The sequence below is a fragment of the Urocampus carinirostris genome, chromosome 2 (assembly GCF_059441175.1).
Source record: "Urocampus carinirostris isolate Australia breed hairy pipefish chromosome 2, RoL_Ucar_1.0, whole genome shotgun sequence".
Lineage (NCBI taxonomy): Eukaryota > Metazoa > Chordata > Actinopteri > Syngnathiformes > Syngnathidae > Urocampus > Urocampus carinirostris.
In genome coordinates, this window is record NC_142350.1 from 49,450,671 (window position 1) to 49,702,562 (window position 251,892).

Sequence of the window (251,892 nt, forward strand, 5' to 3'; positions counted from 1 at the left end):
TTGCTTTGACTTTAAGTGCTGATCCAGGATGGTAACGTTGGGCCTTCTCAGTTTGTCTATCGAGGCTTTACAGCAGTAGCCAGCAACCACTACTGAGCCATTAGTCATTTGGTACTGGGCCACAAAGAAAAAAGAAAAGTGACCATAATTTTTGCTTATACTGCATTTATCATTGTGTAGCCTCATTTTTTTGAAAGTAATTACTAATGCGTTGGTAATAAAATATCATTGTAACTTCATGGTGTGTTACAGTCTACTTCATTTGTGCAGGTTGTGCTTTACAATGTCCTATCAATTCTGCACGATTCACATTGTCACATCCATTCACAAACTAGAATCCCTGCAAGATGGCCGTGTTTATGTTTACCAACAAAGTACTAGTAAATACAGCTATGGCGGTGCTGTCTCAAGCACAAAGTATGAGCACGCTGAGTTTCTCCATATGGAGATATTCTCCCTACCGTATATAATTCACATCTAAAATATTTTTGGGAAATTTCGTCAATGTTACGATCACATACTGTAAGTTATCACCCAATTTATATATCTTCTGCCCACACTTTCTTGTGTAAATATTGTGTAAATTATATTTTTATATCCTTTAAATTGTTTTTTATCCTCACAGTAAAATATGAACTTGAGTACCACGTCCAATTTCGTTGTCACAATATGTTCAACCCATTTTGTAACAATGATAATATAGGCATATTCTATTCTATTCTATTCTATTCTATTCTATTCTATTCTATTCTATTTGAATGTCTGTACTTTGCATGATTCTCTGTGCTATTTAGGACGCTATTCGGTTTTACTACACTATACAGTGATATCTAGTAGTCAAATAATACACAAAAACCATACAAGCGTAATTGCATTCGGTAACTACCGTACTTTCTGCACTACAAGGCACACCGATTCATGAGACGCACCTCCAGTATTTTGTGATGTATTTTTTCATATATGAGGCTCACTGGACTATAAGGCACATGGAACTAAAAACTACATTAAGTACTATGGTTGCATTCAAATATGAACATTTAAATTAAAATCATTCATTTAATACAACATAAATTTGTGTTATCACATCTGGTTTAACCACTCAAAGTGTAAACAAAAGTAGGTAATTTTGTACAAAATATTACAAAAAAAAACCTCATTCAAGCAATCACAATACATTTTATACCTACAGAAAGTTGCCGTCTGAGCTTCCGTCCAAGTTCTGCGCTTCTCTTTTGTTTCACATTAGCAATAAACAATTAACATGTTAACCACAAGAGGGCACTGAAAGATGTTTCTCAAGGGCAGAAAAGTTACCACATGTGGTATCATTTAATTATAACTATGCATTTATTTTCAGATGGCGAACCATATTATGGGGCGCATTTTCAAATTTCTGGCCAATTTGGGGTTCTTAGGTGCGTCTTATAGTCCAAAAAATACATTATATCCGTCCATTACTTCCTCTTAGAAATGTGAATGGAACAACATCCGCTAGTATACAAAAACTAGTGCTGTTGAAAGCTATTTAAGACATTTAATCCTATGCACGTATATTACATACACGTAGTATTTATTTACTGTTTTATTATTAGAAGGTTAATATCTGCGTTACGGGGGGTTTGGAAGACATCGCAAGTCAACTATACGTTTCTATCCTTTGCCATATGTCCATTTCGCCCTGAGACATCCATTTCAGAGCAGATTAATGTTTTATCCCAGGCGCCTACTGTACTATGTATGCATGTATATAAAGGAGAGAAATGAAGAGATTAAAGAAACAAACAAAACACCTTTTGATAGGTTGATCAAAAGAACAAAAAGCAGTCGGTAATGAGACAGGAAGGACGATAAAGGGATGAAGGACACATACAGGACAGGACGGGACAAGAGTTGGGCAAAGCAGACAAAGGGGAGAACTTGATGAGATTTTAACGTGAAGGTCAACTTGTTAGTATCTCTAAGGGGGTATTAGTCTCATGAGTGGTGCTGAAAAAGGGGAGAGGGGGAGACACGAGATACTCGAGAGAGGCTTTTGCTGCTTTGGCAAGTACAGTAGAACAGTAAAAGGAGAGGTCAGCATCTCGTGTCTGGACGTGCTTGAGTTTGCACTTTAGCGCATATGTGTGAAAGTAGGAGGTGGCTTCTTTCGAGAGGGGTGGGGGGCTGTTGTGAAAGAGAGGCGATAAGGCGGCAAGCTGTTTTGTTTTGCCGCAGTTTTGCAGCTGCTCTTTACTCTTCTTCACGTTTCCTGTCACAATTGATACATGCACGAAAGGAAGATAGGTGGATAGTGTCAGATGCGCGTGACAATTTCTGCATGGGAAACTGTTTGATGATATCTTGTACCGCTATCAATTTCACTAAAGCAGGATTCTAAAACTCGCTGATGATAGTTTGTGGCCCCGCTGTAATACGAAACCTAAATGTAAGTCCAACCTATGTTAACTAATTGGGCAGGGCACAAAATTGGGGACAAATTCACATGCTAATGATTAGCTAGCTACTAGCTGTGGTTGATGGGATGATTGTAAATGCATTTATTATTCATATACTACAATATTAGAATGGGGAATAGAATTGTCTTCATTATACAAAGTTCCAACAGTTGAGTGAAATGTTGTCCTTGCTTCAAAGAGTTATCACCTTGTGAACCACTCAACCATTTGCCTCAGAAGGGAAGCTGCTGCATTGTCATTTTTACTTTTCTCTGTTCTGTTTGATGTTTCTTGTTTTACAATGGTCTGTTTGATGATTTATGGTGTCCTCTGGCCATGATAAACTCTCCCTGTGCATCGAATCTGTGACCCAACTGTTCACAATAAAATAGGGGAGCTGTTGCAGTTCTAGTCAGATGTGAATCAGGCTTTGACTTTGAAGCATCTACTCATGAGAAATGTTGGTCGTTTTGTCTATATTATTTTGTGTTTGAATACGAAATGTAAGGTAATAGACCTAACAGAAGTGCATACACGTCAAATACTTTAAATGAGCTTTTTATCATATTAGCAATGTAATGCCAAAATATTTTATTTAAATTGATTCATTTTAACACTCAAAGGACAATTGATGCACTTTGCATATAACTTGGTGAGTTTTTCTTTCGAGCCAAGTTTGTTATAAATATTTTATTATATATTATGTACCGATTGGTTGATTTATTTCTTATGAATTATTAATATTGGGGTTTCTTTTGCAGAAAAAAAGATATTTTGGCGATAGCAGAATGCTTTTATCAGAAGGTTTCTTTTCAAGAACCTGGGATCAGGGGGTAATACTTTTGCAAGGCCTCCTGATAAAAACTTGTACACCACAGATGTCAAACTCACGACCCATGATTCAAATGTAGCCCACCTAATCTGTGGGTGCAAGAGCTTAAAATGTCTGAGCGTCTAAAAGTAAACGGATCAAAAGAGTTCTTGGACCAAAAACTTCATTTCCCATATATAAATATAGTGCCCGTTTCCTCCCACATTCCAAAGACATGCATTTCAGGTGGATTGGCCGGTCCAAATTGTCCCTAGGTGTGAATGAGCGAGCAAGTTGTCTGTCCCTGTGTGCCCTGCTGGCAACCCAGTCAGGGTGACCCCTGACCACTGCCCAGTGATTGCTGGGATGGGCTCCAGCACCCCCGCAACCCTACTGAGGATAAGCGGTGCAGCTAATGAGATGAGATGATATGATATATATTTAGTTTATAACGTTATATATTCAACGATAATGTTTGTGACTTGAATTAATTTAGAGTTACTTTACATGAAGGACATTTATTTCACACACCAATTGCATTTAGTTACATTTTTAAGATATGAATATATATGTATCTAAGTGAGAATATGTATATAGGTTTGTATGAGTGTAAATGCATGTATGTAGCCTTTGTGTATGTATGTATGTCAGTGTATATATATGCACGTGTGTATGTGTATCTACGTATGTATGTGTATATACATATATATTTGTTTTTGTTTTGTAAAGGAGTGAGAGCTTATAAGCTTCGCTTCTGCTCACTTGTTTTTGAATATCTATTTGGTTTTCTCTTCCTTTGTTTTCTGGTTGATGTCGCTTCCTCATTTCTTTTCTATTTTACATGTTTTTGTTTTGAGAAATTGTTTGACAATAATCAGGGAGCCTTCCAGTACTTGTAATGGGTATTCAGAATATATGACAACAACAACAACAAAGTTACATCAGGCCCTTTCAAGACAGCCATTACGCTGATGTGGCCACCAGTAAAAATTAGTTCGAAACCCCTGTCAAAGAGAACTTTATGAAGGATATAGACTAAACGTCCAGAGAAATTTCCACCCTGCCACCTGCAGGCTCTCTGATAGCGACCATGACAGTTGATGCAATTATTTGCTGGCTGTATTGAACCGCTTCCTTTTTTTAATTACAGCGCATCGATGAGATGCAGGGACGTCATCGTGGCAGAACAAACTCAGCTAGCTTGCTGATGCCAGTGTTGGGCGCATTACAAAAAAAAAAATGGCATTTAGTTACAGTTACTCTATTAAAAAGTAACTTAGTGACACCCCCCCCAGGTTGCTGAAAAAGTAGGACGTGACCCTAAAAGTAACTCTCAAGTTAAAACTTAGTACAGAGGCTGCCTTACTTACAAACGAGAAGTTGAATTTGTTCGTAAGTTGCTTCATTGCTATATTTTGTATTTTTAAGGTTTATACAAGTATGTTTAAGGCTTGTATAAGTAACCTTGATTGTTTTGTAGTGAGAAATAAACATCTAATAAAATAATATACTCTATAAAGAAAAAAAAGCTAAATTTAACTTACTTTTGGAAGATGCGCTTCAAGAAGTCCTCCTCCGTGGTAAAACGTGGCCGAAAAAAAGCGTTCCGACCATTTTCTCAACCGCATCAAGTTTTCTTATTCCACTTGCATTTCAAGGAAGCGGATTTTTTCTGGATGCGGTAGTGGTGATGAGTATGCCTTTATCATAAATTCTGTGCTCACATTCGTCCCATTGATGTCCAGTTGGTTTGTTGTTCCTGTATAAGCCTCAACCCCCTCCCCACACGTTGCTTATCATACACTACTGGTGACAAACAACCAACTATGCTCATACAAGTGTTTAATTTTATAGTTGTAAAATTGGCTTAGATGCAAGAATGTAGCGTAAGGAGAATATCTACATGAGGAGGAATTCAGGTATCTCGTACTCTGTGCCCTTCAGATATTTCCACCCATTAATCAAGGGGTGTGTGTCACAGGATGTCGGACAGACCCAATTCCGGGACACAATGAGACGTAAAACGGATGTGATCAAACCCCAATAGGGAGCATTTATTCACTAGACAAAAAAGGAATTCGCTATAGATCAGGGAGAGAGGAACTGGGACTGCTGAGGAGAGGAAACTTGAGATAATCTTGGTGTGGCAAAATCTTTAAAAAAATGAGTTGGGAGTACCTTTAAGATGGATGGTGAGTATGGTTTTGGGACGGGACTGCCGAGAAGGAGACTGCCAAGGAAGGGAAACTTGGTAAGATGGTCTTGGGGAGGTGAAGGTCTGGAAAAGAAGATTTGGGAGTACCTTTTAGAAGATAGCCGGTGAGGAAGATCTTTGGACAAGGAGGGGACTGCTGAGGAGGGGAGACTTGGAATAGAACCCTGGGAGGGTAACCTGAGAGGGAAACTTGAGAGGGAAAACTTGAGAGGGAAAACTTGAGAGGGCTCTTAGGGTTGCCATCATCTTGAAAGGGAAATTTGGGGGTACCTTTAAAAAGATAGCTGGAGTGGTAGATCTTGGAGTGAATGAACTTTAAAAAAGGAGGGAACTGAAGAAGAAAGTCATGGGAGAAGAAGCTTGTTGTCCTGACCAGTGAACGACTTCAGAAATCAAACCGCTTCAGCAGTGTGAGGTGGGAGCCCAGAGTATTTACGATAGAGGTTGCTAATTGTCTGATTGGTAGCAGGAGACTGGAAAATAGGGCAATGTTGCCATCTGTTGGAGAAAGAGAGGGACTGCAGGCACAAAACCATGACAGTGGAACGACATAAGCGAAACAAGAGTCGTCCAAAGTCAGCGGACACAATGATTAATGATCTGTATTTATAAAGTAGTGGAGCAACGTTGTAATGCACGAAATAGTAGTGACAATAGAATTACAAAATTTCATTAGTAACGCTTTGCAGTACAGTATTCCTTGTTTTTTCGCTGGGGCTTGTGTTCCCAAAAGATACCGCGATAGTCAAAGCCTGCAAAGTAGAAACCTTTATTTATTTATTTATTAAATACTCAATTATACATAAAATTTTATACATAAAAAACAAAAGAACAAACTCCATTTACTGACTCAAGCATTTGCTTAATAAATTAAAGTGTTTTATTTTATAAACGTTTTTCTTTTTAAAACAAGTATTTTCTGTACAGTCAATTTATAAATTTAAAAATAATGTGGCAATACACTATTCGGGACACGATCCACTTCACTTCAGACGAGAATTGTGGCCATGGATGACTAAAATGTGGGGGTGAAAAGAAAGCAAAAGTACCGTACTTTATAAACATATTTTTTTACAAAGTACGGTACGAACAGTAAATACAGTATTTGTTGCAGATACAAAAAATTGTGTTTTAGGAATGCGTGCTTCTGTAACGCTGGCCGACGCCAACCTCAATCCTTTCACCGAAGAAATGGTGCCTTCTACGTGATAAAAATAATCGGATCTGAAAATTGGATGCCGGATTGAGGTGGGGAAGGGTGAAGCTGGCGGAAAAAACGGGGCAGAGCTTGAGGGAGGTGTGAGGTCACCTCACAAGCGCCTGTGTTTTTGTGTGTTCATGTGCAAAGATTGTGAATGTGTGAGATTTGGATTTTACAGGGCGAGTGAGCGCTCAGGACCACAAATCAGTTTGCGTGCATTCGGAAATAAGAAAGTAAAACAAAATTAATAAAGTGTACATTGGGAGGAAATGTAAAACTACATTCAAATAAAGAAATATGCAGTTTAATTTTAATTTTTCTCATTTTCAAAAATGGAAAATAATATTAAAACACATGTGTACGATTGAGATTTTTTTAAAAGACAGAAGGAACCAAACACATATAAGGTAAAATAAGAATGAAAATTAAATACAAATTAATTAAGAAAAAAATGGCTTTTTTTAATTATTTAGCAAAAACAATAATCATAGTAAAATAAAAATAAAATTATGAATGACATTGTGAAATAAACAAAAGAAACAAAACTAATGTGTTACATGTTAGACTAAAAATATGAAGATTAAAATAGAAAATAAAATAAAAATTACTATGAACAATATTTTATTTTTAAGGGAACTAAACTAATATACAACAGAAAATATAAACGAACTTTGGATTAAAATAATTTGAAATAAAATGATTAAAATAATATATATTTTTTGAGTTTGCTAAAAATTTAAACTAAAACAAAAAATACTCTGAATTACATTTTAACATATTAAAAGAACAAATAATGATAAAAATGAAATAAATGGAGAAAAACTGCGTCGCATTCAATTTTTTTTGTTTTGCAAAGAAACAAACAAACAAAAAAAGAAAATTTAATTTAAATACATTGAGAAAAAAAGCCATCCAGGTATAATGCTTTTCAGATTTCAAAAATGAAAAATTAAATGAGAAAAAAATATTAAGAATGAATAATTAACAAATAACAACAACACTAGAGAATGCTCGGGCCATTCTGCTTGTATCATCCAAAACAGAACATAAAATAAAATCTCTTGTGAATTACTTTTTTTAATAAATTAAGATAAACGCATTCAATAATATTTTTGACAAATACCAAAGAAATCCATAAACATCTGATTTTGTGTAAAAGTGGCTCGAGAGCTGCATACGGCTCTTTGGCACAACCTAGTGGCTCCCTAATGCTTTTTCAGGAAACCACGGTCCCGACAACCTTAGCCAAGCAGAATGCCCGGCAAAGCCAAGCACAGCAACAACGTTGTGCTCATATCAAATAAACCAGGAAATTAAACCAACACAAAAAAAAATTATATATCCGTAAAATTAAATGCATTGATGACAGTCAATGCGTAAATAATTAAACACAACATGAAAATAAGTACAGTGGAACCTCGGTTTTCGAACGCCTCTCAGTTCGAACAAATCGTAGTCTGACCAAAAACTTCGAGAAATTCTTGCTTCGCTGTTCGGTCAAAAAATCGGAGTTCGAAGGCCGGTAATGCGTGAGTGCGTACGCTAGGGTGCGATGCTGAGCGGCGTACGGGTGCAGATTGCTCTTTTCGTGACCAACTGTTATCGCGTGCGGACGTGCTTCGTTTTGCTTTCGCTTTTAATATAGGTGTACAAAGTGTTTTAGCCCCTAATTATGCCTGTCATGAGTCACTTTAGAAAAGTGCTAAAAAGAATGCAGAAGCAAGTGTCATTAGATCGGTATTTTAAGAGAAAAGAACATCCTTCCAAACAATAATTTTCCTCCCCACCGTTCACCTGCGCCTTCTGCTGACCACCACAAAGGTAAGAAATCCTATTCATAATTCTTTTCTTTAGCCTTTATTTTTTATTTTTACACGTTCATGTTAGCGTAATCTTTCGTACGGAAGATTATTATAACGTGAACGTACGATTAGCCTGGGTTAGCTTTAAGTTTACGTTAAACATTCAAGCTAAACGTTCAGGGTGTTGGAACGTAGCCCAACATTGAGGGTGTTGGAACGGAGCCCCCTTTACAATGAACCGCTCACCACTTGTTGTGGAGACCCGGGTGCTGAATGACTTGTAAACGACCTGATGTTTTTATTTTTACGCGTACGAAAGATTACGATAACGCGAACGTACGATTAGCCTGGGTTAGCGTTTAGTTTACCTTAAACATTCATGGTAAACATTCAGGGTGTTGGAACGGACTAAAACGATTTACATTATTTTTAATGGGAAAAATTATTTCGGTGATCGAACAAATCGGTTTTCGAACAGGGTTCTGGAACGGATTATGCTCGAGTACCGAGGTTCCACTGTAAATAAAAAAAAGTGAATACAGTGGAACCTCGGTTCTCGACCATAATCCGTTCTAGAACCCTGTTCGAGAACCGATTTGTTCAATCACCGAAATCGATTTTCCCATTAAAAATAATGTAAATCGTTTTAATCCGTTCCAACACCCTGAATGTTTACCATGAATGTTTAACGTAAACAAGAAGCTAACCCAGGCTAATCGTACGTTCCAGCAGCGTAATCTTCCGTACGAAAGATTACGCTAACATGAACGTGTAAAAATAAAAAAATCTGGTTGTTTACAAGTCATTTAGCACCACAAGTGGCTAGTGCTTCATTGGAAAGGGGGTTCCGTTCCAACACCCTGAATTTTGGGCTCAGTTCCAACACCCTGAATGTTTACTTCGAATCATAAAGCTAACCCAGGCTAATTGTACGTTCGCGTTATCGTAATCTTCGGTACAAAAGATTACGCTAAGAATTATGAATGTTTTGGTCGAACACCGATTTGTTCGAACTAAGGCGTTCAAAAAGTAGATTAAAATTAAACAAGGAATATATATTTTAAAGACAAATCCAACAAATTAACATAAAAAGAAAAAGGAATCAAACTTTCTTAGAAAAACAAAGAAAAATAATATGTGTATTCAAGTTAGGGTTAATAAAATGAGATGTAAAAAATCAAGTAAACAAAAAAATCTCAAATATTAAAAAAAATATTTTGTAATGTTAGAATTATCTAAATTAAATACAAAATGAATTGGACTATTTGTGATTAAATTATTAACAATAACAATGACTTAACAAAAAAACAATAATAAATAAAAACAACCACATTGCATTGGCATGATAAACATAATTTTCTGTTAGACAAAAAGTAAACTTCTTGCATCCCTCACAGTATGTGCAAAAGACCATCATTATATCATGTTCTACACTGTTTCTCTTCTAAATACTTTTATAAAATACAAAAACAAACTCTTTAGTCAGGAACCTTTCAGTGCATCAACATTTATGATATATTCTAATGCTATAAAACTTTTTTTTTACAACTGCTTTCTAGATTTCTGTAAACATCTACTAAATCTTGTCAATTCATATTAATAAATAAATTCTACGCGATTTCCCCAACAACTCTCACACGATTCTTTCAGCAATGGCTAGAGAAGTGACAATATATAAGTAGACTACTGGTTTTTCCTTCTTAGACTGATGTAAGGGGCGAGGGTGCAAATTCCGGGTTGACAAAGGAGAATCCCAGGAAGTCCTCTTGATTGACGGCCGCCAGAATGTCCGGATCGGAGGGGGTGAGGACAGAAGGGGCCGCCGTGAAGAATTTGTCGAAGTTTTCCCCTTTGCGGCCACCCTGTTGAAAGCCACGAGAGGATGACTTTTATCTCTTGTTTATTTAAGTCCATAACGCCACAGACGATATAAAAATGTACTAACAAGGTTTTTAGATGAAAACTGCAGTTAATATTGTGAAAAATTCTTTGGATTTTTCAATCTGATGTGCAAAGAGGTTTTGGTTTTGCCCTAAAAGATTGGATGCCTGACATAGGTGCTAAGGACGGATAATGAAAGTTAAGTTACTTTAGGGGCCGGTCACACAGCCGTTTGTGGCTGAATCACGGCTAAAATTTTGCGGGTTTTTTTTGCCCGTGGTTGCCCGGGATGGAAAACGCGCAAAACTGGCCAACCCGCTGTTCATCGGTGGTATGCCCGCAAAACAGACGCCGGCGACTGTTCCGCTTCCTCGTCGTGTCATTTCTGCATCATTTTCTCGTGTGGACCACGGGTATAAAAGCTCCCGAGCCGGTGTTGTGCCCAAATCCGACTCCTACGCAACACCAACACTGCCCCACCCCCTCGCGTGACTTTTTCATCCACGTTAACAAACGCATTTTGTAGAATACGATCGCACTTTATTGTTTAAATAAACGCGTTATATAGACTAGGATCTCCCAATTGTTATAATTTGCTAGCTTTATAGTTTTAATAAGCGTTTTATATAGGATACGATCGCTTTAGTTGGAAGCGCAGCAGAATGCGTGTTCACGCGAGGGGGGGAGGATTTACGTTCACAACAAAAACAAAGACAGAATGGTTTAAGTTGTATTACATTTCCAACAAATGCAAGACGAAGTGGTTTTGGTTATATGTTCGCCATTACATTCCCTAAAAGTGAGATAAAACGAGGTAAACGTGGTTGTAGTAGCGAGGGGATGCAAATCTCGGCACCGTGCTGTAGAAATCATAACCGCACAAGACACAGTCCGGTGAAGATCAAGATTTCAAACTATGGCATCATTTTTATTTTATTATCTTGAAAAGAAATGTCAGGAAATAAAAATGGATTAAGAGGAGGTCACTACGTTGACGGGGGGTTAAGGGTTATTGGTCTATCTTCTTTATTCATTATCCATTATCGATCAGTTCATAATACGCTGCAAAGCTTAGGAGCCGGGACTCTTACTCTCAGCCAAAAGGCCAAGCTAAGGTCCTAGCATTAAAGCCTTGCTGCGACCATTGCGAATGCACCGAAAGATTTATTCGAAATGAAGAGAAACTACGCTGACGGGGATCCATGTTCACCCCCTTGACGTCACGAGCACAACTGACGTGTGCTTGGCATTCGCGCTGTTTATACGTGGAGAAAGGCGTTTGACTGTCACACGCGTAACACGCTAATTTCACGTAATAACACCGTGATACAGGCGCAGAACTATCTATTACCATGCTCCACCCACGATTATCCGCTGAAATTTCCCGTCCTACCCATGTGTAAGCAAGCCCTGGCCGCGGCCAGAGCACGTCGTTCCGCGTCATTTCCGCGTCATTTCCTCGTGTTGACCACGTGTGCGGCACGCTGTTTAACACGTGCTCAAACTTTTGAGCAGCTCAAAAGTTTTGAGCGCGGCCAACCACGTGAAAATTTCCGACCGCGAGTAAAGCACTGCTCTATCTCGTCTATATGGCGGTCTCTTAACGTCCAACAGCGCCCAACAGCATCTTCTTCACGGCCAGAAATTTCTGGCCGTGATTCAGCCTCAATACGCTCGTGAAAGGCTGTGTACCCGCGCTCTGAGGAATTGAGCAGCGCCAAACAGTTTCGCGCTGCCACCCGCGCGCGAATTTCCGACCTCGTGTTAAGCACCGCTGTATCTCGTCTGAATGGCGATCTCAATACGTCCAATAGCGTCCGCCTCAAAGGCAGAAATTTCTGGCCGTGATTCAGCCGCTAATGTCTGTGTGACCGGCCCCTTACCAAGCAGAATAAAGGCGCCATTTTTGAAAGGGAAAAAAATGCATCGTTTGGCCAGCCTACGCCCTCTTGAGGAGTCGCGGGAAACCACGGGATTTCCAGCTGAAAGGTGCAATTTGCTGACTAGCAGATTTGTCTGCACCTATCAATAAAAGTGGCGAGCTGTTGAAACGAGAGCGACTATCAGGAAACCTGATTTCTGCTTTACTTTTCCACAGTGATCCCAAGGGTCAAGAGGAAATCCACAGGTTTAAAAGCGCTTTTTTGTTTGGGCCCCGGTGCTATGGAATGCTCTGCCCTCTGAGGTCCAATCTGCAACCTCAGTGGAAGAGTTTAAGTCTAAACTTAAAACACACTTCTATTTAATAGCTTATGAATGATGTTGACATCAGGAAGCTAGCAACCAGACATTCTGTTCTCTTTTATTAAATGTTGATGATGTCTTTGTATTGTCTATTAATGAAATTGCAGCATCTATTGTAGCCTGGTCATCCTGGGGGGATTACCTCATTTGCAGCCCCTTCTCGAGGTTTCTTCATTTCCTCATGCATAGGTTTTGAGTTTTTCTCTGCCCTGATGTGAGTTTCGGATCAGAGGCTCGTGTAATGGTAGTATGGAGTCTGTACAGCCCTTTAAGACTTCTTATAAATAAGGACTATGCAAATGAACATGACTTGACTTGACTATCTCGGTTAATGGGAACCAAAACGTAACCTTAAGCAGCCTGAACCGAAAAAATGCGCCCTGCCGACCCGTGTTCTCAGTGAGTTCGGCCGGGTAGTGAATTGCTGCTGCAAGGGAGCTGGTTGTTTGAGGCAAAAGGATCAATGCCACCACGCATGACACAGATTTGCTCTCCCCGCCCCAGGTCCCAACAATAGTCAACTGGGGATAATGGACCTCTGCCAAAATAAAGCAGTTCATTTAAGGCGGGCCACAACGGCACACTTCATTAGCCTGAACCCCCAAAAAAAACAAATCACTATGCCGGCCTCTGCTCTCAGTAATAGTCGACTGGAGACAATGGACCTCTGCCAAAGTAGTGAAGTTCATTTTAGGCGGGCCACAATGGGACGCATCAGTATCCTGAACCGAAAGAACAAAGGGCTATAATGGCCCCTGCTCTCAGTTAAAAAAAAGGAATAGTTGAGCAGGGATAATGGACCGGTCACTGCTCGCTGAAATATGGGATTGGGGATGAGAGATCATAGCCACACAAGTGCAATTCATTCCATGCGGAAATGACGGCAAAAAAGAGCCATAAAGCATAACAAAAGTGTGCACTGCTAGTCCATATGCGAGCAGGGATAATGGATTGTGGAGGCACGAGTGCAGCTGACTTTTCAAGCAGAAGAAGATTGACATGGTAACACAAAAACAGACGTCTGATTGGCCTAAAAGGGAAGGTAACATCTACATGTATTGTAATAATTGCAACAAAAATACTTGAACAACTGAATTTGAATAGATGAATTTGATATAAAGGGAGCAGGACTGACTGTTCTGGGGATGAAGGGTGGCGGGATTTCCAGTCTCTCCAAACGGTCCCAATCCATCCAGCGAAAGAAAGGATGCTCCCTTATCTCCCGTTCCGCATCCTCCCCGCCGCCCAGACGCTTGGCGGGATGCTTGGTGAGTAACTTAAAAACACAAAAAAATAATGTCACATTTAAGGATGCTCACTTTTTTTATGATAGATATTGCAGAAAGTGCATCTGATTATAATTGTGTCCATTATATCAAAATAAATCACTTTATGTGCCGGATTTTCCAGACTGTAAAGCACAAAAACTAAAAAAGTGTCGTATTTGCGTATTGATTGATCAGTCAGAATATATACCTGATCACGATTGCATACTACTGCATAGCTTTGAATGTAACAGGAATCAAACCCATATCACAACTTTGAGTGCATCAGATCCATCTACTGGAACCCAAGGGATGCAGATGACTCATGAAAAGGCATTTGGTCTTATCTCGTCATCACAGTATTTTTAGTTAGTTTAGTTGATGTTGTTATTAAGAGGGGCCTCGAGAATTACTTCAGACATTAAAGTGGTCCTTGAAAGGGCACAAGTTTTGAACTGAATGACAATATAGGCATAGTGGGGAGTATTTCAGTCATTCTGATTGAAGGGAACAGCATTTTGGTGGTCCTGAAATTTTTAAATACATGCATGGCTTCACGTAGATGTTTGTCACTTACAATGCTTAGTTTGAGCTAAGAAAAAGTAAAACAACATCCTCTCTACTATAACATATCTGGTACCATGACTAAAAATAGTGTGATAATGAGATAAGACCTAATGCCTTTTTATGTGTCGTCGGTATGTATAAGGTCTAGTTAGAAGATGGGAACCGGCGCACTCCACCCCGCTATCCAAGTTTGATTCAAGTTGAATTCAAAGTTATACAATTGTGAACAACCATCCATGCCCCTAGTGGCTTGGTTGTTAGAAATCTGTGCACTTACCATTGCTATCTGGTTCGATTCCCATTGCCAACATTGCTATGCAAATGTCAGCGATAAAAAGTATCGACTGATCAATAATTGCAAAAACTTGGTAACGCATTTCCGATTTTATCTGCATATAATATGCACCAGTTTATAAGTCACACGTTCAAATTTTTGGCCAATTTGGAGTTTTTAGGTTATTATGCTTTTGAACATAGGGCAGCACGGTGAAAGAGTGGTTCGTGCGCAGCCCCAGGGTGCAGAGGTTCAGGGTTCAAGTCCAGCTACTGTGGCCTCCCCGTGTGAAGTTTGCATGTTCTCCCTGTGCCTGCGTTTTCCTCCCAAAAACATGCATGTCATGTTAATTGGCTGGTCCAAATCGTTCCTAGATGTGAATGAGTGAGTTATATGTCAGTTCAGGGTGTCCCCTGACCACTGACCAAAAACAGCTGGGATGGGCTCCAGCACCCCCGAAACCCTGAAGAGGACAAGCGGTCCAGAGAATAGATGGATGGATGTTTGTAAACGTTGTGACGTATCCAGTGGGCGGGGTTTAGCGGAGGCAAAAAGCCAGAGCGAAACAATACTACAGCAAACGTACCCTTAAAATATGGTTTTGTATCACCAAAATGACGTTAGCCTGTTATCCTATATCACTCGAAGTTTAGAAAATTCCAAGATAATATAATAAGTAAAATAGACTCGATAGCAACAATCATAAGCATTTAATTTCACTGAGCTGACAGGAAGAGTGCACTTCAAACCTGAGCATTTTTAATGAGTGCCTCTGTCCAATCTTTTCGCCTTAATGCATTTAACCAGAACTCTCTTATTTTTTCTTTGATGAAGAGTGTCCGCTGGGATTCTGTAAAAACTTCAATTTGCGATCGCTAACGTTTTTTTGCTCAGATTCTGGCGCCCAAACCCACAACATGACACAATTTTAACACAGAACAAGCAGAAACGAAGGCTTGGTGTCTTCAGTGTTTTGACTAGCGCTGAATATTGTTATGCCTCTAGCTTCGACTGTGACGTCACTAGCAAGCTGTGAAAAGGTCTATAGTCCCCCCCAAAAATACGGTACATAGGTATCATGAAAATGAGTTGGTATGCACGTTTATTGACGATGTATTTATTGCATGTGCACGCACCCCCTTGCAGATGGCCACCGCTTCACGAGAAAGACTCTTGGGGTAGGAAACGCTCTGTTCCATGATGGACTGGAAAAGCTCCTCCTCGTCGATGCCATCGAAAGGCGGCTAAGAAAAAGAAAATGAATAAAAAGAATTGAGAGGAAAATAATAATAAAAATAAACAGTTGGCTGCAGAAAAAAAACCACTTCATTTTAAAGATTTGTATTCATCATTTAAATATAGTTTTGATGATGTTGAAAGATTGCTAGGGGGAAAAATTGAAGTAAATTCATTGACAAAACAACGCAGGATTATTTCTATTCATTTTTAAGACACTTGCCTGTTGTTGCTACCGAAGTACCATTGGGATGAAGAAAAAAACATATTTTCATGACTACTTTTTAAACATCAGACGCTGGCCGACTTACGAAGGATATCCGGACGATCGTTTGTAAGTTGAATTTGTTCGTAAGTTGCTTCAGTGCTATTTTGGTTAAGGTTTATATAAGTGTGTTTAAGGCTTGTATGAGTAACCTGTATTGTTCTGTACTAAAAAAATAATAAACATTTCATAAAATAATATGCTCTATAAAGATAAAAAAAAGTTAAGTGTAATTTACTTTTGGAAGATGCGCTTCAAGAGGTTCTCCTCCACGATAAAAAGTGGCCGAAAAAAAAGCATTCCGACCGTTTTCTCAACCACATCAAGCTTCTTTATTCCACTTTGATTTCAAATGAAATGGCTAGCCTCTTCTTTACACTTAACACCAAGCATATTGAATGGATGCATGAGATATTAAACAGTTAAAACATCAAAGTTCTTAGTGCGCCAGAGATACAGTACAGAATGTAGTGGCGGAAAGAAGCAATACAGTAATGTCCTGTACTCGGGAAACGGTGCATGTCCAGATATGTTTCGAAATGTTCTCATCTAACATTTTGCATTAGTCTAATGGTCGTAAGTAGGGGAGCGTCTTTATCATATTCATGTGAATTTAAAAAAAAAACTATTTATCCTAATTATATTTAACAAAAAAAATATTATATATATTATAAAATCAACTAGAATATTTAAAGGGACAGTGTGTAATATTTAGTACCTTCTAGTGGTACCAAAAATGTATTCAGCAAAAAAAAAAAAAAGCCAAAAATTCATGCATAATCATACCAATGTTATTTTTCCTAATTTTTTTCCCTAAAATTTCGTTTACTCAGTGGAATCCCTACCTAGAAGTAGTCACCATGTTTGCATTTTGCCGCTACGCTGTGCTCTCGGTACTGGATTTCCTTCGCATTAGACAATACAGTGCCATCTATTGCTCAAATTATAAAAAAATCGGGCTTTAAAACGAGCAAATTGATCTGTACCTCACTCGTCTAACTTATTTATTTCTAGCATACTATGAAAATAAGTTTAAAATAAATTAGAAATAAGAATTCAATTCCTTAAACGAGCAAAACATTCATACTTTTTCACAATGGAATTAATCAACTTAATTAAAAACAAAACAAATCATGGGAACCTGTCGTGGGTTCAACTCCAGCTCCAGACTTTCTGTGCGGGGTTTGTATGTTCTCCCCGTGCTTGCGTGGGTTTCCTCCGGGCACTCCGGTTTCCTCCCACATTCCAAAGACATGCATTTCAGGTGAATTGGCCGGTCCAAATTGTCCCTAGGTGTGAATGAGCGAATGAGTTGTCTGTCCCTGTGTGCCCTGCGATTGGCTGGCAACCAGTTCAGGGTGTCCCCTGCCCACTGCCTGAAGATGACTGGGATGGGCTCCAGCCCCCCCCGCAACCCTAATGAGGATAAGCGGTACGGCTAATGAGATGAGATGAGACAAAATATGTTATGTCTTCACTCAGAAATAACTTATAAATGTACTATTTTTGACTTTACCTGTCCTGCCAGCATTTCGTAGAGCAAGACGCCATAAGACCACCAGTCAACTGCTTTGTCGTAGGGCTGATATGCCACGATCTGAAAACGAGGATCAAAAAGGTACACACTTAAAGTCAAATCACCTTCTTTTGTCAAAAATTGTGGAAAAATGAAAAAGTCAAAGAGCAGGATAACAATGAGTGTCAGATATTGTCAATCTAATAAAATATATGATTTAAACTATCCATTTTTCATGGTAACTGTATCAGTACCTGGTATAGATATCAATGATACAAGATTATTGTATCGGTACCAGTCTTAAAATGTGGTATCGAAAATGATAACAATCCATGTTGTCGTTATTTTTCTTATTATTGTTTTTATTTGTTGTATTGTAATGACTAAATTTATTGATGCTCATTTTTCCAGACTGATATTGATACAGTACTTAAATGGGCAGTGAGCAATATCTAGTGCCAGTGGTATAAAAAAACTTTCATTCAGTAAAGAAACAAAACATTGATTTGATCACAAGGCACGAATACATGAACTATCACACCAAACATGAAATATATAAAAAGTAATCATAAGTCAAGAATTTTGGATTACTTTTATGTAGTGGGACCTAGAAGTTGCCGCCATGTTCGTCTAGCATCTTGCTGCTACTCTGCGCTGGGTGGCACTGGTTTTTGTTCACATTAGACGCAACAGATATTACCCACTGGGGCACGAAGTAGTCCTTGATACATAGAGTACTCATACCACTAGTATGAAAATGTATTTTCCCTGTGTGTGTATCACAAGGGAACAAGCGCACAGCCCCCTGGGGGGTATTTATTGTATCGCAACTCAAATGTCAAACGCAGCGGGATCAATGAGTGTTTACATAAGAGCGTCGATACTCGGGAGGCTGGCGTGTTTATCAAAGACACGTACCACGAGTCATGTTCTCCCTTTTGATTTATTTCTTTGTTTTTTTGAATGCGGGCCAGATTCTATTTGCGCTTGAGATCCGTTTACGATACTATGAGCGCTGTTCTCACACTTTATCTGTCACGAGCGTGGTGCGCAAACGACGAGACAAGGACGGCTCCCTTTTTTCCCAAGCGCTGCTAATTGAATCAGCTTAATGGCTGAGAAAACGCTGACAAGGTCACAGGGGAGCCACAAGGGGGACTGCAGCAAAAGGTTTGCAGGTGAAAGGAGGAGACCGGGAGGAAAAATAAGCAAAATCATCACTATAATCGGGAAAAATAAAGCTCAACTACTTTTTTTTCCAAGTAAAAACAAAATCCTCTTTAACTCACTTCAACAACATTCCCTGGTAAGGATGTCACTAGATACCTGCACAAAATTTGAAAGAATAAATAGGAATAAAAATAATGAAATAATAAAAAAATAATTTTTAAATATCTATGCGAAAAATGCCAAATCACCATAATCATAAGAAATAAAGCTCAACAACCCAAAACAAAATACCCCCCCCAAAAAAAATCCACTTTAACAAATTTCCGTGGTCAGAATGTAACAAGATGATGGGAAAGCACTTATTTTGTCTAAAAGGGGACCTTGACTCTCTTTTTAAATGATTAAAGAATTAAATTAAAATAATAAATACACTAAAATACACATTTACACAATGTATATAGATTAGTACACATATAACATAATAATAGTACAAAGCATCACTTTTTAAATATTTATTGTTCAAATATTAAACAATTAAATAGGAATTCTACATTATAATACATATTGATACAGTATAAAATATTACAAATACAATATTGTTATAATAATTGTTATTAATAATAATAAAATAAAAATAAAAACAATAATGATAATAATAAATACAATAAATATTTCAATACAGCAAGAGGCACCACTTTAGTCTAAATGTTTAAATCCTTAACCCACTTGGTCCCTTTTTTAAAACTATTTTTTTGTATAATGGGGTTCTTAACTCACATGCTTAAAAAAAAATAAAAGAATTAAACAAGCATAATGGCCCATTGCAGGGCTTGGTGTAGCATTCTACTTGACAGAGGTTGTTGGGGCCATGGTTTGTTGAAAAAGCGCCAGGGAGCCACTAAGGAGTGCCAAAAAGCTGCATGTTGATCGATTTTGCTCGCACTATTGGGGGTGTCTTGACACGAAATCTAACTAAAAACACTCCCAGAATCCTTAAGTAAAACTCCATTACAGTTGTATAATTTCTCAAAATTTTCTATTGTTTTTATTTTAATTTTACCATCTTTCTACCCCCCAATTTTTCCAACGAGACATTTTGAAGTCTGTAGCATTTCTGAAAATGTTACCAGATTCTTTTCACAGTTCTTGAGACCAGAAATGTTCCTTTTGTTGGAGTTTCAAAGATCTAAGTCAGGGGTGGGCCTACCTCAGGGGCAATGTAGTCCGGGGTGCCGCAGAAGGTATTCGTGGTGTCCCCCTCAAACATCCCCTCCCTACACATGCCGAAGTCGGCAATTTTAATATGGCCTTGGCTGTCCAGCAACACGTTGTCTAGCTTCAGATCTCTGCAGAAAATAAGAAAATGAATTGTTTTGAGTGATGCCACAGAGCAGCTTGAAAATGACAGCGTGTGAGACTCACATACAGAAGCCCGAAAGATATCACTTGGCAAAATTAACAAGCCAACTTCCATATTTTCCCGCAAGCAAGGATGAAATTAAGCCAGCGGCGGGACATGAAAGCTAAAGTTAATCCCCTGACAGAAAATGCGAAATACCTAGCGAGCTGGATCCACAAGAAGCGTCTGGAAAGAGCAAATGGCTGAAGTTGGCCAGAGTTGGTGTAAGTAACTAACTTTAGCAACAAAAAAAGGCCACTAAAAGATTGGGAGACCAAAAATCTCGGATTCCTGCGACGTTCCCTTGCATGAGTAGATGTAGAAGGCGGGTGACACTAAAGAACAAATCAGACTTTTATCTCCAGTAAGAATAGCAACTAAGTGTTGATCCAAAGCCTGCAGCAAAGTGGCTGACACGAGTCGCTGGGAAAGAAGACATTGGGAAGGAATGTTGGACATGACAAGTACCAGGTGCCTGAATCACTGCACTCTGCAACCTGCTAAGGATAGCAAGTCAACAAAATGACAAAACAGAAGCAGCTAACAACAAGAACAGCAGCTAGCAGTGAGCTGTAGCCTGCAGCGAAGCACACCTGTTAAGTCTCCCGATTTGGTCGGGAGACTACCGCTTTGGCTACGATCCTCCTGCCTACCGATCTGAGAGCAACATCTACCGATTTCTAAAAAAGTTTTTTTTTTCTTTTTAAATTTGGTCGCCAAAATTTTTATGTGAACGAAGTTTTGCCGATTAAAATGTAGCCGAATTATCCATAGTCTTTATCATCGTCTTTTTTGCCGTTCTGCACCGGAAAAAACTTTGATCGAGACTCGGCAATCACAATCTCGAACCCCACATGATCTCATTCTCTCGAAAGCAGCAGACGAATAAGAGGGCTACATATGACTATGTTAAAGAACACCAGAAAATTTTGAAAAATTAAACATTGTAATAATCACATGTAAACATAAAATAACAATAAAGTAGATAGAAAAACGAATTTTATTGTTGTCTTTTCAAATAATAATAATAATAATAATAATAATAATAATAATAATAATAATAATAATAATAATAATCTCGTCGATTTCCCATTTTTGAAACTTAACATATATGGCAAAGTGATTGGCTAGAAAAGAAAACAGCTGAAAAAATTTAAGATGCTTAAATCAGTGGACTCGGGGACGATCGTTTGCATGGTCAGCTGATGAAGGGGAGTGACTCAGAGAAGGATGCAGCAGGAGCAGTTAACAACAGAAATAGCAGCTATCAGCAAGCCACAGACTACAGACAAGCGACTCACATGAGTGGCTAGAGAAGAAAACAGTAGAAACAAGTGAAAGATGCCTGGAACACAGGACTCAGTGACATCTGGATGATGACCAGCTCTGGAAAGCAAATGACACTGAAGGACTAAGAAGCAGCAGCTTCTGCATGACATGCTGTGGAAGGTCGAGTGACACTAAAGGACAAAGCAGGAGCAGCTAAAAACAATAATAGTGGCTAGTAGTGAGCCATAACCTGCAACCTGGTGTCTAACATGAGCGGCTAAAGATAGGAACAGTTTAAAAAGTGGAAGATGCTTGATTGACAGGAGTCGACGACTATCTCATGCAAGCTAGCTTGGCAAAATGGTCGATCGGGCCACCATAGTATTAAGATGGCGGCCAAACATGTTAGCTTCTTTAAGTTATGTAGTATAGTACATGTTTCTAAAGAGTCATGATTATGAGTACACGTGATTTGATCATTATATGGAATCAATAATGCTTTATTTAAATGAATCAAGTATTTTTAGACCAAGGGTCTCCGACCTTTTTCAAGCCGAGAGCTACTTTTTGTTACTAATTAGTGCAAGGGGCACTCAGTTGGATATGAATTTCTGAAATTTCAACTTAGCTAGATGCTTGCTAAATAGCTAAAAAGACAGTTTGATACTTATCTAGAAAGGTACACAGGTAAAAAACTAAAGAAGCTATATAGCTTGCTAGCTAAAAACATAATAAGCCAACTAAATAGCTAAATGGATCGCTAAATAAAGCTAGCTCGAAAAGGAGGCCGACATTTACCTTGATAACTAGCAAAAAATGTTATCTAGATAGCATGCAAGAAATGTAAAAAGTTAGCTATATTCTAGCTACAAAGCTGAAAATGAAGCCATGTAACTAATAAAAAGATTACATTGTTTGTTCATCTGCTCAATAAAACCCATTCGTTGCAATTTCGTTTTTGGTTTTTCATGTAAAATGAATCCATAGAATTATGAATGAATACATCTGTTAAATACATGAATAAATTCTTGTTCTACTCTCTTAACCAATTCCTTGAAATCATTATCAATACTTTAATAACATTGTTTGATCCATGAAGCCAATGAACTGTAATTTATCTATTACAAATGCTAATATAACAACTTAGTATGTTATTACTATGTTATTACCAGGTTAAATAGCCCCAGCCAACCACTAAATAAATCCTTTCAATAGAAAATCACAATGACCTAGCAATGGAGAACTATTCTCAGAAAAGGACCACGGGCAACTCAACTGTCCCAAGGGGGCACGACGTTGGAGACCTCTGTTCTAGACTATTAGGGGTCGTTTTAAGATATAGACAAGGGGTTTAAAAGAGGGTTTTGCGCCATAAAACAAAAGCAATACGGCTTCAGTCTCTGCACTGCAGAGAAACGACCCCACCTCCCTGCCCCAGAACGTGACATCAATCATCTTTTACCTGTAGATGATCCCTTTGCTGTGCAGGAAGAAGAGGCCCACTGCAATCTCAGCAGCGTAAAACCTGCAACGAGAGAGAGAGTGTGAACGAGACAGAGAGATAGCTAAAAAGTAAATCAAAAGAAAAGAGCTGGCGGGATGATGAAAGGCAAATGAAAATGGAGGAACAGGCCATGAATTACTTCCGACGATCGATTAAAGATTATAAGACGACGCGGATGGGAAAGACAGATTAGTGAGAGGCGCGAGACCCTCCTCCGGCCCGTTACATTTGAAAAATTTGCCCGGAAAAATAACGGAACGTACGCGGCGTGAGGCTCTTTGAACTTGCCCACGATTTGGATGTGGAACATCAGGTCGCCGCCGTTGACGTACTCCATCACGTAGTAAAGGCGGTCCTGCAAAAGAAAAAAAACAAAGCAAACACTAAGAATTGAAATGTTCCAATGCCAGAACAATTGAACAGTAGGTCTATTCAGACGTCAATAACTGTCAAGGGCAAGTAATCGTGTTCGTTGTATTAAATGGTAATAAGAGTAAATGTGAATTACAAATGAATAATACACCATTCAGGGCTAAATTTACCTTGCACAGGACAGAAACAAAATACCTTCATTTAAAAAAAAAAGCGAGCGAGCCAGCAAGAGAGAGAAAGAGAGAGTGAGGGAGAGAGAGAGGGAGAGAGAGATAGAGAGAGAGAGAGAGAGCAAAAGCGAGAGAGAGAGAGAGATGGAAAAAAAAGCGGTGGAGTGAGAGAGAGAGAGAGAGAGAGAGAGAGAGAGAGACAGAGAGAGACAGAGAGAGAGAGAGAAAGATACGAAGATAGAAAGAGAGAGAAAGAGATAGAGAGGGAGGTAGAGAGACAGGTAGAGAGGGTAGAAATAGAGATGTAAAGAGAAATAGAGAGAGGGATAAAGAGTTAAAGAGAGTGAGTGAGTGAGTGAGTGAGTGAGTGAGTGAGTGAGTGAGTGAGTGAGTGAGTGAGTGAGTGAGTGAGTGAGTGAGTGAGTGAGTGAGTGAGTGAGTGAGCGAGAGAGAGAGACAGAGAGAGAGGTTGAGAGAGAGAGATGGACCAAAAGAGAGGTAGAGTGAGAGAGAGAGAGAGAGAGAGAGAGAGAGAGAGAGAGAGAGACAGAGAGAGACAGAGAGAGACAGAGAGAGAGACAGAAAGATACAAAGATACAGGAAGATAGAGAGAGAGAGAAAGAAATAGAGAGGGAGGTAGAGAGACACGTAGAGTAGGGTAGAAAATAGACACGTAAAGAGAAATAGACAGAAACTATATTTTATATCTTTATACATTTGTATTTACTCAATAGTTTTGCAGTTGCGTTTTCGAGTTGTTTCCTGGAGCGAGCGCCTCCAAGGACAACAGCATGGACTTCCCAAGCCCGGGGAACTTTGTCTCTACTATTTGGAGGCAACTGGTGGACTTCCCGTCTGTTATCAAACAGGTGCACAGAACTCTTTTCGGCTAACCCAAACAATCCAAGGACAGGAGCAGGAGCTTCCCAAGCCAAATGTCTCTACAACTCGGAGACCACTGGTAATTTTCCTAAGACTCTTATCTATGTGCAAACAATAAAGTCCTGTGATGTATCATATATTATACTCTCACGCCATCTAGTGACCAACATCATACAGTGCATTTAAATATTTGATTCCTGCCTAAACCAATCAGAATGCACTTACGTGCACGTGTTTTATTCTATCCTGCAATCAGAAATCGATGAAACAGTATAAGAAAAAGGCTCACGCTTCAGTCTGTGGGATTATTTCATTGCAATCTAAGAACGCAATTTTCCCTTTTTTCAATGCGCTTGCTTTTCTTTAATAAATGAGTTTGAATGTAACTCAAAAGTCTCTTATTACATCCGGGCATCGTTCTGACAGTTACACTCTTAGCTGATATGAAGCTGAGCATTTTTGATGAGAGCCCCGGTCCAAGCTTTTGGCTTTATTGCAATTAAGCACAGGAGTGAGATCCTGTAAAATTTACAATCACTGGCGTTTTTAGTTATGATTCTGGCACACGAAGATACGAAATGACGACAACAAGCAGCAACGAAAGCTTTCTTTTCATGACCTTCGAAATTTTCGACTGTGTTATAAAAGCTCTATGGAATTTTGATCGACAAACAAGCCAATGGCAGAGGCCCCACCTCAGTCTGGAAAGCGCAGTAGAGGGACGTGAGAAAATGTGGTCGCATTTGTAGGGCGAGGACCCTCCTCTCCACCAGGGCGCTCTCCGTGTCCTCATCCTGGAAGAGGACGTCCTTCTTCAGGACCTTCACCGCAACGAGACGATCGCTCCCTCGCTCCTCCGCCAGAAGCACCTGAAAGAAACCATATCACCTTTTCTCTCAAAGTCTTTTTTTCGTTTGATTTTGTTTTTGTTTTGGAGTTCAGTGTATCGGATCTAAGACCATTCAACATTGTATCCATAGCATCCTTTTTTCACCTTTTTAAAATTATTACAATTTATTATATTTTCACCCTTAATAATAATAATAAAACATTGTATTTCGAAGCGCCTTTCAGGACACCCAAAGTCGCTGTTCATACAGTGGGACACAACAATAAAGCAAGAGTAAAACAAGCAAGTAATAAATAGCAAGCAGAACACATTAGAGCACAGGTGTCAAACACTCAGAGAAGCGCAAGAGAAAAACAAGCTTCAGGTTGAAATATGTCAACTTGATGTTGCCAAAGAAAGGTGCCTCAAACAAAGACACTGTACTTATATTTCTTTCTCTCTCTCTCTCTTTCTCTCTCTCTCTCTCTCTCTCTCTCTCGCTCTCTCTCTCTCTCCCTCTTTTCCACCCCTTTTCTCCCACTCTCTGTCTCTGTCGCTTTCACTCTCTGTCTCTCTTTATCTCTTCCTTTGTTGCTCTTTGTCTCTTTCTCTGTGTCTTTTTAACTTCTTTAGTCTAACTTCCTTTTCTCTCTTTTGTCTTTCTCTCCTCCTACCCTTCGCGCTTCCTTTTCTCTTTTCTCTCTCCTTTTGTCTTTCTATTTCTCTTTGGATTTTTTTCTTTCGCTCCCTTTCTTTCCTCCTCTCTCACGACTTCTCTTTTTATCTCTTTTGTTTCTCACGCTCTCTCCCTCTCTCAATTTGTCCTGCCCTCTCTCCTTTTCCCTCCTTCTTTCTTTTGTTTTTTTCTCTCTTTTTCTTTCTCTTCAATCTACTAGTCCGGCCCCCGACAGAATGTTTGTTCTATCGGGTGGCCCCCGAGTTAAAATGAGATTGACACCCCTGCATTAGAGTAAAAGTGGGCGGTATGTGAGGCAGAAGGTCAAGAAAAAGCAAGTCTGAAGAGGTGAGTTTTGTGTCCGGATTTGAAGGTGGACAGGGTCGCAGAATTTCGGAGGTCAGGCGGCAATGAGTTCCCAGAGCTTGGGGGCAGAGAGACTGAAAGCTCTGCTTCCCGTGGAGCTGAGACGGGCAAGGGGTATAGTGAGATGGAGGGAGGAAGACGAGCCGAGGGTGCGGGATGGCGTGGCAGTGTGAAGGAGGTAGGGCAGGTAGGGGCAAGTTTATGAATGACCATGTAGGTGTAGAGCAGGATTTTGTAATTGATCTATGGTAGTTTGGGAGCCAGTGGAGTTCCTGAAGGACAGGGCGATGTGATGGCGAGAGCTTGTTTTGGTGATGATGCGTGCAGCAGAGTTATGGACCAGCTGAAGTTTATGGAGGGACTTTTGAGATAAACCGTAGAGGAGGGAATTGCCGTAATCCTTGTTTCAGAAAATCGAAAAAAAAACTTTTGCTGAAAAATATTAAGTTAAGTCAAGTCATTTTTATTTGTATAGCCCTTAATCACAAAGAGTCTCAAAGGGCGTCACAGGTTATTACACAGACTATTTTTTCAGACTATTATGACACCATCCCCTGATCTGGAACCAACATGAGGGCAAGGAAAAACTCAAAAACCTCAACATGAGGAAAATGAAGAAACGTGGCATCCCCCTTTCAGGATTACTAGACAGCAAAGGATGTTGCAATCACAAATAATACAGAGATATTGTCCAAGAAAAGTATAGGTTATTATAGAATTAAAAAACACATATTTCTTTTCCGGAATTTTGTTATTATTAATTATTTGCCTCGTCTCACTTATTTCACAATAAAACCTTGTTTTGGGGTTCATTCTTATTCTAAAAAATATTAGGCGTACTTTTGGCAGTGTGGGGCATGGATAGTAAATACATGACCTAATTACTAGATTAATACATTTTTAATCTATTATTTAATACTTAAATTTAATTAATGTATTTATGTTAATTTTAAATAAAATATAAAGCAGTTTAACAGAGGGAAACAAGTAAGGTTAATCAATTAATAATATGTATTAAAAATATATATTAAAAAAATTAATGTAGTAGTGAAATTATTTTTTTTAGTTCTAATTTTTAAATTTTTAAGCTTATTTCAAATAGTAATTTTGATATATTTTTCTTCTAATCTGACTAAAACATTTAATTATTTTATTGTATATTTATTTTTAATGGTTTAAAGTGGACTTTTTGAAACGTGGAGAAAGAAAAAAGTATGAATGAATTATAGTTTGATCATCATTGATTATCATTGATATTTTAAGTATATATTATATTTTTTATATTTTTCTAATTACAGTAAAATATTGAAACATGAATTATTTTTGAACGACTCAAATTCTGTATTCTCTAACATTCGTCTCTGGTACTGTAAATAAATAAAGTGTGATTTTATATATATATATATATATATATATATATATATATATATATATATATATATATATATATATATATACATATAAAGCAGAGGTATACTAAAATACTAGTCTAGGCAAGAATGTTTGTTTTTTGTTTTTAAATATTAAAAAGTGTTAGATTTGAAAAGAAAATTGTAGGCGTTTTTAAGAGGATAAAAGACCAAGACCAACACATAAAGTGGTATGTGTTGGTGAGTAAGAATATTACTGGCGTTCATTTGGGTAAGATTCAACGCTTTTACCGCCGCAACCCGGGTTCAATTACAGTTGCATCCAATGTTTTGGAATAGTGGTCAGCAATATTTTTCGACCGATCAATCATCGCACAAATACTATAAAACCACGTGTATACGGCGCACACAAATTGAGTTCTTGATTAGTAAAAAAAATGGGCGTTATGCATGGATTGGGTAAAAGTAAAAAGTTGAATCAGGGGAGCAGAAAAACAGAGGGAAAACTTTTGGCGAATATGGAAATGAGCAAATATGTATCGACATTCTTTCATTACATTTCATTTGAAGTTGAAGAGCTTGCTCAAATTAATCGATTGTGTAGCGTGTAATATTCACTGCTATACCAAGAGTCAATTGAAAAAAAATGTCCGATTCTCACCCAGTATATAATGGTATTTTCTCTTTTAATCAAATGAAATTGGTCACAGCATCGGAAGGTTTGAAAATCCCGCCCTTCTTCCCTTTGGTGCTTGTTATCCCATTTCCTTTTGGCCATGTTGACGCTTCCCGCGTCACAGTAATCCTCTTTACTGTCCGTGTGCAGGGGAGTGGGCTCCTACATCACCCCTCCCTAAAGGGACAGTGTGTATCATTAAGCGACTCCTGGAGTTAAAAAAATGTTTAAAAAAACACAAAAACAGTAGTGCATATACTTTTTTTCCCCTGTTATTTATATCAATATCATGTAATCGTGATATTTAAAATAGTAAGAGGTAGCATTTATTTGACATAAGATGATCTTCACCCAGAGGGAGCAGACAAGATTGGCCAACATCTTGCTGCCAAGGCTGCCATCAAAACCTTTTTTTAATTTTTTTTTTGCTTTGCGCATAATTTTATTCTTTTTTTCTAAAAATAAAATGTTCCACTGTAAAATAATTTGTGCTCATTTAAAGGATTATTTCTATTTTTACTTCTTTTTTACACTTACTTTTTTTCAAATGTATTTTTCCCTTCTGTTCCTTCTTTTTTTCTCTTCATTTTTTACATAGCTTTTTTTCTCTTTTCTTTTATTTCTTTTATTCTCTTGTTCTTTTTGCCTTTGTTTTTTCATGTTTTTCTCTCTTTCCCCCCCTTTTTTCCCTTTTCTTTTTTGTGAGAAGCTAAGTCAAGTCAAGTCCTGTTTATTTGTGACACCCTTAATCACAAGGAGTCTCAAAGGGCTGCACAGACCACAGACTATTACAAACTACAGACTATTATTACACTGTCCCCTGATCTAAAACCTGCATGAGGGCAAGGAAAAACTCAAAAACCTGAGCATAAGGAAATTGAAGAAACCTTGAAAAAAGGCCACACATGAGGTAATCCCCCTTTCCACGATGACCAGGCTGCAATGGATGTTGCATAATTAAAACAATTCTAGTATAATATAAAAAAATAAAATAAAAAGGATGACCAGGTGCAATGGATTTAGCATTAAAAACAGTACACAGATATCGTTAACATGAATAGATCATTCATAAGCTAAAGAATATAAGTGTGTTTTAAGCCTAGATTTCAACAGTTTCACAAAGGTTGCAGATCGAATCTCAGTGAGAACGCTCACGAATGTGCAGATCTCTTCCTTGCTCTTGGGATCACTCGTAGACCAGCATTTTCAGAGCAAAAAACCCACAGAAAAACTGTACACAGCCAGCAACGCCAGCCAAGCACATAGAGCAATCTGAAGCAAAAAAGTGAGGGGAAACAACTTTTTTTGAGTCTCTATAGTTTGTATACTTCTCTCTGCATTTAGATCTCGTTTTTGGTTGCACAACACCATACAGAGAAATCTAGTGGTCAAATATTACACACTGTACCTTCAAACAACCATCTTATGTAAGTTGAGCTCTATTTCTCTAGTCTCGTGTTATGACTCTCATCTGACAGTTATGAAACCGCACAAGGGAGCTGTAGGCCGGGCACCAGGACTCAAAACGCCACTCTCATCATCTTCAATGCAATAGGAGGGGTGAATGGAAGCAAAAAATGGAGAGTGCAGGCTCCCCTGGAAGGAGCCCCCCAAGGAAGAGAATTTGTTGTCCTGAGCTCATGGCTGCTGACAGCACAAAAGACGTACACTTGAATTAATAATTGGTGGTGGGGCGATGTAACGGCACTCCAGTAATCCCTCACTGTATCGCAGTTTACTTATCGCAGTTCTGAATTGAATTAAGTCCATCAAGAGTCTTCAGCTGGTATAAAATGCTGCAGCGAGGCTTTTAACTAGGACAAGAAAGTCCGATCACATTACGCCGATTTTAGCTAACCTACATTGTCTCCCTGTTAGCGTAAGATGTGATTTCAAGGTTCTCTTGGTATTATACAAAATCATACATGGACTTGCTCCCTCATATCTTTCAGATTGGATTTCCCCCTATATTCCGGTCCGAAGCCTTCGTTCTGAAAGCGCTGGTGTACTGGTGATCCCAAGAGCCAAGAAGTGTTCCGCAGGTTCGAGAGCTGTGGAATGCTCTTCCCCCTGAGATCCGATCTGCAACCTCAGTGGAAATGTTTAAATCTAAGCTTAAAACACACCTCTACTCTATAGCATATCAATGACCGCTATTTCCTGTTAATAATATTTTTGTATTATTTGTTATTGCAACATCCATTGCAGCCTGGTCTTCCTAGAAGAGGGATTACCTCATGTGCGGTCCCTTCTCAAGGTTTCTTCATTTGCCTCATCTTGAGGTTTTTGAGTTTTTCCTTGCCCTCATGTTGGTTTCAGATCAGGGGATGGTGTAATAATAGTCTGAAATAATAGTCTGTGAAATGACCTGTGCAGCCCTTTGAGACTCTTTGTGATTAAGGGCTATACAAATAAAAATGACTTGACTTGACTCAACTGTCTTAATTGTCATTGATATCGACGTATCGTGCATTGTGATATGCAGCGGACAGCACACAGGAAATGCTATCATGGGGTCAGGATATGTGTGTTTGTGTGTGTTGGGTGGTTGTTAGACCCCGTGTACGCACCTGTGATTGGCTGGTGTATGCTGACAGTCATGCTGGTGGGCGGGCGCAAAAATCAATCACCCAAAACAAACTGCGAAGTGTTGGCAACAGCTAGTATTTTAGCAGCCCATTACTTGAAAAGATTCATAGAATAAATCAGACTTAGTCAAAAAAGCACAAAGAAATGGTGATCACCAGCGGGTACGTCGTAGATTGTTATCAGGTCCGGGAAGGGGACTGAAGCGGTTTTGGGAGAAAAGGGGATAGCAGTGCAGCAGGTCTGGCCTAATGCTGTTTGGCTGTGTGAAGTGTTGTTACGTTCCCAATTTTAATTTTTATATCGAGAATAAAAGTTGTGTTTGCAAAAATTCTAAATTTCATTGTTGCTCGTTTTACTTGATTAGAAAGAAAATTATTTTGGCGCTGTCGGATAAGCCCAAGGTAGGACATCTCAAGATGGTAAGACATTGCGTTAGAACACCAGCTACCCACCAAGCCAGATCAGGTTTCTTTTGAGACGCTTTTTACCCTCTTGCGATTGGTCAATATGCATTTTTTTAACCCCTTGATTCTGTGTTGGTGACTTGAAATTTGTTCAAGGTAGTGTACGTAACTTCAAAATATTCAACTTGCTGGCGCTATCTTCTGGCTGAAATCATCACTGCAGCCTCTTTTAAGCCCCTTTTGATGCACATGTATTTAGATGCCTCTTTAAAAACTCTTCTTTTTTTTAAAAATCTTTTTGGGATTTGGGTTTGTATTTGGACTCAATTTGACACGGTCATTTCTTAATATCACCACTCTCATTTTTAAATACAAGAACTGCTTGACACGTTTGAAATCACTCCCCCTGTATTTTTACTTCTTTTTGTGTTTTTTTTCCTTTTTCTTCTTTTTGTGTTTTATTTTCCATTTTTTTTCTTCTTAATCGTTTTTCCAGGCTGTTTTCTTATATTTTTTCGTTTTTTTCTTTTTGGTAATTTTTTTTTTTTTAATTTCTAAGCTGTTTTCTTCTCTTCGTTTTTCTGTCTGCTCTTTCCCCTATATTTTTTCCTTTTTTTTCCTTGCTTCTTTCTTTTCTTATTTTTAAAGTTTAAAGTTTTTTTTTCTTTTGCTTCTCTTTGTTATTTTTTTCTTTATTTTTTCCCCTTTGTTTAAGTCATTTTGTGCATAATAATTGTTAATGGTATGGATTGAGGCAGCAAAAACGATCCGAAGAGCCGTTTGGAAGCCGAAAAAGTCAGCTCTTCCTAGTGAACCGAGCCCAAAGAGCCAGTCCTCTCAAAAGAGCCAGAATTTCCATCACTACCTTGTTTCAGGCAGAGGTAAGTGGGCCTAGGGTGGGGGGTAGGGGGTGATGCAACAGGAGACCACTGCACTACTTCTGGGGGGAAAAAACTCACCTTTCCGAAACTTCCCTTTCCAAGCACCATGAGGAAGTTGAAGTCATGGATGCCCACCCTGTCCTTGCCAGGCCAGTGGGGGTGGGATGGGAGACAGGGGGCTACAGGAGTCAAGGGTATGGGCAGGGGGTCGGGCAGGGCGGCAGGTCCGAGGAGGGGCGTCGGGGGCAATGGGCTGTCCGGCTGGGGCTCCTGGGGAGGGACATAGAACGGAATGGAGCTCAATTGCTGCTAATTGAAAGCAAGAAGAGCAATCCTGCATCCTGGTGGAGAGACAGTGTGGTGCAGCTGGAATTTCTATCTCATAGAGGGATTTATAAAACCAAATGATATTTATCAGGAATAATTCAACAAAAACACGTTTTTTGTCACTACATTGAGGCCATTGTTCTGCTCTTCCTGCCTAGGCCACACGTGGCACCATAAGTTTTTATTCTATTCTTTGCAGAGGATAAAGAATATATAACACATTCGTAGTATCGATATTTTTAAAGTAATTCAAACCGAAATTTAAAAAAGTTTTTATTTCCAGGAAAAAAAATGGTGGTATAATTACATGTTACAGTCTTGTTCCACAGACGGACTGAGGAGATCATTTCTTCCTCGTGCCATGAGGCTCTTTAACTCCACCCAGGGGAGTAAAAGCTCAAATTAAACCCCACCCCCACATTTGTTTATTAACCTATTTCTATTACAGTGTGTATTTTATGTAGCACTATTTGAATACTCTATATCAACACATTATATTGGGTATCTATGTATTCTATTTATTTTATTTTATTATCATTTTATTTTCAACACAAGGATACTGCTAGAAGTGTGAATTTCCCTACGGGGATTAATAAAGTATCTATCTATCTATCTATCTATCTATCTATCTATCTATCTATCTATCTATCTATCTATCTATCTATCTATCTATCTATCTATCTATCTATCTATCTATCTATCTATCTATCTATCTATCTATCTATCTATCTATCTATCTATCTATCTATCTATCTATCTATCTATCTATCTATCTATCTATCTATCCATCTATCCATCTATCTATCTATCTATCTATCTATCTATCTGGATGGATAAATTGTCCCTTTTATGTACTATTTTTAAAGCAACTAAAACTAATTTAAAGAAAAGCAACATTTTGTCAATTGAACAAACACATTCAGAAAATTGTTACATTTTTAATTTTCTTGACCAAAAAAAACCCATACTAGTTGGACAAGATTTTTTGAAAACAGGCTATTCCAATGCGAAACTTCTTTCCTTTTAAGACAAGTGAAAAGACAAAAAAGGCAACATCCGACAATATAATGGCACCATCTGCAGCTGAGACAGTTAGAGCAGAGTGGTAAATCGCTATGCCGGCTGTCGAAAATGTGTTACCAGGCTTCTACAGTTTTTCTCAGGCATCTGATGAATAAAATGAACATCTACTGGAAAAAAATGAAAACCTGCTGGAAAACCAATCGCATCACCTGAAAAAATAGAGGATCTGCTGCCAAAAAAAAAAGAGCATCTGATGGGTGTTATTGTAAGTACGAGTGGACGTAATTGGTAATTGGTTCTAAGTTCGATGTCACTCACAGAGGTGGGTAGATTAGCAAAAATGTTACTCAAGTAAGAGTACTGATACTTCAGAATAATAGTACTCATGTAGAAGTAAAAGTAGTCATTCAACTACTTAATTGAGTAAAAGTAAAAAAGTATTTGGTGAAAAAGATTACTCAAGTGAGCAGCACGGCGGCGCAGTGGTTAGCGCTTGTGCGGCACAGTTCATGTCATGGGAACCTGTCGTGGGTTCAAATCCAGCTCCAGACTTCCTGTGCGGAGTTTGTATGTTCTCCCCGTGCTTGCGTGGGTTTCCTCCGGGCACTCCGGTTTCCTCCCACGTTCCAAAAACATGCATTTCAGGTGAATTGGCCGGTCCAAATTGTCCCTAGGTGTGAATGAGCGAATGAGTTGTCTGTCCCTGTGTGCCCTGCGATTGGCTGGCAACCAGTTCAGGGTGTCCCCTGCCCACTGCCCGGAGATGGCTGGGATGGGCTCCAGCCCCCCCGCGACCCTAATGAGGATAAGCGGTACGGCTGATGAGATAATGAGATTACTCAAGTACTGAGTAACTGCAGCAACGTCGTATTTATTGTTTTTTTAAACAACCAATCAGATTATCAAATTAACAAAAATACATTTAATTTAATAGTAGATTAAAATAGTCAACGTAAATTCAAGTGCTTTAATAAACACTAAAATAAAAATAGTATAAATCAAATCAATAAATTAGGCACATGTAGCACCAAGAAGCACATTTAAAACCCCAAAACTTATCTTAGCAGGCTCAGCAAGCAAAACAACAAGCGAGCTCGCCCATGAACTCGAACAAAGGAGACATTGCACATTATGGCTGGTGTTTTGCCCCCTTTTTAAGGGGAACATGCTTTTGATATGAGGCCAAGGGTAGTCCTCCTCTTCTGTGATTTCAAAGTCGGTATTGCTAAGTGACATCTTCCATCTGTTTCTTCTGTAAACAAGATTTCCCACGCTGAAGTTGAATGTGGTCAGGTGACGCGGCTGCTACGTTTTGATTGGTTAAACCTGGTGGGTCTCCGTCATAATGAAGACAGACGCGTACGTACGGTATTTTCCGCACTATAAGGCGCACCTTTATTTTTTTCAAAAGCTGACCATGCGCCTTATAATACAGTGCGCCTTATTTATGGATCAATATAAAGTCGCAAAGTCTTAGCAACTAATCCAAGCAGCCGCCGACTCGATTTTCCCCCGAACGCGAGTAGTCTGCGGTGTATGCTGGGATTTATATACCGGCGTTTCATTGGCTAACCAATGTGTCAATAATCATTTGAATCGATCACTATTGGCTAAAGTTATTCGGAGGTAAAGGGGGCGGATCCTTTTTATCATTTACAGGCTTGTATAGGCTAAGGGGCAAAACAAAGCCTGCAATTGGCCGAAAAAGATGAATGTGAATAGCATGTTAGGTCGAACTACGGCATAAAGGAAACAGTATTTTACTATTCTGTACTGTATTTGTAAATATTTTACTCTCCTGGATTTACTACACTCACGGATATAAGAGGACCATGGTTGCACATTATTATTGAACACAACGACTTCGGTGAGCTACTCCGGCTATATATTTTCCCAGTATCTTGTTTCAGACTGAACTCGATGTTTCTGTGATAAGCGGTGCAGATAATGGATGGAATGGAGTGTCTATTTTTAAATTAAACTCAATTCCAAGTGTTTATTATCATATGCACAGTAAAGTTGCGAGCGAAAAAGAAAATAAAAACTAAGGAATGGTTGGCATTTCTTGAATCCCAAGACTTTAACCTTCCGAATGATATTCGGAACGATGCATTTGAGTGACATCGTACGGACACCGCATCCGCACGTGTCTACGACACGTATTTGCTTCTTTGCAAGCTTTTGGAATGTTAAGGGGGTAAAATAAGTTTGACTGAACTATCTGACTGTTTTGTCGACGTTCCCATTGTAGCGCCTTATAATCTGGTGCGCCTTATGTATGTCAAATATAGGACCAAAAACTATTTTTTCTGGGTGCGCCCTATAACCCGGTGCGCCTTATAGTGCGGAAAATACGGTACTTGGTGGGGATTTAAGTAACGAAGTAATGACTCCAATTTTGCCCAATGTAGCGGAGTAAAAGTACCGTTTTTTTCTTCACAGATTTATTTAAATAAAAATAAAATCGCGAGCGGGAGCCTTTACAGCAGCTCTGTGTTATTTCACACTTTTTGTTATTTATTGTTTTAAGTGTCTATTTTCTGTGTTTTTCGTCCCGTTTGACAACTACACTTTGGATTACTTTCTATCCTGTCGTTATGGGTTTTAACGCACAAAAATGTGTTTATTCGAGGAATCAACTGCTTGCCCTCAAGAATTATCGTGCCGGCGTAATGAGGGGGCCCTATCGTGGATACAGAGCCGGAGCTAGCTAAGCGGATAGCGGCGTTATAAGTCTTTGGTACCGTCCGTAATCATGGTAAATGTGAACTCTCTGCCAAATAAGACGGACGAACTAGCTGTGCTGGTTAAAAACATCAAAGCGCACAGGGAGTGCAGTTTGCTGTGTTTGATGATGACGTGATTCACGTCTAGCATCCCGGACGCTAACGTGGAGCTACACGGAGCTACCCAGAGCTATCCAGAGCTACCCGGCTTCAGCGCTGTTAGACAGAGACACAAAAGCCTGCGGGAAGCGGAGAGGAGGTGGACTCATTATCTACGTGAACACGAGGTGGTGTAACCCTGGGCACAAAGATTTCCATCGGCTGCAGGGACGGCGAACTTTTGGACTAGCGTGTGAAGTCCTGCACTCCGCTGTGGCTAAACTACAACAAAGCACCCCGAGGGCATCCTGTTAATCTGTTAATAAACAACAAAGGAGACTGCTAGAAGTGTGAATAAAGTATCTATCTAGCCATCAAAATTATGGGGATTTCTAACTACTCCTGGAAGTACAACATTTTCCGAAAATTACTCAAGTAAATGCAACGAAGTAAATCTACTGCGTTACTACCCATGCTACTATTTTGACAATGCTCTTAAATAAAATTGATCATAAGGCGTAATTATGATATATTCCATTACATGGTGCAGGCCTCCCAAAAGGCGACGGGCACTTCTGTTTTTATTTGCTAAAATAAAATGAAAGTTGCGGGACAAGATTCCGACAGTGTGAGTCATAGCAGCTTTGCTTTTATTGGACGTAAATATTTGTAATGAGAAAAGAAGAGGAGGCGCCTTCAAATGCTAAGTGGTGGTCGCAAATGCAAAATTGAGCTGTCGTTTTTTTTTACGATCAATGTCTGTTGTCAAGGATGCGGCCCAAGAGCTGGATCGGGCCCGCCAACAGATTAAATACGACAGGTGAGACGACACTGAGAATAAGTGTGAGAAATAGGAGCTGTAGTTTTAAATATGGCCATTGGATGTCGCCAAAGTAAGCTGTATTTCACGCTTGCTCATCTCTATCATCTCTCTCCCTCTCTCCCCCTCTCTCTCACTCTCTCACCCAACCTCTCTCTTTTGATCCATCTCTCTCTCTAGCTCCCTCCCTCTGTTCCTCTCTCCCTCTCTCTCTCTTTCTAACTCTCTCTCTCTCTCTCTCTCTCTCTCTCTCTCTCTCTCTCTCTCTCTACCTCTCTCTCTTTATCTGTCTCTCTATCCTCCTTTTAACTTTTTTTTCACTTTGTCTCTTTTCATGTTTCATTTTCTCATCTTTTTGTCCCTCTTCTCTCTATTCTCTATCTTTTTCTCTTTCTGTCACTCAGTCTCTAATCCACTTTCTCTTTTTGTCTCTTTTTCTTCTCTATTTCTTTTTCCCTCATTCTTTTTCCCTCTCAATCTTTTTTCTCTTTGTCTCTTTCTTTCTCTCTTTCTTTCTTTCTTTTTTGTCTTTCTGCCTTTCCTGCTTATTCTATCTAATGCTATATATATGTATATTGCTTTTCTCTATCTTTCCCTGTTACTTGCTCTCTTCCTTACTTTCTGTCTTTCTTTCTCTTTTCTCTCTCTTTCTCTCAGTATCATTTTCTCTCTTTACCCCCTTCTCTTGCAAGTTCTCTCTCATTCTTTCTCTTTCTCCTGTTCTTTTTCTATACCTTTCTTTATCGCACTTCTTCTCTTGCTCGTTCCCTCTCTCCCTTTCTCTTTCTCCCTCTCTTTCTTTTTTCTACTTTGGATCTGCTGGTACGGTCCCCGAGAGAATGTTTTTCAACCATGTGGTCCCAGAGGAACATTGAGTTTGACACCCCTGCTCAATGTGGTCGGTACCTGCAGGTCCGGGTCAGGCACGTGGATGTTGTAGTACTCGCCCTCGTCCTGGTCCAACAGCTTGAACCAGCCGCTAATAGGCCGGCGGAAGATTTCGCTGACCCCGAAGGAAAGCGCCCCCATGAAATCGTTGCGAGACGTTCGGTCCCAGTCCCAAACCTCCACCGAAAGACGCCTGTCCCACTGGTGGCCACGCACGGAACTGCAGGTTCATACAGAGAGTAATTAACACTACCCAAAAGATCATCTACTGCTTAGTCTAGAGGACATTGGCGGGTTGTTACTCCATGGGAGAACCAATACCATTATAAAAGACAATTCCCACCCCTGGCCACCACCTCTTTGACCTTTGCCCTCTGATAGGCGCTACTAATCCGTTAAAACAAGGACAAACAGGCTAAGAGACAGCTTCTTCGCAAGGGCCATCACCTTCCTAAACAGGCGCACAAAACTGAATATATATATCGTGAGACTTTTTCTGGGTTCTTTTTGTTGTTGTTGCTAAATAAAAGTAAAAATATATACTATTGCAATAAACTAGGAAAATATATACCTTGTGACTTGTTTGCAGTTCTTTGTTGCTGCTAATTGTGATTGCACTTCTTTTCATTGCACTATTGTCACGACGCACTATTTTCATTGCACCATTTTTACCAATTAGGCCATGCTCTAAGCACTATAAGGTCAATATTTTTTTCTGCCGTTTATCCTGAAAGTCTTTCTACGCTTTTATCTCTTTTAAATCTTTATCACATGTTTATCCTGGAGTGCCATGTCCAAACACATTGTATACACCATTGATATCAATGACAACAAAGACAATACAATTCAATTCAAGAGAAGATGTTTGCTCTATTAAAATGGTTTCTTATTTTAAAACTGGTTTTCAGGGAATATCAAAACAAATATTTAGTTAAAACGAATAAAATCGTCCGAAAATGCAGGTGAAAGATAATTATTTAGTATTTTTTTCTTAATTAATAAAATAATACTTAACAAAAGCAAACTTATCGTGCAATCCTCTATATAAAATAAATAGGCTCGTTTAAAAATGTAACTTTTTTGTAGGGCGGACACTTTTGCTCATTTTAGGTATTTTTTATTTCTAGTATTTTTATTTATAAACTAATATTTAATAAAAGGAGAATTAGTCTTCCATCCTCCATATCAGATAGCAGACCATTATAAGGATTAGGCTTGAAAATGAGCCGTTTTTTATTGCTATGTATTTTATCATTTGAAATGATGAAAACAATGACATATTTCATTGTGTTTTATTTCCATTTTATTTATTTATTGAAACATTCAAGATAACCATAGGAAAAAATGGAGCAAAACAATTACATTTTACGGAATAATAGTATTTAAATGTATAACAACAATCTTTAAAATTAGGTATGGCGTTAATAACAAATTACAATTATTCAAAATTGATTTTCAATTTTTCTGAAATAAGATTGGAGTACAGATTAAAACGAAAATGTTACTTATTAAAGAAAGATTTCTTCTCAAAATATAGTTTAACCCATTAGATAATGATAAAAACAAATATTAAAATACTTAAAATGCAATTTAATTTTTCCTATAAATCTAACTACATAAAAACATTAATATTGAATCCCAATCTTTTCTTGAAAATATATGTTTTAATAGAAATACATTTAAAAATAATTCATTTATTATAACATTTGTGTTAATGTATTGCTAATTACATAATTGTCCTACAATTACCTTCCCAAAATGTGAATGTACAGTATATTACAATGTATTTACAAGAGGCACTGCCCTGTTTTCTACTTAATTACAACGACAAAATACATTATAATGTAAAATACATACATACATATTTTTACTATCTTGAAAAATATTTCCTTAGTTTAATATAATTTTACAAAAACCACAAATCATAAAACTACAAATGTTGAACTAAAAAAAGCAAAAATAAGAAACAAAACTCTCAAAGTAAAACCTTCCTTCCATACTTGATTAAGAGTAGAGCAGATTTTCTCAATTTTCTGCTTGCTGTGAAAATATTTCATCTGTTTAATATAATCTTAGAAAAAAAAATCTTAAAACTACAAATTCTAAACTGGAAAAAACAAAATTTAGAAACAAAACTCACAAAGTAAAACTTTCATTCCAGACTGGATTAAGCGTAGAGCGGATTGTCTTTGTTTTCTGCTTGCTGTGACTCTTCGGGTCGGGAATCAATTTGAGTTTTACGTACGGGTCTGACAGCCCATTTGGATCCATGGGCATCAGGTTACGAGCCTCCCGCACTGCCAGGGAAAAAAAAGAAGAAAACACTGTCAGAGGAAATTTGCGTCGAGTCTCTCCTGGGGCGACCCGTCACCTGTGACAAAGACGTCTTCCTTCTCGCCTCGAACCGTCAGATGGATCCGGCCTCGCTTCTCGGTGTGGTCCTGTCCGCATAGACTCGGGACGCTGGTCTCACAGCGGCGGTGGACGTTCATGTCACAACCTGAAGATGTTGTCCAGGTTTGTTTTTTGTTACCGTGTTTTGACGACCATAAAAGGCTTGGATTTTCTTTAAATTGTGCGCCCTGGTGTGATGTAAAGCGGCGGACGTAGACCAGCTTGGTGACCTTACGGTTGAGCGCCAGCCCCAAGAATGGGTTAGAGCCTTGGTCGCGTCACAGACTTACAGCATTTTTGGGTGAAATCCAATGTTTTTGTAAGATCCTTCACTTTTTCAACTAAATGCGAGCTCCTGTGACTTTTATACATCTCACGTCTCCAGGTTTTGACATTACACCACACGCAATTTGCGGAGGTACTCATGGATGCTAATGCCATAGCGTAGATAGCAATTTGAATGGTATTATCGTCTTGGTGCTTTTCTTTCATAAAAGGGTGTCATTTTGTCACCTGGACCGGGACTATGGTGGCGCAGAAAGTTCCACCAGATTATTATGAAAAGAATGGATTGTTCGACACTTGGGCTAACGTGTCTGCCGCGACTTTTTGAGCTTTCGCAAAGGACGGCATCATTTCCGAGTAGGGCACGGAAAGCGACTATGAAAGTTACTGTGAAAGTGAGATTTAGCAAAGTTGTTCTGGTCAGAAACAGAAGACGTGGATTTTGACGGTTATGTCTGATATAGATTACCGGTAAAAAATGCGAGTGCCAAGCTCTTTTTTCACAATGTTTTTTTTTATCTGTGTGTTTTACTTTGTAAATACAGTAAGACCTCGGTTATCGCGGTTAATGGGGACCAAAACCACCCGCTATAAGTGAAAATCCTGAAGTAGCGGCGCCCCTTAAAAAAAAAAAATATTTTTTTATTTTATTTTTCATTTTTATTTAATTATTTTTTTTAGACACGGTTAATGGGGAGCAAAACCACCCGCTAAAAGTGAAAATCTGCGAGAAAAAAAAAAAATCTCATCTCATCTTATTATCTGCACCGCTTATCCTTATTAGGGTCGCGGGGGGGGGGGGGGGGGGGGGGGGGGGGGGGGCTGGAGCCCATCCCAGTCATCTCCGGGCAGTGGGCAGGGGACACCCTGAACTGGTTGCCAGCCAATCGCAGCTGCAAATCACATAAGTTCTCGCAGCTAGCTGCGTTCTTCATCAACGCACGAGCCGAGTGATCCACCGCTAAGAGTCGAACAGCTGAGCGATTATACGTCCGCCCGGGACGATCGGAGACAAATTCACGACAGGGTTTTTACCGCAGGTGCCGTTCGGGCGCTCCCGCGAGCGAGCCCCTAACCTGCAGCGCGGGTACTTTCGGGCGCGATATGCACGACACCAACACAGTTACGGGGGTCCCGCGCGCGTCCGCCGCCTTTCGCCCGCCGCACGCGGACGGCCGCCTGTCGTCGCGCCGCGCTACTGGGGTTGTCGAACGAGCGGGCTCCCCCCAGTTACGGGGGGTAGCCCGATCACGCCCGCCGCCTTTTCTAGCGTCGCGCCGTGTGACGCCGCGTCCGCCGAACTCACTCCATCGCGCGGCCCGGGAGTGACCCCTGCACCTTGGGCACCTTTTCTGTGCTGTAGTAACACGGCCACAGCAGAGGGCACGCGCGCCCTATTGTGCGGTGTGCCCCGTGTAGTGTTAAATACAGAAATAAAACTAGGTATGGACACTGCGCCTTTTAACACTGTGCACCCCATGGTCGTGAAAATAAGGTACACACTCTTGAGACTATACAGTGACTGAAAACAGATAAGATCTTGGAGGTCTAAATAATGGGACTGGCTATGGGATTTAGCCTTGGCAGATGGATTCTGTTTGTGCTCAATGTGGTCTCACAGTGTCGATGGACATTCATGTCCCCACTTAAAGATGTAGTCGGTTTTGCGTTACAGGCCCTATTGACACTTTGGCGACTGAAAATAAAATAGATCCAAGCAGGTGTAAGTTGTGGTGCAGGTGATGGGGTGGGATTTTGCCCACGCGTATAGATTCAGTTTGCGCTTGATATGATCATATATATGACAACGGTGTATTGATCCTGGTGGAAATGAATTCAGTAAATTGTTACCAGCATTAAATTGAACACATTAACACGGTGGTGTCAAAATTTCAATAGCTTTGAGAATTAGATTTTTTTCTTGATTTGGGATACGGTTTCCAATTAGTTTGCTCAAGTCAGACCAGTTGTGAGCCACTGGAGTAGAAGACTTGAACTGTTGCACTTTTGAAAACAATTATAAATTCTGTCATAGAGACATCACACAAAATTGGGTTCAAACAAAGAAAACTGAAAAAAAGTGTCCTTTTTCTGGCCTTGATCAATCCAGAACAACAGAGACAACAGGCTCAAACTTATGCATGCAGGAGAGGCGGTATCGCGCTCTCTCTAATTTGCTGTTTGTCCGGCTGTCACGGTTGCCCATTGCCCTCACTGAGGCCCGCCCGTTTGGCGCCAGCTGCGGCTTGTTGCCGGATTGGCTTCCCCCCTATCTAAACTCAATGCTCTCATTCACTCCTTGTCAGTCCGTCAACAAATCTTTGCACTTCCAAGACTTGTATTTTGACTCTGTCTGGTATCCTGTTCGTGTATCCAGTATCAGGTATCGATCCCGCCTGTCTCATCCTGACCGGTATCTTGCTCCAGTCTCCAGTATTTACCCTGTCTGTCTTATCCTGTCTGGTATCTTCCTCCATTCTCCAGTATCTGGTATCGGTCCTGTCCGGTATCTTGCTCTCTCCAGTATCCGGTATCGATCCAGTCTGTCCCGTCCTTTCCGGTATCTTGCTCGTGTATCCAGTATCCGCTATTGATTCGTCTGACTTGCCTTGTCCGGTATCGATCCTGTTTGTCCCGTCCTGTCAGGTATCTTGCTCGTGTATCGATTCCGTCTTTCCTGCCCTGCGCGGTATCTTGCTCCAGTACCCGGTATTGATCCCGTCTGTCGCATCCTGTCCGGAGTCTTGCTCGTGTATCCAGTCTCAGATATAGATGTCGTCTGTTCCATCCTGTACGGTATCTGCTCGTGTATCCTGTATCTGGTATCGATCCCGTCTGTCTGGTCTCAATCTCATTTGCCTCTGGCTTCCTGATTTCCCGCGCCTGACTTCTCTGTCTCACTTTTTCTACCCAGGGATCACCGAATCATTGGCGTTTGTGCTCACGCGCATGACTGCTCCATTCCCGTAAAATAAAGCTTGTGTGAGAACGTTTTGTGTCTGGGTTCTCCGTCTGTTCGGGTTCTGACACCGGCATTTTATTGGCAAACGTTTAAGCACTATATAAACTATTTAGCGAATTCCCAGTTTATTAATTACATTTGTATTGAATATAAAGATATTTTTTATTTTTTAAATCCCAAAGTCGTACCCACATGCACACTTCATGCCCTGATGTATGAGCCCATATAGGAGCGATCCGCAGTGGTCGCAGAAGGTGGGGCTGGCGTAGGTGTGAATCTTGAAGGCGTGGCGGCTCCTCAAATCCTAAAAGGTAAATAATAAAAAAAAGCAATGACGCAGCTTTACGTGCATTTGAATGTCGGATGCTCATGCATGAATGAGAAAGATGAGATAAGGGCGAGTGTGGAAATGAGATCCATGAGTGTGTGTGGGTTGAATAGAGGGATGATTCATTTTTATCTCTCATCATTTCTCTCACCTTCCTCCTCTCTAATGTATAGTTGAAAAGCCGCCATTTTGCTGCGTGTGCACTTTTGACTCGATTATCATTTCACACACACACACACACACACACACACACACACACACACACACACACACACACACACACACACACACACACACACACACACTAGAGGCTCCCCTTGACCCCATTCAAGATGCCCATGATTCGGTTGGCCCAAAAAAAAAAAAAAAAAAAAAGAAAGAAAAACAAAGCATGAAGATAAATTGTTCCCGAAAGCTTAAAGGAGGACAAAGGAATTTGCTACTTTGCCTTGAAAGTCATATTGGCTGCCCACTACTCCCAAAAAGAAATCTCTACAACAGTCAATGGCAACAAACAAGCTGACGTTTACAGCAGTCAATAGCAGCAAAAAAGTGAAAAGCGATTTGGATGTTTATACTGTTGATGGCAGTTAATAAGCTAAATATAACTTTGACGTCTTTAAGCCATTGACGTCAGCCAAAGACTTACATTTCAAGGACGTCTATGACAGTCAATGGCAACAAAAGAGTTTAATGTAACTTTGACGTCTTTAAGCGATTGACGTCTGCCCAAGACTTAAATTTCACTGACGTCTATAAAAGTCAATGGCAACAGAGGAGTTCAATGCAACTATGATGTCTTTTGCCATTGACGTCAGCCAAAGACTTTACTGACATCTATAACAGTCAACGGCAATGAAAGAGTTCAATGTAACTTTGAAGTCCTTAAGTCATTGACGACTGCCAAAGACTAAAATTTCACTGACGTCCATGACAGTCAATGGCAACAAAGGAGTTCAATGCAACTTTGACGTCTTTAGCCATTGACGTCAGCCGAAGACTTTACTGACGTCTATAACAGTCAAAGACAACAAAGGGGTTCAATGTAACTTTTACGTCTTTGATCAATTGATGCCTATAGCTGTCATTGTGAGTGAATGGATTAATTATAATTTTTACACAGTTTTTTTCTTTTACAACAAATTTGACTCTATAGCCGTTAATGGCAAGAAACAAGTTCGATGTAACTGACATATATTAGTAAAAGTAAATAGGTTCAATACAATTTTTCTCTATAACTAGTAATAGCAGTGAGTAAATGAAATAAAACTTCGATCTCTTTAGTAGTCAATGGTAGCCAAATTATTCAATTCCACTGACGTCTATAGCCGTTATTGAGAACAAATGACTTCAATGTAACTTTGACATTTATAGCCATCAATGACAGCGAACAAGTTCAATAAGATTTTTAGATCTCTAACTTTCAACGGCAGTGGATAGGTTAAAAATAACTTTGACGTCTTTAGCCGTCAACTGTGTCATAGGAGTTCAATTTCGCTGACGTCTATAGCTGTCAATGGCAGCAGAAAAGTTCAATTTTCCTGACGTCAATAGCTGTCAATGGCAATGAAGGAGTTTGATTTAACTGACGTTTATAGCCGCTAATACCAGAAAATATGTTAAATGCAATTTTGATGTCTATACTTTTCAACATCAGGGAATAAGTAAAATATGACTTGGATGTCTTTGACCGCAAAAAATTCAATTTTGATGACGTCTATAACAGTCATTGGCAACGAACAAGTTTAACGTAACTTTGACGTTTGTAACAGACAATGACAGAGAACAAGTTCAATGCAATTTTAGGTCTATAACTGTCAACGCCAGCGAATAAGTTGCAAAGAACTTTGAAGTCTATAGCCTTCAACTGTGTCATAGGAGTTCAATTTCGCTGACGTCTATAGCTGTCAATGGCAGCAGAAAAGTTCAATTTTCCTGACGTCAATAGCTGTCAATGGCAATGAAGGAGTTTGATTTAACTGACGTTTATAGCCGCTAATACCAGAAAACATGTTAAATGCAATTTTGATGTCTATACTTTTCAACATCAGGGAATAAGTAAAATATGACTTGGATGTCTTTGACCGCAAAAAATTCAATTTTGATGACGTCTATAACAGTCATTGGCAACAAACAAGTTTAACGTAACTTTGACGTTTGTAACAGACAATGACAGAGAACAAGTTCAATGCAATTTTAGGTCTATAACTGTCAACGCCAGCGAATAAGTTACAAAGAACTTTGAAGTCTATAGCCTTCAACTGTGTCATAGGAGTTCAATTTTACTGACGTCGAAAGCTGTCAATGGCAATGAAGGAGTTTGATTTAACTGGTGTTTATAGCTCTCAATACCAGGAAATATGTTAAATGCAATTTTGATGTCTATACTTTTCAATGGCAGGGAATAAGTAAAATATTACGTAGATGTGTTTGACCGCCTACAACAGCAAAAAAAATAAATTTTGATGACGTCTTTATCAGTTATTGGCAATGAACAAGTTTAATGTAACTTTGACGTTTGTAACAGTCAATGACAGAGAACAAGTTCAATGCAATTTTTAGGTCTAACTGTCAACGGCAGCGAATAAGTTTCAAAGAACTTTGAAGTCTATAGCCTTCAACTGTGTCATGGGAGTTCAATTTCACTGACATCAATAGCAGTCAACGACAACAATTAAGTTCAGGATAGCTATGACATTTAAAGTTGCCAATGACAGCGAATAAATTCAATGCATTTTCAATGACAACGAAATGGTCAAATATAAAGTTGATGTCTTTAGTGGCAGGGAAAAAGTTCAATTTCCCTGACGTCGAGAGCTGTCAATGGCGTTGAAGGAATTTGATGTAACTGCCGTCTATAGCCGTCAATACCAGGAAATGAGTTCAATGCAATTTTGACGTCTATAGTTTTCAATGGCAGGGAATGAGTTAAGTATGACTTTCATGACCGTCAACGGCAGCAAAAAAATTCGATTTTGCTGACGTCTATAACCGCCTTTGGCAAGGAACGCGTCCAAGCGTGCAAATACGAAACCGAGCCGTCTCACGTCAGGACGGGGGGCCGTCACCGAGCCGGGACAGGTGAAGGTCACAAATTCGTGACATCTTTTGTGCACCACAAAACTGCAAACTAGTGGAAAAAAAAGAGAGAAAGGAAAAAGGAGAGAAACTCTGAAGTCAGCAAGTCGTCCGAGGAGATGAAAAGACCAATATCGACGGGTGTCGTACTTTGACATTGGAAACCCTGTTTGCCGATTCCCCTGCAGGTGAAAGGAGACAATAAAAAATGAATTTTAATAAAGGAATGAGTGAGTTTCTGCGATGAACAAACAAAAAAAGCAAACCCGTCTTTTTTTCCTTTTCCCCAGTTTCTCCTCACTTGCTTTAATTGAATAATTAAAAGCATCGATTAAGCAAAGAGTCTACTCAGCAACCGTCTTGGAAGACAAATAAGACGTGCTTGGAGGGGGGAGGAACGAGTAAATGGAAAAAAAAGATGTTCGCACAATGAAGCACGTGAGGGACTTTCTACTTCTGACCGGCAGGGAGCACGAGAGAACCGGTTATGACGCGTTAATTAACTCTTATCCATCATAATATAATAAAAGTCTAAAAGTAATACTCTTAATAATAACAATAATAAATTATTTCAGTTTTGTGAAGTAAGAGTTAACTACTGTTATCACTACAATGAAAATGTATCATTAGTATCATGAGTTCCCCTCATCCGGGATATTTTAATGCCGGAAACCACTGTGGGACTTGTAGTATGTAAATCCCGGCTTACTTCCTAAACAGCCTCATGTGTATTGGTTGATTTCTCTGAACCATTTCCCTCCTATTTTCGGCCCCCCAAGCTTATAACGCAACAGTTGTATGCATCTATGTATAGTGTAAGTCTATACTTTTGGCTAGGCATGTAATAGCACATTTTGTAAACAGATGCAATAGTGGAGCTATGATTAATGTCAAAAGTCAAACGCAGAAGCAACTTCTATTTTACTAATTATGTCTAACACGGGGCAGCACGGCGGCACAGTGGTTAGCGCGTGTGCGGCACAGTTCTGAAGTCTTGGGAACCTCCTGTGTGGGTTCAAATCCAGCTACCAGCTACTGTGCGGAGTTTGTATGTTCTCCCCGTGCTTGCGTGGGTTTCCTCCCGGCACTCCGTTTTCCTCCCACACTCCAAAGATATGCATTTCAGGTGGTTTGGCCGGTCCAAATTGTCCCTAGGTGTGAATGAGCGAGCGAGTTGTCTGTCCCTGTGTGCCCTGCGATTGGCTGGCAACCAGTTCAGGGTGTCCCCTGCCCACTGCCCGATAATTGCTGGGATGGGCTCCAGCACCCCCGCGACCCTACTGAGGATAAGCGGTGCAGCTAATGAGATGAGATGAGTTGTCTCACATGCTTGCCGCAAGTGTATTCATCCATATATTGTATAGATACATCTATTGGATGTTACAGCTGTATCCATCAATATATATTGTTAGTACATGCTTTTGGGAAAACCCCTATGAGCTCATACTGTTAACACACTAGAAGACCCGGGCTTTAATAATGTCAAAATTCAAACGGGGAAACAACATCTATTTTCGTTATTATGTTGCTCATGCTTGCCACAGGTATATCCATCCATTTATTGTGGATGACACAATTGTATCCATTAATATATAGCGTATTTTTTGGGGGGAGGTCACATACAAGCAAATGTTAGTAACAAATGAGAAGCAGTGATAGAGCTATAGAGTTAAACCAAAGAGAATGTCTATTTTTGTAATGATGTTGCTTGTGCGTGTAAATCTATCCATAGATAATGGATGTCTCATTTATATCCTTCAGTGTATATTGTAAGTCTATGCTTTTGTGAACCTACCTATGTGCAAATCTTGTAAACACACAAGTAGAAGGATTGCGGTTAAACTATATTAATAAATAAACGCAGAAACCACACTTATTTTCATAATGATGACCCTCCCCATGCAGGCCACAGGTGTATCCATCTGTATATACAGTGGGATATGGGTGAGTAAAGTTGTACTCACCCATACATAGTGTAAGTCTGCTTTTGGCAGGCCACGTACAAAAACATATATGCGGGGATGTTTGTTTGTCTCTACGCATGTAAAAGCTTCATTCAGGCTGCTCCAGATATCCAATATTCCATTTTCAATTGGTCTAGTGCGGGGGTGTAGAACCGATCTTACCTCGGGGGCCATACGATAGAAAATACAATCTCTCGGGGGCCGGACTGGTAGATTACAGAGATAGAAAAAAAGAGAGAAAGATATAAGAGAAACATAGGTAGAGAAAATGAGAAAGTGTGGGACAAGGAAAGAGAGAAAGTGAGAAAGAGAGGAAGAGAGAAGAGAGAGCGAGAGAGATCATTTGAGAAACAAGATAAAAAGAGAAATAGTGAGAGATGGAGAAAGAAAGCGATAGAAAGAAAGAAATCCAAAAAGAAATAGAAAGAAAGAGAGGAGAGAAGAAAGGGAGAGAAAGAGAGAAGGGGAGAAAGAGAAGGGGGAAAGCAAGAGAGAGAGATAAAGAGAGAAAGGAGAGATAAAAGGAAAAAGGAAGAGAGAGCAAGAGAAGGTAAAAAGACACAGAGAGAGAAAGAGACAAAATGGAACAAAGAAAGAGAAAAAGAGAGACATAGTGAGTCAAAGAGAGAGATATATAGAGTGAGAGAAAGGGAGAGGAAGAGAGAGAGAGAGAGAGAGAGAGAGAGAGAGAGAGAGAGAGAGAGAGAGAGAGAGAAATACAAGTAGAGCATTTGTGAGAGGCACCTGGCTTTGGCAACATCAAGTGGTCATATTTCAACCTGCAGCTCGTTTTTCTCTTGCGCTTCCCTCAGCGTTGTCTCGCGGGCCAGATTCAATGTGTTTCTTTTTCAGAATCAAAATGTATTTGAAAGAGTTTTGTGTAGCCAAGATGGCGGCCAAGTGGTCGGAATATCTTGGAAACTACCCGGAGGCTGCCGGTTCATGCGCCAAGCGTCCTCCAATTTACAGCCTCGCCATATGTTGAGCTAAAATATTTTGCTTCACGGGCTCTTTTCAGCGTCTTGAAAAATCCATCTGCTCTCCCTCAAAATCCAATCTGTTGAGTTTTGGGTTACTTTAAACAGAGTCAACGAATTTCTATTATCTTATTTCATGTGAAAAACACGGGCATGACTTGTACCTCAAAGCACCACTGTTTCCATTTTTATTAATTTTAAAGCTGACAAACGATACACATAAATGCATATTCATATTGGAAAGTATCACGTCATAGTGTATCTTAGCATTTTGCCATCGTAGGTTTCCTACTGCTGGATTTCCTTTTTTTTTGTCTATAGTCGGTTTAGCTTGGTAACAGGACAAAAATATTTAGGAAGTGCTAGCATCAAACCCTCCTCCATATTTTTAAATGCTAACTACCCTTGTTTATTCCTAAAGCCCTGGTTTTAAGTATACATTTTTATTTTTATTTTCAAAAGAGACACAATGCTTATTCACTCATCTTTTTTTTAATTTCCTTAAAAAAAAGTTTTACAAGCTAGTTGTATTGTGCTAGCTAACATTCTGATGGTAGTGTAACTAAAAACATGACTTTCCATGTTTTCTGTGATTAATAGTTGATTGGTTTTGCTTGGTCACGTGCCTTGAATAACCAGGAAGTACTAGCAATAAAGTCTCCTCCATTTTTGAATGCTGACGGCTGTTTATTACTGTTTAAGTTCTGAAAACGTCTTTAGTTGTAAGCTTGCAGTGTTATTTGATGTTTAAAGACTTATACAATTGTTATTTGTTTATTTATTTATTACCTTTTGAATGAATTAGAATACTTAAAAATCGAACTTTTAAAAGCTAGCTGTTTACCGTTAGCTAACGTTCTGATGCTAATCTAGCCAAAAACTGACTTTATTTGCTCTATTTTTCAGCTCTATAAAGACTTCAATGATCCCAAATGTGTCTTGGCGACAAAAACAGGAAGAAATTTTCTTTACTTCAATGTTTAAAAGTTTGTTTTTTGAAAGTTAGCCTTTAAAATAATGTTGAGAGCTGGCCTTTCATATTTCTGTTTTCTATTGCTAATGGTTGATTGGTTTACGCATGGCATTTTTATTCAGGAAAATGAAGCAAGAAAGCCTCCTCAATATCTAAAGCTGACTTTTCTTTTGTTTTTAGTTGTTTGTTTTCAGTCTTTTTAAAAATTAACAGCGGTACAATGTTGATTTTCTCATCTCATCGATGAATTAATTTCCTCAAAAAAAATAGGTACTTGTGTTATGTTAGATAACGTTTTGATGCAAAAAACATGAATGTTTTTACGGTTCAAGCCTTAAAAACAATTCAATGATCGCAAATGAATATAGGAGACGTCATCATGTTTCTTTAAAGATAATTAGCGCTTGAAATAATATTTCTTAAAACGGACCTTCAATGTTTTCTGCTGCTAATAGTAGATGGTTTTACGTTGGTCACATTACATTTTTACGATATCAATGATTTTATTGTTCAAGCTCTGTAATTAGCTTTGGTTGTTTAAAGTTTACACTTTCATTTATTGTTTAAAAGCTGTACAATGCTGATTTGGTCATCAATTATTTTATTTCCTCAAAAAACAAACTTTTAAGAGCTACTTATATGGTGTGCAGAAACGCTTTGATACTAATGAAGCCCAAAACTGATTTTATTTCCTTTATTTTTCAGCTCTACAAAGACGTCAAAGATCGCAGACATGTCTGGGAGACAAAAACAGTATGAACTCTTCTTTACTTTATCTTCTAAAAGAGGTGTTTCCAACTCATTGTGTCCAATTATTCCGACAGGGGCCAGACTAGTAAATTAATGGCATAAAAAGTGGTCCTTTGCTGAAGCGCTGCAGGTATTTTGGAGGCTCACAATTAAAGTATAATTCAGGCATTCAAGATTTGATTAAAAAACGATTTATTTTCCTCTCAAAATTTGTTATCCTTCATCAAAGTTTCATCTCTTTCAATGTTTATCAACTGTGCATTTAAAAAACAAACAAACAAAACAACAATTGAATTCATTACCACCACTGTTCATTCAACCCAGGGAAACTCATACGGACTGAAAAGTGACAAAAATAAGATGCAAACACTAATTTAAATGATTAATTTAATGATTTAAAAGTCTCATCTTTTTTATTTGTTTTTTAATAAAAATGTTTACCTAAATATTGAAACGTCACCATTAGATTTCATATCTACAATAGATAGAACTTAAAGCTTCTTTAAACTTCTGCAAAGAAACTCAAGTGCTATTTATTTTAATATTGTATTCTTAGTGTCGCCTTAAACAGCTTGTCCGTGGCTATTATTTCAAGTAAAAAAAACAACAACAATGTTCTATGGTTGATTTATTGTAGGCAGCAAAGGAGTGGTGCTTTGCTTTGGCAACATTTAGTGGACGTATTTACAACTGCAAGTTTTTGTTTGAAGCTCATTTTCTTCTTAAGCTTCTCTCAGCATTGTCTCGCAGCCCACATACAATTATGTGGCGGGTCATATTTGGCCCATGGGCCATGAGTTTGATACATATGGTTGTTTCATCAGTGAAAGTTAGCTGTTGAAATCATGTGTGAACATGTACGGTTAGCTGGTTCTAATCAAGTGTCTCTTTGAACTGCTTTGAAATCAATTTGTTCTTTCGTGTGGGCTTCAGCTCGAGGAGAGCTTATTTGATCAGCGCACAGGCTTTTTGCAGAAAGCGAGAGAGAAAGAAAATATGTGGTAGTAGGTCGCCCGAGGAGGCGGATAGAAAATTCCGGGCCATTTTTTGACAGATAGGGGTGGCTGGATCAATCCAAATATCGATTTTATTGATACTAAACAAGAATCGTATTTTTTGGACTTTAAGTCATAGATCTTTTTCATTGTTTGGCCGGGGGCGCAACTTAAACTAAAGTGAGACTTATCTGTGAAACCATTGACACATTATTACTGGGTATATCATTTCACATGTTATTTTCACAATAAACCACAAGAAGGCGCTCTGGGCTTGTGTTGGTCATTTCTTACCGAGTTGTGCCGAATAATGCCCCTCCCAGCATATGTCACTAAAATGACTTTGTATCTATTTTTTTTCGGAAATGTTCAGCACAGATAATTTGCACTTTGTATAAAAATCAATTTCGAGCAAGATGAAAAAAACTGAACAAAAATGGCACCAAAAAGAAAATCATATTCTGCAGATAACAAGCTGCAAATAGGGAAATATGCAGCCGAAAAGTAAAAAGTGAAGGTGACGATGAGTCTGACGTAAGCGACCTAGAAGCGGAAGGTGGAAGCGGTCAGATTGTTTACCGTGATAGTGACAACAAGGATGAAAATTTCAAGTGAACAAAATAGTTTGGTAAGTATGTTATTTACGCTAGAATTATGTGTTCTTATGTTGTTACTGAGATTAACTGGCTTGACGATCATGTTACGTTCGTATACCGTACGCACTTATTCAGACTCTTTAATTTTAAATTGCCTTTAAGGTGACATGTATGTTTTTGGCATTGGGTTTTATCAAATAAATTTCCCCCCAAAAATGCGTATTATACTACAGAACGATGTATTTTCCTTCTTAGTTATGCATTTTTTGGCTGGTTCCACTTATACTCCGTAGCGACTTATAGACTAGAAAATATGGTAATAGCAACGGATCGATACCATTATCCTGGTATCGATACTTCCTTCTTCAATCAATTTCCTGTAAGAACCGCTTCTCTATGTATATAGCGCAGTCCTTTTCTCTCTTACTAAGCACCCTTGGCCCCTCTCTAAGTTTATGCCTCAATATGTGATTGAATGGCACACTTTAAGCACCCGTTACTATCTGACCTGCTGCTGCATCCTGCCTGCCAGGCAGAAGAGAGGGACCAATCTATGTGACCACCCCTCCCAGAAAGTAAAAACACGGGAAAAATTGTAAGCGCAGGAAACTGTGGAGGTTTTTTTTCAACGACAGAAAAGTACAATGCCAGGTGTGATTTGTGTGGTAAAGTGGCCTGCTATTGTGACACCAAGAATTTACATAAACACCTGTAAAAAGCAGACCCTGCAGAGAGCAACGAGCTGCAGCTAAAATGAACTACAAAATAAACATGTTACTGTTTCTGAACAAAAAACTGTAAACAGAGCCAGTAAGAGACACTTAATTCTTTATTTGCGTTGGACTCAAATAAACTCATCTTTTTGGGAGTTTCGGTTGGCTTTTGGACTGTATTTGAAACGGGCCTAGTCTTACTTTCACCATTTTCATGCCACACTAATGAAAAATGATGGGGAGAAGCATGAAATTAACACTTAACCCCCCTGTCCCCTGCTCTCTCCAATTCCTTCTTCCTAATGTGTTGTGAACAGTGTTACTAAATGTATGATAAAAGCAGATAGATACGGTGGAAGAAGAATTATAAAGGCTCTTTGCACTCAGTTATAATTATATATATATATATATATATATATATATATATATATATATATATATTCTGTATGTATACTATATATTTACGAAAATATTTTAAACAAAAGGTATCAATATTGTATCGGTATTGATCGACACTACCCTGTATTTACTTGTATTGGATCGCTACCAAAATTCCTGTATCGCCCACCCCTATTTACCAGATGAAGTCGGTGCAGTGGCTACAGAAGGTGGGCTGCTTGAAGAAGCGAGCCGTGAACTGGTGGTCCTTGACTTCCACGATCCTTTTGTGTTTTAGGGCCCCCTTCCTCTGGAAGACAGGCACCCGGGGTGGGGGCGACGTGGGCATAGGCAGCGGGGGGCCGGCCGACACCGGGGAGGTCAACGGCGATGGGGGCACGGGGGCTGACATGGGGCCTGCGAAGGGGAGGAGAGATGGATAGAGAGACCTTGAATGTGGGACGAGGTGAGAGTACAAGGAGGGCAAAGAAGACCGATCCGGCCATATGTAGAAATTAATGTATACCATATTTGTTTGTACATGGCGCATTTTTTTTACCTAGACAATAAGTTTGGGTTTGTGTTATACACAAAGTGTTATGGTGGTATATTACCATATTTGCACAATAATCAATCAGTCGAAAATTTCGCTGACCACAATCGCAAAACATCAGTGGCAGGCCATGCATTTTACACCTAAGCCTTCAGTAGTTCTACGTTTGAATTAATCCAACCCTCAATAACTTTTTTGTAGCTATCAAAATTTACTGCAGCAGCAGTTTTGATACATAAAAGAGCGTCAATAATCACCTCATGAAATTGCTATTTTATTTAGGCATATAGCCACATTTTAATCACCAAAAATGTTTTTTATTGGTGCACAAAATCCATCCTCCCTTCTTTCCTCAAGAAGATTACAATTACTCTGCGTACAGATTATCCGTGCATCTCAGTTACATCAAGAAGTTATTTTCTATCGCCATCAAAGCTAATGCTGAATATCCAGCTTATCATGCCGTATTTCTGGATGCGTTTTTTTTCTTTGAGGGAGAAAAGATGTCTGTTCGACAGAACAGTGGGCTCAGAGATTTTTTTCTTTGCATCATTGTGGTGATACTTCCATTACTGCCCCCTAGCCAACCATTGTTTGTGAAACTGGTGACGTTTCCCTAGGCTTCCTAGAGGGCCATGGCGTTGCCAACTTGTTGCCAAAAATATATGAATCAATTGCATTCATGTCATATAATTAGGTATCACGTGATCTGTCTATGTGTTCATTTATTTATATGGCATACGTTTCTAGGTATTTATTTATTTGTACATTTATTTCTACATTTGACAGGATTGATCCTCAAGAAGAGAGTCAAACACAAAGATGAAGGCGATGGAGATAAAACCAGATTATGGTGAGATCCAGCAAAAGATAATTATCAAGTTATAACCCTGACTTTGTGGTTTACACCACATTTGCGGCGGAAGCTATTAGAGGCAGAGCAGAAACCGCACGTCATCAAACCGTTTGTGAGATTTAGTAGAGGTGGAAGCGAGTACAGTATTGTTACCCGAGCGTGAAATCATTATTACATAAGTACTTTATTTCCGTTTTGACCTCACGCTGTCCTCCTCCGAGGCCTGAAAATATTTATTTGTCGAGGTGCGGCAAATTTATTCCCAGGAAAGAAACAAGGTCATATATATATATATATATATATATATATATATATATATATATATATATATATATATATATATATATATATATATATATATATAGATATATATATAGATATATATAGATACATATAGATATATAAAACAGATATTTATATTTGTGTGGCAAAAATGGTCTTTCCACTGTTGTTTCTTTTATAATGAGTGAATCAGCATAGACATATTACATTTTATGTTAGGTATAGTAATTGTGATTTGTTTGTCTTTATTATAATAATTACATTATGCCCTATTACTCTGTAAATAAGAGAATGTTTCACTGGCAAATAATTTCGCTCATCACTTCAAAATATTGTTGTTCTTGGTTTGAAGTAATTCAAAAAATATTTTGATAAAATAAATCAAATTTTTAACTCAAGTATTTACTCTCTCTCTCTCTCATCTCCAATGTTTGTGGATGTTAAATAACTTCTTTTTTTTACTATCGTACACTTTAAGCATTTTTGTAGCAATTAAAAATACTATTATTACCTGAAGAAAAATTAAAAATAAAATTCCTTAAAATGAATAGAACATGCTTTATTTTTTTTAAGAATTGGAAACACATCTAATCATTTTGAAGATTTTAAGTAGTTTTCCTTTCGTACTTTATTTTAAGCATTATTGTATTCATAAAAAGAATGAGGAAAAAATATTTAAAAAAGAATAAAAAAAAAGAATAACATTAAAATAAATAACATTAAAATCAAGTTTTTTTTTTTTTTACAAATCGGTGTAGCTAATGAGTTGAGATGAAAAACACATGAAATCATTTTACAAATTTTGAATAGCTTTTTCTTTCAACCGCATTTTAAAGTGACAGTGTGTAATATTTCTTTGAAAAATTTTAAATCGAGAATTTTGTATTTTTTTTTTGCATAGCGGAATCCCTATCTAGAAGTCGCCACCATGTTTGTCTGACATCTTGCTTCTACACTCTCTTGGAATGTTTTTTGTTTGCATAAGACAATACAGTGCCATCAAATATAAGCAACTGGGGCTTTAAGCATTATTTTTGCAGTAAAAATACCCCCCAAGAGTAAAGTAAAAACAAATAAATAAATACATAAATAATTCTTAAAAATGATCAAAACTGGTAGGACAGATTTTTTTCAGCTACCTAAACCTCCACTTTTGTGTACTACATAACATGCTACAGATACCTAATATAGTGGTAAGAAAAGTTGCACACCATAAATCATGACAACCAAATGTACAGACCAAGATTGTGTACTAAGTTGAGTCAATGCGTATGTATGAAATAAATAATTGCCTCAAAATATCATTTTCATAGATGGCCCGTTTACATTACGCATTTGAAAAGGGAAAACAGTATTTTGTGGGATGAGAGTCTTCTTAACACCATCACTGGCCAAGTAACACCTTTCGCAGTAGGCGGTGTAGTGTGTGGGTGAGCATCTGTATTCGTGGACTTTTAAGCATCACTGAATAACCAAACTGTCGGGGACTCCTCTCCCCAAAGTTGACAAAAAGCAGAACAGCCTTCTCAGAGGCTACCTTGATAACTTGGAAAGGAAACTAAAGAAATTGCCTGACCCAAATGCGGCAAACAGTTGGTCCTGGTTGTGACTAGTGTGTCTATAATTCACCTGCAAACTTGTTACTAGATTTTAACAAGTTTATAATGTAATGCTGAATATATCGATACCTTTTCTACACATTAAAACAACAGTACAACCCTGGAATATGACATGAATCTATTCTGGTGGGGATCATTAGGTAAAATTGTCATGTGGCGGGGGATAGAAGCTTATTGCAATTCCAAACCCCTGGTATCCCAGGCAAAAAGAAATACAAATCTTATATACGGTGGGTTAAAATTAAAACTAATTTTGAAGCCTACCCTTAGAATTTTGTTGTTTTAATTGCTTACTTATTCTTAATATTTTTCCTGATCATAAATTGGTTATGGCCATTTTACTTAGCATTGGTAACAAGGCTCGTGATTTCTTTGTATTTCTTGATAATCCTTTCCACAATCATAATGTTATTGCTTGTCTATTTAGCGTCACTCCAAGTCTTAGCATCAATACTGATACAAATTAAAGTTTGTTACACGAGATTCTGAATTTAACAAAGACAGAGAAAAGCGTTGAGGAGCAATTCTTCCAACAACATTTGAGCATCCTCGTTAATCCGTAACCCAAACCAATAGCATCTTGTAGCCATCGACCAATAGAAAACAGGCATTTTAGATGTAAGAGGCAATAGTTATATGGAGATACACAGCAAAGTTTGAATTTTGGACATTTTTGGGCATGGGTAAATAATTTTTTGTCGATGTGGTATAGTGGGGAAAAAGCAAAGTAGCAAAATAAGGTGATCGTTTGCCACCTTGTATTCTAAGTCATAACGTAAAAACATTGTAAGCTTGGTTCACTGTTTACTTCAGTTTTGGCACTTTTTGCAAATCCTATAAAATTAATCGGTAAAACAGACAAGGGTTTGAATTACGATTGTACCAATACAAAAGTTCCAATCGGTATTTCAAAATAAAATGTTTATAGGAGCCTTTCTTTAATTGCCACCAATGACAACCACAATGCACCACAGACCAGCTAAAAACTTTCTCAACAAACAATCTAGCTCCATTGATAGAACCTTTGAACAAGATATAAGCTAACATAAGTCAAATGTACAAAAATGCTTTTTTTCTCTCTCCAAATAGAGAGCCATTTAAAAAGAAGGAAAAGCAAACACTTTCCCTTGTATCTGCAACAGCAACATGACAGGTTTAGGGCGAGTGAGGACATAATGAAGGAGACACAAGTTAATTTTCGCACAGCGGCAAAGCGCTCTTAAGAGACCTAGAGTCGCGGAACAATTAACACAACTGTCCTACATAGCTCTCGTCCAGTCTGCCAAAAACTCTCTTGCTTTCTCGGCATCCCTCGCATCTCCCCGCCCCTCGCCCCGGTCGCCATGTCGACTGTATCCCCCCTGTTGCCATGTCGACAACACCCTCACCACCTGCTCCAATATTAGAGCCCGCTGTCCCTCATTTCATGACTTGCCCTTATTAAAAGTCACATTTAGAACAAGAAGTTTTCCAAAGGAACAGTCTGTTAGCTTAGCTTATAGCATTGGATGTGATGGAATGACGATGTTAAAAAATGGAAGCGCAAACTAGGACAGTGCTATTTATAAGAATCACAAAAACATATCAGGAACGTACCTTGAAACGTAAGATCAGGTAGAAATGGGGAGTGTCTTTTTTCTATTCTTCGGCCCTCACTTTGCACCTGTACTCCACACAGGTGATAAAAAAATGTAAGAAGGGACAGTAGAAAAAAAAAGTACAAAGGAAATGAGCCAGCGCAAATGAAAAGAAGAAGGAAGCTTTCTCGACCCAATGCGGCGAGAGATTTTTGATTCAAGCCTTCCTGGAACCAAAGATAGAAGTTGTAAATATCCGTTAACCCGCTGGCAGGGTAAGGAGGACAAGATGGTACTCGCTTTCCAAGATTGGTCCTGTTTTCACCAAGAAGACAGAAAGATAAGAGAGAGGAAGAAACGAGAGAGAGCAACAAGAGAGGGAGAGAGAGAGAGAGGGAGAGATTCATTTCAAAATCTGGGTTACTTCTCTCAAGAGGGGCTGAGAGAGGTGAAGAAAAGGGGGGGCGGGTAAGGCAAAGGCTGACATTTTTGCCACCATGCATGATCCGGTGTTGACCCGGTGCCAAATGCCTCTTGCTCTCTTCTTGGAGTGGCAGACGGAAGAAGGAAAAGAAAAGCTGAAAGTGGAGGGAAGGCAGATTGAGAGAAAAGAGCAGCGATATGGACGGCTGGAGACTGTCGGAAATAACTCGAGCGTGGCCACAAGGCGGCTGGTGGGTCAACAGGCCCGTGAAATAAGCAAAAGCTGTCAAAAATTTTCAGTTCATTAAAAAAAAAAAAAGAAACTCACTTGGTTGCGGTTTCTTCAGGGAGCATGTTTCTCGCTGATACTTATTGAGACAATACGTAAAGGTCAATCCCATTGGTTCCCCTTTCTCTACCCACTTTTTCTTGTGTATGTTTCTCTTCCCCTGTTCACTCTTAGGGTTAGGGCAAAGGTTATGATTCCTCTAGGAATTGCTAACATACTTCCTGCTTACCACATCATCAAATCGAGCCGTACAAGCGTAACACACTCGACAATTGTTACTCATTAATAAGGTGCCAACTGCTTCAGAAACTTCATTTAAAATAGATGCTCATTTAATAAGTTCTCATACAGCGAAAAGTTCAGAATGTTCGGGTTTTACAACGCCATGTTAACGTCAACAGAAATCCAAAATTGTTATGTGTGAACTGATAACCATCCTATTAAGAGGGTTGAATTACTCCTGACATAACTGGATTACTTATGTTCATTTGACTTTTATGATGTCTTTTATTTATTCAGTTTTTTTTTCTTTTTTGAACTTAGATCTAGCAGTCCATAAAATATCAGCACAGTATTCCCTCGATTTTTGCGGTCAATAACAACCCTTACGAAGTGAATATCTGCCAAGATGGAACAGAATATAAATTAGATCTATAGGTTAACACAAGGAATCTGTTAACTTTTGTGGACTTTTCCCTCATCTGTGATATTTATGCCACAAATCATTGTCGACTTCTATAAAGACAAAATATCTGGGATAACTCTGGTTTATTTGCTAAGAAAGCCCCATGTGTATCGGTTTATGGGACATTTTCGTTTTATTTTCAGCACTCACGGCAAAAATTGTCGCTGTCTGTTTAGATTCGATGCAACAGTTGTATCCATCCATAAGTAGTGTAAGCCCATGCTTCTGGCAAGCCACGTACAATCACACCTCTTAAACAGAAGCCATGCAGCCATGTTTATGGTTTTAAAACTAAAATGAACTAATTCTTTCATAAATGCTTACCATATGTTCAAGCATTTAGTTGTAATTATGCATTTACGATTTTACTTACCTATGAGGTGCTCTGGATTATAAACTGCATTTTCAAATTTCAGTCAAATTTGGGGTTTTTAGTTTTGCCTTACAGTCTGTAATATGCGGTAATTTGTATATCACTAGTCATGTAGACCTTTCATGGCTCCAATCAGTGCCCAGGAAACAGCAAACAGTAGTCTGATTGGTTTGAGTGTGCTGACGCTCTTAAAGTGATGTTGAAATTCCACGAGGTACGCAAAGATTTGCAGAACTTAAAAACAGAAAAAAAATACGGTATGTGTCAAAAGTCCAACCACATTTAAAACAGTGGCCAGGAACCACCCGACGCTAATTCCGGTAGTAGACAGTGGGTCGTTTGAACCGGGCTGCACAGAAAGAAAAATAAGTTCCCTTACTTCTTGCTCATAATGCTCGGTTTTTTACCCTCACAGTAACTTTTTGAGCAATAATTGATTAGCTGAAAAAGACCACTGACCACATTTGCACAAGATCAGATGCAGCGGAAAACCAAGCCGGAATGCAGCGGGGAGACTTCTGAATCCTAAACACTACAAATGGGAATGTACAGGAGTTGACATATGAAAATACCTTATATATTATCTTATCATTACACTATTTTTACTCCCAGTACAAATTTGTTTTTGGTACAGTGAGTAAAAATAGTGCGAGGATGAGATGTAATTGAATGCCTTTTCCCATATCATCTACCCTTCTAGTGGTCTATTGATTACACAGTGAAATTAGGCTTGTCGTTATTACTATAGGTAGAATTATTGTTATTGTTTTTATAACTTAAGTTATTATTGAGCCGGGCCGCGAGAATAATAATTGACATTAAACTGGTCTGAAGTACACAAAAGTATCGGGACCACGGATTTCGAACAATAGTTTTCTTGCTTTTTCATTTAACTCGTGGACTCCTGCAACAGCTTACCCATATGGTGTTGACTCACCCCATTTTGCTTTTAGGCGAAACGCTTGGTCACGATTATTTACATTTTGAATGTGACTATGTCTCAAGCCAACCAAAAGCAGAGAAGAGGGCTGGGCAGGGGGCAGGCGTGAAAAAGGGGGCCAGAGGTCCGGATTGGAGTGGGACCGCCAAAGCCAGCGAAGAGGCCAAAGGTCTAATTAATGGAAATGTAGGTTATTAGTCTCCTGATGAGGACGCGGGCAGAGAATTAATTAACAATTATAATTAGCAAGATTGTTAGAGAGCAAAACGGTGTCAGCAAGCCGGATAAAAAAGCACCAGCGCAAAGTCATCAGTATGCCGGTCGGCGATGTCTGCCAATGATTGATGTCATTTCAACGTTAATCATGCGGAACCGGCAGCTGATTGGACCTGATAGAAGCTTTGCGTTTGCAAAAAAACAGATATACTTTTGCACACTGACTTCATTTTGCAGCTGGCTAGGCTCAGATTTTTCATTTGTATTCTCTTGGCTGAATGCTCTCTGTCTGCCGTCACAAATAAGTGAGTAATGCGTCCTTGCATACTGGCGCAGTGAGGCTTGTGAGTCAAGAGGTGAACTGTGGACCAGTGGCTTTGTTCAAACGGTCTAGGAAGGAGAATTATTTTCTTTTTTTTTCAATTATTTTGAGCAACTTCAAAATTTGATGCAGTATCTAAAATACAGTAATCCCCTTACATATTGCTGTTTGGCTATTTTCGCTGATTTTCATTGTGCATTGTGTTCTGCATTCTGATCGGCCAAACAGTCTCCCCAATCCTTCTCTGCCCATCCGTCAATAATGTTGCCATACGTAAAACAGCTTTACGAACTTTTGCACAACTCATTTTCAATTTAAAGTTACTCTAAAAGCAATGATGTCAACAAAACTCTCCGCACCGACAAAATCATCAGTGACCAGCACCCAAAACACCAACAAAATTGGACTTCTCTATATGCTAAACTTGTTCTAGTGCTGCTTGAGGCTGTTTGGTGCTCCGTAGTTTAAAAATATCATTTTCGAAGACAGTCCTGTGCTTGAAAAAGCAGCAGACATGTTTTCTGTCTAAATTATTTTTTGATTCCTAGGTTAAATTTTCTTTCTTTTATTTTTCAGTAAAGTAATAAAACATATTTATGATTTCTTTCTAATGATTCGTTATAGATTTGTTTGTAGTAAAAAATGATATGTATAATTTTTATTTGATTTATGTTTTCCTCAAGATAATTGTTGAAAGTGCAGATTTTTGTAGTGCTAGAACATGTATTTAACACCATCTTGATTTTAATTTTTGTATCCATCTCTTTCAGATGACTAAACTCAGAACACAACTTAATGGAATGGAAAATGTGTCTGATGTATTCCTTTGATTTTTGCGGGCACTCCGGCAATTAGCCGCATCCATTATAACCTAACAAGCGCTCCTCTACCGTCCGGCCGCTACCTGGGTGTCGCCTTCGATGAAATTAAGCAAAATTGAGTTACCTCTCTGCGGAATGGAGGGCAAAGCGGCACTCCAGGTAATCATATCTTCCCGGAAAACATGTCGCCTCCAAGAAAGCTCTTTGCTTGTATGGTTTGCCCGTCGGGACGTGCCTGGATTGGCTTCCTCACAAACGAAGCCTCATCTGTTGCGCTTTCTGCCAGAAAAGAAAAAAGGAAAGACAACTTCCGTGACGGTCAGACGAGACATTTGGCAGGCGGCGCGGAAACTGTCAACACAAGCAACTAACTAAGTGTGAACAAACACAAGGCATTTAATCAGTTCGTTGTTGATCATGCAGTAACAAAAATCTTACAGGGACGAGGACATGATTACATAGGTAATTCCCGAAAGGGCAAAGGAGAATTATGTGCCATGAGAAATATTATTAATAGAATCTAAAATGAACGAAAACAGAACTACAATTGAAAGAGCATTTCTGTAAATTAAACACGATTAAATTGAGCATATTTTGTGTCCCAAACCCCTTCAATAGGGTCGCGGGGGTGCTGAAGCCCATCCCAGCTATCTTCGGGCAGGGGGCAGGGGACACCCTCAACTGGTTGCCAGCCAGTTGCAGGGTACATAGAGACCCACAACCTGCTCACTCACTCACACCTAGGGACAATTTGGACCAGCCATCAACCTACCATGCATGTTTTTGGAATGTGGGAGGAAACCGGAGTGCCCGGGGCAAACCAACGCATGCACGGGGAGAACATGCAAATTCCGCACAAGGAAGGTCGCGGTGGCTGGAATTGACCTCTGCACAATGGGGCGGCACGCTAACCATCCGGCCGCCATGCTGCCCAATATAAACATTAAAATTGTATATAAAAAAGTGACTATTTTGTGACAAAATAGTATATGGTACCTGTGAATACTACTTATATGTAATATACATATGATCAGAAAATCCTTTTTTTATCCGCATATTTGTTTTCATTCTCCCTGCTTACAATGAATGATCTGGTTTCATCTTTGAGTAATTAGTTATTTTGGCCATAATTGCACACATTATTAATAGCTTGCCGTTTTTAGTTATTAAACGCTTGCAATGAAGAATGCTGATTATTTTTTAAACACTTACAAAGAGGAATGCTTTTAGAACCAGGGTTGGTTTTTTTATTCTTTGATTCTTTAAAAGGGGAAATTATGAGCCATTCATTTAATCAATGTTTACTCAGATATTTGTTTCTATTCTGCTTGCATTCGGTGAAGTTTGATTCTAGTTGAGAACCTGCAAATAATTGCTTAAAATGGCAGACTTGCAGTTGTTTGTTGTTAAAAGTTGCCATGCTATTTACTAGTTATTAAAGGCTTGCAAATCTTTTTTTCGTTGTTAAACACTTGCAACGAAGAGTGCTTATTATTGCTTCCATTTTTAGTTACCAAACGCTTGATTTTTTAAAAAGGATTTTTGGTTATTTAAAGCTTACAATGAATAATACTTATAGTAACTGGGTTAATTTATTTCTTTGATTCTATCATTACAAACAGGGGTGCTGTTAAGAAAATCGTCTGATATTTATTTGAACATTTGTTCTTATTCTGCTTGTTTACAATGGAGAATGTGGTTCTATTTGAGTATTGAGCACCTGCAAATAAGATTGCTAAGGATGCCAGTTAGGGTTATTTTGACTACTATTACGCACTGTTGTTCAAGATTTTGACCATCATTGAAAGCTTGTGTACTTGTTGCATCATACATACATTATAAACACATACACATTTAAGGAAAAAACAAGTTTGATTTACCTTTGGTGCAACGTGACTTGAGCTGGTCGAGTGGGGTGGCAGGTGAATGCAGATGGGAGAGGTGCTGGTGGATTAAAATTAAAACTGATTTTAAAACGTCCACTTAGTAGGATTGTTCTGCCCTTGGAAAATGTTTAATCGCCTTCTTATTTTTAATAATAATCCCAATCATCGATTGGTCATGGTCTTGCAATTTACTAACAATAGCGATTCCCGTGCCTTCTTTGCATTTTTCGATTATTCAAATTTGTAGCACGATATTCTGAACTGAACGAAGAGCGAGAAAGGGAATATTGCAGTTCAGCCAATAGCATATCAGCATCTACATTAAATTGTGACCTATACGAATAGCAGAGCAGCCTCTTTTGTGACATCGACCAAGAGCAGACAGGCATCTTAATGACTCGTTTTTGGGAAAATACGGTAAAAGGGGTAGAAAAACATATTCCACATGGTAATGTGAAAACATCGTAAGGTAGGAACGCCGTCATCTGGTGTCTACTGTTTCTTGATTAATAATCCAAGCACAAGCACCCAGAAATATACACCCAAAGACAATTTACATAACAAACTTATACTTTACCATATTGAACTAGATGAACACTTGTTTTCGGTAGCATGTTTAATAAGATTTAGGTCACTTCCAAAAAAGCCTGATAAAAAAAACGCCCAATCTAAAAAGATTTTGGGTCTGCAATGCTAATAGCACGTTAAACCCTCAGATATGCATGACAGGCGGAGGATTTTGCGGACGAAATGCGCCCGAGGGAACGTGGGAAGGCCGGCAGGTTCGAGTTAAGACCGCCGATCGGCTAATGAGGCGACAGGAGAACAAGGCAAAGACGGGGGATATCTTCTTCTCGGTTCCTCTGTTCTCCGATCAAGTCCCTCCGGTGCAGGTGGCATTAAGCAGCCGCGCCATCGACTTGCTGTCAGCTCACAGCGCATTACATTGAATTTCATTAATTTCCCGGCAAGCAGCACTAACCAACTGCTAATTGTGAGCTTGGCGTTGACCTTAACCTTCAACGGAGTCCCTCGATCGGAAAGATTTTCTCCTACCGGGTTTTGTGCAGCTGCTCAGGGAGGATGGTGGGCCGTGGAAAGACATTTTGGATGGTAATTTAGATGACTCGGCATTGTTTTATGCACGTGAACGCAAGGAAACAAGCATGTCGCTTTGGATTGATTGACGCCTTTTTTTCTAAAAGATACTTCTTGGCTAGGCGTGCAGCCTGCTTCTCATTTTAGGAATAGAAAACGCACCTAGCGAAAACAGGCTGAAAAGACGTTGATAAGAGTTTGGAAATACATTGTTTAAAGAGCCCTTATGCATTTATTCCACTATGGTTATCTGCTTTTATCTAAATTTTAACTAAGGCGTTCGGTGCAGAACACATTAAGAAGCAGGCGTGGGGACATGAGGGGGTATTTTTTTTTGTGTGTGTGTGTGTGTGGGGGGTCTATTTTGCAAATAATTCATGTGAAAAATTGACCACACTAATTTAACCACCATAGATGTACCATTATGCCTGAATAATTTTAGGTATAAACATGTTAGCCACCTACAGCTAACTCGGCTAATTCGAGCAAAACATTTTCAATACAAACTTGATTCTCCCCCCCAAAAAAAAACAACCCAAAAAACATTTCGACATCTACTTTTAGGATTAATTCTCATTGAACCAGACCAAATATATCCCAAAATATGTTCGCTACTGTGCGGGAAATAGCATAATTTTTGTCTTTTAAACTAGTTACAGCTTACACAGCTAAGGGCCCGGTCACACAGCCGTTTGCAGCTGAATCACAGCCAGTAATTTCTGCCTGTGAGGCGGACGCTATTGGACGCTTTGAGCTCGCCATACAGACGAGATACAGCAGTGCTTAACTCGCGGTTGGAAATTCACGCGCGGGTGGCAGCGCGAAAAAGTTTTGCGCTGCTCAATACTTTAGAGCACGGGTACACAGCCTTTCACGGGCGTATCGAGGCTGAATCACGGCCGGAAATTTCTGACCGTGAAGCAGACACTGTTGGGCGCTGTTGGACGCTTTGAGACCGCCATATAGACGAGATACAGCAGTGCTTTACTCGCGGTCGGAAATTCACACACGGTTGGCCGCGCGAAAAAGTTTTGAGCTGCTCAAAACTTTGAGCACGTGTTAACCGCGGGCGGCACACGAGGTAAGGACGAGGTAATGACGCGGAACGACGTGCTCTGGCCGCAGCCAGGGCGTGGTTACACATGGGTAGGACGGGAAATTTCAGCGGGTAATCGTGGGTGGAGCATGGTAATAGCATGTTCTGCGCCTGTATCGCGGTGTTATTACGTGAAATTAGCGTGTTACGCGTGTGACGGTCAAACGCCTTTCTCCGCGTATATACAGCGCGATTTGCCGAGCACACATCAGTTGTGCTCGAGACTTCAAGGGGTGGACATGGATCCCCGTCACCGTAGTGACCTCGTCTTAATCCATTTTTATTTCTTGACATTTATTTTCATTTCATAACAAGATAATAAAATCAAAATGAAAAACTATTACAATAATAACATATTGGCTTCTTCGGTGCCATAGTTTGAAATCTTGATCTTCACGGGACTGTGTCTTGAGCGGTTATGATTTCTACAGCCCGGTGTTATGCCGAGAAATGCATCCCTGCCGAGATTTGCATCCCCTCGCTACTACAACCACTTTTATCTCGTTTTATCTCACTTTTATCTCATTTTTAGGGAATGTAATGGCGAACATATAACCAAAACCACTTCGTCTTGCATTTGTTGGGAATGTAATACAACTTAAACCATTCCGTTTTTGTTTTGAACGTAATCGAACGGTAATGCACACCGTATATAAAATCCCCCCCCTCGCGTGAACACGCATTCTGCTGCGCTTCCAACAAAAGCGATCGTATTCTATATAAAACGCTTATTAAAACAATAAAGCGAGCTAATTATAACAACTGGGAGATCCTAATCTATATAACGCGTTTATTTAAACAATAAACTGCGATCGTATTCTACAAAATGCGTTTGTTAACGTGGATGAAAAAGTCACCAACGTCAATGCACGCTTCCAACAAAAGCGATCGCAGCAGAATGCGCGTTCACGCGAGGGGGGTGGGGGGATTTTGCGTAGTAGTCGGATTTGGGCACAACACCGGCTCGGGAGCTTTTATACCCGTGGTCCACACGAGAAAATGACGCGGAAATGACGCGATGAGGAAGCGGAACAGTCGCCGGCGTCTGTTTTGCGGGCATCCCACCGATGAACAGCAGGTTGGCCAATTTTGCGCATTTTCCATCGCGGGCAACCACGGGCAAAAAAAAAACGCATAATTTTACCCGCGATACAGACGCAAACGGCTGTGTGACCGGGCCCTAATAGAACCTCAAGACAAAAACTTCTGTGTACACTGACTTCAATATAACCAGTAAGGCTCAAAGATAAAGTAATTCATTTAAAATGTTTTCTATATGTATCTTTATTACAATAAGTCTACTTTTTATTATGTACACATTTAGATAATTAGCATAGTTTAGGTATATATTTTATTCATATTGTTGGTATCTTAAAAAGCCCGAGAACATATTAAAGTAAATACCATGACCTCCAATGGGAAAAACTGTTTCAGTACTCAGACAATTTAGTGGTAGAAAACAATCCCAGAGTTTCCGCAGTGCATTGGTTAGCATATTCAATAAACACTTGAAAGGTGTCCAGTTCCGAACCCGGTGGAAACACATGTTGGCCTGGAGCAGGCAACCACCAAACTGTCCCTGTTACAACAAACTGAGGTATCACTGTGCGAGAGTTGTGAAGCAAATGTATTTACACGAATTTGTATTTTTTGCACATTCGTTACTATATACTAATAATTATGTGTGCGTGTATATATATGTATATATATATATATATATATATATATATATATATATATATATATATATATATATATATATATATATATATATATATACAGGACTGTCTCAGAAAATTAGAATATTGTGATAAAGTTCTTTATTTTCTGTAATGCAATTAAAAAAACAAAAATGTCATACATTCTGGATTCATTACACATCAACTGAACTATTTCAAGCCTTTTATTATTTGAATATTGCTGAATTTGGCTTACAGCTTAAGAAAACTCAAAAATCCTATCTCAAAATATTAGAATATCATGAAAAAGTATACAAGTAGGCTATTCAACTAATCACCTGAATCATCTAAATAACTCGAAACACCTTGCGAGGGTTTCCTGAGCCTTAAAAACACTCAGCTTGGCTCAGTAAACTAAATCACAAGTATGGGGAAGACTGCTGATCTGACTGCTGTCCAGAGGACCATCATTGATACCCTCCATCAGGAGGGTAAGACACAAAAATAAATTTCTCAAAGAGCAGGCTGTTCACAGAGTGCAGTTTCAAAGCATATCCACAAAAAGTCTGTTGGAAGGGAAACATGTGGCCGGAAACGCTGCACAACCAAGAGAGATGACCGCAGCCTTAACAAAATTGTGAAGAAGAGCCGCTTCCAGAATTTGGGGGAGCTTCAAAGACAGTGGGCTGAAGCTGGAGTCCAGGTATCAAAAGCCACAGTTCACAGACGTGTCCGGGAAATGGGCTACAATAGCCGTATTCCCATGGTCAAGCCACTTCTGAACTCAAGACAACGGAAGAAGCGTCTGACTTGGGCTATGGAGAAGAAGCACTGGACAGTTGCAGAGTGGTCCAAAGTCCTCTTTTCAGACGAAAGCAAGTTTTGCATTTCATTTGGAAGTCAAGGCGCCAGAGTCTGGAGAAAGGCTGGAGAGGAGGAAAATCCAAGTTGCTTGAAATCCAGTGTGAAGTTCCCACAGTCAGCAATGGTTTGGGGAGCCATGTCAGCTGCTGGTGTTGGTCCACTGTGTTTCATCAAGTCCAGAGTAAATGCAACTGTGTACCAAGAGATTTTAGAGCACTACATGCTTCCATCTGCTGAAAAGCTCTATGGAGATGAGGATTTCATTTTCCAGCATGATCTGGCACTTGCCCACAGTGCCAAAACCACCAGTAACTGGTGCACTGACCATTGCATCACTGTCCTTGATTGGCCTGCTAATTCCCCAGACCTGAACACCATCGAGAATTTGCGGGGTATAGTTAAGAAGAAGATGAAAGACACCAGACCTACAAATGCAAATGAGCTGAAGGCCGCTATCGAAGCATCCTGGGCATCAATAACACCTCAGCAATGCCACAGGCTGATTGCCTCCATGCCACGCCGGATTGATGCAGTAATCCGTGCAAAAGGATTCCCAACCAAGTACTGAGTGCATCAATGGACATTTTCAAATGTTTGATTTAGTTTTGCTGTTATAAAATTATTTTTTGTACTTGGTCTGAGGAAGTATTCTAATATTTTGAGATAGGATTTTTGAGTTTTTTTCAGCTGTAAGCCAAAATCAGCAATATTCAAATAGTAAAAGGCTTGAAATAGTTCAGTTGATGTGTAATGAATCCAGAATGTATGACATTTTTGTTTTTTTAATTGCATTACAGAAAATAAAGAACTTTATCACAATATTCTAATTTTCTGAGACAGTCCTGTATATATATATATATATATATATATATATATATATATATATATATATATATATATATATATATACGTATATACATAAAGATTTTTCATCCAACTTATCTTTAATTGCTATTTTCTACAACACAAACACGTACGCAAGCCATTTAGCTGATTGGCCCATGTTTGCGGCAGAAACGAAGGAAGCGAGAGATGGTCTACGCGAGGGGAGGTGGGCGAGGTATAAAAAAAAAAGTGGCGGATGAAAGGAAGCTGGCTCGGGTGTTGTGTTTGTTATTCCCCCTCCCGACCTCGGAGATCAAGACGATGAGTTGTAGAAGCCTGCGGCACGGCTTGATGAAAGCGACAACGGCCCGGCTCGCTTTCTAAGCCCCATCGAACGGGTGTGCATTAGCATATCGCTTACCTTGCGCGTTTACCCAATACCAACGGTTAAATACAGTATGAATTTATATAATGGCAAAGATATTTTGCTCATTTTTGGGATATTATTTTCTTGTCATAACACAATGGTGTCAAACATGCAGCCTGCAGGTCTTATCAGGCCCACCAAGGGTTTTGATACCGTCACGAGAAGCACACACACATTTTATCAGAGGTGTCTAGTAACGAGTACATTTACTCCATGACATTTACTTGAGTAAGTTTTGGGAAATTTTGTACTTCTAGGAGTATTTTAAAATCCCTATACTTTTACTTTTACTTGAGTATATCTGAAGAAAAACGGTACTTTTACATTAGGCAACATTAAAGTCATTACTTCTTTACCTCCATGTAAGTACGCGTCTGTGAGTCTCCGCTAAGGCGCATGTATCCGACAGGCTCAGTCATTGTTTTACCAATCAAACGTAGCAGCCTCGTCACGTGAACTTATTCAAAAACTGCGGGGAAATTTTGTTTACGGATAAAACACCTGGGAAACTTCGCTTAGCAATACCGACTATGAAAACACACCAAAGGGGGTGAAACACCAGCTACAATAGGCAATGTTTCTTTTGTTCGAGTTCATGGGATAGCTTGTTGGTCTGCTTGCAGAGCCTGTTAAGATAAGTATTGGGGCTTTAAATGTGCTACTTGGTGCTACATGTGCTTAATTTATTGATTTCATTTATACTATTTGTATTGTATTGTTTATTAAGGCACTTGAATTTATGTTGATTATTTCAATCTACTTTTAAATTAAATGTCGTTTTTTGCTGATTGGATGGACTTTGAAGATCTGATTGTTATAAAGAAATGAATAAATACGACTGCTAGAGTTACTCAGTACTTGAGTAATTTTTTTCACCAAGTACTTTTTTGAGTATTTGGATGACTACTTTTACTTCAACTTGAGTGATATTAATTTCCCTTCGGGGATGAACAAAGTATCTATCTATCTATCTATCTATCTATATTATTCTAAAGTAACGGTGCTTTTACTTGAGTAAATTTTTTGGCTACCCAGCCCACCTCTGCATCTTATATATATTTAATATATTGATATAAAAAACATTGGTCTTGCGTATAAAAGACTTATTTTAATTTATCATCTTTACTGCAATCATGTTTACAATTAAAAAACATGCAAAAAAAAGCTTAAACAATTGTATAAATCACATGAATTTATCAGATACATTTAAATACAATGATATCAATCAAGTAATAATAAAGTCATATAATTCGATTTAGCTGATTTCAAAAACTGATATTCTTATTTTACTTATAAAAGACAGGTTTTATTTTATATACACATAACTTTCACAACATCTCTCAAATACAAACATACAAATAGGCAGACAAAACTTCTCACTCGCGCCTTTTTGAAAATATATCCGTAGTTGCATGATTTCTTTACAGCGCATTGTTGTCAGTCATGAGTGTGTGCGCATATAGAAGGATAAAAGAGAAGTTTGTGTTTTTTTTTTCCTTTTTAGGAATGTACAAAGGGTTTTTTTCTTGAGTGGTGGCTTTTAGAGTGCCTTGTTACAGCCTGCCATTGATGTATTTGATATTTTATAGCATTCTGGGCTTTATTTTATCCATGCAGGTACAGTTGCGTGTAATCCTTGAAAATGGTTGAATTTCAATGTTGTGTTTTCAAGTATTGAAAAGTGCTTGACTTTTGGGGGAAGGTCTTGTAAATGCTTGAAATTGTTGCCATGGTTTTTATAACTTGAAAAATAGAGCGCTGCTCCCTGGTGGCTTGGCTTTGACAATTCCTTTTTTCCATGTGATTAACGGCAGCCGGCGTTAGTTTGTATGGCATTGTCCAATGAAGCCCATCCTACACGTAAATAAAGCACTATGAATTTTGTAATAGGTAAAGATTAAGTGGTAAATTGTTATGGGAATACCATCTTGCTACTGAAAATACAAGCTAGTACTGTCATTTTTACTCAACATCTCTTAGGGGAGAGATAGGTCCAAAACTATTTACTCAGGTATAGTTCAGATCCAAAAATAGATTGGTGATTTACTCATGATCTAAACATTTGAAATTAAAACATTAAAATGTGAAAAGATTACAAATTGCATATGTAAATAGCATATACTTGTGGCTCTGCAAAATACCTGATTCACACCAGATTTCTTCTTTTTATGGTCCTGGTGAAATTTGGTTTAACAGTCCTTATAAAGTGCCTGAATTTGTCCATTAAAAAGCCTATGAACCCTGTATATGAGACATATTAATTTATTAAAGTGTGGCGGGGACATGAAGTGTAAAAAAATAAAATAAAACATGTTTAAAATTTTAGCCTTGGGAGGAAAAAGGTAACGCTGACCTCACGCCGATGTTTGTCGACACGGCGATCTAAATGTCTGTTAGTGAATCTTATTAGAGCGTGAAGTCATTAGTGGGCGTACAGTGGCAGGCATCACAATGCAATTAGCCCATCACGGTGACAAAACACGTGTAATTAGCTGATCACAGAAGCGCAAGATTGGGGGCGGTGGGTTGCACAATAGCCCCGCAATTAAAAAGTCAAGAAAGGTGGGGGGGGGGGGGGGGTGGCTGGGCGTTTTGAGGCGCTTGTCTCCGCTTGAAAAAGAAATAGAGGAATTGCCATTTTTGGGTAGAGGTGGACAGCTATATGGATTGGCGGGCCAGATTGGGTTAAAAAATTTGGCCAAGGGGCCAAATCTAGAGACCTATACAATTTTTCCATTTATAAATTATTATACATGCAGACATCTACGTGTTATGTTTCTTTATGATTGTTTTAAAACAAATTAGTTTCATCAAAAAAGTAAAATAATATATTATCTTCCTATTTTAAGCACTTCCTTTGAGATTTAGTTTTTTATTTGTAGTATTACTGCAGTTGTGTTTTTACAAGGTTTCTACAGGCAAGTTATATTCATGACATTTAAAGACGTTTTAATGCCTTTTGAAATCAAATTTGAAACCAAGTCAACACAAAAAAATTCAGAATTTCTTGCACACATTACATTGTCCCTGGTACACATGACCTAGCACAGCTTTTAGCCATGGCGAAAAAGGTTCATCTGACCAAAATTGATATGTGTATTGTGGGTAGACCTGACACTGTCTAAAGTCCGGCCCCTGGGCCAGTTACGGCCCGTGCTAAAAAATTTACTGCCCTGCGGCCTCTGTCATAATATTAGTAATGTGTTGCCCACCAGTAATCTTGAAAGCAGTATAAAATAAATTTGTACCCCCATAAAAGTAAAAAAAAAAATCACCATTTCACCAGATGATGGCCACCTTGCCCTTGGCTTTCTGTGAGAATTTTAGCCCACGCTAATTTCGACATGGCAGCTGGAAAAAAAAAAACGAAAGCTGACTGCGAGAGCCGCTGTTTCCCGAACAAGTGGAAGTCAGGGGGTATTTTGTCACTGAAATACGAAACAACCGAGTCTGCCTAATATGCGAAGAGACTGTAGCTGTTTTCAAAGAATATTATATCAAGAGGGACTGTCGGTTGAAACATGCTGACTACAAAAACCTAACTGGAAACGAACGCTGTGAAGGGGAAAGCAACTGGAAGCTGTTTTAACGGCACAGAGGCGCATTTTCATGGGACCCTGAGAGTCAAATGAAAATGTTACAAAGGCAAGCTACAAGGTTTACAAGTATTTCCGCTACATTGTTGTCGTATTTCCATTGTAGATTTCTTGTAGTATATCTATAGAATTTTTATGTAGTATTACAGAAGTTGTATTTTTGTTGAATTTCTGTCATACTATTTCTGTAGTAGTATTTTCTATTATAGTATTACTTTAGTGGTGTTATCGTAGCATTTCTGAAGCAGTATTTTTGGAGTGGTCGTTTGGTTGGTTCGATTCCTTAACCACACTTATGGGGCATCATTTCCTTTGGTGTGTCTTGGGTAAATACAGCCTGGCGCCCATCCCTCTCCAGTCCAAAAACTTGAACCGTACTTTAGTAATATTGCTGAAGTTAATTTTTGGTAGTATTTCTGCAGTAGTTTTTCTGTGTTATAGTATATATTGTTTTCTGTTTTTTTTTTCAGAAAGAAACAAACATTTATCAGATTCCTGTTTTAACGTACTATTTTTGTAGTATTTCTGTAATAGTATTCATAGTAAACAGACAAAGGGACAATAGGGACACCTGAAAGAGCTGATTTATTGTTAGAAGTACTTTTTCTATTTCATACATTGTCATTATATTTTTACCGTTTTTGTTTGTTGGGCCAGATTAAAAAGCTTGCCTGGCTGCATGAGGCCCACGGGCCATAGTTTGTCGACTCCAGTTTTTTTGTTTTTGAGGGGAGCTGTGGTGGTCCAGGTTTACCAACTTTATTTTAAACAAGGGCTATCTTATTTTCAAGTATATAACACAGCAATTATTAATTTTTCTACCCCCAAAATTTTGGGTACGGTTATGCACGAGTTCTTACAGGGGTGTATTACTGTAATTGTGTATATAGCAACTCTGTCAAGCTCAAAGTTGCCGATCAGGCAGAAATTCAAGGAAATCGAGCACCTAGCCGAAAATTGATTGTGTCAGAGATCAATATTGCAAAATGGAAGAAACAAAAAGTTGTCCTGAAAGATACATTACACAAAACAAAAAAGCACGACGAGCGACGTCCTGAAAGATAAATGAAACCTTGTCTCCCAAATAAAGAAGAAAAATCAGCCATTAAATAAGCAGAATATTCATGGCAGATGGTTGCTCATTTTATGATGCTTTTCCCGATACTATGTACCAAGTATGTAAAAAGTATTTCTTAAAACGAGCAAAATCTTTTTTTGTAATTCTGAATATTTCGAACCCAGCTGCGACTAATTTAACTGCCTAGGCAAAAATGAATAGTGAGTGAAGGTTAAAACATATTGAAATCCAGTGCATTTATCTGGAGTCAAAATCTTTTTTCCTTGTTTCTACATATTTATTCAATCACATTTCAGTGGGATATCCTAATTTCAGTTGCGACTAATTTAACTGCATCAGTAAAAAAAAAACGTGTGTGCGAATATGAATAATATACAATGCCAGTGTGTTTATTTAGAGTCAAAATCTTTTTTTCTTTTTACATAATCATACAAAAGCATTTCAGGAGTCCAAATGCCTTCAACCAAGCTGCGACCAGTTTGACTGCATCCACAAAAACAAAATGGGGTTTTCGTGTGTAAATAATGTCCAGTGCCTGTGAGTCAAAACGTTTTCAGGGGGTTTCTTACATACTTCTTGAAATAATTATTGTAACTCAAAATGTTTTTAACAAAGGTGCGACCAATTGAATTGGACTGGCAAAAATATATAGAGTCTGCAGGCAAAAAAAAAACTATTGTGTTGGTTTGGAGCAGGGGTCGGGCACCTATGGCTCGTGAGCCATATATGGCTCTTTTCATGAGTACATCTGGGTTTAAGAAAAAATAGCACTTGCACAATTATATGCTGGATTGATACATACGAAGCCGACTAGCTCGTACTAGCGAAGCTGGTACAACACTGAATGTGCTCATGGTTCGGTCCAGTATATACAGAGCACAGTATCAACTACAGTTTACAGTCAAGGTGTCACACCAACAGACCCCGTTTTAGCTGTACATAGCTAAAGAAACATTTATATGGAAGCTCATTTAACAACCTATGTTCACTGTCGAATCACTTTATGATGAAAACCCACAGAAAATAATACTATAAACACCTGAAAAACTAAGCAATTTGCCTGGGTGAGCAGTACTAGGGGGGAGCTATACACTCTTTGCATAGCGCCATCTGCACTGAAGGTAAACTTGTTTGGTATTCTTATTTGCATTGTTCTGTGACATTTATAAGAAATAATTTTTCTCACACATTGAAAACAATTATTTAGGACAAAAATTATGGTCAAATGTGTCTCAATTCTCTTAATTAACCATGGTTGGGAGACACTGTTATAGTGATTACATTGATATGGGACACAGGCTCTGGCATTATTGATATTTCATAGATTTAATCGAATTGTCAAACATCACACAGTGAAATAAAATGTGCCGAAGAATTAGCTTTTCTCTTGAGAGTGGGTTTGGGTTTTGTTTACTTTTGTTGTGGCAAAAAAATTAAAGTATTTTGCATTTATGGCTCTTATGGTCAAAAAGGTTCCCGACCCATGGTTTAGAGTCAAATATTTTTTTTCTACATAATTATTCAGAAGAATTTCAGTGGGATATCCTAATTCCAATGTCTTTAACCAAACTGTGACAAATTGAACTGCATTCCTGAAAGTTTTCAGTGTGTGCCGGTAAAATTGTCAGCTTATTATGATCATAATGTTTCGTTTTTTTTTTATAAATGTTTTCCGACTACTATGGTCACGCTAGTTAGGGTGCGACTAAATCCATTGGCATGCGACCAAATGAAAAACGTCGCACTGGTGCTACCAAACCAAAACAAACAGCATTCATGCCCCCCAGACAGAAAGAAACACAGCACAACAGCAAAGAATGAAAGAGAATCATATTTTATGAATCAATTCTCAAGAAGTAAGTGCAGCACTGACCCTCCAGCCCCACCCCGGAAAGACAATGTCCAAGAAATAAAAACACGTTTAACCAGATCAGTCTAGGCTACGAGCAACATTATCGCTCGATTCCAAACCTGTCTTGGAAACCTGTGAGTAGACTTAGTGTTCCAGAGGTTTCTAAAACAAAATTTTGTACATTGCTGAAAAACACACCTACACTCGCTGGTTTCTGCAGGTACAGAGAAAAGAAGAAATGACCACAAGATGCGACACCCTAGATCTGTTAAACGCTTCTAGCGGCGCTCCTGTTAATTTCCTTGATATAATTCACGGCCGATTCCGGCCAATGAGGACCCTGTTTGAATTCCGGAGCACCGCTCGGATCGCTTTCCAGATTGCGGGGCGAAATAGCGCGGATGAGGTGTAGGATCGATACCAAAGTCGCGTTTTAAGCCGGACTGGACTGCGCCAACGACAGTTTATCACATTAATCTCGACGAATTACGACGACGGCTCGAATCAGAAGATGAGATACTCGATCAAGGGAGCCGAATCAAAACAGTACCTTGAAATGTGGTTTGGGTCTGACGCCGCTTTTATTGCCTCGTAAACAAGGTCGGTCGTTATGGAACACATGTAATGGCATTGTGTGATTAGGGTACAAAAAAATGTATAATATTCCGTTACAGTTATATAAAAAAAAATGTTATCAAATTACAGGTATATTTTGTTAAATTAGAGATGTAGATTACAATTTTATTTTAAAGTATATTTACATATACATAAAACGCCTATAGATGAATCGTGTCTATCATCATTTCTATCAATGACACAAGAGAGACAGAGAGAAATTGCACCCGTCCAGATTGTACAGATGGCCTCTTTATCCACCACTGCATGCTTTTGAGACTGTGCTGCAGATAAAAGCACTTTTCTTTTTGTCTGAATTTTATTTTTCCTTCAATAAAGCGCTAATTTTGTTGAATTGGCGCAAACCTGCAGCTTCGTGAGGCTGCTAAAGTGTCAATACGGGGCAGTAGGCAGCGCAGTTGTGAGCTACTGGTGCGTACAGGGACACTTAGTAAATTTGATCATCTTCTCTTTGTATTTTGCGGTTAATTGTTGTTCGAAATCCACTATTTGATCACAGTATTGATACATTGTAAGAACTTTTAGCTTTGCCTAGTATCGATTGTAAAGATGTTTGGCATCCCCACTTCAAACAAGTTAAACTTGAACTTGGACTCCAGATATCCCAGAGTTTGCCAGAAATGTAGAAGGGGAACGCTTGATGTGTTTAAAACAGTATTTGGTTTTTAATGCGCTCTTAATCTTAATTCAAAATGAGCATATCCTATCTGCCATGTGAAATAAAACGTTTTTTTTCTTAATAAACTATACTACTTGGTTAAAGTTTAAGCACTTATTTAGTATGATTACAATTAACTACCTGATCCTGGTTTTGACCAATTCTATTTCATGGTCATATTGTTTGTCTTAAATATCCATCCATTATCTGCATCGCTTATTCTCAGTAGGGTCGCGGAGGTGCTGGAGCCCATCCCAGCTATCTTCGGGCAGTGGGCAGGGGACACCCTGAACCGGTTGCTAGACAGTCGCAGGGCACAGAGACGGACAACTCACTCCCTCAATGACACCTAGGGACAATTTGAACCGGCCAATTAACCTGACATTAATGTTTTTCGAATGTGGAAGGAAACCGGGGTGCCTGGAGGAAACCCACACAAGCACAGGGAGAACATGCAAACTCCGCACAGGAAGAAGGATGGTAGCTGGATTCGATCCCATGACCTCAGAACTGTGCCCCAGACATGCTAACCACTCAGCCGCCGTGCTGCTTCGTCTTATATATTAGTTTTTATATTATGTTCATTCTGTCTTTTGTTAGCATATTTGGTATTGGAGTAATCGATAACAAATGGAAAGAAGATAAGTTACATTCGTAGAATATTATGGTATTTGGATTACTTTACTGGCATTTTGCGTTCTGAGCCGGACTGGACTGCGCCAACGACGCATCGATCTTGACAAAATAAGACGACGCTTCAAATCAGAAGAGGAGATACTCGATCAAGGGATCCGAATCGTGGCAAAAGAAGAATGTAAAAACGCGGTTCGGGTCTGATGCCGCTTTTATTGCCTCGTAAATTATGAAAGCCACGCGAGCGGCGTCTTCGGATCGCTCCAGGTCGGCGGTGAGGATCATTGGCTGAGCGCCGTCTGCATTGTGTGTTAAATATGCATGCTGGGAAGAAAGCGTTTGTGTGCCTTTCAGGCGGCGGCGAGGGAGGATAAAGAACGGGAGCGTTCTGCAGGGAGGTTATACCGAGAACGAAGGCGATTGAACTGAAACCTCTTGCAAGGAAATTGATTCTAAAAAATGAATCAGAAAAAGGAATGAATTACAACCTTCAATTGTAATTGATGAAATCTTTAGAAGGCTTTTAATAAAATATTGAATTTTATCTGCATTTGTAACAGATTATAGTATGGTTGCTGTACACTCAAGAGCACTACTGTTTATGCAGTAGACTACCGCTTTTTTCCCCTTAAGATTCCAATTGATTAAAAAACAAATAACATAAAATTCTTGACTCAAGACTAGTATTTTAGTATACGGCTGCTCAATCTTGAAGCGAGACTAAGTCTCGCTGCTACGATCAGATCTAATTTCAGTTTTGGTAAAAGTTTGCCACTCCCTGTTCTAAACAACTAAATGTTGTATGGTTGCTTTGGATATTTTGGAGACAGATTGTGTTACACTCGGAAATTTAGAGTGTGCAATAACATCTACTGATTTTTATTGTCAAAAGGTCGGCCAGTATGAGAGCAGAGTACTTTTATCTGATGTCAAATGAAGTACAGTTATACCTCAGTACTCGAACGACTCAATTGGAACAATTTGTATTTTATTTTAATTTGTATTTGTATTTATTTGTATTTTAATCAAAAAATTCGAGTGACTTTTGATTTGGTAATGGAACAAATAAATCTGAATATTTTTATTCTTTCGAGGGTAAAACAAATCCTAAAATGAGCACACTTATATCTTTAAGAACATTTATTAGTATAGAAATAATAATTACGCCAGTTGAGGTGGCTCAGGCATCTGATAAGGATGTCTCCTGGACACCTCCCTCGGGAGGTGTTCCGGGCATGTCCCACCGGCAGGAGGCCCCAGAGGCGACCCAGGACACGCTGGGGGATTGGGACGTCTGGGCTTCCCTTTTAAGGCTGCTGCCCCCGCGACCCGACCTCATATAAGCGGAAGATAATGGATGGATGGAAATAATAATATTTTGGTACTTTTTGGTAGTTTCCCTATTGCATTAGAGAAATAAATATACGTATGTACAGTGATACTTTAGTACTGGAACAATTTTATTCGAACAAAAACGTATGACTTCGTTTTGCTAAGGTATTCCAATAAATAGTCAAAACTCAAACAAACCTGAGCACACCTTAATGACTAGGTGAGAGAGATGAATGGCCATCTGTGCTACTCAGTTAGCATCATTTCGAGAAGGGATCGTCAGTCCCACAGCACGTGTTGAGAATTTATTGTGATTTTTATTGCCGATAATAATGGGTCTCAAGAAGGTTAGTGATAATCGCAAGGAAAAGAAGAATACGATGAGGACAACAATCGAGTTGAAGGAGAACATTTATGCAGAACATTAGGTGTATTCATTTCTGACATTGAACCACTGTTTAACATTACAGTAAATGGTTTGAAATCATTTTATATATATTTTTTTTATATTTATTTTTATCATCTACACATTTAAATCATTATTGTTGTCTAGGTATATGTTTTCTTTTCACATTTGGGGGATGTTAGAATGCATAGGAACGGATAAAAATAAATACCATTACTTGGTATGGAAAAAATAATTCTACGCAAACAATTCAGTGTTTGAACACCGATTAGTATTGAATTATGGTCGAATACTGCAGTATCACTGTACGTACAAATGGTTACGCAATAGATGTGTATTTTGGTAGCTAAAATCTACCATTTTTATTTTTGTTTGCTTTTAAAGTCAACTAAGTAGATAGTTTGAGCAGAAAATTGAACATTTTGTCTATATATACAAGTCCTGACCCTGGTAGATTCAAAATCCTAGCTTTTGGTATACAAAAGAAACGATATGAGAAAAAATAAGAAAAATGTTGGGGAAAAGAAACAGGAAACTTAATTTGGACTGCAGTGTTTAAGGGGAATCCAAAAACCGGGACAAGCTAAAATGCATATAAGCTCCAAGAAATTCTTGACCAGGGCATGTGCCTCACCAAATCACAATCCTCAACACAACTTAGCTTAGGTTTTGCAATGGATAAAAATTGAATATTAAATATAAATATTTTAGGGATCACAAACGGGGTAAACACCTTAGTAGCCCTCGGACAGTTTCCAAAAATGGCTCACCTGAGATGGTCAATGTGATTTGTAACTGCCATGAGAAATAATTGTCATGATCAGTGTCTTTAAATGACCGTTATACCTCAATGTTGTTTGTTATTATGACTATTATGCACTGTTTACACCGTTGTCACTCATCTCTCATCTCATCTCATTAGCTGTACCGCTTATCCTTATTAGGGTCGCGGGGGGGCTGGAGCCCATCCCAGCCATCTCCGGGCAGTGGGCAGGGGACACCCTGAACTGGTTGCCAGCCAATCGGTATTCATCTTTTCCCTCAAGAAATGAGCGTTTCTAAATCTTTTTTGATTACCACACCCTTTGGTGTGGATCGTTTTTTTCTGTCCTTGGAGATTTATTGGGCTCAGGGGAAGGCTTTTAGAACTTGTTGGAATTTCTTATCAGAGTGTAAGGTGCTCTCGTTGCAAGTTCAAAATCAACTGATGTCTTCTCTCCTCATTTTCAGTGTCTGCTAAACTATAAACCTTGGGGTCTCCAAGGTGGTGACCATAGGCAACAGGTAGCCCCCTAAGAGTCAAGTCACAATTATTTGTATAGCCCTTAATGACAAAATGCCTGAAAGGACTGCACGGGTTACCACCACCCCATCCACTGATCTTGAACAAACATGCGGATAGGAAACAACTAAAAAAACTCAGCATGAGTAAAATAAAAAAAAAAACATGTGAAGGGGCCTCACAAGTGGTAATCCCCCTTCCAGGATGACCAGGCTGCAATAGATTTAGCATTGGGTAAAAGTACACAGACCACCCATGTAGCCAGCAGACTTGTTCAGAAAAATATCATGGATAATTGTGATGTTCTAGGAAAATTGATTTCTAACCGGCATGTAGTTTGGTGGTCGACTGAGACTATTTCAACCTGTAATAAAAAAAAAACGGGTTATAACATAGTTGGAACATAGTAATAACATGTTATTCTAATAAATTCATATAAAACTGGTAATTTTGTGCTAATTAGTATAAAAAATCTCCTTGCTTCAAAAAGATTGGACATCTCTGCTATAAACCAATAATTTTATTCTTCGAGCCCAATCTTAACCTCTAGGTCACCATGATCAATTCTTATCCGACACTTCAATCCAAGTAAAATGGCTCTTCTACTGTATTTTTTGTTAAATGTTGTCATTGTCTTTATTGTTCACTAAATTGTCGGCTATTATTGTTTGAATTAATCCTGCAACTGACTGGCAACCAGTTCAGGGTGTCCCCTGCCCACTGCCCAAAGTTTTGCTGGAAAACCCTAGTGAGGAAAAGGCAGTGAAGATAATGAATGAATGAATATTCAAATTATTTTGACCCTAGTGTTTTTCTAATAATCTTACCACACATAAAACCTAGAACAAGTCCAGTAGCTTTTCATCCCCTCCCTAATACCATAGGTGCTACGATTCTTCTAATATGTATATATGAATCACTCGGTGCACTTATACAAGACAGATGTTTCAGTGTTTGACTTGAGTTTATTTTAACCCTACTTCTAATAATTACAACCTTGTAAATACATAATAATAACAAAGTTACAACATAGTAATAACATATGCTATTAGAAATGTATATAAAAACGGATAGCCCTGATATATGTATTAAAAGGTAAGATCTTAAACCTAAGCCAGAGTCCGAGACCAATCTGACTTAAATTTCAGGTTGGGTCTAAAACGTCAATCATTACGCTCGGGTCGTCTCTTTTGTTGACTTTAAAAAATATATATATATATATTCTTCCTTATTCTTTGTCTCTCTGCCACTCTCTTAAAGTGCCACACTAGATTCTTAATCATGTACTGCTGCTGTGGTTTAAGCCCCAATTTTCAAGCTTTTAAAATGATATGGTTAACATATTTTTGTCAAATCCACCAATGAAAAAAGACTCACAGTTAGTTTTGCTTCTGACACAAACATTTAAAAGATGTCAATGATTATACAGTCTTGTTTTTCTTCGATTTTGTTGCAAAACATCGGCTTTAATGTGTTATCATAAATAAACCTTTCCTCATCTTGAGTGCTCACAAATAAAAGATGACATTTCATGTTCGCTTTGGGCTCAGCCCTACAAATCAAGTTAATTGGTCGGGCTCGGGCTGGGTCTGGGTATTATAACTACAGGCACAGGTTGGATTCTTAATGCCTCATCTTACCTCTAATTAGCATTGAATTTTATTGACAAATTAAATATTAAAATATTTATCACGCCCACAGCCTATAAATGATACAAAATACGCTAAAGAAATAAGGATAACTAGATAAGAACGATAGCGAGTCTCTAACTTCGGCACCAGTCCAGTCCAGATCCGATCAGCTGCACACTGCGCGTTTCCTTTCCTATTTTTTACCCTCCCACTTCTTGTCCGAGCCTAAGCCAAGTTGAGTGCAGCGGATCTTTGATCAGCACTTTGGGGGGGATGTGGAGTAAAGGACTTTATGCTATATTACCCAGCAGGCACCAGGTGGTGGCGATGCGGAGGACACCATGGCAACGCCACAAAGACGCCATGGCAACGCCGTAGCAACAGCAGCCCAGACTTTTTTTTTTGCTACAGTGGCATGGTCGTCGGATAGTCACATCGTCAATAGCAACAAAGAGCAACAAATCCATCACCGTCAACAATCAGTCAAGCAAGAACACAGTATGTACTGGTCTCTGTTTTTGCAAGGTGAGTGGGCTGTTTGGTGGTGGTGGGGGGGCGTGTTTCGGAAATGCAGCTGAGGAACGTAAGCAAACAGCTCGCTTTCTGCCGAAGGAGTGGAAAATGTCCATGAGTTGCTAATAAAACTGGAGGCAGGATAGCAAAAGAGACCGTAGACATCAGGGGTGTTCCTTAGAGGGGCATCAAGTGTCATAAAGCAATCCTAGGTAGTACGAGAGGAGGGAGAGACCAATAGCTGCAGATGTATAGCGAGTTTGGACGTTTACTTTGTTTTTTTTGTCACAGGCACTAATGTCTTCACAGTCATAAAGGAGGAATCCAAACCCAAAAGTGGTTTCAGTTTGTCTAGTTTTGCTACAAAGCTATAACATTTAAAACTATTTCATCTAACACTTCCTCCAAATATACCAAACTTAACTAATATATATACCTGCGTTTGTGTGTGTGTGTATATATATATATATATATATATATATATATATATATATATATATATATATATATATATATATACACATTTATTTGTACATATATTTCTTGATAAATAATCCAAATAATCTGAATACAATAAAATATCTCAGTTAAATCACAGTATAGCATGGTACATTCTCAAAAACATAGTATATTGTCTTTTTTTCCCACTTCTCTTCTGCGTCAAAATAAAACCAAAACATATTAAAAGAGCCACTTCTGTTCATGCAGTCACAGACTTAATAATTAGCGCCTTGATTGACAAAATAAAGCAGAAATCGGGCTCTTTAGCACCTCGAAAAATGTTTCCAATCGGACGACGTAACTCTCTAATCTTTGAGGTTCGTTTTCAGTTCAGCATGCACCAATTCTAGAGGGGGCTGGGAGGGCTTTTCAATGGCCGGGAATGTTACAAATGATATATTCTTCCCCAACCGATAAAATTTACAAACAATACAAATCAATCAATGTGCAGATAAAAACATTGTTTCATCCCGAAGGATTTTAACTCATTCAATGCCAGACGTTTTTCTCAAATTGGTGCCAGCCAATTCTTGCCATTTTGCCTCATTTTCGAAGGCTTGCAGGAACTTCAGTTTTCTAGCTATTTAAGGAATAGGACATGTCAAATGTGTCTAGCCTTTACCATTGTTGAGTAAACAGTTGAACATTGCTAAGTTTATTTTTGTGAAAGGGTGCATTTTAAGCAGAACTATCTCGTGGGTGATATTTTATTTTTGCATTTGTGATATCTCCAATATCTAATCAATGCTTTCCATTAACACAGGGGCACTTTGCTTGCAAAATAACAATTTATCACAAGAACAATGAATTGATGCATGAAGTATGCATTAACTGTGGATGAACTTTTCAGCATCCAATGTTTCTGGTCAAGTAATAACATGATTTGGCCTCCCTCATGCAACCTTGTCACTGCGGACGTGCAATAGACGTCATTGCTCTTTGACCAGACGATGACGATGGGACTTCATCTTTTTTCAAAAGGAATAAGCTCTGTTAACTGCGCTTTACTACTTGTCGTTATCTCTCACCACACTGCTTGACTACACTAACTCATTCACCGGAAAAAAGAAGAAACTCTAGGAAGTTTAGGCTTCTTTGATGTGTGGACAAAAATCTGATCAAAGCCAATCCTGCCATCTAATGGTGATTTATCATACTTAAATCCTCCCCAAAGGCTTGATACTTACCAATGAGCCATGCCAAACCGTTTATAATAGTTTTTTTAAATTAAACAAGAAAAACGTTTTTACGTTTTGGTGCTGCTGAAAACGTATGTATACGTTATGGCATTGAACGAGCTAAGGGAGAATTGAGAAGTTCGACTAAGCCTTCTATCTGTGACAACATGCACAAATATAACGCACATTTCCTCATACGGCAAGTCAAAACCCTCCCTAAACATTATCCAAAAAGCTTTTTTTTTCTCCTTTTTTGCTACATCGCGATAAAGCTACATTCAACTACAACAGGAGAAGAGCTGGACTGTGGCTGGTCTCAGTGTGAGAGATGAAGAAAAAAAACCCTTAGCCTGACAAATATGAAGAAGAAAAAAAAATCAGCCCAGATCAAATTTGACTAGAGCTGAGGAAAAGTAAATCACAGATGCAGGGTGGCTGAGCCCAGATGATAAAAATATTTAATTTCAAACGTCTCAGGAGTATTGCTCGATTTGACAGTTTTACGTAACGCCATTTACAACTGTCAATGTCAGCTGCTGATGTGTACCTATAAATTACGACAATCCCTCAGTTTTCACGGGGGTTGCGTTACAAAAATAACCCGAGATACGTGAAACCCGAGAAGTAGGAGCCTTTATTTTTTTACAGTTCTTATACAATGAAATACTCCAGGATACATTGAAATTAAAGAATACAAAGTTTTTGCAGGCCCAAACATTCGTTTAACGGATAAAAGTACTGCATACTGTACCTGTAAACTTTTATTTATTTATCTATTCAATTTACAAATTTTTACGCTCTTGGAGACAGTTTATCCAATTACAATGCAGAACACAGTGTATGATGAAATTGAAATACTATGTGATACGTTGAAATCAAAGAACAAAACCTTTTTGCAGGCCTGAGCGTTTCACTGACAAAAGTATTGTGATACTGTACCTGCAAACCCTTTTTATGTATTTAATTTTTACTATTACTTACTCTCTTGGGGACTGCTTAGCCAATCAGGGTGCAGAACATGATGTACGATAAAAATCTGTAAAACGTGAACCGCGTTATAATGAGGTATTACTGTATTTACTCCAGTTTTATCCATTTAGAAAAGGAGTACATTGGCGCTTTTACACCACTGCGACCAGGGTCGCCGTGGCGCATTTTTACCACCTCTATGAAGGAGCGTTGTTATGTTATTGTCATTATTTTTTGCATATGTGTTTCCATTCTTTTTCAATAAAAACATTCAGGATAAAAACATGATTTTGTTGTAGTTATTATGAAAATTCCTAAAATTGTTTTTAATAGATTTAAAATTAGCCCAAAAATGGACCCAGAAAATACGGATAGAAGTAAAAATTTAAGAAAAAAGAAAAATAAGTCAATGTTAATTGTTACTCTTAAGATTATATTGTTTCAGGTCAAGAATCAGCAAAGATTTTACTGATAGTCGGATAAAAATATTGTTTGAGGTTTCTAAAAGTTGGATGAGAAGAAACGCTTCTGTTTATATGATCAATTTACATTTATACCTTGGTACTCGAACGACTATATCCGAACAAATTTGTTTGAACCCCAAAAAACTCCTGTAATTTTTGCTGCAATATTCGAAAGGAAAATCAGAACTCTTGACTCTCGGTCTGCTAGCCTCATTTTGAGAGAGATCGGCAATTCGACAACACGTGATGAAAATTGATTGTGATTTAGTTCGTTTTTTGTGCCTTTTTATGGATAATAATGGATCTTTAAAAAAGTTTATGAGAAAGGAAAAGATGAAAACAAACCAATCATTGAGTTGAAGAAGGGAATTACTCCAAATAATAATTAATACAGGAATGGTGCATGAGTGTCTGTTTGAGAGCCACAGTTGAAATGTAAAGTGATTTTTTTGAAATTGTTTTATATTTTAATTACGTTATCATCTACATCAGAGGTGCTCACACTTTTTCAGTGCGTGAGTTATTTACAATATGACCACGTAAAAATTATCTAACCACCACAAAAAATATGAAGATTCGAGAGCAATCTAGCATTCAAAAAAGCGTCCTAATCAGTTGAATTGAATGCTCAGAATATTTTTCAATGCACATCTAAATAAATAAAATACAGTTAATTGGAATAATAATATTAAGAACAATAGTGACTCAATTCCAGTCAGTCCGTTTTTTAATTACCAACGTTTTTGTCCGATGATGCTCTTGCAAGAATTAAGCATCACTGTACTGCTGTCGAGTAATTTAATGAATCGGAAAATATTAAATACCCTGTACTCAAACTCGGTAATTTTCATGACAATAAGACGCACCTAAAAGCCTTTATTTTGTTCAATAGCTGACCATTCGCCTTATAATACAGTGCGCCTTATATTTGGATCAATATTGAGTCGCAAGGTCTCGCAACTAAGGCAAGCGGCCGTCGACTCGATTTTCCCCCGCACGCGAAGTAGTCCGCGGTGTATGCTGGGATGTATATAACGGAGTTTCATTTCCTAACCAATGTGTCAATCATCATTTGAATCGGTCACTATTGGCTAAAATTATTCAGAGGTAAAGGAGGCGGGTCCTTTTTGAATTTAACAGGCTCGCATAGGCTAAAGCGGGGTAAAACAAAGCCTGCAATTGGCCGAAAAAGATGAATGTGAAACACAAGTTAGGTTGCTCTACGACATGGAGAAAACATGTTTTACTAGTCTGTATTTGTAAACAGGAATTATAAGGCTAAACAGAAAACTAGCAACAAGCAGCGTCTATCGATGCAGATGCTTCTCGGCAGATTTTTTTCTTTTATTTGTTGGCATTATTGCGTGTTTTGGAGTGTGTAAATATTTTACATGGTTGGATTTACTCAATCACGGAAGTAAGAGGACCATGGTTGCGCATTATTATTGAACGTGACGACTTTGGTGAGCTTTACTGTATATTTTCCCAGTATCTTATTTCAGACTGATCTTGATGTTTATGTGATGAGTCTATTTTAAAAGTCAATTCAAAGTGTTTATTGTCATACTCACAGTAAAGAACCACGTTTGCCTGCACAATGAAATCTTATTTTGCTGTCCAAATCCAAAGATTTTACCCTTCCTAATGATATGTGGACTGACACATTTGAGTAATTGGTGACATCGTACAGACACTGTGTCCGTACGTGTCTGAGACACTTACTTGCTTCTTTGCGAGTCGTCGAAATGTTAAGGGGTTAATAAGTTTGACTGAATTATCTGACTGTTTTGTTGATTTTCCCACTGTAGCGCAATATAGTCCGGTTGGCCTTATGTATGGAAAAAATAGGACGAAAGTGCTACTTCTTGCACTGCATACATGTAACAGTCTATAATTTTTAAAAACATTCCATTTGGCCTAGATTTAAGTCTGCATTGAATAATAATAATAATAATAATAATTTCCTTTGTATTGTCATTCTTTGTAACAATGTACACAGAACGAAATGTCGATACACCTGACCCGTTGTAGCGAGTCGATGCAGCCGCAGCCAGAGGGCGCCGCCATTATACCAATTAGGTATGTCTCGGTCGAGGCGCGAACCAGCGACCTCCCAGTCTCAAAGCGGGCTGTGGTTAAAAGTAATTTGCAAATATATCTTCAATATTTGTTTAGAGAACCCATTACCTTATTTACTTATTTAATGTTAAAACATACTTGTTTAGTATTCAAGAGGTTCACTGGGCTATATGCTTCCTTTAAACATTTTTCACAGAAAATTTGATAAGTCTGGCCGTCGGCTTGTAGCTACAAATTTTATCCGGCCCTCCGGTCATTTGACCATTAGACCCCTGATCTATAACTTGACAATAATTAATGTTGTGTAGGTACAATTTTTATAATATTTGGGTATTTTGGTATGCGCAGAACGTCTAAAAATAGAAAAAAATATTTAGAATGGAAATAAAAAGTTTGATGCCTGACGAAATCTGTAATCGAACACCAATCCCGAAGAGATTATAATTGAGTACCGAGGTATCACTGTACAGTTGTGTAAACTATAATGTTGAGCATCAGTATTATTCACATTATTGCTGGTTTTATGGGATTTTCTTGTGTTTGGTTTATTAGATCCCACCTCCCCCCAAAAATAATACTTTGTATATGTGCCGATGTACCTCAAGGGCTGGTATATTGATTGATTAAGTCTTTGACAATAAAATAGAATTTCCAATACATTTTCATTTCATATAGTACTAGAATCATTAGTCGTTAGTGGGTTCAGAATCAGATACTAAAGTGAAAAATAACAAAAAATGTACGTTATGTCGGAAGTGATAAATCGTACTTTCAAAGTGCCCGCAAAAAATGCAGTTATTGTTGTACCAAAGCCTGAAAAATAGTTGTGCTTGAATGTCAACCATCTCCAAAATATTGCTGGAAAACTGTTACTGTCAAATTTTGCATCCAAGAGAACCTTCCTCTATTTCTTTCCAATTGCAAACAGCCACCTTGGTAAAACCACTAAGCAATGCGTGCAGACCTTCAGCTGCCTATTATGCAAATCCAGATATTAAACTCCACAATTGTCTCCAAAGCTTATTCGGATATAATACAGCCATCTAGTGCCAATTACAAAATACTGCACCAATCATCCCTTTTATCCGATTACAGGACGGTGTGTTGTCGGGAGGAAAACAAAATAACCTAACAAATGGCCCGAGAACTAATCTCACTTAAAAGCTTTCGTGGGGGATATTCGGCACCACAATTGAATCATTCCCACTTCTAACACGAGCCACATCCAGCCTCCTCTTTCTCCAAATACTAACCGATTCAGATAAATATTCACAACTAAACAGAGTAAAGAAAATAATAAATAAAGAAGATGCTACATGTTCTTTCCCTTTTAAATATTTTTTTTTGTTCAATTACTTTCCAGTTCTGGTCAGACACGGAGGACTGGTTCCTGCAGAGTCCCGACTGGTTTCTAGCAAAAGGTGACATCACAGAGTGGGTGGTGGTGGGGTAGAGCTAGATGGGCCTGATGGTGTTGCCAGAAAGTACAAGTAGCGTCTTCTTCGCTGCTCAGTGCGCAAGAAAAAGGACAGAATTGCTTTTCATATCAACCAGATTTACGAAAGCAAAGACGAGGGGCGGGGCGATCGTTGTTCACCTTCGAAAAGCAGTCTGCTATTCGTGTTGAAAAAATGTGTTAAGGGATGTCCCTTTAAGCCCGCCGGATTGTCCTTGAAGCCAGAGGGAGGGAGACGTTTAGAGCGTGCGGCATGTTTTTTGGGGCGAGTAGTGTGCGCCTTCCCGCTCATGTTTACAAATATGACATCATTACTCACAAGTTGGAGACTTCTTGGACTCATCTGCAGCTGTGTCCCGGCGAGGGGAGCAGAACCGAGGACGACATCACAAAGCTCAACTCTGAGCGGAGTAGTAGCTCCGGAGTCGTCTGTGTTGTGGCCTCGATTGGGTGGGGACCATCCCAGGGGGTGTAGCTTAACCTGGTGTGGCGTTGTACAGTGGCCCTCACGAGAACATGAACAAGAGAGCGGGCGGCGGGAACACAGTCCGAGGTCGGTTCCACTGTCAACTGGTTACTGATGGTGACTAAGGCGGCCCTGTCCCCCGAACCATGGCGCTCTATATCAAAAGTGCCGGCTGCTATGTCTCCCTCTCTCCTCTCCCCCTGTCATACTTCACTCTCCAGACTGGAGAAGTGAGCTGACCCACGACGCGAGCAAAGGCTCTTGGCTTTAAGTGGCAGGTGAGGCGAGTAGAACCTTTGTGGCTGTGGCACAGAACGGAGTCTCTGATACTGTAATTTGGCACTGGCCGAAGATATCTGGCCTGGGCCGGCCATTCCCACCCCTCCCGAGGGCGAGACCGAGGATGAGGAGGGCGGAGGCGGGATAGGCATGGGGAGGGTAGTGGGAGACAGAGATGGCTGTTGGGGTGGTGAAGGTGGCGGTTGAGGCGTTAGCTCGGTGGGCTGTGTGCTGAGGTTGGACTGGCTGCCCGATTTGCCCTGGCCAAGATCACATTTGGCTGGGTTGGGTTTGGGCCGCGACCCCCCGCTGAAACTGTGGCAGTGGGGAAGAAGCTCTTCTTGGCTGTGGGAGAGCGAGGCGGCCTGCCTTTTGGAATGGGATGCGTATGAGCGGCTGTGTGGATGTGGGTAAGGATGGGGCTGCGGGTATAGGCTACAAGAACACATGGTGGCTCGTCGAGCTTCCTCCCCTCTCTCCCCTCTCTCCCTACTCTGCCTTTTACTTTTCTTACCTCCAGACTTTTTTTCCCCCTTGATTGGGATCTTATCCATAGACCAGTATCTCCTCGGTGGAGGAAACGCTGAAGGGGGTGGTGGCCATTCTGAACCTAGACCCCCGCTCCCTCCCCCTGATTCCCAACCCACAGCTGGCCCTGAACTCCAAAAATCAGTACCAATCCATCCCTCAGCCCTAGTTCCAAGTAACAAATCATCACGACTATTGATACTACCTCCTCTTTCTCTGGCTGGGTAGGTACCAAAGAACCACCCTCCACCGCCGATGCCCCCTATCCCAGAACTGCACCCCCCATCTCCCTCCCAGTACCTTTCAAAGCGTCCAAACTCCCCTGATGAGCCTTCATCTGAATAACTATCCTCCGGCCTTCTTTCTAATCTATCTCTCTCAGTCTCTGACACTGCTCCTCGGCCTGACCTCCTCCCCCTCTCGCCCGCCTGCTGCCTGACTCTTTCCCTGTCTTGCTCTTCCTCATCGTCGTTGTCATCAGAGTCCCACTCGTGCAAGGTAAGGCCCTCTCTGGTCTGTGCTTTCTCTTTTTCGTAAGGCATCAGCAAAGGACGCCTCTCTCCTCCCCTACCGCTATCCTCACGATCAGTTCCCCCGCTTCTTCGTCGCTTACCTGGTGGAATGAAGGGGTGTAGGGACGTGGGGGGAGTGTTTGCACCAGCCCCTCTCCCATTCACCCAAAACTTGACAGAGGCGGGAAGTTTGTTCAGGTTGGGGTAGCGCCTATTCGGGGTGCGGTGTCTGGAATGAGGACGTGTTGATTTGGAATGCCTTTCTCTGCTTCGCCCACTGTCCTCCGCTTCCCTGTCATTGCCCTCTCCCCCACCATCTCGCCCCCGTTCTACCTCCCAAGAATCCCGCCGCTTTTCTCCGAATGTGTTGCGGTATCGGGCCGAAAAGGACGAGTAGTCTTGAACTCCTGCTTCTCCTTCCCCCTCGCCCTCCCGGTCCGCCTCTATATCGCCGTCTTCTGGCTCTGATCTTTTCCCGTCGGTGGATTTCTTCCTTTTCTTTGTCTTTTTCTTCTTCTTTTTCACTTTCCGTCGCTTCCTTTCTCTTTCCCGCTCTCTTTCCCTCTCCTCCCTTTTCTTTTTCTTTTTGATCTTTTTCTTTTTCTTCTTTTCCTTCTCTTTTCTCCTTTTCTTCTCGCGTTTCAGCCTTTCTGCATCACCGCCGGCTCCGCTCTTTTCTCTCTCGCTCCAGCTAGCCCACCACTCCTGAAGTTGGGACAGTTGGCTGCCCCCCCTCTCTCGTTCACGTTGTCTGTCGCCCCAGGACGTTCGCGGTTTCCTTGGGGGAATTGGTGGAGGCAGGCGCCCGTGGCTCAAAGAACGAGGCCGAAAGGTCGAGCGTTCCCTCTCCCGCCCTCTTCCGAGGAGAAGGCTCGACTCTTCCGTCAGCTCATCATCGTCGTCATCATCTTCTTCATCAAGGGCCCTGTCCCGTGTGCTCCTGGAGGAGCTGTAGGAGTACGTGGGGGAGGTGGAGCGAGAAGAAGAGGCCGACGATGAGGTGGACGTTGAGGACGTGGTGGACGAAGATGATGAGGACGTATAGGGCAAGGATGCCGATGGTGAAGGAGGGGTGTAGGATGGGCTGAGGGGTACTGGCACTGGAAGTGAGAGTGGGGGAGAAAGGGGGCGTGCCCTTCTTCCTCCTCCCTCCCTCACTCCATCTCGTGCCTCTACCCTCCGCCCCAGGGGCAGAATGTTCTCGTACAGCGGCCCTCCAGGTTCTTTGGGCTTTTTGGGCCTTCGCCTTCTCCAAAAGGACGAGGGCAGAGGGGGAGAGGGGTGTGGCAGTGGGGGTGTAGGAGGCAAAGGGGCTTGACTCTTGGGAGGCAGTCTCGGAGTTCCAAGAGGTTTACCAGCCACTTTCCCCTGACCTCCGCTGCCACCACCCACCACCCTCTTCCCTACTCCATGGTCCATACCCTTTTCTGAGTAGAAGGCCACACTGGCTGGAGGGGGTTGGGGGTGGCCCCTTGGCATAGTCTTGGGGGTCTGGGACCCTGCTTGCTGCTCCATGCAGGGCCCCAGTCCCTCAGGGTCAATGGGACCGTAGTATCTCTTATACCCATCAAGTCCCCCACCTCCTCCAGCAGATGAAGCCCAGTTGGATGGGACTTTTGGAGCGAAAGGTCCCATGTCAGGAATACCCCCCCTTACAGCCCGAGGATTGGCGGCTGTTGCAGTTTTAGGCAGTCTCCAACGATCCACCACAGCGAGTCTGCGATCTGGTCGCGGCAGGAAGGTGGAGCAAGGGAGGGGTACGCCAGCAATGGGGGTGCTGGAAGGACCCACTGCTGTTCCTGAATGCACCACGGTGGGAGGGGAGCCAGGTAGAGGCGTCTTGTAAACCGACTGCTGTTGTTGCTGAGGCGCTTGCTGCTGCTGTGCTATAGCAATAACTGGGCTGGTCATTGACGTCGAGATGACGTGCGACTGAGATGGCACGGGAACCACCGCCGTGTGGTGATGAGAAGTCAATGATTTAGCACCCCCTGGTGCAGTTTCATCTTCAAAGCTACAGCAGCTATACATGCCCTGAGGAGAAGAGAAGAAAAATTCATGATATCGCAGTCCAATTTGTAGCAGGGAAAAACATTAGCACATGATAGCGGTAGACACTTAAGAAATTCTTTGAAGAAGATGAATCACAATTTGATAAGCAAACATTGCCACTTGTCTGCCTGATTAACATGCATGTAAATACATAAACATTAATAATTACAACTTGGAGAGAAAATCCTATCCTTAAGAATGTAATCACACCCCGTCAAGGTCACTGTCAAAGAAAGCGTGTATCCATGCTGTGTGCGGAATTGAATTTCAATTAATCTCTTCAATTGACTGAGTGCAATTGTATTGACCCCGGACCATGAACTTCTAAAGGCTCAGGCGCTGTAACAGATCCGGGCTGGAACAGACAGATGTGTTTGCACGGAATTATTCCAAAATATTTCGCTGTATATTTGGTGGCTTGACATTGACCCATAATTACGGGCAGACTAATTCGATGGTTTGACCCGAAGGCGTAACTCTCGCACAAGTAAATGAATGAGAATTGCTAGTGTGCAACAAAACACAGCATGCCATTAAATGACTCACCCTACTGATTGCCAGCAGGAAATCCAGTTTGCCTGAGCTAGTGGCCATGCAATGGCGCAACTTCCAGTAGACCAAGTGCTCCCAGGCAAAAACCAGTAGGCTGAGGCCCATTGCCACCAGAAGCATGTAGAACACCCCAGCCATGTTGTCAATATCTAGCTTACTGCTCATCACCTCAATTTTGTCATTATGGCAGATACCTGACAGCCAAAGGCGCTCCAGCATTTCTATTTCATCTGCAAAGGGGCATAAAAGAAAAACGTGGTTAAGAGAGGAAGAGAGAAAAAGACAGTAAACAGTAAACCTTCGGGATACGGCACCCTCGCTTTACGACATTTCCACCATGTAAATTCAGGGCTACAATCTGCTACATTTTTTTTTACAATTTCTTTTTACAATTTTTTTTTTACAATTATTTTTTTCTCATCTAGTAGTAGCAATACTTGGTCTCCTCTCACTTTGTCATGAGGAGCTGTTTGTGTCACATGGCTGTTTGTGATTGTACGGGCTTCTGAGTTTTAGTCAGTGCGTTGAGTTTTGTTTTGAGAATGTTTTCGTTGCACTCCTCTGTAAATGCAATGCCAATTTATTTAATATTGACTGCTGCGCTAGTTGATTAAGACTGATAGTTGCAGACAGTCCGCAAACCTCTTAATCGCGGCAGAATATGTTACCTTTCTGTTCTAGACATTTCCCCGTTTTTTTCTTCAAATGTAAGAAATGGACGTGAATGACTTCATTTTTTATGGCTGTAAAAGCCCGTGGCTTAATATCCCGTTCAGCTTGTACAAAAGCAAAGTGGAGTTAAATTTGCGCGTGCGGCTTTTAATCAGGTGTGACCTGTAGTCAGTAATTCACAGTACATTTTTCTGTTTTAATAAACGATACCTAATGTAAGATTAAATACAAAATTCCACCTAACTACCATCATACATGGAAAATATACTGTACCAAAACTAAGAAAAACGAACCTGAAAGACTAAGCACTAATACAGTATCGCTTCAATTTTTGTGTTTAATCTGTTCCGTAACCACCTGTATTAAGTGAATTTCAGCAAAGTAGGAGCCATATCTATATACACCCTAAAAACCCCAAATTTGGAACTTAAAATCCGGTGTGCCTTTTAGACCGGAAATACAATAAATACAATCTGAAATGCAGTATAAAAGTGAAATGCTTCGATATACGCTATGCATTTATGAATGAATTAAGTTAGTTTGGTTGTTGATAAAAGTATTACGTTTTTAATATTGGACACTTGAAAATTAGGAGGGGCCATTTGAACAGGTTGGAATTTCTTAATGGAGGTTAGAAGTCCCCTTTGCCCTTGAAAGTTGAATATATACTAAATAGAAAATACAACAGAAATTCCCGCTGACATTTTAAATAAAAAAAACCCAGATGTGGAAATAGTTTTGAAAAACCAAACTACACTACAATGAAAAACATTCATTCATTCATTATCTCCACCGCTTATCCTCAGTAGGCTCACAGGGGTGCTGGAGCCCATCTAAGCTGTCTTCGGGCAGGGACACAGAAACACAATTCGCTCGCTCATTCACACCTTGGGACAATTTGGACCGGCCAATTGACATGCATGTTTTGGAGTGTGGAAGGAAACCGGAGTTCCCGGAGGTAACCCACGCAAGCACGGGGAGAACATGCAAACTCCACACAGGAGGTTCGATCTCATGACCTCAGAACTGTGCCGCACACGCGCTAACCACTGCTCTGCCGTGCCGATCTTTACTTCATTTAGTCTAACAAAATAGATTACTTCAAGATTCTTGGTATGAATCAACAGAGTCCTTAGTAGCTTCTTGTAAAGATCTGCAGATTATTGGCACTAATATTTAGGAATATGATGGATATCTGCGCCACCGTGCTGCCCCAATGAAAAACATTCCAAACTATAATAATCCTGGTCAGGGGTAAAAAAAAAAAAAAAAACAACAAAATAAGTTCCTTCCAACAAAAGCAGAAGAAAAACAAAGGTCACTCGGCAAGACTCAGAAACAATGAGGTGGCTCAGGGAGTTAAATGACACCGACAACCTAATCTCGACCTAGTAAGCAAGCGTAAATGAAGAGAGGATGAGAAACGGAGATCGTGATGTTTGGATCGACAAAACAAGTGAGGAATAGGAGTCGAACCCTAACGAGAGAGTTCAAACCGATGTTTGCCTCCGCCGGCACGTCAGGAGAAATGAAACAAACAGACGCGGAGGCAAGAGGCCGCGACGGTGTCGTAATAACAAACACAAGGAACGCTCCACCAGCCTCAAGGCGACCAAAGCCAAAGGAGGAGAATAATCGCCCAGAAAGAAGAAACCAGCAAAAGGGGCAAGATCACAATCATTTCATTGTGGCGGAAGGACGGCCGGAATGGCCGCCGAGCCCCCGAGGAATCCCAGATATCCGTCAGTTAACCTGCCAGCGATCAAACACGGAATTTTCATTAATGAGCTCGCCGACCTGACATATCTTCACCGCCCCGCCGACCTATCGTTGGCCGGCGGCGTAACCATAGCGATGGCTCGCCAGAAAAAGCGGCGCGCTATTCGCCACCGAAACAAAAGGGAGTTATGACCGATGAACAGTAGCTAGTAATGAGAGCCTCTGTCACTTTGAACGTTTTCCCTAGGGCGCCGTTGTTATGTTTGCCGGACATCTAACCATCAGGGTTGGGAGGATTACTTTTTAAATGGAATCCGATACAGTTTGTGTAATCAGTGACGTAATTCGAATACTATAATACGAAAGCAAAGTAAGAATGCTCCCCTACTTACAACAATTCGACTTACGTAAAACATTTTTTTCAGGATGTCGAAAAATATCCGGAAATTCGTGTAAGTTCGATTTGGTATCGTTTCTGAATAGAGAACAGTACTGTCGTGCTTCTTTCCGCCGCGTGGCACTGTGAGGGGTCACCCAGGATCCACCCCGAAGAAAAAATCTGGCTTCCTCAGCTTCCTAGTTCGTGTGTATACTGTACACACTGCACTGTATCTCTAGCACGCTAAGAACTTTCACATTTTTATTGTTTAATATTTAGTGCATCCATTCGATATGGTTAGTTTTAAAGTGTAAAGAAGAGGTGAGCCGTTTTATTTGAAATAAAAGTGGAATAAGAAACTTTGATGCGGTTGAGAAAATGGTTGGATCGCTTTTTTTCGGCCACTTTTTACCAAGGAGGAGGAAGTAGCCTCTTGAACTCTTGAAGCTCATTTTCCAAAGTAAGTTAACATGCATTTCAGGTGAATTGGCCGGTCCAAATTGTCCCTAGGTGTGAATGAGCGAATGAGTTGTCTGTCCCTGTGTGCCCTGCGATTGGCTGGCAACCAGTTCAGGGTGTCCCCTGCCCACTGCCCGGAGATGGCTGGGATGGGCTCCAGCCTCCCCCGCGACCCTAATGAGGATAAGCGGTACGGCTGATGAGATGAGATGAAGTTAAGCTTAACTTTATTTCTCTTTATAGAGCAGATTATTTTATGAAATGTTTATTTTTTAGTACAAAACAATACAGGTTACTTACACAAGCCTTAAACGTACTTATATAAACCTTAAACATACAAAATATTGCACTAAGGCAACTTACAAACAAGCTTAACTCACGAACAATACTCCGGAACTCTCATTCGTAAGTAGGGCAGCGTCTATAACTGAAACACTTCTGATTACCTTCGAATTACTCCAACACCAAATAGGCTAATGAAAGACAAAGTAAAGCCACAAAAGTACTCACATTTTAACCATGTAGTATAGTGTAATGAGCAAAAATAAAAGATTATCTTTCACTTTGCAGACTAAATTGAAACAATATTACACTCCAGAATTATCAGTCGTCAATTAATTCCCTGAATTATTTAACAAAAAGTTCGAACGTCATCCGCAGTTTTACAAGCATTAGTTCAGATCCCTGATACATGATCAGCAAGTTTTCTATGATGCTGTGCAAGAATACTTCCCTCCTGCACCACAGGGTTTTCCGCAACAGGTTCTGCACCAGCTGTAAAAATATACGTACACCATTTTAAATGTGCAATTAATAATGCTGAATTTGTTATGAACATCCCTTTTGCGCCACATTTCATGTTGAGAATGTCTGTGTATTGTTTGTCAATACTACATTCATTGGAACCTGGTCAATATATCATACTTTATATTTTTATTTTTGATCCTTTTTATTTTTATTTTTTTTTGTTTGTTAATGCTTCATCCATTGCAGCCTGGTCATTCGGGAAGGTGGATTACTTTATAAGCGGTCCCTTCTCAAGGTTTCTTTGTTTTCCCCATGCTGAGGTTTTTGAGTTTTACCTTGCCCTCATGTAGGTTTTAGATCAGGGGATGGTGTTATAATGGACTGTGTGGTTTGCAATAATCTGTGGTCTGTGCAGCCCTTTGAGACTCTTTGTGATTAAGAACTATGCAGATAAACTTGACTTGACGTATACTTTGTTTTAGTTCAAATTAAGAGCAAGTCAAAAACCCAATATTGTTTTAAACGCACAATTTCCAGTTTCTAAATTTCCAACACACTCTAGGACTTCTTGACATCTCTGTCTCTGGTGTCAGTACTTGTGACAGACACAATTAGTATCATCTATTAGTGCATTACGTATGTGTAAGACACATGTGGATGAGTGCATGAAGTGAATGAATGGATACTTGGAAGGATGCTCCGGAAGAGGTGACATGGTCCCAGGCGTTAAATTGCATTCATCATTTCATGTCATCTCATTTGTCGATACTTGTTTGTCTATGTCTCATTACAGACGCTCCCCTACTTACGACTATTCAACTTACGTAAAACGGTTGATTCGAGCATTTTTCCGGGATGTCGAAAAATGTCCGGACATTGCTATTAATTAGATTTTGTATTGTGTGCACCATTCTCCTAGTAGAGGACATTACTGTTGTGCTTCATTTCCACTGAACCAACATGTGGTGGCGTTGTGAGAGGTCACCCAGCATCCACCCCGACCCCGACTAGTTGGTGTGCAAACATTCGGTACTGTATCTTCAGCGCCCTAAGAACTTTGACATTTTTATTGTTTAATATCTCGTGCATCCAGGGCAGCATGGCGGCGCAGTGGTTAGCGCGTGTGCGGCACAGTTCTGAGATCATGAGATCGAACCTCCTGTGTGGAGTTTGCATGTTCTTCCCGTGCTTGTGTGGGTTTCCTCCGGACACTCCGGTTTCCTCCCACATTCCAAAGACATGTATGTTAGGTTAATTGGCCGGTACAAATTGTCTCTAGGTGTGAATGAGTAAGTGAGTGGTCTCTGTGTGCCCTGTGACTGGCTGGCAACCAGTTCAGGGTGTCCCCTGCCCACTGGCCGAAGTTATCTGAGATTGGCTCTAGCACCCCCGCGACCCTACTGAGGATAAGCGGTGCAGATAATGAATGGAGGGATGGATCTCCTGCATCCATCAATATGGTTGTTGTAAAGTGTAAAGAAGAAGCGAGCACTTTCTTTGGAAACAAAAGTGGAATAAGAAAGCTTGATGCGGTTGAGAAAATGGTTGGAACCCTTTTTTTCTTCCACTTTTTACCATGGAGGAGGACCTCTTAAAGCGCATCTTCCAAAAGTAAGTTAAACTTAACTATATTTAGCTTTATAGAGCATAATGTTTTATTAAATGTGTATTTTTTAGTACAAAACAATACAGGTTATTTATACTAGTCTTAAACATACTTATATAAACCTTAAACATACAAAATATAGCACCGAAGCAACATACGAACAAATTCAACTTACAAACGATCTCGTTCCTAAGTAGGGCAGCATCTGTAGTTGCACTTTAAGTATATAGCACTTTCCTGTTAGTTTTCTGTCAGCATATCTTGAATCCCAAGAATTTTAGCTTTTCAATGCTATGTGGCATGTTTTATTTCAGTGACCGTTTTTTTTTTTAATTAAAAGTCTGACGGCCCTTAGCGGTTAACAAGATCATTATCTCCAAAAGATTCAAAATCGTCTTCTGTTCCGGCAGTCCCTGGCCTTGATTTAGTTAATATTTATTTTAACGCAAATGCTCACCACAGTAGCGAATAGCTATCTTTGATACAGCTTATTACACTTCTCTTGCAATAAAGTTGTTTGTTTTTGGGGTCTTTTTTATCGGACAAACATGTTCACCAAAAGCAGGAAGACAACAGAAGAGTTAGCGCTTGATGCCTGCTCGCTCAGTGATAAACGTGTTTGGTGGCGCTGTCCTTGTTCGCACCGATGTTCCCAAATCCATTTAGTTGTAACGCGCTAGCGCGTGTCGGCTAAAGCTAATTGTCATAAGTAAACAGCCTCCTGTTCCCCACAAAAGGACAAAAGGGTCAAAGTCTGCGGTCTGGATGAGAGGCTTCAAGTTAGGACAGAGGTGTCAAACTCGTTTTAGCTTGGGGCCACATGCTAGCAGAAAAAAATTCACGGAGGCCGGACTTGTAGGTTTAAGAGAAAGAGAAAGAAAGAGAGGTAGGAAAAGAGGGAAGGAAAGAGAGAAATACGAAGGAGACAGAGGAAGAGAGAGAGAAGATAAGAGAAAAAGGGTGAAAGAGTGAGAGGATTAGAGAGAGCAGAATAGAGATATGAATGGAGAAAAAAGGAAGGAGAAATAAGAGAAAACGGAAAGAAAGAGACCAATAGAGAAAAAAATCAAGAGAGAAAGAAAGTGAGAAAAAGAGAGCATGAGAAAGTGAAAAGTAAGAGAGTGAGACCGAGCGAGAGAGAGAGAAAGTGAGGTAAAAGGGAATGAAAAAGAGAAAGAAATAGACAAAAAGACAAAGACAGCTTGAGGAAGAGAGAGATAAAAAAGAAGAGAAAGCGAGGTTGAGAAAGAAAGAGAAAGATAGAAAGAAAGAGAGAGTAAGTAGGAGAGAGAGAAAAAGCCAAAATAGAAAAAACAAGAAAGAGCAAAAAAATAAAGAAAGAATGATAGAGATAGATAGATAAAAGAGAAAAAAAGAGCACAAAAGAGAGGGAGAGAGAGAGAGATAATACTACAGTATCTGGCTTAGTGACATCAAGTGGACATATTTACGACTGCACTCACTTTTCACTGTTTCACCGCAGGCCGGAATAAAAACCCTTTGCGCCTGATCTGGCCTGCGGGTCGCCTGTTTCACACCTGTGGGTTAGGATGTTTTAACCGCTCAATGTAAGACTAGTAGACCTCAGGTTACCTAAGCTTATGGCGTTTTCATGATATGATATTGAAAAAGAGGTTTTTTTGGCCCTTCATGGCTTCTTTACAACCTCAACCCAAAAAAAAAATTTACGTGCCAAAAAAGCGTACCAATTTGAAAACTCATAGAGTTAATGGGTATGACTTTTCGAGTTATTACTCTATAATGCCTGTCTGCCATACGTCACACAAGATGGCAGTCTGCTTTTGGTTTTCATCAGAGTATCATAAAGATGCCTATATTCTATTGGCCGAGCTCCACCCACAATCCCCTTTTCTATAAAGACAGAGCAAATTAGTGCGATGCAATACTGTATTTTTGATTGTATTAGTTATGGGTCTTAAGACTTACTGTGATGCTAAAGGGAGAAGCACAAATCTGAACCATGAAAACAAAGTTTGCGATATCAAGAAATACGAAGGAGGCAAGCGCATCGCCAAGAAATATAGCCCTAAGTAATTCCCAGTGGAAGTTTGAACATCCGTTTTAATTTCATTTCGCTCCCTACTCCCCTCTCTGCATCCACCCAGTAACTCCACCGTACCAGGTCAAGTCAGGTCACATCAAAGGTATATTAAATTTATTTTTCAAGAAAATCCTGTCTCGCAGGTCTACAGACAGTTCTTTTGACTTCATGCTTGGTGTTTTTGCTCTGACATGCACACTCAACTGTGGGACCTTATATAGACAGGTGTGTGCCTTTCCAAATCATGTCCAATCAACTGAATTTACTGCAGGTAGACTCTAATTAAGCTGTAGAAAGATCTCAAGGATGAGTGGAAAAAAGATGCACCTGAGCTCAATTTTGAGCTTCATGGCAAAGGCTGTGAATACTTATGTAAATGTGATTTCTTAGTTTTCTATTTTTAATAAATTCAAAAAAAGTAAAAAAAAACTTTTTCACATTGTCATAATGGGGTATTTTGTGTAGAATTTTGAGATAAGAGATTAGATTAATACAATTTGGAATGAGGCTGTATCATAACAAAATGTGGAAAAAGTGAAGCGCTGTGAATACTTTCCGGATGCACTGTATGTAGCCTCGATCCATTATTCCTGGTCAATATTATCCACAATAAATGTGGAATTATTATTTATATCCAATTCTAAACGTTTTACCGAGGTTCCCGGGGGATCGGAAGGAATGAGCTAATCACTACTGGTTTCTATCTACGGTCCTACCTCAATTTCACCTAGCGATCCCTACCTCCGAACAGATCGATGTAGTTTTCCGGGGCGTCTATCGCATTTTAGTTTTCCTTTTTATATAAGACCCCTAAGTTTTTCCGGGAGATGCGGGGAAATCAAGAGGGAGATGAAAAAGCGCTCGACAAAGCAAAGCTCCGCTCGACAAATGATACGGCGATGATGTAACCCGGTGACACGTTTTAGCCTAGGTGCGACACGAAAGAGTCGGGAGGCATCCGCCACTGAGGGTCCCTTTCTCTCCACTTCACAGTGCCATAATCCGTTCCCTGAGTAATCCACTCCAATAAAACCGCCGTCTAATTCCCAAGCGCTCCCGGGGTCGACGGCGCCGTTGCGATAAGCGCAGGTGCGGGATGAAAACGACTCGCCGCAAAGTTCACACTTGGGAAATATTTTTATATACAGGAGCGGAGAGTCCTTGATTTTGTCTTCTAATGTGTTTATTCTTAATTGCGCAAAGACCTTTTTCTATATTTATAAGGAGGAGGTACGGGATGTGCTGCACTAATAGATAAGAGAAAGAGGAGAGAGAAAGAAAGAAAAGGAGAGAGAGTTTGTGTGAGAGAGAGAGATAAATAGGTGAAAGGGAGAAATAAAGAGTGAGAGAGAACAAAGAAAGTGAGAAAAACAAAGAATGAAGGAAAAGAAAATGAGTGAAAGATAAAAAGAAATCAAGAGACACAAAGAGATGAAACACAGAAGGGAAGGAAAAGGAAGAAAAAAGGAGAAAAAATCAAGAAAGAAACAAAGAAAGTAAAAGGGGAAGAAAAAAAGAAAGAGTGAATGGAAGAGAAAGCAGTAGATACAAATAGAGCACGAGAAGGAAAAAGAGAGAGAAGAAAAGAGAGGGAAAGAGGAAAAAAGTAAAGAAAGAGAAACAAGAGCAAGAGAGAAAGAAAGAAAGAGGGGCACATACACAAAGAAAGAGATATAAAAAGAGAGGAAAACATAGAAAGAATGAGAGGAAGAGAAAGAAAGAGATAAATAAAAATATAAAGAAAGAGAGCGAAGAGAGAAATTGAGAGTGAGAAAAAGAGAGCATGAGAAAGAAAAACAAAGAAAGGGAAAAAGAGAGATGGGAGAAAGGAAAGGAATGAAATAAAAAGAGCAAGAAAGAAAAGGAACTACAGCGTCTTAGTAAGTGGCAATAATGCCCTGCTCCATCTTTTTATCTGGTCAGTCAATTGGCACCCGCTCAATTGTGTTTGAGAGGGACCACAACTCATTTTATTGTGATTTTATTTGTTTTATTTCCTTTTTCTGCCCATAATAATGGATCTCAACCCTCATGCTTCACAGTAGGGATGGTGTTCTTCAGATTGTTCTCTTCATTCTTCTTCCTCTAATCACGCTTAGTGGAATTATGAACAAAAAGTTCTATTTTGGTCTCATCCGACCACAAAACTATCTTCCGATGGAGGAATCTGCCACACTAAACTGTGGAAATTTGGAGGCCTGCCTCACTGAGATCAAAGAATGGATGTCACTTAACTTCTTGCACCTTAACTCTGAAAAGACCGAAATGTTAATTATTGGTCCATCTAAACGCCGTGACCTGTTCTCAAAAAAAGTTCTGAACATTGACATATGTAATATCACCCAGAGTGACTAAGTCAATAATTAAGGTGTCATATTTGACCCTGATCTGTCCTTTCGAACACACGTTGGGAATATTACTAGAACAGCTTTTTTTCCATCTTGGCAACATTGCTAAAATTCGCCCTATGCTGTCTCAGTCGGATGCGGGGATTAGAATTCACGCGTTTCTTACCTCCCGTCTTAATTACTGTAATGCGCTACTTTCTGGTCTCCCGAAGTCCAAAATCAAGAGCCTTCAGCTGGTACAAAAATGCTGCAGCGAGGCTTTAAACTAAGACAAGAAGGTTTGATCACGTTACCCCGATTTTCGCTAACCTGCATTGGCTCCATGTTAGCTTAAGATGTGATTTTAAGGTTCTGTTGGTACTATACAAAATCATGCATGGACTTGCTCCCTCATATCTTTCAGATTTAATTTCCGGTCCGGAGCCTTCGCTCTGAAAATGCTGGTCTACTAGTTATCCCAAGAGCCAAGAAGAAATCCGCAGGTTCGAGAGCATTCTCCATTCGGGCCCCGGTGCTGTGGAATGCTTTAACCTCAGTAGAAATGTTTAAATCCAGGCTTAAAACACACTTCTATTCTATAGCATATGAATAACTTATATTTTATGTTGACAATATCTGTGTATTATTTGTTATTGCAACATCCATTGCAGCCTGGTCATCCTGGAAGGGGGATGACCTCATGTGCGGTCCCTTCTCGAGGTTTCTTCGTTTTCCTCATGTTGAGGTTTTTGAGTTTTCCCTTGCCCTCATGTAGGTTTAAGATCAGGGGATGGTGTCATAACAGTCTGTGGTTTGCAATAATCTGTGGTCTTTGCAGCCCTAGGACATTTTTTATTTTCCATTTTTATTTTTCCATTTTAAATTTTGTGTTTTTAAGTTGGCCATTTTGAAGCTAGATAAGTTCAATTAGTTATAAATGTGTACGAGGACACGAAAAAGTAGAAAAAAAATAATTATCCATTCTTCTGAATCAAGACTGCCCCTATTGGTCATATCCGGGAACTGTACTTTTAAAAGGACACTCCAATCAATTCTACACAATCCAGACAATCAAGCGACTGAAAAGTCGATTATTATTCCTCCGATCTCCTTTTCATCTTTTTTTTCTTCTTTTGACTCCCCGTCGATGTCAGCTAATCTGTAACAAGTGTTAAATTACCTCTCAAATCATGATGATCCTTTTCGACACGGCCTCAATAGAAAAAATGTAAAATCGGTGTTACTCAAGCAATCGTTCAAAAGGACGATCATGTTCCTCTCAGTCTAAGGTGGGCAAGCTAAAGCCGGCGGGCCACATGCGCCACGGCAGCAATTTTACCCTGGCCCGCCGAATGAATGGTCGAAATACAATGAAAATATATGAAGTAAATAAAGTACTGCTCCTAAATATAAATACTTTTGGTGGGAGATTTGTTCCCTTTTTCCTTTGTGTGTCTGCTATAGAAGTACCACAATTATACTACACAAGTCAATATCTCATCTCATTAGCGGCACTGCTTATCCTCAGTAGGGTCGCGGGGCGCTGGAGCCCATCCCAGCAATCATCGGGCAGTGGGCAGGGGACACCCTGAACTGGTTGCCAGCCAATTGCAGGGCACACAAAGACAGACAACTCGCTCGCTCATTCATACCTAGGGACAATTTGGACCGACCAATCCACCTGAAATGCATGTCTTTGGAATGTGGGAGGAAACCGGAGTGCCCGGAGGAAACCCACGCAAGCACGGGGAGAACATACGAACTCCGCACAGGAAGTCTGGTAGCTGGATTTGAACCCACACAGGAGGTTCCCAAGACCTTAGAACTGTGCCGCACACGCGCTAACCACTGCGCCGCCGTACTGCCAAGTCAATATCAGTTTAGTTAAAAACAGGTACCAAATGTATTATTTTACTTTGATTACGAAAAGAAAATATGCAACAACAAAAATAGAACTACAGTAATTCTCCAGAAAACTACAATAATTATAAATAAATACCACATATATACTACTACAATAATTCTATAATACCGTACATATATACTACTACAGAAAAAAATTCTACAAAAATGTGATGACAGGAATGCTACAAAAATCCTACTACAGAAATACTACAAAATACTGCTAAGGTAATACTATATTACAGAAATACTGAAACAATATAACTACAGTAATTGTACAGAAACACTACAGAAATTCTACAAAAATACTACTAAAGTAATATTATATTACAGAAATACTAAAACAAATATAACTGCAATAATTGTACAGGAATACGACAAACATTCTACAGAAATACTACAAAAAATCTACGGATTTATTACCAGTTCTATGATACTACCAATCATACAATAATACAGAAATACTACAACAAATACACTACAAAAATACAAAAACAGTAGTTCCACCAAGAAATCTACAAAAGTTCTGAAATACAACGACAGAAATACTATATGACAGAAATACTAAAAAAATATAAATAAAGTAGTTGTAGAGGAATACTACTAAAATTCTACAGAAATACTATAAACAAAATCTACAGATATACTACCAATTCTATGGCACTACTAATTATACAATAATACAGAAATACTACAACAAATACAGTACAAAAATACAAAAACAGCAGTTCCACCAAAAAATCTATAAAAATTTTACAGAAATACAACAGAAATACTATATTACAGAAATACTAAAATGTATAACTAAAGTAATTGTACAGGAATACTACAAAAATTCTACAGACATACAACTAATTACATGATATTACTAATTATACTATAATACATAAATACTTCAACAGATAAACTAAAAAAATACAACTACAGTAGTTCCACCAAAAAGATCTACAAAAATTCTACAGAATTTCAACGACAGAAATACTATATTACTAAAACCATTTGCTAAAGTACTAATTGTACAGGAATACTACAAAAAATCCTACAGAAATACTACAAAAAAACTACAGATAAACAACTAATTACATGATATTACTAATCATACAATAATACAGAAATACTACCACGGATAAACTACAAAAATACAACTACAGTAGTTCTACCAAAAAATCTACAAAAAATCTACAGAAATACAACCCCAGAAAAACTACAAAAATCCATCTATAGAAATTCTACAAAAACACACCTTTGGTATACTATAACACTAAATACCAAATGAAATGCTTAAACCAAAACCTAATACAATTTAATTGTAAGCATTTCAAAACCAATTTAATGAAACTGATCTCCCGTATTTGAGAACAAATATAAAAAAAAAAGATAATATGTAGTTTTTTGCATGTATACCTTTTCTTAAATGAGAAAAAATGGACAGGTTTCCAAGACTGGACCCTTGCCCAGATGTTTTACCCGAATGTGGCCCGCAACTGAAAATATTTGCTCACTCCTGCTCTTGGTGCCCCCCCTCCTATTTTTTTTAAACAATTTTTAGTTCTCAGCAAAATAAAAGGACTTCCAGGCCGGCCAAAGCGCCATCGACCTCTCCCACACACCATTATTCCTCTTGTCGCGCTCAAAACAGCTCCCAAGCATCGTTTTCTCCATACATCCTCTCCATTATCGCCCTCCCTTCACCCCCTAGCGTCACAACGCTCTCGTTTTTGGGCTTTTATGATCTCACCATCTCCCACCAGTTGCAGCAAGGCCAGGTCAAGAGGACGTTTCCAGCGTGAGTTTTTGTGCAGGGCGATACCGTAGCCTGTGGTGGCAAAAACCTTCCCCGAGCCTATGGTCATCACCTTGAGAAATTAAAAAAAAAAAGATAAAAAAATATTAAAAAGACAGTGTGTAAAATTGTATGATAGTTCATTTGGCTCATCTTAAAGGGATTGCGTGTAAGAATTAACCATTAGAGGTCATGGTAGATTAGAGCTAAGGTGTGTGCATTAGAAGAAGACACTACAGAAGCCCGAAGGAGATACGGTGCCTTGAAAAAGGATTTGCCCCCTTCCTTTTTGCATATATATAACTCACAAAGGTTTCACACAACCACATGCAGGGCTCAGCTGTGGGAAGTCAGTTCCCACAAAGTCCTCAAAGCACCATCGGGACAAGCGAGTTTGGCAAAATCTTCATTCGGGCCAAACAGGTCAGCTTTTTCAGATAGTGTAATATAAGTAGGACACAAGAAAGGGGCCATGTCACTCTGGTCAGGGTGACACAACACACTCTTTTGTTCAACAGCAGGGCTCGACAGCTTTCACTGGTTTACCCCTGCTGCATCATAAAGGTGCCCTGCCCTTCTTGTGTCCCGTTTCATCTGGAGGGACGAAAGCATGACCATCTGCTGAGGTGCCTAACTTGTTTGGGTGTTGGGGCATTTGGGTTGGCCATGGTCCAAAAATGTTTGTGTGTGTTTTTGCCATTTTTCCCCCTTTTTTATTTTCTTTGTTATTGTATGTGTTTGTCTTGCTGTCGGTCACCTCTCTTGAGGGATATGACTAAGGTAGATAGATAGATAGATAGATAGATAGATAGATAGATAGATAGATAGATAGATAGATAGATAGATAGATAGATAGATAGATAGATAGATAGATAGATAGATAGATAGATAGATAGATAGATAGATAGATAGATAGATAGATAGATAGATAGATAGATAGATAGATAGATAGATAGATAGATAGATAGATAGATAGATAGATAGATAGATAGATAGAGAGAGAGAGAGAGAGAGAGATAGATAGATAGATAGATAGATAGATAGATAGATAGATAGATAGATAGATAGATAGATAGATAGATAGATAGATAGTAATCTAAGTGCAAATTACAAAACTGCGAGTCTTGTTTATGAGAGTAGTCCTGTGTTTGTCTTTTTATTTAAACCAATAATATTTTATTAATACAAGTGTAGTATATTTACAACTCAAGGGACACCATATAATACACACAAGGGGCTTTAAATAAAGCAAAGTGTATATGTCAAATTCCTGTGTAGGTTCTTACCTTACAACCTTCGTCCTTCCTGGCCATATAGTTCAATACTGCAGCATCGTAAATAAAAGCATCCAGTTTCCTGTAAAGGGATCAAAGAAGAAAAAAACATTCATCATTAAATGGGGGTGGGGGATTGGCTGAGTTTGCGTTAGAGTCGGGGGATGAAACGGGAAGGGAGCGTGATAAAATTCAGACTTATTTGATAGATCTTGGCAGCAAATTGCCACTAATTAACTTCATTGCTACCGGGAAGGGAGTTTCCAAGGGGACATATGATCAACTGTTTCTGAACCTTGTTTCTTTCATATACCTCCCATGTGATTTTCTGTATTATTTTTTGACAATATTTTTCATGATTCATTTGCTTATGCTGCTCATTGTATTATTATTATTATTATTGTTTATTTTAGGTATATTCTGAATTTGTCACATTTTAAACACATTTTTCCCCCATTAAGAAATATAATTTTGTTAGGATTATTTACATTTTTTGGTGAATTTTTTGGTATTGTAGTATATATTTGTTTTCTATACTTTAGAAATAATCTTCCCCATTAAACAAAAGGTAAGTCCGTTAGTATATTTATGACTTGTATTTATTCTTATCCTTTTTTTCTGGAGAAATATTGAAAGGACAGTGATATTGTGTTATTCTACCACAAAAAGTTGATGTATCGTGTAAAGCAGTTATGTCCAAAGTCAGGCCCCGGGGGCCAGTTGTGGCCTGTGATCAAATTTTCACTGGCCCGAGGCCTCTCTCATAAAATTGTTAATATGTGGCCTGCCATTACAGTTGACCGCAGTGTAAAATAAATTTGCACAGATGAAGGCAGTAGGCAGTAGTCCTTTGGCCACCTTGCCCTTGGCTTTCAGGGAGAATTTTAGACCACCCCCATTTCCGACATGGCGACTGTAAACTTAAAAAACGACGGTTGATTGTGAGGGCTGCCATTTCCAGGACATAGACATCGGAGTATTAGCACACCGAAATCTGAAAACAACTGTGTTTGTCTAAATTGTCAAGAGACTGTGGCTGTTTTTGAAGAATATAATATCAAATGGTGCTTCCAGACGAAATATGCTGACTACAAAAGGCTAACGCTGTGAAAAGGTGAAACAACTGGAAACTGTCTTACAGCACAGCAGTGCTTTTTTCACGAGACCCCCCAGGTCAAATGAAAATGCTACAAAGGTGAGGTACGAGGTTGCGACACTGATCGCCAAATCTGCAAACCTTTCACAGAGGGTGGGTTTATTAAAGACTGTTCAAAGAATGCCAGGCCCAATAATCGGCCCTTGCACGTTTTCAGTTTACCAAATCTGAAACGCTTTCTGAAAGAGCAATGTGTTTTATTTTTTCTACCACTAGGAGGCTTTTAATAATACACACTGTTCCTCTTTTTAGAATTATTGTTCTTATTCTTGTAGTATTTCAGTATATTCTTTAACTATTGTCTCAAATTATTTTCTCTTACAATAAAACACTTAATTTTTCTAAAGTAAATCCTAAATTTGCCCTAATTCGAATTATATTTGTCTAGACAAAGAAAACGTATTTTGAAGAATTATTGTCTGTTTTTTCTTTTCCTTTTTAGTTTTGATTTTTGTAGTATTTTAGCACTTTTTGACTATTATAATAATAACAATATGATAATAACAACAATATCAATAATAACAGTTATGATATAATAATAGTAACAATAACAACAAGGTTAACTAGAGTCCTAAGCGCAGTATTTCCAATCTCTAGTATCACTCATACCCGATTTTCTTCATCTCTGTATTCTGCCAGTAATGTTTTTTTGTATTTAAATTTGAACACATTAATAGTTGGCTATTGTTTGATCTCGTCTTGTTAATTGTTCGAAAGTTTGACTCCACACATAGACACACACATACTTTTCCTGGTGGTTCTCACCTTTGGGATTTTGAATTTACTACTTATACTTAAAGTGTGTATTGTTTGACCACAAGATGACACTGTATTGTCTAATGCGAATGAAAACCGGTGGCAAGGGAAAAGCAAGATGCCAGACAAACATGGAAGCAACTTTTAGGCAGGCATTCCACAATGTAAAACAAATACAAAATTCTCTACCCAATATTTTTTATTAAAATTACTATTGGTTTTGATAATTTTATTTAACTTGCTTATTATTCCAATCAATGTTTTTTTTGCTAAATGAACATATTTTGTCCCACTAGGAGGCACTAAATACTACATTGTCCATTTAAAATGAATCAAACGGAGGAAGAAAATTCTGTTCTTTAGTAATGATGCTTTTTGAAATCGATATTAAAATTGTACGTAAAATACTCTATGGAGTGTCCTGAGTACGATCTGTCGGATATATCCTTGTCCAACCGGCAATAAAAATCTCCATTCCGGGCCGTATGTGTTTTTTCGGTAATCCCGATTTATTTGATCCCGTCATCGTTCCCGGCGCTGGAAGCCGTGTCGCGGCGGATATAACTCAGCGTTTGTGGCGCTTTGAATAATTGAAACTATTTCTCGCTAGGATCGCACTGTTTTGTTTTGTCGCTTCCAGCGTTTCATTTTTTGTGTGTTTTCCTTCAACCTAATCTCACATTTTCCCGATCCTTCAACTCTATTTTGGTCGTTTCTTTCCCCCACCAAGTGTGTTTTCTTGCTCCGTATTTAAACTTGATAATCCCGGCCTATGTCTTTTTTTTCCCTCCCCGAAGTCTGTAAATCTTTTTCCTCGCTCTCTCCGTTCTCACCCCTTCTTGTCACAGCGCTCTCCAGGATGTATAAATCCCCCCCTCCATCCGTCCGTCCTCCGCTCTGCCTCCCACATGTACATTTTCCCTCATCTAGCCGTCATTTTCTTCTAGCTCGTTTCGGGTCCATTTTGTCAAAACGGCTTTGCTATTCCTCCCATTCTCCTTTTGCAATTTTTATGGGGCTGCTTTCTTTCTAAGGTAGTGGTCCTGAAAAGGGGGTGTGCGTACGCCCTGGCGTACTTCAAGGTCAAGTTTTAAGAAACATCTTAAAGTAGTCGTTAGAGTGCAAAAATCAAAGCACTTGAATCCCTTCTTTTTTTTTTTTAAATATGCCGTGTATTCTCTCTAATTTGCGCTTTGTACTTTTATGTTTCAGCACATTGCTAATTGAAAAAAAAAACCTCGGATCGCCATAAAGTTGTGTGTGTGTTGGGGGGGATTGTGTCATTGTTATGCCTATAATAACCTCCTTAGTATACACCACTCAAGCAAATGTCACTAAAATGGTATTTTATCTCATTTTTCGGTAAAGCACTGAGCATTTGCACCTTCCATCGAATTCACTTTGAGTGGATTGAAAATATTCACTCTGGCTAAATTACACCACCTTCTCGTACCAACTGATGGACACGTGAACGAATTTCGTTTATCTTGAATAACCACCGATTCGAAACAGTCATCTTCAGATCGCATGTATTGAAAACTGTATCAAAAAAGTGATTTTTTGGGGGGACCGCAAAGCATGTTTTTGTGGTCCGCCTTGGTACACTGCACTGTTTCAGTCACAATCCATTATCCCTAGTACGCTATTGCCGACAGTGGGCTCCCGGAAAGAACATTTCTGTCATATGTGGCAGCTCTTTTTTCCGTTTATTCCAAACAGTTCCTGTGTAGCCGGGATCCATTATCCCTAGTCGACTATTGCCATAACAATTAGCCATTAATCGTGACAAAGGAGTAATTAAAGTAATAGTATTTGTCTGTTTTCTTTTGATTCATTCAGTCAAGCATATGGGGACTTACAGATCTGCTAATTTGCTTCTCTTTATAAACGCTAACTTTCAAGTTAATTATCCACTTTGATTTGATTTCCGTTTAAATTTGTTTGTGTGTTTTTCTTTTCATTTGAGACATGGGCATCCCCATGGTGTCATTTCTCTGGGTTTTTGTTCTTTACTGGCCTGTGTACACTAAAACAAAACTGCTTACATAAATCTAACACAAATCAAAGAAGGTCGACTTGGCAGCAAATAATAACGCGATTCTGGCTTTATTACAATTGAACGGACTCAAGTGGAATAAAAATGCTTGTTTTGTATTCTTCAGTGGAGCATAAATCAGTTTGTGCAAAACAAACGCATTTTAGTCCATTATTCCACCATGTGGTGACCACGAACACCAAGTAATCCCTTGAGAATACCTGAGTAACCCGTGGACCGGTTCTAGAAATAGCGCATCGGTTTTGGCTCATTGTGATTTTCTTGGAAATTGGATTCCTCCCTGGGATTAGAAATCATTAAAATGATCAGTTTCTGAGCCTATTGTAACCTTACTTCTAAAAATGACAAACTGGTAATAACAGAGAAATAACATGCTAAATTCATCTAGAAATGCCTATCAAACTGGTAGCCCTTCCCTATTTCAGTAGCAAAAAACAGCTAGTTTCAAAATGGTGGGTGACCCTTGTTTTAGCCGCTGGTTGCCATGGAAATATATAATTAACTAGCTTAGTGTGGTCCCTCGAAGTCCGTTTTAATAACGACTAACGCTGACCACTAATGAGCGATGGTCTGCTTTATTTTCTAAGATGGCTGCAATTTGATTGGCGAGTGGAAGAAACGAATCTCTTTCAAGTTAATTGCCGCCAATTATTTCTATCCTGAGCAATCGGAGAAGGACGAGGGGGCGACGAAGGCAGGTAAGATGAAAAGAAACCGTCAGGGTTAGAAAAATGCCCTCTGATAGGTTGTACATTGTCCTTAAAGGGCACAGATCCTGTGATTTCTTTTCAAACTAAACCTTAGGGAATAATAAAATTACAAAACAGACGTTTGACTTTGAAGTGCTTCTCTGTATTTAGGCATTTCAAATAAGCTACAGTGTCTTGCAAAAGATCGGCTGCTGCGACATGGGTTCAAATCCTGTTACAGACAAAAACCCGAAGCCAGACTTTGCGTTCTTGTTCAAGTCAACAACAAAAAAATGCATATCAAAATGCTATCATGTATTGTTCAGGGGGCCGGACAAAATGAGGAGGCGGGCCGTGTTTGGCCAGTGGACTGTGGTTTGGGGACGTTAGATGGTGTTATAGGAGATCTATGGAGAGGAAAATTGAATGTTTGCAAGAAAAATCAATTTTTTGTGAAGTTTTAAAAGATCTATATTGTACTTAAGTATGGTAAATCCAGTCCAAGACAGGTTTTGCAGATTTTGGTTCAGGCTTCTATACAAATATCCCGTCCAGAATAATTGTGAGTGCGAGAAATATAATGACTATGTTAAGATGGAAGGTTCGCACACTTTTTTCCTGGCCAAATTCAAGCACTTTTTAAGGACTTTGAAAGCCAATTTCCAATTTCTCCGGCATCATTAAAAAGAGAAATCCGGTGTGAATTGTGTATTTTTCAAAGCCACAAATACAGTGGCTTGCAAAACTATTTGCCCCCCTTAAACTTTGTAACCTTTTGCCACATTCCAGACTTCAAACATAAAGATATAAAACTGTAATTTTTTGTGAAGCATCAACAATAAGTGGCAAACAATCATGAAGTAGAACACACTTTAGATTCAGATTCAGATTCAGATCTACTTTATTGTCATTCTAGTACACGTGTATACAGAACGAAATGTCGATGCATCTGACCCCCACAGTTTCCTTGAATGTACAGATATAAATAATGTTGTATTGTATTTTGGCTACGTATAGTATTTTACCATAGTGCCGATAGTGCAAGAAGAGTAGCTAACCAGATGTGCAAAATGGGCAGTCAGGTTAACAAGTCAGGTACACAGTAACATTAACACTGTAACAATAACGCTGTAATTACAATAGTGGAGAGAGCAATGTGCAAGGAGTGGCAAGCTATAAAAAAAAAAACTGCCAGTAGTGCAAAAAGTCAGATTAGCAGCCGTTTAGATTTAAGTTAACTATATGTTAGATTGACCATTTAACAGTCTAATGGCCAGGGGGACTAGACTATTGCGGAGCCTGGTGGTCCTGCACCGCACACTGCAGTACCTCTTCCCAGAGGCTAGCAGAGTGAACAGTCCATGATGGGGGTGAGAGGGGTCCCCGGTAATGTTTTTAGCATGGGATAGGCAGTGCTTCTGGCCAATGTCCTGAATGGAGGGAAGTGTAGTCCCGATTATTTTCTCTGCTGTCCTCGTTACCCTCCTCACACTACCCCAGTCGGTAGCGCTGTAGCCTCCACACCACACAGAGATACAGCTGGTCAGGATACTCTCTATGGTGCCCCTGTAGAATGTAATGAGGGAGGGTGGGGGCAGGTGGGCTCTCCTCATCCTCCGCAGGAAGTACAGGCGCTGCTGTGCCCTCTTAACCAGTGATGCAGTGTTCACGGACCAGGTGAGTTTGTTTGTAATGTGCACCCCTAGGAACTTGATACTGCTGACAACCTCCACAGCCTTGTTGTTGATGCAAAGTGGGGCATGGTTGGGCTGGTTTTTCCTAAAGTCGACAATGATCTCTTTAGTTTTGTCGACATTCAGGACCAGGCTGTTGTCCCTGCACCAGCCCACCAACTGCTCCACCTCCTCTCTGTAGGCCAGGTCGTTGTCATCCCTGATGAGGCCCACCACTGTTGTGTCGTCAGCATACTTCACGATGTGGTTTGTGGCGGACCTAGGGACGCAGTCGTGTGTCATCAAGGTGAACAGCAAGGGGCTTAGGACGCAGCCTTGGGGGGAGCCCGTGCTGAGGTAGATGACATCTGAACTGTTCTGACCTATCCGCACTGATTGGGGTCTGTCACAGAGGAAGTCCAGCAGCCAGTTCCGCAGGGGGGTGTTGAAACCCAGGAGTCTCATTTTGTCTACCAGATGTTGTGGGATGATGGTGTTGAATGCTGAACTGAAGTCCAGGAACAGCATCCGCACATGGGTGTTCTTCTCCTCTAGATGTGTCAGGCTCAGGTGAAGCGCAGAGGAGATGGCATCCCTGGTGGAGCGGTTTGTCCTGTAGGCAAACTGAAAGGGGTCGAATGAGGAGGGGAGACTGGAGGTGATGTGCTCTTTAACCAGTCTCTCAAAGCACTTCATTATGATAGGAGTCAGTGCAACGGGCCGGTAATCGTTGAGTGATAAGATCTGGGGTTTCTTTGGCACTGGGATGATGTTGGCAAATTTGAAGCATGATGGTACTTTGGCTTGGTCTAGCGAGGTGTTGAAAATGTCTGTTAGTACACAAGCCAGCTGATCGGCGCACTCCCTAAGTACCCGCCCCGGAATGTTGTCCGGGCCTGGAGCCTTCCTTGTGTTGACCCTTCTCAGGGTCTTCCTCACGTCAGATGAGTCCAGGTGGAGTGCTCTTTCGTCCTGATTTGGAACCGCTTTCGCTGCAGGGGTGCCGTTTTGTGCCTCGAACCTTCCAAAGAATTTGTTGAGGTCATTCAGAAAGTCCATGCTAGTGTTCTGCACTGGGGCGGTGGTTGGCTTGTAACTGGTGATGGCCTGAATGCCTTTCCACATATCCCTGGTGTTGGTTGTGCTGAGGAAACGTTCCTGGATTTTTTGACTGTGCGTTCGCTTTGCTAGTCTGATAGCCCGGTTCAGGTTAGCCCTCGCTGATAACAGCGCCTCCTTGTCACCAGATCTAAAGGCAAGGTTCCGTACTTTTAGTTGTTTTCGTATTTCAGCAGTCATCCAGGGCTTCTGATTGGCACGGGTGCATATAGTTTTGTTATTGCTGACGTCTTCTGCGCATTTACTGATGTAGGCTGACACAGAAATGGCGTACTCATCTATATTTATTTTGTTATTGTAAGTGGCAGACGATTTAAACATGTCCCAATCAGTGCAATCAAAGCTGTAGTGCCTCCATTGCCCCCTCAGACCACACCCTCACCTGCTTCACTGTAGGTTTTTCTCTGGTCAGCAGGGGCTTGTATGCTGGAATTAGCATAATAGAAAGGTGATCTGATGAGCCAAGATGGGGGCGGGGGGCTGCTTTATATGCACCTTTGATGTTTGTGTAGGCCAGGTCTAATGTGTTCCTACCTCTTGTAGCAAAGTTTACATGCTGATGGAAATGCGGGAGAACTGTTTTCATATTGGCCTGGTTAAAGTCCCCCGCCGCAATAAAAATGCACTCGGAGTAAGCATGCTGCAGTTCACTCACAGTTCGGTAGAGAACGTCCATTGCCTCCTTCGTATTAGCGCTGGGGGCACGTACACGGCAGTAATGTTGGTCGCGCTAAACTCCCTCGGTAGGTAGAAGGGTCTGCAGATCACCGTCAAAAGTTCAATGTCTCGTGAGCAGTGTTTCGAGATTATCTTCGCATTTTTACACCAGTTGTTGTTGGTATAAATGCATAGACCGCCCCCCTTGCTTTTGCCGGTGAGCTCGCCGCTTCTATCAGCGCGGAAAGCAGTTAGCCCCACAATGCTAACAGCGTCATTCGGGATAGATGAGTTTAGCCATGTCTCCGTCAGAATTAAAGCACAACAGTTCGTCAATTCGCGGTTCGATGTAAATTCCACTTGTAAATGGTCCAGTTTGTTGTCCAGGGAGCGGACGTTGGATAGGAAAATGGATGGTAGAGGCGTTTTGAAGGGTTTAGCCTTCATCCGAGCCGTTAGCCCGGCCCGACAACCTCGTTTCCTTCCCCGGTCACAGCGCTTCCGCTTGCCACTTTTACTCGCTGCTTTGTAGGCCGCTGCGTTCTGTTGACGTAGCACTCCGAGGCTAAGTAAACACTCCAGAGTGATCGTCGAAATTTGCGCTGGATTTCTGGATGTTCGCATATCCAGCAAAAAACTGCGATCGTATTTTAATCTACAGTTAGAGTTGTCTTTGTTCGCCCTCATAAACTGAGTCGAAGATTGGGGTTTTTGACTAGAATGTGAGAAACTGTCGGGAGCAGATCCAGCCGCCGCCATAGAGGGCGCCGCCATTTCTATTGGATATTTTAAACTTTTTTAACAAATATAAAACGAAAAAGCGGATATGCAAAATTTCTATTGAGTTAATACTTTGTAACGCCACCTTTTGCTGCGATTACAGCTGCGAGTCGCTCGGGGTATGTCTCTATCAGTTTTTTTTGCATTGAGAAACTGATATTTTTGCCCGTTCCTCCTTGCAAAACAGGTCGAGCTCAGTGAGGTTGGATGGAAAGCGTTTGTGAACAGAAGTTTTCAGTTCTTTCCACAGATTCTCAATTGGATGGAGGTCTGGACTTTGACTTGGCCATTCTAACACCTTGATATGTTTTTTTGGTGAACCATTCCATTGTAGATTTTGCTTTACGTTTTGGATCATTGTCTTGTTGGAAGACTAATCTCCGTCCCAGTCTCAGGTCTTTAACTGACTCGTATAGGTTTTCTGCCAGAATGGTCTTGTATTTTGCTCCATCTGTCTTCCCATCCATTTTAACCATCTTCCCTGTCCCTGCTGTGGAAAAGCAGGCCCAAACCATGATGGTGCCACCACCATGTTTGACTGTGGGGATGGTGTGTTGAGGGTGATGAGCTGTGCTGCTTTTACGCCAAACATCATGTCTGATACTCTTTCCATTTCAATATTATTGCTTGCACAGTGCTCCTTGGGATGTTTAAAGCTTGGGAAATCTTTTTTTGTATCCAAATCCAGCTTTAAACTTCTCCACAACCGTATCTCGGATCTACCTGGTTTGTTCCTTGGTCTTCATGATGCTCTGTGCGGTTCAAACAGACCTCTGAGACTATCACAGTGCAGGTGCATTTATACAGACACTTGATTACACACAGGTGGATTCCATTGATCATCGTTAGTCATTTAGATCAACATTGAATCATTCAGAGATCATCACTGAACTTCTGGACAGAGTTTACTGCACTGAAAGAAAAGGGGCTGAAGTGTTTTGCACACCCACTTTTTCGTTGTTTATTTGTTAAAAAAGTTTAGATTATCCAATAAAATGTGTTCCACTTCATGATTGTGTCCCACTTATTGTTGATTCTTCACAAGAAATTAGTTTTGTATCTTTATGTTTGAAGTATGAAATGTGGCAAAAGGTCACAAAGTTCAAGGGGGTCAAATAGTTTCGCAAGCCACTGTATATCTACGTTTTAGATATGCATTTTTCAATTTTGCCTGTGCATTAATCATTTTCAGGTCTTGAGTAAATCACAAACACATTTGTGGATTTAAACAATATGAGTGTAAATATTTTTTCTACAAATTTCTCCCCATATAGATGTTGGCTAAAAATGACAGTTGCAAGAAGTTCTTTTTTTTATAATTAACCACGGGGAAATGCCATCTCATTTTTGCATGGCCCATAATTGATATGTAATAGTAGCACTAATAACCATTTCATAGTGCCTTGTCTAGGGTGCAGCACGCAACTGCCCTCTTGGGTGCAACCTTATAGTGGACGATGTGTACAAACTAATACCAGCTGCTGTTAATCACAAGGGAAGAAGTGCAAAGACAAAGAGAAGCCACCAGAGTGCAGTGTCGTTGTCATTTTTGAAGCGGGCTTGTTAAGAAACACGGCAACAATTTCAAGCATTTACAAGCACTCCACCCAAAATGTAAGCACTTTTCAATCCTTGAAAACACTATATTAACATTCTCGCATATTCAAGGATTCCATCACTGATACAAAGCTACAATATGAAGACCGTCAACAAAAAAAAAACGTTTCTATCCTATTTTGCAAACAATGTTATTTAAGCATTCTGGGTCTTACAGGGTTAAACAAAGTTGACAAAGAAGATAATGGAGAATGACAGGAGGAAGGGTTAGGTACGAACCCAGTTTTGAGGTTGAGAATGGCGTCCTCCACTCCTCTCTGGTTGTATTTCCCCATGTACTGGTGCATGTCCGGGTAGTTGGAGCGGATGTTTTTTTCCGTGCTCCCGTTGGGCACGGTGCCAAATTTCAGCGGCGGGTATTGCTCCTCGGGATGCTGAAACTGAAGGTGACGAAAGGGGCATCAGACACCTCAGGCTGGGATACAATCTGCTTGACCTATTTTAAGTTTGCTTTTTATGAGAACACTTTCAGGAGGGTCGAATCTCGGAAGGAACAAGAAGCTTCGGACTACAGAAGACCCTCGGGATGCAGTGTCCACCATCTTATAGTGTTATGGTTGAAATCTTTATTGTAATTGATCAAAATGGAGTGTTTGCAACGAGATTAGACACGGCACTCCAGGGTAAACACAAAATAAAGAGCGAAATGATAAAAGGCTAAGGATAAATAGGCAAATATCTTTACAAGGAAGTGTTTGGAGACTGGCCTGGATTCTAATTATCCATCCATCATCCGCACCGTTTATCCTCAGCAGGGTCGCGGGGGTGCTGGAGCCCATCCCAGCTATCTTCAGGCAGTAGGCAGGGGATACCCTGAACTGGTTCCCAGCCAGTTGCAGGGCACACAGAGACGGAAAACCATTTCACAACTAGGAACATTTTGGACCGGCCAATTAACCTGACATTTATGTTTTTGGAATGTGGGAGGAAACCTGAGTGCCCGTAGGAAACCCACACAGGCACTGGGAGAACATGCAAACTCCACATGGGGAAGCTGAGGTAGCTGGACTTGAACCCTGAACCTCTGCACTGTGGGGCTGCGCGCTATGTCGGAACAAAATAGTTTTTCTCCCCAGTATCAGTATAATCACACACTGCTGCCCGTCAATGCTGATGTCCGACTGATCTCCGAAGCTCGGGATGACGCTTTACACAGAAAAACAACAGCGACCAGATGAGGAAAGTGCTGTATTTGAGTCAAATTTGAAGGCTTCTCTTGCTACTGGTAATCACGGAAACCAGTGCTATCTGTTTCATGTGGGGGACTAAAGCGCTACTCCCAAAAAACGGCTGAGAGAGTAATAGTCACCGCCAGGCTGTACTTGCCCAAGACACACCACAGGAAGATTTGCCTCCATGACCCTAGTGGTTAAGGTATCCGTGGCTGTGAACAAATCTTTCAATACAATTGACATGATATATAATTTTCACAGTTTTGCGCGCATTTTTAGGGTTAATGTGGAATATAACATTTGTATACCCCTCTTTATGGTGTTCCCCCCACCATACAACATCAACAACCACAATATTCCTGCATAGTAGGAGTTACATCTCTAAAAGGTCTGTCCCCTATTGGTCGACACCATATAAGGTGGAGGTCTGCTATTGGTTTGCGTAAAGGCGCTATTGGCAGAATTAAATGCCACAATCCGTTTCTCTTCATTCCGTTCAGAATCACAGATTTAAAGAGTTGGTGATATAATACTGTTTTTTGGTCCTGTATTTATTTGCTATTGGTCCAGAGTTTCCAGCAATGCTAAAGGGAGAAGCAAAAACAACATAACCATGTAAGGGAAACTCGCCATGATCAAAAATCACAAAGTTGTCACGCACAGGACTACCCTGACTAAGTTGCATGTACATGTACTGAATTTATTGGCAGCGATGGTAAAGTGAGAAGAAAAAAAGAAAGAAACAAACAAATGACAAAGAAAGAAGAAAGAAAGAGAGATAGAGATGAGAGAGAAAGTAAGAATAAAAAGAGACACAGGGAAAAAGAGCGAGAGTGTAAAACAAACAGAAAGACAGCAAAAGAGAAAGTGAGAGAGGGGAAGAAAGGGAAAGAAAGAAAGAGAATGAGAGAAAGAAATAAAAAGAGAGAAATAACAAGAGAAAAAAGAGGAATAAAAAGAGAAATAAAAAGAGAGAGAAAGAAAGAAAAAGAGAATACAAAGAGAAAGTCAGAAAGAGACGGAAAGAAAGAGAGAATAAAAGGAGAAAGTCAGAAAGAGAGTAAGAAAAAAAGACAGAGTAAAAGACAGACAGACAGAAAGAAAGAAAGAAAGAAAGAAAGAAAGAAAGAAAGAAAGAAAGAAAGAAAGAAAGAAGGAAAGAAAGAAAGAAAGAAAGCAAAACAGATATAAAGAAAAAAGGGAATGGAGATTTCATGGATATGGCAGGAATATGGCTGAAACCAACCGGCGATCAGGACACTTATTAAGGACGATTATCCATTATTTAAAACCTGCCTTAGTGCCTTTCTTTCTTCATTCCGTTCAGACTCAGCGAGTCAGTGATACTATAGTGTATTGTATGTATTGTACTTATTTGTGAGGCAAACGTTACTATCACCATATATTCACTGAGAAACTTTAAAACAGGATGCACAGATCGTTTGTTTTTAACTAGAAATACCATCTCCTTTCAATTGACTAGAGCTGAGTCAACAAAGCCTTCTTTCCTCTCCAGCCGGTGTGTTTGATATCCTTCTGGAGGGGTTAGGACTCTCTCTTTTACAATGCACATCAAAACCCTACACTCGCCATGGGACTTCAGGCTTGCAGTGAGGCAAAAGAGAGAAGATGATAACCATTGAAAGGAACCTTGCAATCATGAAGAAATACGAAGAAGGCACATGTATTATTACCATCGCTAAGAAATATGGCTGTAGGAAAAAGGGATATATGAGGGATAAGGAGGCTATCAAAGCAGTGAAGTATTCCAATGGCATTATGTGTTCCTTTAACACCGGTTATTTTAAGTGTACTCAGTAGTCGTAAAATTTTGGTGGACAATTAACATGAGGTATTTGGGGTTCTATTGTTTTTAGAACTTTAGAATCCTTTTTCTGGAACCTCTGCTCTGAATTCATGAGATTCAACTCCATCCCAACGTCATTTTTTCTTTCAGATCCCGAGCGCAGTTCATTAGCATTCGAGCAACAGCGTTACCTTCTTGTCCGAGAGGCCCGACACGGTGTCGATGTACTCCTCCTGGATCATGAAGGCCGCCAGGTTGGCCGTGTAGGAGGCCAAGAAAATGACGGCGAAGAAGGCCCAGATTAACACCATGATCTTGCTGGTGGTTCCTCTGGGGTTCTCCACCGGCACAGAGTTATTGAAGACGATGGCCCATAAAAGCCACACCGACTTGCCGATGGTAAAAGTAGAACCTCCGGTTTCTGTTCGGGAAGAAAGAAAGGAAATGTATGTGAATCTCTCTCTCCCTCTCCCTCTTTCTCTCTCTCTCTCTTTCTCTCTCTCTACAGTTCCCTCTACCTCTCTCTCTACCGCTCTCTCACTTCCTCCCTCTACCTCTCTCTCTCTCTTTCTTGCTTCCTCCCTCTTCCTCTCTCTTACTTCTTTCCTCTCCCTCTCTCTCACTTCCTCCTTCTCCCTCTCTCTCACTTTCTCCTTCTCCCTCTCTCCCTCTCTCTCACTTTCACTTCCTCCCTCTCCCTCTCTCTCTCTTGCTTTCTCCCTCTACCTCTCTCTCTCTCTCTTGCTTTCTCCCTCTACCTCTCTCTCTCTCCCCCCTCTATCTCGCTTCTCCCCTCTCCTTCTCTCTCCATACTTCTCCCTCTGTCTCCCTGGCTTCCTCCTAAGCCTCTCTCTGTTTCTCTCGCTTCCTCCCCCTGCCTATCTCTCTCTCTCCCTCCCTCTTGCTTCCTCCCTCTCCATCTCTCTGTCTGTCTCACTTCTTCCCTCTCTCTCTTTCTCTCTCTCTCTCTCCCTCCCCCACTCTCACTTCCTCCCCCTCCCTCTCTCTCTTTCTGTCTCGCTTCTTGCCTCTCTCTATCTCTCTTCCTCCCTCTCCCTCTTTTTCTCTTGCTTCCTCCCTGTCCCTCTCTCACCCTTGCTTCCTCCCTCTCCCTCTATCTCTATCTCTCTCACTTGCACCCTCTCTCCCTCTCAGAGTTTTGGGGGGTTCTCTCGCTCTCTTCCTCCCTCTCCCTCTCTCTTGCTTCCTCCCTCTCCCTCCTATCTCTATCCCTCTCACCTGCTCCCTCCATCAAGTAAATTATTAGCCTGGAGAAAAATGGCCCTCCAGGCGGTACTTGCCTAAGACACACCACAGGAAGTGGTGCGCAATAGGGATCTGTGAACCGTGAATAATCAGATCGTAAATGGAATATTGCTAGCATCTCAGTTCTGAAAAGCAATGTAAATGCGCAGAATATTCCGTTTAAAGTCAAGATCCGACTGCAAATTTTCTGATCGCACCTTTTCTCTCTCTTTCCCTCCCTTTTTGTTCCATTTCTCACACGCTGTCTCTCTCTTTTGCTCTTTATTTTTACTGTCTAACTCTCTCACGTTCACTCTTTTTTCTCTGTCTTTCTTTCTCACTTTATTTCCTCTATTTCCGGCTCTTTCTTTCTCTCTTTTCCCTTCCTGATCTTCTTTAATTTTTTCTCCCTTTCTCTTTGTTGTGCTCTCGCTATATCTCTCTGTCTTTTTCCCTTTTTTTCTCTCTTTTTCCTGCTCTTTCTCTTTTACTCTGTGTCCCGTTCTCTTTCATTGTTTACTCTCTTTCTCTTTATTCTACTTGGCTTACACCCGAGAGATTAGTTCTTCTAGCATATAGCTCCCGGTGAAATTGAGTTTGACACCCCATTTAAGTATGTGCAGTTTTTCTCATCCTGGATATTTTATATAGCAGAGCACTGTGGTACTTAAGTACAGAAACAAATAACATGCTCCTTGCTAACTCCGCTTGGGTGAGGTGGGGGTATGATCCCGTAACCACTCGGGTCGTGGGGGCGTGCCATTCTGGCCCCTCTAAAATTAAATGCACAGTTATGACCATGATCCATTATCCTCAATAGCATTTTGCTGCCAGCAGGGACCGGCAGACCACACCTCTGTCTTGCCGGGGGCTCTTTTCTGCCTTTATTGTATTTCTGCCTAAAATTAACTGAACTCATGCGGCCGCGATTTACCCCAACCCCGGCAGAAAGAACTTTCGGAGGTGGGCCATTCTGGCCTGCCTGAAATATAGTGCACAGTGGTGGCCGGGATCCGTTATCGCCGGTTAACTTTTGCTGAGAACGGGGACTGAGAGAACAAATCTGTGCTTTAGATAGCTGCTTAATTTTTCTGTTCTTTCCTCCTAAAATGAACAGCACCCTCACGGTGGTGATCCATTATACCTGATTGACTATTGTAGCTAGCAGGGGTTGAGAGAGCAACTTTGTGTCCCGCAAGATTACTCATTTTTTTCATTCTTCACGCCTAAAAATGACTCAGCACCTGTGCATCTGTAATCTATTATCCCTATTTCACTATTGCTGTTTGCGGGAACTGGTGAACACATGTTAAAAATGAGGGGGGTGGGTCGGGCTACATAGTGTATTTCCATGGTTATCATAGTTCGCTCCTACCTTTAGCATCACATGTTCTACCATTTTGTTTTTAGTGTTAATTGACAGCTCTAGGCCATAGTGGACTTTGTTTGTTCATGATCATGTACTTATTTTTCACCATATATTCCCCCCTCATTTTGTCTCTCCTGGTTGAATTATAGGCCTTGCATGATTGATGGTGGACATAATTTTGCATGAATAAAATCAACATTCAATCCGTTGTGAAGAAGTAGGTCAAGGATGACTCAGTGAAATCCCGGCAAAGCGAAGCAATCGCTGAGAACTGGCCGGCGCATCAGAGGCGTTAAATATCACAGGAGTACAAACTACGCCGCTGAATAATAGATAGCCCCTTCAGTGTTAGACATACTCCGATGCGGTTCAACAACTCCCCGCGATACTCAGAAGCCGGCGCTCCATTTTAACAATCGGTTGATTTATGTTCGGCACTCCCGCTCAACAGGGGGCAGCGTATTACGTTAGAGGCGGCCGGAGACGCGAGCGCTGCTCCGAAACGACACCCGTCATTTTTCAGGGATGACGACCACCCGTTGTGTGCTAGCGTCAAGGGAGCACGATACCGCGTCTTAACCGTAACTCTCGCCGACAGCTCGCCCAGAAAGTGAAGGGGGGTGATTGACAATAATAGCGCATGGACGCAATAGGGGGAATACATTTTTAAAGACCCAGAGGCTGTTTTTTTTTGTATCCGTTAAAAAGTTACCTTCTCTATACCTCAGATATCGTGACGAAAAACACAACAGTAGAGCAATTTAAAAATTAACACTCGAGTGATAATAAAATGAATACTGTGCTACTTCACATTTTAGATTTTTGAAATAGTAAATAAATAAAATTAGTGCGAAAATTTATACAATTAAAAAGACATGTCAGAGATTGTTTTAAATGGAAAAGGATTAACGAAAAAAAAAAATTGAAATCGTTAAAATAATGCTAAAATCAGCAAAACTATCATGGAAAAATGTATCAAAACAATGTGTTAAACCATAAAAATTATGCTAAATTAGCACAATCGTCCATCATATCGAATATTTTAAATATAAAAAATAGACAGAACATAAGTAAACTTATATATAAAAAAACAAAATAAAATGAGGAAAATTCGGTGCCAAGTAAAACAAGTTTTTATTAAATTTCTTTTAATTATTCTGAATTTTTTTCCCTACTTTGGCAGTGTGGAATATTATGAAAATAATAGTAATATGAAAAGTAATAATTCAAATTAAATGTGCTAAATTACTTGCCATTGGGACAAGAATTTCCATTTTATTTTCCTTTATATTCTCATATTTTTTTATGCTTTATTCTACTCTTTGTGATCAATGAAAAAAAAATAATCAGGTGTTCATTTTATTTTTTTAACCTTTTTTTTCCCGAGCATAAAGCAGTTTTAATTTGTGATTTTGTCAGCTTCCAATCTGATCCTTTTCCATTCCAATTTTTTAACACCTCAATGATAAAAACGGAGCACAGTTTGAAGCAAAGGCATATAAAACCCCAGAATAACACAAATTTATATCGGTATCATATTTGTCTTAATGATTGCTACAAATATTTTACGAAGCGTGTGTTTTCAGTGGGGATTTGACTCACCTTTCCTCCGACGACGTCATTTATTTTGTCTAGTTAGTTATTTAGTTCAGGAGTGCAATGGCGCTTCTCTACCACTAGGGTCACTGTGGAGCCTTTCTGCCATAAAGGACCACAGCAACGTTTTTGTGTGTTTTATCAATGTTTATCTTTTCCGGTTTCTTTGCCGATTACAATTGAAATAAACACACGAGGGTGTAGTCAATTTCCTCTATTTATTCAGCTTTGTTGATTTGTGCTTCGCTACCACTAGGGGCACTGTCACTCGTTTCTATCATAAAGGACGGGAGCCCAGCAACGTCATTTTCTAACATTTTTTCTTCCTTTTTCTTGCCCATAAAATTCAAGTAAACACATTGATGATGTTGTACTTCTCACTCACTAATCTATCAACTTGAGATGGCTACAAAGGTCAAAGATCTGGGATAACCCACCTTTGACATTTGTTTGTTTGTTTTAATGTTTTTTCTTTTAGTATAATTCCCCTCCCAGTTGCATACGAACTATTCGTCCGCCCAAAACACAGCTATGGATGTCAAAATCTATTCAAGCTAGGCTTCCATAGACAGAGACGATTTAGGTCTCGAGTTGTAATGCCTGCTACGTTAAAGACAACGAGTTGGATACTTGAAAATTCCTCTTTCAAAAAACACCATCGAAGATAGAATAGAGTACCTAAGTACACCCTGGATCAACGAGTCACAGATCTGAGAGAAAAACATCTGTTTTGAATTTAAAAACAAGTATTTTATTTTGCATACATGCATATAATGCATATATGAAACTGCTGGGGTTGATAGCTCCAACCGGGTTAAAAACCACTGATCTCAAACCCCTTCATCAGTCAAGATTTTGGGGCAGGAGCCATCACCTGACATTCTGTTATTGCCTATATTACATTGATGTTGACTGCATATTGTCTTTTGATGCCCTCACAGAATCCATTGCAGCCTGGTCATTCTGGAAGGGCGATTACCTCAAGGTGTCTTCAAATTTCCTTATGCTGAAGCTTTTGAGTTTTTCCTTACCCTCATGTAGGTTTCAGATCAGGGGATGTTGTAATTGTGGTCTGTGAAGCCCTTTGAAACGTTTTGTTTTAGTCATAAACGCCTGTTTTTGGACATCAAAGGTGTGTTTTAGCTGGCTGCCAAAGACGGATACAGGCGTCAAAGATCCTTCTTTAGCCCTCAACGCCCAATTTTGTTTGAATTTTTCTCCTTTTTTACTTTCCACGTCGCACGCTGACTATTTGACGGCGGAGGCGACAGTGACAGACGGCGTCGGCGCTCATCCGTCGAAAAACCGACGGAGTGGACTCATCACTCACTCTTGCCAGTTTGCAGACTGCGGTTGTAGCCCACAGGACTGAAGAACTCGAAGATGAAGACGGTCACAGCCACTACGGTCAGGCACATCACGAACATCATCACCCACACGGCCGGGCTGTACGGCTCTTTGGGGTGAGAAGAATATCGAATTGAATAGAATACAGTCGAAGGAATAGCATAAAATAACATAGAAAAGCATAGCAAATATTAAAATAGAAAAGCATAGAATAGAATAGCATATAATGGGATTGAATAGAGTAGAATAGCATAAAATATCATAACATAGAATAGATTAGAACAGAAAAGCATAACATAGAATAGAATAAGATAAACAGAATAGAATAACAAAATAGAACAGAATAGTATAGCATAGAATAGAATAGCATAACATAGAATAGTATATAATAGTATAACATAGCATAAAATGACATGTCAGAGAATAGAATAGCACAAAATAGGACTGCATAGAGTAGAATAGCATAAAATATCATAACATAGAATGGAATAGCATAGCATAGAATAGCATACCATTGAAAAGCATAACATAAAATAGAATAGAACAGCATAAAATGGCATAGCAGAGTCAAGTCATTTTTATTTGTATAGCCCTTAATCACAATTAGTCTCTAATAGAATAGAACAAAATTGGACTGAATAAAGTAAAATAGCACAAAATATATAACATAGAATAGCATAAAATAGAATAGCATAACATAGAATAGAATAGCATAACATAGAATAGCATAAAATAGGACCAAATAGAGTAAAGTAGCATCAAATAACATGACACATGCGAGAATAGCTTAACATAGAATAGAATAGCATAACGTAGAATAGTATAGAATAGCATAAAATGGTATAGCAGATAATAGAATAGCATAAAAAACACAAAATAGAAGAGAATACAATAATATAGAATGGCATTGAATAGCATAGAAGCACATTCTATAGAAAAGAAAAAGACAGAATGAAGTAGCATAACATAGAATCGCATGACATACTCTAGAATAGAATAGTATAGAATAGAAAAGTATAAAATAGCATAACATAGCATAAAATGACATAGCAGAGAATAGAATAGCACAAAATAGGACTGCATAGAGTAGAATAGCATAAAATATCATAACATAGAATGGAATAGCATAGCATAGAATAGCATACCATAGAAAAGCATAACATATAATAACATAAAATAGAATAGAACAGCATAAAACAGCATAAAATGGCATAGCAGAGAATAGAATAGCACAAAATAGGACTGAATAGAGTAAAATAGCATAAAATATAACATAGAATAGCATAGCATAGAATAGCATAACATAGAATAGAATAGCATGACATAGAATAGCATAAAATAGGACCAAATAGAGTAAAGTAGCATCAAATATCATGACACATGCGTGAATAGCTTAACATAGAATAGAATAGCATAACGTAGAATAGCATAGAATAGCATAAAATGGTATAGCAGAGAATAGAATAGCATAGAAAACCACAAAATAGAAAAGAATACAATAATATAGAATGGCATTGAATAGCATAGAAGCACATTATATAGAAAAGAAAAAGACAGAATGAAGTAGCAAAACAGCATTACATACTCTAGAATAGAATAGACTAGACATACATAAAAAAATTATTTAACGCCGGTGGAAATTTTTTGGCACAACACCGACAATGTAAGAATGATTAACACAGGCTTATAGTGCCCTCTTGCGGTTTGGTGTAAAAATAACATGTAAAATGATATAGCACCGCCTTAATCATATCACAGATAAGTCGCAGCAGAGTATAAGTCGCACCACTGGCAAAACTATGAAAAGAAAAGTGCGGCTTACAATCCCAAAAATACGGTACACTTTTAAACAGGTGACACGGACCAAATAGGACAAATCGGGTTCTTACCTAGGAACGCGGATGGCGATACGGTCCCGTTGCTACGGGAGACCATAACACTGATGCCCGTTTCCACAAAAGGGACTGAGAAATCCACAACTTCCGACCTCTCCTCGTTTATAGTCAGAGAACCGATAGCCATGTCCGCTCGCTTGTAAACCACCTAAAAGGGGAAAGGAAGTCAGAAAAACAGATTCATTATCCTAACTGCTCTAATTAGGAGTGTGCTAAATTTGCCCTGGAATACCATTTAACTCATAAGTGCCGCTAGTGTAGGGGTGTCACACTCAGTTGAGCTGAGGGCCCACATGGTACAAAGAAAACTCACAGGGGCCGGACTTGTAAATTAAAGATAGAAAGAGAAAAAGAGAATGGCTATGACAAACAGAGTGAGAGTGATACAGAAAGAAAGAGAATAAGAAAAAAGACAGAGAAAAAAAAGAGACAGAGACAGAAATAAAGAGAATAAATAGAGAGAGACGAAGAAAGAAGCAGAGACCAAAAGAAAGGAGCAGAAACAGAAAGCAATAGAGACAGAAAGAAACAGAAAGAAAGAGAGAGAGAGAGAGCGAAGGAGAAAAAAGAAAGAAAGAGAGAGAAAGAAAGAAAGAAAGAAGGAAAGAAAGAAATGGGAGAAAGGGAGAAAGAAAGAAGGAAAGAAAGAAAGAAAAAAAGGTGGAAAGAAAGAAAGAATTAGAGAAGGAAAGAAAGATAAACAGTGTGAGAGCGATACAGAAAGAAACAGAGTAAGAAAAAGAGACAGAGAGAAAAAAGACAGAGACAGAAATAAAGAGAAAAAATAGAGAGAGACAAAGGAGCAGAGACCAAAAGAAAGAAGCAGAGACAGAAAGCAATAGAGACAGAAAGAAAGAGAAATAAAGAGAGAGAAAGAGAAAAAAAAGAAAGAAAGAGAGAAAGAAAGAAAGGGAGAAAGAAGGAAAGGAAGAAAGAAGGAATGAAAGAAAAGAGTTGGAAAGAAAAAAAAAAGAAAGGTGGAAAGAAAGAATGAAAGAAGGAAAGTAAGATACAGAAAAAGAAAGTAGGAGAGAGAGAGAAACAGAGAGAGAGAGAATAAAGGAGAGAAAAAAATAATGATAGAGACACAAGGAGAATGGGAGAGCAAGAACAAGAGAAGGAAAGAGAGAAGAGAAAGAAAGAGAGGAAGAGATAGAGAGAGAGAGAATGAGAGAGGTATAGAGATATAGAGCGAGAGAGCGAAAAGATCCAGTTCACCCAACTTTGACGAAATCAAGTAGAAGTATTTGAAACTGCAGCTCGTTTTTCTCTTGCGCTTCTTCCAGGGTTTTCTTGCGGTTGAGATTCAATCCTTAGGCGGGCCGCATGTTTCAGACCGCTGCGCTAGTGTAACAAACATTTTGAACCCCTCAGTCCCTTTGATAGAGAACGTCATTTTCCTATTCCTTAAAAAAATAGGTCTGGGTTCTAATGGGTTAAAAAAACGGGAAAAAAACCCTGAGGTCATCAGTGGTACGAGAGAAATGTAAAACAATACTTGAGCAGCGCCCTCTGTCTCCACCCGACCCCAGCTTTGACTCTGCCAAGTCTGGATATCCTGATCAAAGAAAATCAAGCTTTGGAACTTCTCATCCAAAGAAAACCAAGACAACATTTGCTCGCCTTTTTTGCGTGCAAAAATAGATTTGATGGACAGCCGTGGCCAGAACCTACGAAAGCAGGGGTGGGCAGATTGCGGCCCACGGGCCACATGCGGCCCGCTGAACAAAAAATGGTCAAAATGTAATGACAATTGATATAATAGCTAAAGTACTCCAAACAAGCTTACTACTAAAGTTTTTTTGGGTGCCAGATTTGTCTCATTGTCCATAACCAAAATACTACAGAAACACTATAGAATGACTACAAAACGAAATATCAAATTTAGTGATTAAAACCAGGAACCAAATATAATAGTTTGCTTTCTTTCAAAAAGAAAAATAAATAATAATTTCCTTTGTATTGTCATTCTTTGTAACAATGTACACAGAACGAAATGTCGATACACCTGACCCGTTGTAGCGAGTCGGTGCAGCCGCAGCCAGAGGGCGCCGCCATTATACCAATTAGGTATGTGTCGGTCGAGGCGTGAACCAGCGACCTCCCAGTCTCAAAGCCGGCACACTACCATCTAGGCTACTGAGCTGGTAAATAAAAATACTACTACAGTAATACTAAAAAAAATACTATGGATTCACTACAAAACCTTTACTATGGAAATGCTACAAAAGTACTACAAAAATACTACTATAGAAATACCACCAAAATACTACTGCAGAAATACTACAAAAATCCAACTTCAGAAATACTACAAAAATACTACACATTTATGATTATAGATGTATTTAAAATACTTCGACAGAAATAATACAAAAATGTCACTACAGTAATACTAAAATACAAAAACACTACTACAGAAATATTTCGAAAGAAAAAAATGACAACCGCAGTAATACTACAAACTACTATAGCTATAGAACAAAGTATAACTACAGTAATACTACAAAAATACTACATATACTTCTAAAAGATTACCATGGATATACTACATTAATAAAGTGTAAAAGTGTAAAAATACATAAAAATGCTACTATAGAATTGCTACAAAAATATGACTGCAGATATACAAAAAAAATACTATCAAAACTATAGAAATATTACCAAAATCTGACGGCAGAAATACTGCAAGAATCAAAAAGTACAACTACAGAAATAACACTAACTTATCACTTATCATATTTAGAGCTTAAAACAGGGACCTAATGTTTGTGGACTAAAACCTCAGTGGGATGGTCAGGGGTAGGGAACTTATGGCTCGGGAGCCATATATGGCTCCTTTCATGAATACGTATGGCTCCGAAATAAAATGTGACTATTGCACATTTCTCTGTGGCATTCCAAAGTCAAGCGATTTCATCCCGATTTTGGTCCATATAAAGCCGAAACAACCTAATGCAGAAGTTCGATAAGAAACCATTTAAACTGATAAATAAAAATGCTGGCAAATGACTTTGTTTGGGATTAGTTGGGTGGGCGGATTCCTGCACACAGCGCAAGGCACTTTCTTCTCTCTCTCTCGCTCAGTGCATTCTACACCGAAAGTGAATATGACGATATGCTTATCGTTTGCAGTAATTTGCGACACTTTTACAAAAAAACTTTGCATGCACATTGTTTTGAAACCGTTATTAAGGACAAATTTCATTGAAAAAAATGGCCTCAACACTCTTAACTGAAGGTGGAAGACAAATTGTAAAAGTCATATTTACATTGATTTGGGACACAAGATTTGGCATTATTATCAATTCATACATTTGATTAAATAATTGGAAGGCAGTAGCTCAGGAGGTAGAGCGCTCGTCTTGGGATCAAGGGATCCCAGTTCGAATCCGGGCTAATGGGAAAATGTGGAGCACATTGTAAAGCGCTTTGGGAAGTCATTGACTTGAAAAGCGCTATAGAAATGCAGTTTCATTTCATCAAATGACACACAGGGAAATAAATTGTGCTGAAGAATTAGCTTTTGTCTAGAGAGCTTGTGTTTTTTTAATTTTGTCTGAAAATATATGATGTGGCTCTCTCAATTTCTTTTCAAAACATTTTTTGCTTTTATGGCTCTTTGGCTCAAAAAGGTTCCTGACCCCTGCTCTGTGATCCGTGAATGTTGAACATGAACCAACCACATGGTTATATATCTATGTGCTCACATTTGAATGTTTTTCACGGATTTCAGATTTAAAAACCCAAAAACGTTGTAATACATCATACAATTTCTATACGCGTACATTTCTCTTTTGAATCATATTTTACTAGAATATTTTCAAGGAACTTAAGATGATATAACTCGATTACTTTGTGATATCAAACAATAACACAATTTTATTTCTATGCGCACCCAATCCAGTACTAAATTGGAATATACTAGAATCTTTTTTATGGATTCGAGATTTATAACCCTGTGTTAAAGTATATGAAGCCATCCTACACTTATATTTCGTTAAGTTTGCACTAATTACTGCAGTTGCGATTGATTTCATTTTTAATGAACATAGAACATGCATGAAAATCAGGCAAACTTAATCAGCTTGTACTGCAAACAAAATAAAATATTAAAGGGCAAATGCAGCTAACCAGAAGGTCACCGGCAACGTCGTAGCTAGCTTCTGGTTAGATAAAGCACGCGTTTACCATCTCGCTCGGCGGTTTTAATTAGCGGAACCGTTTCCTTTTCCCCGAATCTCTCAGTATATTCTCCTATGTAATGGTCACCGGGGGGCGGCAGACGTCATTGACGGAAACAAGCCGACGGGCAAGAACGTGGGCGGAAGCACTCGCCTCTCCGATCATCCCGTTCCAAACGCCGTCGATTTTCTTGCCGTGCTTGCCGTTGGTCACCAGGTAAAGATCGTAGGTGAAGCCCACGATTTTGGCGAGTCGTTTGAGGATGTCGATGCAGAAGCCCTTGCAGCATTGCTTCATGGGAGCCACGCCTTCCTGGTTGGCGCTAGGAAATGACAGAGCGAAAGAGTCGCATTGAAGGCTTTTGATTGAGAGTTATTTGCAATTGCCGAAAACTTTCCGGAAGAGGGGGTTGGTATCGATTTAGGTTCTGACGCAAGGAGAGCGATTTGGGGTGGGGTTGGGGGGAATGATGAAGGACATCTTGATGCCCTGTTTTGTTCATAGCATGATGGATACTGGGGACCCCCACTGGCATACTGAGACGAGGCTGTTTGATGAACGATTTAGTAGAAATCTCAGAAATTTTGGGGCGGGGGGTTCTCTCTCTCTCTCTCTCTCTCTCTCTCTCTCTCTCTCTCTCTCTCTCTCTCTCTCTCTCTCTCACTACCTCACACTCTCTCTCTCACTACCTCACACTCTCTCACATACTCTCGCTCTATCACACACACACACACACACTCTCTGATCCTTCTTCATCCCTCCCTCTTCTCTCTCTCCCTTTCTTGCTTCCTCCCTGTCTCCCCCTCTCGCTTCTTCCCTCTCTCTCCCTCTGCCGCTTCCTCCTTCGCTTCCTCCCCCTCCCGCTATATTTATATATACCTAAAACACTACAACTCTTTTACTAACTCTCCCAATCTACCTCTATCTATCCACCCCTCTCTCCACTTTTCTCTTTCTACCATCTCTCCATCTTACCTGTATGTTTTTTTCTCTCTTTACATAGCCCCCTTTCTTTCTCCACCTTTCTCCATCTACCGTTATCTCTCTCTACCTTTCTCACCATCTTTAGCGCTACCTTTCTCTCTACCTCTGCCTCTGTTGATTTACTGCTCTGTTTCTCTACATTTTTACATCCACCCCTTGTCTTTCTCCATTTGCCCCTCTCTATTAATCTCTCCATCTTTACTTCTACCTCTATCTATCTACGCCTTTTGGTTTTTACTTCTCTATCTTTAACTCTACCGCTCTCTCTACCTGCATCTCCATGTTTATCTTTGCATCTACCTGTCCCTCCATCTACTCCTCTCTCTCTTTATACCTCTCTCTATGTTTGGTTTTCGTTATCTTTCCCTTTTACCTCACTTGTCTTCTTCTTTACTTCTACATGTCTACCTACCTAAATCACTTACTTTACCTCCCTCCATCTCTCATTTTATTTACCTCTAAACTATGCAACTCTACCCCCTGTTATTTCTACCTTAACACACTGTCCATCCATTTGTCTATCCCTCATTACCTTTACCTTCACCTATCCATCCATCCATTTATCCTATAGCTCTCAATGCCAGCCTAACTGAAATGAATCCTTAACGTCTTTGGCAGTAAATAGCACCAAATGAATTCAACAAAAAAAGTGACGGTCACATGCGTTAAAGGACTTTAGAGGATTGTAAAGACCTGGCATTGAGGGGCCGCCTGCAGGGCACGGAGTCTCGGATGCAAGTCCCAGAGGCGGGGTCCGCTAGCTCCACAATGACGAACGGACGTTCCTCCAACGTGACCACTCGCAAGTGCTGAGCGTCGTCTGGAGGTTTCAGGAAGGGTCCGTAACGCGACCAGGCGGGATAACGGAGCCTCAGGACGCCATTCTCCCACCAGCCTACCTGGGAAGACCGAGAAGCACAATGAAACAGAGGCGCCGTTTGCGACCGTTTGCATCATAGTGAGGAAAAAACCCGAAATCTCCAGACATAGGGCGTCTAGAAAGTGTTTGCATATTCTGTAAATACCGTATTTTATAGATTATAAATTGTTCCGGATTATAAATCGCACCATACCAAGAAATGTGTTAAGAGGGGAAAAACATATATAAACCACACTGGAGTATAAGTCGCATTTTTTGGGAAAATCTATCTGATAAAATCCAACCCCAAAAATATACATGTCACCTTGAAAAGCAATTTAAATTAAAATAGAGAACAACAGGCTGAATAAGTGTACGGTATACCAGTGTTACATAACAGATATGCTTGGTAATATACAGGGAGTGCAGAATTATTAGGCAAATGAGTATTTTGACCACATCATCCTCTTTATGCATGTTGTCTTACTCCAAGCTGTATAGGCTCGAAAGCCTACTACCAATTAAGCATATCAGGTGATGTGCATCTCTGTAATGAGAAGGGGTGTGGTCTAATGACATCAACACCCTATATCAGGTGTGCATAATTATTAGGCAACTTCCTTTCCTTTGGCAAAATGGGTCAGAAGAGGGACTTGACAGGCTCTGAAAAGTCAAAAATAGTGAGATATCTTGCAGAGGGATGCAGCACTCTTAAAATTGCCAAGCTTCTGAAGCGTGATCATCGAACAATCAAGCGTTACATTCAAAATAGTCAACAGGGTCGCAAGAAGCGTGTAGAAAAACCAAGGCGCAAAATAACTGCCCGTGAACTGAGAAAAGTCAAGCGTACAGCTGCCAAGATGCCACTTGCCACCAGTTTTGCCATATTTAAGAGCTGCAACATCACTGGAGTGCCCAAAAGCACAAGGTGTGCAATACTCAGAGACATGGCCAAGGTAAGAAAAGCTGAAAAACGACCACCACTGAACAAGACACACAAGCTGAAACGTCAAGACTGGGCCAAGAAAAATCTCAAGACGGATTTTTCTAAGGTTTTATGGACTGATGAAATGAGAGTGAGTCTTGATGGGCCAGATGGATGGGCCCGTGGCTGGATCGGTAAAGGGCAGAGAGCTCCAGTCCGCCTCAGACGCCAGCAAGGTGGAGGTGGGGTACTGGTATGGGCTGGTATCATCAAAGATGAGCTTGTGGGGCCTTTTCGGGTTGAGGATGGACTCAAGCTCAACTCCCAGTCCTACTGCCAGTTTCTGGAAGACACCTTCTTCAAGCAGTGGTACAGGAAGAAGTCCGCATCCTTCAAGAAAAACATGATTTTCATGCAGGACAACGCTCCATCACACGCATCCAAGTACTCCACAGCGTGGCTGGCAAGAAAGGGTCTAAAAGAAGAAAAACTAATGACATGGCCTCCTTGTTCACCTGATCTGAACCCCATAGAGAACCTGTGGTCCCTCATCAAATGTGAGATTTACAAGGAGGGAAAACAGTACACCTCTCTGAACAGTGTCTGGGAGGCTGTGGTTGCTGCTGCACGCAATGTTGATCGTGAACAGATCAAAGCACTGACAGAATCCATGGATGGCAGGCTTTTGTGTGTCCTTGCAAAGAAGGGTGGCTATATTGGTCACTGATTTGTTTTTGTTTTGTTTTTGAATGTCAGAAATGTATATTAGTGAATGTTGAGCTGTTATATTGGTTTCCCTGATGAAAATAAATAATTGAAATGGGTATACATTTGTTTTTTGTTAAGTTGCCTAATAATTATGCACAGTAATAGTCACCTGCACACACAGATATCCTCCTAAAATAGCTAAAACTAAAAAAGCCCCACTCCAACTTCCAAAATATTCAGCTTTGATATTAATGAGACTTTTGGGTTCATTAAGAACATGGTTGTTGTTCAATAATAAAATTAATCCTCAAAAATACAACTTGCCTAATAATTCTGCACTCCCTGTAAGTAATGACATAACATATCAAGAGTTAGACCTTTAGCATAAACTGCATGCTTACCAAACTATAAGTTTGACTCCAAATCACTAAATCCAATGAAATCTTTATCCTTTGAGTCACTTTTAAACCGCTCAAACTCCTCTTATCGCCAACTCCAAACCTTTTTTCTGCTGCTTGACTACCGTTTTCAGCTGCCTATTGCACCAATTTCAGCGTACAATCTTTAGAATATGATTTTCTTGTCCGTGCCATTTTTGTTCAGCCCTTCTCAGTTGTTTTTATAAAATACCGGGAATATTGAAATTATCAAGCGCTCCGTTGCGGTTTAATATGGAAATAAGATGTGAAATGATATAATGAAAAATTGAAACTCAGTGATATGATAATGAGTTAATAATTTCACACATAAGTCCCAACAGAACACAAGTCGCACCGCCAGGCCAAACTGTGAAAAACAACAAAAACCTGCAATTTATAATCCGAAGAATATGGAATTCAGGGCTTTTTGTTAACATTTCTATTTAATTAATTTTCCGCTCTAGATGTGAAGGATCTATTTGAGGTAGGTTGTCATTGACGTCGTACGCTTTCTAGTTTGGCTGCCATTGACTGCTAGACGTTCAAAATCCATTTTAGGTAAGCCGCTATGATGACTATAGACGTCAAAGATCCGTTTTAGAGAGGGTGGCAGTAAATAAGTTAAAGTGAATGCTGCTTCACCATGTTTTGCGAGTAAGCCTCCTAAAGATATGTATACAGTTCAGGGTGTCCCCTGCCCACTGCCCGGAGATGGCTGGGATGGGCTCCAGCCCCCCCGCGACCCTAATGAGGATAAGCGGTACGGCTAATGAGATGAGATGAGATAACTAAATAGTCAAGTCATGTTTATTTGTATAGCCCTTAATCACAAAGAGTCTCAAAGGGCTGCACAGATCAAAGACTATTGCAAACTATAGAAATAGAATAAATACGTCCAAAAATAAAATAAAGATGAATGAACAAAGCAAATAGAAACTGCTTAACAAAAAAAACAAAAAACAAACAAAACATAAAAAACAATAAAAAATAAAAATCAATAAAGTAAAATAAGCCTCTTAAAATCTAAAAAAAATAAAAAATAAAAAAACAAACACAAATAATTCAGATTGGTGAATGAATAAAAGGAAGCCTCTTTGAAAAATTACGCAATTTAAATACAAATGAAAAACAATGAATAACTACAAGTCAAAGAAATAATACATACAAATGAAATTTTAAAATCAGCACCCCCGCGACCCTACTGAGGATAAGCGGTACAGCTAATGAGATGAGATGAGATGAGGTATACCAAAAGCAGCATCTCTAAATAGATAAAATAAATCAAATGTTAAATACAATATAAATAGTAAATATATAAAATCAATCTAAAAACAAAATAAAAACTGAAAAGCAAAAAATCGAAAATAAAATTAATAGTCAAGTCCTGTTTATTTGTGACGCCCTTAATCACAAGGAGTCTCAAAGGGCTGCACAGACCACAGATTATTGCAAACTACAGACTATTATTGCACCATCCCCTGATCTAAAACCTACACGGGGGCAAGGAAAAACTCAAAAACCTCAACATGAAGAAAATGAGGAAACCTTGAGAAGACACCGCACATGAGGTAATCCCCTTCCAGGATGACCAGGCCAAAATGGATGTTGTAATAACAAATAATACACAGATATTCCATCCATCCATCCATTACCTGCACCGCAAATCCTCAGTAGGGTAGCAGGGGTGCTGGATCCCATCCAGGCTGTCTTTGAGCAGTGGGCAGGGGAAACCCTGAACTGGTTGCCAGCCAGTCACAGGGCACACAGGGACAAACAACTCGCACGCTCATTCACACCTAGGGACAATTTGGACTGGCCAATTCACCCGACATGTGTGTTTTTGGAATGTGGGAGGAAACCGGAGTGCCCGGAGGAAACCCACGCAAGCACGGGGAGAACATGCAAACTCCACAGAGGAGGTCCGATCTCATGACCTCAGAACTGTGCCGCGCACGTGCTTACCACTGCGCCGCCATGCTGCCCTACACAGATATTGTCAACATGAAATATAGCTCATTCATAAGCTATGAAATAGCAGTGTGTTTTAGCCTAGATTCAAACAGTTCATCCTTAAAAATAGAATACAAATTTAAATTCAAATAATAAGTTCTTACATAAATTCATGAATAAGTGAAACATAAAAAAAAAAATCAATAAAAAAATGATAAATCAACAAATCAGTAACTTTAATATTTTTGCAAATCTTTTCCCTGTACAAAACACACCATCCTAGAAAATGACTCAACAATCGTAAAGGAGCGCTCCATTTCATTCTCCTTAGGCCGCTAAAACGAACTTGCGCCGAACATGGCCGCAAAATGACCACCGAGATTAATGAGCGTCCCTGTGACAGTCTCAATAAAAAATGAACATTATTATCTCCGTAAAGGTACTATTTACTGCAGGCAAGGCTGCGGCTAGCTATCATTATATCGTTGCACGTATCGGTTTGCCTCCCGTGAAAACGCGGGGGGGCTTTAAATTGGAATTGTTGTGCTGGACGGGTGTAATTACCTGCAAAATTCATGCACACGCAAAAGGCTACGCTGAATGATAAAGCGCAACTCGTAATCCTGATTTGTGGCGCTCATTGATATGGAGGACAGATCTTCACATACGTAGAAATAAATGCATAGCAGTGAAAAAGTATTTGCCCCTTCCCGATTTCTGTGTTTTTTGCATATGTATCCCTCACAAAGATTTTATATCTTCAAACCCATTTTAATATCACACATAGACAACCCAAGGAAATACAAAATGCAGTTTTGAAATATTGATTCCATTAAGGCCCCAAAAATATTGTAGCGAGGGGGGCCACCTTTGGCAGCGAAAACAGATCATTTTTTTACGATAATTGGTAAGGAGTCTTTCATATCGCTGCTGTCATGATTACTGATGTGACTCAGCTGTGCTCGCTCATTTGGCGCCATCTGCCGCGGGTTCTGATTGGCTCCCGGTCAGTATTTGAACACAGTCCTGTCTGTCTCCTTTTGTCAGTCCGTCTTAGACCTAAGATTTATGGCCCGAGCCCGAACCCGAACCCGAGGCAATTTCGGGCCGGGTCGGGCCTGAAATGTCAGTCGTCGGGTCGGGTCGGGTTCGGTCCTGCTTTTTTTTTTTTTTTTTTTTTTTTTTTTTTAAATTAATTAATAATTATAAATATATGTTCATTAAAAATATATACTTAAACTATGTATGGATACTAGACCAAGGAATACTTGTTATAAAATAAATAATTTGGATAAAACGGAGAAGGAGCTGTAATTGCTTTTAACGGAGCCAGAGCATGCTCTGTGCACGTGACGTGACGTGAATGCTGTCCTCTTAATAATCTTCCCCTCCGCAAATTCGCGTGATTTTGGCCTGGTATCCCCGATATGGAGTCGGACCAACAAGAAGTTAAGGATAAACTCAAGAGAGGAGAACTGACGAGGAAAACGCACTCTGGTAAGAGTGAAGTGTGGACTCACGTCAACACCCCCTCAATGAAAGTGCTGCGCTAAAATCTTAAGGACGTACTACTACTGCTGCTGTGGATTATGGCCCAATGATCAAGTCGTCAAAATGACGGACGCCCTTAAATGTTTTCGCTACCTCAAAAAAAAAAACCCGTCAATGACAGATTGTCGCTTAATGTAACATCTGCAGTGCAGACACAGAAATATAAAAGATGTAAATGTTTATACAGTTTTATTTAACTTAGGCCTAGATGTTGTAACAAAAGGCAGAGTTTAATTTGTTATCATAAATCACCCCTCCTTATAAATAAAATATGTAATTTCGGGCCCCTTTCGGGCCGGGCCAGCAAATCCAGTTAATTAGTCGGGCTCGGTCCGGGTCGGGTTTAATACCCCTCGGGCCTGCGTCGGGCTCGGGTGCTTTTTTTTGGCCCGATCTTACCTCTAGTCCGTCTGCGAACTTCAGTGAACACTAGGCAAACCTTTTTCGACCCTGACTCCCACCTGTCCCGTTTTTGGTCCCTCATGTCTCCGGAAATGACCCGTTTTTATCCTAACCACGTCTGCTCTCCCGTCCCGACTTACGCCCCATTTTTGATCCCGACCACGTCTGCTCTCCCGTCCCGACTTACGCCCCATTTTTGATCCTGACCACTTCTGCTCTCCTGTCCCGGCTTACAACCCGTTTCTAGCCCCGACCACGTTTTTGCTCTCCTGTCCTGGCTATCGACCTGTTTTTAAGTCCTTGACACCGCCATCGCTCGCTACGGAAGATCCACTTCCGTGCTCGAATCACAATCCGAGTACGGGAGTGACTTGCTTCCTGCCCCTAGCGAACACCGAATAGTGGGTGCAGGCCTTTCTCTTTCTTCCAATAAAACTTGAGAGAAACGTAACGCAATTGGGTCCTGTTTCCGTTCTGGTCCTGACAGCTGTGGAAGAATTTTGGCCCACTCTTCTTTGTAAAAGTGTTTCAAATCTGCCATATGAGAGGTTTTTCTAGCATGAATTGTCCGTTTTAGGTCACACCGCAGCATCTCAATTGGATTTGATTTGGCCACTTCAGAACATTCATTTGCTTCTTTTGAGGCATTCAGAAGTGGAAATGCTGCTGTGTCTCAGATCATCGTCAAGCTGCATGATCCAAAAGGGCTTGAGTTTGAGGGCACAAACTGATAAGGACCTTCTCCGTCGTGTGCCTTGTCAAGTGTACTGTAAGTAAGTTCAGGGCTTTGGTGATGCTGAGCACTCAGAGTGTTGTTTTTATTTTTTATTTCAATTAGTTATTTCGGATCATTCAAAACTGTTCAGGAGTGTCACTTCCCATTTGTGAACAAACATCACATTACACGCGGGATGGGATATTTTTAACTTCAGCCACTGTTCATATTTTGCTTCACCGGGAATGTGTGTGTAACAGTCTCTCACCTAAACATGGTGCTTTTTACAGAAAAAAACTGCCAATGTCCATTCTGGTCCTGAGAGACTGACCATTGCCCTCATGTTGTTTCCAGATCAGGGGATGGTGTAATAATAGTCTGAAATAATAGTCTGTGCAATAACCTGTGCAGCCGTTTGAGACTCTTTGTGATTAAGAGCTATACAAATAAAAATGACTTGACTTGACCATTTAGGTAGCTTACACACAACAATTAATGCTTGTTGCATTAGATTGAATGCAGCTAAAATGAGGACTAATATCTGTGATAACAAAGTCATGGTATTGGGTGGTAAACTACTCTATAACATACTTTCACATGCGTAGAGCTTCCCCCCTCCCCCCACCTAGCTGGATCCGGTCATCTCTGTCTGTCCCTCACCCCCTCATACACCCCCCTCCGGAAAAAAACAAAACCTGCAAAAAGGACAATACAAACATATTTTTTGTTCCTTTATCTTCTTTGTTCTCTTCTATCCTCACTGAAAAATGTGAACTGGAGTGACAAGTCCAATTTCGTTGTCACAATGTGTTCAATCCATTTTGTAACAATGACAATAAAGGTATATTCTATTCTATTCTATTCTTACAACCGAGTCCCCACAGACTCTGCCGCTATGCTGCAAGTGACACTACCCTAGCGAAAGAGGAGCGGTGCTTCGAATTAAATGGACTGGACCATTTCAAGGCAGTGGAGTATTTCCTACGCTGCGCTGTTCACATTTTACTATACATTATTTTTTAATCTAACGTTTAGCATCATATTTGAGCCTATCCTGTATTTTACTCTGGAAGACTTTTAAAAATGTTATAATTTTTGGGGGTGCTTGGGTTGTATTTGGGGGTGTCCGAGCACCCCAAAACGGGCTGGTTATGATATCGTTGTTCTAGCGATACCAGGCGGGTATGTGTTGAAAACGAGATAAAACGCTACTTGGCTCCCCCCCCTCGTATTCGGAGCCGGGTTTGGAATGTGGCAATTAAAATCTAACACTTCAATCACAGTCTGAGCAAAAGGACCTACAGGGGACAACATGCGCTAAGCCGACATGAGCCATTAGCGAGCGCCTGCCGAGCTCAGATCTGACTCATGTCTTGCTTTTTTTGGAGACACAATTGCATGTTGTGCACATGACAAACATCCATCGGAATTCGGGGATTACGTTTTGAATGTATCGGCAGTAGCCTGATAAAAAGATGAAATGAAATGAAATGATCTGCATTTATATAGCGCTTTTCAAGTCAATGACTCCCCAAAGCGCTTTACAATGTGCTACACATTTCCCAATAGCGGCCTTGCAGCCATCTAAGGCGCTAACCTGCTTATTGGGGGTATTAGGGGTTCAGCGTCTTACCCAAGGACACTTCGACATGTAACACGGGCTAGCCGGGATTCGAACTGGGATCCCTTGATCCCAAGACGAGCGCTCTACCTCCTGCGCTACTGCCGCCCCCAAAAACAAAAGTATAGTATACGATTTGAAAATCGTTTTAAAAAAAATAAAACCCCAGGATTGTCGTGAATTTTGACAGGGAATTCTATTATATTGTAATGTAAATGTGTAAACTTTATTTTATTTTTTACTTTATTTATACAACCCTTTACAACGATACTTTCGGTGTATCAAAATAATTTACAGTGATAGCAGTAAAAGGATAAGGAAAACCCAAACATTGTGTATTATGTTGTGTATTTTGTCATGAATTTTATCATGAATTTTATCTGGAATTTTGTCGAGACTTATGTTGTGTAATTTGATGTGTAGTTATGCATTTTATCATATATTTTGCTGTGTATTTTTTGGTCATTTTATTGGGTATTAAAGTGCTAATTTTGTCACGAATTTTGTCGAGAATTCCCTTGTGTCTTTTATCATTTGATTTTCGTGTATTTTGTCGTACATATTGTTGAGTAGTCATTTGTTAGTCGAGTATTTTGTCGTGTTTAACGTCATGTCTTTCATCGTGTCCGTCATGATTTGTTTGTCAAGTGTTTTGTCATGCATTTCATAATCAAAAATAAGAAATTCGTGCGTATGGCAGGTTACGGCTTTAAAATGCCTGTTAGCTATCGGTCGATGTCATATAAAATACGGCTTTTAGTTTGGATTGCGGCATCGGGAAAACGCAGATATGAGCTCCCACTTCTTTGTGTTGCTTTGCTTCCTCCATCCAGCAATTGAGAGTGTGTGGGCGGCCCCCCGAGTGACCAAAAACTTTTGATCACATTACCGGAAACTGAAAAGTTCTTGCAAAGTTCTTGTATACCTTTTGTGTTCTTGCAATTAAAAGTTAGTTTGGATGCCAAGTGTACTTGTGTTTATGGAATGCACTGTTAAAATATAGGAGGTATCACAAATGCAAAAAAAAAAAGAAAAAAAAAGTGAAAGGGAAAATCCAGCTTCAAATGTATCCTTTCACAAAAAAAAAGTTCTCCGAAGTTTTTTTAAAAACTGGTATTTTCTAGAAACTTATCAATGTTCAACTAATGTTTACGAAACAATGTTAAAAACTAGAAAATTATATTTTTTTCCTAATGAACGGTGAGGGTTGAAGCCTTCCCTCAATATGTCTTATGCCTGTACAGATGCTCCTCTACTTACGGCCCTTCGACCTACGAAAAACTGTAAAATATCCGAACATTGCTGTTATACAAGTTACAGTATTGTGTCCACCTTATTTCAGAGTACAGGACATTACTGTAGTGCTTCTTCCGTCGCTACCGGTGTGTAATGGCGCTGTGAGAGGTCACCCAGCATTCACCCCGAAGAAGAAATCCACTTCCTCTTCCTAGTTCGTGTGTAAACATTCTATAATGTATCTCCATCGCGCTAAAAATGTTGACATTTTTATTGTTTAATATCTTGTGCATTCATTCAATATAGTTGTTGTAATTTGTAAAGAAGAGGCGAGCCGTTTCTTTTGAAATGAAAGTGGAACAAGAAAGCTTGATGTGGTTGAGAAAATGGTCGGAACGCTTTTTTTCTGCCACTTAATACCACGGAGAACTTCTTGAAGCGCATCTTCCAAAAGTAAGTTAAACTCTACTTTATCTTTATAGAGCATATTATTTCATGAAATGTGTATTTTTTTTAGTACAGAACAATACAGGTTACTTATACAAGCCTTTGACATAATTCTATACATCTTTAACATACAAAATATAGCACTGAATCAACTTACCAACAAATTCAACTTATGAACGATGGTCCGGAACGCATTTTGTTCATAATTAAGGCAGCGCCTGTATAGCTACAGAAATAAACTTTCAGGAGGCCCTCGAAAATGAGTCAAAATGGCAAAAATTGGCCGGCACCCGGACTTTCCATTAGAGAGAAACGTCTGGCATTGAATGAGTTAATAACTCGAAAAATAACTAGCCCTCAAGAACCACCATTAATAAGAAGGACTGAAACAGACAAATTTAAAACGAAATCGGAAAGAATCCATGAAAAAAGGAATAATCTGAATCCTTTTTATATACACAATAATAACTAAAAAACAAATAACTAGGACTCAGGAAAAACACTAATATACCTTCCACTGGGAATACGCTGTAATAATCGCAATTTTTTTTTTCCCCCCCACTGTATTATGCATCGGAAAGAACTGATTGCCAGCTGCAATCATCTAAAGAATTTGCACTTTCATAGGCGGCCGACTGCTGAGGCTGCGGCGGGTGAGGGTGAAAATCTCCATCCCTGTCAATTTTCCCTGGTTTGACGGATGCCTTTTGATGCCCCTCCCCCAGGCTAAGAATCGGAGACGGTGATGCTTTGTTTGAAAATCTGTGTTCTTGTTTTCCTTTGTATTGTCATCGACACCTCTGGGAGAAAACAAATTTTACGATCGTGCCTGTTCACCTGATGATAAAAGTCACCTTAAAACGTCCTGACAGACGTGACTAAAGCAAAATAAAATCACAAAGAAATTGGAGTGCGCACGAATGTTTCCGCCGCTTGCTTAAGCGGGTTGAGAAAAGCTTGGCAGATTTGTGCCGACTGTAAGTCAAACATTGAGAGGATGGGGCTGCAGTGATGACAGCTTGCCGCCAGCCCCGTGCAACAGGCGACCAATCCCAGCACGGGAATAAATGCCTTACCAGCTGTGTTCAAACTGAAGAAAGGACGTACATACTGTGCAAACTTTGGTTAAGAAATAGGAGGAATTTTCAGTTTTCATTTTAACAGATATATTGAATTGTTTAAAAACCTCAAATTTAATCTTAGCTTGCCGCTAGCACCGTGCAACAGGCGTCCAAACCCACCACGGGAATCAATGGCCTTACCAGCTGTGTTAAAGCCGACAAAAGAACGTACATACTGTGCAAACTGTATAGGGACCTTTGGTTAAGAAATATGAGGAATTTTCAGTTTTCATTCAAACAGATTGATTGAATTGGTCCTAAAACCTAAAATTTGATCTCAGTTAGCTGCTAGCCCTGTGCAAAAAGCGGCCAATCCCATTGCCGGAGTCCATGCCCTACCAGCTGTGTTGAAGCCAATAAAAGTACGTATATACTGTGCAAACTGTGGAGGGACCATTGGTTAAAAATATGAAGAATTTTTAGTTTTTATTCAAACAGATTGATTAGATTTCTCCAAAAACCTAAAATTTGATCTGAGCTTGTCGCTAGCACCATGCAACAGGCGGCTAATCCCATCGCGGGAGTCAATGCTCTACCAGCTGTGTTGAAGCCGACGAAAGAAGGTACGTACTGTGCAAACTGTGGAGGGGCCATTGGTTAAAAAATATGAAGAAATTTCAGTTTTCATTTAAACAGATTGATGAGATTTGTCCAATAACCTAAAATTCGATCTCAGCTTGCCGCTAGCACTGTGCAGAAAGCGGCAGATCCCATTGCAGGAATCATTGTCTTACCAGCTGTGTTGAAGCCGACAAAAGAACGTACGTACTGTGCAAACCGTATAAGGACCATTGGTTAAGAAATATGAGGAATTTAAGTTTTCATTCTAACAGATTGATTGAATTTGTCTTAAAACCTAAAATTTGATCTCAGTTTGCTACTAGCACTGTTCGAAAAGAGGCCAATCCCATTCCGGGAGTCAATGCCCTACAAACTGTGTTGAAGCCGAAAAAGGAACAAACGCACTGTGCAAGCCGTATATGGACAATTGGTTAAGAAATATGAGGAATTTTCAGTTTTCATGCAAACAGATTTATTGGATTAGTCCAAAAAAACTAAAATTTGATCTCAGCATACCGCTAGCACAGTGCAACAGGCGCCCAATCCCACCACAGGAAGCAGTGCCTTACCGGCTGTGTTGAAGCAGACGAAAGAACGTAAGTACTCTCCAAATTGTGGAGAGACCATTGGTTGAGATGTTTGAGGAATTTGTTATCTAGACAGAATTGATGCCTTTAAGGAAAGTTTACAGTGTAAATTTGATCTTGTTTGAACTCCCCAAAATGGGTTTATTTGATGTAAAGCAACCTAAAAATCCCCTGCATGTCAACAGTTTATCCACTTTGCTACCGAAAACAGATTTCAATCTCCATCTGATTATTCCCTATTTGTAAATTGATTATTCGGATTGGTCCAAAGAACTGAATTTAGATCTCATTGAAATTTTCCCTGCAAGTCAACGGATTGTTCAGATTGGTCCTAAAACAACCCTGATCTCAATCCGACTCGTCCCGACATGAAAAAAGAGTATTTGGATTGGTCCAAATTTGAATGTCCGTCTGACTATTCCATGCATGTAAATGTGATATTGGGATAAATCCAAAAATGTAAACTCTAATCTCAATCCCATTATTTAATGTATGTGAACATACTATTTAGATTACCCAATAACTCAAATACTGACCTCAAACTGATTACACCTGCATGTAATCTGGTGATATGGATCGATCCAAAACCGGAATTTAAATCTCAAACTATTCCCTGCATGTAAACAGTTTATTTGGATCGGTCCCACAACAGAATTTTGATCTCAGTCAAAATATTTTGGATTCGTCGGATTCTTCAAAAAATGGAGAATAGTAATCTCAATCCAACTATTCCATGCATGTAAATGTATATTAGCACTACTCAAAAACCCCTTTCCCAATTTCAATCAGAATATTCGCTCCATGTAAACAGATTATATAGAATAGTCCAAAAACCAGAATTTGCATCTCAATCCAAATGAATCGGTGCCAAACCTGAATTCCGATCTCAATCCTACCATTTCCTGCAAAATAAACAGAATCTAATGTTCTCTCCAAAAACACGGATTACGCTCCGAACCTGACTATTTCCTGCATGTAAAAGGATCTTTCCAATTCATTCAAAACCCCCAAATTTTTTATTTCAATCTGACTGTTCCTGCATGTAAACAGATCGTTTTAGATTGATTTTGGTGTGTGTGAGACCAATTTTAAAATCGAATGACGAACAACGGTACAACGGTATTTTTTTCGGGATGCCGAAAAACATCCAGACATTAGATTTTGTATTGTGTGCACCTTTATCAGAGTAGAGGACAGTGCTGTAGTACTTCTTTCCGCCGTGTGGCGCTGTGAGAGGTCACCCAGCATCCACCCAGAAAAAGAATACACACTGCACTGTATCTCTAGCACGCTAAGAACGTTGACGTTTTTATTGTATAATATCTCGTGCATCCATTCAATATGGTTGGTGTAAAACTAAAAGAAGAGGGGAGCAGTTTCTTCTGAAATAAAAGTGGAGTAAGAAAGCTTGATGCGGTTGAGAAAATGGTTGGATCACTTTTTTTCGTCCTCTTTTTACAACAGAGGAGGAAGTCGCCTAATTCTTCCAAAAGTAAGTTAAACGCAACTTTATTTATCTTTATCGTCAAGTCATGTTTATTTGTGACGCCCTTAATCACAAGGAGTATCAAAGGGCGTCACAGACCACAGAATGTCAACGCCTAATGTGTAGCTTTGTTTTTCAGTACTATCATTCATTCAGCCTGCTTTGTAACGTTATAGAGCATATTATTTTATCAAACGTTTATTTTTCAGTTTCAAAACAATGCAGTTTATTTATACAAGCCTTAAACATACAAAATATAGCACTGAAGAAACTTACGAACCAATTCTACTTAGGAACGATCTCATTTCTAAGTCGGGCAGTGTCTGTAATTGCGCCCTGAACCTAATAGCAAGTTGGGCAACCTTTGGCAGCGATAACAGAAATCCATTTTTACAATAAATGGTAATGAGTCTTTCACATTGCTGTGGAAGAATGTTTGCCCACTCTTCTTACAGGGTTCCTACAGCTTCAGGCAAGTTAAATTCAAGACTTTTAAAGACTGTTTTAATGCCTTTTGAAATCAAAATTAAGACCAAGTCGCCAAAAAAATACACAATTAAAACAAACAAAAACAATAAATAAAAAGGATTTTTACAGTACATTCGAGTTTTTTTCAAAAAATGCAGGCTTATCTGATCACAATATGAAGTATTTTTGAACACTATATAATACACACTATGTATTTAATATTTTCTATTATCAGTCATGAATATTGCATCAAACCCTTATTTTTATTTTTGTTGTTGCTGTGAACTACGACACCTGCCGTCTGTATATAAGGTGCCTGCAAACGCTCATCACCATGTCATCAAATTTTTCCCGGAGCCCGCCGATGGCCAGCAACCCTCGGCCGCCCCTCGACAACTGTCCGGGACCCTCCTGGGCTGGAGGTAATGGCGCAGCGGTTGTAAAGCCAGCATTAAATATTCAGGGATGGCCGACAGCGAGGATGTGCACAGTCGGCAGTTATCGGTTCTTATCCGCCTACCCGCTTGTTTGCTCGCCGGCGGATCCGAGAGGGGCGAGAACGGCGCATACAGATGGCGCTTTCGTTTAGTGAGAACACACGTACATGTATGTTTGTGTGGGCGAGTATAGTATGCTTGGATATATGTGTCATAATATTTTCCTCATTTTATTTGACATTCTTGCTGTAAAATAAGAGAAATATTGCTTTAAAAAATAACGAAATTAAATAGACAGTAAATTCCGGACTATAGAGCACTCCTGATTATAAGCCGCATCCAGTACATACATAAGCCGCACCTGACTATAAACTGCATGTGCCCACATTAAACACGAGATATTTACAAAGAAAGATGTTACACAGAAAGAGTTTTAATAACAAACCTAACCCATTAACATACCGACGGCCCGCCGGTAGGGCCGCCTGACGGCGGCGCAGTGGTTAGTGCATGTGCGGCACAGTTCATGTCTTGGGAACCTCCTGCGTGGGTTCAAATCCAGCTCCAGACTTCCTGAGCGGAGTCTGTATGTTCTCCCCGTGCCTGCGTGGGTTTCCTCCGGGCACTCCGGTTTCCTCCCACATTCCAAAAACATGCATTTCAGGTGAATTGGCCGGTCTAAATTGTCCCTAGGTGTGATGAGCGAGTGAGTTGTCTGTCCCCGTGTGCCCTGCGATTGGCTGGCAACCAGTTCAGGGTGTCCCCTGCCCACTGCCCGATGATTGCTGGGATGGGCTCCAGCACCCTCGCGACCCTACTGAGGATAAGCGGTGTAGCTAATGAGATGAGATGAGATGAGATAAAATAAAGACCAAACAGGCTGAATAAGTGTACTGTGTACGAATGCTACATGACTGACATTCAGTTATTCAGTTAGCATGCTCTATATGCAAGAGTTAACAAGGTTACCAAACTATCAATTTCACTTCAAATCACTAAATCCAATGAACCATTCATCTTTTTTATACTGCGCTATTACCGTTTTCAGCTGCATACTTAGCAATTTGAATCTTGTAATCTGCAGAATATTATTTGCGTTTCAGTGCCATTTTTGTTCAGCTCTTCTCTTCTCTGTTTTTATACATTATCCATGTCGTTGTACCAAAATATGCCCCACCGTGTAAAATTAGACCCGAAGAGGTAAAGACAATTAATAAAATATATCTTAAATATTTTTGAATGCCCCCTCCAAATGAATTTGCAATTGTACCATCATTTTTTTTCTATTAAAATGATATTTAGAGTATTATTGTAAATATTATATTACATCACTGTTGCTCTTACTAGACCAGCTGGGAAAATGGACTGGTCTCTCAGGAACCGTCCTCTAATGCTTCATACCCTATCTCTCAGATAGGACGCATTGTGTTATATATGGTGAAATGACATTTGAGCCCTTAAGTGTTACCTGTGGTGTTCTGCAGGGTTCAGTACTTGGCCCCCTTCTTTTCAGCATTTACATGCTTCCATTAGGTGATATTATTGGCAAGCATAAAAACAGTTTCCATTGTTATTCAAATCTGTGGTCTGTGCAGCCCTTTGAGACTCCTTGTGATTAGTAAAACCACTAAAAATATTAAATGAGAAAACCGACACCTAAAACAAGTATGATTATTTATTTTATTATTAAATCAGGCTATTATTTCAAAAAAGTCTATTCATTTAGAGCATTTTGCTCATTTTATTTCATATTCTTCAGATTTATTTTACTTTTTTCCCAATTAAACAAGAGAAATAATGCTAAATGAATAGCAAAAATATTTTGAACTTTAAACTTTGTATTTTCTCAACATACCATAACAATTCATAAAATGCACATTTACAAAACGTTCCTTAATCTAGCAAAAAAATGAACATGTATTCATCAAATGTGCGAGCTTTAGAGCGCCTCGTCATTGTCTGTGACCGCAAAGGATGTCACACAAAGGAAAATAAAAGCGTGCTAGCTGCTTATCATGAAAAGCGTGTTCTATTTAATCGTTCTTTCCCCTCTCATGTTTTTTAAGTGCATTTTATCATGCTAATATCACAGCCGGCTTTTTTTTTCTTGTTTTCTCGCCAGTTGGGTTGTAAAGAAGATTAAAATGTTTCCTTTAAATTGCTGAGCAGTTAATCAAGCTTTTACAGCGCCAGTTTAACCTTGGAAGACTCTAAATCAATTTCCAAATGAAATCCGGACAAAATGGAGGTCAGTCGGGCTCCCTGCGCGAATTGGGACATACGTTATCGGCTCTTCTTGATCAAAACGGTAGATTTTCTGGCGGCTAGTAATGCGCTAATGCTTCGGGCGCAAGCAAGAAATATTGAACTTAGCGTGAACGTAAACCTCTGCGACCTTTGCTGTTTTCCGCTGCCAGGTTTATGTACGGACCTGCTTCGTGGACAGATTTGTTCGCGGATTTGAAATTAGTTCAGAAGATGCAAAGCTAAGGCTAGGCTAACATACAGTGCTGACGCTGAAATATTCACAATTTTCAAGTGATACTAAACGTTTGTTAAGTGAGACACTAACTAAGTTTTTTTTTTTTTTTTATATAACTTAGTTAACTACCTTATTACAACTAGGGCCAATAATGCTAGGAAATAATGTTAGCAAAGCTAGCTATCACCACATCACACCACAAAAATCTTCCTAATGCTAACATAACAGATATGTGTAAAAATTCAAGCAATGATGCATGGCAAATATTTCGATGTGATATTCAACAAGAGCTGTCGGCTAAACGTTATACTGTTAACCAATTACGTTAAATAATTTAGAGAATATAGAATCGTTGGCTAATGTAGCAACTACATTAGCATTGTGTAATTTCACACAGTGACATAGAAAGTCAATGTAAAATTTAGTTTGGACGTGCCGATGCTGCATCCCAAAATTTGTTCAAGATTTCCAAATGAGTTTCAAGGAGGCTAACGCTAAGCTAAGACACAGTACTGACACTAAACCACGAAATATTCAAAATTTTAAGCAATTCTAAGACATTTATCAAGTGACGCACTAGCAACCTTTTTCGTATCAGTTCACTGGCTGACGTATTACTACTGTGGCTAACAATGCTACCAAACATAGCTAGCCATGCTTTCACAACACATCTTCCTACTGCTAACATAACAGTAATGCGAAGTTATTAAAAATAAAACAAGTAAAAAAGGCTGTTACAACTTGATATTCAATTGCATAACTGTTAGCTAGGAAGTTATCTTGGGGCAAATACTCATCATCATCATCATCCCATTGTTATTTATTCTAGTGACCAAAATCTTTAGGTGGGTACCTTTTGAGGCTCAAAATATTACGTGAGATTATTCAGAGGCATACAAAAATTCACTAAAAGTAGCAAATATGTTGTGTGATCGGACAAGATGCACTGGAAACCTTATTACAACTAGTGCTAATTATGCTACCAAAGCTATCTTCTATCTGTACTTACACAGCAATAATAAGTCTTCCAAACGATAAAAACAGTACTGTGTAGTTATGTAAAAATAAGAGAAATTACATCATGGCAACAATTATAACACCAACAAGCTAACTATTAGCCGGTTAGCCCAATAATTACCCCTTATCGCATTTCATTGTAGGCGGAAATACAGTAACGGCAAAAAAAAAAAGCCACCAGGCCTGGCAAAAGTGAACTGTGCCAGTCAGTCCCCGCTCGCAAAAATATTGTTTGGCAGGTAATGGATCGCGAGGAAAGTTTATTTTAGGCGGAAATACGGTACCACTTAAAAAGAAAACACCATGCTTGACAAAAGTGTGCCGTCGCTCACCACTCACCGCGGTATGTGGTTGGGGATAATGGATCGCGACCGCAAGGGTGCATTTGATTGTAGGTCGAAATAAAGTAACATTAAAAAAACAGCCACCAGGCTCGACCAAAGTGCGCTCTGTCGGCCCCTGTTTGCAGCAATATGGTATTGGGGATAACGGATCGCAGCCGAATGACCGCAGGTCATCTTAAGCGATAATACAGTAACAGGCCCGACAAAAGTGTGCTCTCCTGGTCCCTGCTTGCAGGAATAAGCGATAAAGTTGGGGACAAAGGAAGACTGTCAAATGAGTGCAGTTCATCATAGGTGGAAATATAGTGACGGCAAAAGAGCCAAAAGGCCCAACAAAAGTGCCCTCCCCTTAAGGCAATATTTTATAGGGGATAATAGAATGCAGCTGTACACAAAAATGCGCTTTATGCTGGCCCTCGCTCGCAGCAATATAAGATCGGGCATAATGGATTGCAAAAAGGTATTCATCCTAAAATGCAATAAGGCCACGAAGCACAAATTAAGAAGGGATTACAGTTTTTGTTGAAAATGTGTTACTCACCCTCTTGGATTACCTTAACATCCCCACTTTTAAAAACACAAGTTAACAGTACTTGGTTTTTTTTGTCCTTTTTTTCCATGTAATAGACCATTTGACTTTGCAATAAACTCCCAACCAATCAAAGAGCTAACACAACAAAAATAAAATAAACTGTTATCATGTCCTTACATCTTCCCATCCTCTGCCAGGAGTCCAGGAAATGACATCCAGGAAGGGATTGGACAAGTATCCGTCGGCGTCGAAGGAGTAATCTCGACCACCGAGCGTGATGTTGCTGAAGTACCTGCGAAGAGACACAAGTCGTTTTTGCTGAGATTAGAAAAAAAAACACTTTCTGTTTGGTGGATTTTGCCGATTAGATCTAAAGAGGGTATGGAGTGTATTTGGATGTTTCTTACTCTCGGCGTTGGAGCCAATCTGGGGGGGAGTGGCTGTAGACTGCCCACTTGTGCCCAATCAAGACACTTGCAGGTTGTTGGTTGGTCCAGCTCTTTACATTGACTCTTTACAGTGACAACAACGTAAAGAGTTGGACTATAACAAACTGCAAGTGCGGGGAATAATAAGGCTGTCTGTCATTACAACTCTTTTCCAAAACCCCAAAAAGTTACATTTAGTTCTCATTAATCTACCCTTAGTATTCCATTAAAATGTTTTAAAATAGTATTACAAATAAAAATTTCACGTTAGCATGAGCTCTGCGAAAATGGATCGCGGCTGCACAGATGCATTTTAGGAGTAAAGAACAGAAGAAAAGAGCCGCCTCACAAATTTGCCATTTTGGCCCCCGCTTTCAGCAATAGTCAACCAGGGATAATGGTTCATTTCAAGCAGAATGCACAGAAAAAAACACCCGGTACACATGAAAAAAATTGGCTTTCTTGTCCCCCCACTCTCTGTAATAGTCAACTGCAGAAAATGAATTGAGACCACAAATGTACATTTCATTTGAGGGTGGCCAGAATACCATGCCTGCCGACAAAAGTGCTTTCTGACGATCCCGGCCTGGCAGCAATATGTGATCAGGGATAATGGCTCACAACCACACAAGTGATGTTCAATTTAGGCGGAAATAACTAAAAAAAAAAATAGACATGACACAAATTTGTTCTCTTAGCCTCTGTTCTCAGCAAACTTGACTTAGAGATAATGGATTACGGTCAAAACAGTCCAGTTGAAAACAGGTAACAAATGGCAGATTCAGCAAACACAATTGGAAAAAAATGCTCTCTGCCTCTTCCAGCTCAGGATTAGTCAAACACGGATAATGGATCATGGCCAAAACCAAGCATTTCATTTTAGGCGGGCCAGAACGGCACGGCAAAAGATTATTCCATTGGTCCCCACTTGCAGCAATATGCAGTTAGGGATAATGGATCGCCTAATTGATTTCTCTGACGCCTCTCTCAGAAATAGTTGACTGGAGATAACAGATTGTTGACTAAACATTGCAGTTTATTTTAGTCGGGCTACTATGGCACAGTACAGTAGCCTGATTAAAAAAAAAAAAGCGTTTTGCTGGCCCCTTCTCTCAGCAATAGCTTACCAGCAAAAATGGGACGTGGCCTTAACAGTTTGCAGCAATATGTGATTAGGGATAAAAGATCCTGGTGGAGAAAGCAGTATAAAAAAAGCCACCAGGTCCGACAAAAAATACGCTCACAGCAATTTGCGATCAGGGATAATAGATCACAATCACACAGCATGGCAAAAATGATCCGCCAAAGTGCGCTCTGTCAGTCTCTGCTCGCAGCAATACGCAAGAGTGCAGTTCACTTTTTGGTAGACAGAATGGCAAAAAGAGCCTCCATTCCCAACAAAAATGTGCTCTGCTGGCCCCGGCTCTAAACAATATGCGATCAGGGATAATGGCTCACGGCTGCATGAGTGCAGCGCAATTAAGGTTGAGAGAACGGCAAAAAAACCATGCCTGACATAAGTATGCTCTGGCAGTCAACGTTCACCGCAAAATACAAACAAGGATAATGGATCACAGAATATTTTTCAACCTGCGATGTCAAAAAGCGCAGAGTATCGAAGGCTTACAGTAAACAAAATCGAACTCCCTCACCTCATCCTGCCCCGCATCCTCTGGGTCTGATTGGCATCGGTGGCGCAGTTAGTGACAAAGTTGGGCCCGCCTGTTGTGCCGTAGTCCTTGCGCATGGCCACGGCGCCGTGCGTCAGCACCGAAACCCCCCTGGCGATCCTGCGTCGAGGCTCGTCCCGCCAGCCTTGGGGCCGCACGGCAAACAGAGCCCGGGGCAGGTTCTCCATGACCAGACCCGACAGGGCGGGCCCTACGGCGAACCACATGTGCGAGGGGCCCGCCTGACCCGCCGCCCACGCCGCCCGGAACACAAGCTCTGCCTCCTCCTGGGAACAGTACAGCAGGCGAACCTGGCAGGAAAACGGGTATTGGGGAGCAAGGGGAGGGGGTGGGCACACACACATACGAGCTAGTGAGATAAGGAAAGGATTGGGGGGGAGAGAGAGGGTTCGAAAGATGAGGGAGAACGAATTAAACCAGGAAGGGGAGGAGCTTAGATGGGCGCAGCAGAATTAGGAGATAATAAAGGTGCAGACAGGTGGGAAAAAGAGGCGATAATCTCGAGCCTGTTTCAGAAATTCAGAGGGAATGAAAGGGTGTGGAACAATTCAAAATCAGTCCTGTGTGAATGGAAAGAGGGGAAAATGTGGGTGAAGAATGTATTGATATATATATACAGTGGAACCTCGGTTTTCAAACGCCTCTCAGTTCGAACAAATCAGAGTTGTTCAGTCAAAAATTCGGGGTTCGAACACCGGTAATGCGTGAGTGCGTACGCTAGAGTGCGATACTAAGCGGCGTACGGGTGTAGATCGTGTAGATCTCCCCCACCCCTCGTGACCAACTGTTATCACGTGCGCACTTGCCTCTTCTTGCTTTCGCTTTTAATATCGTTGAACGGGGTGTTATAGCCCCTAACTATGCCTCCGAAGAAAGTCGGTGCAAGCAGGACAGGTGAAAAAAGAAAAGTTGTTCGTACAACTGTTGCCTTTAAGAAAGACATAATAGCTAAATATGAAAGAGGTGTGCGAGTTTCCGATCTTGCTAGGGAATACTGCATGGGCCTTCTGCTGACTACCACAAAGGTAAGAAACCCTATTCATAATTCTTATTTTTATCTTTTTTTTTTTTTTACACGTTCGTGTTAGCGCAATTTCTCGTACGGAAGATTACGATAACGCGAACGTACGATTAGCCTGGGTTATCTTTATGATTCGAGGTAAACCTTCAGGGTGTTGGAACTGAGCCCAAAATTCAGGGTGTTGGAACGGAGCCCCCTTTCCAATGAAGCGCTCGCCACTTGTGGTGCTAAATGACTTGTAAACGACCTGATTTTTTTATTTTTACACGTTCATGTTAGCGTAATCTTTCGTACGGAAGATTATGCTAACGCGAACGTACGATTCGCCTGGGTTAGCTTCATGTTTACGTTCATGGTAAACATTCAGGGTGCTGAAACGGATTAAAACAATTTACATTATTTTTAATGGGAAAAATGATTCCGGTGATTGAACAAATCAGTTCTCGAACAGGGTTCTGGAACGGATTATGGTCGAGAACCGAGGTTCCACTGTACTTAGGTTTTTGGGTATTTGACGACAAGAAAGCGTACATGGAGACTGAAATACCTGGAACTGTATAAGATTAATAGGAACCCAAGAGTCTTGATCGATAATTTAATGGACATTTGGATGACAACCCTAGAGGCCAATGCAAAGCCAATTGAAAAGTCAACATCAAGTGCGGCATATAGCAATCAGTGCTGTCCGGCATTGGCCTCACCCCCTCAGTCAGATGACCACAAAGAGCAGCTATGGGCACCGTTTCCTTATTGGGACAACAATCAGAAACCACCTCTGCATGGACGACATTCAGCTGTATGCCAGGAGTCACTGAGAAATGGACTCACTGATCCACATCACTAGGATCTACAATAAAAACAAGGTTCAAGCCATCATCATGTACACCCTGCCAGTCAGATACCCAGCTGGTATCATACGCTGGCCAAAAGAGTAGTAGAAGCCACTGGCATCAAGGACAAATAAGCTCCTCACCCTGCATGGAGAGTTCCACCCCAAGTCCAGCACACTGATGATGTATGCTAAGCGGAAAGAGGGAAGCTGAGGGCTAGTAAATATCAATGGCAGGAGGTAACATAGAAAATCCTAGAATACACTGAACAAATAGTCACAAAAGATGGCTTGAGTGAATGTCTCAGGTAGCAGAACACCGATGAGAATGGAGAGGAGAGGAGCAAACATCCTGGAAGGACAAGACCCTACATGGAATGTACCACTGTCAGATGAGGTGGCTACTATCAGAGAATCCTACCACTGGCTGAAAAAATGTAGGACTGGCAGACAACACAGTGGCTCTGATCATGGCAGCATAAGAACAGCCCTCAAGCACAAGTACCATGAAGGCCAGGGTCTACCAGAGTAGATCAGATCAAAGATCCAAGAAGAAGTGCTGTACTGTTTCAGGGGCAAATACGCTCCTAAAACAGTAGAGCACATCAGGACGGGTGTAAGATGTTAGCTGGCTAAGCGTACATGGAGAGGCTCTGTTTTGGGTGGGTGGGACTGTCTAGGTACACTGCCGTGATAGGCTGATAAGCACGTGTGTGCTGTCAAACAAACAGCCCCGTTGGGCATGTGCAGTTCATGTCTCTGAATCAAAAGAGTCTCGGCACATGGCTACTGCTACAGCTAGCTTTTAGCAGCTTGATACATTAAAAAGAAATCATCCATTCAATCGAACTATAAGGAGAGTAAGAAGAACGTAAATAAATAATTCAGGAGAGAAAACAATAGCGAGGCTGCAGATCCGGCCTACTGCTGTGGCTAGGCTAACAACACCCCGAAGCCACTGCTGCGGATTCTATCTTGCCAACGTCAGGTCCATTAGTCATGAAACAGATGACCCAGTGCTACAATTTGTGGGAAACCTTCACATTTGGGACTCTTTCATATTATTCATTGCGAGGATCTGTCTCCATTCCAGGACACCTGTTGCTGACGTGCAGCTAGCCGGCCAAGCTCTAAATTGCTTTCTTACAATGAAAGAAGCCCTTCAATTGAGTTTTACTTATGTATAATGACAATAAAAACATTCATTCAACTGCAATTATGTGATGTGTGTTACCTATAATCTTCATCTCATCTCATTAGCCATACCGCTTATCCTCAGTAGGGTCGCGGGGGGCTGGAGCCCATCCCAGCAATCATCGGGCAGTGGGCAGGGGACACCCTGAACTGGTTGCCAGCCAATCGCAGGGCACACAGGGACAGACAACTCATTCGCTCATTCACACCTAGGGACAATTTGGACCGGCCAATTCACCTGAAATGCATGTCTTTGGAATGTGGGAGGAAACCGGAGTGCCCGGAGGAAACCCACGCAAGCACGGGGAGAACATACAAACTCCGCACAGAAAGTCTGGAGCTGGATTTGAACCCACGACAGGTTCCCATGACATGAACTGTGCCGCACAAGCGCTAACCACTGCGCCGCCGTGCTGCCTTACCTATAATCTTATATATATATATTATATTGTTACATTTGTATACTTTGAATAGGAAATGGTGTCAACTCGAAGTAAGTTTAACGCTTTGGCGACCTCAATTAAGGTGTGAAGCTACTTTGAGGATTTCTTACTCTTCGCGGGTGGTTCTGGTCCCCGATAACTGAGAAAACTGAGCGATCTCTGATCCATCTGTCCATCCATTTTCTGTGCCGCTTATCCTTACGAGGTTCGTATACCAGCTATCTTCAGTCAGTGGGCAGGGGACACCCTGAACTGGTTGCAGCCAGTGGGAGGTTACACAAAGACAGACAACTCACTTGCACAGTCACATCTAAGACAATTTGGACTGGCCAATTAACCCGACATGCATGTTTTTGTCATGTGGAAAGAAACCGGAGTCCGCGAAGGAAACTCATGCAGACAAGGGGAGAACATGAAAACTCCCCGCAGAAGGCCACAATAGCTCGAATAGAACTCTGGACCTCGGCCCCGTGGGGCTGTGTGCCAACTACCCAGCTGCCATTCAGCCTGTACAACACATATATGTATAATTTAGATCTCAATGCCATTGTTAACTTGTGACTTGAATTTAATCTATTACAAATATCCCTTTAATTACCATTCTAATCATTTTAACTTCATGGAAAAGTGGATAGGATTGCTATGTGCAATTTGTCTTTATTGAAAACAATGTGTAGAGTTATATTTCACGTGAACTGTTCTGACTCTGAACAGTCATTTACATTGAAAGGAACATTTCACACAATTTAACACTGTCAATAAACAATTGACAAAAAAATAAATGCTTGGTTACAAAATTAACCCCTTAACAAACCTGCCCAAGGGATCAAAACAGGATGATACAAAATAAAGTTACAAAGTGCACATTTTGTAAACTCAACTAAAGTGCAGTAAACCATGGCTTACTGTAAACATTCCTTCACTGGAAATTGGAAAGAATGAACATTTACATAAAAGGTATGCGAGCCTACTATTTTATTTCTTCGAGCCAGTTACCCACTTATCCAATGTGCTGTCAAACGGGCTGTTGTGTAAAGAAACCTTGCACAAATGGGAGCGGTGGTCAGTGAGACAACTTTTTGTTCAATGTTCTGCTGAAGTGCCTCACGCATGCGTGGGGCGTGCCTTTTGTTGTGTTTCAGGGTTACAAGCGGATCGTGTAGTTTCTTTAACGTCGCTGCCGGAGGCCACAGCTTATAAAAATTACAATTTCACACTGAACATTAATCTCGTGCTAAAATAAATTTGAATTAATACGCAATATTTTTTTACAGAACTAATTATTTATATATATTTATATGTGTGTGTGTTGATTGGCAGGAGACGAACAAGAACTTAGAGATCTGGTCAATCCCCTGGACACAGTATCAAGCCAGTATGGGATGGAAATCAGTCCAGAAAAAAAACAAAATTAATGACTAACAATCCCTGGGGTATCACCAAAAAAATCACCATCAACCACAGAAAGATAGGACCTGTCACTATATGTTAATATATTTGAGCCGTCATATCAGAAGAGGGGTCAGAACCAGAAATCATGGCCAGGATAGTTCAAACCACAGCCGCACTTGCCAGACTTAAACCCATCTGGAGGGACAAGAACATAGCAGTCAGACATGGACTCTCACAGCAAAACTGAGAAAGAAAATCCAGGCCTTGGAGATGCGATGCTACAGGAAACTTCTATGCATCAGCTCCTTAGCCCATGTGACGAACAAAATGGTGTGCAACACCATCAGAGGGCACAATGGACCCTATGAAGAACTGTTGTCAACTTTGCGCAGACTATAACTTTAGTGATATGGTCACGTCACAACATCATCAGGACTGACCAAGATAATGCTCCAGGGCACAGTCCAAGGGGGAAGGAGGAGAGGAAGACCAAAAAAGAACTGGCCCGGTAACATTAAGGAATGGACTGGTGCCAACCTTTCCACGACCCAAGAACCGTCAACAGTGGAAAAGGCTGTCCAGAGTTGCGTGCTCAGTGGTGTCCCAACAAGCCAGGCGGTTAGGAATTGACTGCGGCAGCGCCGGTAGGGAAAGCTAACAGCTAGGCTAACAACTCTTAAGCCTCCACTGCCGATCGTGGCAAGTCACGAACGCCAGATCCATTACCCATTAAACGGACGTCTTGAAGCTACTACTCCTGGAAAACGTGACTCTTGTATTTTAATCATCACAAAGACCTTGCAGGAGTTGCTGTCACCTGTAGCTTGCCAGCCGCTCCCTCAATAGCCTTCTTGCACTGAAAGGAGTAGCCCTCCGATTTCGTTGTACTTTTTTATAAAGACAATAAAGACTATTTATTTAACTGCAATTATTTTTTAATTTTTAGATATTTAGTTGTTAGTCGTATACTACCAGTCTAGAAGGACATTAACTTAAGGTAAGTTTACATGTCGCTATTTTCAGGTTCTCCTCAAAAACAAAACAAACACATAAAATGAACTGGTCTTGTAAAATCAAAAATCGCATCGAAATGGCAATACTGATTTGAAAAATCACGATTAGGCTTTTTTCCAAAATCGTACAGACCTAAAGCCAAAGGTGGAATTTGAATCGATACGTCAATATATCACAATCTCAATCGTTAGCGACATTTTTCTCACTTCTCGCCTCTCTCCCCTCGTGTGTATCGGCATATTCCCTTCTCTGTATCTCAATCGGCTTCTAATCATTTACAGATCCCCTTCCGTCGATTTCCATCCCCCTGCTTCTGGACTTGATCGCTCCCGTGCTAGCGCTAATAATTTTTGTCACCCCTTTGTTTTCTTTCGTCTTCCCATTCATCGAGTTCACTTAACAGCAAGTAACGAGAATATTGAAACATTTACGGGGGCGTAGCATAACCCGAATGGGGTTAGATTTTCATTTATTTCTTAGTAACACACAATATGTATGTTTATCTTAAAACATATAATAGGAATGGATGATTTCTAATACGAGCCACACACGATTATCATAGCATTCGATTATTCCATCGATGAATAGGAAGAAGGAAAAAAAATGTATGTATTTTGATTGTTGAATTCTAATCAAATGCATTATTATTTCTGATGCAGTCCTTGGCATCGAAGCGGCGGCCATGACGGCCGGCACTTTAGCATTGACATTGAGACCCTGACCGGCACCGGACTCGGGTAATAAAAAACGTACGTGGTGTGCCGGGCAGCGCCGCCAGCTTGTCTCCGGGCAGAGAACCCGAAGATACTTGTCATTTGAGGCAGGGAGTAGCACGAGGTCAAAAGGGACTTAAAGGAGGATGAATGGAGGAAGGCGGGAGCAGAAGAGAGAAATGGGACAAGGCGGGAACAGGAGACGACGAGGCAAGAGATAATAGAGGGACTCGAGGGCCGTTTTTCCGAATCGGAATGGAGCGTATGAATATTGTAAAATGTTGAATTAGTGACGACATGACATCTGTCTAAGCTCGGCACCGTCTCGGGAGAATTGATTAGGGAGTCAAACAGAGCATTAAGAGATGAACCACGTGCTGAAAAAAAAAGTAAAATAATAATTGAAATCATTTCTAACAGTTCTGCTATGCCACAGTCCGTTGGCTGAAAACACTAAAACAGAAAAAAAAAAAAAGATGTATATATATATATATATATATATATATATATATATATATATATATATATATATATATATATATATATATAGATAGATAGATAGATAGATACTTATTTCATCTTATACAGGCAGACGAATAAAAAGAAAGAGAGAGAGAGGTAAAGATATATAGAGAGAAAGAGGGTAGAGGCAAAGGGTTCGAAAGGAATAAAATAAATAGAAAGACAAATACAGATAGAAAAAAAGAAGGATATAGACAGAAAAAGATATAGATCAAGGAGAGAGTGAGATATATAGAGAGGAGAGGGGTGTAAATAAAGAAATAGAAAGAATGATATAAAGGTAGATAAAAACTGGAGATTAAGATAAAGGGAGATATAGAAAGAAACAGAGAGAGAGAGAGAGCAATATGAAGAAAAAGAGGGGAATAGAGAGAAACAAAGATGAGAGAGGGGATAGGTTATAGACAAAGAAAGAGCGAAAGAAAGGTAAAGCTAAACAGAAAAAAAGACAAATGGAGAGAGAAGAGAACAGAGAAATGGAGAGACAGATAAGGGAAAAGAGCAAGAAAGACAAAAAGAGAAAATAAGGCAAAGAGAAAAAGAGAGATATTGGAGAGTGAATAACAGACAAAGGGGGATATATAGAAGGGTAAGGATAACGACAATGAGAATGACATAAGAAAATACAGGCAGCGATATAAAAAGAAAAGTAGGCAGATACATAGAGAAGAGAAAAAAGGGGATCAGATGGAATGGACAAAGAGAAAGAGATGAAGTGGTAGAGAGAGAACAAGAAAGATGGAGAGAGAAAAACAGCAATACATAAAAAAGACTAAGAGAGATAAAAAGGGGATGGATCAGAGAAATAGAGATAGAGGTATAGATAAAAAAGAGCGATAGATAAAGCATAAATGAGATGGAGAGAGGAAAACGGAGAGAGAAAGCTAGATAAAGGTAGGATAAAGAGAGATAAAAAGAGTGCAGCAAGAAATATAGAAAGAAAGGGAGAGAGTTTGTGAGGAGCAGAGAGAAAGACAGATTGAAAGAAGGAGAGAGGGGGAATAGAAAAAAGAGAGGTAGAGAGAAAAACACAGCAAAATATTATTATTATTATTATTAAAATAGAGAAACAATTTAAAGAGGGGATGAATGAATATGGAGAGAAGTAGAGATAGATCAAAAGATATATAAAAAAAGAAAGAGAAGGATAAAGAGAGAAATGTGGAAAAAGAGAGCAGGATAAATACTGAGAGATAAAAAAAGATAGAGACAGACTGACAGAAAAGAAGAAATAGAGACAGGGATAGGTAAAGATCTAGAGAGAGATACAAAGAAAGATGAGTAATAGAGATAGGTAACAGAGACAAAAGAGATAAAGGTATCAAAAGCACACAAAGAAAAACTCTCTTTAAATCCAAGATGTCTGACGGAGTGTGTGCACACAAGAAACGTCCATGACAGATACATTTGAAAAGTAAGTCGAACAAAAACTAGCAAACGTCAAAGTGTGGAGCTTCCAATTTCGCCGAGATAACAATCACGGATTCAAGTCGCTGGCGCAATATGCAGATAACAAAGCACAATCTCAATTCGCAATCTTGTATCACTTAGGGCAAGGATTAAGATTTTCAAATATGGAGGTGTAGGCAGTGTAGGGTAGGGGGAGAGAGAGATGAGAACGGACAGAAATAACAGAAGTCTCCTGCCATGGAGGGCTTCCCTCCTCTGCCTCACCTGGGCCTCGTTCTCCTTGAGCAGGCGTCGGGTTCGAGCCCCGCCGGGGTCGTCGGTGACGTTGAGGACCACCACGCTTTTCTTTTCCCAACCGATAAAGGAACCGTCCGTCAATCCCTCCACCACCGACAGGAACTCCTGGTAACCGTGGTGACGGGTGCACACCACCGAGAAGGCCGTCCAATCGTATTCCTCCAAAACCTCGAAGATCACGCCTAACTGAAGAGCCGTAGACGAGCTGAACTGCAGGAAGATGGAGCCCGTTTCCTGATCGTGGGGGGTCGGGGGAAGGTTCGGACGGGAAATTAGAGAAAATAATTCTCACGCTGGTGTGAAATGATTTCACATCCCACCCTCGTGTGAAACAACAACTTATGAGTGTGAAGTTAACGAAAAAAAAATCACATACTACAACAATAACTTTTGAGCTACACCTTGGGTCAGAAATCATTTCACTTTGGGTCCAAAATGGAAGGATCCTTTAAGCCTCTACTTAATCGGCTATAGATGTCAAAGATTCATTCTAACTAGGCTGACAAAGACACTGAAAGACGTCAAATGTCAGTTTCAGCGAGGTTGGTGGAAGATAAGTTAAAATGTACCTTTTTTGGCATTTACTTTCATAGGGAACTTGGACTGCAACAACTAATCGATTAATTGGTTGAGAAAGATTATTAAAAGCAACTAATTAGATCATCGATTCGTTGTATTACATAATTCATGAGCCACATTAGAAATAAGAGTGCATGCAATTCTGTTGTGACGCTTAGAGTTGTAGTTCCACTTTGGTCCGGCAGAGGGCGCTATACGAAAAGATATCTTACGTCTCTTTTTAATCTTTTTTTATTTTTTCATTTGCACCATTACAATCAAAATCGTAATGGTTTAAACTTCGTAGTAGTTGACTGTTTTATCATAAAATAATGTTCACAACTTTCAAGGGAACAGAAAGTGCAGCAGAATACGGAGAAAAACAATCGGAAACGAAGTAGATCAAATAAATAAAGTAAAAAAGAAGAGGAAGAAAAATGACATGTTTATCTGTACACAAGGGGCGGATTCACAAACATATTATATATCATATTTGTACAGAAATTGTTTATCATATTTTTAAAGATTCAACCCAAAAACAAATTTGCTGACGAAATTTCGAAATGTGGGTTTACATTTTTTGATATATTTTATGGATAACAAAATTTGCGACACATAAAATGAAATGCATCTTTCTCGTTTTGTTTTGAATAATTCCAAATATAATATCATCTTTGGATAACGTGGTAAGATAAGAGTATCTTACATATTTGCAGGTGTATAGCATATATCTGGTTGCATTTTTGTTTATTTTCAACTTATTCGACAAAAACTTTGATTTTTCCAATGTTTTATATTATGGAATATTCTATTGTTTTGTGCACTATTTTTGGGAATAAAGAAGCAGATAACATCTCTAAGAAATCACATTCATCGATTAATCGAAAAGAATAATTGACCGATTAGTCGATTATTAAAATAATCATGAGTGGCAGCCCTATAGGGTACTTAACTTACATGCCCTATACTCTCTTACATTGTAGTTAGCGTGTCTATATAACCTTCTTTCCCTTTTGCTCAGTGTGAAAAACACAGATGCCACCTACGATCACACGAAGAGAAAAAAAAATAAAAGGAGCAAAAATAAGCAGTGGGCTTTTCAATCAGAGGCCTGGAAAAAAGCACGAGATCGCTTTCGAGCACTAACTAGCAATGTTTCAAGCCCCTCTTGTGCGCTAATCACGATTGTAGCGCACATTAATAGCATGTTTTACTTTTTATAGTAACTACAAGTTCTCCATTGTGAAAACATTACATTTAATTGGACACTCCAAATATAAAGACGGATTTGTTTTGGATGTTTTGAACTATATGACTTATACAACGATACGATTGACTTGTAGATTGAAAAAACGTTGGGGAAAAAAGATAACTTTTGGATTTTGAACTACCGTAAAACTCGGACTATAAACCACGACCTTTTCCCTAGCTTTCAACCCTGCTGCTTATGCAACAATATGGCTAATTTATGCATTTCCTCAAACGGCCGCCAGGGGCGCCCGAGGAGTAAAGTTAAGAGTAAGTTAGTGGAAGATATGTTTCGAGGAAGACGCTTGTTTAATGTAAATTTAAAAAAACACTAGCGTGAACAGACCCTTATCATGGAAAAGGTGTCAATCGAAAGGGGAAGGTTCACTACCATATTCGTAATAATTTTAAGAGTACAGTAATCCCTCGGTTATCGCGGTTAATGGGGACCAAAACCACCCGCGAAAAGTGAAAATCTGCGAAGTAGCGACGCCCCTTCAAAAATGCTTTTTTTTAAAAAAAAAATTTATTATTATTATTTTTTAGACCCGGTTAATGGGGACCAAAACCACTCGCGAAAAGTGATAATCCACGAAGTAGCGACGCCCCTTCAAAAATGCTTTTTTTTCAAATTATTTTATTTTATTATCATTATTTTTTAGACCCGCGGAGCTCTGAACCCGCGAACGTGGAACCGCGAAGTAGCGAGGTCCCACCGTAAATGGAAATACAGTAATCCCTCGGTTATCGCGGTTAATGGGGACCAAAACCACCTGCGAAAAGTGAAAATCTGCGAAGTAGCGACGCCCCTTCAAAAATGCTTTTTTTTCAAATTATTTTATTTTATTATCATTATTTTTTAGACCCGCGGAGCTCTGAACCCGCGAACGTGGAACCGCGAAGTAGCGAGGTCCCACTGTAAATGGAAATACAGTAATCCCTCGGTTATCGCGGTTAATGGGGACCAAAACCACCTGCGAAAAGTGAAAATCTGCGAAGTAGCGACGCCCCTTCAAAAATGCTTTTTTTTCAAATTATTTTATTTTATTATCATTATTTTTTAGACCCGCGGAGCTCTGAACCCGCGAACGTGGAACCGCGAAGTAGCGAGGTCCCACTGTAAATGGAAATACAGTAATCCCTCGGTTATCGCGGTTAATGGGGACCAAAACCACCTGCGAAAAGTGAAAATCTGCGAAGTAGCGACGCCCCTTCAAAAATGCTTTTTTTTCAAATTATTTTATTTTATTATCATTATTTTTTTAGACCTGCGGAGCTCTGAACCCGCGAACGTGGAACCGCGAAGTAACGAGGTCCCACTGTAAACGGAAATAGAGTAATCCCTCGGTTATCGCGGTTAATGGGAACCAAAACCACCCGCGAAAAATGAAAATCCGTGAAGTAGCGACGGCCCTTCCAAAATGCTTAAATTGTTTTGGGTTTTTTTCTAATTATTTTATTTTATTATTATTATTTTTTAGACCTGCAAAGCTCTGAACCCGCGAACGTGGAACCACAAAGTAGCGACACCCCTTTAAAAATGCTTAAAAAAAAAATGAAAAAAATAAAATATATATTTTTTGTAATTATTTTATTTTATCATTATTTTTATTATTTAGGAGCAGCACGGCGGCACAGTTCTGAGGTCGTGGGAACCTCCTGAGTGGGTTCAAATCCAGCTCCCGGCCTTACTGTGCGGAGTTTGTATGTTCTCCCCGTGCTTGCGTGGGTTTCCTCCGGGCACTCCGGTTTCCCCCCACATTCCAAAAACATGCATTTCAGTTGAATTGGCCGGTCCAAATTGTCCCTAGGTGTGAGTGAGCGAGTGAGTTGTCTGTCCCCGTGTGCCCTGCGATTGGCTGGCAACCAGTCCAGGATGTCCCCTGCCCACTGCCCGATGATTGCTGGGATGGGCTCCAGCATCCCCGCGACCCTACAGAGGATAAGTGGTGCAGCTGATGAGATGAGATGATGAGATTATTATTTAGTCCCGCGAAGCTCTGAACCCGCGAACGTCGAACCGCGAAGTAGCAAGGTCCCACTGTAATGTGGCGAAACGAATGGAAGTAACGAATCAGAAATGTTTCTGGCGAATCTCTATCCGTATGTCAGCATTACCGTGTGTGTTAGAATAAATGTTTTACACCGCTGGATTTTCTGGTATCTTGTTTCAGATTGATCGGGATGTTTCTCTGATATGTATTTTTTGAAAGGGTCATCATATCTTGAATTCCAAGAGTTTAACTTTCCAATGATATGTGGCATGACGTATTTCAGTAACTGCCTACATCGTACAGACACGTATGTGTATCAAAAGTCCAGCAGCCCACTGGCAAGCCGTCAGAACTTCAAGGGGTTAGGGTACCGTATATTATTAAAACTCTTTCTGTGTACCGTCTTTCTTTGTAAATATCCCACATGCGGCTTATAATCCGGTGCGGCTTATGTATGTACAAAATGTTTTTCTTTTAAAAATGTACAGCGTGCGGCTTATTGGGTGCGCTCTATAGTCCAGAATTTACGCTGTATATATGATTTATTTAATTTTTAAAGCAAAATTTCTCTCTTTTTAGTCATTACACACATATCCAAGAAAAAAGGAATGTTATTGGGAAAAAAAAATAATGTGCCCTAAACCTAGATTTTTTAGACATATTCAACAACGCGGTTAATTTATGGGAAAATGTGAAAAACCCAGAAAAAAACCGTCAATATGTGGGTAACTTTTGGATTTTTAACTAAGTTAAAAAATGAACTGTTTATTTGAGGAAAAAGAAGTAATTATCAAAGATTAATTAATCACAGAGTTGTCGGTTGATTAGTTAGTTGTGCTGAAGGAGGACAATGCTTCCCAGGCTTCCTATTTCCGGTTTAAATCTGATACCTTGTTTTATGCTGTGAGCTAAAACCTAAAAATGTTTTCTAAATGATTGTGCAACCTATACAACGATGCGGCTAATATATGGATTGTAAAAATATTAGTCCTGATTTATCTTGCGTTTTTTCATTCTATGCCCTAAATTATCCCGATTTTTGAGACCATGCAATTTATACAAAGATTCGACTAATTTATGCATCGTGATACTGTTGAAAAATGCCAAATCTGTGGGTAACTTTTGGATTTTAAACTAATAATTAAAAATAAATATTTTGTTGAAAACAAAAATGAATGGTGATTAGTTCATCAATGAGTTGTCGATTCATTGGTTAGTCGTACTTATTTGCGATTTCCCCCTTAGTTTATACATCTTGTGTTATATCCCGCTATGCCCTAAAACCAGATTTTTTTCTGATTATTACGATTGGGCGACTTATACAACGATGCGGCTAATTTATGCATTGTTAAAATACGAAAAATGTCTCCTGATTGTGATGATATATATGTAACTTTTGGATTCATAACTTATTGTCACAAAATGATTGTTTATTTTTAAAAAATAAATTATCACAGTTTCATTCATTAATTAATGAGTTGTTGATGAATTGTTTAGCTGAACTTATGAAGGACTATGCTTGCTTAAATTCTGATATATCTTATTTTATTCTGTGCCTGAAACCCTAAATGAATTTTCCCGATCTTTCAGATCATGCAATTTTATACAACGTTTCGGCTAATTTATGGATCAGGATACTGTGTGGGAAAAAACCCAAAATCTGTCACCTGACTGTAACGATATCTAGACAACTTTTGGATTAACAAGGTAAAAAAAATGAAAAGTTTATTGAAAACCAAACAATACTAATCCTAATTATTTCATAGATCAATAATTTGTGGATTAACTGATCAAGAAAGGGAAAAAAAATCTCCAGGTAATAGCCCTCCCGTGCTCCCCCGTCCTACCTGCGGCATCCTCCCCAGCCCCGCTCCCCCTCCTACAGCCACAATGGGCAGTCCCGTTTGGGCCGACACAAACTCCAGCATGGGGGCCAAGGGGCCCCAGGCCGTGCGCGGGGGCCTCTCCTCTTCGTAAACCAGACCCTGCAGGGGCCGCGCCGCTAGCAGCTCGCACAGCTGGGACAGGACCGTCTTAGGGCTGCTGTCGTTCACCTTGGGCAAGGAGGGGGGGCAGGAGGGATAAAGGAAAAGAACACAGGGGGGGGTCAGGAAGGGGACAAAAAGAGTTACCGGACTGGTGGGTGCATAAGGTGAACATAAATACATTCAAATGATAAGAACATTTATTTGTTTCTAGGGACCATGGCCTGGACAATCACCGTTAGCTGCATTAGAAAATAGCATCAATGTCGTGCAAGGGTGGGCAACTATTTGGAGTCAGGGGCCACATTGGGTTCAAATATTTTACCAAGGGGCCGATCCTGGAGACAAGAATATATATACATGCAGACATTTACATGTTCTACTTATTTTTGGATTAGTGTCATGAAATTGGTTTTGAAACACTCACTATAAAAGCAAACCAATACATTAGGTACCTGTTTTAAGCAGTAAATTTGATATTTACTTTTTTGTATTTCTGTAGTTGTACATTTTTAAAGTATTTCAGCAGTTGGATTTTAGAATATTATTGTAGTTTTTTTGTTTGTGTAGTTATGCAGTAGAAGTATTTTTGTAGTATGTCTGCAGTAATATTTTTGGTAGCATTTTCTAAGTCGAAATTTTGTAGTGTTTCTGTAGTAGTATTTTTGTGTAGTATTTCTGCAGTAGTATTTTTGTAGTAGTTACATAGTAAATGTTTTTGTAGTATTTATGTAGCATTTATGTAGTATTTCAATGGAAGATTTTGGGTTAGGGTTATAACTGGGATTTTATTTTTGTAACATCACTGTAATTGTATTTTTGTAGTATTTCTGTTGGAAAAAATATGCTGTAGTATTTCTGTACTATTTCTGTCATAATATTTCTATCGTAGTATTTTTATATTACTGCAGTGGTATTTTGTAGTATTACTGTAGCTGTATCTTAGTAATTATATTTGTAGTAGTATTTCTGTAATAATATTTCTGTTTGAGTATTATTGGATTATAGTACTACTGTAGTGGTAATTTTGTAGTATTGCTGTAGAATTTTTTTAAAGTAATTCCACAGTCGTTTTTTTGTAGTATTTACATAGAAGTAATTTTGTGTTATTAAATATTTTTGAAATGTAGTATTATTGTACAACCGTAGTTTTTCTACAGTATATTTTAAGAATGAAAATGATAATATATTAGGTCCTTGTTTAAAGACAAAATTAAATATTTAGTTTTGAAGTAATTTTGTAGAAATTTTGTAGTAGAGATAAGATGGGCCTAAAAAACTCCAGCCTGACCCGACCCGACCCGCGCGTATAAAAGCCCAAACCCGACCGAATAACTTGATTTGAGACACCAGGCTAGAAGTGAACACAAAGCTGCAATCCAGCGCCATTTGTACTTCAAATAAAAGTACAGTTACATCAGAATAATGTCACTCAAGTAGAAGTGAAAAATAGTAAACCAAATAATTACTTCAGTAAAAGTAAGTGCATGCTGCAAGAGGGGAGCCGGCCGATCCCGACTTAATGATTGACGTGTTATGCCCGAACTGATTCGGGCCGGGTTGGGGTCATGGCCCAAGCTCTTTCTTCTATTTTGTAGTATTTCTCTAGTCGTAGTTTTATTGTAGACAAGCAAAGGACAAGGGGGACAAAGTTGGCATCCAAAAACATTTTTAATGGGTAGTTCTTCATCTACCATTATGATTATTGTCATCATATTTTTACCATTTTTGTTTGCGGGCCGGTTGAAAAAATCTGACGGGCTGCATGTGGCACAGAGAGACGGAGAGACAGAGAGACAGAGAGACAGAGAGACAGAGACAGAGAGACACAGAGAGAGATAAAAGAGAGAGACAAAGAGAGAGAGAGACAGAGAGAAAGAGACAGAGTGAGAGACAGAGGGAGAGACAGAGAGAGAGAGACAGGGAGCGAGAGAGACAAAGAAAGAGAGAGAGAGAGAGACAGAGAGAGAGAGAGTCAGAGAGAGAGAGACAGAGAGAGAGACAGGGAGAGAGAGACAAAGAGAGAGAGAGAGAGAGAGAGAGAGAGAGACAGACAGAGAGAAAGAGAGACAGAGAGACAGAGAGACAGAGAGACAGAGAGAGTCACAGAGAGAGAGAGAGACAGAGAGAGAGACAGGGAGAGAAAGAGAGACAGAGAGAGTCACAGAGAGAGAGAGACAGAGAGAGAGAGAGACAGGGAGAGAGAGAGAGGCAGAGAGACGGAGAGACAAAGAGACGGAGAGACAAAGAGATGGAGAGACAGAGAGAGATAGAGAGAGACAGAGAGATAGAGAGACAGAGAGAGAAAGAGAGAGACAGAAAGACAGAGAGAGACACAGAGAGACAGAGAGACACAGAGAGACAGAGAGGTATTGCATGTTTTACCTTCCTTATGAGTCTTATAAAAAGCTTTACTTTCGAGCACTTTCCAATCCTTGAAAACACAACATTAACATTCAAGCATTTTCAAGGATTTCAAGCACCTGTACGAACCCAGAACATGGCTCTTTCAGCATGCTGGGTTTCCGACCCCTGCTTTAGGCCAATAAACAGAAAGCATCATTCTCCCACCTGTAGCCAGATGACGTTGGCAGATCCCCACTGCGTGACCACGCTCTCCCCCAGGGATCCGTAGACGCGCCCGAATCCGGGGTAGAGCACCCTTCCCCCAGGCCCGGCCACGGCAGCCTCGGCCTGCACGGTAGCCCCGGCGTGGATGACCGCGATATTGAAGTTGATGGCGGCTCCCGCGTCGCGCTCCCGAGGGCCGGGACGCAGAAGCAGGTGGGGCGAGGCCCCCGCCGGGCCCCCCCACTCCGCCACCACCAGGACCAGAGACAGAGTGGCTAGGGCCACCATGGCAACCTGCCGAGGGGGGAGGCGGATACGTGCACCAACACCACAGGCTGCCTGAAAAACAAGGAAGGGGGGGCAGATTAAGTTAATCCTAAATGCTCTTTTCTGCCCGTTTCCACTATAGAGGACATTAAACCCAATCAATAGAGTCAAAGAAGTAAATGGGAAGAAGGGAAGGAGGGGAAAAAGGTGAGGGAGAGGGCAAAAACTGGAAGTGATCGGAGATGGGAATCAAGCTGAAAATTGACAGTCAGTGGAGGCTTCTTGTTTGTTTATAATCAGCAGGGTTGGGTAGGGTTACTTTAACTGGATTACTTTCAATGACTTTTGGATTACTCCAATACCAAATATGCTAATAAAAGAGAAAATAAACTAAATATGAATAAAATGATGACTCAAAACACGTGTTAAGATTTCTCTCCTGGATTTGATCTCTTTGATCTCCGGCAAAACTAACATAAAATGCGACAGAAACAAAATGAAAATAAATCCAAACAGCTTGCCAACATCATTTTTGCCGTTCCATGTATTCCGTTACTCTCCAAGCCTGCACAAAATTTGTTAATTTTATTCAGGGGTCAGCAACCACTGGGCCGCGGACCGGTAACGAGCCGTTGGTCCTTTGGTACCAGGTCACACAGAATGAAATTTGCCTCATTTCAGGAAAAAAAGTTGCTTTATTTTTTGCTTGTACCACATATAACACACATTTACAGTGGTAACAGAAGCCAATCTTAAACACTAAACCAGTGTTTCTCAACTGTTGGGTAGTAAGTGGGTAGTAATTCTAAGAAGAACAACACGGAAGGTGAATTACACTTCTTAAGAGTACATGGCAATAATGCCCCGCTCCATTCCTTCTACCTGTTCAGTCAATCGGTGAATTTTATTGTGATTTTGTTGGTTTCTGCCCGTAGTAATGGATCCAAAGAAAGATGGTGATATGTTGAAGGGGAAGAGGAAAACAATGACTACAACGACCGAAGCGAAATACAAAAATAAAAAAAAATAAAAAAAACACCAAAATGTTATTTTTTAAGGAGCTTTTTATATCCTAAACAGTATGATTCTTCATTTATTTCTTTTTTTAGAAATAAGCTAAATAAGCTATTATTATTATTATTATTATCATTAGGACGAAGCAAAATATTTTTTTAATTTAAGAGCACTTTTTTTTTTAAGAAACTGAAAAAATATCATTCTTTAAATGTTTTTTTCAAAATTAGCAAAAACGTTCCTTTTACAAGAAATATGTGCTTTTTTTCTTTCTTTTATAAGATACTAGCTAATAAAATGTTTTAAAATTAATTTAAATATATAAATAATGAATTAATTAGCATTTTTTTTCTTTCTTAAGAAATCTTTCCTTTTTGCTTTTCTATATTTCAGAAATTAACAAAATTGTCTTTTTGAAGAATCTTTTTTTAGAAGTCAGCAAGATGTGCCAAATTATCTTTTTTTTATAATTAATACGATTTTCATTTTTTTAAGAAGAAAAGTTTTCTATTCTTGATGAAATGAGTCAAAATAAAGAATCAGCAAAATATTCATTTTTTTACAGATCAGCATGTTTAACTTGTTTAAAAAAGGTTCTTATTCAAGAAATAAGCAATTTTTATTTTCAAACAAAATAGATTTTTTTAAATAAAAAAACAAAACCTAATCCTATCTATTTTCAAGCAATGAACAAGATTTGAAAAAAAATGCCTACTTTAAGAAATGAGGAATGTTTTATTTCATTTTAAAAGATTGAACAGCAGCCACAGCAGGGAGGTCCAAACCACCCTATCCCCAGCTACTTCATCCAGTTTAACCAATGGGATCCCTGGGCATTCCCAGGCCAGCCTAGAGACATGGTCTCTCCAGTGTATCCTTGGTCATCCCCGGGCCTCCTGCAAGTGGGACATGCCTGGGACACCTCCTGAGGAAGGCGTCCAGGTGGCATCCTGATCAGATGCCTGGGCCACCTCAACTTGGGTCCTCTCAATTGCGGTTCTACACCGAGTCCCTCCCGGATGACCAAGCTTCTCACACCTATCTCTAACGGAGAGCCCAGCCAACCTGCAGAGGAAACTCATTTCAGCCAGGATCTCTCGGTCAAGACCCACAGTTCACAACAATAGGTAAGGATAGGAACGAAGATCGACCGGTAAATTGAGAGCTTTGCCTTTCAGCAAATCACCTTCCTCCCCACGACAGACTGGTACAGGGTCTGCAGGAGGGAAGACGCTGCACTGATCCGTCTATAGATTTCTTGTTCCATCCTACCCTCACTGGTGAACAAGACCCGAAGATACTTATAGTCCTCCACTTGGGGCAGGATCTTATCCCCAACCTGGAATGGCACATGCCACCCTTTTCCGGCTGAGAACCATGGTCTCGGACTTGGAGGTGCTGATCGTCACCCTGGCTGTTTTACCCTCATCTGGGAATTGTTCCAGTGAGGCTTGAGGAAGCCAACAGCACTACATCATCTGCAAAAAACAGATGCAATGCTGAGGTCTTCAACCCGGACCCTTTCCCCACCTAGGATATGCCTATAGATTCTGTCCATTAAAGTTATGAACAGAACCGGTGACAAAGGGCATGCTTGGGGGAGTCCAACTCCCACTTAAAACGAGTCAAACATACTGCCGGCAAATCACCGGGCATACAGGGACCACACAACCCGGGTAAGACTGTGGAGTACCCCATATTGCCAAAGCATTCCCCACGGTGCTCCCGAGGGATGCAGTCAAATGCTTTCTTCAAGGTCCACAAAACACCTGTAGACCGTATGAGCAAACTCCCAACTCCCAGGCACCCTCGAGGACCTTCTAGAGCGTGTCGAGCAAGTCCACTGTTCTACGGCCCGGACGAGAACCACACTGCTCTTCTTGAATCAGAATTTTTTTTTTTTTCCCAAAAAATCAGCATTCTTCTTTTGCCAATTGGGGTGAACATTTGGGATCGTGTCATGATTGTAGATTCAAGGCAACTGTGACTGCCCAATTGGCGCCAACAGCCCCGAGAGCTGATTGGCTAAGAGACTCTTTTTAAACCCCCGGCTTTTAAGAGAACGCCGTCAGATTGTTGCGAACCGGTGCTCCCACCTAGGCAAGCTCACACTTTCAGACATTTTTCCTTCCCTGTTTTCCTCTGCCTGATAGCCGTTGCCAACCTGTTTCCGGACCCGATTCTGCCCTGTTCTGCCATCCCGACATCCGACCTGTTTTGCCCCTCTACCTGCCTAACACCTGTTGCCGACCTTGTTTCCGAACTTGATACCGCCTTTGCTCTCCCGTCCCGGCTAACGACTAGAATTCATGCAAATCTACGATCATCCTCGCTTGACACGGAAGTGCAACAGGAGTAAACGAACGCTATTGGGTCCTGTGTCTGTTTCTGGTCTGTGACAGATCGACTTCTATGGGTCTTTTAGAGCGAATACCAATACCAATTATTAGTTATACGAGGCGGCCCAAAACGATATTTGAAGAAGAATTCAGTTTCTATAAAAGCTTAAAAGTACGAAATTTTTAGTAATGCAAAAAGAAAGAACAATATTTATCAATTTAAATAAAACTTAATAGCTTGTAGAAACATTGCAAGTGAGAGAAAAACTCGACTTTAGCGCAAAGTTCTCACTTGCTCCTCTTACCCAGTTTTAAATATATTTAGTTGGCCGATTGAAATAATAAAAAAAAAGTCGTTACAATATCCATTAAATTCCCAAATATCAGTGCCAATAATCGCCCCAGCCAATAATCGGTCGACCTTTAGTAAATATTCATCAGACTTAAGAGTGTACCTGGGCAAAATATGCTAACCTAACCTATATGTGGACCCCAACGGAAGGAAGCAGGGAACCAAATACCGAGTCACAGCATTTGGACAAAATGTTAGACGCCTGAAAAAAAACCCTATCGATTACCGAGCCGGCGCGTACGTGTCCCGCCTAAATAAACAGACTGGCAGAGCTCATATTTGGAGTGACGGGGGCCGTGTGTGCGCATTTGCCCGGGAAAAAAAAACGAGCCAGGCAGCTATGGAAAAATGTGATAATGAAGGAAAGGGTGCAAGGGAAAAAAAACAAGCATCGTACGGTGTCTTTTGTTTTTTTTTTGCAAGAAGAACCGCGGCAGAAATATGGCGCATGGTATAATTTGAAGGCGATGTATTCTGTAGCGAGCCGTTAACTGTTAGGCCTGTCACGCTATTTCACTCTCGGGAGACGAAAGGCAACCTCGTTGCAAGTGTGAACACAGCACAGTACGTTTTCTCCGGAGATTTTTCCCAGGGAGTTGTACCGAAATGATAAATATATAAAGGGTTGTACCCCTGCAGCGATACAGCAGGTCCCAAAACGGGTAAGTAGGAGCTAGTAGAAAATCCAAAACTGTGACCGTTTTAGCAGTAAATGCCAATTCCAAAACTGGTAAGTCTAAAGGTTAAAAAAACTGACCACTTCATTCCAAATGGTAACCCAAAAACAGGTAGACAGTAGCTAGCAAGGATCAAAAACTGTGATTATTTAAGGTGCAAATTACGATTCCAAAACTGGTAAGTTTGAGGTTAGAAAAAAACTGACCACTTAAGATGCAAATGCTAACCCAAAATCAGGTAAACAGTAGCTAGCCAAGCTAAAAAAACTATGACTAATTTAATTCCGAACAGTAACCTCGAAACAGGGAAGTAGTTTTTAGCAAGGATCAAAAACTGCGACCATTTAAGCTGCAAATGACAATTCAGAAACTGGTAAGTTTAAAGGTTAATAAATGACCGCCATTGCTAAGCCCAAAACAGGTAAGCTGTAGCTAGCAAAGATCAAAAACTATGTCCAATTTAATTGCAAACGGTAACCTTGGAGCAGGTAAGTAGTTTCCAGCAAGGATCAAAAACTGTGACCATTTAAGCTGCAAATGACAATTCCGAAACTGGAAAGTTTAAAGGTTAACAAACGATGACCAATGCTAAGCCCAAAACAGGCAAACCGTAGCTAGCAAAGCTCAAAAACTAGGACCAATTTATTTACAAACAGTAATCTTGAAACAGATAAGTAGTAACTAGCAAGGATCAAAAACTGGCCATTTAAGGCGCAAATGCTAAGCCCAAAACAGGTAAACAGTAGCTAGCAAAGCTTAAAAACTATGTCCAATTTAATTGCAAACGGTAATCTTGGAACAGGTAAGTAGTATCTAGCAAGGATCAAAAACTGACCATTTAGCCTGCAAATGCTAATCTCAAAACATGTTTGGAGAAGTAGGGCTCAAAAGTGCAACCTATTTAGCCACAAATGCCAATTCCATAACACTTGAGTAGTAGCCAGTAAGGCTCAAAAACTGCACCCAGTTTAGCTGCAAATGCTAATCCCAAAATGTGATTGTAGCACCTAGCAAGGATAAAAAACTACCTCTAGTTTAGCTGCAAATGCCAAGCCCGAATCAAGAAACTAGTAGCTGGCAGGTCTCAAAAATATGATCAAGCTAGCCACAAATCCTAATCACATAAAGGGGTAAATAGTAGCTAGCAAGGCTCTGAAACTGTGGCAATTGAGTTGCAAATGCTATACCTGAAACAGGTAAGTGATAGCTCGGAGGACTCAAAACTGCAATCAATTTAGCTGCAAATGATAATTACGAAACAAAAATTGTGTGGCAATGGGAGTTCAAAACTGCAATCACTTTAGCCACAAATGCCAATCCAAAACATCTAAAAAGTAGCGGAAAAAAGTGCAACCAATTTAGCCCCATACGACAATCCCAAAACGTGTAAGTAGTCGCTAACAGGGGCTTGAAACTGCAACCAAATTAGCCGCAAATGCCAATTCTTAAAGAGAAGGTAGTATTTTGCAAAGCTCACAACGGCGACCAATTCAGCTGCAAATACCAATCCCAAAACGTTTGAATAGTAGCTAGGGCGTCCCAAAAATTTGGGCCATCACGATCCCAAATGGGTGAGTAGTGACGAACAAGGCTCGAAATCTACGTACGAATTTGCTGCATCTGCGGGTCCCAACACGGATAGGTAGCAGCTAGAAGATCTCAAAACTGCGACAAATTTAACTACAAATGCCAATCCCAAAACATATAAATAGTAGCTAGCAAACTAATCAGTTTAGCTGCAAATGCCGATCCTAAAACGAGAAAATAGTTTCTAGTATTGTTCAAAACTTACCAATTTAACCGCAAATGCCAATCCCAACACGGTTAAGTAGTTGCTCCAATGGTTCAGAAAACTGCAACCAAGTAAGATACAAATGCTAATCCTAAAACGTTTAGGTGGAAGTTAGCAGGGCTCAAAACTGCAACCAATTGAATTGCAAATACCTATCCCAACCCGGTAAAGTACAAGCGAGCAAGGTTAAAAAATTGCAACTAAAATGTGTAAGCAGTCGCTAGCAGGTCAAACAAATGCGTATAATTTAGCCATACATGTCAATACCCGAACAAATAAGTAGTAGCTAGCATGGCTCAAAAACTGTTAGCCGCAAATGGCAATTCCAAAACATGTAAGTAGAAGCTCAAAAGTGTAACCAATTTAGCAGCAAATTCCAATCCGAAAAAAGGTGAATAATAGCTAGCATAGTTAAAAAACAAAAATCAATTTAGCCACAAATGGCAATCCCAGAACGGGTAAGTAGTAGCTAGCAAGGGTCAAAAACTGCAACCATTTTAGCTGCAAATGCTACTCGTGAAACATGTCAGGAGAAGCTAGCAGTGCTCAAAAGAACGAGCAAATTAGCTGCAAATGCCAATGCAAGACAGTGTACGAAACTGGTCTCAAAATTGTTACCAAGTTAGCCACAAATTTCAATTGAAACGTGTACATAGTAGCTAGCAGTTCATTATAACTGTGACCAATCTAGCCAAAAATGCCAAACTCGAAACGACTAATTAGTAACTCAGAGGGCTTAATGCTGACCTAGTTAGCAGCAAATGCCATTCCCAAAACCTGTAAGCAGTACCTAACAAAGCTCAAAAACTGGTACCAATTTAGCCGCAAATGTTAACCCCGTAACAGTTTTACTCAAAAACTGAACAATTTTTTTTTTAAATGCCATTTTTTTTTCGCTCAAACTGCTCAAATTTTACAAGACGTGACAAATTCTATGGCTAACATTAGAACTCTAGCAGGTGCAAAGGCGAAGCTAGCTGAATTAGCATTAGCAAGATAGTAAATGTTGCTACATTTTGTGAATAAAACTTATAGTACATAAGGTAAATACTCACTGGAAATAAATTCTCAAAAAACACTTTTGCACTAGAAGAAAATAAATTTTGCCCTATTCTTTGAATAAAACTTACCGTAAATGCTACAAAAAACAGTAAAGAAATTAACAATTTGTCAACAGATATATAATTTTATTCAATGGCTAGCAGTATCCTCTTTGTAACTGCCTCAACTAAGCTAGATGCATTAGCTTTAGCAAGATAGAAAATCTGGCATCATTTACGGAATAAAATATACAGTACATGCAGAAAATAAGGACACAGTGAGAATTTCTTGATTTCCAGCAGAAATGAGACGTGATAAAGTGTATATCACTACCATTGACGCTCTAGCCAGTCTAGCAGGTGCATCAGCTAAGCTACATGCATTAGCATTAACAAGGCAAAAAAAAAAACACCCAACAGTTCATTCACAACACACAGTATATCTAAATCCATCTAATATATGTCCGTCCAATTTTAATTTACTTATAAATCTTGATATGTGTGTGTGTATTCGTATGTGACTTATAAGCTCCGAAACGGTTTAACCGATTTACGTGAAAATGAACACAGTTGTACATTAGGGCTCTCTGAATGTTTTTAGCTAGGTTTTGGGTCAAGGCACCCTCGATAAATACCAACAAAATGGCCTAGCATTACCAGAGCATTCTACTTGGGGGTTTGCTAAAACCTGTGCGTTACAATCGGCCGTTAGACTGAACTGGGGCACGTATAGGCGTTGCTCATTAGTGGTGAGAGCTGGTGAGGCCGGTTGTCTTATTTTCGTAGCCATTCTCTCCGGACGGCCGGAGTGGGAAACCGTACTTCTGCGAGCTGTCACTGGGCCGTGGAGGGATACGAGTGCAGGGCAGGAGGGGTTGTTTGGCTCCCGAGATATTTACGCCTACGCCTTAAAACGATAACGATAATTATCATCGTATAAATCTTGCCACGATAAATAATGAAATAAAAATAAGATAATAAAAGTCAATACATACACTGTATTCATAACCCTACCACTGGAGACAATGGGGGCGCTAATGCAATGAAAATGCAGGTTTGCGACCAACCTTCAGGAGACGAAGAAGGTGACAAGAACCAGCCAATCATTTCGGAGGAGTAGCAGTATAGCAGCTAACACAGAGTAAAAGAGGAAGGACTCGGTCAAAAATCTAGGTGTTATATTTGATCCTAATCTGTCGTTTCAGTTACATGTGAAAAATATTACTAGAATAGCTTTCTGCCACCTCCGTAATATTGCGAAGATTCGTTCGATGCTGTCCCAATCAGATGCAGAGATTTTAAATCATGCGTTTATTACTTCTCGGCTTGATTACTGTAATGTATTGCTTTCTGGTCTCCCGATGTCTAGCATTAAAAGTTTGCAGCTGGTTCAGAATGCGGCAGCTAGACTTTTGACTAAGACCAAAAAGTTTGAGCATATTACTCCTGTATTGGCCAACTTGCACTGGCTCCCAGTCCACTTAAGATGTGACTTTAAGGTTCTCTTATTAACATATAAATGTTTGCATGGGCTTGCACCCTCTTATCTCTCCGATTTGATTTCCCCCTATGTTCCTGCACGGAGTCTGCGCTCGGAAAATGCCGGTCTACTCGTGACTCCGAGAGCCAAGAAGTCTGCGGGCTCGAGAGCGTTCTCCATCCGGGCCCCGGTGTTATGGAACGCCCTGCCTCTGGAGATAAGATCTGCAACCTCAACGGAAGTTTTTAAATCGAGGCTTAAGACACACTTCTATTCCAAAGCATATGATTGATGCCCACCCCATATTCTGTTTTGTCCTGTCTTTTTCCGACGCCTGCCTGGCTGATACGAAGGAGAAGGATGATTTGGGATGGGTCAGCGGACCGGCGTCTGACCTGCAGCATGTCAACCCCTGCATTTACCAGCTGGCAGAGACGGGAGGCAGCGTCATGGCCGTCATAGACTTTCTGGACTGGTTTGCATGCTGGGGGCGTCGTTGATGTCATGCACTTTCTGGACATTTTCAACATCTTACCTAATGTTTACTATTATGTGTACAGTAATCCTAATTGTAATTCACCCTGGTCAATCCTGGAAGGGGGATTACCACATGTGAGGTCCTTTCTCAAGGTTTCTCTTTTCTCCTCACACTGAGGTTTTTGAGTTTTTCCTTGCCCGCATGCTGGTTTAAGATCAGGTAATTGTGTAATTTTGTAACTGTAATCCTGTGCAGTCCTTTGAGACATTTTTGTGATTAAGGGCTATATAAATAAATTTGACTTGAAATTTGACTTGACTTGACTACAAGACTGTCAAAATGGGCGATAAAGAAACGAAGGATAACACCCAGAGAACCCACTCAAAGCAGACTGAAAGAGTCGAAGACGGGAGAGGCCCTCCATCTTGGAAAAAAAACAAACATACGAAAACAAAAACAGAGTGGCGCCGTGAACTGCAAACTTTGCCGACAACATGTACCGACCAATACAACACGACAAACTTATTCCACCATTTAAAACCGTATCGTCCGCTAGAATACGCTAAAAGACAAATAATTCAGCCCAAAACGAATGCTAGCGGACGTACAACAAGCACCATCAAATAAACGTTCCACGAGTGAGCCAGCTAGCATGGCGCTACCTGTGTATCCCTGCAACCAGCTCCCCCGCTGAGAAGGTATTCACTTATTTTATGTTCTTCATATTTGTGAAATGCTGTGTAAAAAATTGCCATGTGTCTTTGTTTTGACATTAAATATTGGTTAAAGCAAATTTAGACTTTAAATGCGAAACGTAAAAAAGAAAAAATCGCAATAATCATTGCGATAATTGTCGGTATCAAAGGATAAATGTTTTATCGTGATAACAATTTTTGTCATATTGTCCAGGCCTAGTCACACTGGGTCATTCTCGGACGAGCGACTAGTGATGGGAATTCCGGCTCTTTTTCAGGAAGGGGCACTTTTGGCTCGGCTCACTTACAACCAATGTTCCCTGTAATTTTCCACGGATCTGAGTGTTCACACAAATTCGGTGAGCAACGCTTGAAACAACAGTGAGCAACAGCAATCCCAACTGTGGCAAGTCATTATCAAACATGTCCAAAACTTGACATCAGGTTGCATTTTGCTCAGTTTCCGGCAATGCAAATTTTTTTTCACTTTTGAATGAATTGACTCATGTAATATTGCAAAGGTTGTACGGCCTACAAACGTCATTTGTTTTTACAACAATTCTTTCACAAGATTTTCATTTCTTTTTTTTCCTGGTATCTTTTGTCGCATAATACAAACATTTTTGGGGGCTTATTTAGTCGGTTTCACGATACAGAACTGTATTTAATCACATTTTTTCAGTGTAAGTACAATGTTGGCAACAAGATTGACTTGGTACAATGGGAAATTATTTGAATGCAACACAAACTTTTTCTTCTTTTTCATTGTTTTTTTTTTCATTTTTAAAAATTCCTTTAAAAAATCTCATTGTGTTTATTTTGTCCTAGCGGTTACTTTTTTCTTTTTGTTTTCTACTTACTTTTTTCCTTTATTTGTTTCTTTTCTTTTTTTTCTGTTTTTTTCATATTTTTCCTTCTTTTTTCTTTTTCTTTTGTTTCTTTTTTTCTTAGCTTTTCACTACTTTTTCATTTTGGTATTTTTTTCTTTTTTGTTCTATTCCCCCTTCTTTTAAGTCATTTTGTGCATAATTTTACATAATATTTGGTCATATAGGGATGAAAGAAGCAAAAACAATCTGAAGAGCCGTTTAGGACCCGAAATAGCCGGTTCCTTTTAGTGAACCGAGCCGAAGAGGCCGGTTCTCGAAAAACTCTACTGACTTTACTCAACTTCGTTCTACTTCGACCTTGACTTCAAAATACCACATTTAGAAAACAACGTCAGGGGAACCCATGTATTTTTAACTTCATGCACTGTAACTTTGACTTAATTCGCTTCTTAATTAGCAATTTTGAGCCCTGATTTTTTTGAGCTGGATAGATTTTCTTGTGCGCGGAAAAGCTTTGGGTAGTGCTCAATTGCGCACACACCCAGCTTAGAAGGAACATTGCGCTGGATAGATTTTTTTGTGCGCTGAGAATGAGCGGGCAGTGCGCGATTGCGCACGTGCGCAGCTTAGAGGGATCATTGCTTACAATCCAACAACCTCGCCCAAAGAGAATGCCCTGCAACGTCTACTTTTACTTTGAATAAAGACACAAAGTCAACTGAATAAAATTCTCAATAAAATTTTATCTACACAATGTTAACACATCCCTGGCAGAATCAAAACTACTAAAGGAGTTCTAAACACTAACCGCCAACGATAAGCTTGACTTTTTAACCGCAGATGACTCTTTTGTTGACATGCAAATTTTCACATTTTCAGCCTCACGGAGGAAAACAAACATTTGGGCAAAGGGTTGCTAGCATGACCTTCTGAGTTTAGCATTTTTCCAATCAGATTTTGTTGACTTTTGATCCCGATCGAAATTCATACCTGCGTTGCCGCTCATTTTTAGATCCTCGTTATTTCTACACAGAAAACGTGAAAAGTTCAAGTTAACACCTTTGAAGCCAAAGGAAAATAAACTTATTTTGAAAAAGAGGGAAGGAAAGCAGGGAGAGAAAAGACAAGCTTGTATACATGACAACCTTTTGACAATAAAAATCACTAGTTTTTATCGCACGCTCTATTTTAACACAATCCAAAGCAACATAATAATGATGGGATGATTGCAAAAACATTAATTATTCATTTACTACAATGATAGAATTAGAATTGAATTAGAATTGTCTTAATTTTATAGGGTTCCTACAGTTTAGTAAAATGTTTTTTCTTGCTTCAAAAAGTTGTGAACCATTCAACCATTCGCCTGAGAAGAGAAGCTGCTGCATTGTCATGCTTATTTTTATCTGCTCTGTTTGAATTATTTTGTTTTTTTTTGCGTTATGATGGTCTGTTTGATGTTTCTTGTTTTACAATGGTGTCCTCTGGCAATGTTAAACTCTCCTTTCCCCATCGACCCTGTGACTGCAACAAAATAGGAGAGGTGTTGCAGTTCTGGTCGGATGTGAATCAGGTTTTGACTGTAAAGCATCTCCTAATGAGAAAATTGGTATCGCTTGTCTCTCTTTTTTGTTGTTTTATTCAAAAATGTAAGGTAATTGACCTATCAATTAAAAAAAAACACGCGCACGTTTAAAACCAAAGGTGACAAACTTTTACCAAAACAGAAATCTAATGCAATATTTGGAGCAGTTTATTCAGGCAAAAACCTTTGGGGGGGGAAATGGTTTTAAGGGAAGGAAAGCTGTAGTCTGACGCTTTGAGCTCCCAGTGTTATTAGATGCCTCAAAGACGTTTCAGGATACAAAGTAAAAAATACAGTACACGCTATTAGCCGCTGCCAGTGTTTCACAATCGTAGACTAACCAGCTATTGCTTAAAATCTGCCTAGCAACCCAGTGCACAAGTGTGCTCCCAGCACGCTCTTCACGTCACCGTCATAGTTCAGAGTTCAGAGACGAGGAGGGGTTCCTGCAAGATAGTCGGGAGGAGAATGTAGCCATCATTCAATCAGCCCAAATTAAAGACATTTTAGCAAAATTCTATGAAGTATCAGTACTTGTGGAAGGGAATCATCCAGAAATAGTGTTGACAAGTCGAGTTATTGCTCATTATGATGGCTTCTGCCTCGAGCATTTCTGACAGATTGACCAAAGCTGGCAAAAGCAGACGTCTTTGGATCAGTTTTTCAAGAAACCAGTGGGAAAAAAGGTAAACGAATATGCCTTTCGTTTTATGTCTATTGTGCAGTAATCTATTTTTACATGTTTTTGTTTCATGATTTGATGTTCTTTATGAGTTATTTGAAAAATGTCATTGTGCACTGTATTTTTGCAGGACTTGGAAAGGATTTGCGCATTTACATTCAAAATGTGTCTCTACTTACAAAGTTTTCAGGTTAGGAAGATACTGCCAGAACGAATCAAATTGATAAGTAGAGGTATTTATTAATTTCACTTTATTTTTAATATTTGTACTCTTTTTTATATTTTATGTTATATTACGGTATTACATTAATATCATTTTTATTTTTTCTCCTTTTGAAAATTTAATTTGTCATGACATTTTAAAAAATAAATGTGACAGCCACCAGGCTAAACTAGTTCACTTCAAAAAACAGTTTTTTTTTAATATTCATTTTTTATCTTGAATAGTTTTAAAAACATTTTCATTTTAATAGATTTTTGTAATAAATTCTATGTTGTGTTTTTATCTTCAATTATTTTCATTGATTTGTTATATTTTATTTTTCAATGGATAAAAAATGTAATTTGACACCTTCATAGACTTTACAAATATTATAAATGAATCTTGAATTTGTTATTTTTCATTAAATAGCACGATTGTTATTACGTCGTCACATTTTCAGGATTTCATTTTCAAATAGAGATGTTCATGTGGAGAGGCTGTCTGAAATAGCAGGTGAATTACAATAGATTGTAATAATAGGAGCACTCAACTCTTCAGACAAGAGAGCCCATTGCACGTGTTTGCTGTCATCCCGTTAGAAGAGGATTTTTTTCCCCTCCTGACGAATACAAAACATAATCCAGCAGATGGATTTCATTTGTCCTTTTCCAGTTTCCTAACCTTTCGCCAGTACAAACAGGAGCAACCGTCTTGACATTCCACTCTAGTGTGCCCGCTTGACGTCATTTTATTCTGACATTTCAGGTCTCTTCAATTTCCATGTCCTCACTGGGAACTGATTAGGAGTTATGGGCCATCTAGAGATTTGGATTTATTACCAAATCTTAGAATTGTTCCTGAAAATTCTGATTCCAGCAAATCAGATTGCTATTCTTAAAGTGACCGTGTGTAATAATTCACCAGAAGAGGTCGTTAGAATGGAGCTGAAGCGTGTACATTCGAAGAAGCTCAAAAGTTACCAAGATACAAATTTTACTTGTATATCTTCTGGCATAAGCTAGGATGATTTTCAGGTAGCGTCAGAACATGAAATCTGGTGTTCATCTCCACCAGCAAAAACAAAAAACGGAGTAAGTTTGATACACCCAAGCTCCTGAAAATAATAAACATCTGGAGTTGGTCACAGTTGGTGGAAGTGCCTAACTTTACCGGCTAGCAGAAGAAACTACTAAATGGCCTGTAAAAGATTGCACGAAAAATCCTGAATTTTTCAAACATCAAGCCGGTCGCCGAGCAACTAAAATCAGTGGCTAGAGAAAGAAACATTAGAAAAAATGGTAAGTGCCTGAATCACATGACCCAGCAACATTTGTGGAAGGCAAGTAACACTGAACGGCGAAGCAGACTATTTACACGGAGAAGCTGACACCAATTGTGACTAGCGGCGGGCCATAGTCTGTAGTCAAGAGGCTAATATAAGTTAGTGGCTAGAGAAGAAAATAGTGAGGAAAAAGGTTGAATCATGGGACTCTGTGACCATTACACGCAGGTCTCATCTGTGAAAGGTGAATGACACTGAAGGAGGAAGCAAGCTTTATTTACACGGAGCAACAATAACAATTGCGGCGGGCCATAGCCTGCAGCTAGGTGGCTAAACTGAGTGGCTAGATAAGAAAAAGGTGGAAAAAAGTTGAATCATGGAACTCCGTTACATTCACATGCTTTACGCAGAGCAGCCATCAAGAACAATAGCGGATAGCAGCGAGCCATTGCCTGTAACCAAGATGCTAAAATGAGTGGCTAGAGCAAGACACAGTGGGGATAAAAGTCGACTCTGGGACCATCATATGCAGGCCTCAGATGTGAATGCCGAATGACACTGAAGAAGCATTACAGGGAGTACCTGGAAATAACAATTGCAGTTATGAAATGAATGGCTTGAGAAGGAAACAGTGAGGAAGAAGTGGAAGGGACCTGAAGCACTAGACTTAGCAACATTTGCTCGTTAAAGGCGGGTGACACTGAAGGACAGAACAACCTTTATCTACACAAAGCAGTTTGTAATAAGAAGAGGCGAGCCATGGCCTGCAGCCAAGTGGCTAAAATGAGTGGCTAGAAAAGGAAAACATGGGAGAAACGTAGAATCATGGTTTTCCTTGACCATCACATTCAGGGCTCATCTATAATGAAAACACACTGAAGGACGGAGCAATTTTTTTGGGGAGCGGCTAACAATAATTGCAGCTAGCCGCAAGTTATGATCTGTAGTGAAATGGCTAACATGAGTGGCTAGAGAAGGAACCATTGGAAACATTTGTAGGTGTCTGAATGTTTGAACTTTGCCACATTCGCTTATGGAAGACAAGTCAAACTGAAGGACAAAGTAACATTTACTTACATAGAGCAGCTAACAATAACAATTGCAGCTAGCGGCAAGTTATAGTCTTTAGCAAAGTGGCTAACATGAGTGGATAGAGAAGGAACCATGAAAACAATATCGCAGGTGTTTGAATCATTGAACTTAGCGATGTTTGCTTGTGTAAGAGGAGCAAAACTGAAGGAGAGAGCAAGATTTATTTACATGGAGCAGCTAGCAATAACAATTTCAGCTAGCGGTAAGTTATAGCCTGTAGTAAAGTGGTTAACATGACTGGCTAGAGAAGGAAACAGTGGAAAATGAGTCAAAAGTGCCTCATTCACGGGATTCCCTAACCATCACATGCAAACTCAGCCGTAAAATGCTAAAAGCGCCACTGGAACAAACTAGCTTTGAAAAATGGCCGTTCGGGTTCCCATAGAAGTAAGATGTCCGCCAAACACGTCGGCTTCTACAAATTTTGTAATATAATTACAAATTTCTAATCCTAAAAACATGTTTATGAGACAGAATATATGTTTATTTGCTTATTATTTAAATCAAGTCTATTATTTCAAAGAATGAAGTATATCTACACAAGTAGAAACTATCAAACACACACTGGGGCTTTACATATAATTTTTCTGATTTCACAAAAAAAATCTTGAAATGATATCGAATTTGATTCCATTTTTTTATTGATGTATAGATGTGGTCTCCATATCTAAGTGATGAAAAGAAGCTTGCTGTGGTAAGACCTGGGAGGTGAGGCCCGATTTAGGGGAAAAGCGCTCACCAGGGCCGTGCATAGTAATGACTCCTAATCGGATTCCTGCGATGAATTGATTAAAGTGATGCAGGAAACCCGAAGTGAGGACTATTGGCTTTTTGGGGAAGGTCACAATCCCAAAAACCAAAAATTACTGGACTTTGCCATTTGTATTAGGTTTCAAAATAATGAAAACAATGGGGATAAACGTACCGTTTTTTTCCGCACTATAAGGCGCACCTAAAAGCCTTTATTTTTTTCAAAAGCTGACCATGCGCCTTATAATACAGTGCGCCTTATATATGGATCAATATTAAGTCGCAAAGTCTTGCAACTAAAGCAAGCAGCCGCCGACTCGATTTTCCCCCGAAGGCGAAGTCGTCCGCGGTGTATGCTGGGATTTATATACCAGCGTTTCATTTCCTAACCAGTGTGTCAATCATCATTTGAATCAGTCACTATTGGCTAAAGTTATTCGGAGGTAAAGGGGGCGGATCCTTTTTATCATTTACAGGCTCGCATAGGCTAAACTAAGCCTGCAATTGGCCGAAAAAGATGAATGTGGATCACATGTTGGGATGCACTACGGCATAGAGAAATCATTTTTTAATATTCTATATTTGTAAATATTTGACTCTCCTGGATTTACTACACTCACGGTTGTAAGAAGACCATGGTTACGTATCATTAATGAACGTGAAGGCTGCAAGAGAACTTAGGTGAGCTATGCGGATTTATATTTTCCCGGTATCTTGTTTTAGAAAGATCTTGATGTTTCTGTGATGAGTCTATTTTTAAACTAAATTCAATTCAAAGTGTTTATTGTCATATGCACAGTAAAGAACCCCGTTTCCCTGCACAGTAAAATTCTTACTTTGATGTCCTCACAGTTGCCAGCAAAATATAAAATGGAAACTAAAAAATTTTTGTTTGGTGACATCGTACGGACACCGCATCCGCACGTGTCTACGACACGTATTTGCTTCTTTGCATGCTTTGGGAATGTTAAGGGGGTAATAAGTTTGACTGAACTATCTGACTGTTTTGTCGACGTTCCCATTGTAGCGCCTTATAATCCGGTGCGCCTTATGTATGGAAAATATAGGAAAAAAACTATTTTCTGGGGTGCGCCCTATAACCCGGTGCGGAAAATACGGTAGCGGTCGATTGCAAGACATTCCGTAAACTGAGTTCAAAATAAGGGTGAGCCACAGCATGCAGCTAACATGAGTGGCCAGAGAAGGAAACAGTGGAAGAGAGTCAAAGATGCGTGAATCACAGAACTCTGTGACCATCACATGCAGGGCTCAGCTGTGAAAGCTATGTGGCGGATATGTGCAAAAAGCACCACCAGGACGAACTAGCCATACAAAAATAGCCATTTGGGCTTCCGTAGTAGTAGGATGGCCGCTTCATCAGGATTTGTAATTAAATAACAAAATTCTAAACCTAAAATCATGTTTATGAATTAACATGTGTGTTTTTTGTTTATTCTTTAATCAACACTATTTTTAATACATGAAGTACTCTTACACCACTAGAGGTCGCCTTCTAATGTATTTTATTTTATTGCTACTATTCCATTTTTTTATTCTTTTTGTTTTTGTTTTTCTTGGCTGGAATGTTCACGGTGAAAAAAGTTTAAAATCGTCCCCCCCCCAAAAAAATGGAGATTTAACTTTTGGGATTAGCAGCCATGCTAAGTTGCTTCCTTCAAAGCGACATGGTGCGTTCAGGAGTCTTTCGTTTTAAAGGTTACGTGAATTTCTAAATGAAAATACAGCAGAACATAAGGAAGTCAAAATTTTCCCAAAAATTTTTAAAAAATAAAACTATCATTTAATTGATCTCGTATTCAATTATATATATTTTTAAAACTGAATAAATGGATCAACTTTTGACCCAAATTAGGTGGTTTTCTTTCCTCCTAAATTTGAAAATAATTTTATGCACTATCCTCCTAAAAGAGTGAAATTGTTACTCTTGGTGGAGCTTTTGATAAATAAAATATAGTTTCAAAATATAGCATCGCTCTACGGCTATGTTTCTCAATCGGTAGGTTGCGGACCCTATTTCAAGTCACTGGCCTTTGTCTTGGCAAAATAATGATAAAAAGAAAAAAAACGGAGAGTCAATTCCAGTAAATGGCCATCAACCCCTGCTCGATCTCTTCTATCTGTTCAATTAGTGTGTTTGACAGGGACCACATCTCATTTTATCATAATTCTGTTGGTTTTATTTCCTTTTCTGCTCATAATAATGGGTCCTGAAAAAGTTAGTGATCAGGGGGTGAAAAGTGGGGTAAAGCTAGAAAGAGAGAGAAAGACAAAGACAAAGAATGAGAAAGAGAAAAAGAAAGACAGAGAGAGTATGAGAGATTCAGGCATAAAGAAGAGAGAGATACAGGACTAGCTAGCTAGCCAGAGAAAGAGATGGAGAGAGAGAGAGAAACAGAGAAGGATAGAAGGGAGAGACAGAGGAGGATAAAGAGACATAGAGGAGGATAGAGAGACAGGAAGACAGAGGGACAGAGAAAGAGACAATCTTAATGCTTCCATTCCAATATCACTTCAAATGTTAACAGAAATGAGCTAACTTATTTAACATCCTTTGAAATTGCAATTAGCGATTAATATGAAAGTTCTCACATCAATAACCCGTCTTCCCTTCTTTTCTTGAAATGCAAGATCGAAAAATGAAATGATGTATCTCATTCTTTTCTGTTCACGAAAACTTGCCATTTGAACTGTTAGCTTTGTGATAATCCATTATTTACACATCCACAGAATTTCAAAGAGGAAACTAATAAGGCGGAAAAGGAGATGAGGAATATCAATGGCAATTAAAATTTCAACACCAAATTGAGGAACAAGACGACGACCTCGGGGAACGCTCTTATGAATCGTGAGTTCAATACGGAATTTATATAAGCGCGTTTCGGTAGACGAACGCTCCGAGACGCGCTAACGTTAGCGTCTCGTCGCGCCACGGCTGCTCTTTGATGCTAGCGCCGATCGCTAACGACGTCTTCTTCTTCTTTACGTTCCCCGTTACGACTAATTTACTTGGCCGGCCCAGGAAGGAAAAAAAAAAAAAAAATCAATCGAGGCGTTAGCTTGCGCGGGAACGCTAACTAGCGCACGCGATGAGCTAACGGCCCGTTAGCAATTGGCTTGATTAGCTGTCACAGAAGTCGTTAAAGGTGCAGTGCGGGGATTTCAAATGCTAATGGTAATGATTTTGTTTGATTTTGCCTTCAGTTTGAAGAATTCAGATGCTGCAGTTGTACATTTGTCCAGGGGTGGCAGTAACAAGAAAAAAAAATCATATTTATAAGGAGGACTTTACTCTTTTGGAACAGTTACAGATGGTAGGGACCACAAGGGGGCGCTGAAAACAGAATAACTAAGGTCTGGAGTAATTATGTGAGTGTAGAGTACTGTATAAATTTCCTTAGTATAGCAATTATTTAACACTGCGAAATAATGCCCAGAAAATTGCTTCTTTCAGCTATTATGTAAAATGTAGTGAAAACAAATATAGTATTTTAATTTTACTAACGATGTAGGAAAGAATATATAGTAGAAAAAGAAAAATATATATTTTTCTAACTTTATTTTATTTCAATACACTTTTTTGACAATGTTTTTATCTTTCCAGTATGTTAATTATTCAAAAGACTGATTTTTCACATTCATGCTATGTACCAGCTCAGTAGCCTAGATGGTAAGGCGCCCGCTTTGAGACTGGGAGGTCGGTGGTTCGCGCCCCGGCCGAGTCATTCCTAAGACTTAAAAAGTGGTCGGCGGCGCCCTCTGTTGGCTGCGGCTGCATCGGCTCGCTACAACGGGTCAGGTGCAATCGACGTTTCGTTCTGTGTACATTGTTACACAGAATGACAATACAAGGAAATTATTATTGTTATTATATTACTTTATTTTTAACCGATTTTTTGTATTTCTCACAATGTACTTTCGTTTATTAAATTCACGCTTTTTTTATATGTATTCTTGTAGAAAAAACAGAGAGTGATAAAGAATATACAGTAAAACACCACGTTAAGAAACATAATTTAAATATCTAAAACACATTTACAGATAAGGCAAAATAACTAAAAAAATCTAAAGGTATAAATATAATTTAATAACAAAAAGCATATATTGATATGAGATAAGAATGTATAGTAAAAAAAATAGAAATACAGTTAATTTAAATAATTAAAATAGCAATAGAAAAAAAGATACTGTAAAATAAAAAAGAAAATATAGACATACAATCAATCTAAATTAATAAAACAGAGAGAGGCATAAGAAAAAGAAAAATGAAAACATAAAAAAATAATGAAATGAACAAAATTAGCAGTTATCACTTCAGATTTTTCAGTTCACAATATTCTACACTATACAAAATAATATTGCTGAAATATTTATATATTCATGCAGTTTTAATCATCACAGTTAATTGGTAATTCAAAGCAGTTATCACTTCAAATTTTTCAGTTCATACATTCTTCGTGGTTTGCTGTCCCACCATAGTTGTAATGCCTTCTCAAAGTCCAATCCATTATCATCCTCCTCATAGCGTAACCAGGAATATAATTTAGTCCATTTTTGCAGAAAAGTCCTTTTTTTGCTAGTATTCTTTTGTTCATTTTCTTTCGTCGAATCGTTTGCTTCATAACATGTGTTTTCCTTGCCTTCGCGGTCTTCATTGCCGTTGTTACCACTTTCTGTATTATGTTTCGACTTATTACCGACACTGAAGAAATTACCAATTTTTTGTTGATTTGCACCTAATACCAATTGTTTTTTCGGAGGCATACTTCCCTTTCACTCGACAACCGCCACGACAATGATGTCATCTCGAAGCAACGAGATCTCGTTTGCCGAGATCGGCGCGAGACCAAAACAACAATGGCGGATCTGCCGGACGAAAAGTTTGGAGTGCGGTAAATCTTTGTTAAAAAAAAAAGTAATCGGGTAATAATGCCAATTTGGTGTCAAAAACGTTGCGTCCCGGGGACGCACGTTGATTTGACCCAATGCGTCCCCAGCAAAAACGATGCGTCCAGGACGCAGGGACACGGGCAAACCAGAACACTGTTATGTAGTATTCTGTATATTGCTGTATATGGCTAAATCGAAATAAATCATGGCAAATTCCAAAACCTTTTCCTGGCATTTTTGTTAACTTCTAAGTAGAATCATGTTGCGCAGGAGGTAACGCGCTTGTCTTGGGATCAAGAGGTCGCAGGTGCGATTCCCGGCTCCTCTATGTTATAGGTCGAAGTGTCCTTGGGCAAGACACTGAATCAAATAGTTGCCTTGCATGGCTGATGTTGCTATCGGTGTGTGAGTGTGTGTGAATGGGCAAGTGTGAAGCACATTGTAAAGAGCTTTTGGAGAGCTTCATTGACTTAAAAAGCGCTATATAAATGCAGACCATTTACCATTTCCTTTGGTCTGTCTCAGGCAAGTGGCGCCCAATACTTAAACTAATCCCAAATATCTGCCTAGTTTTACTGTATGAGAAGAAGTGTTTATAAATTCAAAATCTTAAGATTTTTAAAGTTCTTTGGACATGAAGAAAATGTAGGTTTATATTTCTATTTCTTTTTTCTCCATTTCTAATCGGATTCTTTGCATCATGACACCCTTTCAAAGAATTTGGAAGAAAATCCAGCGAGTCTTTCATCTTCAAAGAGTTTCCTCTTGTCACTGTTGGAGACACCATAACGTCACTTGAACATCCAATTAGCAGGAGACGTCTTAGCATCTCGGAAGCTAATGTTGATTTTGCTGAAATTTGTCATTGGCAAAAGTGGATTCCTCAGATGATGGAAAAAATCCAAAATAATAGAAGAAATTGACTATGGTTCATTCCTATTTATTACAAATTCGACCCCCCCCCCACCCCCCCCAATTAAAAAAAAATGTATGGTGAACAAATTACAACAGAAAAAAACCCCTTCATTTTTATTCACAATATTTTTGACAACTTCACATTTAAGCTTAAAAATCTGAAAATCTTTGTGAAAGTGGTTCCATTATGTCACACCAGTTGCATTCGTTATTTTATTGGTTTCTTATCTTTAAGTACAAAATGTTGCCTCCCTTGAAGGCAAAAAAGGGAAAAAAAAATCTTCTTTTTACCAATCATTTTATATTGTATAGCTTATGAATGACCTATATTTCATGTTTTCAACATCTATGTCAGCCTGGTCATCCTGGAAGGCGATCACCTCATGTGCGGTCCTTTCTCAAGATTTCTTAGTTTCATCAGTAAGTTTTAGAGTTTTTTCTTGCCCTCAGGTAGGTTTTAGATCAGGGGATGTCACGGTTGCCATGGCGCCCAATTGGCCCTGCCCGTGTGGCACCAGCTGCAGCTCGTTGACAGATTGGCTTTCTTGCTATCTAAGCTCAGCGCTCTCACTCACCTTTTGTCAGTCCGTCAACGAACCTCTGCCCCGCAAAACGTGGGTTTTCAATCGGTCCCGTTTCCTGTCCGGTATTGTTCCCGTTTATTTTGTCCTGTTTAATATCGTTTTCCAGTGACATTCCCGTCTAGTTTGTCCTGTTTAATTTCGATATCCTGTTTTGATATCAATCCTGTCTGTCCCGTCCTGTCCGGTATCGACCCCATCCGTCCGATATCTGCTCGGGCAATTGGTATCGATCTCTGGCTTCCTGTCATTCCACGTCAGACTACTGCCTAACGTGCATGACTTCCCATTTCCCGTGAAATAAAAAGCTTGTGTGAGAAACGCATTTGGGTCCTGATCCTGTTCCGTTTCTTGACAGGGGATGGTATAATAATAGTCTGTGGTTTGCAATAGTCTGTGGTCTGTGCAGCCCTTTGACACTCCTTGTCGTTAAGGCCGTCACAAATAAACACGACTTGAATTGACTATGGGACTTGGCCGTTGTTCATAATACAGTTGGATACATATTTGATTATATATATATATATGTATATATATATATATATATATATATATATATATATATATATATATATATATATATATACTGGACTGTCTCAGAAAATTAGAATATTGTGATAAAGTTCTTTATTTTCTGTAATGCAATTAAAAAAACAAAAATGTCATACATTCTGGATTCATTACACATCAACTGAACTATTTCAAGCCTTTTATTACAGTATTTGAATATTGCTGATTTTGGCTTACAGCTGAAAAAAACTCAAAAATCCTATCTCAAAATATTAGAATACTTCCTCAGACCAAGTAAAAAAAATAATTTTATAACAGCAAAACTAAATCAAACATTTGAAAATGTCCATTGATGCACTCAGTACTTGGTTGGGAATCCTTTTGCACGGATTACTGCATCAATCCGGCGTGGCATGGAGGCAATCAGCCTGTGGCATTGCTGAGGCGTTATTGATGCCCAGGATGCTTCGATAGCGGCCTTCAGCTCATTTGCATTTGTAGGTCTGGTGTCTTTCATCTTCTTCTTAACTATACCCCACAAATTCTCGATTGGGTTCAGGTCAGGGGAATTAGCAGGCCAATCAAGGACAGTAATGCCATGGTCAGTGCACCAGTTACTGGTGGTTTTGGCACTGTGGGCAGGTGCCAGATCATGCTGGAAAATGAAATACTCATCTCCATAGAGCTTTTCAGTAGATGGAAGCATGTAGTGCTCTAAAATCTCTTGGTACACAGTTGCATTTAATCTGGACTTGATGAAACACAGTGGACCAACACCAGCAGCTGACATGGCTCCCCAAACCATTGCTGACTGTGGGAACTTCACACTGGATTTCAAGCAACTTGGATTTTGCTCCTCTCCAGCCTTTCTCCAGACTCTGGCGCCTTGACTTCCAAATGAAATGCAAAACTTGCTTTCGTCTGAAAAGAGGACTTTGGACCACTCTGCAACTGTCCAGTGCTTCTTCTCCATAGCCCAAGTCAGACGCTTCTTCCGTTGTCTTGAGTTCAGAAGTGGCTTGACCATGGGAATACGGCTATTGTAGCCCATTTCCCGGACACGTCTGTGAACTGTGGCTTTTGATACCTGGACTCCAGCTTCAGCCCACTGTCTTTGAAGCTCCCCCAAATTCTGGAAGCGGCTCTTCTTCACAATTTTGTTAAGGCTGCGGTCATCTCTCTTGGTTGTGCAGCGTTTCCGGCCACATTTTTCCCTTCCAACAGACTTTTTGTGGATATGCTTTGAAACTGCACTCTGTGAACCGCCTGCTCTTTGAGAAATTTCTTTTTGTGTCTTACCCTCCTGATGGAGGGTATCAATGATGGTCCTCTGGACAGCAGTCAGATCAGCAGCCTTCCCCATACTTGTGATTTAGTTTACTGAACCAAGCTGAGTGTTTTTAAGGCTCAGGAAACCCTCGCAAGGTGTTTCAAGTTAATTAGATGATTCAGGTGATCAGTTGAATAGCCTACTTGTATACTTTTTCATGATATTCTAATATTTTGAGATAGGATTTTTGAGTTTTCTTAAGCTGTAAGCCAAATTCAGCAATATTAAAATAATAAAAGGCTTGAAATAGTTCAGTTGATGTGTAATGAATCCAGAATGTATGACATTTTTGTTTTTTTTAATTGCATTACAGAAAATAAAGAACTTTATCACAATATTCTAATTTTCTGAGACAGTCCAGTATATATATATATATATATATATATATATATATATATATATATATATATATATATATATATATATATATATATATATATATATATATATTCTATTACAGTAGACTGTGAGGATAGGTCGACCCAGCCTCACGACGTTTTCACTTCACAAGTGGAATATGATCTTTTTTCGGCCTCTCTTCACTACTTTTTCCGCACTATACCACATCCTCAACAGATTATTTCGTGTGTCTGAAACTTATAGAATTACAACTCTGCGTCTTTCGTGTGTATGGCGAGTCACGTCTCTAAGCTGCCTGTCTGCATTGTAAAAATTCAGATACGGTATCGGCTGTATTACATTCCACAATGCTTTTCTCTTCATTCAGTTTGGCTGAATGCTTGTGCATCGGCGATGCAATATTGTGTTTTTTGTCCCGTACTTATTCAAAGTGATGATGCTAAAGAGAGAAGCAAAAACATGATAACCATGGAAACAAAACTTGTGATTATCAAGAAAGAGCAGGACAATCCTAAAAAGTTAAAAGGGCTATGGTGGGTGAGGCACAGCAGGGACTCCACTCTCTGAAGGACCTCAGGAGGCATAACCTGAAGCAGAAGTTGTTGGTGTCCTTTTACAAAGCCACAGTGGAAAGCATTATGGCATACAGCATCACTGAGCGTAATTAACAAAGCCCAAAAGGTCACCGGCTGCTCTCTGCCCAGTCGAGAAGACAATGCTGGCTTGTAATACATTTAACATTATAAAGACAATTCCCACCCTGGCCACCACCTCTTTGATCTGTCGCCCTCTGGTAGGTGCTACAGGTCCCTCAAGACAAGAACAAACAAGCTAAGAGACAGCTTCTTCCCCTGAGTCATGAACACCTAAACCAACACACGTGCGTGAGTGTGTGAGCGTGCACGTACGTGTGTGCATGTGAGTGTGTGTGGTTGTTGCCAAATGAAAAATATATACTTTCGCATGACACTGTGAAACTGTGATTATATAGATAGATCGATAGATAGATAGATAGATACTTTATTCATCCCCGAAGGGAAATTCACTTTTCCAGCAGCATCCCTAAGCTGAGAACAATCGAAAATAACTGAGAACAATCGAAAATAACACGGGAGCTGCTGGAGTGGCTGCCATTCGTGACGGCGCCGGAGAAACGATTCAATTTGAATCATGTACAAACAAACAAACAATTGAATCATGTATATAATTTCAACATGATGACTTATATTGGGCTTTTTAAAATTGCTACTGCTAAATGTTATTGTACTATGGTTACAATGCACCATTCTTTTTCATTGCATTATTATTATTATTATACCTTAGGCCAGTTTTTCTTAGCACTATATTGTGATTATTATTTTCTTGCCTATCCATCCTGGTAGTCTTATCTTTTTTTCTCTCCAAAGTCTTGTATTACATGTTTTACCCTGGAGTGCCATGTCTAATCTCGTCTCAAAATGTTGATATCATTGACAATAAAGAATAACTCTAATTCTTAGTATCAGTTTAGAAGAAGGCACGTGCATTGCTCCCCTCTCTAAGTTGCATAGCTGTTACCAATTGACAATCAGGACCATTATTTAAAATAAGGACAGAATTAAAGTAACGATTAAGTAACTGTATAAACACCCCCCTCCCCCCATGCATCCACCCGCTACTCCACTCAACCAGTACAAGTCACGCTTCCGTCGTACTGCAATCACAGGAAAATGGCCAACCTCTGATCTCGTTAACCAGTAATTGATGGCATATGCAAATGAGATTTACCTAGAGGCTGGGTTTGAAAAGATCAGGGTGCTGCACGGTGTTACATCACATACTGTAGAAGATGGGGCCGAGGTGAGGGAGCGGGGGTGGGGCGGGGGGTGTTGTGGGTGGATTGCGTCGAGCACAGGAAGTCACCGGTTGCGGGAGGTTGATGGGAGGCGACGGTGAGAATTGAAGCACATGGAAACAGCAGATCGAAATGAGAAAAGCGAAGAACTGTGAAGGGGGTTGTTTGTGTGTGCGTGGGTTTTTGGGGGGCTGAATAGTAAAGCTTCTCCTGAAAAAGTCAATGGATAAATGAAAGAAAAGCTGATGAAGCAAATGAGCTTTCATAATAAAGAGATATCTAAATGTAGGACAATATCTAGCAATAGTCGCTCCTGTCGAGTGATTAAAATAATTAATCATCATTAAACACTTCACCTCAGTTAACTCAGTTAATTATTTTTTTATGCCTTTTTTTTTTACTGTCACGAAACTCATTGTATTAAATTTTAATCCGTTTATATCAATAAGAGGATTGTTTTTTTAAGGCAAAACAAATTTATATATATGTATATATATATATATATATATATATATATATATATATATATATATATATATATATATATATATATATATATATATATATATATATATATATGTTCCCAAGTATGCTTTAACATTATCTACTCAAAATTTAAAAATAAATAAACATTATAAATTGATATGACAGTAAAATGCTGCAGCGAATCTTTTAACTGAAACAAGAAAGTTTGATCACATTACCCCAATTTTAGGTAACCTGCATTGGCTCCCTGTTGGCTTAAGATGTGATTTTAAGATTCTGTTGGTTGTATACAAAATCATGCACGGACTTGCTCCATCATATTTTTCAGATCTATTTTCCCTCCTATGTTCCGGTTCGGAGCCTTTGCTCCGAAAATGCTGATCTACAGGTGATCCCAAGATCCAAGAGCGTTCTCCATTCGGGCCCCAGTGCTGTGGAATGCTCTTCCTCCTGAGATTCGATCTGCAACCTCAGTGGAAATGTTTAAATCTAAGCTTAAAACACACCTCTACTCTATAGCATATCAATGACCTCCATTTCCTGTTGATAATATTTGTGTGTTATTTGTTATTGCAACATCCATTGCTGCCTGGTCTTCCTGAAAGGGGAATTACCACATGTGCGGTCCCTTTTCAAGGTTTCTTCATTTTCCTCATGTTGAGGTTTTGAATATTTCTTTGCCCTCATGTAGGTTTTAGATCAGGGGATGGTGTAATAATAGTCTGTGGTTTGCACTAATCTGTGTTCTGTGCAGCCTTTTGAGATTCCATGTGATTAAGGGCATCACAAAAAAACATGACTTGACTTGACATTGAATTAATCCATAACTCGTGTGGACAGCGCTAACATTAAAATTCCATATTAAGGCGAAGGCCTCACACTATCATCCCAGGGGCTGCAAGTGGCCAACGTGCTGCGAGTTTGAGACCCCTGATAGGTATGTGATATTAAAAACACATAATAGAAGATGGCTGGGATGGGCTCAAGCCCCCCCGCGACCCTAATGAGGATAAGCGGTACGGCTAATGAGATGAGATGAGATGAGATAATAACAATAATAATGATAATAATAATGATTAATACAAAGTTTTTTAAACGTATCTAAAAAATATTAAAGTCCATGTGAAACGCAAACAAGGACTTGTCTACCTGGCAAGCGGGCCTGCAATTTGCAAAAATGCGCAAAGTAATTCCCCCTCCCACATTTTTAACATGGGCTCGGCAAGCCCTCGCCACAGCAACAGTTAACCCGCGATAATGGATCACAGATGCATAGGTACTGTTCATTTTAGGCAGAAAGCCACTAAACATGACATTAATTTGCTCTCAGCAATTGACATTTGAGGATAATGGACTGGGCCAAAACAGTGTAGTTCATTTTAGGCGGGCCACAATGGCATGCTTCAGCGGCTTGAGCTGAAAAAAGAGCTCTACTGGCCCCTGCTTTCAACAATTGGGAATAATGGGACAGAGCCAAGCGTGTTGCTGTTCATCTTAGACAGGAAAAAAAGAGAACCACGCATGACACAAATCTTCTCTGCCGGCCCTCGCTCTCAGAAATAGCTGACTGGGGATAATGGATTGCGGGCAAAACTGCGCAGTTTAATTTAGGCAGGCTACTACGTATGGTATGCTCCAGCGTCTCCAAAAGAAAAAATATGCGCTCTGCGTGGCCCAGCTCTCAACAATAGTCCACTGGGGATAATGGATCGCAGTTACAAGCCACAAACACCTCCCGACAAATATGCCTTGTGCCGGTCCCGGCCCACAACAAAATAGGAATGGGGATAATGGATCGCAGCAGCACAAGAATAGATTACGGTAAATCTGGCTAAAATAATGACAAAAAAGAGCCTCTTGGCCAGACAAAAGTGCACTCTGCTGGCCCCTTCTTGAAGCAATATGCTATCATGATTAATTAATCGAGGAATAATCTTCAACCCACAATGTACTGGGTACAAAACTCGAATTAGCAGGGGATTACAGCATTACATAAAACAGTGCTTTTGTATATATGGTACAGTTGAATCCACCCATATATACTGTAAGTCCATGCTTCTGGCAAGCCACGTACAAACACACAAGGCGTAGCACCAGAGCCCACTCTTGGAGCAGTCACGTTATTAATTGATATTGTGAGGGACACGAAAGAAATCATCCTTCATTTAACATCAAATGCGTAAACAACATTTACTTCCGTAATGACAATGCCCCCGCTTCGTCCTACAATCGGAATACTCGCAAATGCCATAAATACTCTGCATTTGTTCCTCACTATGCATTTAAACAAAATTATTCGGATTGCTCCAATCAGCGCCCAGGAAAACAGAACAAAAGTTATTTGATTTCCATGAGTGGACCACTGCTCTTAAAGTGACACCAGAATTCTGGGATGGATGTAAAAATATGAAGATTTTGTTGAAAAATATCTGGATACTGAACTGATAAGAATCACTACCTTCTCAAAAATCCACACATATTTCTTAATTCACCAAGAAATATCTCGCCCCTCGAAATCAGACACACGTTGTATATTTCTCAAATACCTTCCAGAAAAATACACAGCACGTTTCATGAACTGCTTTCTAGTGGAGGAACACAATGCTTATGCTGCACTTTCCTTGACAAGCCTCATGTGTTCTTCTCCTTTTACAAATCTCCCCCACATGCTTTCTCCCCACCTCCTTGCACCCTTTGCAAACTACATTGGAGGGAGGTGGGGCGGGGGGTGTTGTATGGAGGGGTGGTTGCACTCCCGCATCCAAAGCGCCACGTTGCGGCCAGCGGCGCGCAAGGCGCACTGCTGCAGCGGTGCGCCTGCGCGTAAACGTGGTCACCTGTAGGTGCAAAGGGAGCCGAGGAAACCAAAGGGGGGGCGAGCGAAACATGATAACGACACACTTGTACGGAGGAAAATCGTAAAGAGTGAAGATCAAATCAAAGATGAAATAAACAAATGAAGCAAAACGACTCCCGAGCTGCGCGAACAAGCGCCGCCGATGCCGATGACGGCGTCGGTTTGTTATTCACCTCCAGGCAAGCAGTAAAAGTTGCCCACCGACTCAAAAGGAACAGGAAACGACCCCCCCTCCCCCTTCCCGATTGCTAGCGGGGCAACGTTGCGGGAAAACGAGCATCAACAGATAACGATCGCTGCACCCGCAGCGGTGCGGCGGAGTCTGTTTCAAGACTTGATAACAAACTCGGGAGAATGACATTCCTCGTAGACAGACCCCCCACTGACCCCTCCCCCCCCCAAAAAAAATTCTGCCCCCCCTTTCTTTCAAAAAAGCATCATGATTGCGCACAAGGTGCAACATGCGGCTAGTGAGTTTGCAGGCGCACCAATGACAGAAGGGTCAAAGCCGCGGTGCGCTAGCCTCTGTGCCCCCCCCCCCCCCTTCCCCAACGAACATGCCGACACCCGGCATATCACCCCCTTCCCCCCACAAAAACGAACACCCCTAACATCACCCGGTCCGCCACCACCACTGTGTCAACAACGCCCCCCATTCCTCGCAATTAATCCAACATGCGCACTACTCGTGCGTGCGTGCAAAATCGTGCGCAACAGCCCCCCTCTAAATAATAATCATAATAAAAATAATGACTTACTGTTTTTCAGCGGCCTTCCCCCCCTCGCTCCCTGCGTCCCTCCATCCTTTTTCACATCCTTCCGTTTTGAGGTATCCGTTTTTGCGCCTGTGTGTGTGAGCGCGCATGTATCGCCGACGCCCCCCCCTCCACACACACTCACTCGCACACACGCACGTGCACGCTCACACACTCACGCAAGCACGCACGCACTCACTCACACAAGAGAGAGGCGCCGGGGAAAAAATTGTCTCAGAAAACATACATATATGTTGTACATGGATCCGGCCAGCTCTCTCGCATCCTCCCTCTACCCCCTCCCTCACTTTCTCTCTCTCCCCTTCTCTATCTCTCTTTTACCCCCCCCCCCCCCCCCCATTTTTTTCTCTCATACTCTCTCTCTCTTGCTCTTTCCCTGTTCTTTGGTTAAAATTCAGTATATGCGCCCGTCACCTAGCAACCATCAAGCCACCCCCCCTCCATCACTGGCGACACGTGTTGAATGCTAAACTTAAAGAAGGGATAAAATTATTAAAGGGATAAGAGCTCTATCCCAGACATAAGAGCCCCCTCCCCTCCCGCGCGCACTGCCTTCCACTTGTTCGTATCATGATGCAAAATAAATATTTACTAGAGGCACTCAGCTTTTTTTCTTGCCCCCCCTCCTTCACTGACTCCCTCCTCCTGCGGTGAGATGTTCGGCATTAACCTCTTGCATCCATCCATGCATGTCCATTCCGTTCGTTCATTCATTCATTCATCCGGCCATTGCCATTAAATTCATTCATTTATTTAAGCATTCATTCGTTCATTCGTCCATCCATCGATTCATGTTTCCATCCATCCATTTTCTGATCACTTTAAAAAGACTTCTTCTCAAGATAACTCAATAACCTGATCAATTTAACACAACTTCTATATTTGTTCTTTTTACGACACAACCCTCTTTTTGGGTTCATACAGTTTGACCAAATTTAAGGGGGTGAAACTTAAAGGGACAGTGTGCATTATTTAACCACTATATGTCAAAGTATGGTTTAGTTCAACAGAAAAAAAGTCTTTAAAACCCTAGGAAGAAAACAAGCTATGGTCCAAAACGGACAATTGATTTGTTATTTTTTTGCCCAGCCTTTTGGATGTACACGTAGCAGCAAGATGGCGGACAATTATGTCAGCTTTAGGTGAGGATTGTGTTAGGTAAAATGAATACTAATTTCTTTTCTACAAGTATTTAACTCATTGAGTGCCATAATGTATCCAACATATTTATTAAGACATTTTCAGAAGCATTGTCAAAACGTAAAAATGGATGTCGTTTTTCTGTTCTAAAGGCTTTGTCGCTGCTAATCAATAAGTATCAAGCTTCTAGGAATGATAAATCACCACTAGATGGCAGAAATGGCTTTGACCAGATCTCTGTCCACACATCAAAGAGACCCCATATCCTCATGTTGCTTCCACTATTCAGCGATTGAGTGTGTGGGCAGCTCCCCAAGTGACCGAAATGGTAAAATCACGTCACTGGAAACATTGGGCACTGACAAGTTATGGAGAAGGTTATGCATTAGTTCAGTGTTCTGGCGATAAAATGTTAGTTACAAGCAAAGTGTCCTTGTGTTTATGGAAATCATTGTTTAGATATTGGAGGCATTACAAATGCAAATACATAAAGAAATGAATAAATATAATAAATATAATAAAAAAAACACCAGGGTGAATGGTCTGTTTGAAATTCATTCTTTTACAAAAAGTCGTTTTTCTCAAAAGTTTTCTTCGAAACAATATTTTCAAGACACTTAACAATGTTCCACTAATGTTAACTAAACAATGGTAAACGCTAGAAACACCGTTTTTTTCTAAAGAATTATGAAGGTTGCAACTTCCTCTCGATATGTAGTATTCCCAACTCAATTTCTGTAAGGCTTCAAAATTGAGACGAAATGGGAAAATAATGGCTGGCACTGGCGCTTTCCATTTGAGTAAAATGTCTGGCATTGAATAAGTTTAAAAAATGCAGGTAGTCCGTGTATTTTTGCTTACTACTTAAATCAACTTTTTTCTTGATAAAAAAAACATTTTTGCTCAGTTACTTTGCACAAAATTTCAATTTACTGAGGCTTTTGAAATTATCCTGTTTTTTTTTTTTTTTTTTTTTTTTAACTTGTACAGTTTAAATCTCCCCCTCGGATGGGTCTGGCCTTGATGCGGCGAGGGGGCTTGCGTGTTCCAGTGACCCTGGAGAGCGATACCGTCGGGAGCTTGCTCCTGGTAGGGTCACCCATGGCGGGCCGGTCTCCGGGGTAGGTTCCAGACAAACAAAGACCCCAGCGTGTCGGTACGCTGTGAGGTGGCAGCCCCACCAACCGACTATCCTGCGGAGGGCTAACAACTCACCCAGGAGAAACACACTTTGTTACGAAACTGACCAGAGAAAGAAGCCGGACTGACCAACACGGTAACGGACCCCAGCCTGCCCCCGACCAACGAGTACGGATCGATCTTCGTCATAAGACCCGTGTCGCCACCTGGAATGTCCAGACACTCCTTCGCCCCGGAGCTGCCACCCTGCTGTCCCGAGAGCTCTGTCGCTATAACATCACCATGGCAGGGCTCTGTGAAGTACGATGGCAAGGCAATGGTGAAACAACAGCTGGCAACCATTGCTACATCTGGAGTGGCCCCGAGAGTCGGACCGGCCTTTACGGTGTGGCTCTTGCCATTCCAAAAGCCCTCCGGAGGTCCCTCATCAGCTGGACACCAATAAGTGACAGACTACTGTCTGCTCGATTCCTCCACCATCACGGCAAGATGACAGTGATCGTCGCCTACGCCCCCACCGATGTCGCTGATGAGGATGCGAAGGACGCGTTCTTTGACCAACTCCACCAGGCTGTCAACCAAGCCCCACCACACGACGTCACCATCATCCTCACTGATGCCAACGCCACTCTATCCAGCATTGATCGGTCCCCCGGCTCACCTGTCGGCACCACCTTCGTTGACAGCACAACAAACGACAATGGCAACCGCCTCCTCCTCCTCTGCCACCAAAACAACCTTTGTGTTGCTGACACCTGGTTTCCCCGGAAATGCATCCATCACTGGACGTGGTACAGCCCAGATGGCAGAACCAGGAAGGGATTGGACCACATCCTGATATCACGACGCTGGAAGTCGTTTGTAACCAACTGCCGGGTGTTCAGAGGAGCACAGCTTGGCAACACAGACCATCGTCTGCTGGTGGCCCAGCTCAAGCTAAAGCTCCGAGCCAACCAGCACAAGACTCTGCCTCGCCCCGACTCCTCCCGACTCAGCGACCCCAACATCGCCAGAGACTTCAGTTGCTCCATCCGCCGCTCTCTTGATACCCTGGCTCCTGACAAGCTGACAGACTGGGCGGCCTTCAAGGAAAGTGTCCTCCAGTCTGCTCACAATGTCCTCGGACGCCCGCGATCCTCCCCGAGAAAGCCCTGGATATCAGAGAGGACACTAAACATCATAGACCAGCGGCGTAAGGCCCGACTCCGAGGCGACCTCACAGAGTATCGGAGACTGAATCGCCTGCGCAATGTGGCCATTGCTGAAGATAGGGAGAGGTTTTGGCAGGCAGAAGCCCAACAGCTTGAGTCCGCGGCCAACAACAACAACATGAGCCGCGTATTCAGTCTACTACGCCAAGCCCGTAGCGGCCCACACATAAAGACAGCCCTGGTAAAGGACTCAGACGGCAACCTCATCATGACAGAAGCCAACTGCCTCGAGCGCTGGAAGGAGCACTTTAGCCTCCTCTTGCAGCACAGCACCATCCCGGCTGATCCCACCCTCCTACGGGCTGCGAGCACAGCACCTCCTAACGACACCTGCTGCACAGACCCCGTAACACCCGAGGAAGTGAGAGCTGCTCTGAAGAAGCTGAACACCAAGAAAGCCCCCGGCATCTGTGCCATTACCGGCGAGATGCTCAAGGCCGGCGGTGATGGCATGGTGGAGTGGCTAACCCGCCTATTCAACCAGGTGTGGGAATCGGAGCAGCTGCCCACCGACTGGACCAGAGGAGTCATCTTGCCCTTCTGGAAATGCAAGGGCGACAGGCTTGTCTGTGGAAACCACAGAGGCATAACCTTACTCTCCATCCCGGGCAAGGTCTTTACCAGGATCTTGCTCAGCCGTGCCCTTCCAGCAATCAGAAGCTGCCGCCGTCCCCAGCAGGCTGGCTTTATGCCCAACCGCTCCACAACGGACCACATCTCTGCCGTCCGTTTGCTGATAGAAAAGACCCGTGAATTCCGTAAAGATCGCCATCTATATATCGGATTCATTGATCTGAAGGCCGCCTTTGACACCGTCTGCCACTCTTCACTGTGGAACATCCTCCAAGCTCTCAGAGCACTACCCAAGATCATAGCCCTGTTCAAGCTGCTCTACAGCAACACAGAGAGCTGTGTCCGTATCAACGGCATTGACTCCGACTGGTTTGCTATCTCCAGCGGCGTTCGCCAAGGCTGTGTGGCTGCTCCCGACCTTTTTAATTGCATCATCGACCATCTGATGTTCAGGGTTAGTGAGCGCATCCCCGGAGTGTCTTTCGGCAACTACCACCTGACTGACCTGGAGTATGCTGACGACACCATCATTCTCAGCACTTCCTACAGCCAGCTGAGAGACGCTCTGGGCATTTACAGCGAAGAGGCAGCGCGGCTTGGCCTGCAAGTGAGTTGGACGAAAACCAAGTTCATGTATGTCGGTGATGGACCAGATCCACCTCCCATCCAAATTGGTAGCGACATCGTAGAGCCTGTCAAGAGCTTTGTATATCTGGGGTCCATGGTGACAGACAATGGGGACCTAAAACCAGAGATTCTCCGCAGAAGAGCCCTGGCAGCATCTGCTCTGCAGTCTCTCTGGAAACCACTCTGGCGGCACCAGACCATCGCACGCAAGACGAAGCTCCGCATTTACAACCTCGCCGTACTCCCTATCCTGCTTTATGGCTCAGAAACATGGCCCCTGAACGACACCCTGGCCACAAGAATCGATGGTTTTGATAGCAGGGCTCTCAGAACCATCGAGAACATCAGGTGGCCCCAGCGAGTCTCCAATAAAGAGCTCAGAGCCCGCACGTGCCAGCCCCAAGCATCTTCCTTGGTCGCACAACGCCGCACCCGCTGGTTTGGCCATGTCCTTCGTCTACCACCAGACCATCCGACACGAGCCATTCTCCAGTTTGACCCAAAGGCCGCAGGCTGGAGACGACCACGAGGGAAACCCCGCACTCGATGGCTCGACGTCGTTGCGGGCGACCTCCAACAACACGGAGTTGCCGTAGAGGATGCAGAACAGCTGGCACAAGACCGCCAGCATTGGAAAAACCTGGTTCATCTGGTCGGCTCAACGCACAGGGACGGGACCCCCCGACCTTCGCTGGAGCAATAAGTAGTAAGTACAGTTTAAATCTAGGCTTAAAACAAACGTATATTCTACAGTTTATGAATTACTTCTATTTCATGTTGCATATCCATTGCAGTCTGGTCATCCTTATTTTTTATTTTATGTGTATTTCTATTGTTTGGTAATGCAACATCAATTGCAGCCTGGTCATCCAGGAAGGGGGATTACCTCAAGGTTTCTTCTTTTTCCTCATGCTGAAGTTTTTGAGTTTTTCCTTGCCCTCATGTGGTTTCAGATCAGGCGATGTTGTAGTAGTAGCTGTAGTCTGAGGTCTGTGCAGCCTTTTGAGACTCCTTGTGATTAAGGGGTATAAAAATACACATGACTTGACTCTAAAACACAGCATGATGGGAATTGACAAAAAAATTGTCAGGGGAAATTGAAGAAAAATATCAAAATCACAATTTTTGTTCAGCTCAACATGGCCCAGAAGATTATTAACTGCTCTTTGCCCAGTCCGGAGGATGTTGCCGGCAACTCCACCTTTCTACCATAGAATAATTTACAAAATCCTGCTCTACGCCTACATGGCCATTCATTAACTTGCCCCTCCCTACCTCTCCGACCTCCTTCACACTGCCACGCCATCCCACACCCTCAGATCATATTCCTCCCTCTATCTCACTATAACCCTTGCCCGCCTCAGCTCCATAGGGAGCAGAGCTTTCAGCCGCTCTGCCCCCCAGCTTTGGAGCTCATTGCCGCCTGATCTCCTTCAATTTGAGATTTAAAATTCACCTCTTCAGACTTGCCTTTTCTTGACCATCTGCCTCACATACTGCCCCCTTTTACCTCTCATGTGTTCTATTTGCTATTTATTACTTGGCTTGTTTTACTCTTGCTTTTTGTTGTGTCCTGCTATATGTAGAGCAGGGGTGTCAAACTCATTTTAACTTGGGGGCCACACGATAGAACAAACATTCTCTCGGGGGCCGGACTAGTACATTAAAATAGAAAGAGAAAAGAGAGATAAGGAACTAAGAGAAAGAGGGAGGGACAATGAAAGAAAGAGAGAGAGAGAGAGCATGAGAAACAAAAGATAAGTCGTGAGAAAGAAATCCAAAGAGAAATGGAAAGACAGAAGGAGAGAAAAGAGAAAATAAAGCGCGAAGGGTATAAAGAGAGAAAGAGAAAAGAGAGAAAAGGAAAAAAAGGAAGTTAGAGCAAAAGAGGTTAAAAGACACAGAAAGAGAGAGAGACAGACAGAGTGGGAGAAAAGGGTTGGAAAAGAGAGAGAGACAGACAGAGTGGGAGAAAAGGGTTGGAAAAGAGAGAGAGAGACAGACAGAGTGGGAGAAAAGGGTTGGAAGAGAGAGAGAGAGAGAGAGAGAGAGAGAGAGAGAGAGAGAGAGAGAGAGAGAGAGACAGAGAGAGAGAGAGAGAAATACAAGTACAGTGTCTTGTGAGAGGCACCTAGCTTTGGCAACATCAAGTTGACATATTTCAACCTGCAGCATGTTTTTCTCTTGCGCTTCTCTTAGTGTTGTCTCGCGGGCCGGATTCAATCCCCTAGTGGGCCTGATCTGGCCCGCGGGCCGCCTGTTTGACACATGTGATGTAGAGCGACCTTGGGTGTCCTGAAGGCGCTTCAAAGTACAACTTAATAATGATAATAATAATAATAATAATAATAATAATAATACTATACTACTACTACTATATATCACTATGTAGAATGTAAACACATGTTTAGGTTGTTTGACCCAAATTTGTGTATTTTGGGGGAAAACTCACGAAAAATCTCATCTCATCTCATCTCATTAGCTACACCGCTTATCCTCAGTAGGGTCGCGGGGGTGCTGGAGCCCATCCCAGCAATCATCGGGCAGTGGGCAGGGGACACCCTGAATTGGTTGCCAGCCAATCGCTGGGCACACAGGGACAGACAACTCACTCGCCCATTCAGACCTAGGGACAATTCGGACGGGGACGGGGAGAACATACAAACTCCGCACAGGAAGTCTGGAGCTGGATTTGAACTCACGCAGTAGGTTCCCAAGACATTAACTGTGCCGCACATGCGCTAACCACTGCGCCGCCGTGCTGCCTCACGAAAAATCAATTAAAATATTTTGTAAAAAAATATATATGTATATTTTATGATAGTAAATAAAAACAGCCCTTGTTTGTGGGTTGTTTCTTGAAAATGGCCAAATTTAATGTTTTGTTTTTTGTTTGTTTTTTTTAACCAGAAAAATCAAATCCCACCTTTGATTCTATTGGAAACCTATCATGTTAAACCGATTTTAGTCAAATATTTCTTCATAGATTTAATAGAGGGTATATTACAAAAAAGACTGATAAGGTTTCCCTTCAGCCATCAAAGTCATCAGAGCAAAGCTTTGAATGTCCTTATATGATCTCTATAAATATTAACGACATCACATAGGACACTCTCAAGTTCAGTGTCAGGGCTATAAAAGTATATAACATAGTACATCATTTTTAAAATCTTTTTTAACTAATCCATAAGTCTTTCAGTATAAGTTAGGCCAGCATTAATTAAAAGTAGTAAATTATTTTGCTCACCAAATCCCCATTTAAAAAAAATGTTTGAAAAAACTGAAGGTAACGTGTGCAAAGAAAGATTCCATAAAATATGTTCCAAAAACTTTTCCCCCTTAGATTTCGTCTCATAAAACGAAGTTTAACAATCTGAAACTTCTATTGCCATTCTCCCTCTTCTTGCAAAATGATTATTTTGGTTTCTCATTAAAACAAAAACCTGCAACTTTAATATCCAATATTCTTTCTCTTCTTGTAAAACTATATTCTTGTAGGAGCGCAACTCATATACATATATCATATACCGAAGAATATTACATCTCAGCACGGCTATCATGAAATTTACCGGTGTCATATTAAGTCTTAATTCAAAGCAGACTTTATTCTTTACATTATGAAGTCTTTTTATCTAATAATGTTATTTGAAAATGTATGACTAGCTGCTGACACCTCTTGGTGAAATTAATCAAATTAGATGTGAAACGCAAGCTAAAGTGAATATTAATGAGGTGTTATTTAACTAGTGTACATCGTAACTACAGTAGACCCTCGGGATACTTCATTAATCAATTCAGAGGTAAAAGGGGGGCGTAAAAATAAATAACCATAAAGTGGGAGGGAGAAACTAATGATAATGCGCAGCTAATGTGATCTAAACAAGCGATCCCGTGGAAAAACATTAATGAAACAAAAAGGTATAGAATAATTACTACTTATGTGTAATATATGTCATTATGATTATAAAAAATGTAATCAAACATCCATGAAAAGGGAAAATTAAATTTTATTTGACTTTGGTGTGGTGTGACTTTGGGTGGTTGAGTGAAGTTGCGGGTGGATGCAGATGGGGGGGACAGCAGATTTAAATAAAACTGATTTCAAACCTTCCACTTGTGAGGATTGTCCTTCTACCTTTGTGATCACTCCATTTATTGTTTTATCTGGGGTCCGCTTTTATACAACAATTTCACTTCATCCCAGGGGTCCACTGTATATGAAATCTGATAGCTAAACAACGCTCCCAGTTTCTTAGCCTTGTCAAAGTGCTATTATTACTGTATTATAATAGCATACAGGCACAGTAATCCCCCAGGAATACAGCATCCCCCGCTTACAACGACGTCTATGACACATAAATGCTACTTACTGCAGTAATGTATCGTTTTATCCGGGGTTTTACTGTATCCCGGGGGTCTACTGTAAATGTAAAAACAAAACTGGAAGTTACGCGGTCCCCTAAACAGTGCCCCAATTTTTAGCTTTGTTATTGTTGGCCTGGGGTGGGATGGGCACTGACAGGCTGTACTTGCCCAAGACACACCACAAGAAATGGTGCCCCCTACGACCGTAGTGGGTAAGGAATTTCAACTGTATTATAATAGCATACAGGTACAGTGCACCACAGGGATAAGGATTTCCCCCTTACAACGTATATTACACAAAAGTGGTACTTTCTATGAGTTATTTTAGCATCTGGGTTGGTTTAAATACCCCGCTATAGAGCATTTCAACTGTATCCAGGGGGTTAACTGTATATCCAAGAACAAAACTAGAACCCAGGCAGTCCACTATACAGCACCCCCAGTTTTTCATCCTTGTCAAGATATTGTTATTGTTAGTGTATTATAATAACATTGAGGTACTGTAAAACTCCGGTTTAAGGGGTACCCACCTTACAACTCATATTATGCAAAAGTGATACTTTATATGTGTCGTTTTATCTGGGGTTCGATTTTTATCCATTTTCTACAGCAATTCCACTGTATCCCGGGGGTCAACTGTCTAGCTAAGGACGAAAGTGGAAGCCAGGCAGTTCACTGTATAGCAACTTATGTTTCTCATCCTTGTCAAGATACTGTTATTATTAGTGCATTATAATAACATACAGGTACAGTAAAACCCCGGGATAAGACATACCCACCTTACAACGTATATTACACAAAAGTGATACTTTTTATGTGCTTTTTTTAATCTGTTTATTTGGGGTTCGATTTTGATCCCCGTTATATAGCAATTCCACTGTTTCCCGGGGGTCAACTATATAGCTAAGAACAAAACTACTACACAGCGTCCTCAGTTTCTTAGCCTTGTCAAAATACTGTTATTACTGTGTCATAATAGTATACAGGTGTTAAAATAAATCATGGTAAGTGTAACATCAGAGGATGGTGACCCGCGCCGCTCGATTTGTAGCATTCAAGGACGCGCCGTCTCGCTCGTACCGGGATGATGAGCAAACGTCTGCTAAACTTTGAATGAGAGCCGACCTCACCTTGCGCTAACGCTTTTGTTTACGTAATACAGACTAGCAACAGAATCGTTTGAGGTGGTAAACGCAGGGAAAGCTCCTTGTACATGTAGTTTTAGAAATACATTATATATTAGGGGTGGATGATATGTCTAAACTATATCACTCTTTTTTTATCCGAAATTACAGACTACATTTTATCATGATTAGCAGTTTTCTGAGCATTTTTCTTTCTTTTTTTAACTAAACAAAAAAGATGGATATGTGAGGAAAAGTATAAACACTCTCTGCAGGTTTAGAGTGATATAGTTTTGTTTTGGGGCAGCACGGCGGGGCAGTGGTTAGCGCGTGTGCAGCACAGTTCTGAGGTCATGGTTTCAAATCCAGCTACCAGCCTTCCTGTGTGGAGTTTGCATGTTCTCCCCGTGCTTGCGTGGGTTTCCTCCGGGCACTCCGGTTTCCTCCCACATTCCAAAAACATGCATTATCAGGTTAATTGGCCGGTCCTAATCGTCCCTAGGTGTGAATGAGCGTGCGAATTGTCTGTCCCTGTGTGCCCTGCGACTGGTTGGCAACCAGTTCAGGGTGTCCCCTGCCCACTGCCCGAAGATAGCTGGGATGGGCTCCAGCACCCCCGCGACCCTACTGAGGATAAGCGGTGCAGATAATGGATGGATAGTTTTGTTTTGAAATCAAAATGTGCATGTTTTGAAAATTAGGGATTAAGGGAAATAGATTAGCATTAGCAGTTCATGGTCACAATGTTAGCATTAGTATTAGTAGTTAAGGTCAGTACAACTGCTGTTGGCTGCAAAATTATTTAGAATTATCATTAGTGTGTAGTAACCATGCATGTTTTTGTATCTTGAACTTGAGACTGAGTTATTTTTTTGATTAATCGACTTGATTAATCCAATCTAAAAATGAATTAGTTGTTGAGAAAAGAGGTATAAAGTATCCTGATATAAAAAAGGCAAACTATTTTATTTGATGTCTTGATTTAAAGAATCTTGACAGTCGATTCAATAATCCGTAGAACAAGAACAAACCTTGAAATCATGGGATTCAAACAAAAGTTTTGATATTTTTCCTGCTCTTGATAGAATCGACGATTTAAAAATAGTATAGGGTATAAATTAGGGAGAAGACCAGTTCTGATTTTTTTTTTAAAAGCGACAAATTTATTTTATGTTTTGCTATTGGATTTATTAATCAGTTAATTAACTAATTGATTAAATCTCATTTATCTGGCTGATTCAATGATGGATTAGGGACAAAGTTTTTCGGATGCCTTTTTTGGGGGAATCTTAGGACTTAATGAAAAGAATACATTTTTTCCTGATGTTGATTAATCACCAAATTAACCTATATTATTTAGTCTAAATATGAAAAAGTTGAGGAAAAAGAGAAGTCAAAACAAAATCTATATCGTTTATTAAAGCAAACAGTTTTATTTCATGTTTTGCTAAGATAATGATTAACAATTAAGTCAAGTGAATTAATTAATTAGTTGATTAATTGACTGAAAGTATTTATAGGGCAATGTAATGATGGAGCGAAACAGTTTTTCAAACTTATGTTTTAGGGAATCCTGGAATTCAGTGAAGTTTTAAATGTTTCCCACTGACGATTAATTGACAAATTTATCGACATATTGATTTAATCTACAAATAAAACAGTTGTAGGAAAAGAAAATAGAGACAAAACAAGAAAATTCCAATTTTCTTTTTGGATGTGAACTGTTTCATTTAAGGTTTTGCTAAGAAAAGGATTAACATAGAAGTTAAGAAGATGAATAATTAAGTTAATTAATTCAACAATGGAATGTGAACAAAGCTTTTGACTTTTTTTTGAGGAATCCTGCGATCAAAATTTTACATTTATTCTGCTGTCGATTATTTGACAAATTAATCACCGTATTAATTTAATCTAAAAATAAATTAGTTGTTGGGAAAAGACACAAAAGATGATAGGTAGAATTACCCCCCCCCCCCAAAAAAAGCAAATCGTTTTAATTTAATGCTTTGCGATGCAAAGGATTAACATTGAAGTCAAGTAGATTAATTGAGAAAATATGTTTAATGAATTCATTAAATATATTTTCTCAGTTATTTCAATAATGGAATAGGAACAAAACTTTTCCGACGCCTATTTTGGGGGTTCCTTCAATTCAAATTTTACCTTTTTCCTACTGTTGATTAATCGACAGATCAATCACAAATTAAATTAATGTAAATATAAAATAGTTGTTGGGAAAAGATATTCAGATCTACAAAAGACAATTGTTTCTTTTGAAGTCTTGCAATGAGAAGGATTAACATTGAAGTCAAGTAGATTAATTAATCAAGTGATTACAAGTATTTTTTCCCGTTGATTTAATGGTGGAAGCATTTCAGACACCTTTTTTGGCAGATTCTGTGATTACAATTTTAAATTTTTCCCGCTGTCAATTAATTGACGGATTAATCGGCGTATTGATTTAATCTAAAGGAAAACGTAATAGTATTGAGTTAAAAAAGGGAAACAATTTTAGTTTTAGTCATGTATTGCTATGAAAAGAATTAACAATTAAGTCATATAAATTAATTGATTTATTTAATAATTAATTAAATTCAATCATTTAATTATATTACAACATTGAATTTCTTATATGGAGTTGTCCCATCCTCAGCCACCCCTGAGCCTTTTTTGGGGTATCATTAGGCTTCCTGGCGGATGCATTGGTATGCACCCTTATAGGTTTTTGAGGGGGTTGAATTGGAACTCCCCTGTCTCTATTTACGCATCTGTTTTCATTGGTGCATATCGCTCAGACGCAGTCTCGCTATCGGAAAATAAGATGCCGAATGCAGAGACACCGATTTTAACATTCTAGGCTGGATCAGATTGTCTCTTTCTATTCTGAGCAAATACATGAAAAAAAGAGGAAGTTTTTAATAGAGTCTACAGCGAACTAGTGCTTATCGCCATAGCTACATTGGAGTACGTCAAACTTATGTTGGTACTGATTCTATTATCATTCTTTTTCCGAAGTTTCACAAGAACGGTCGCTTTTTCAAACTCTTCCGTTTTTTTTTATTCATTTTTGTTTTTTACTGTTGCTGCTGTTTTTATTTCTTCTTTCTTAGAGAAACGACGTTCAACAGATACAAAAAATGTCCAAAACAAGGTAAGCAAGTGACATGGACTCAATTAAATGAGCCATGAATGAAGGAGTTGAAAAGAGCCAATATTGCTTTTGATCGGAAGGATTACAAAAAAGAAAAATGCTGAGAAAATGGAGAAAGTGCTGAAAAAACTGAGGCTAAACAAAACAAAAATGGTGGAGGTGCACAAAAAATGACAGAAATCAAGAAGGATTTCATGGGACTTAAAGAATGGAGAAAAAACTTAAAAAAAAACAGAGGACATCGAGCCATATTGACAGAGTATCAAAGAAAATCAACAACCACACAAAGAAATGGAAGAGAAGAGGATTTTGAACAATGTTCTTGTCTCAAAAACTAAATCATTACAGGACTAAAAGTTCAACCTCGCGCAAGAAATACCAACCCAAAACAAAACATGGAGACAGTGGTTCAACAGAAGATTTCTCAATTCAAAAATTTCCACATTACAGTAAATGAAGACCTAGTTGAGATCTCCTATCAGCTTTCTCCATGGAGAGGAAAAATACCATCTGTTTTGCTACTGGTTTCTAAAGAAGTGTGCCATTTTTAAGCAAGGTCCTAAATTAAAGGGCCAAAATATCTACATCGACGAAAAAAATCACCAAAAAGAATGCTGAAATCGCCCGTAAGGAAAGTCGGATTAAAAAAAAAAAAAAACGACTGTTGGACAGCAACTGGACAACAAATTATAAAGTCTTTGTTTAAAAAAGTAAATCTATCAAAACAGATTAAAACATGGCTGATCATGAGGATTGAGGATCTGGACGGACTTAAACAACTGAACACACCTCATTTTAGAATATCTCTATCATTGTATTTCTACTTTTTAACAAGATAGACTTTTGAATTTCCCCCCTAGTTAAGAGTTTAAGAAGGGAAAGAAAAAGAAAAAAAAACACTGATTATTATCAACAGTGTAAGACTTTTTATGTGATTGTGTGATGAAATCTAACTGACACAAATGTATGATTAACAAATAAGTGACAGGAATACTCTTAATGCTCAATATCCAAGTCACAATGAACCTCACTTGTGCCTAACTGTTTGCTTCAAGGACATTAAAAAGAGTTTCTTTAAAAACGTGAAAAAATTTGAAGACAAGGCTAAAGAAGCCTGTTGTTTTCGGGGTGAGGTTAGAATGTGACACCGGGTGTGGGTGCAGGGCCACTGTAGGCTTTGTGCTGAGCGAGAACTGGCCTCCCAAGAAGATACAATACTGATGTCCAGCCTTACCTGGAAATACAGTATGCTCATCAGAGCAACATTGGTGCGAGTAACGCCGAGATGCCATTTTTGGTTCCCACCAAACAGACGACACTAAAGAATACCCTTGACCATGCTGATGTTATCAGAGCTGCAAAAAGCGATGGAAGGGGGGCTGGGCGGGCACTCACCTGGTTTGGTCGGGCTCTTGGTTCACTCCTGGTGCACGTCCAATTTCACTTTAAACTTTAAACTTTCAAAATAAAATGCGTGTTCGTCCCAGGTTTTACACACCATTTCTCAAAAACTGTAAAATACTGTAAATATTGTGAATTATAATGGACTAATGATTGTTTTGATGATGTAACATATGATAATGTGTTCTTTTGTTTGACTGACCAAACGTTTAAAGATATTTTGGGGACAGGTCTCTTAGAAGCCTTTGGCTTCAACCTGTCATCCCCATTTTTGTTTTTAGGTGATTGGTTGATTCTGTAATGTGATGTTTGTCACAACATGACTGAAAAGAAACATTAGGCGAAATATAACAACGACTATACTTATGTATACATTTGGTTGTATATGATGCATTATTCAAAATAAAATATAATAAGAGAAAATAATAAGATGGATAAAAAATATCAGGTATTGAGTGAAATGAAATGAAAATACATTAATAATAAAAACAATACTAGTTATTGTGTTATTTAGTTTAATAACAAAAAATAACACAACAAAAACAAATATTTGTACTTATATAATTGAAAAATACAATGAAAAAAGAAAAAATGAATCAGTAATAAAACACAATATTAAGTTATTTTTTAAATTTCATTCAACCTCAATAACAAAAATAATAAAATGAACGAGAAATAACGTGGTATATATTATTTTCTAGAAAAAAGATGAAATAATAAGTTAAATATGAATAAGAGAGAAAATCTATTTTTATTCTATTTAAAAATATATAAAATAAAAAATAATGGTATTAATTAATACAAAAAAAATATATTTTAGCTTATCCAAAATCTATCAAATGAAAAATAATGATAATAAATTATACAATTTAAAAAAAAAAACATTAAGGGGTTTACGTGATTTTATTTAATGATCAAAAATCAGTCAAATGAAAATATTAAAAAGATCAATAAAAATCATACTAGGTATTCGAATAATCAATTTTAAAGAATCATTTTAAAAAAATGCCAGATATTGTTTTTATAAATTAGATTTAAAATTAATAAAATGAAATAAAATAATGAAGCTTTTTTTTATTTAATCGTATAAATACAACAAAACAAGATAAAATATAAATAAATAGTTAATGTTAATCTTTTAATTTGTTCAAAAATATATAAAAACAAATTTAACAAAATAAAGGATACAAATATTAATAGGTATTTTCTATTTGATTTTGCTTAAAGCTTAGAAATACAACAAAATAAAATAATTGAATAAATAATAAAAAAAAAAAATGTTGTATAGTTTTGTATACAAAAACATTCAGCTATTTTTTAATTTTCTTTTTTATAAACATCGTAAATAGAAGCAATACCCTAAAAAAAACTTTATTTAATTTAATTTAAAAATTCATACCACCAAAAACAGAGTAAAAATAATAAAGCAAATAATAAACATTACTAAAAAAAAAATAATAAAAAACAATGCATGGTATTTTTTTGCTTTTATATAGCAAAAACCTAATTACAGCCTAACATTAACTGTTTTTTTTTTTTTTACCAATGGGCTAATAAAATTTCATCAACAGCACACTATTAAACTAAAGCATAGGTGTTGATTTTTTTGCCAAAAAACAGGTGGAAAATAAACCCCAGATTATTTTTCATTTGGGGTGGGTAAAAAAAAAACTGGAGAACTTCCCTTCAAACGTGTACCAAGGCGGCTGCTCTCCTTTGCCATTTGTGAGTAGAAATTATTATATCACCATGTACAATTTCTAAATAATACATTAAAAATAATTAATAATAATTGTATAGCGCCACGCTAACAACTAATCCCAATGAATTTGTCCCAGATCCGTCCAGAAAAATGAACCACTCCGGTTTGAAAATGAATCCAGCATGCAAACGAATTAAAGAAACTATGGTGATGTTTCCCCCTCGATTAGCGTTGACCCATATTCGAGTTAAACAAAGCGCTAGCGTGATTCCTAGAAGTTACTATGGCGCTTTCATTACCGAGCTCCTCATTTACTTCGTGGCCGAGTTATTTTGAGAGCACAGTATTTTGCTTTGTTTTTCTTTTGTGTGTGTATAATGGATTATGTTTTATTAAACATGCTGGGGTGGTTATTAGCTTTTCTCGCTACTCCTGCTTGATTAAAAACAAGGTTTTCAAGTTTCTTAACTCATTCGCTGCCATAATCGGCATTAAACGTCAAGATCCATTATGTTTAGGAGGCCTTTCAGATTTAATTTCCCTCTATGTTCCGGTCCAAAGCTTTCGCTCTGAAAATGCTGGTCTACTAGTGATACCAAGAGCCAAAAAGAGATCCGCAGGTTCGAGAGCATTTTCCATTTGCTGTGGAATGCTCTGCCTTCTGAGATTTGACCTGCATCCTCAGTGGAACTGTTTAAATCTAGGCTTAAAACACACTTCTATTCTATAGCTTATGAATTACCTATGTTTTATGTTGACAATATATGTGTATTGTTTGTTCTTGCAACATCCATTGCAGCCTGGTCATCCTAGAATGGGGATTACCTCGAGTACGGTCCCTTCTCAAGGTTTCTTGATTTTCATCATGTTGAAGTTTTTGAATTTTTCCTTGCCCTCATGTCGGTTTTAGATCAGGGGATGATGTCATAATAGTCTGTGGTTTGCAATCATCTGTATCTGTGCAGGCCTTTTGAGACCATTGTGATTAAGGGCTGTACGGATAAACGTGACTTGACGGCTCTTAATGTCAAAGATGCATTATAGGTAGAATAACAGACAGCTATAGACTTCAAAGATCCACAGTGGGTAGAGTAGTAGATGGCTATGAACGTCAAAGACTTCTTATAGCACGTCAAAGATCCATTATAGCCAGAATAACATGACGGCTATAGTGGTCAAAGAGCTATTTAAGCTGGACTGGCGTAGACTACTTTAGGTCTTAAAGATATGTGTTAGATAGAATACCATAAACTGCTTCAAATGTTAAAGATTAATTCATTCAAGAATACAAGACATGGGTATAGATGTCCAAGAGCCATTATAACTGGAAAAACATGGATGGCTTTTGACGTCAAAGATGCATATTAGCTTGAATAACAGAAGGTTATAGCTGTCAAAGTAGCAGACGACTATCAACGTTAAAGATCCATTATGGCCATAACAACATAGTTGGTTATTGACATTGAAGATTCATTATAGATAAATGGTAAATGGTCTGCATTTATATAGCGCTTTTCAAGTCAATGAAGACCTCCCAAAGCGCTTTACAATGTGCTTCACACTTACCCATTCACACACACACACTCACACATCAAAAGCGGCCATGCAGCCATGCAAGGCGCCAAGCTGCTTTTTGGGGGCATTAGGGATTCAGTGTCTTGCCCAAGGACACTTCGACATATAACACGGAGGAGCCGGGAATCGAGCCTGCCATCTCTTGATCCCAAGACGAGCGCTCTACCTAGATAGCATAATATAGATGGATATAGATATCAAAGATACATTATACCTCGTTGAAGATCCATTATAGCTAGAATAACAAACAGCTATAAATGTCAAAAGATCTGTTGTAGTTAGAATAACTTATACGTCAAAGATACATCATAGAATAACAGACAGTTGTAGACGTCAAAGATCCTTAATGGCTCAGATAATATGGACGGCTATATGTGAAAGATTCGTAATAGCTGTCAAAAATCCATCATAGAATATCAGATGGCTATAGACGTCATAGATACATTATCGTGCTACAAAGATCCAAAATAGCTAGGATAACAGACGGCTATATACGCCAAATATCTCTTTTAGCTTGATACCACGATTTATTGATGTTTACGATCAATTTTAGCCAAGGAGTAGAAAATGGCTATATATGTCAAAGATATGTCATAGCTGGAATATCATAAAATGTCATTGATGTCAAAGAATCATTATAGCTAAAACAACATAAACGGTTATGGACATCTAAGATGCTCTTTAGAGGCTGAAGATGTCAAAGAGGCTCAAGATGTCAAAGATACTTTTAGCTAAAATACCATAGACGAGAAATTGAAATTTATGATAGTTTCGCTAGGCTGCTGTAGACAGTTATGGATGGCAAAGATCTTGCATAGTTCCAATACCATGGGAGGCTTGGGACGTGTAAGCTCCACTTTAGCTAAAATACCATAGACTGTTATTGACGTCTACCATCCATTTTAGCAGGCCTCCATGGACGCTTTAAGGAGTCAAAGATCCGTTTTATCTCGTATAACAAACTAAGAAGAAGCAATAGAAAACAAGATCCATCACATCAAGCAGGAATTCAAACGGAGTTCACGCAGGGCGCAATGTCCCCGGTGCCGTATATGCTGACGGTGGGTTGTGCAAATACTTGTCACATTAGTCACCGTTAAAGAGTCTTTTATTTCCTCGCCGGCTAACCTCCACAAAACCCCCTTCTGTATTGTATGTCCCTTGTTTCCCATCTCCGGCAAGCTTCTCCATCTGGCGAGGACGCCGAGAAACAAACAAGTCAGAGGGGATGTAACAAATTTTAGCTTTTTAGGATGTACGCAGTAAGGATTTCAGTCTAACGCTAATTGCTAGCGATAGCCTGAATTGCCTTCAGGTCACACATTTGCACATTATCCCTTTTGCCTTTGGGTCGTATGTAATAGATACGTTTAGTTTATAATTAGTTGGATTTTGCCATCTTTAATTCTTTACAAGATTGGCTTCTAACACAGTTACACAAGGGTACTATTTTTCAATAAAGGAGTAATCTAACTAGTTTTAGTTACTGAAGGTCAAAAGCACTGCATTACTTTGGCTGTTGAACGCCAACGGCGCCATAACCCCCTTATTTTGTTGGTATTCTCAATTTGTTGAGCATAAAAAATGTTAAAATGTGTCTGTATTTGATATTTTTTTTGTAGATTTATAAATATTCTGATTAAATTTTCTGAGTTTTTCAGTCTTAATGTGTTTATATGAAAATATAACTTTGTCCTTTTTTTTAATCTCTCCTTTTCCTTTTGTGTTTGTATTTGGCCTTTTGTCTTATCCCAATTATCTTATTTCTCCTCCCTGTAAGTCATTCCTTGCATAATAATACATATTAATTGATAATGCAGGGATTAAAGCAACAAAAACAACCCAAAGAGCCATTTGGGACCCTAAAGAGACGGCTCTTTTCAGTGAGTCGCCCCGAAAAAGATGGTTCTCTAAAAATAGTTGGAATTTCCCATCCCTAGGAGTTAACATCGTGTTTTTATCTGTTCAGAAAATTTCATATTAGTTGACATAAAAACACCTTTTCAAAGTAACGGAAAAACTTACTTTCCCTGGTAACTATTTACTTTTACGATAGTGTAATTCAGATACTAACCAAGTTGTTTTTTGGAAAAAGTAGCGAGTAACTTCAGATCTTGTGTCAGGCTACGTAGCTAGCTAACTCCTCAAAACCATAGACCGACATTTGTGTTCATTTGTTTATCCATTTTTATTTCTATATTGTTTACTTGAACTGCAATTTTCATTTGTTTTGATGACTACAATATCATTATGGTTGACAATTAAAATTTCATTTCCTGTGATAGCAACAATTAAGCTAAATGCTAACATTAGTTTTAGACATTATTCCAATGACTCTGGACTCTTCTATAATAGGTAAGTATGTTTTGTTTATAAGCTTGACTCAAAAACTCATGTCGAGTTATGTAGCTAGTTAGTTAGCCTCCTTTTTAATGGTTTTCAAAGTTTTTATTTCATGATGATTTCTGACTTCCTGTATGGCTCGTAACATTTCTTCAGCTTCATTCACATTTGAAAATAATTACTCTTTTGTTTTAATTATTACAGAAATCATTTTGTTTTAAGAACTACTGTTTATCTTCTGACATCAAATAGACCCCGAGTTACGGTGTACATACCTTACAGTATTTTTTCCTCATTTCGATCTAGAATAAGATGCTTTTTCTGCCGCTCGTTATGGAAATTTTCGTACTATATGACATCACATTATTTTGTGTACCCGATGATTTTTTGTGTCTCACCCGTCTCTATGATGCCTGTCTGACATTAGTCAACGTCATATAAGATGCTGGCCTGCAGTTTGTGTGAAGATGCCAGATCTCTATTGGCTAAACTCCTTCCCACAATGCCTTTCGCTTTGTTTCAGTACATAATTTAAATGCTTGGTAAATACTTTACAAGTTAATGCAATACACTGTTGTATTTCTTTTGCATTGTATTTAATTGATATGGGTCCCAAGACTTAATGCTAAAGAAAGAAGTAAAAACATGATAACCACGGAAATGAAGCTTGTGATTGTTAAAAATTGTGAAGAAGGCACCCGAATGGCTGAGTTACATTCTGTCACCAATCGACAATTGTGATCCTTTTTAAGAATGAGAAGGCAATTATAGCAACAACGTTTACAAAGGGCCTTACCCTTACCTCTCTGCATCCACCCAGTCACCTCACTGTACCAGTTTAAGTCACGTCACATCAAAGATGAATAAATACATTTTAAATTTTCCTATACATGTCACTATGATGTTACTACTATGATGTTACTACTCACTACTTATTACTACTACTGCACTCTCTAACCTTACTTGTGCATTCATTCTTTTGTGAGCTATTTGGCTTCATTCGGCGCAACCTCAACACCGTAGCAGATAGGCGAGTTTTTCTAAAAGAATCTAAAGAGTACAAGGAAAATGAGAAAAAAAGCAGGAAAGAATAAGAAAAGGAGGAAAATGTTGGAGAAATAAAAGAAGAAAACCAGAGAATGAAGGTACACAGTAAGAAAAAAGACAAAGAAAAAAAAAGAAAAAGAAGATAAAGAAACAGGTCCTCTCACACGATAACCTCCTCACAGATGCCTACCATGTCATTGGGCTGGCATGTATGTTCCTGTTGACCCTTTCCTGTACTCAGATTGCATGTGAGCGGAGCTTCTCTGATCCAGAATGGGTAAAAATCAGGCTGTACACTGAAAATGAAATTCTCATGACGTTCAACAAAGTTGCAGGGACTAGTGCTTTGCTTAGGAGGATTTTGATGTTTTAAGCAGCCTTTTTAAAACACACGTAGTGAAGCTATTTCATAAAAGTTATTAGAGTTTAGTGTAAAGCCTTACAATAAGTTGGGACGGCAAATGCAATTTTGATTTCAAACGACCGATACTGTACATAGGTATATAGATTTTCATCTATTTTAGAATCTTTATACAATTTTCCTTTAAAGTAAAATGTGTTTTCTGTTAACCCTTGAACATATACCTGACGAGAGCATGCTGCTTTTCGATCCTTCCACTTCCTGGGCCCCTTATCCTCACTAGTGTCTTGGAGCCGTGTTCAGGGCTGCCCCCGCTGCTATTCCAGTCATTCAAATTTTCCTAGTAAGTTGGCCATATAAAACTCTCGGGCCTGAAAAAGGGGCCCACTCAGGCCCTGCCCCGCAATACGGCAATTACACTGTGAGCTCCCACGTCAAAACGGATTAATGTCACATCCCCGGAGTCTACTGTAGTTTCCAATGAGTGAATATCAAATATTTTCTGGAATTTATCACAAAGAGAAGGTTGGGGAAAAACTCCAAAAGCGATAGCGACGTCAAATCGAACGGAAAAAGCAGGCGGTGCAATTTTTTTTCCCGGGCGCCTCTTAATTCCTCCACCTAACACTTTATTAGCGCATTTACTTTGAAATGAGTCGCTGAGTTGATCTCATTCACACTCGGGCTCGGGCAGAGACTGAGGAAGAGCGCCAATTGAATTTTCTTTCAATCGCAAAGTGAGAAGGAGAAAAAAAGGAAAAAGTCAATGTGGCTTTAATACGTTCTGCTTGACGGACCTCTCACACATTTTTGAGAAATCCTTTCCACTGCATTCTTGGAATAAATTATTGGAATTGGAAGTTTTTGCTGCTCCTCTTACGTAGATGCTCTAAAAATAATCCAAATTGGATTAAGACAAAAAAGAAAAGAAAAGAAAAAAAATACTTGAGTTTTTTGGGGTGGGGGGATCAAAATTTTAGACTTTTGGGGGCTTGTTTTCTAGAAAATATCCTTTTTAGCAGGCGTTGTCAAATCCAAGTATTTAGAGTTCTTTGGTTTTGTTTTAAAAAGTTGAACTTTTGAGAGCTTGCTCTCCAGAAAATATCATTTTCGGGGGGCCGTTTGTTCCAAAAGAAAGGCTCAATTTTGGGGCTTTGTTTTTTTGGGGAAAAAAAAAAAACATCTTTGGGGGTGGGGACCATTTAATTCAAGATTTTAGGGTTTTTGGGGAGAAAAGACAAACAAAAAAAGCCTCAATTGCCCCAGTTTATGGGGCATGTTTTTTCGGAAAGTGTACTTTTTGGCGTGCTGTTTTGTCCACGATTTGGGGGTTCGTATCCTAAAAATTAAAAAACAGTTCATTTCAATTTGGTGTTTTCTAGAAAATATCATTTTTTGAGGCATTTTCATCACGGTTTCATCCAAAATTCATTTTTTTTGTAAAAAAAAACAGAAAACACAGATGCAATTTTGGGAGATATTTTTCCAGAAAATGTTTTTGGGAGGGTCAGTTAATCCAATATTTTTTTTGTTGAATAAAGAACAGAAAAATAAATGTTTACAACTTGTTTCAAGGAGCAGTTGGATCCAAGTTTTTGGCAGTAGAAGAAATAAAAAGCTTAAATCTTTCGATGGATTTTCCAGAAAAGTTTCCCTTCTGAAGGGGCCGTTTATTCAGTTTGTTTTTTGTAAACAAAAAACATAATTCATGTATACTTGTACAGCCATTTATCACAAACAGTCTCAAAGGGCTGCATAGACTAACATTAAGCCATCCCCTGATTTGAAACCTACTCTCGGGCAAGAAGAAAAATCCCTATTATTTATTATACTTAAATTATTTTGTATTTTATTTTATTTATTTATCGTCTGTTTTTGCAACATCCATTGCACCCTTGTCATCCTGGAAGGGGGGTAACCTCATGTGCAGTCCCTTCTCAAGGTTTCTTCATTGACCTCATGTCGAGGTTTTTGAGTTATTCCTTGCCCTCATGTAGGTTTTAGATAAAGGGGATGGTGTACTAATAGTCTGTAGTTTGCAATAATCTGGTCTGTGCATCCCTTTGAGACTCCTTGTGATTAAGGGCATCACAAATAAACTTGACCTGTTTGACAGTGTAGCAGCTCTCATGAGGCTGGGTACATAAGAAAAATCAATATTGTTTTGGTTTTTTTGTTTAAATGTATTTATATTTTTCTCATAAAATTATTCATTTTATATCATGTTTTGCCCATATTTTGATGAAGATTTTAATAAGGACTGGATATTTTGTCTTTTTTATTTTAACAAATGAAAAGCTTTGGGCAGCACGGCGGCGCAGTGGTTAGCGCATGTGCAGCACAGTTCAAGTCATGGGAACCTCCTGCGTGGGTTCAAATCCAGCTCCAGACTTCCTGTGCGGAGTTTGTATGTTCTCCCCGTGCTTGCGTGGGTTTCCTCCGGGCACTCTGGTTTCCTCCCACATTCCAAAAACATGCATTTCAGGTGAATTGGCCGGTCCAAATTGTCCCTAGGTGTGAATGAGCGAGTGAGTTGTCTGTCCCTGTGTGCCCTGCGATTGGCTGGCAACCAGTTCAGGGTGTCCCCTGCCCACTGCCCGATGATTGCTGGGATGGGCTCCAGCACCCCTGCGACCCTACTGAGGATAAGCGGTGCAGCTGATGAGATGAGATGAGAAAAGCTTTGGAAACTTAACAACGCTTGGAGTTTAAAACTGAAAGATCTGAAAAGATAAAACCAGTGCATCAACTTTGTTGGGTTTTAAACTAAACAAGCAATTCGTTAAGGTTTTTATTTTTCTGATAACATATCCTAAATTTTAATGCTTGTTTGTGCAAAAAGACAAAAAAAAAAGAACAGAAACCTGGGTTGTATAAACCCAAGGAGCAGATTGACCCAAATTGGGTCATTTTTCTACCAACAGCACATGCTTCAATACAGAGTGTTTGTTTTGTCTTCGGGGACCAAAAACGATTCCTTTCGTCCTTTGTGGCGCTTTACCGATTAACGATGACATTTAAGAACACTCAACAATTTCTGGCGCCATCCATAATTCACGCGTGTAAGCGCAACTTATGGAATTTCTTCCCGTGTCCTCTGCGCTCATGAATATTCACCGGGATGAATTATTCTTTTATTTTTAATTGGACCCGAGACTCCGAGGACTCCATTACGCCTTTCTTTGGCGAGTTGGTACGCGCCATCGGTCGGATCAAAATTGCTAGCGCCTTAGCGTCTTTGACAACAGGAGTCCGGGATTAGATAAGGATAAGCGAGCGCTCCGTTTCATCCCGGCCATCGGGAGGGGATTCGATTCTAACAGGGAAAAAAATGTAAAAAAAAACACAACCCCCTTCCCTACAATCCCCCCGTGGTAGGCGGCCCATCCAGTGGTATCCATTAAAAAAGCCGACCGATCAATGTCTTAGCAACAGCTTGATACGCAACTACAAGGAGATTATGGCTAATCTCGTGTTTTACCCACGGAAGAGCCGGTCTTGCAAACATGTGTTTGAAGACCCTCCCCGAAGGTGGCGTATACCCTGCCTTTTAGGAAAGAAGATACCACGACAAGAAGTTTCTCCTTTTATCTCGCCGGTCTCTCGTAGCCTCGGTCACTCCTTCAAAAGAGAGTTCCCAGCGTGTGAAGATTTTTTTTTTTAATCGCTTTTCGCCAGATTGACCAAAATACTTTATGTTGGCAATACCGCCGTTATAAATAACGCAGTTACGTAACGGGGTAATCGATTTTCATGACTTTTTCCGGCGTTACAACGCCGTTATCGTTACTGACGGTCAAAAGTGGTGCGTTACTCTGGCTGCAGAACGCCAACGGCGGCCTGTGCCCGCACACTACTCCGAGTTGTTTGCGTCACGTCTTTTAGGATCATGTCACTATTCAAAATGGCGACTACCGCGTAGTTAGATAGCGATTATGAATATAGTATTTTCTTATGCGCCAAAACAAATGAAGAATCAGGGCTGAATAACAACAAACGCATTTCATTTGACAATGAAACAGCTTAATGAGCGTCTCTTGGAAGTGAGAGCCGACTACCCACCAATCAAGAGCCAGTTCCCTTTAAAGGGCTATTTTATGTTTTGTGATCTGTCAAAATGCATTATTTTTCAGGGATTCTGAGCTGTTAAATGGTAAATGGTCTGCATTTATATAGCGCTTTTCAAGTCAATGAAGTTCTCTCAAAGCACTTTACAATGTGCTTCACACTTACCCATTCACACACACACTCACGCACCAATAGCGGCCGTGCAGCCATGCAAGGCGCCAACCTGCTTATTGGGGGCATTAGGGATTCAGTGTCTTGCCCAAGGAAACTTCGACATATAACACGGAGGATCTTGGAATCGAACCTGCGACCTCTTGAACCCAAGACGAGCGCTCTACCCCCTGTTGACGTTTAATTTATTGGGTATAAAAAAGGTTACATTTGTATTGTATAATTTTTTGGGGGTACATTTATAAATAGTTTGTTTTCTGAGTTTCAGTGTTAACGTTTAAGTGTCAATTTTGGCCTATTTTCCCCTTTTTAAGTAATTCATAATAATAAATAGTTAATTGGACTATATGGATTAAACAACCTGAAGAGCTATTTTTTGTGAGCAAGGCTGAAAAAGCCGGTTCTCTAAAAATAGTCGGAATTCCCATCTGTACAATGGACCATTCGAGTTAGATTTATATCATTAAACTCACTTTATATTGTTTACTACTGATTTTTATTATGTTGTTAACTGTTTATCTTTGTTGTACTTCTCGTGTAGGTTAAATCTGTTTGTTTCTTGTGTGGTGTAATAAATATTACAAGGTATTTCTGTTCCTCTCTGTTCAACTGACAAGTTTCCAATTCTTTGACATACAATTTCTGGAAACAGTTATTTTCCCTGGTAAGTAGTTTTTTTACCATTGAGTAACCCAGTTGTAGTGAGTAACTAGTAGCTAATTACTTTTTTAAAGTAACATGCCCAACACTGGTGACGACTGGCTTGAACAAAAAAAACGAGACTTCAAACCAAATGAACCATTTCATTTTTCTGTAAACATTGTGACGTAGCCGGTGGGCGGGGCTTAGTATGGAGGCAAAACAATACTAGCGCTGGTCAGGAGACAGGTGAAAAGAGAGCTGTGGTTGCTGCTAGCTGTCGTCGTGTTGTGTGTTTGCGTTTCAGAATCGGAAAAAAAGAATTAATTAATGATCGTGAATTGAAGTTTTACAGGATCCCGACGGACACTCCCGATCAAAGAAAAAGAGAGCTTGTGGTAAATGCATTATTGTGAAAAGATTGGACCGAGGCACTCATCAAAAATGCTCGCGTTTGCAGTGCACACTTCATATCAGGTATAAAAATTAAACGTTTATGATTGTTGCCAACCAGTCCATACTACTAAATCTATCGGTAAAATATAATGTTATTTTCTTAGCTTCAGCTAAATGTTAGCATGAAGCTTAATCAAGAGAAGCTTCTCCTAAATAAAAACAACAAATAAAGGAATAATTTTAATATTTGACTTGGACTGTGTCCACATTAATTTTTGGCAATTTTTGGGAGGAACGATTGTTCGGGCAAGATAAAAAACAAACAAAGTTATGTAAAAGAAAATCAAAACCATAAATAGATTGCAAATAGGGCTTAGTAATTAATCAAATTCATTAGATTAATTAGTTACTTTAAAAATTAACAATTAAAAATTGTTAATTTTCTGTGTCCAGAAATTGAGGTTATGAATTTCTGAGCTACATTTGAATGACCTAATTAATGACATTTGAATTAATTACACAAATGTAAGAGTTAAGTCACTCTGACAGTTAACTTGTTTCGAAAATTAATCCTCAAATACTGGTACTTATTTTCAGTTAGTGACTAACTAATCCATTTTTTCAATTAATTACACAAGTGTGAGAATTAATTCGCTTTGAAAGTTAACTTGGCGTTAAATTATATGACCGATTCATTCCAGTCAGTGAAAGGCCCAAGAGTAGGCGTTTATTATCATTTACTTTCCAACAAATGGAACATTTTGGTTGATTACACATGTGAGAGTTAACTCACTTTGACAGTTAACTTGGCATTAAAAATAATGGAAAAAAACAATGATTATTGTCAGGGGATAAGGCGAGGGCCAATCGAAACCTTATTGGCGCCTAGAAGTTGAGTTTTTATATTCTGACGATGAATCGGATTGAAAAAAAGTTATTTAGACCAACATAATGATGCATTGTTTATGTTTATCGGCCAATCAGGTTGCTGTACTTTGATTCCACACCCTTTGGGGCGGATCTGATTCTGTAACCTAGGAGATTTAATGAAAGGAAAGGCGTCAGTGAAGGGCCTTAATGAGAGATTTGAATTTCGTATCTGAGGTTGGTGCTCTCCCCCCGTTCTTTTTGCAAGTTTAAAATGCATTGATGTCTTCTCTGCTTATTTCAAGTGTCAACTAAATTGTAAAAGACGTTTGACGCAATGGATAAACGCCTGCCCTTGCGGTATAAATAGTTGTTTTGGCCTCTTCCCTCGCTAAAAGACTTTCTTTTCATATGGCTAATATAGAAAATCTCCTCCTTCACGATGAGCATCGCTCAGCTGCGTCAAACTTTGGCCATCTGTGTTTCTCTCTGCCCGACTATTTCCAGGGAGTAGCCGGCACGCAAGACGGCTGCTTCATAAAGAACAATTTCGACAGTCCTTCTGGACTGAGCACAAACCAATGGCTGTATACCGATACCAGTTCACTGTAAAAGTCTGACTAATTTCATACTTATTTTAGCTCAGGGGCTACATGCTAAGTGACAGAGAAGAGAAACAGAAGAGAGAAAAACCAAAAGAGACAAACAGACACAGAGAGAGACACGGAGACAGAGAGAGACAGACACAGAGACACAGAAACAGACAGACACAGAGAGAGACACAGAGACAGAGAGAGACACAGGAGAGACACGCAGACACAGAGAGAGACACAGAGAGAGACACAGAGAGAGACACAGAGAGAGACACAGAGAGAGAGACACAGAGAGAGAGACAGAGAGAGAGAAACACAGACACACAGACAGACACAGAGACACAAATACACAAAGACAGACACAGAGACACACAGACAGACACAGAGACAGACAGACAGAGACACAGACACAGACACAGAAACAGAGACAGAGACAGAGAGACAAAGAGAGAGAGAGAGAGAGAGAGAGAGACAGAGAGAGAGAGAGAGAGAGAGAGAGAGAGAGAGAGAGAGAGAGAGAGAGAGAGAGAGAGAGAGAGAGAGAGAGAGAGAGAGAGAGAGAGAGAGAGAGACGGACAGGGAGAAATACACGGACAGAGAGACATGGACACAGAGAGACGGACAGAGAGACACGGACACAGAGAGACGGACACAGCGAAAGAGACAGAGACAGAGAGACAGAGAAAGGGACACACAGAGAGACATAGACACACAGACACAGACAGACACACAGAGACAGACAGAAAGGAGAGAAAGGGAGGAGAAAGAGAAACAGAGAAAGAAAGACAGAAGGGAGAAAGAGCAAAAGAAAGAAAGAGCAAAAGAGAGCCAAAGGAAAAAAAGAGCGAAAGAAAGAAAGGCAGAAAGAAAGAAAGAGGGGGAAAGTGAGAGAAAAGACAAAAGTAGAGAGAAGAGAAGCCTCTTAGAAACCTCTTTGATTTGCATATTTGAGGGGGCGGAGCTTGCGTTGGGACACAATGTCCGGCAGCTGCAGGCTTTTCACCCACAATGCACCTGGAATATCATTTCACACGTTCACACAGCCGACCCAGGCTTGTCGAGGTATTGTGCGACTAGCAATGAGTATGCGTAAATCCTTTTCACGCATGTATTTAAATGCTAATACTTTGCATTATTATTTTGTGCCTGCACCATTAAACAGCCTGTGGGTGAAATTTAGCACTACGTACTGTATATAGTGGTCAAAATGGGAAAAAAATATATTTATTGAACAGTTTTCAATTTAATGGTTGTTCTGGTAACCGCTAACTATTTTAGCTTTTTTTATTATAGCATCTTGGCATCCTCGGATGATGCTTTTTAAATGTTTTTGCTAGTTTTTCTGGGCAAAAAATGTGTTTATTCATCTGTATTAAATTATTTATGAACATCTTTTTTATAAAATATCTTTTTCTAAAATAAGCAAAATATTTTATGTATTTTTGTCGACATTACCGTTATGGTGGTGCCCTCTAAAGGAAGGTATGAGAACGTGGAATTTCACCTCACACAGATATTCTTCCTACCCTATAAATTAAACACTAATGGGAGTGTTGGTTTATATGCGCATATTTGGTGGTGTGTCACCAGTAGCGAACAGTGGGCTGCGCGTGGGGAGGGGGCGTGGCTTCTCCAGGAACAGCAAACCACCTCAATCAATGGAGCAAACGTAAGCATAGGAGTTAAGTTAAAAGTGTGCTGAATTTTGGTCTTTCTGTTTGTAAAATTACTTTTACAATACACAACGCATGGAGAAAAAATAAAATACACAGAAATGGAGAAGGAGATCTTCAAGTGGTTTGAAACCCAGAGAAAACCAAATGGATATGGAGTGTCTCGGCAGTGTGTTAATTTGTAAAGTCTCAAGATTGCACAAGCCAAGAAATATGAAGCGTTCACCGCTTCAACAGGTTTGTCTACACCAGTGGTTCTCAAGCAGTGGGGCAGGCCCCCCTGGGGGGCACAAGGCTCTGTCAAGGGGGGCACAGGCACGTTTGACTTCAGGGAACTTTGCTAGAATAAGATGCAATTGCACCTCCACTACACTAAGGCGCAGGGGCATTCTTATTGGCAGAGTGTTTTGTTTGAGCTTACCCTTCACACAATTCATATAGAAGCTAATTTTTGCTACTTATTAGCCCAAAGGTCACCCACCTTGATATACATTTCTAAAATCGCAACTTAGCTACTTGATTAGCTAAATAGCAAAAAGGGTAGCTTGATTATTATTAAGAAAGGTAAACGGGTCAAAAAATAAACAGGAGCTCGATAGCCAGCTAAAAATAATAAAAATCAATCTAAATAGCCACATAGAAAGCGGAAAAAATAAAGCAAGCTAGCAAGAAAGGAGGCCAAAACGTAGCTTGATAACTAGCTAGAAACGTAAACGGGTAAATAACTAAAAGGTAGTGAGATAGCTAGCTAAAAGAGTAAAAAAGCCATTTAAATAATCACATAGAAGGCAAAAAGAGTGAGAGAGCAAGCTGGAAAGGAGGCCCAATTTGACAAATTTTGAGTTGCCCAAACCTTTTAAGCCAGGGGTGTCAAGAATGCGGCCAGGGGCTACCAACAGATTTAACCCAACCCACGGGACAACAGAAACGGAAGCACCAGAGAAAAACAAGCTGCAGTTTCAAATGTGTCCACTTGATGTCGGCAAAGCCCGGCGCCACTTCCAAAGTAAATGTAACTGGATTTTCATTTCTCTCTTAAATCTCTCTCTCTCCATTTTTCTCCCTCACTCAATTTCTATCACTTTTTCTCTCTCCATTTCTCTTTCTCTTTCCCTCAATTTCTTCTTCTTCTCTCTCTTGCTTTCTTGTTTTACATTTGCTTTATCTCTTATCTATTTCCTTCTATTTTTATCTCTTTCTTTCTCTCCATTTTTTTCCTCAAACTTTCTTTCTCTTTTTTACTTAATTTACTAGTCCAGCCCCTGTGAGAGTGCTTTTTCTACCATCTGGCCCTTGAGCTAAAATGTTTTAAGCTCTCATTAAATGAGGCGGTGTTTCACGTTTTCACATACATGACTTATTGCGTCTTGGGTGGGCGGGGTCCATCATTGACATCCCGATACACTAAACTTTGACCTTGGAGAAGCCGCCAAAGCAACCATGACAGCCGGCCCACAGGTTAATGATCTCTTTTATTTTTTTCCAACAGTCCCCCCACGCCCCCCTTCTTTTTCATCAGAAAAACAATCAGCATTTTGCAGCCGAGACGACGACGCACATAATCAGAACCCGTGCAGTAGAGGTGGAAAAGTGCTAAGATAGCCCTTTTAAGCCCGCCCATTCATTTCTCATTGGACGGGGGGGACGGGGGTGGTCTGTTTGTGTGAAAAGGTTAAGCAGTGGTGATGAAGTCCCCCGCAATCTCATGGCGGCCTTGTCCGGCGAAGGCAGATGCAAGACCCTAATAAAAAGCACGGTTGCAACACGGGGAGGACGGAAGTCATTAAACCATCTATTAGCCAGATGTGATCGCAGCCATCCGTCTCATTTAAATCTCTGCGAGCAAGCTAGGAGTGCACTTACGAGAAATGCTCCGGGGGAGTGAAAGAAAATGCTTAGGGGTTGTTTTTGTCGGACCTGTGAGTGTATTAAGAACCTGTAAATTTGTTATTTTGTGGGTGGGTCCAGTCAGAATTTTGCTTCTACTAGTTGCCATATACCGTATTTTCCGCACTATAAGGCGCACCTAAAAGCCTTTATTTTTTTCAAAAACTGACCATGCGCCTTACAATACAGTGCGCCTTATATATGGATCAATATTAAGTCGCAAGGTCTTGCAACAAAGGCAAGCAACCGCCGACTACATTTTTCCTCGTAGGCGATGTGGTCCGCGGTGTATGCTGGGATACATATGCCGGCGTTTCATTTCCCAGCCAATGTGTCAATCATCATTTGAATCGATCACTATTGGCTAAAGTTATTCGGAGGTAAAGGGGGTGGATCCTTTTTATCATTTACAGGACCGCATAGGCTAAAGGGGCAAAACAAATCCTGCAATTGGCCGAAAAAGATGAATGTGAATAGCAAGTTTGGTTGTCTACGGCATAGAGGAAACATATTTTACCATTCTGTATTTGTAAATATTTCACTCTCCTGGATTTACTACACTCACGGATATATGAGGACCATGGTTGCACATTATTATTGAACGCAACGACTTCGGTGAGCTACTACGGCTATATATTTTCCCAGTATCTTGTTTGAGAGTGATCTAGATGTTTGTGTGATGGGTCTATTTGAAAATTAAACTCAATTCCAAGTATGTATTGTCATTTGCACAGTAAAGTTGCGAGCGAAAAAGAAAATAGAAACTAAGGAATGGTTGGCATTTCTTGAATCCCAAGACTTTAACCTTCCGAATGATATTTGGAACGATGCATTTGAGTGACATCATACGGACACCACATCCGCACGTGTTTACGACTCGTATTTGCTTCTTTGCAAGCTTTCGGAATGTTAAGGGGGTAATCAGTTAGACTGAATAGGAAGAAGGGCGTTTAGGGGGGTGGCAGTCTGAGGTCAAAGTTTGAACATTTGTTTGACGATTTGTACACAACACGTTAGGGCTGCACAATCAACCGAAATCGAATCGACATCGCGATGTGACTTAGTGCGGTTGTGAAACCGCAGAGCACTGTGGTTTTTCAAGGTTTTGTTGTGAGTGATGGAGTTTTGGCCAACCACAATTGTTACTGTACTGTGTTTTAAAAGCGCCGACCAATCAAAGGCAAGTTTTAATCATAGCACAAGCCAATAAACGTGATACAAAGTTTGCAAGCACCGAACTATGCCACACCCACCGTAATGAGCTCATTGAGTCGTCATGGCAGACTCCGTAAACATCGTCCCAGAGACAACAAACGAGAATGAAACAAAGCTTGCACCAAAGAAGGGTGGCACATTACTAGTTTGGACCTATTTTGGTTTTGACGAAGCGGACGTGGAACAGAAGAAAATGCCCGTTGCAGAATTTACTTTCGCATAGTCGCTAGGTCCAGAGCAAACACAAGTCATTTGTACCAGCACCTTGAAAATAATTTTTAATACATGGCATGTCAAAAAGGATAACAAGTAAAAGACGAAGAAGGTGCATCTACAAGTCTGCAAAAGTTTGGGAACCATTGAGGTAAATGATGAGAGGGGATACATTTCAAACTTGCTTCGGAAATTTCCCTTCTTTGTTCCCTTGCGCTATCGGTTATGCACAAGCTCCGAGAGCGACATACGAGGATTCTGAAACAAATACAGGAACAGTGGCCCAACAGGTGATTTCCCAACTCTAAAAGCTTGAAATTTGACCCTCATTTGTTGTTTCAGGTACATGTTAAGAATATTACCAGAACAGCTTTTTCCAACTTCGCAACATTGCAAAATTTCACCCTCTGCTATCCCAGTCTGACGCTGAGATTATAATTCATTCAAAAGCTTGCATCTGGTACAAAATACTGCAGCGAGGTTTCCAGCCTGTCGTGATTGCCTAAGTGTAGTCCCCGGGGGCAATCGTTTGGCGCGCTGGAGCGCACTTCCTGATTGGCTGACGTTCTCCTCTTAAGAGGTCTGCGTCCAGAGATGGACGTCAGTCCGTACTTTTTGTATCCCTGTGTGTTTCTCCAGACTACAAAGTACCTACGACTCCTCTTGCCTGATTCATGCCTGCCTTCCGTTTTTGACCTGTCTCCGTCCCAAGTTTTTCGACCTGCTCTCCCGCCCTGGCCACCGACTTACCTGCTAAGCTGTACCTTCCACTTACCTGTCACGGAGCTGCCATTCCGCCCAAAGAGGTTGATGACCGACAAGCGCCGGAGTCACAAGCCAGCTCCAACAACTCTTCCCGATAAAAACTCCTTTGAAACAAACGCTATTGGATTCGAGAGTCCTGGTTCATGACACAGCCGAGACAAGAGTTTGATCACATTACTCAGATTTTGGCTGACCTGCACTGGCTTCCTGTCAGTTTAACATGAGAATGTATAGTTCTGTTGGTATTATACAAAAATGTTCACATCGAATGATGTGGCGGACCACATTTGGCTGGCGGGCCAAGAGTTTGACACGTGATGTAAACGAAATCTGCCCGATTACTCGCAGGACCTGATAATATTTGGTAAATTTAGATGTTTTTTGGAGGGTTCCTCTCAAATTTCAGCTTCAGGTTCTTGCCATCTTGCCAGTTGAGGGTGTCCAGTGTTCATTTTACCTCTGAAAAGTGATGGGTCCTGGGGACCTGCATGCTCAAAAATCTATGGGTCCCAACAGAGATCCATGGGTCCCCAAAATTTAGTGTTATCGAGGTTGAAACTGTAAATCGGCAACAAATATATAAATAGATATATAAATCTATATATTCATTCAGTTTTAATCATCACACTTAATTGGTAATACAAAGCAGTTATCACTTCAGATTTTTCAGTTCATAAAAATATTGTACATTATACAAAATAATATTGCTGAAATAGTAGTCTATATATTCATGCAGTTTTTATCACTTCAGATTTTTCAGTTCATATATTCTTCGTGGTTTGCTGTCCCGCCACAGTTGTAATGCCTTCTCAAGCTCCAATTGTAGCAACGGAGTTTCCATAGCTAATTTGTGGTTTTCATTGTCATTGTGCCGATCCAATGTGCTTTTCTGAAAGTTCGAATCGCGAAATGATTTATGCAATCCAGTTTTTTTGTCACGCTGGGTGCACGCATCACAGAACATGTAGCCTCCATTATCATCCTCCTCATAGCGTAACCAGGAATATAATTGAGTCCATTTTGGCAGAAAAGTCCTTTATTTGCTAGGAGTATTCGTTTTTTTATCTTTCGTCAAATCGTTCTCTTCAAAACACGTGTTTTCCTTGCCTTCGCGGTCTTCCGAAGAATTTCTCCGCGTTTTTTTTTTTCCGTGCCGGAATTATTGCCGTTGTTACCACTCTCTGTATTATGTTTCGACTTATTACCAACACTGAAGAAATTACCAATTTTTTGTTGATTTGCACCTAATACCAACTGTTTTTTCGGAGGCATACTTCTCTTTCACTCGACAACCACCAAAACAATGACGGCATCTCGAAGCAACGAGATCTCGTTTGCCGAGATCGGCGCGAGACCAAAACAACAATGGCGGATCTGCCTGACGAAAAGTTTGGAGTGCGGTAAATCTTTGTTAATAAAAAAAGTAATCGGGTAATAAAGACAATTTGGTGTCAAAAAAATTGCGTCCCCAGCAAAATTGATGCGTCTAGGACGCAGGGACGCGGGAAAACCAGAACTCTGAGCGTCCACTGCCCACTGCCCGAAGACGGCTGGGGTGGGCTCTAGCACCCCCGAGACCTTACCGAGGATAAGCGGTGCGGATAATGAATGGATGATTGCAAATTCATTTTTCAGGTGATACATTTCAGCAGTACAAAAAGTAAACACTTACTTCACTAACCTTCAGAAAATCTTTTTCTTTTTTTTCATTGTATTTTTTTACATTCCCACAATGTCACTCTTTTGTGAGATTATTAATAGTTATTAATCAGCAATTAAAAAAAATGAACAAAATAAAGTTATTCTTCAGTCATTATAAGAAATTTCCTAAACCCATATTATACTGAAAATAGAAACATGTAGCTTAATTATTCATTTTTTAAAAATTTGTTTATTCTGATTAAGTGCTATAAAATATTACTATGAGCATTATTATGCCGTGTTTTAACTTGTTCTTCTATTGAACAAAATAATTGATTATCTTAATTTGCATTGTTAATATTATACTGTATTTAAACTAGATGTCTATTTTATCATGACGCTAATTTTTATTTAACCATTTTTTTCGTACCCATCCAACAATTTCCTCCACCGCCTAATCTTACTAGGGTGTTAAATTGCTATCATTTAATTAGTTTTTCAATTAAATACAATTCTATTATTTCTTACCAATCAATACCATCATTAGTTTTATTGTTGTACTGTATTTTAACTTGTTTTTTCTATTGAAATAGTATTACTTCATTCTTACTGTGTTTTCTAGTAAAATAAAATAAAATAAATATATTGCTCCTACTAAGCATTTGTTTCCATTTAAAAAATCCCAACAACAACAAAAACCTTCCAAAAAACGTGAAAGTAGCAACGATCATGCGTGTTATTTTAAGTTGTTTTTGGTGTATTCAAGATTTAAAATAGTAATAAACTATGTTCATATCAAATTCCTGACTCATTTTAATTGGACTGATGAAATAAATGATGACGTGTGACTACATCGCTTCGCTGCACTGAAAGGAGAAGCTCTCCAATTTCGTTGTACTTTTGCAGAATGACCATAAAGCCGATTCATTCGTTCTATCTAAATCCCACCGGAGCTGTATTTCCCAACCTTTTGAGCCTAGACATCATTTCCACAACGGAAAAATACTGACAAAATCTATTACTTGATCTCGAATCTTATCATTTGATCTTCTGTATTTTATTGCCAGATCTTTCCTCCTAGAGCTTTGTGGTTCCTTGCCTAAAACAAGCAGGAACACACCATAAAACACATTATATCTATCTCTATCTATCCATCTATCTCTATCCATCTCCATTTATCTATATCTCAATATATATCCATCTGCATCTATCTCTATATCCATCTCTATTGATATGAATTAATAATAAAATGTACCGTTTACCAAATTGTTCGAATTAGTTATCTGACTCCATTAACACGACACAACCTACATTCACCTAACAATGCGTGCTCCTTTCTTGATGGAAAAGATGACCAAGAGACCGGCATTTCCACACGGGGGCAGATTTGATTTCTTAAATAATTTAACTGAGTGAACTCCATCGAATATGGCCGAATTAGCCGAATTAGTGTCGCTCGAGTCTCTGTCAAGCCTCCTCTCTCGATCTTCTGCCTTCTCTTCTCGGCCCACGTTTTTCCGCAAGCCGGTGTGCCGGCTCCTCCCATGGGCGTGCCAGGGAAGCCCCCACGTGGGATCCACGGCTCCACCACCTCGCCTCGATGTCTGGAAAAACTCTAAACAACACCGAGCGTTTCTACGTCATCAGGGCCTTGTTCTCAAAACATCGCCTGCCGTTCTCCGTCAGAGTCCGGTTGTCATAATTCCCTAGTCAAAATATTCTGCATTTGGAACGGCGTGACCTGTCATTGAACTTAAGCCTACTCTGTGAAAATCTTCGTTGTATTCAATAAATGTAACTTGTATTGAATCGTATAAAATCTTTTATAGTCAAGTGTATAAAATCCTTCACTATATGAATATATCTATGTATATCTATATCTATACATACGATAACAAGGGCCTTGATCAAGTATTAGTGGGGGGTTTGGGGTTTTTAAGGGTTATTGTTCTATCTTCGTTATTCATTATCCATTATCCGTTATCAGTCAGTTCATAATACGCTACAAAGCCTAGGAGATGGGACACTTACTCTCAGCCAAAAGGCCAAGCTAAGGTCCTAGCCCTAAAGCCTTGCTGCGATCATTGCGAATGCACCGTTCCCGGAGGTACTGCAATACCGGGCCGATGCGTGGAGTGGACAGAGCAAGCTCCAAAAGGCAAAGCTAAGGTCCTAGCATTAAACCCTTGCTGCGTGGGAATTATGTTAAGCGTGCACCAATATGATTGACACAAACGTTCTTTCGAGTGTCTCCTTCTATTCAAACACTCCACTGATAAGATACAGCGGGGGTGCAAAGCTCACCAGGAGTTTGTTTTCACAGCGTTTTCGTGATAGCAAAGGCGAGTGCGGAAACAGAAATTCATTTGAATAAAATGACGAGCAATGGCAAAAATACCACCAGGGAGTATTAGATGTTCGGATAACAAGCTCTACTGGCTTTTCCCGCCACTGAAAAGAATGACAAACTGGCCTTCACCTAACTCTCTAGAGGGACAGTAGAATCCAAAAGAACCAATTTCAACATATTACCTTTTGTTTTCTTTTATTGATTGTTAGGAATTAAATATCAAAATGAACCGTTTACCAAATTGTTCGAAATAGTTATCTGACTCCAATAACCAAACACAACATTCACCCAACAATTTATGCGCGCTCTGTTCTTGACGGAAAAGATGAACATGAAAGCCGACATTTTCACATGGGGGCAGATTTAATTTCATTAGCCATTCAACTAATTGTACTCCATCGAAAACGGACGATTTAGTGATGTTTTAGTCTGTGTAAAGCCTTCTTCTGAAGTCCTTTAGCTCTCCCTTATTGGCAATCTTCTCCCCGCATAATGACTCCTCCCATAGGCGTGCCAGGGAGAGCGCTCTACCTCCTGAGCCACTGCCGCCCAAGAAGAAAGAAAGAGGAAAAAAGTAAAAAGCGATAAGGAGAGAGAAAGACAGATAGTAAGGAAGAGGTCAATGAAGAGAGAAAGAGTAAGAAAAAGGATAAAAGAGAGGAACTGGTAGAGAAAGAGGGACGAAGACAGAAAGACCGAGAAAGATCAAGGCTGAAAGACAGCAACAGAAAAGACAAAGTGAAGAGGAAGAAAATGATAGACAAGAAACAGAAAGACCAACATAGAGGGAGAGAAAGGCGGGGCAAGAATTTGTGAGAGAGACAGAAAGAGAAAGTACGTGAAAGAAAGCGAGAGAAAGAATAACAAAGAGAGAGAACAAGGAACAAAATGGAAAATCGAGTGCACAAACAAAACCTTGGCACTCCTTTTTTCAGGCAGACCTGAATAACTCAATATATTCCCAAAATGATGTATATGCAAATATTCATCCCATTTTCTTTCTTGAACTATATGCTCAAAACAAAAAAGAAAACTGCCATTCCAAAGCCAACAAAGAATTGAGCAAAACGACTTAAGATTCGAGGCAGGAGGCTTCCTCTTAAAGTCGCCACAGTCTAATCAAAAAGGCAGGACCCAAGGACAGTCCAAAAAGCGATAACGGCTCACATTCCGCAGACGGAACATGTAATCCATGTGAAGGTCATGCGGTAATAGCCTAAAAGTGATTCCGTTACGGCCTTTAATAGAAATTCTGGAGCCTCTGACAAGGGTTAACCCCGACGACCGACACGTAATCTAACGTGTCCTATGAAAGGTTTCCACCAGGGGTCGCTAACCTTTTTCTACATTTTTGTAAGACGATCAGAGGAAAAGAGTTTGATATATTACGCACCAAATATTTTGAGAAATCCAACCATTCACAAGCGACAAATCGAACTGACTGCTGTTCAAAATGGCCGCCTCTCATTGTTTTTCACCGTACAAACTATAGGTACATTAGCACCAGCAGCGCTATTCATCTCACATTAAAGGACAGCAAGAAATAAAGCAGAATAGGAGAAAAAGAAAAGATGATGAAAGAGGGGGGAAATGATTAGGAAAGAGAAATGGCATCAAGAAATAGAGAGAAAATGGATACGGGGGAGGAAGAGACAAGAGAAGGATTAGGAGAAAGAGAGATTGGGAGAGAAATATAAAAGGTTTAAGAGAAACGATAAAGGAGAGAAGGATAAAGACAGAGAGGAAAAGAAAGATAAGAACAATAACGGAAAGGGAGAGAAAAAAGGGATAGGGAGATAATGAAAAAGAGACAAAGACCGAGAGAGGAAGAGCGAGAAAAATTAAGAGAAATTGATATGAACAAGGGAAAGTTAGAAGAAAGAAAGAAAGAAAGAAAGAAAGAAAGAAAGAAAGAAAGAAAGAAAGAAAGAAAGAAAGAAAGAAAGAAAGAAAGAAAGAAAGAAAGAAAGAAAGAAAGAAAGAGATAGAAATGAGAGAGAAAGTAAGAAGAAAAAGAGACACAGGGAAAAAGAGAGCAGGAGTGTAAAACAAACAAAAAGACAGCAAAAGAGAAAGTGAGAGAGGGGAAGAAAGAAGAAGAAAGAAAGAGAATGAGAGAAATCACAAGAGAAAAAAAGAGGAATAAAAACAGAAATAAAATAAAAAGAGAGAGAAAGAAAGAAAAAGAGAATAAAAGAAAAAGTCAGAGATGGAAAGAAAAAGAGAATAAAAGGAAAAAGTCAGAAAGAGAGTAAGATAAAAAGACAGAGAAAAAGACAGACAGACAAACAGAAAGAAAGAAAGCAAAACAGAGATAAAGGAAAAAGGGAATAGAAATTTCAAAAACAAAAAGAAAGAAGGAAAGAAGGACAGAGCAATAGAGAAAGGGATGGAGAGAGAGAGAGAGAGAGAGAGAGAGAGAGAGAGAGAGAGAGAGAGAGAGAGAGAGAGAGAGAGAGAGAGAGAGAGAGAAAATCTGCTCTTTCAAACAATAAAATATCACAGCAGTTAAAAATCAATTATCCTAGAAAATCACAAGTGAGCTATTTTCAGGACCCTCCCGCATGCTATACTGGGGTTCTTTGGGAAGCTACCGTTACCCGCGGGCCCCACGTTTGGGACCCATTCTACTTGGCCTACCCTCCGGAATGCGCAAAGACGGATGCTTACTCAATGGGTGTTTTAATGGGCCCGACCGCACGCCCACATGACTAAGCTAGCATCTGCGCTAGTGACACACTTCACACTTCAAACGGTTCAGACGGAGGGCAGGAGGGAAGATGTTCTTACTGGCTTAAAGGGACAGTGTGAAGTATTTAGCCTTTCCTGCTGGTTCATTAGAAAAAAAAACAATATTGATTTAAATAATAGAAGGAAAAATACTTTAAAACACTCGGCGGTCGACAAATTATCATTTATCTGACATTAGATGATCCTCATCTAGAGGAGGCTGACATGATTGGCCGCCATCTTTTTTTATTTCTTGTTTTTGCACATCATTTTGATGTTTTTTTACCCCCAAAAAACAAACAGAAAACATTTAAAATGTAGTATGTATGAAGTATTTGTAAGTATAATTTTTGTCATTTTTCTTTCTCTTTTTTTCATTTATGCTTGTTCTTTCTTTCATCCCCTTTCCTATTTTCTTTTTCTGGCTTTTTTCTCTTTTTTTCGTATCTTTTTTTCTATTCCCTTTTTACTTCTTTTTCTTCCCTTTTTTCATTTTATTTTTTTCCCGTCTTTTCTTGTAGTGTTTTCATATTTTTCTTTTTCGTATCTTTTATTCTTTCTCTCCTTCAATTCTTTCTTATTTTCTTTTCCCAAGCAAAAAATAGAGAATAATGTTGTGTTTTGGTCACTTTGAGTGTCCGCAGTTTGTGCTTTTTAGCACTCGTTTTCCATTTAGAGATATCTAGTGATCAAGTGCTATATACACTGTACTTTTAAACGTCTGACCTAATTTTACCTTCCATTAAAGGTGCAATTTACAAGTTTTTCCTGTTTCCAGTCAGCAGTTGCTCTTATTTATTTTAGCCAAACCTCAAGTCGGCGCAATGAACTCATCGATTTGGCAAACAACTCAGGACACTTGCTCGGTATGCTACGAGCACGGCGACAAACAGGAAGATCTTGCTCCAGGGGTGTCAAAGGTGCGTCCCACGGGCCGGATAAGTCCCAGCAAGAGTTTTAATCGGGCCAGCGAGACGGCGCCGAGAGAAGCACGAAAGAAAACCGAGCGGAAATTTGAAATAAGTCTATTAGATGCTGCATCTCACAAAACAACTGGAGCGCTCTCTTGTAGCACCACTTTGATCCAGCAGAGGGAGACTCAAGATGACATTTTGTTGTGCAATGTTCTCTTGATCCGGAGAAAAACTTGTGGAAGCACTTGGGTCCGGCAGAGGCCGCTTCGAGACTGACTCAATTAACCAAACACAACATACATTCACCCAACAATTTATGCGCACTCTTTTCTTGATGGAAAAGATGAACAAGAAAGCCGACATTTTCACACGGAGGCAGATTTAATTTCATTAACCATTTAACTAAGTGTATTCCATCGAAAACGGACGAATTAGTTTGACACCATCCCCTGATCTGAAACCTACATGCAGGCAAGGAAAATCTTAAAACCTTTGACATGAGGAAAATAAGAAGCTGGGGCCAAACAAGTGCTAATTCCCCTTCCAGGATGACCAGGCTGCAATAGATGTTGCATTGGGTAATGTTAGATTTTAAATATTAAAAATATACCGTTTACCAAATTGTTAGAATTAGTTATCTGACTTCATTAACCAAACACAACCTGCATTCTTCTAACAATGCGTGCTCGTTTCTTGATGGGAAAATATGGACAAGAGACCAGCATTTCCACACGGGGGCAGATTTAATTTCTTAAATAATTTAACTAAGTGATCTCCATTGAATTAGCAGAATTAGTGTCGCTCGAGTCTCCATCAAGCCTCTCTCGATCCTCTCGCTTCCTTCTCCCGGCAAGCTGGTGTGCCGGCTCCTCCCATGGGCATGCCAGGAAAACTCCCACGTGGGGTCCACCTCCTCGCCTCGATGTCTGGAGAAACTCAAAACAGGAGAGCGTTTCTACGTCATCAGGGCCTTGTTCTCCAAACATCGCCTGACTTCCCCGTCAGATTCCCCAGCCAACACATTCCGAATTTGGATCAGCGTGACCTGTCATTGAACTTCAGCCTACCCGGTGAAAATCTTCATTGCACTCGATAACTGTAACTTGTGTTTAATCGTATAAAATCCTTTATAGTCAAATGTATAAAATCCTTCAGTAACAATTCACAAAACGTAGTTTACAACAATAACGAAAACATTGGTAATAGGTAAGAACAGCCCAAAAAGTCCATGAGAGCAACAACGCAGAATCCCATCTCCCCTGGCCGGTCGATGCAGACGTTGACATGCTTCAGGTCAGACGCTGGTCCACTGACTCATCTCAAATCGTCCTTCTCCCTCGTCTCACCACCAGCCAGGCAGTCAGAAAAAGACAGGACGATACAAAATATGAGGTGGCCGTTAATCATAGGCTATTGAAGAGAAGTGTTTCTTAAGTCTAAATTTAAAAACTTCCATTCAGGTTGCAGAACGTATCCCCAGCATTCCATAACTCTGGGCCTGGATGGAGATTACTTTGGAACCTGCAAATTTCTTTTTGGCTTTTGGAGTCGCAAGTAGACCAACATTTTCTGAGTGGAGATTCCAGGCAGGAACATAGGAGGAACTCAAATCATAGATATAAGAGGGGCAAACAGATTATTACCAGAACCTCCGAAAATCGATCAGAAGGGCCAGTAAATAACTTCCGTGTCTTACAAAAACCGTTTGCCGTCTCTTAAAATGACAGCAAATGATGCCTTAGGAGCTAGTTAGTCCAACAGTTGAAGGACACTGATAAACCAGCTCATGGTGACGTTTCATTGCAATGCAACAGAAGATGGAAGATGACAGATTTGACCACTGGTTTGTTTTTAGCGCTGAGGCTTCTTTCCAAATAACACTTGCAAATGGAATACTGAGAACTGAAGGATTTTATACATTTGACTATAAAGGATTTTATACGATTGACTCATAATGCAATGAAGATTTTCACTGAGTAGCCTTTAGTTCAATGACAGGTCAGGCTGTTCCAAATGCAAAATATTGTGTCTGGTTCTGTTGATAACAGGACTCTGACGGAGGACGGCAGGCGTTTTGAGAAACGCTTGGCGATGTTTTGAGAAGCCACACGTTGGGCTTCCTTGGCAAGCCCATGGGAGGAGCCGGCATACCATCTTGCAGGGAGACGTGGGCCAAGAAGTGAGAGCTAAAGGACTTCAGAAGAGGGCTTCCCAGAGACTCCAACGACACTATTTTGGCCGTTTTTGACGGAGTACACATAGTTAAATTGATAGGTTAAATAGATCTGCCCCCGGGTGGAAATGTCGGCTTTCCTATTCATCTTTTCCGTCAAGAAACGGGTGCGCATAAATTGTTGGGTGCATGTAGGTTTTGTTTGGTTAATGGAGTCAGATAACTCATTGGAACAACTTGGTTAACGGTATATTTTGATATTCAATTCCCAACAATGAGCAAACTGTTGCAACCATTTGCAATGCAATGCTGGAATAAGTTCGGCAGGAATTTGACTAGTGGCTTGATTTGTGACATGTGACTGATTGTACTCAAAGTGAATATTCCATGTCAAAATACTAAGTATTCAGAACTTACTGGATGTGTTTTAATATCCAAAACAGTTTCTGAGATATTCAATGATAACATGTGGTGGAACACCCAAGT

General features: G+C 39.8%; 2 protein-coding genes across 4 annotated transcripts; both read right to left on the minus strand.

The window, feature by feature from the left end:
- Nucleotides 1–9,392: 9,392 nt before the first annotated feature.
- Nucleotides 9,393–92,257, minus strand: prkcg (protein kinase C, gamma). Of its 3 annotated transcripts, XM_088326933.1 has the most exons (20): nt 91,960–92,257; nt 65,382–65,445; nt 63,626–63,780; nt 59,452–59,518; nt 54,746–54,962; nt 47,350–47,381; nt 47,169–47,251; nt 43,986–44,097; nt 40,524–40,652; nt 40,293–40,449; nt 38,171–38,372; nt 32,348–32,539; nt 25,174–25,347; nt 23,318–23,409; nt 23,013–23,075; nt 20,090–20,228; nt 17,713–17,793; nt 15,832–15,939; nt 13,725–13,865; nt 9,393–10,326 (listed from the first exon to the last, which is right to left on the minus strand). In XM_088326933.1, exons 5-20 carry the CDS (start codon nt 54,955–54,957, stop codon nt 10,165–10,167), a joined length of 2,079 nt encoding a protein of 692 aa, XP_088183059.1. In that variant the 5' UTR covers nt 54,958–54,962; nt 59,452–59,518; nt 63,626–63,780; nt 65,382–65,445; nt 91,960–92,257; the 3' UTR covers nt 9,393–10,164. The 3 variants fall into 3 exon arrangements, with proteins under 3 accessions (XP_088183059.1, XP_088183056.1, XP_088183058.1); XM_088326930.1 differs by lacking the exon at nt 59,452–59,518; XM_088326932.1 differs by lacking the exons at nt 63,626–63,780; nt 65,382–65,445; nt 91,960–92,257 and having other exon boundaries at nt 59,452–59,788.
- Nucleotides 92,258–92,297: 40 nt separating this feature from the next.
- Nucleotides 92,298–176,550, minus strand: grin2db (glutamate receptor, ionotropic, N-methyl D-aspartate 2D, b). The gene is made up of 15 exons (XM_088326934.1): nt 176,238–176,550; nt 173,529–173,735; nt 167,849–168,115; nt 159,008–159,336; nt 157,105–157,219; nt 137,753–137,958; nt 136,229–136,397; nt 131,888–132,041; nt 129,982–130,107; nt 124,633–124,862; nt 121,682–121,842; nt 110,972–111,041; nt 109,641–109,758; nt 96,024–96,259; nt 92,298–95,459 (listed from the first exon to the last, which is right to left on the minus strand). The coding sequence occupies exons 1-15, from the start codon at nt 176,523–176,525 to the stop codon at nt 92,310–92,312; spliced, it is 5,826 nt and encodes a 1,941-aa protein (XP_088183060.1). The 5' UTR covers nt 176,526–176,550; the 3' UTR covers nt 92,298–92,309.
- Between the last annotated feature and the right edge of the window lie 75,342 nt (nt 176,551–251,892).

What these genes read in the sequence shown, in the direction of transcription:
- grin2db (XM_088326934.1), bottom strand. Translation starts at nt 176,525, where the DNA reads ATGGTGGCCCTAGCCACTCTGTCTCTGGTCCTGGTGGTGGCGGAGTGG. An exon ending in GGAACGGGATGATCGGAGAG is followed by an intron (nt 132,042 to 136,228) that starts GCGAGTGCTTCC and finishes TTCCCCTTTTAG; the next exon opens with GTGGTTTACAAGCGAGCGGA. An exon ending in CGGGCCTCTCGGACAAGAAG is followed by an intron (nt 121,843 to 124,632) that starts GTAACGCTGTTG and finishes CGTCACCTTCAG; the next exon opens with TTTCAGCATCCCGAGGAGCA.
- prkcg (XM_088326930.1), bottom strand. Translation starts at nt 63,668, where the DNA reads ATGATTACCTGGAGTGCCGCTTTGCCCTCCATTCCGCAGAGAG. An exon ending in TCAGGGCATGAAGTGTGCAT is followed by an intron (nt 40,653 to 43,985) that starts GTGGGTACGACT and finishes CAACATCTTCAG; the next exon opens with GTTGTGACATGAACGTCCAC. An exon ending in CACCCTTCATCCCCAGAACA is followed by an intron (nt 10,327 to 13,724) that starts GTCAGTCCTGCT and finishes GGCTTTCAACAG; the next exon opens with GGTGGCCGCAAAGGGGAAAA.